This window comes from Erithacus rubecula, assembly GCF_903797595.1.
Source record: "Erithacus rubecula genome assembly, chromosome: 1".
Taxonomy (NCBI): Eukaryota; Metazoa; Chordata; class Aves; order Passeriformes; family Muscicapidae; genus Erithacus; species Erithacus rubecula.
In genome coordinates this window covers 18,563,100-18,823,020 of record NC_136658.1, presented here as the reverse complement: position 1 = coordinate 18,823,020, position 259,921 = coordinate 18,563,100, and the positions used below count along the sequence as shown (strand labels likewise).

Below are 259,921 nucleotides of genomic sequence, written 5' to 3'. Positions count from 1 at the left end.
TTGGCAAAGCTGGGCTTGCAACCCAAAGTTTTGGACTCTTAATGTTTCATGTATCTAAACTCAACATTCTAGTCAAAGATATCATTGATGATGTCAGCCATGTAAAGGAAAGAAGCAGGGATACTCTTTCCATTGAGTAGGAAGGGCAGTGTAAATAACAATGAGAATGAATGACGATTTCTTTCCTATTTGTTATTAAAAAATATCTGCAATCATCTAGCAGCATTTCTGTTAGCAAGGGACTCAGACCTGTGATTCAGATGCTGGGTATGCTTTTAATATACCTCAAACCTCAGACTTAGCTTAGCAAAGCTGGATGGAGCTTAACTTAATGTCACTGAACTGTTCTGTGCCTCAGTTTCCCCATTCTCAAGATCCAAATTACACTTGGTTCTGTTTTGTCTTGCAAGAGTCCTGCTCAGGAATGAGCATCTTCCTGTGTGTCTCTTAGATCCAGTTTTACATTCTTACCCCTTTAAGCAGCAGGAAAGCAAACATTTGACTGCTTATGGCAGGAGGCTGTAAAGTAATTAACATCTCAAGGGTCCAAAGCATTCTCTGTATGCAGGATGAGGAGGAGACATTTCTGTCCAGCTGAGCATTGCTGCTGTTCACAGTTGGACAGCAGTGGGAGAGCTGGGTCATGCACCCTTCAGGCTCCCATGGCCAGCCCTGCAAATACTTCCAATCCCATGGGATGCCTGGGCATTGGGATGCACACTGGGGCTGGCCCTCGAGCTGTGCCACTCAGCCTCCCATGGCACTGAGGATGTTTTCCTTTTCTGTTTCCCATGTTAACACAAATAACACGGAGAGAGGAAAGATCCAGGACAAGAAACATGCTTGTGACAACAGGGCTACCACATCCAGGCAGGCAGTCACTCCCACCCTGCCTGGACAGAGCTGAGCCCAGAGGGACAGCATGCAGCCATGTCCCTCCTAAAGGTTTGTACCTGCCTGTCACTAGTGTGGTGACACAGTCTCTCTTTAAATAAAACCTCTGTGAGCAGACTATCAAGACATTTGGCTAACTGAAGAAGCACGTTTTCCTAGGTTACAATGTAAAAATGTGCCCAAAATTATGTATTCTATCACCATTGTTGAAACCAGGTGGGGCAGTAATTCTTATCTCAGGTGGGAGATATCCTCTGCTAATGGGCCATCTGTTAAAACCAGGTGGGGCAGTGTTCTTTATTTTTTCCATGACCCATCCTTCCTCCAGGAAAATATCTTCTGTTAATGGGACATTAAGTCCCACTGTATGACTGATAAAATTCACCATCCCATTGTGAGATGCTCCAACCAGGAGGAGGAGCCTAGCCTTTCCTACCTAGTTAAAAACTGAGATTTGAAACACCAAAGCTGCCCTTACCCACTGGTTTCTAGAGGACAACAGCTACCAGACCTTTCTACAGAATCGCTACTTCAACAAGACCTCTTCATCTGGACTATCACCACCCTAACTAGCAGGCTGTCAGGTTGTATTCTGACTCTCAATTGTTTTTCTTTTGTACTATTGCATGTATTATATTTTTCTATTTTTCTTTTCATGTTAAATTGTATTTCTGACTTGGAATCTCTCACTGGTTTTGCTTTCAAACCATTACACTCATTAACAATTTTGCTGCTCCTGTTTGTAAAAGTAATCCTAATTTCAGCATTTCCCATAGTCTTTCTTATGTCCTTAGGAGTTTTCTTCAATACAGAGTGTCTTGGTCACCTGACATGAGGAGTTTTTATTTTCAGTATGAATATTTTGAATATGAATATCATTGTACCTTGCAGATTAACACCAATCAAATTAAAATAATAAATGCATATCTTATATTACTAATCTTTATTCTCCATGAGAGGAAAAAGCATCATAACAATCTGTAAGGTGCTAAAGGAATCATAGTCTGGAGTAGTAGCAGCAGCAGTAGCAGTAGTATCTAATGGCTAGACCCAAGAGACCAGACCTGTTTTTTTTGGACTGCATTTCTGTACATCCTTGGCACACCACATCAGCTTCTTGAGTCCTGTTTTTTAAACTGAGATGGAATTGCTTTGGCACTTAAAAAAGCCAAACAAATCTTCCTTCACTAGTGAAAAATACCATGTCAAAATAAGGTACTGTCCCTACTTACACAATGGGAATTAATCCACTGAATGCTGATGACAAAAAAGGTGTGTTTATTCCAACTTATTCTTAAAAGAACTCTATTTTCTTCTTCACTTTGACTGTGTTGACTTTCACCACATGCCAGCCAGCACCACCACTGCCCCCTCCCCAGGGCACATGCAGATCTATTTTGAGGACCAGAATCAGCCCCCAAGGGGTAATAAACACACACATGCCAAAACTCTTTTTTGAGAATGATAAAACTTTAACCTTTTCCAATAGACAAGTAGTGGTTTATTACAAGAGTATGATTGCATAATAACCATTTTTTAGCATTGCAGCAGTCAGCACTACAACATGCCTTCACTCCACTGGGACAGAACTTTGGTTGGAGTCACTTGTTGTGTAGTGACTGTGACCCTTTGAGCACTTTGTATTTGGCAGCTTCTCAGGTTCAAAGTAGGTAAGAAATTATTCTACCCTTATTCTACTCCATTTGAACTCTTTAGGATTTTTTTCCTTTCCTTAAATATCTAAGCATGGCTGCTGGCAAACATTATTACATCCATGTTGGGCACTTCTCAGGTAGAAATATGTTTCTTCTTACAATGTTTAAAGAAATATTCCCAATTTTGTGTTCTGCTGTAAAGCAGAATAGGATGACAAGCAATCTCTGAAGTGTTTTCATTGGAACATGTGTGCATTGCTCATGACTCCTTTGACATAATTTTGAGAAATGTCTTGACATTTTCTCACCCTTTTGGTAGAAATTTGATTTATTTTTCAAAAGAGAAAAATAACTCTCTAACCAGTCTAGTAAATTGTATTTTAAAAAGGAAATACTTACTTTGTAGATGCTTGTATGTTTGCATACATATATAGCACATATTAATATTTTCAATGCAACTTGCATTGCAGAAATAGTTATTGAAATCATATCAGAGACTTGTATTTTCTATATCTGAAAATCAGATCAATGCACTTTAGTAAAACATTTCTGTGTGCAAACATGGAGCAGAAAGCTGGTCAGTGTTTCCTCTCAGCAAAATACTCACTATATTGATGTGACACAAAACTGTATTCAAAATTATATTCACACAGACCTATGTCCCAAATTCATTGAAAGAATCAAGTAATTCTGGCTGCTTGTCCAGGAGAGAGTCAGACATGATTTAAGACAAAGAAACCTGGAGAAAAATTTGTATGAGGATTCATTAGGTTATATTTACTTCAAGAGGTTTATCAAATGTAGGGATTGAACATAGCTGAGCCCAAGAAAGGACACAAAAGCAAACTGTGATTGTTTAACATATATCAGTAATAATCTACTTTGCTGATATCAGTATATGCTCAGACCTTTGTTTGACTGGATGGAGCCAAACCCAGGTGAGGTGGGAGTTGAGTCTCAGTGCAGTGCAGGGATCCCCCAGCTTGGGCCTGACACAGCTGCAGGCAAACCAGCTGCTAAGAAAAACATTAAACTGCAGCTACATCAGGGGTGGAAAATACCTCCATGCCCAACTGCTGCATTGCTTGCTGTGCTTAGTGGTAGAGTTTCTTTATTCAGACTTCAATCACTCTATTAGTATCAACAGTTACCATGATGTTTGATTGAAACACCTTCAGCAGTTCATGGTGACCTGGTATTGTGTAAGAATCAAATAGTTCAGTTTAGAAATATATACAGCCAAAAATCAGTGGGATTCTTGCCATGATTAATGCCTGCAAAACTTAAAAGATGAAGAAGATATTTTCTGAATCTTAAAATTAAACCAGAAGAACCCTGTGATTTTAAGCCTGTGCCACAATTACTGGACCCTGGTGAGTTACCCCATGTGTAGTAGGTGTGACTGCATAAGTCAGCTCAGGAATTTGCATTTGTGAAAGACAAATTTCCTTCTGTAATAAAAAAAGCTTCATGAGACCTTGAACAGTAGGATAAGAAGAGTTCCCAGGAATCTTTAAACAGAGACACAGTTTCACCTGGCATTAACAGGTCCTGCGAGTGTCACGCTGTTACAGAGGAACTCTTTCAGAGAATGCAAAGCTAAGGCTGATGCCCTTTGCATCAGGGCATCAAAGGCATCAAAGCCTGATGCCTTTGCTGGCACCTACCCTTTGCTGCATGTGCTTCATGGCAGCTCTGCCTCCACCTCCAGGGGTAAATGCTGAACTTTTTTCCCCACAGCTTCCTGCTTTTCTGCTTTGTTGCTGCCAAAGGAGTGTCAGCCCAGTCTTCTTTTTCACCTTTCTCTTTCCTTGCACTTCTTTGCAGACCCTGACCAACATTGCCCCAGCTGGCTGCAGAAGCAGCTCCAGCACTGCTCACACCTGAGGCTATCCCAGACACTGCTCCTCAGCAGGCAGCCCAGGGTCCAGGCACTTGCAGGGCTGCCCTGTTCCCTCCCTGTTTTAGGGATCCTTGGTGCCAGGTGACCCAGCAGTCCTGCCTGGTCTGGCTGCTTGAGTTTGTGCTTACCAAGCAGGGCAGAGGCTTGGAGCTGTGCTGCAGGTTCCCCAGTGTCCTGGGGGCTCCCAGGCTCCCAGCCCAGAGCAGGTGGCTGAGCCCATGTCACTGCCTTGCCACATGGCCCCTGAGGCACACTGAGAGCCTGGTGAGACAGTGCTGCTGGGCAGTGGAGCAGCAGCAGCATGACTGGGTACCCAGCTCCCACAGATGTTCTCCACAGCTGCTTAGGGCTGCACAAATCTGGGCCACACAAACCTCAGTTGCTGGAGGAGATTTCCTTTCCTTCCTGTAAGATTTCCAATGGAGAGACAATGCGTTTTGAAAAGCTGGTGGCTAGGACAGACATTACCTAGCTACAATCAGATGTTATTCCACTATCATCAGAGACATCTGGCTGCAGTGGAGCTGAGACAGCCTGAAACACAACTTCTGAATAGCAGTAACATGAGCAAAGGTGAGCAAAGAGTGCCAAGAACAGAATTACCCTTACCACATGGCACAGCCCTTATAGTTTGCAATAATCTTCCAGTTATATGAATCCTATTAAAGAATAAGAAGTTAAGCAATCTCTTTAGTTCAGTGAGAGTATTAGAAATATACAATGACTGATCCTGGCAGTGCTGTTTACTTTTGAATGGTCTGGCTTTACTCTGTCAGTGTCTCAAAACACAGGCATTAAAATATCAGATCAAATGGCAGTCCTCAAATCCAGATTTCTGCATTATTTGAAACCATACACCCAGTGCATAGATGTGCAATTTCCACTGTGAACCTTATAGGAAAGGATTCCAATTCTATCCTTCACTTAGGGATCTGGTGAAATTGTGAGGAAACCTTGCTTTGTGGAGATCCCCCAGCTCTTGGATTCTTCTAAGACTGAGGTCCACTCACTCGTTCCATGTTGCAATTTCTGTAGCAAAATACCCCTTTAGCCATTCAAGATTTGCCAGTCCCTTTTCAAAAAACCCTTAAGATTTTCAGAGCTTGCTCTGAAATATCATAATACACAGGAAATACCGTAATATATTTAGAAATTTCTAAAAGATGCAATTTCTCTGCTATTGCTTAGACTGTGCCTTTTTATTTCCCAAAGCTGTGGCAGCCAGTTCAATGACTATTTTAAAGAAAACCTACTATTTCTGCCAAAAGACAGAATAAAAATTGTCACCTGTCCTGAAGTGGGTGTAGAGGCTATGGCTAAGGTTGGAGCATGGCGTTTTTCTGTTTTATCCTATAAAACTCTTTTAAATCATAGCATCTTTATTTGATTATATTTATCTGCTATCCTTATTACTGTTCTAGGCCCTTCAACTCTGGAAATCTCTGTCTTGGTTTTGCTTTCTTGGTTCTGAGAATTCCTGCAGAAGTAATTTGTGTGTTTCATGGATTTAACAGTTTGAGCTTTTGGTAGACTGGGGGGCCACACTCCTGCTCATTCAGCATCTGCACAAAACTGTTCATACCTACACTGTTTTGGTAATGCAAATTCATGTTTAGAAGCTTTGGCCCCATATTCATGCCATTGGTTTTAGGGCAAGTGACTGAGTATATGGGTGAGATTATGGCTCATACGTATCTTTTAGCTGAAGCATCAAAAATATGTTTCTTTCTTTCATCAAATTAAATAGATACATTGTTTTACATACTCATTGATGAAGATAATATATATAGACTTATATTTGTTCTTTATTAGCATAGGCACTTCAGAACTCATAGAACCTCTGTGCTTCTGTCTGAGCAGTGGCAGCTCTGGGAATGGAGCCTGTGTGTGCCTAGGGGAGTGGGTGGGATCTCTTTGTCATATAGGTCAGTACCAGCCAGGCAGCATGGGCAGCTGGCACCACTTTTGGGAGCACCCCCACTCTGGGAGATCCCTAACCTTTCCTGCTGCTGAGATCAGCTCAGCAGGGTCAGATCCACAAGCAGTGTTGTGGCTCTTCTTGCTTGGTGAGGCTGTATTTTTCAGCCACCTCAAAGGAATAGTACATCTGGGGAAGACATCACAGGTTTTGACAATCTGTGGCCTGTTTCTTGCCAATTTGGCTGTTGTTTGAATTCCCCTGTTTGAAGATCACTGTGACTTGAAAATCTGATTCAGGTCTTAGTGACCAGTTGCCATGTCTGGATTTGCCCTGTGTTTGAGGACACCATCACCTCAGCACCCTGCAGGACAATGCTTGCCTTCAGCTCCTGCTGCCACAGGCACGATCTTGGATGAGTCAAATTTCCAACACCTGGAATAGCAGTGTCCTGGTTGACTCCCATTTCAGTTGCCTCTGCCACATCATGGCATCTCTGTACTGCCCTGTCACCGAGCTGCAGCATCTCCAGAGCTGCTAAAATCCCCAGCTCCTTTTCTCCCAGAACAACAACCCACAGTGTGGCAAGTGTGACACACAGATTCTCCATCATGTGTCAGCCATGCTTTTGTCAAATGATGTCACACATTTGGCCAGAAGGATGTCAAAATATCTGCAGTGTAACCAGGAAAACATGCTTGGTGAGGACTGCTAGGTAGATGGAAAGTTCAGGTCTTCCATGTTATTTCCTTTATGACAGGATGGGCAGTACATCCAACAGACAATAACAGATTGGATGAGTTCATGACTGGTTGGAACTTTGGGGCAAAATGTTTCAGAGAAGTTGGCTTAAATAAAATAATCATGGCCAGGATTTCAGCACTGGAAACAAAGCATTATGATGATTCTGTAATTTCCTTTGTTCACTGCTCTAGTGTTCTGCGTTGGATTTGCTGTGAATTCCTTAAAGAATAGATTTTAATAGCTGTAGTTGTTAAAATGCATGAGGTAAGAATGTTTGGACAGACATAATTAACTGGAAATCATAACAAGCATTGCTGAAATTACCAACTTTCAATTTTACTCCATTTTATTGAGGAAAGTTTATACTGTCAATCTATCTGTTGTTCCACTTTCTAGGCACATTCTTTAACTTGCTGACCAGTTTCAACTAAATTTACTAGGTGGTTACACATCTCAAAGGTCTCAAAATCTTATGAGTTTTGCACATATCACTAGTTGGGTACAGAAGACCAACCCTATAAATATCTCAAAGAGGAAAAGGAAAGGAGATTTATGCCATCAGTGAGGAGGCTGAGGCTGCATGGCCAGTCAATCCAATCCAGTCACTAAGATGCACACACTACCCATGACATTTGTCTCCTTCACCAGCTAACACAACGGAGTTGTATATTTTATGCACTGAGAATAGAAAGATGGATCTAAGAGGTGAGAGGGGCTGAGACATGATGGAGCATGCAGAGCATGGGATCACAGTGTTAAGGTGTTGAGCAGGCTGGAAGGAAGGGCAGCCAGGTGTTGGGGGTATGGAGGAGGTCATTTGGTTTATTGCCAGGAAAAGAGAGCATGGCACACAGCACAGACAACTTTTGTTACCCAATTACTTTTGTTCCAACAATGATGAAAAAATTTCCACTTGGCTCATAATTCATTGCTTTTCTACATTATGTCATGGTTATTTTTTTTCACAAACCGTGACAAAGGGCCTGGTATTTTTCTTGTGGTTTGTTCTGTTTGGGTATTTTTTGTCTGGTTTGGGTTTATTTTTTTTGTTGTTTTATTTTGTTTTAATCTGGAGCGATCCTAATGGTATTAAAATAGTTGGAATAATTTCAGATTTTCATCAGTGGGAAAATTTTATTTCAGATGGGCTCTCTTTTCTAAGTCTGAAATGCAGTAATATAAGCATATAGAACAGCCCAAATCACTTTCAGATTGAGGCCTGAATAACTAGAAGGAAAAAAAAAATGAAGTTTGTATGAATGCATATATGTTCATAACAACTTATCCTTGTCTTCATCCCTCAGAGGGAAGGCAGGATCATCACAAAGGTGTTCAAATCCATGGGTCTAGAGAGGATTCATTCAAGACAGCTGAAAGACCTGGCTGATGCCCCTGTGGGAATCTTGATGCCTTTGGTGATAAGGAGAGGTCACAAAGAACCAGAAAAAGGTTCATATTATCCTCACCTTTAAGAAAGGCAAGGAGGATATCTGGGGAGAACCATAAGTCAGTCAGGCCTGCCTCAGGTGGCAGAAGCTTTTTGGAACATATCCTCTTGGAGTCTATTTCCATGCATATGAGAGACCAGAAGGGCATCAGGAATGGCATGTATTTACATGTAGGACCAGTCTGACTGTCTGCCATATGAAATAACTGTATGTATACAAGAAGAGTAACAAGAAGTAATACACTTTGATTTATAGATGCTTTTGACACCATGTCTCTCAGCATTCTTGTTTGCTGGTGAAGACACAAGGGTTGGGTGAGTGAACAACTCACTGGGCTGAAAATCACAAGAGCCAAGCTCAAGGGGTAGCAACCAGTGACTTGATCAGGATATTGTGAAAGTAGAGCCACTTGCTGGTCAATAATAGAGCAGAATCCTTCAGTGCCTTCATCCATGACATGGGCCACGGCACAGCAGGTCCTCTCAGCCAGTATGGCCACAGTACTGATCTGGAGTGGGCAGAGGCATTACTGACACAGTTAATGGCAGAGCTTTGGTGCAGAACTTGAGAAACCTGAAGATCATTCCAACAGAAACCTCACAGTGTCCAACAGGAGTAAGTGCCCATCTCTGTGCCAGGGACATGGGGACAGAGCAGGAACTTGCTGGCTGAGCTTCAGGCCTGCTGGAAACTACCTGTGAATGGCAGCAGATGCCAAGGGCAGTATGAGCCAACAGTGTGTGGTTCTCTGCAAACAAGGTGGAAGAGCAGCTGTGTTATGTGGAGAGAGGCAGATTGATGGACACTTTTACCCTGCCCTTCCTGGTGCTGGTGATGCACCACTGGGAAATACAAGTTTTGCCACCTGCAAGCCAGATTAACCAGACTTAGGGAAGCTGGAGAGGGTTCAGCAGGATGCAGTGAGGTTAGTGAGGGGCTCTGGATGTGTGGGAAGCGTGGGGAAGAGCTGAACTTGTTAACTGTGCTGAAGAGGATACCAAGGGTAGGGCTAGCAGTAGTCTCAACTCCAGCTGAGAGAGGGTTGCAAACATCAAACCCAATCCTTCTCAGAGGGCAAAGCAAGACACAGCAGTCATAAACTGCAGTTTAAGACACTGTGATTGAGCATGAAAAGAAATAAGGTACCACATCACTGCAGCACATCTCCCAGTGAGGTTGTGGAGCCTCTGTTTGGCCTAGATGCCCTCCAGAGATTCCTTTCACCAGATTTTTGAGACACTTTATCCTGCTAACCATGTCCTGGTAAGCAATGCTCATGTATGGTGCTGTAAGGCACCCTCCTTTTGCAGCATCATGAATCCTTATTTGTTAGTAATAATTTGTGTGGAAGGAAAGTATCATTGTGTAATGGGTAACTGAGACCCTGTAGAAAACAAGATCCACAGAAAGTTAAGTAACTTCACATGAAAGTCTGTGCCAGAACACAGACAGCACTCCAGGTTTCCTAAGCCCCCTCAGGACCCTGGCCATAAATATGCTTTGATTCAGTCCTGCTAATGGGACATGCTCAGCTGAAATGTGATCTGAATTAACAAAAGTTAGCAAAAAAAAGGATGTTGAAAGTCATAAGATGAAGCAAAAGTTTTCTACATGTGTGCTGCAATATTTTTTCCAAGTGTTTGCAGATTTGTGAGGCAAATTTGTGTTAAGTTACAGCAGTGAGATACACGAGAATGTAATAGGCTGCTCTTTTGGGTCAGGCCAGGTTCACTGGGCTCACCATGCTGCCTTTAGATGTAGCCAGCATCAGCTGTGGGGTTTGGGGTGGTCAGCCTGCCCCAGTCCAGCAGACAGCAAGGAAGGAACTTCCTGCACCAAAAGCCAAATCCAGCCCATCATGGTTTAGAGTCACCAAAGGACTGTTCCCCATCCATTGTTCAAAGGTCTGTATTTTTGCCCACTGCTGTATTCTGTGGATTTGGTTGCCAAGTCTGATTTCTGCCCAGGAATTAAGACACCAGAGATGAGACTTTATAATATTTTACAAATTTTGTAGGATTAAAACAGTGAAAATAGAAAAGATCAAAAAGTATGGGCTTTTAAGGCTTCACTGACTTAAAAAATATCACTTGTGGCAGCTTAGCAGCTTGGGTTTAGACAAGATTTACCTAACTGCTTTTATTTCATTTAAGGCAAAAGATTCAATGAGCTTCTTTGTCTCAGTGCTATTTCATTTTTGAAAACTGATCCTTATGCTAAAAATATTTAATCTGGAAATATATTATTTTTTTCTTTCAGTGCAGTTAATTTTTGTGATTACAGTACTGAGACAGTGAACATTTCAGACAGCAATATAAACCCCTTACGTTTGAAGAGATTATAGTGGGTAAATAGGTCACCTCAAAAAGGAATGTGCACCCGATACTGTGAGTGGTATGTGTTTCTTTCCTTTTGCTCCCATTTCCCAAAAATAAATGTAAGGCTTGTGAAGGATGTTGTATTATTTGACCAGATGAGTGGTCTGTGTTTGAAGCCAGAACTCTGTAGCTCAGGCAGCAGGAGCACAACTTTTCTGTAAAGCTTTCTAACCCAAATACAGACAATTTCAGGTATGCATGCTGAGGTGGATCTGTGCCTGTCTGGGCTGGGAGGAGAGTCAGGGTCCTGAACAGCCTTTTAATAGAAAAACAATCTGTTTGCATCCTACTATTTAGCACTAGGATTCAGGGTGCTTTCCATCAACTGCAGCTCCATGAACTGTCTCAGCTTCCAGAGACCCTGTAGAGGAATAAGTGCTGCACAACTGCTCCACATGTCCTTTGCATTCCTTTCATGACATATTAACTGTGTTTTTCAGCACATGCTAAAAAGTCTTTCTGACAGCTCAGAGCTGATGCCAGTGCCTCCCAATTAAAGGATGTGTTTCTGCAGATCTAACATAACTAAAGCCTGTCTGACTTGAACACAAAGAATGTCAGCCCTTCTGACAGGACTGAGCACATGGATGTAAACCATATGCTCTAAAAATAACAATAAATGGTTAAATAATTGATGGTCACTTGTAACACTGAAAGACAAAATTTTACAAGCAAACAGAAAATAACATTTTATTGGATAGAGTGTCACACCCACAGAACAGTTTTAACTCCCAGTAAGGTCACATGAATGTGTGACAACTCCTACACCAAATGCATACCTGTCTGCTTTTACAATATTAAATTTAATAGGAACCTGGATGTGCTACAGAGAAAGGAAAATTCCTACTTTAAAGTGTTCCCAAATTCTGAATCGTAATGAAAATCTGGACTCCTTGGCATCACAGGTAATATTAAATTACTACTTAAACAGTTTCTGAGATTCTGCATTGTCCTGGGGAAAAAAAACAAACCAGGGAATGGGAATAGAAAAGTGGGGCAGGAAATATATCTCATGTTGTCCCAGTCTGGGGTTCCTCCTCTGCCCCGAGATCACCCCAGAGGGACACGAAGGTGGTTCAAAACCTGGTTTTCCCCGAAGCCGCCGAAGAGAGACTGCCGGAGACAGTTTTCTCTTTTTCCAAGGACAGTTTATTGTTTCTTATCTCTGGGACACTTTGCCTGGCCACCAGGGTCTGCTCAGCCTGGCATCCATGGTGGAATCCGCCTGGTCAAGGCAGGGCTTATCTTATATAGTTAGTACTACGTATTACATGTGTACAAAATTTTACCAATACAATACAATTTTATTAAATGGTCCAGCCCTGACCCCATCCAATCCAAGAGGCCAACGTGTCACCCAACATGGATGACATGGAGAAGAAGGAGGAAAAGGTGTCCACCCCCCAAATTCTCCATCTTGGCCACGTGTCCCTTATCATAAACATTCAAGAAAACCTATTTATCTACATTCTAACATTCTAATTTACACTCTACTCATCATTATTTTCTGTGTCTCTTCTCTCAATGTGGGCAGATTCTCCCAAGGAGCCAAATCCAGCCCCTGCAGCTCCTGGGCAGCACTCAGGGGTCTCTGAGGGGTCTGCCAGGGGGGTTTTTGCACCCCCAAAGGAGCCAGGGAAAAACCCTGGACTCCCACATCATGTTCCACAAAATCTTTGCAGAAAGCAAAATAAATGACCAAAGCCTTTTCCAGTGGCTGCTTTGCAGACGACCTGAATTTCCAGTGGTGATAATTTTATTTTTCTCAGGTTTGCCTTAACACAGCATCCCATTTCATATTTCTTAACTGACCTGCAATTTCCTTGGTGAGGTTCCTAGTTCACAGCAAATCCCTCTGAGCCGAGGTGATGCTGGCCCAGGGCACCAAATCAGTAAGAATATGCAAGGGAACTGGGGAAGACTGGCATGAGTGTGATACTGACACCAACATGTTCAGAAGCATTAAGAGTGGAGTGTTTCCATTCTGCCAGCATTTATGTCCATAATAATCCAAATTCAAACTCTTTTATAAATGCCATTCATAAAATCCATAAAATCCATAACTCCCTAAGTCTAGCTCTAAAGCTTAGCCTTGCTGTATCTGCAAAATGTGGAGAGCTGAACATGATTAAGCACATTACAGTGACTGCTTCCCTTCTGCTGCTTCTGTGTTCCATTTCCTTATCACTAGTCCCAATTGAAAAAAATAAATTAAAAACAAAAAAAAAAAAATACACCAGGTACAGTCCCATTAAATAAGTCCTTTCCTCATGCATTTTTTCTTGACTACTGTACCTTCAATCCAATGCTCCACCTGCTTGGATCCTTTCCTGAGAAACCCTTGATCTTAATATTGTATTTTTTCAGTACATAACCTTCACTAAATGGTTCAAAGTAATATGCAATATTGTAAGTAGATGTTTCTAGTACCAGTGAGGTGCGACATATGGTTTTTCTGCTGCCGTCAGTAATGTGTGGGTTTGTTGGGAGCTGTGATGTTGGGCTGCCACCTAGTGAGCTGAGACCCACTTGGGGAGCTGGGGAATGGGAGCAGGAGGTGTTCATGCTAGTGATCCAGAGCCCAGGTTTAAAAGGATTTGATTATTTTAAATAGAAATATTTACTTTGAATCCAAGGTCATTCTAGAAGTCAGAAGCAAGAACAGTGAGCACAGGCATTCATGACATACTGTTGGTCCATCATGCATATGCAGATATTTTCAAGTCAAATAATATCATCTCCAGTAATTATAAAAGTGAATTTCCTTCCTTCCTATGCAACATATTCACTTTTCTTACCTACCATTCCAGGCTTTGTCTATGCTTCAAAGCTGCTGACAGAATCTATTTTGATTTTGGTAGCTTCCCAACATAAATAATTTGAGAACAATTCAGTTATTGAAGCAATTCAGTAGAGTTATTCATTGACAGGATTAACAAACAGACAACTTAACCTGATGACTGGCAGATTTTCCATCTCCTATTGTTATTCCTTCATATATCATATGATATCCTATATGCCTCAACTTTGTTTCGTGTTTAGACTTTTAAGATGCTACAGACATTTAATCTCTATTCATCTGTGCTAACTCAAACTGGATTCAACTAGTGTTTATAGCAATTCTTTTCACTACCCCCAGTAGCAGAATTTTTAAAATTATTTTTACATTTATTCCAAGCCGACACTGTAAAATGTACTGAAGTGAGGGTAATGTCCTCAGTGCAGGTTATAAGCCCTTTGTATGTTTGTTCCAGAGGACATTTCTCAAGTTTCTATGATGGCCTTTCAAAAAATCCTGTTGTGATTATTTAAGGAACAATGAAAGATGCACAGAAGTTTATAGACTCAGAGCTCAGTGACCTCAAGACACAGGAGAGGTCCTGCTGCTATTTCATGGCAAAGTGTGGAGAACAGTGGGGCCAAGCTGCTCTTCAAGGTGTGCAGTTCTAGGATGAGTGCCCACAGAGTCAAGTGGCAGTATGGGAAATTCCAGTTATAATAATATAATAATCTTTTATTTTTTCCCTTAACGCTGTTCAAACATGAGCAATTTTCCGAGGGAGGTTGTGGATGTTGAAAGGGATTCCCTGAGCAGCCTGGCTTCAGCCCCTGTTGGGCTAGGGGATCTCCAGAGCTCTCTTCCAACCCAAGGTATTCCAAGAATTCATGAAAATAGTCTCCCAGGAGAATCTGAAAACACCACATCCTTCACATTAACATAAACATTTTAGATGGCAAATTACTTGTATATTTTTGTTTTTATTACTTGTTTGTTTGTTTGTTTAGTATGAGCATGTTATGAAGTAGTGAGTCTTTTTCCTTTTGTCTTTTTGTTTCTGTTGAATGACATTTTCCTCACAGGTTGGAACTGAACTCCAGGAAGGTGCCAGTTATTGCAAGTAGAACTCAAATCCTGAGCTCCACGCCAGATCAACTGACCAGGCAGAACACCAACATCACAGTGCAGATTATGAAAAAGCCAAATGTTTCAGAAGACTTTCAGATGACTTGTGGGGCTTAATAATTGGAATATTAATTCTGCCCCCACTCCACTAGCAGAAAAGACAGTGTTCTTTTTCTTAACTGTACATAAAACAACAAACAAATGCATTAATTGTGTCATTTAGCAGAGTGATTTAGGTGTCCTCAAGCACATACTTGTGGAATAACTGTTGGGTCTGTTCTCAGAGCTTAGTGTAAACTAAGCTGTATTAGCTGCTGAGATGTGTATCTGAAATTTTAATATGAGCATCTTTTGATGTTGAAGTTAATAATTTAATCTTAACTAACTAAATTGATAAAAGTGTGATATTATGAACTCATTGGCACAAAGTTTTTGCTCTCTTGAATGGCTTTTTTTTTAGTCTGTTGTGTAGTTTCAAGCAATGCTTGTTAAATTTTCTTACTTAGTTCAGTGTGTAGCTCACGGGGTGATTTATTCAATTGCATTTGATTATTGCCTTTTTTTTCTGCTTGTCTCAGGCATCTGTGGCAGTAATGGCTACAGTGAGTCAACTCTTGGATGCCAATGAAACAGAATTAATCTACAATAATATTGTCAATGCCACAACCAGGTAACTTTAGCTTTTTCCATTTTCTTTAGATGTCGTCAACAGCATTTTCCATTCTGTTTCAGGATGGAAGCAGTTCATGAACAAGTCAAAATATTTTTGGCATTCAGTTCCAATGTGTAATTTCCAATTTACACCAATATGAACATTGCTGGATTCTTCTGCTTTAAGAAAAGATGGAGTTAGGAAATGAGGAGCATTTCCCACTGGAGAGCCAAATCAGAGAGGAAGCTCAGAAATGGAACCTGTAGCTGTATAATAACAAATGGTGATAACTTTTATCCCACTCATTATTTTGATGCAGCCTCACAAAAGTAACAGATGATTAACATCTCATAGCCCAGTGTTGCAATCCAGTTTGCTCCACTAAATTCAACCTCCACTGTGATTCTGTTTTTGGCACAGAGCAGTAAGTCCAGTGTGTTGTTGGATTGACCTAGACAGGATGAACAGCAGTATGAAGCATAAATCCTAACTCATACACTGCTAATTGTTGCAGATTCAGCTCTGAGAAAGTTTCAGTTAACAAAGCTAAAAATACAGGAAAATGTTCCTGAGCTTATTGGTGATCTCAGTACTGAAGTTCAGGTACTGTTCAACATTTTAAGTAAAAATAAGTCCTTTCTTGTTTTGCAAATTACAAGTGGGAAAAATTTTAATGAATATTCACAGAAAATCTCTTTTGGGGAAGAAAACCCTTAGCTGGTTGGTTTTTATGCATACTGATGCCTGGTACAGGAAATGCAAATGTTAAATGAGCTAGATAATCTTATTTATAGAGGAATGTAAATGTACATGTAATGGCTGGAATGCTTTTGGTGTTTGGGACTTTTTTTTCAGTTGTTTTGTTTTCTAAAATTGAGGGTGTGTTGAATCTTTGACCATAACTCTACAAACATCGAGATCAAGAACAAGTACATACTTTGCCTGAAATTTGAAAATATCAACCATTTCAACTAAAATTGCTTCTTCTGACAGGTGTCAGCCAGGACACACACATTCTAACATCTGCAAACTGGAATTACTCACTTGGGATTTTTTCAGATGTCCATTACTAATGTTCTATAGTGCTTGGAGGATAAATTGGTATTGACTAGGAGAAAAAGAAAAAAAAAAAATTATAGTTCCTCTGCTTCAATTGCTTCAAAAGCTGGTGGGTGTGGGAGAGCTGAGCTTCAAACATGTGCATTTCAGTGAAATCACAAGAGCTTCATATGGGGAACCTGAAACCAGCAGACTTGTCCTCAGTCTCTCAATGTAATGGCAGTGCCACTAAGACATCACAACAGTATAAAAAAGGTGAAGTCAGTCAGTGCTTAGTTCAGAATGCTGGGTGGACAGTGTGCTGGGATAACAACAAACATAACATTTGCAGAGATGTGCTTTGGACAAGGCTGTGGGAATGAAATGCAAGATTGAATGAATGGAATTGCCTCCAGTCCAGATAATAATTGTAGCACTGTTCATGGGTGAACCATTCAACGAACCAAGACAATATTTGGGTGACACTTTGGCTCTGGCAGGGTATCTCTAGGGGACACAGAAAAACAGCCATTGCAGTGGGGTGTATTTCTCTGTAGTGCTTGCTGATACAATCCCTAAAAATTACTCCATCACATTCACTAGAGCAACTTCTACTGGTGTAACTGGTGAAGGATTAATCCATTCAAGGAAAAGACTCTGTGGTCTTGTCTCTTCTTCAAGCTTTTGAGAAGTTGGCATCCAAAGTCTGTGCCTTCTTTTGAGACTCAAAAGAATCCTTCACAGTTAAGGGCCCTGACTTTTATCCAGGTACTCAAAATCTGGCTCCTGAATATTTGTTGATGTAAATTGTTCCTTGTTGGTAAGTTACTAGGTAATTATTTTATAAACAACCAGTGGCTTAACTAATTCTTGTCCCTCAATAGGGGCCCTTGCATCTGGCTGTGATGAATTTTTGCCATATAATTTGAAAATCAAGCATGAAAAGGATTAGAAAAAGCAGTCAGACATCTTTTCCCTATTAACAGGATTTAGAAGTTAAATATTAAAGCAATCAAGACTTTAATATTTCATTTATATTATTATAATCTTTACAATTACCTTTTAGGAGGATAAAAGAAAATGAATCAGTGGATATGTTAGGTATTAGCATTTTCCTAAAGAGTTGTTTTCTGTCCTTGAAGTTTTCTTCCACCTGCCATCCACCATTTTTCCTAACGGATACAAGAAGAAATGCAAAATCCTTAAAATGGCTTTTTCTTCAGGAAATTATTTGTTCTCTCTTTCTATGCATATGTAGTGAACAGCTCCTCTCCTGCTCAGGATGGAGGGCTCAGAGTGTTTGCCTTTGAAGTGAGGCATTTTAGTGCCAAGAGAGTAGGCAGGTTTTAAAAAAAAATGGAGGATCTGGGAATCCCCAAATCTGGGAATTTGGGGTGCTGAATTCCCTTGAAAATCTGACTTCAGTGTTTCTACGAAACTGTTTATGGCCTCAGCTGAGGCTCAGCTTATATTTTGAGTTCTTGCCAACTGCTAGAACAGAGCCATTGAAAACTCATTTTCTAAATTACCCCTTTTAAAAGCTGCCCAAACCAAAATCTCGGTTATTGATTTCTTTAAAATTAACGTAATGAGTCTTACTGTGGTATTCAAAGGTAGTCATTAATTAGCTAGTGTTTTAACATAAAATGATCAATGGGTTGAATAGGATAGAAATACAGCTCACCATTGATCGGTGGGATTAGGATATGGTAAACTTCCAGTCTGCCTCTTATTCAAAAGCCTGCCCTTGGCTAGAACAATTATCTATCTCCAGAAGACTCCGGTCTGTCTAGGGGAAAACATCCCCCTGGGACCCAGCAGCACATCAGTTCTGTTATTTTATTTATTTTTTTTTCACCTGGGCAAGCATTCTTCATGACTATAGTAATGAAGTAGATACTATACATTCATACATACATATATACGTACTATACTAATGAAGTACATACATATATACATTCACACATACCATACATACACACTCTAGTAATGAAGTACACACATAGGAAGTACATATAGCACATAGTTCGGACTTTCCCAGCCACAGGAGGTCTGGGGCCGCCCGGATGGCAGCGCTTCGGATGCTCGGGCGTTGGGTCACCCGCCCGCGCCCCGCCCGTGTCCCGCTGCCCGCGTGTGTCCCCGCGGAGCGTTCCACGGTCGCTGTCCCCGCTCCGGCGTTGGGGCACACGGGAACCGCCGCGGCTGCAGAGCGCACGTCTCCTCTCGGTCCTGCGGATCCCACAGCCGATCTCCGCGGCTCGGCACAGCCTCTCGAGTTTGCCGAGCCCAGCCCGAGCCATGTTGCTGCCCGACCTGCACAGCGCGGCCGCCGGCGGGGACCTGTCCCGGCTGCGGCAGCGCTGGTGGCTGAACAAGCTCCGCATCAATGCCTACAACCGCGACAAGCAGTAAGGACAAACAGCAGGCCTCTCCAAAGGGTGGAATTGGTCACAATTATCTGAGTCAGGGTGGTTTTTTTACGCATGTGTTTTGCCTACTTTCAAGCCTAAGCAGTAAGAAAGGAGACAATCAGTGGAACAGGGAGCAGATGGCATCCCTTAGCCAAGGACATCCTGGAAGTAAAAGGCATTAAGGATGATGTAAATCAATATATTGTTGTGTCAGTAGAACAGATAGCAGAAGCATCCCTTAGTGAAGGACATCTGTAAAGGCTGTAGTAAATCAAGATATTGATGTATTTCTATGAATGTACAGCGCCAGTTTGGCAAAAGACTCAAGGTCCACGTATACTGTAGCTGTATTGTCTTCATTATAGTACTAAAAATCACACCTACAGATTAAAAATGCCCCTGCTCAGGTGAAGACCCCTCCCCCAAGCATGTATAGAAGTTAACTGTGGTTACACAACTTGTGTGGAAACTATTAACCAACCATAGTAGAGGGGCTGGACTTGGAAAGTTTTAAATTCTGAACTTCTATGTATAAATAATAGCATGGAAAGTCAAGTGGGGTATGCTTTATTTAGGAAGCACCACTGAGCACCCAGCCATGTGCAACTCTGAAACACATAATCAGTGTCTCTCTCAAGTGTGTAATTATTGGCTTGCTGCACACCAGGTAACAAACCCAATTTTACAGAGAAAACACTCACCCTGGCTGGTAGAGCCAGCAAAGCCCAGCATTGTGCCTGGCAGCCAGGCAGCCTTTTAGGAGCCCTGCCTGAACTGGAATAGGAGACAGTGAAAGCCCCACTCTGCTCTGCCCTGCTCTGGAGCCTGGGCCTGTACTTGATCTTCTTCTTGCCCCATCCCTATTTATTCAAGTGCTTAGGCTGGATGGGGCTCTGAGCAGTCTGGTCTAGTGGAAGGTGTCCCTGCTCATGGCAGGGGTTGGAACTAGATGACCTTTAAGGTCCCTTTGAACCCAAAACTTATTGAGATTTGATGATTCTGTGGAGCTCATCAAACCTTCATTCAAGCAGAGACAGCTCCTTTCCAGGTGCCAGACTGAGCGGCTTGGTTTAGCAGGGCATGTATTCACAGAAAGCCAGCACAGCTGGCTTCCCAGTGCTGTCAGAAGTCCCATCCCATCTGTCTCTGGGACAAAACTGGTGCAGGACTGATGGGGGTGAGGAACTCAGGAGCTCACACTGGTTCTATACTCTCTGGAGACTTACACAGCCTCCATTGCTAAGCAGTGTTTACCCTAAGTCAAGGACATTTCCGGTGTCTCATGCTTTGCCAGTGAGAAAGTACACAAAAGCTGGAGGGAGCTTAGCCAGGTCAACATTCTGGAATGGGATGAGGCATCAGTCAGTGGGTTGTGGGCAGCTGTATTGTACATCACAGGTTTTTCTTGGAATTTTTTGTTTACTATTATTATCATAATATTTATTTTATTTCTTTTGTTCTATTTATCAATCTGTTGTAATTAGTTTTTTAAAGTTTTAATTTTGATTCTCCTGTTTGTTCCACTAGGGTGGGAAGGGAGAGGGTGTGAGCGAGTGGCTGCATGGTGCTTAATTGCCATCTGGACTTAAACCAATTGCATATGTTTAATTTCTAGGACTCCTCTGCATCTTGCTTGCATAAATGGCCATGTGGATGTTGTTCAGTTTCTGGTAGAAAAGAAGTGCAAGCTAAACCCTCGTGACAAATTGAATAAATCACCACTAATGAAGGTATGCAGAAGGGGCATATGTTCTCTAACCTTTGATGACGCTCATACTTTCCAGTGTTGGCAAACTCCAGGAGTTCTGACAGTGAGAAACACAGATGTTGGAAGTTATTCCTCCTTTGTGTCTTGTTTCCAGGCAGTAGAGCACCAGCACAGGGACTGTGCAGCTATCCTGCTGGAGCACGGTGCCGACCCCAACCGCAAAGGTGTGAGCGGTAACACTGCCCTTCACTTGGCCGTCATGGTTTCTAGCAAATCCCCTGCTGGAGCTGTTACTTGAGCACGGTGCAGATATTGAGGCTAAGAATCAGGTAAGCTTGGACTTTGGGTGAAGCTGCTCTTCCCAAGCCAACTTGCTCGACTTCAACCTGTTATTCTAAGAGACATGGTTTCTTCTTTCAGTTGGGGTACACTCCACTTGTTCTTGCAATCACCGAAAACCGTGAAGAAATGGTCAAGTTCCTTATTCAAAAAGGAGCTGATGTGAATGCTCAGGATAACGTTTTTAGGTAAAGGATTTGCCAAAAATGCATGTGGGAGTCCTTAGAACCGTTTGAGTCGGATGGGAGCCATAAGAATGAGCTTTGAAAAAGGACCAGGAGTCTCCCAGAAGGATCTCCTGTGTGACTTGTGAAAGCAGACCTGGGTTCAGTTGCTGACTTTCTTCAGGGGGTGATTTCCACACTGAGGACTGAAAAAATGCACTGTTTGCTGTGTCACATGCCTACGTGAGCATGCACACAAAGGCACACAGGCCTGTGCTCTGGGCAGGTGATTATTCAGGAAGACCTCCTGAGGACCCACCAAACTGAATTCTCCAGCACTTGTAGGTGTGTGGCTGTGCCTTCACTCTGCCTGGAGGAGAGGGGAAATGAATTGTTCAAGGAGCAAAGAGGAATTGAAGTGTTGGCTAGGCAATGTCTGCAAAAGCTGATATATTTACTCTTATCTCTTGGATTCCCTAGGACCCCTCTTACAATTGCTACTGTTTCTGGGAATAAGAAAGCAACAGAACTTCTTCTTCAGCATGGTGCTGTTTCTTCAGAGTCAGACAAGAGAGTATGTCAAACTTTCACCAAAGTGATTCAAGATGTGTAAGTGTTTCATATCATTGTTAGAACACCTACATTCTCCCTTTTTGGTAACAGCAGTAGGGTTAAATGAGGTGCTGAGAGATTTGTAGAAGCTGAGGTCAGTGATGTCTTCTGATGTATCTCTTTCCATGTCAAGAGTAGATTTAGAAGTTGAGGAAAACTTTTTCCCTTCCCCTCAGTTGTCTCTGAGAATTCACCTGTGTGCTTCCAAGTTCCACTGCATTGGCAGCAGCTACTTGCCTTTTGTTTCAGACATCATGTTTGGATATCTAACTGATATCCCCTGTGTGCTTAACCAGCCTAAGGAAAAAAGCCCTCTTCCACAGTGATGGCAGCTAAGGGATGGGTGAATGGATTGCATTATTCCTATGAGCATGCCTTTTCTAGCTATAAACAATAGCCCATGAACTCTTGCCTCTGGATCTTGACTTTATTTCTTCTTCCCCTACCCCTTCTGGCAACCTGTATTGATGGGAAGCAGAGAGAAGGAAGTTTGTGTAACCTGTGTGGTAAAACCCCTTTAGGAATAAAGCATGTTTGAAAATTGCTCTTACAATATGTGGTGCTCATTCCTCCCCTCCAGGCTTCTGGCACAGTATAAATGTCATGATAGTGCACCATTCTGCACAGCAGCCTTGACCTGAAGAACATGTTTAATTTTTTTTTTTCTTGTTTGATTGGGTTTTTTAATTTGTTTTTCTACTTATTAAACAAACCCAAGCCCCAGCTAACCCAGGGTTGTCTGAAGACAACACATGTCTTGGAACGCAAGTACAGTACTTGTAGCCACTTGGGAGCTCTTTAAACTCTCAGGTCCTCAGACTAACCGTGGGAATTTCTGAAGGGAATTTCTGAAGCCCTTCAAAGTGAGGACCAGGACTGAGGAGACATTAAACCATCTTGACATGGAGACTAGCTGCAGCACTAGCATGGCATCTAGCTGAGGTAGAGGCTTTGGTGATGTCAGTTTGCCACGAGGCTTGTTAATTTCATTGGCCCTTGAAATGGAGAGGGGATTTATCAGATGAGACTGTAGCCAGACTGCAACAGGTGTGAGTTACTCCATAGATAAGACTGGGAACCTGTACTGTCAGCATGCCTGTAAGGAGGATTTCAGTCTCCATTACTCTAGGACCGCAGTACATTCTGTGTGTGTGTTTTACCCTTTAGCAGTTGTCTGTGAATATGGGTAGAATGGAACATGCATGGCTTTTGCTCTTCCTGCAGAGTGCATGGAAGTCTGGGGGGGGGGGTTTCACCTAATGCATCTTCTTCCTTTCTATATTTGGTATTGCTAATGAACAAATTGGCAGCTCCTGCTATGAGACAACTTCTGTCATTCCCTTGGGAATATCTTCATTGGAAGAGTCAGGTAAGATACTTTTCTATCAAGGAGATAATGAAGAAAATCACTGTGGCTTGTAACAGAATGATACCAAATCAATGGGATGCTGGTCTGGAGGGATGGGCCAAAGAACTAGAAAATAAACACTCAACAGCATGCTTCTTATCTTATTTCTAAGATGATGGGCCAAAAGAAGAAGAAGCAGAAAAGGAAGAGAGTGGTCCAGCTGCAGACCAAAATAAAGTGTCTGTTCACACTATCACAGCACAGACCTACAGAGGTAATTACAGAGGGACTAGATGGTTGACTTTGTAAGCCCCCCCCGGAGTGAGGAACAGCAGAGTGAAATAAGCACTCACAGAAATGACTAATTCCTTCTTGTCTTTTGTTTGAAGTCCGCAAAGCAGAAGGACCAGAGAAAAAGGAAGACAAATGCCGCCTCTGGAATCCTGAGGTACCTTCTCTGAGGGAAAAAATGGGGTTCCTCTGACTCCCTGGATTCTGGGTTTATTTGCCTTTACTGTTTCTGTCACACACTCATAACTTGGGCCTTGACATGTTGCTGCTTCAGACAAGCTCTTCAGTTAAGACTGGGGCAAAGTGAAGTCAAGTTAATGTTGTGCGTCTCCTTGTGGCTGATCCCCAAGATGGATTTCTAGGACAAAGAAATAGCACTTGCTTCTGTTTACAACCCTCTGAAATCCTAGAAGGCTGCCATTGTGAGAATTGCTTTTTTCCACCTCACAGATCTCTTCTGTGGATCCAGCCAATGCTAAATGGTTGTGTATGACCCACAGTTTAGATCTCTATTTCTTCTGCCTAGGTTCTCTCTAGCTTGGGGAGGTAGACTTTGTCCCATTTTGAAAGCTCTGCTCATCAACTAATGTTGTGTGTCTCCCCGAGGGTGACCTTCAAGCTGCATTTCTACGACAAAGGAAGTAAAACTTCCTTCTGCTTACAGTCCTCTGAAGTCCTAGAAGTCTGGTGTTGTGAGAACGGACTTTTACCTCATCACAAATCTCTTTTATGAATCATCAATGTCAAATGGTTGTGTATGACCCACAGTTTAGATATTTAATTTTCTGCCTAGGTTCTCTCAAGCTTGTGCAAGTGGATTTCATTCTATTTTGAACAATCTGCTCGAGAGAGATGCCAAACGCAGTGGCTGCGTTCGCCCTTTTTGTTCTTTCCATTACTCGATCCCTCTCTTGTTAGGCCTGTTGGCTGAAGCAGAAGCTTTGTGTGTGGAAGTGTGTACACAAGGAGCATGTGCCAGCTCTCACACGTGTCTTTTAAATTACACAGCATCTCAGTGGTTTTCTGGACAAAGCGATTAACCGCGTGCAGCGTCCTGCTGGAAAATGCAGCAGAGCGGGCGAGCGCTCTGCGGCTAAGGAGCGTGGCAAAGGTAACTTCAGAGGCACTAACTGGTTACATTTATAAGTTTCTATGGAGTGAAAAAGATTTGGAAAAAGACTGAAACAAGCATTCAGGTCTATAATTAACTTCTTATGTTTTTCTTAGGGGTCTTGCAACCAGCAGGAGGAGCAGCAGGAATGGAAGACACTGACTCTTCCCTGGATTCTGAGGTAGCTTTTCCAAGGGAGACAGTAAGATCCCTCTGACTCAGGGGATCGCTCCTGGGCTCGTTTTCCTTTGCTGCTGCCTCTGCCACACACTCGTAACTTGGACCTTAACTAGCCACTGCTTCGGATAATCTGTTCAGTTTGGACTGGGACAAAGTGAGGCCCCAGCTAATGTCCCAAGCCTCCTTGTGGCTGACCTCCAAGCTAGATTTCTAGAATAGCACAGAGCAGTAAAGCTCCTCTGAAACCAGGGAAAGGCTGGCATAGTGAGGACTGCTGTTTTTCCATCACTCACATTACCCCTTGTCCCTTCCTGCTGTAAAAGGGGAGTTGGGGAGGATTCTTTTTGATAGATTTCATGGACGAAAATAAAATCCTAGTGCAGCAATATTATACCTGATAACTGTTTATTGATAAAGAAGGATAAGAGCTCCAAGCCAAGGGGGATAGAAAAGAGACCAAAGAGGGGGAAAGAGAGACCGAGATAGAAAGAGAAGGCAGGGACAGCTCACTGCCCTGCACCCTGGGCAGGCTGTGGGCATCAGCTTGGCAGATAGAATGTGGATGCCACAAGATGCCAGGAGTCTTGCCAGACGAGATTCTCAAACCACAGCTGGCTGCGTGGCGTGTCCATCCCTTCCATTGGCGAGCACGCCGCCGTGGCCACGGGCACGCTCCTGGAGCAGCTGCAGGTTCTCAGTCATTGAAGTTTTCTCTCTCCCAGTCGGCTGCCATGTAAAGGCTCACCAGGGACATGGCTCCCAGCAGGTGTACAACCCCTGAAGTTGTTTTTTTCACCTCATGTATGACATGTGCTCAGGTATTAATAAAAATCAGATTGATTTCTCTCACTTCTCTAGGTGCAGTCACTGTCAAACAGTTCCCATATGACTTACACTTTAGATAATAATTTCTTCTGCCTAGGTCCTCTCTAGCTCAGGGAGGTGTCTTTGATCATATTGTGAAAACCCTGCTGAACATGCTGGCTATGTTGGCTCCTTTTGTTTATTTTGTCCCCTGATCCCACTCCTTAGGCCTGTTGGCAGAAGAAGTTTTGAACACGGAGGGAAATGGGTGTGGAAGCAGCCTCTACCAGTTCTAATGTGTGTATCTTTTAAATTGTACAGAGTGATCCTGAAAGTCAAGGGAGAATGTGGACCGGTTTGTGGCTTCCTGCTGCAAACAGCAACAGGTTGGATGCACGCTCTGTCACAGTGGGATGTGACAAAGGTAATTTCAGGACTACGTGTTTACCTTTGTGAGCCTCTCTGGAGTGAAGCAAGTAGAAAAAAGCAGAGTGAAACAAGCACTCACCAAAATAACACATTTCTTGTATTTCTTAGGTGTCTTGTCAGCAGCATCAGTAGCAGCAGAAAAGGAAGCTGGTGATCCCTCTTGGGGTTCTGAGGTACCTTCTCTGAGGGAGGCAGTGGGGGCCCTCTGGCTCACCTACTTCTCAACTCATTCCATTTTGATGCTGCTTCTGCCACATGCTCCTTACTTGGACCTTCATATACTTCTGCTTCAGATAATCTGTTCAGTGAGAACTGGGAGAAAGTGAAGTCCAGCTAATGTCTGGGGTCTCCTTGTGTCTGATCCCAAGCTAGATTTCTAGGACAAAGAAGTACCTCTTCCTGTTACAGTCCTCTGAAGTCTAGAAGGCTGGCATTGTGATAATAGCCCTTTTCCTCCTCACAAATATATTTTGTCAATTATCAATGCCAAGTGGTTGTATAAGACCCATAACGTAGGGATTTATGTCTTATGCCTAGGTTCACTCTAGCTTGGGTAGGTGGACTTGGTCTTGCTTTAAAAATGCTGCTCAACAACAAGGATGAATGCACTGGCTTTGTTTGCCCTTTTTGATCTTTTCGAATTATCTTACCCCTCTCCTTAGGCCTGTTGGCTGAAGCAGAAGCTTTGAGCATGGAAGTGGGTGGAGAAGCCCCCTGTGCCACTTTTCACAGGTGTCTTTTGATTTGCACAGGCTTTCTCTGATATTGCGGAGGAAGTGTTGGGTGGCAAGAGGCATCCTGCAGCAGAGCACAAAGCAGTGGCTGTTTGCTCTGCAGCAACGCAGCGCAGCAAAGGTAATTTCAGAGGGACCACATGTTTACCTTTGTGAGCCTCTCTGGAGTGAGCCAGATGCAGAAAGTCAGAGAAAAAGAAACACTCATAGCTATAATGTGCTTATCTTCCCTTAGGGGTCTTGAAACCAGCATGTAGACAAGGGATGAAGGAAGATGGAGTCTTGCAGCCAGCAGGGGGAGAAGCAATAGATGAAGACAATGATTCTCCCTGGGATTCTGAGGTACCTTCCCTGAGGCAGACAGTGCGGGTCCCTCTGACTCACCTGCTCCATTATCCTTTGATGCTGCTTCTTCCACACGTTTATAACTTGCACCTTGACACACTACTGCTCCTCCAGACAAGCAGTTCAGTTGGGACAGGGACAAAGTAAGGTCCAGCTAGTGTCCTGGACCTCCTCACAGGTGATGTCCATGTGGGATTTCTAGGGCAAAGAAGTAGAACTTCTCCTGGTTACGGTCCTCTGAAGTCCTAGAAGGCTTCTAGGCAATGTCAAAATTGGATTTTCTTACCTCACAGATCCCTTCTGTGGATCCAGTCAATGTCAAATGGTAGAGAAGGATCCACAGTGTCTTCTCCCTAGGTTCTCTGTAGCTTGGGCACGTGGACTTTGTCCAGTTTTGAAAGATCCATGCAAGACAAATGCCAACATGTTGTTTGCCCTTTTGTTCTTTCCACCACCTGATCCCTCTCTTGTTAGGCCTCTTGGCTGAAGCAGAAGCTTTGGGTGTGGAAGGGGGTGGAGAGGCAGCCTGTGCCACTTCTCATGTGTGTTTTTTTACTTACCACAGACTGATTCTGAAGAGGAAGGGAAAATGTCACCTGCTTTCCATCTTCCCCCTGCAAAGAGCAACAAGTTGGATGCTCTCTCTGCTGCAATGGAATGTGGCAAAGGTAATTTCAGCGGGACTACATGTTTACCTTTGTGAACCTCTCAGAAGTGAACCACATGCAGAAAAGCAGAGAAAAGGAAACACTCATAGCTGTAATGTGCTTATCTTTCCTTAGGGGTCTTGAAACCAGCATGTAGAGAAGGAATGAAGGAAGATGGAGTCTTGCAGCCAGCAGGAGGAGAAGCAATGGATGAAGACAATGATTCTCCCTGGGATTCTGAGGTACATTTCCTGAGGCAGACAGTGCGGGTCCCTCTGACTCACCTGCTCCATTATCCTTTGATGCTGCTTCTTCCACACGTTCAGATCTTGCACCTTGACACACTACTGCTCCTCCAGACAATCTTTTCAGTTGGGCCAGGGACAAAGTAAGGTCCAGCTAGTGTCTTGGACCTCCTCACAGGTGATGTCCATGTGGGATTTCTAGGGCAAAGAAGTAGAACTTCTCCTGGTTACGGTCCTCTGAAGTCCTAGAAGGCTTCTAGGCAATGTCAAAATTGGATTTTCTTACCTCACAGATCCCTTCTGTGGATCCAGTCAATGTCAAATGGTAGAGAAGGATCCACAGTGTCTTCTCCCTAGGTTCTCTGTAGCTTGGGCACGTGGACTTTTTCCAGTTTTGAAAGATCGATACAAGACAAATGCCAAACATGTTGTTTGCCCTTTTTGTTCTTTCCACCACCTGATCCCTCTCTTGTTAGGCCTCTTGGCTGAAGCAGAAGCTTTGGGTGGGGAAGGGGGTGGGGAGGCAGCCTGTGCCACTTCTCATGTGTGTTTTTTTACTTACCACAGACTGATTCTAAATGTGAAGAGAAAATATCAGCTGCTGTCCATCTTCCCCTGCAAAGAGCAACAAGTTGGATGCTCTCTCTGCTGCAATGGAATGTGGCAAAGGTAATTTCAGAGGGACTACATGGATAGCTTGGTGAGCCTCTCAGAAGTGAACCACATGCAGAAAAGCAGAGAAAAAGAAACACTCATAGCTATAATGTGCTTGTGTTTTCTTAGGTGTCTTGAAACCAGCATGTGGACAAGGGATGAAGGAAGATGGAGTCTTGCAGCCAGCAGGAGGAGAAGCAATAGATGAAGACAATGATTCTCCCTGGGATTCTGAGGTACCTTCCCTGAGGCAGACAGTGCGGGTCCCTCTGACTCACCTGCTCCATTATCCTTTGATGCTGCTTCTTCCACACGTTCAGATCTTGCACCTTGACACACTACTGCTCCTCCAGACAATCTTTTCAGTTGGGCCAGGGATAAAGAAAGGTCCAGCTAGTGTCTTGGACCTCCTCACAGGTGATGTCCATGTGGAATTTCTAGGGCAAAGAAGTAGAACTTCTCCTGGTTACGGTCCTCTGAAGTCCTAGAAGGCTTCTAGACAAAGTCAAGATTGGATTTTCTTACCTCACAGTTCCCTTCTGTGGATCCTGTCAAAGTCAAATGGTAGAGGATGATCCACAGTGTCTTCTCCTTAGGTTCTCTGTAGCTGGGCACTTGGACATTGTCCAGTTTTGAAATATCTACGCAAGAGAGATGCCAAGCGTGCTTTTTGCCCTATTTATTCTTTCCACCACCTGATCCCTCTCTTGTTAGGCCTCTTGGCTGAAGCAGAAGCTTTGGGTGTGGTGTTGGGTGGAGAGGCAGCCTATGCCACTTCTCATGTGTGTTTTTTTACTTACCACAGACTGATTCTGAAGGTGAAGAGGAAATGTCAGCTGCTGTCCAGCTTCCCCCTGCAAACAGCAACAAGTCTGATGCTCACTCTGCTGTAGTAGAGCACATCAAAGGTAATTCCGGAGGGACCACATGGATAGCTTTGTGAGCCTCTCTGGAGTGAGCCAGGTGCAGAAAAGCAAAAGAAAAACACTCATAGCTGTAATGTGCTTATCTTTCCTAAGGGGTCTTGAAACCAGCATGTAGAGAAGGAATGAAGGAAGATAGAGTCTTGCAGCCAGCAGGGGGAGAAGCAATGGATGAAGACAATGATTCTCCCTGGGATTCTGAGGTACATTTCCTGAGGCAGACAGTGCGGGTCCCTCTGACTCACCTGCTCCATTATCCTTTGATGCTGCTTCTTCCACACGTTCAGATCTTGCACCTTGACACACTACTGCTCCTCCAGACAATCTTTTCAGTTGGGCCAGGGACAAAGTAAGGTCCAGCTAGTGTCTTGGACCTCCTCACAGGTGATGTCCATGTGGGATTTCTAGGGCAAAGAAGTAGAACTTCTCCTGGTTACGGTCCTCTGAAGTCCTAGAAGGATTCTAGGCAATGTCAAAATTGGATTTTCTTACCTCACAGATCCCTTCTGTGGATCCAGTCAATGTCAAATGGTAGAGAAGGATCCACAGTGTCTTCTCCCTAGGTTCTCTGTAGCTTGGGCACGTGGACTTTTTCCAGTTTTGAAAGATCGATACAAGACAAATGCCAAACATGTTGTTTGCCCTTTTTGTTCTTTCCACCACCTGATCCCTCTCTTGTTAGGCCTCTTGGCTGAAGCAGAAGCTTTGGGTGGGGAAGGGGGTGGAGAGGCAGCCTGTGCCACTTCTCATGTGTGTTTTTTTACTTACCACAGACTGATTCTAAATGTGAAGAGAAAATATCAGCTGCTGTCCATCTTCCCCTGCAAAGAGCAACAAGTTGGATGCTCTCTCTGCTGCAATGGAATGTGGCAAAGGTAATTTCAGAGGGACTACATGGATAGCTTGGTGAGCCTCTCAGAAGTGAACCACATGCAGAAAAGCAGAGAAAAAGAAACACTCATAGCTATAATGTGCTTGTGTTTTCTTAGGTGTCTTGAAACCAGCATGTGGACAAGGGATGAAGGAAGATGGAGTCTTGCAGCCAGCAGGAGGAGAAGCAATAGATGAAGACAATGATTCTCCCTGGGATTCTGAGGTACCTTGCTTGAGGCAGACAGTGCAGGTCCATCCGACTCACCTGCTCCATTATCCTTTGCTGAACAATCTGTTCAGTTGGGACAGGGACAAAGTGAGGTCCAGCTAGTGTCCTGCACCTCCTTACAGGTGATGTCCATGTAGAATTTCTAGAGCAAAGAAGTAGAACTTCTACTGGTTTAGTCCTCTGAAGTTCTGGAATGGCTTTAGACATTGTCAGATTTGGTTTTTCCCACCTCGGAGATCTCTTCCGTGGATCCACTGAATGTCAAATGGTTGTGGATGATCCAGAAGTTCTTCTATTTAGGTTCTCTCTAGCTAGGTGTCCCAATGTGACTTGGGATTGCCAATTTGATTATATTTGTTTTCATTTTAAGATAGGATTTAGGAGCAAAGACAGGGCAGGCTTAAAATTGTATATGAAGGAATTTATTAATAACAGAAAAAGATTTTAGAAAAAGTTTTCTAGGTTATTGCCTCCTTCCTTCATTCCACATTTCTTAACAACAACATATAGAAAACACTTCTGTCAGTTATCTACTTAAATAATCATTTCAGTTCACTCTAGAGACAAAAGTTCCCTTTTTAGATTTAGGCTTAGGGAGTGTATGAGGTGAGCCCTCGGTGGCTCCCCTGTGGCCCTGATCGACCATGCTGTGGGGAGAGGGAAGCCGAGCCAAGCCGTGCTGGGGCTGTGCCGTGTTTGGGCTGTGCCAGGGCCGGACATGAACCAGGGCCAGGGCCAGAGCCAGGCCAGGGGGTTGGGCTGAGCCGGAGCAGGGAGCCGAGCCGGGCTGCGCCAAAGCCGAGCAGAGCAGAGCAGAGCCGGGGCCGCCTGGGGCCGGGGCCCTGGGGGTTGCTACCGGCCTCACAGCCAGAAGGACAAAGAGGGCGAATCACCCTAGCAACGTGATTTATGAAAGCGAAATAACTTTTCATTGGCCACCTGGGATGTCAACCAATAAATCAGGTCCTTGATTGGTTCCCACTGCCCACAGAGGAAGTTCCCAGAGAGGGGACAGCCCCCCCGTTTCCAGGCTTTTGTGCTGCTCTTCCCAGGCGGCTGCCATTCCCCCCTCCATGTGAAACCAGCATGCTTGGGCAGGTGGACTTTGTCCAATTTTGAAAGATCAACGCAAGAGGGATGCCAAATATGCTGTTTCCCCTGTTTATTCTTTGCACCACCTGATCCCTCTCTTGTTAGGCCTCTTGGCTGAAGCAGAAGCTTTGGGTGGGGAAGGGGGTGGAGAGGCAGCCTGTGCCACTTCTCATGTGTGTTTTTTTACTTACCACAGACTGATTCTGAAGGTGAAGAGGAAATGTCAGCTGCTGTCCAGCTTCCCCCTGCAAACAGCAACAAGTCTGATGCTCACTCTGCTGTAGTGGAGCACATCAAAGGTAATTCCGGAGGGACCACATGGATAGCTTTGTGAGCCTCTCTGGAGTGAGCCAGGTGCAGAAAAGCAAAAGAAAAACACTCATAGCTATAATGTGCTTATCTTTCCTTAGGGGTCTTGAAACCAGCATGTAGAGAAGGAATGAAGGAAGATGGAGTCTTGCAGCCAGCAGGGGGAGAAGCAATGGATGAAGACAATGATTCTCCCTGGGATTCTGAGGTACATTTCCTGAGGCAGACAGTGCGGGTCCCTCCTACTCACCTGCTCCATTATCCTTTGATGCTGCTTCTTCCACACGTTCAGATCTTGCACCTTGACACACTACTGCTCCTCCAGACAATCTTTTCAGTTGGGCCAGGGACAAAGTAAGGTCCAGCTAGTGTCCTGGACCTCCTCACAGGTGATGTCCATGTGGGATTTCTAGGGCAAAGAAGTAGAACTTCTCCTGGTTACGGTCCTCTGAAGTCCTAGAAGGCTTCTAGGCAATGTCAAAATTGGATTTTCTTACCTCACAGATCCCTTCTGTGGATCCAGTCAATGTCAAATGGTAGAGAAGGATCCACAGTGTCTTCTCCCTAGGTTCTCTGTAGCTTGGGCACGTGGACTTTGTCCAGTTTTGAAAGATCTATGCAAGAGAGATGCCCAATGTGCTGTTTGCCCTATTTATTCTTTCCACCACCTGATCCCTCTCTTGTTAGGCCTCTTGGCTGAAGCAGAAGCTTTGGGTGTGGAAGGGGGTGGAGAGGCAGCCTGTGCCACTTCTCATGTGTGTTTTTTTACTTAACAAAGAGTGATTCTGAAGAGGAAGGGAAAATGTCACCTGCTTTCCATCGTCCCCCTGCAAAGAGCAACAAGTTGGATGCTCTCTCTGCTGCAATGGAATGTGGCAAAGGTAATTTCAGAGGGACTACATGTTTACCTTTGTGAGCCTCTCAGAAGTGAATCACATGCAGAAAAGCAGAGAAAAGGAAACACTCATAGCTGTAATGTGCTTATCTTTCCTTAGGGGTCTTGAAACCAGCATGTAGAGAAGGAATGAAGGAAGATGGAGTCTTGCAGCCAGCAGGAGGAGAAGCAATAGATGAAGACAATGATTCTCCCTGGGATTCTGAGGTACCTTCCCTGAGGCAGACAGTGCGGGTCCCTCTGACTCACCTGCTCCATTATCCTTTGATGCTGCTTCTTCCACACGTTCAGATCTTGCACCTTGACACACTACTGCTCCTCCAGACAATCTTTTCAGTTGGGCCAGGGATAAAGAAAGGTCCAGCTAGTGTCTTGGACCTCCTCACAGGTGATGTCCATGTGGAATTTCTAGGGCAAAGAAGTAGAACTTCTCCTGGTTACGGTCCTCTGAAGTCCTAGAAGGCTTCTAGACAAAGTCAAGATTGGATTTTCTTACCTCACAGTTCCCTTCTGTGGATCCTGTCAAAGTCAAATGGTAGAGGATGATCCACAGTGTCTTCTCCTTAGGTTCTCTGTAGCTGGGCACTTGGACATTGTCCAGTTTTGAAATATCTACGCAAGAGAGATGCCAAGCGTGCTTTTTGCCCTATTTATTCTTTCCACCACCTGATCCCTCTCTTGTTAGGCCTCTTGGCTGAAGCAGAAGCTTTGGGTGTGGTGTTGGGTGGAGAGGCAGCCTGTGCCACTTCTCATGTGTGTTTTTTTACTTACCACAGACTGATTCTGAAGGTGAAGAGGAAATGTCAGCTGCTGTCCAGCTTCCCCCTGCAAACAGCAACAAGTCTGATGCTCACTCTGCTGTAGTAGAGCACATCAAAGGTAATTCCGGAGGGACCACATGGATAGCTTTGTGAGCCTCTCTGGAGTGAGCCAGGTGCAGAAAAGCAAAAGAAAAACACTCATAGCTGTAATGTGCTTATCTTTCCTTAGGGGTCTTGAAACCAGCATGTAGAGAAGGAATGAAGGAAGATAGAGTCTTGCAGCCAGCAGGGGGAGAAGCAATGGATGAAGACAATGATTCTCCCTGGGATTCTGAGGTACATTTCCTGAGGCAGACAGTGCGGGTCCCTCTGACTCACCTGCTCCATTATCCTTTGATGCTGCTTCTTCCACACGTTCAGATCTTGCACCTTGACACACTACTGCTCCTCCAGACAATCTTTTCAGTTGGGCCAGGGACAAAGTAAGGTCCAGCTAGTGTCCTGGACCTCCTCACAGGTGATGTCCATGTGGGATTTCTAGGGCAAAGAAGTAGAACTTCTCCTGGTTACGGTCCTCTGAAGTCCTAGAAGGCTTCTAGGCAATGTCAAAATTGGATTTTCTTACCTCACAGATCCCTTCTGTGGATCCAGTCAATGTCAAATGGTAGAGAAGGATCCACAGTGTCTTCTCCCTAGGTTCTCTGTAGCTTGGGCACGTGGACTTTGTCCAGTTTTGAAAGATCGATACAAGACAAATGCCAAACATGTTGTTTGCCCTTTTTGTTCTTTCCACCACCTGATCCCTCTCTTGTTAGGCCTCTTGGCTGAAGCAGAAGCTTTGGGTGTGGTGTTGGGTGGAGAGGCAGCCTGTGCCACTTCTCATGTGTGTTTTTTTACTTACCACAGACTGATTCTAAATGTGAAGAGAAAATATCAGCTGCTGTCCATCTTCCCCTGCAAAGAGCAACAAGTTGGATGCTCTCTCTGCTGCAATGGAATGTGGCAAAGGTAATTTCAGAGGGACTACATGGATAGCTTTGTGAGCCTCTCAGAAGTGAACCACATGCAGAAAAGCAGAGAAAAAGAAACACTCATAGCTATAATGTGCTTGTGTTTTCTTAGGTGTCTTGAAACCAGCATGTGGACAAGGGATGAAGGAAGATGGAGTCTTGCAGCCAGCAGGAGGAGAAGCAATAGATGAAGACAATGATTCTCCCTGGGATTCTGAGGTACCTTGCTTGAGGCAGACAGTGCAGGTCCATCCGACTCACCTGCTCCATTATCCTTTGCTGAACAATCTGTTCAGTTGGGACAGGGACAAAGTGAGGTCCAGCTAGTGTCCTGCACCTCCTTACAGGTGATGTCCATGTAGAATTTCTAGAGCAAAGAAGTAGAACTTCTACTGGTTTAGTCCTCTGAAGTTCTGGAATGGCTTTAGACATTGTCAGATTTGGTTTTTCCCACCTCGGAGATCTCTTCCGTGGATCCACTGAATGTCAAATGGTTGTGGATGATCCAGAAGTTCTTCTATTTAGGTTCTCTCTAGCTAGGTGTCCCAATGTGACTTGGGATTGCCAATTTGATTATATTTGTTTTCATTTTAAGATAGGATTTAGGAGCAAAGACAGGGCAGGCTTAAAATTGTATATGAAGGAATTTATTAATAACAGAAAAAGATTTTAGAAAAAGTTTTCTAGGTTATTGCCTCCTTCCTTCATTCCACATTTCTTAACAACAACATATAGAAAACACTTCTGTCAGTTATCTACTTAAATAATCATTTCAGTTCACTCTAGAGACAAAAGTTCCCTTTTTAGATTTAGGCTTAGGGAGTGTATGAGGTGAGCCCTCGGTGGCTCCCCTGTGGCCCTGATCGACCATGCTGTGGGGAGAGGGAAGCCGAGCCAAGCCGTGCTGGGGCTGTGCCGTGTTTGGGCTGTGCCAGGGCCGGACATGAACCAGGGCCAGGGCCAGAGCCAGGCCAGGGGGTTGGGCTGAGCCGGAGCAGGGAGCCGAGCCGGGCTGCGCCAAAGCCGAGCAGAGCAGAGCAGAGCCGGGGCCGCCTGGGGCCGGGGCCCTGGGGGTTGCTACCGGCCTCACAGCCAGAAGGACAAAGAGGGCGAATCACCCTAGCAACGTGATTTATGAAAGCGAAATAACTTTTCATTGGCCACCTGGGATGTCAACCAATAAATCAGATCCTTGATTGGTTCCCACTGCCCACAGAGGAAGTTCCCAGAGAGGGGACAGCCCCCCCGTTTCCAGGCTTTTGTGCTGCTCTTCCCAGGCGGCTGCCATTCCCCCCTCCATGTGAAACCAGCATGCTTGGGCAGGTGGACTTTGTCCAATTTTGAAAGATCAACGCAAGAGGGATGCCAAATATGCTGTTTCCCCTGTTTGTTCTTTCCACCACCTGATGCCTCTCTTGTTAGGCCTCTTGGCTGAAGCAGAAGCTTTGGGTGTGGTGTTGGGTGGAGAGGCAGCCTGTGCCACTTCTCATGTGTGTTTTTTTACTTACCACAGACTGATTCTGAAGGTGAAGAGAAAATATCAGCTGCTGTCCATCTTCCCCCTGCAAAGAGCAACAAGTCTGATGCTCGCTCTGCTGCAGTGGAGCACATCAAAGGTAATTCCAGAGGGACCACATGGATAGCTTTGTGAGCCTCTCTGGAGTGAGCCAGGTGCAGAAAAGCAAAAGAAAAACACTCATAGCTATAATGTGCTTATCTTTCCTTAGGAGGCTTGAAACAAGCATGTAGAGAAGGAATGAAGGAAGATGGAATCTTGCAGCCAGCAGGGGGAGAAGCAATGGATGAAGACAATGATTCTCCCTGGGATTCTGAGGTACATTTCCTGAGGCAGACAGTGCGGGTCCCTCTGACTCACCTGCTCCATTATCCTTTGATGCTGCTTCTTCCACACGTTTATAACTTGCACCTTGACACACTACTGCTCCTCCAGACAATCTTTTCAGTTGGGCCAGGGATAAAGTAAGGTCCAGCTAGTGTCCTGGACCTCCTCACAGGTGATGTCCATGTGGGATTTCTAGGGCAAAGAAGTAGAACTTCTCCTGGTTACGGTCCTCTGAAGTCCTAGAAGGCTTCTAGGCAATGTCAAAATTGGATTTTCTTACCTCACAGATCCCTTCTGTGGATCCAGTCAATGTCAAATGGTAGAGAAGGATCCACAGTGTCTTCTCCCTAGGTTCTCTGTAGCTTGGGCACGTGGACTTTGTCCAGTTTTGAAAGATCTATGCAAGAGAGATGCCCAATGTGCTGTTTGCCCTATTTATTCTTTGCACCACCTGATCCCTCTCTTGTTAGGCCTCTTGGCTGAAGCAGAAGCTTTGGGTGTGGAAGGGGGTGGAGAGGCAGCCTGTGCCACTTCTCATGTGTGTTTTTTTACTTACCAAAGAGTGATTCTGAAGAGGAAGGGAAAATGTCACCTGCTTTCCATCGTCCCCCTGCAAAGAGCAACAAGTTGGATGCTCTCTCTGCTGCAATGGAATGTGGCAAAGGTAATTTCAGCGGGACTACATGTTTACCTTTGTGAACCTCTCAGAAGTGAATCACATGCAGAAAAGCAGAGAAAAGGAAACACTCATAGCTGTAATGTGCTTATCTTTCCTTAGGGGTCTTGAAACCAGCATGTAGAGAAGGAATGAAGGAAGATGGAGTCTTGCAGCCAGCAGGAGGAGAAGCAATAGATGAAGACAATGATTCTCCCTGGGATTCTGAGGTACCTTCCCTGAGGCAGACAGTGCGGGTCCCTCTGACTCACCTGCTCCATTATCCTTTGATGCTGCTTCTTCCACACGTTCAGATCTTGCACCTTGACACACTACTGCTCCTCCAGACAATCTTTTCAGTTGGGCCAGGGATAAAGAAAGGTCCAGCTAGTGTCTTGGACCTCCTCACAGGTGATGTCCATGTGGAATTTCTAGGGCAAAGAAGTAGAACTTCTCCTGGTTACGGTCCTCTGAAGTCCTAGAAGGCTTCTAGACAAAGTCAAGATTGGATTTTCTTACCTCACAGTTCCCTTCTGTGGATCCTGTCAAAGTCAAATGGTAGAGGATGATCCACAGTGTCTTCTCCTTAGGTTCTCTGTAGCTGGGCACTTGGACATTGTCCAGTTTTGAAATATCTACGCAAGAGAGATGCCAAGCGTGCTTTTTGCCCTATTTATTCTTTGCACCACCTGATCCCTCTCTTGTTAGGCCTCTTGGCTGAAGCAGAAGCTTTGGGTGTGGTGTTGGGTGGAGAGGCAGCCTATGCCACTTCTCATGTGTGTTTTTTTACTTACCACAGACTGATTCTGAAGGTGAAGAGGAAATGTCAGCTGCTGTCCAGCTTCCCCCTGCAAACAGCAACAAGTCTGATGCTCACTCTGCTGCAGTGGAGCACATCAAAGGTAATTCCGGAGGGACCACATGGATAGCTTTGTGAGCCTCTCTGGAGTGAGCCAGGTGCAGAAAAGCAGAGAAAAGGAAACACTCATAGCTATAATGTGCTTATCTTTTCTTAGGGGTCTTGAAACAAGCCTGTGGAGAAGGGATGAAGGAACATGGAATCTTGCAGCCAGCAGGGGGAGAAGCAATAGATGAAGACAATGATTCTCCCTGGGATTCTGAGGTACCTTCCCTGAGGCAGACAGTGCGGGTCCCTCTGACTCACCTGCTCCATTATCCTTTGATGCTGCTTCTTCCACACGTTCAGATCTTGCACCTTGACACACTACTGCTCCTCCAGACAATCTTTTCAGTTGGGACAGGGACAAAGTAAGGTCCAGCTAGTGTCCTGGACCTCCTCACAGGTGATGTCCATGTGGGATTTCTAGGGCAAAGAAGTAGAACTTCTCCTGGTTACGGTCCTCTGAAGTCCTAGAAGGCTTCTAGGCAATGTCAAAATTGGATTTTCTTACCTCACAGATCCCTTCTGTGGATCCAGTCAATGTCAAATGGTAGAGAAGGATCCACAGTGTCTTCTCCCTAGGTTCTCTGTAGCTTGGGCACGTGGACTTTGTCCAGTTTTGAAAGATCGATACAAGACAAATGCCAAACATGTTGTTTGCCCTTTTTGTTCTTTCCACCACCTGATCCCTCTCTTGTTAGGCCTCTTGGCTGAAGCAGAAGCTTTGGGTGGGGAAGGGGGTGGAGAGGCAGCCTGTGCCACTTCTCATGTGTGTTTTTTTACTTACCACAGACTGATTCTAAATGTGAAGAGAAAATATCAGCTGCTGTCCATCTTCCCCTGCAAAGAGCAACAAGTTGGATGCTCTCTCTGCTGCAATGGAATGTGGCAAAGGTAATTTCAGAGGGACTACATGGATAGCTTGGTGAGCCTCTCAGAAGTGAACCACATGCAGAAAAGCAGAGAAAAAGAAACACTCATAGCTATAATGTGCTTGTGTTTTCTTAGGTGTCTTGAAACCAGCATGTGGACAAGGGATGAAGGAAGATGGAGTCTTGCAGCCAGCAGGAGGAGAAGCAATAGATGAAGACAATGATTCTCCCTGGGATTCTGAGGTACCTTGCTTGAGGCAGACAGTGCAGGTCCATCCGACTCACCTGCTCCATTATCCTTTGCTGAACAATCTGTTCAGTTGGGACAGGGACAAAGTGAGGTCCAGCTAGTGTCCTGCACCTCCTTACAGGTGATGTCCATGTAGAATTTCTAGAGCAAAGAAGTAGAACTTCTACTGGTTTAGTCCTCTGAAGTTCTAGAATGGCTTTAGACATTGTCAGATTTGGTTTTTCCCACCTCGGAGATCTCTTCCGTGGATCCAGTGAATGTCAAATGGTTGTGGATGATCCAGAAGTTCTTCTATTTAGGTTCTCTCTAGCTAGGTGTCCCAATGTGACTTGGGATTGCCAATTTGATTATATTTGTTTTCATTTTAAGATAGGATTTAGGAGCAAAGACAGGGCAGGCTTAAAATTGTATATGAAGGAATTTATTAATAACAGAAAAAGATTTTAGAAAAAGTTTTCTAGGTTATTGCCTCCTTCCTTCATTCCACATTTCTTAACAACAACATATAGAAAACACTTCTGTCAGTTATCTACTTAAATAATCATTTCAGTTCACTCTAGAGACAAAAGTTCCCTTTTTAGATTTAGGCTTAGGGAGTGTATGAGGTGAGCCCTCGGTGGCTCCCCTGTGGCCCTGATCGACCATGCTGTGGGGAGAGGGAAGCCGAGCCAAGCCGTGCTGGGGCTGTGCCGTGTTTGGGCTGTGCCAGGGCCGGACATGAACCAGGGCCAGGGCCAGAGCCAGGCCAGGGGGTTGGGCTGAGCCGGAGCAGGGAGCCGAGCCGGGCTGCGCCAAAGCCGAGCAGAGCAGAGCAGAGCCGGGGCCGCCTGGGGCCGGGGCCCTGGGGGTTGCTACCGGCCTCACAGCCAGAAGGACAAAGAGGGCGAATCACCCTAGCAACGTGATTTATGAAAGCGAAATAACTTTTCATTGGCCACCTGGGATGTCAACCAATAAATCAGGTCCTTGATTGGTTCCCACTGCCCACAGAGGAAGTTCCCAGAGAGGGGACAGCCCCCCCGTTTCCAGGCTTTTGTGCTGCTCTTCCCAGGCGGCTGCCATTCCCCCCTCCATGTGAAACCAGCATGCTTGGGCAGGTGGACTTTGTCCAATTTTGAAAGATCAACGCAAGAGGGATGCCAAATATGCTGTTTCCCCTGTTTGTTCTTTCCACCACCTGATGCCTCTCTTGTTAGGCCTCTTGGCTGAAGCAGAAGCTTTGGGTGTGGTGTTGGGTGGAGAGGCAGCCTGTGCCACTTCTCTCAAAACATGTGTGTTTTTTTACTTACCACAGACTGATTCTAAAGGTGAAGAGAAAATATCAGCTGCTGTCCATCTTCCCCCTGCAAAGAGCAACAAGTCTGATGCTCGCTCTGCTGCAGTGGAGCACATCAAAGGTAATTCCAGAGGGACCACATGGATAGCTTTGTGAGCCTCTCTGGAGTGAGCCAGGTGCAGAAAAGCAAAAGAAAAACACTCATAGCTATAATGTGCTTATCTTTCCTTAGGAGGCTTGAAACAAGGCTGTGGAGAAGGGATGAAGGAAGATGGAACCTTGCAGCCAGGAGGGGGAGAAGCAATAGATGAAGACAATGATTCTCCCTGGGATTCTGAGGTACCTTCCCTGAGGCAGACAGTGCGGGTCCCTCTGACTCACCTGCTCCATTATCCTTTGATGCTGCTTCTTCCACACGTTCAGATCTTGCACCTTGACACACTACTGCTCCTCCAGACAATCTTTTCAGTTGGGCCAGGGATAAAGAAAGGTCCAGCTAGTGTCCTGGACCTCCTCACAGGTGATGTCCATGTGGGATTTCTAGGGCAAAGAAGTAGAACTTCTCCTGGTTACGGTCCTCTGAAGTCCTAGAAGGCTTCTAGGCAATGTCAAAATTGGATTTTCTTACCTCACAGATCCCTTCTGTGGATGCAGTCAATGTCAAATGGTAGAGAAGGATCCACAGTGTCTTCTCCCTAGGTTCTCTGTAGCTTGGGCACGTGGACTTTGTCCAGTTTTGAAAGATCTATGCAAGAGAGATGCCCAATGTGCTGTTTGCCCTATTTATTCTTTCCACCACCTGATCCCTCTCTTGTTAGGCCTCTTGGCTGAAGCAGAAGCTTTGGGTGTGGTGTTGGGTGGAGAGGCAGCCTATGCCACTTCTCATGTGTGTTTTTTTACTTACCACAGACTGATTCTGAAGGTGAAGAGGAAATGTCAGCTGCTGTCCAGCTTCCCCCTGCAAACAGCAACAAGTCTGATGCTCACTCTGCTGTAGTAGAGCACATCAAAGGTAATTCCGGAGGGACCACATGGATAGCTTTGTGAGCCTCTCTGGAGTGAACCAGATGCAGAAAAGCAGAGAAAAGGAAACACTCATAGCTATAATGTGCTTATCTTCTCTTAGGGGTCTTGAAACAAGCCTGTGGAGAAGGGATGAAGGAAGATGGAGTCTTGCAGCCAGCAGGGGGAGAAGCAATAGATGAAGACAATGATTCTCCCTGGGATTCTGAGGTACCTTCCCTGAGGCAGACAGTGCGGGTCCCTCTGACTCACCTGCTCCATTATCCTTTGATGCTGCTTCTTCCACACGTTTATAACTTGCAGCTAGACACACTACTGCACCTCCAGACAAGCAGTTCGGTTGGGACAGGGACAAAGTGAGGTCCAGCTAGTGTCCTGGACCTCCTCACAGGTGATGTCCATGTGGGATTTCTAGGGCAAAGAAGTAGAACTTCTCCTGGTTACGGTCCTCTGAAGTCCTAGAAGGCTTCTAGGCAATGTCAAAATTGGATTTTCTTACCTCACAGATCCCTTCTGTGGATCCAGTCAATGTCAAATGCTAGAGAAGGATCCACAGTGTCTTCTCCCTAGGTTCTCTGTAGCTTGGGCACGTGGACTTTGTCCAGTTTTGAAGGATCCATGCAAGACAAATGCCAAACATTTTGTTTGCCCTTTTTGTTCTTTCCACCACCTGATCCCTCTCTTGTTAGGCCTCTTGGTTGATGCAGAAGCTTTGGGTGTGGAAGGGGGTGGAGAAGCAGCCTGTGCCACTTCTCATGTGTGTTTTTTTACTTACCACAGACTGATTCTGAAGGCGAAGGGAAAATGTCACCTGTTTTCCATCTTCCCCCTGCAAAGAGCAACAAGTTGGATGCTCTCTCTGCTGTAATGGAATGTGGCAAAGGTAATTTCAGCGGGACTACATGTTTACCTTTGTGAACCTCTCAGAAGTGAATCACATGCAGAAAAGCAGAGAAAAAGAAACACTCATAGCTGTAATGTGCTTATCTTTCCTTAGGGGTCTTGAAACAAGGCTGTGGAGAAGGGATGAAGGAAGATGGAACCTTGCAGCCAGGAGGGGGAGAAGCAATAGATGAAGACAATGATTCTCCCTGGGATTCTGAGGTACCTTCCCTGAGGCAGACAGTGCGGGTCCCTCTGACTCACCTGCTCCATTATCCTATGATGCTGCTTCTTCCACACGTTCAGATCTTGCACCTTGACACACTACTGCTCCTGCAGACAGTCTGTTCAGTTGGGTCAGGGATAAAGTAAGGTCCAGCTAGTGTCCTGGACCTCCTTACAGGTTATGTCCATGTGGAATTTCTAGGGCAAAGAAGTAGAACTTCTCTTGGTTATAGTCCTCTGAAGTTCAAGAATGCCTTTAGGCATTGTCAGATTTGATTTTTCCCACCTCGGAGATCTCTTCTATGGATCCTGTCAATGTCAAATGGTTGTGGATGATCCAGAAATTCTTCTACTTAGGTTCTCTCTAGCTAGGTGTCACAATGTGACTTGGGTTTGCCAATTTTATTATATTTGGTTTCCTTTAGAGATGGGATTTAGGTGCAGATTCAAGGCAGGCTTAAAAGGTTACAGGAAATCTTTTAATAATAAAAAAAATTAGTCAGAGAAAGAATTCTTGATTATTTCCTCCTCCCCCTTCCTTTATTCGACTTTTATTAACAACAACATGCAGAATACACTTCAGTCTGTCATCTACTGAAATAATTATTGCTATTGACCCTAGAGAGAAGAATTCCTTATTTGGTTTAGGCTTAGGGAGTGTCTTTCCACCACCTGATACCTCTAGTGTTAGGCCTCTTGCCTGAAGAAGAAACTTTGGCCTGTGCCACTTCTGACATTTTTAAATTATGCAGACTGATTCTGAAGGTGAAGGCAAAGTGTTGGCCAATGTACAGGTTCCTGCTGCAGCCCAAAACAGAGTCGCTGTGAGCTCTGCTGCAATGGAGCCCATCAAAGGTAATTTCAGAGGGACTACATGGTTACCTTTGTGAGTCTCTCTGGAGTGACTCACTTTTGGAAAACAAAGTGAAATAAGCACATACAGCAGCAACAGTCTTATTTTTTATCTCTATTATCAGCTGCAAGAGCAGAACAGGAGGAATATTTCATCTCTTCTGAGAATAAGGTATTTAGCTTTGTTCCTGAGCTCTGACACTACCCTTGGCAGAAGTCACATTTCTTCATGATCGCTGCTTGAAGGCGGTGTGATGCTGCAGTCCTGCTGAGGATTCGTTTCCCAACTCATTTCTCTTTTTTTCTTGCTTGCTTAGCTTCCTACATTACACGGAGAAGACCTTCAGCTAAAGGTTGATTCTTCAACTCAAATAGATTCTGAACAGGACAAACAGGTGACTCTTAGGGACAGATACAAATATCCCTAAATAGAACCTATCAGTGGCTGCATTCTTCTGAGGATTCGTTTTCTAATTCTTGTTTCTCTTTTTTCTTGCTTGCTTGGCTTCCTGCATTCCAGGGAGAAGACCTTCAGCTAGTGGTTGATTCTTCAACTCAATCAGATTCTGAACAGGACAAACAGGTGACTCTTAGAGACAGATGCAAATATCCCTAAATAGAACCTATCATTGTAAGCATGTGTTCTTGCTAGTGAGTTCATTTTGGAACAATGCTGAGAGAAGGTAATTCATCTGGACCTGAGCTATATTTTGGACCTAATTGATATGTATTTGGATCAGAAGAGCTGTAAAAAGAAGCTGCTTGAAGTCCCATTCAGCTTCATTTTGAACACGTCCAGGGATGAGCACAACTCCTATGGACAGCCTGGTCCAGTGTTCCATCGCAATACTTGGACAATTTTCTTCCTCATATCTAATCTAAATCTATTGTGTTTTCATTTTAAAGCGTTGCCCTTTGACGTGTCACTACAATCCTTGGTAGAAATATCTCTCCTTCTTTCTGTGCTAAAAGGCTCTAATAAGATTTGGCCAGAGCCTGCTTTTTCCCAGACTGAAAAATCCCATGTCCCTCAGCTTTTTTCCATGGGAGAGGTATTGCAGCCCTGTGAATGTCTTTGTGGCCCTACTCTGGCCTCTGGTATATATATGCCTTGTGCTGGAGGCCTCAGGGGGTGACACAGTTCTTTAGGTGGAGTCCCACAAGAGCAGAGTAGAAAGGGACTATTGCCTCCCCAAACCTGCTGGCCAACTCATCTAATGATGTAATTTCATCAGTAAAAGCATGGCTCTTGCTGTCACATTTGCACCGATTTTGCCATGCTTATGAACGATGATTTCCTTAGCTGTTGGCCAAGGAAATCGGTGTAGGAGAGATGAAGTAACAGAGGTTTTGAAAGTTATCATCAGAGTCAAAGCACCCTATTATTTTAAGATATAAAAGCTTTCTACTGGGGATTGTTCTTGTGGTTTGACAGCTCAAGTACCTGAAAGAACCTTCTCGCAAGAATGATTATTATGCTGAGTCATTGAAGAATGCCCTAAAGGAGAAAAAGGTAGTAACAATTCTGAGGAGCATGCAAAGCCTCCTGGCTGATCGTATGGATTCTTCAGCTGCAGCTATCCCCCGGCTGGAAGAGCGCATTCGACGGTAAGACAGGGGAGCGAGGCTTCACCTTGCATGATTCTGTGAACACAACAGGACTGTCATCTTGCAGCCTAGTGAGATGCTAATGCACGATTTTCAAAGATGCTTTTGTTTTAGAAGATGTTCTTTCATGCTCTTTCATTGTTCTCTTGTGCACTTGTATCCTAAGGCCTGTAATTCTTTTTCAGGCTCCAAATTCAAACGGCAAGGCTGGAAGCCACAATCCAGCAACAAGCCAAGACTATTGAAGCTTTAGAGAAAATCCAGCAAGTCTCTTACCGCAGCAAGCTACTCAGAGCTTTCCCTGTTCGTGATCCACAGAGCCTAGTTCATGTGAGAAAATTTTTAAAATTTCCGGTTTTCCTAGAGACAGTCTTGGAGAGATCAGACCATATAACTAGATAACCTGAAAGATCCAACCATATTCTAGAAGAATGGGTGTGGGGGTAGATGTTGGAAGGAAGGTATATATATAATAGGCGCTTGGGAGGTTTGTACATTCCTAGTACCTCAGCCAATGCGGAAAGGAGGAGGGCAACATGAAGTTGGGCGTTTAGGATCAAAGGAGGCTGGATCCTCCTAAAACTTGAGAGACGCTGCAGGGTTATGGCCCACTAGACTCTCCCTTTATTCAAATAAAGTTGATTTTTTGCAGGGCTCCTCTGAGGACACCAGTCTTTGACCCTGTGACTACATACTACATACTGCATACTATCAAAAACTGCTTTGGAGTGAAGTTTGCAAACTGAGCAAATAGCTGAGGCTGGGTACTCTGCGGGTGTTTCCAGCATTTTGGCTGTCTATTCTCATGGGATTTGTAAAAGTTAGCAACTTTGTTTCTAGTGATTACTATCTAGTGATTAGTTACAATTATTCTGTTCTCATGAGATTTCTAAAAGTTAGCAACTTTGTATCTAAGGATTACTCTCTAGTGATTACTTCTGTTATTTCTTTGCCTGTTGCTGTTTCACTTATCAATAAATTCTTATTCGTTCGCTCATATCTACTTGTTTTTATTTGTTCCTTATTGGTGGACAGGGACTGGATGGAAGTAAGGGGAGGTTACTCATTCTAAAGCGCCCACCTCTTTAAACTGTCTTAAACCAAGACCTATTTTTTAGAACTATCCTGGAAAGATTATTATTGATATTATTCTTGGTAGATAGGTTTTTCTGGATGGCCAGAAGCCTTTGTCTGTCACACCAAGAAAACTCAAGAAGTAACAGAAGTTTTCTTAAAGGAAATTCTATCCAGATTTGGGCTACCACTGGGCCTGTCTTCAGACAATTTCATTCTGTGGCTGAAACAATTTGAAGTTTATGCAAAGTGCTTGGGAGTCACATGGTATCTCCACACTCCTTAGAGACCTCAGTCCAGTGGAAAAGTAGGAAGGATAAAGCAAAACTTGAAGTGGCAAATAAGTAAGACTTGTCAAAAAACTTCACTAAAATGGCCTCAGGCTTTGTCTTTAGCCTTATGAAACCTTATTAGCCTAGACTGAAAAAAGATATGAAGTCCTTATGAAGTTATTTAAGGCAGGCTGTATCAAACTAACTAACTCAGGAGAAGGCCATATGTTAGGAAACAGTATATTTTACTCATTTTCTTCAGTTTAACAAAGGGTCTACCAGCTCAACTCAGGTTTCCCAAGAGAGTTCAGAAATATTTTGCAGAAGATGCTTTGCTTTATCTCAAACTTTATTTTTTAGATTTTGTTAGGACAAAGTAGGAAACATGTATTTTGTCATAACTCAGAACAGCTGTTGCAGGTGTTGTGCCTTGGAATTTGTGGGATGTTACACTGATTATGGCATGTAAAGGTTTTGCTTAGGAAATTGAAAAGATTGAAAAGAAATGTTAATAAACTGTACTTGGAATCAAGTGAAATTTTTGATAGTTATAGAGTGTATGGTAGTGTTTGTGTGGAATGAAAACTTTAATGAAGACCATATTTCTATATTTGTAGAATAGTAGCTCAAAGACCTGTAGCTTCCTCTGGAGAAACTGGGAACCTTATCCTAGATTTAGTTCAAGGGCTTGGCAAAATGTGCAATTTGAGTAATATCACCACCTGTATACCTATGACTGAGTCAGTGAGGCAGACAATTCCCCATGGAATTACAGCAGGCTGCAGAGATAATCAGCTAAACAAAATTCTGCAGGAAATCAGGAATTAGTCACCAAAGGGTTGGCTACCCTACTCGAGGCTTTAATCTGTATTATACATATCACAAGCATTGTTGAAAATTGTTTAGTATCAATTCAGCGTCAGACATCAATGGAAAGATGGAAAAGAAAAAAACCTCTTTCCTTCCCAAAAGGAGGAATCGACAGAAGTGCTCAAGAGCCAGGAATATCATCAATTGAAAAAGCAATGCTGGCATAGGAGAATACTAAAAATACCTCTTGGTGGGATTGGCTTACCTCGTGGCTAACAGACCTTAGCTGGGTTAAAAAATTTCTTATTACATTGGAATTGTTGGAATTATTGGAATGGTCGAAGCTCGAATCAAACTTTCATCACAGTTGCAAGGAAAAAAATAAAGTAACTAACTAAAAGTACTTAAATATTCAGCACTTTGTAAAAGAATGAGATGAAAGTGGAAGAAAGTACACTTGTGCCGAGTCAGTAAACTCCTACACATGGACTTTGAAAAAGTTTGTAGTATTTAATAACGCTGCAACTATCTGGATGTAGACTACTTAGATTGAAAGTCTTCTACATAATTCTTTTTCTGTAGTTGCAGATTGACACGTGTCATGGCTGCTCTTGGAAACTGTTACTACAGAAACTGTAAAAACAAATTGAGGTCAAATATTTAGAAATTTTTGAAGTGTTCACCTCAGCTTTAAATGCTAACCTTACTTCTCTCCTCTCCTCTGCATGCTGCTTTGACTGCAGGGTGTCCTCCTTTTGGTTCATAGGGGGAATAGATAAAAGCATTGCTGTCTTAACTGCTGTGTAATGTTTTGGTAAGAGCATTGCCAAGAGACTGTAGAAGAGAGAAGTGTCTCTAGAAGAGACTCATTATGATTCAATTGCTGTCTAACTTATGCCTTCTCTGTGTATGGAGCCACTTGATTGGTCTCCATTTCCTGTGGTGTAGCAAATAGTTTTGCCAAGAGTGAAGAAAATGTACTATTTTTGGATTTGCTATTCCAGCCACAATCCTTAGGTTAGGAATAAATGTGTGAAGGATTGTGACAGGGTGTCAAAAACTCAGTTATGATTATCTTTCGGTTTTCTCAAAACTACAAAGCCAAAATCATAATCCAAGAGCAGTATTAGAACAGGTATTCTGAAAGACAGAAGCAGCTTCAGATACCAAAATTCTTTTCCAAGCCTGCATATCTCCCACTTCTACAGTCCACTTGAAAATAACTCCGCTCTGATGTACACCTAGCTACACACTACCTGCTTTGAGGCTTAGTCTTCCAAATCTCATCAAACCGTTTCTCCTAATGATAAAGAACAATAACCAAATTTTTACAGAAGGAAATATCAAAAAAGTCAAGATTACACCGATAGCAGTTTATTACACGATGTCAATCATTTAAAGCTCTGATTGAAACTGACTTTATGATAGAACATTTCTAAAAGTTTTAGCTGCAGTATTTCAAACAGAGCTTCTAAACTCCCCTTCCAGGCACTTGCTCCTGTGGTCTCTTTACTTCCATTCTGGTTCTTGCGTTTGTCCTTTTTGTGCAAATGCCCCCTCTCCCCCCATAACCAAAGTGCCTGGTTCTCTTCAAGCCATCAAACACAGGAAACCTCTTGCTGTAGTGCTGCCATTCTCTTCAAACATTCCACAGCTGGAATTTGTCCTTGGCTGAGCGATTTTAAACTTAACTGCTTTGCTGGCTAAACATTATGATTCAAATAAAAAAAGAGTTAAAATGATTTTTAATCCAAATATTTATTTCAAAGTAGTGCTGATTTCTGGTCGGAGAAAGAGCAAGCATATCCCAATGCCTGTGCATCTCAGGAAGCCTGGAACAGAGGGATCCTTGCACAGTTATTATGATCAGATAATTCAAAAGCCTTGGAAGAAATGTGAATAAAGAGGGCAGATAAAAACACCTAGGGGCTAATGCACAAGAACACATATTCTATTAGTATGCAAGTGATGAAAAGTACTAAACAATCATCTTAGTTTGTCTACAACAAAGGAAAATATCAAGGCTGATATGGTGCTGTCTTTACTTTGTGGATGGTCCCAGTAGAATTTAGGGTGCAAATTTCAGGAGGAAACGCACTTCTGGAATGAGGTAAAGAAGGATTCTGAGGGATAAGAGGGCAAAAATCATAGAATTGATTACTTCTGGTGCTCTGAGAATAACAAACAAACTCTCTGATCAAAAGCATAGAGTCATTCCAATGCACAGAGCTAATCTGTTCATCAAGCAGGATGAAATCTAACAATACCTAAGAGGCTCAGGTGATGACTGAGAGCAAACCCTGCAGCTTTCTTTGAGCTGCACCAGTGAACACTGGCAAACATTGTGTCGTGGTTTGAAAGGACAGGTGTCTGCCAGTAGGGGCAGAAGTTTCCCTTTGGAATCGAGACTTTGGTTCCACTCCCCTCCCCCAAGTATTATGATTGTTGGAATCAAGGACTCTGAGGCAGAGATAAGGGGGGGTGGGAATAACAGCTCTTTTACTAATATATCTAACTATACAAACAGAAAACAGTAACAGTTAAAATTGCTAACAGAACGAAATAGATAACTCGGTGTCAGTCCCTTTAGATGCAAGCACGCTGTCTCTGTGCTTAGTCCAGAGCCCGGATTTGCCAGAGGGCAGACGGGAACGAAGGCAGGAGGGAGGGGGGAGGGGCAGCAGCGGCCACGCCGGTCTCGGGCGGGAACGGGCTCACCCTCACCGAGGGCGGCGGCTCCTCGCTCACCGTGTGTGTCCGGGGGATCAGCTGTGTCCGCAGAGGCAGGAGGCTGGAAACGGGGCAGATGCAGGGCAGGTGATCGCAGAGGGTCTGGCTCTGCTGTGCTCGGCCGCGTGGCTGAACGATCCCAGGCGTCCTCCTCCCGGCTCGCCGGAAACGCGAGTGCCCTCCCGGAAGCCTCAGAGACCCCTCCGGGAGCCGTCCCCACCCACCCCCTTTGTCTGGACCCATCAGGGACCCTGGGTGTAACCCGGCCAGCTCCATTGGCATGATAATGGGAAAAATTCTTTCAATTGACACAGTAACAGAAAAGCACTCAACCCCCAACATTATCCACCCCGAATTTTTTCCATGCCAACATGCTACATCATATTGAAATATTTAAATTATATACATACATGTAGTTACAGGCACAGTATCATATATAGTTCACCCTAGAACAAGGTCCCCTTGGGGTATGCATTGGGTCTCTCCATCCTTTTGCATCACCCACCAAGTGCAACCTGGTCCTTGAGCGAAAACCACCCCACGAACAGGATTGTCTTTGCTGGAAGCAGAGTTCACCCAGACAGTTTTCCCTAACATGCCTCTCAGGTGTACCACTGGAACCTTATCTCCATCTGCTGCTCCCAAGGGCTCTGACTGGGCAGGGCCTGCTCGGTTAGTGGAACCTCGGGTATTCACTAACCATGTGGCCTTTGGTAGATTGATCTCCCAGTTCTTGAAAGTCCCCCCACCAAGTGCCTTTAAGGTGGTTTTATGCAGACCATTGCACCGTTCGACTTTCCCAGCCGCTGGTGCATGGTAGGGAATATGGTACACCCACTCGATGCCATGTTCTTTAGCCCAGGTGTTTATAAGGCTATTTTTGAAATGAGTCCCATTGTCTGACTCAATTCTTTCAGGGGTACCATGCCTCCAGAGGACTTGTTTTTCCAGGCCCAGGATGGTGCTCCGAGCAGTGGCGTGGGGCACAGCGTAGGTCTCCAACCATCCGGTGGTGGCTTCTACCATGGTCAGCACGTAGCGCTTGCCCTGGCGGGTCTGAGGCAGTGTGATATAGTCAATCTGCCAGGCCTCTCCATACTTACATTTGGACCATCGCCCCCCATACCAGAGGGGCTTCACCCGCTTGGCCTGTTTGATGGCAGCACACGTGTTACAGTCATGAATAACCTGAGAGATGCTGTCCATGGTTAGATCCACCCCTCGGTCTCGTGCCCACTTATAGGTGGCGTCTCTGTCCTGATGGCCTGAGGCATCGTGGGCCCATCGAGCCAGGAACAGTTCCCCCTTGTGTTCCCAATCTAAGTCTATCTTTGAGACCTCTATCTGTGCAGCCCAATCTACCTGCTTGTTGTGCCTGTGTTCTTCATTAGCCCGACTCTTGGGAACATGGGCATCCACATGACGGACTTTCACAGGCAGCTTCTCTACCCGAGCGGCAATGTCTTTCCACTCATCAGCAGCCCAGATTGGTTTTCCTCTACGTTGCCAGTCAGCCTTTTTCCACCTTTCCAGCCAACCCCACAGAGCATTGGCTACCATCCACGAATCAGTGTAAAGGTAGAGCTTTGGCCATTTCTCTCTCTCAGCAATGTCCAAGGCCAGCTGAACAGCTTTGAGTTCAGCAAGTTGACTCGATCCACCTTCTCCTTCGGTAGCTTGTGCAACCTGTCGTGTGGGGCTCCATACGGCAGCTTTCCACTTCCGGTTCATCCCCACAATGCGGCAGGAACCGTCGGTGAAAAGGGCGTAGCGTGTTTCATCTGCTGGCAGCTGGTTGTACGGTGGAGCTTCTTCAGCCCGGGTCACTTGCTTCTGCTCCTCTTCATCAGTGAGACCAAAATCTTCACCTTCTGGCCAGTTTGTGATTATCTCCAAAATCCCAGGGCGATTCAGGTTACCAATACGGGCGCGCTGCGTGATGAGGGCAATCCACTTGCTCCATGTGGCGTCGGTGGCGTGGTGAGTAGAGGGAACCTTTCCTTTGAACATCCACCCCAGCACTGGCAGTCGGGGTGCCAGGAGAAGTTGTGCTTCTGTGCCAATCACCTCTGAGGCAGCTTGAACTCCTTCATAGGCAGCCAAGATTTCCTTCTCTGTGGGAGTGTAGTTGGCTTCAGATCCTTTGTAGCTTCTGCTCCAGAATCCCAGGGGTCGGCCTCGGGTCTCACCAGGCACCTTCTGCCAAAGGCTCCAGGACAGACCATGGTTCCCAGCTGCAGAGTAGAGCACATTCTTTACCTCTGGTCCTGTCCTGACTGGGCCAAGGGCCACTGCATGAGCGATTTCCTGTTTGATCTGGGCAAAAGCTTGCTGTTGTTCAGGGCCCCAATGGAAATCGTTCTTCTTGCGAGTGACCTGGTAGAGAGGGCTCACAATCTGGCTGTACTCAGGGACGTGCATTCTCCAAAAGCCAATAGCACCTAGAAAAGCTTGTGTCTCCTTCTTGCTTGTTGGTGGGGACATTGCAGTGATCTTATTGATGACTTCAGTGGGGATCTGGCGCCGTCCGTCCTGCCACTTCACTCCCAGGAACTGGATCTCTCGGGCAGGTCCTTTGACTTTGCTCTTTTTAATAGCGAAACCGGCTCCCAGTAAAATCTGGATGATCTTCTCTCCTTTCTCAAACACCTCCATTGCTGTGTTCCCCCACACAATGATGTCATCGATGTACTGCAAATGTTCTGGAGCCTCACCCTTTTCCAGTGCAGCCTGGATCAGTCCGTGGCAGATGGTGGGGCTGTGCTTCCACCCCTGGGGCAGTCGGTTCCAGGTGTACTGCACGCCCCTCCAGGTGAAAGCAAACTGAGGCCTGCACTCTGCTGCCAAAGGAATGGAGAAGAATGCATTTGCAATGTCAATGGTGGCATACCACCTTGCTGCCTTGGACTCCAGCTCGTACTGGAGTTCCAGCATGTCCGGCACGGCAGCGCTCAGCGGTGGAGTCACTTCATTCAATGCCCGATAGTCCACAGTCAGTCTCCATTCTCCATCAGATTTCTGCACAGGCCAGATAGGACTGTTGAAGGGTGAGTGGCTCTTGCTGACCACCCCTTGGCTCTCTAGATCACGGATCATTTTGTGGATGGGGATCACAGCATCTCGATTTGTCCGGTACTGCCGGTGGTGCACGGTCATGGTGGCAATTGACACCTGTTGCTCAGTCACTTTCAGGAGTCCTACTGCAGAGGGGTTTTCTGACAGTCCAGGCAAGGTGTTCAACTGCTTAATGCTCTCTGTCTCTACAGCAGCTATTCCAAAAGCCCACCTGAACCCCTTTGGGTCTTTGTAGTAGCCGTTCCTGAGGAAGTCTATGCCTAGAATGCACGGTGCCCCTGGGCCAGTTACAATTGGATGTTTCTGCCACCCCTTCCCTGTCAGGCTAATCTCAGCTTCCAGCAAAGTAAATTCCTGTGATCCCCCCGTCACCCCAACAATGGAAACAGGTACCTTCCCCACATGTTCTGATGGTATCAGGGTGCATTGTGAACCAGTATCAACTAACACTTTATGTTTCTGTGGCTTTGACGTGCCAGGCCATCGCACCCACACTATCCAATAAATCCTGTCATCCCATGCCTCTCCCTGGCTAGAGGCAGGGCCCCTCTAGCCCTGGTTATTATTTCTTTCCTGGGCATACATAGTGGAGGTTCCTTCCAGGGGATCTGACAGAACATCCTCCTTGCTGTAATACCCTGCACCTTGCTTGTGGGAGGTTGAGGCTACCTTCATTTTAGTGCGGCTCCCTCGGTTAGCATTTCCCTCCCTGAGCTGACGCACCCGTGCTGCCAGGACAGAAGTGGGTTTCCCATCCCATTTTTCCATGTCTTCCCCATGGTCTCGCAGGAAAAACCACAGGTCAGCTCGTGAGGTGTACCCTCTCTCCCTAGCTGGGGGACGTGAAGCTCTGACTTGGGGGCCTGTGACTCGTACTGCTGCTACGCTGATCTTCCTCACCTCCTCCCTCACCTCCCTCATCTCCTCCATCATCTCCTCCCTCATATCCCTCATCCTATCTTCGACATGTTGGAGGTCCCTGGCCACGGCAGAGACATTAGCCTGCATTGGGCCATTCATCATGCTCTCAAAATTTCTGAGTTTGTTGGCAACAGAACACACTGTCTCTGGACTGTTATCGGCATTAATCATTGCTATGTAGGTGGTATATTGAGATGGACCCAAGGTTGCCAGATTCCATAACATCTGCCCTGTGCACTTGACCTTGTCAGGGTCATTGTCATGCTGTCCATCCCTCCCAAAGAGTACCTCTAATACTGCTGTCTCTCTCAGCTGCTCGATCCCTTCCTCAAGGGTTTTCCAGCGCATCCTACGGTGGTGCTCCTGCATTCTCTCTCTGTGTACAAACTTCTCTCTCACACTCATTAAAAGCCGTTCCCAGAGGGAAAGGAGGCCTTGCTCCCTTACGAATATCTGGTCCACACCTGAATCCTGGGCCAAGGATCCCAAATTCCTGGCCTCAGTTCCATCCAGTTGAACACCTGTTCCCGTAAGGTCCCAGACCCGGAGTAACCAAGTTGTGAAAGGCTCACGGCCCCGCCGAGCAATGTCTTTACGCAGGTTACGGAGACTATCGTATGAGAGGGACTCGGTGACAATCTCAACCTCTGGCTCCCTTGCTGGTTGTGAGGACCCTCCTTGCTGATCCCCATTATCTAAGTGCCTCGTTTTAATCTTAGATTTCCTAGTTTCCACAGGAGCAACTGCTGCTGGCTGTGGCTGCTCCTGTGATCCAGCTGGAACCTGGACAGATACAACATCTACGGGTTCCACTGCAGCACCATCTGACTCTCCCTCTTTAGGGCAGAGTTTCTCACCAGCTGGAGAAAAATGCTCCTTCATCATCTGGCTGTGCTCCTTAAACATCTGGCTATGTTCCTTCAACATCTGGCTTTGCTCCTTCAACATTTGACCTATATCCTTCACTAGAGCCCCCACCCACTCTGGGTGGCTCATTTCTGTGGTGGGCTGTGGGGCAGGGGCAGGCTCTGGGGCAGCATCCCTAGCCCCTGGGGCAGGGGCAGGCTCTGGGGCAGCATCCCTAGTCCCTGGGGCAGGCTCTGGGGCAACATCCCTAGTCTCTGGGGCAGAGGCAGGTTCTGGGGCAGCATCCCTAGTCTCAGGGGCAGGCTCTGGGGCAGCATCCCTAGTCCCTGGGGCAGGCTCTGGGGCAACATCCCTAGTCCCTGCGGCAGAGGCAGGTTCTGGGGCAATATCCCTAGTCCCTGGGGCAGGTATCAGAGTTGTTGTCCAAGCCAATATTCCCTTGTTTCTGAATGCTAAGTAGAACAAGCCTACCAGCAACACCAGCCACTGTATAATAACACTGGCAATTAAAACAGATCTGAAATCCTTGAGAACCAGTGGGGTAGCCTCAAAAAACTGGGTGATGGGTTGGGAGAAAATTTCCCTTGCACTCGTTATCTCACAGTAAGTACCATTACTGAAATAGCCCCAGAAACACGCAGTTAGAGTACGATAGCTCCGGATCCATGCAACCGCTTCCCAGAAAAAATTAAAAAACCATGAATTCCTGACATAATCAATCCACCAAACCAATCGGACAATAGCCACAGCAACCTTGGTGAGGGGGCCCAAATTCAAAAAAGGGCTTACAAATGGGAGGGAGATGGCTGTGACCACATGGAACACAAACCAGATTAAACCAGACAACATATTGCCAGTTAAGAGAGCTGTTATTCCTGTGTTAACTCTCAACTCAGTGTCCTCTGCCCCACGTTGGGCGCCAAAATCTTTCCTGGTTTGAAAGGACAGGTGTCTGCCAGTAGGGGCAGAAGTTTCCCTTTGGAATAGAGACTTTGGTTCCACTCCCCTCCCCCAAGTATTATGATTGTTGGAATCAAGGACTCTGAGGCAGAGGTAAGGGGGGGTGGGAATAACAGCTCTTTTACTAATATATCTAACTATACAAACAGAAAACAATAACAGTTAAAATTGCTAACAGAACGAAATAGATAACTCGGTGTCAGTCCCTTTAGATGCAAGCACGCTGTCTCTGTGCTTAGTCCAGAGCCCGGATTTGCCAGAGGGCAGACGGGAACGAAGGCAGGAGGGAGGGGGGAGGGGCAGCAGCGGCCACGCCGGTCTCGGGCGGGAACGGGCTCACCCTCACCGAGGGCGGTGGCTCCTCGCTCACCGTGTGTGTCCAGGGGATCAGCTGTGTCCGCAGAGGCAGGAGGCTGGAAACGGGGCAGATGCAGGGCAGGTGATCGCAGAGGGTCTGGCTCTGCTGTGCTCGGCCGCGTGGCTGAACGATCCCAGGCGTCCTCCTCCCGGCTCGCCGGAAACGCGAGTGCCCTCCCGGAAGCCTCAGAGGCCCCTCTGGGGGCCGTCCCCACCCACCCCCTTTGTCTGGACCCATCAGGGACCCTGGGTGTAACCCGGCCAGCTCCATTGGCATGATAATGGGAAAAATTCTTTCAATTGACACAGTAACAGAAAAGCACTCAACCCCCAACACATTGGTGATGGGATGCACTGTCAGAATCAGGGAATTTTGCATACAGTAGGTTTATGAGACCAGATTTGTTTTGCCTCGTGCTAAATATGAAAGCTCCTATGTTCTTACACAACACACAGTGACTGTGCTGGAGGTTTGGTAGCAGAATCCTGTTACTTGCACATCTAAATGCTTTCAAGTCATGGTAATGACCAGTGTGCTAACAATCAGGTGGAATGGGGCCTGTTCCGCTTCAGGTGTCCATTTCCCTGCAAGAAACCAAGTACTTGCCAAGTACTAGAACCACAGAAATCATGAAGAGGCATTAAGAGCAATTGGGGTTTTTACTTGTTACTTCAATTAGCCTGCTTAGTTCAGAATGCTGGGCGGACAGTGTGCTGGGATAACAACAAACATAACATTTGCAGAGATGTGCTTTGGACAAGGCTGTGGGAATGAAATGCAAGATTGAATGAATGGAATTGCCTCCAGTCCAGATAATAATTGTAGCACTGTTCATGGGTGAACCATTCAATGAACCAAGACAATATTTGGGTGACACTTTGGCTCTGGCAGGGTATCTCTAGGGGACACAGAAAAACAGCCATTGCAGTGGGGTGTATTTCTCTGTAGTGCTTGCTGATACAATCCCTAAAAATTACTCCATCACATTCACTAGAGCAACTTCTACTGGTGTAACTGGTGAAGGATTAATCCATTCAAGGAAAAGACTCTGTGGTCTTGTCTCTTCTTCAAGCTTTTGAGAAGTTGGCATCCAAAGTCTGTGCCTTCTTTTGAGACTCAAAAGAATCCTTCACAGTTAAGGGCCCTGACTTTTATCCAGGTACTCAAAATCTGGCTCCTGAATATTTGTTGATGTAAATTGTTCCTTGTTGGTAAGTTACTAGGTAATTATTTTATAAACAACCGGTGGCTTAACTAATTCTTGTCCCTCAATAGGGGCCCTTTGCATCTGGGTGTGATGAATTTTTGCCATATAATTTGAAAATCAAGCATGAAAAGGATTAGAAAAAGCAGTCAGACATCTTTTCCCTATTAACAGGATTTAGAAGTTAAATATTAAAGCAATCAAGACTTTAATATTTCATTTATATTATTATAATCTTTACAATGACCTTTTAGGTGGAAAAAAGAAAATGAATCAGTGGATATGTTAGGTATTAGCATTTTCCTAAAGAGTTGTTTTCTGTCCTTGAAGTTTTCTTCCACCTGCCATCCACCATTTTTCCTAACGGATACAAGAAGAAATGCAAAATCCTTAAAATGGCTTTTTCTTCAGGAAATTATTTGTTCTCTCTTTCTATGCATATGTAGTGAACAGCTCCTCTCCTGCTCAGGATGGAGGGCTCAGAGTGTTTGCCTTTGAAGTGAGGCATTTTAGTGCCAAGAGAGTAGGCAGGTTTTAAAAAAAAATGGAGGATCTGGGAATCCCCAAATCTGGGAATTTGGGGTGCTGAATTCCCTTGAAAATCTGACTTTAGTGTTTCTACGAAACTGTTTATGGCCTCAGCTGAGGCTCAGCTTATATTTTGAGTTCTTGCCAACTGCTAGAACAGAGCCATTGAAAACTCATTTTCTAAATTACCCCTTTTAAAAGCTGCCCAAACCAAAATCTCGGTTATTGATTTCTTTAAAATTAACGTAATGAGTCTTACTGTGGTATTCAAAGGTAGTCATTAATTAGCTAGTGTTTTAACATAAAATGATCAATGGGTTGAAGAGGATAGAAATACAGCTCACCATTGATCGGTGGGATTAGGATATGGTAAACTTCCAATCTGCCTCTTATTCAAAAGCCTGCCCTTGGCTAGAACAATTATCTATCTCCAGAAGACTCCGGTCTGTCGAGGGGAAAACATCCTCCTGGGACCCAGCAGCACGTCAGTTCTGTTATTTATTTTTTTTCACCTGGGCAAGCATTCTTCATGACTATAGTAATGAAGTAGATACTATACATTCATACATACATATATACGTACTATACTAATGAAGTACATACATATATACATTCACACATACCATACATACACACTCTAGTAATGAAGTACACACATAGGAAGTACATATAGCACATAGTTCGGACTTTCCCAGCCACAGGAGGTCTGGGGCCGCCCGGATGGCAGCGCTTCGGATGCTCGGGCGTTGGGTCACCCGCCCGCGCCCCGCCCGTGTCCCGCTGCCCGCGTGTGTCCCCGCGGAGCGTTCCACGGTCGCTGTCCCCGCTCCCGCCCGTGTCCCGCTGCCCGCGTGTGTCCCCGCGGAGCGTTCCACGGTCGCTGTCCCCGCTCCCGCCCGTGTCCCGCTGCCCGCGTGTGTCCCCGCGGAGCGTTCCACGGTTGCTGTCCCCGCTCCGGCGTTGGGGCACACGGGAACCGCCGCGGCTGCAGAGCGCACGTCTCCTCTCGGTCCTGCGGATCCCACAGCCGATCTCCGCGGCTCGGCACAGCCTCTCGAGTTTGCCGAGCCCAGCCCGAGCCATGTTGCTGCCCGACCTGCACAGCGCGGCCGCCGGCGGGGACCTGTCCCGGCTGCGGCAGCGCTGGTGGCTGAACAAGCTCCGCATCAATGCCTACAACCGCGACAAGCAGTAAGGACAAACAGCAGGCCTCTCCAAAGGGTGGAATTGGTCACAATTATCTGAGTCAGGGTGGTTTTTTTACGCATGTGTTTTGCCTACTTTCAAGCCTAAGCAGTAAGAAAGGAGACAATCAGTGGAACAGGGAGCAGATGGCATCCCTTAGCCAAGGACATCCTGGAAGTAAAAGGCATTAAGGATGATGTAAATCAATATATTGTTGTGTCAGTAGAACAGATAGCAGAAGCATCCCTTAGTGAAGGACATCTGTAAAGGCTGTAGTAAATCAAGATATTGATGTATTTCTATGAATGTACAGCGCCAGTTTGGCAAAAGACTCAAGGTCCACGTATACTGTAGCTGTATTGTCTTCATTATAGTACTAAAAATCACACCTACAGATTAAAAATGCCCCTGCTCAGGTGAAGACCCCTCCCCCAAGCATGTATAGAAGTTAACTGTGGTTACACAACTTGTGTGGAAACTATTAACCAACCATAGTAGAGGGGCTGGACTTGGAAAGTTTTAAATTCTGAACTTCTATGTATAAATAATAGCATGGAAAGTCAAGTGGGGTATGCTTTATTTATGAAGCACCACTGAGCACCCAGCCATGTGCAACTCTGAAACACATAATCAGTGTCTCTCTCAAGTGTGTAATTATTGGCTTGCTGCACACCAGGTAACAAACCCAATTTTACAGAGAAAACACTCACCCTGGCTGGTAGAGCCAGCAAAGCCCAGCATTGTGCCTGGCAGCCAGGCCAGCCTTTTAGGAGCCCTGCCTGAACTGGAATAGGAGACAGTGAAAGCCCCACTCTGCTCTGCCCTGCTCTGGAGCCTGGGCCTGTACTTGATCTTCTTCTTGCCCCATCCCTATTTATTCAAGTTCTTAGGCTGGATGGGGCTCTGAGCAGTCTGGTCTAGTGGAAGGTGTCCCTGCTCATGGCAGGGGTTGGAACTAGATGACCTTTAAGGTCCCTTTGAACCCAAAACTTATTGAGATTTGATGATTCTGTGGAGCTCATCAAGCCTTCATTCAAGCAGAGACAGCTCCTTTCCAGGTGCCAGACTGAGCGGCTTGGTTTAGCAGGGCATGTATTCACAGAAAGCCAGCACAGCTGGCTTCCCAGTGCTGTCAGAAGTCCCATCCCATCTGTCTCTGGGACAAAACTGGTGCAGGACTGATGGGGGTGAGGAACTCAGGAGCTCACACTGGTTCTATACTCTCTGGAGACTTACACAGCCTCCATTGCTAAGCAGTGTTTACCCTAAGTCAAGGACATTTCCGGTGTCTCATGCTTTGCCAGTGAGAAAGTACACAAAAGCTGGAGGGAGCTTAGCCAGGTCAACATTCTGGAATGGGATGAGGCATCAGTCAGTGGGTTGTGGGCAGCTGTATTGTACATCACAGGTTTTTCTTGGAATTTTTTGTTTACTATTATTATCATAATATTTATTTTATTTCTTTTGTTCTATTTATCAATCTGTTGTAATTAGTTTTTTAAAGTTTTAATTTTGATTCTCCTGTTTGTTCCACTAGGGTGGGAAGGGAGAGGGTGTGAGCGAGTGGCTGCATGGTGCTTAATTGCCATCTGGACTTAAACCAATTGCATATGTTTAATTTCTAGGACTCCTCTGCATCTTGCTTGCATAAATGGCCATGTGGATGTTGTTCAGTTTCTGGTAGAAAAGAAGTGCAAGCTAAACCCTCGTGACAAATTGAATAAATCACCACTAATGAAGGTATGCAGAAGGGGCATATGTTCTCTAACCTTTGATGACGCTCATACTTTCCAGTGTTGGCAAACTCCAGGAGTTCTGACAGTGAGAAACACAGATGTTGGAAGTTATTCCTCCTTTGTGTCTTGTTTCCAGGCAGTAGAGCACCAGCACAGGGACTGTGCAGCTATCCTGCTGGAGCACGGTGCCGACCCCAACCGCAAAGGTGTGAGCGGTAACACTGCCCTTCACTTGGCCGTCATGGTTTCTAGCAAATCCCTGCTGGAGCTGTTACTTGAGCACGGTGCAGATATTGAGGCTAAGAATCAGGTAAGCTTGGACTTTGGGTGAAGCTGCTCTTCCCAAGCCAACTTGCTCGACTTCAACCTGTTATTCTAAGAGACATGGTTTCTTCTTTCAGTTGGGGTACACTCCACTTGTTCTTGCAATCACCGAAAACCGTGAAGAAATGGTCAAGTTCCTTATTCAAAAAGGAGCTGATGTGAATGCTCAGGATAACGTTTTTAGGTAAAGGATTTGCCAAAAATGCATGTGGGAGTCCTTAGAACCGTTTGAGTCGGATGGGAGCCATAAGAATGAGCTTTGAAAAAGGACCAGGAGTCTCCCAGAAGGATCTCCTGTGTGACTTGTGAAAGCAGACCTGGGTTCAGTTGCTGACTTTCTTCAGGGGGTGATTTCCACACTGAGGACTGAAAAAATGCACTGTTTGCTGTGTCACATGCCTACGTGAGCATGCACACAAAGGCACACAGGCCTGTGCTCTGGGCAGGTGATTATTCAGAAGACCTCCTGAGGACCCACCAAACTGAATTCTCCAGCACTTGTAGGTGTGTGGCTGTGCCTTCACTCTGCCTGGAGGAGAGGGGAAATGAATTGTTCAAGGAGCAAAGAGGAATTGAAGTGTTGGCTAGGCAATGTCTGCAAAAGCTGATATATTTACTCTTATCTCTTGGATTCCCTAGGACCCCTCTTACAATTGCTACTGTTTCTGGGAATAAGAAAGCAACAGAACTTCTTCTTCAGCATGGTGCTGTTTCTTCAGAGTCAGACAAGAGAGTATGTCAAACTTTCACCAAAGTGATTCAAGATGTGTAAGTGTTTCATATCATTGTTAGAACACCTACATTCTCCCTTTTTGGTAACAGCAGTAGGGTTAAATGAGGTGCTGAGAGATTTGTAGAAGCTGAGGTCAGTGATGTCTTCTGATGTATCTCTTTCCATGTCAAGAGTAGATTTAGAAGTTGAGGAAAACTTTTTCCCTTCCCCTCAGTTGTCTCTGAGAATTCACCTGTGTGCTTCCAAGTTCCACTGCATTGGCAGCAGCTACTTGCCTTTTGTTTCAGACATCATGTTTGGATATCTAACTGATATCCCCTGTGTGCTTAACCAGCCTAAGGAAAAAAGCCCTCTTCCACAGTGATGGCAGCTAAGGGATGGGTGAATGGATTGCATTATTCCTATGAGCATGCCTTTTCTAGCTATAAACAATAGCCCATGAACTCTTGCCTCTGGATCTTGACTTTATTTCTTCTTCCCCTACCCCTTCTGGCAACCTGTATTGATGGGAAGCAGAGAGAAGGAAGTTTGTGTAACCTGTGTGGTAAAACCCCTTTAGGAATAAAGCATGTTTGAAAATTGCTCTTACAATATGTGGTGCTCATTCCTCCCCTCCAGGCTTCTGGCACAGTATAAATGTCATGATAGTGCACCATTCTGCACAGCAGCCTTGACCTGAAGAACATGTTTAATTTTTTTTTTTTCTTGTTTGATTGGGTTTTTTAATTTGTTTTTCTACTTATTAAACAAACCCAAGCCCCAGCTAACCCAGGGTTGTCTGAAGACAACACGTCTTGGAACGCAAGTACAGTACTTGTAGCCACTTGGGAGCTCTTTAAACTCTCAGGTCCTCAGACTAACCGTGAGAATTTCTGAAGGGAATTTCTGAAGCCCTTCAAAGTGAGGACCAGGACTGAGGAGACATTAAACCATCTTGACATGGAGACTAGCTGCAGCACTTGCATGGCATCTAGCTGAGGTAGAGGCTTTGGTGATGTCAGTTTGCCACGAGGCTTGTTAATTTCATTGGCCCTTGAAATGGAGAGGGGATTTATCAGATGAGACTGTAGCCAGACTGCAACAGGTGTGAGTTACTCCATAGATAAGACTGGGAACCTGTACTGTCAGCATGCCTGTAAGGAGGATTTCAGTCTCCATTACTCTAGGACCGCAGTACATTCTGTGTGTGTGTTTTACCCTTTAGCAGTTGTCTGTGAATATGGGTAGAATGGAACATGCATGGCTTTTGCTCTTCCTGCAGAGTGCATGGAAGTCTGGGGGGGGGGATTTCACCTAATGCATCTTCTTCCTTTCTATATTTGGTATTGCTAATGAACAAATTGGCAGCTCCTGCTATGAGACAACTTCTGTCATTCCCTTGGGAATATCTTCATTGGAAGAGTCAGGTAAGATACTTTTCTATCAAGGAGATAATGAAGAAAATCACTGTGGCTTGTAACAGAATGATACCAAATCAATGGGATGCTGGTCTGGAGGGATGGGCCAAAGAACTAGAAAATAAACACTCAACAGCATGCTTCTTATCTTATTTCTAAGATGATGGGCCAAAAGAAGAAGAAGCAGAAAAGGAAGAGAGTGGTCCAGCTGCAGACCAAAATAAAGTGTCTGTTCACACTATCACAGCACAGACCTACAGAGGTAATTACAGAGGGACTAGATGGTTGACTTTGTAAGCCCCCCCGGAGTGAGGAACAGCAGAGTGAAATAAGCACTCACAGAAATGACTAATTCCTTCTTGTCTTTTGTTTGAAGTCCGCAAAGCAGAAGGACCAGAGAAAAAGGAAGACAAATGCCGCCTCTGGAATCCTGAGGTACCTTCTCTGAGGGAAAAAATGGGGTTCCTCTGACTCCCTGGATTCTGGGTTTATTTGCCTTTACTGTTTCTGTCACACACTCATAACTTGGGCCTTGACATGTTGCTGCTTCAGACAAGCTCTTCAGTTAAGACTGGGGCAAAGTGAAGTCAAGTTAATGTTGTGCGTCTCCTTGTGGCTGATCCCCAAGATGGATTTCTAGGACAAAGAAATAGCACTTGCTTCTGTTTACAACCCTCTGAAATCCTAGAAGGCTGCCATTGTGAGAATTGCTTTTTTCCACCTCACAGATCTCTTCTGTGGATCCAGCCAATGCTAAATGGTTGTGTATGACCCACAGTTTAGATCTCTATTTCTTCTGCCTAGGTTCTCTCTAGCTTGGGGAGGTAGACTTTGTCCCATTTTGAAAGCTCTGCTCATCAACTAATGTTGTGTGTCTCCCCGAGGGTGACCTTCAAGCTGCATTTCTACGACAAAGGAAGTAAAACTTCCTTCTGCTTACAGTCCTCTGAAGTCCTAGAAGTCTGGTGTTGTGAGAACGGACTTTTACCTCATCACAAATCTCTTTTATGAATCATCAATGTCAAATGGTTGTGTATGACCCACAGTTTAGATATTTAATTTTCTGCCTAGGTTCTCTCAAGCTTGTGCAAGTGGATTTCATTCTATTTTGAACAATCTGCTCGAGAGAGATGCCAAACGCAGTGGCTGCGTTCGCCCTTTTTGTTCTTTCCATTACTCGATCCCTCTCTTGTTAGGCCTGTTGGCTGAAGCAGAAGCTTTGTGTGTGGAAGTGTGTACACAAGGAGCATGTGCCAGCTCTCACACGTGTCTTTTAAATTACACAGCATCTCAGTGGTTTTCTGGACAAAGCGATTAACCGCGTGCAGCGTCCTGCTGGAAAATGCAGCAGAGCGGGCGAGCGCTCTGCGGCTAAGGAGCGTGGCAAAGGTAACTTCAGAGGCACTAACTGGTTACATTTATAAGTTTCTATGGAGTGAAAAAGATTTGGAAAAAGACTGAAACAAGCATTCAGGTCTATAATTAACTTCTTATGTTTTTCTTAGGGGTCTTGCAACCAGCAGGAGGAGCAGCAGGAATGGAAGACACTGACTCTTCCCTGGATTCTGAGGTAGCTTTTCCAAGGGAGACAGTAAGATCCCTCTGACTCAGGGGATCGCTCCTGGGCTCGTTTTCCTTTGCTGCTGCCTCTGCCACACACTCGTAACTTGGACCTTAACTAGCCACTGCTTCGGATAATCTGTTCAGTTTGGACTGGGACAAAGTGAGGCCCCAGCTAATGTCCCAAGCCTCCTTGTGGCTGACCTCCAAGCTAGATTTCTAGAATAGCACAGAGCAGTAAAGCTCCTCTGAAACCAGGGAAAGGCTGGCATAGTGAGGACTGCTGTTTTTCCATCACTCACATTACCCCTTGTCCCTTCCTGCTGTAAAAGGGGAGTTGGGGAGGATTCTTTTTGATAGATTTCATGGACGAAAATAAAATCCTAGTGCAGCAATATTATACCTGATAACTGTTTATTGATAAAGAAGGATAAGAGCTCCAAGCCAAGGGGGATAGAAAAGAGACCAAAGAGGGGGAAAGAGAGACCGAGATAGAAAGAGAAGGCAGGGACAGCTCACTGCCCTGCACCCTGGGCAGGCTGTGGGCATCAGCTTGGCAGATAGAATGTGGATGCCACAAGATGCCAGGAGTCTTGCCAGACGAGATTCTCAAACCACAGCTGGCTGCGTGGCGTGTCCATCCCTTCCATTGGCGAGCACGCCGCCGTGGCCACGGGCACGCTCCTGGAGCAGCTGCAGGTTCTCAGTCATTGAAGTTTTCTCTCTCCCAGTCGGCTGCCATGTAAAGGCTCACCAGGGACATGGCTCCCAGCAGGTGTACAACCCCTGAAGTTGTTTTTTTCACCTCATGTATGACATGTGCTCAGGTATTAATAAAAATCAGATTGATTTCTCTCACTTCTCTAGGTGCAGTCACTGTCAAACAGTTCCCATATGACTTACACTTTAGATAATAATTTCTTCTGCCTAGGTCCTCTCTAGCTCAGGGAGGTGTCTTTGATCATATTGTGAAAACCCTGCTGAACATGCTGGCTATGTTGGCTCCTTTTGTTTATTTTGTCCCCTGATCCCACTCCTTAGGCCTGTTGGCAGAAGAAGTTTTGAACACGGAGGGAAATGGGTGTGGAAGCAGCCTCTACCAGTTCTAATGTGTGTATCTTTTAAATTGTACAGAGTGATCCTGAAAGTCAAGGGAGAATGTGGACCGGTTTGTGGCTTCCTGCTGCAAACAGCAACAGGTTGGATGCACGCTCTGTCACAGTGGGATGTGACAAAGGTAATTTCAGGACTACGTGTTTACCTTTGTGAGCCTCTCTGGAGTGAAGCAAGTAGAAAAAAGCAGAGTGAAACAAGCACTCACCAAAATAACACATTTCTTGTATTTCTTAGGTGTCTTGTCAGCAGCATCAGTAGCAGCAGAAAAGGAAGCTGGTGATCCCTCTTGGGGTTCTGAGGTACCTTCTCTGAGGGAGGCAGTGGGGGCCCTCTGGCTCACCTACTTCTCAACTCATTCCATTTTGATGCTGCTTCTGCCACATGCTCCTTACTTGGACCTTCATATACTTCTGCTTCAGATAATCTGTTCAGTGAGAACTGGGAGAAAGTGAAGTCCAGCTAATGTCTGGGGTCTCCTTGTGTCTGATCCCAAGCTAGATTTCTAGGACAAAGAAGTACCTCTTCCTGTTACAGTCCTCTGAAGTCTAGAAGGCTGGCATTGTGATAATAGCCCTTTTCCTCCTCACAAATATATTTTGTCAATTATCATTGCCAAGTGGTTGTATAAGACCCATAACGTAGGGATTTATGTCTTATGCCTAGGTTCACTCTAGCTTGGGTAGGTGGACTTGGTCTTGCTTTAAAAATGCTGCTCAACAACAAGGATGAATGCACTGGCTTTGTCTGCCCTTTTTGATCTTTTCGAATTATCTTACCCCTCTCCTTAGGCCTGTTGGCTGAAGCAGAAGCTTTGAGCATGGAAGTGGGTGGAGAAGTCCCCTGTGCCACTTTTCACAGGTGTCTTTTGATTTGCACAGGCTTTCTCTGATATTGCGGAGGAAGTGTTGGGTGGCAAGCGGCATCCTGCAGCAGAGCACAAAGCAGTGGCTGTTTGCTCTGCAGCAACGCAGCGCAGCAAAGGTAATTTCAGCGGGAATACATGGCCACTTTGTGAGCCTCTCTGGAGTGAGCCAGATGCAGAAAGTCAGAGAAAAAGAAACACTCACAGCTATAATGTGCTTATCTTCCCTTAGGGGTATGGAAACCAGCATGTAGACAAGGGATGAAGAAAGATGGAGTCTTGCAGCCAGCAGGGGGAGAAGCAATAGATGAAGACAATGATTCTCCCTGGGATTCTGAGGTACCTTCCCTGAGGCAGACAGTGCGGGTCCCTCTGACTCACCTGCTCCATTATCCTTTGATGCTGCTTCTTCCGCACATTTATAACTTGCACCTTGACACACTACTGCACCTCCAGACAAACAGTTCAGTTGGGACAGGGACAAAGTAAGGTCCAGCTAGTGTCCTGGACCTCCTCACAGGTGATGTCCATGTGGGATTTCTAGGGCAAAGAAGTAGAACGTCTCCTGGTTACGGTCCTCTGAAGTCCTAGAAGGATTCTAGGCAATGTCAAAATTGGATTTTCTTACCTTACAGATCCCTTCTTTGGATCCAGTCAATGTCAAATGGTAGAGAAGGATCCACAGTGTCTTCTCCCTAGGTTCTCTGTAGCTTGGGCACGTGGACTTTGTCCAGTTTTGAAAGATCCATGCAAGACAAATGCCAAACATGTTGTTTGCCCTTTTTGTTCTTTCCACCACCTGATCCCTCTCTTGTCAGGCCTCTTGGATGATGCAGAAGCTTTGGGTGTGGAAGGGGGTGGAGAAGCAGCCTGTGCCACTTCTCATGTGTGTTTTTTTACTTACCGCAGACTGATTCTGAAGGCGAAGGGAAAATGTCACCTGTTTTCCATCTTCCCCCTGCAAAGAGCAACAAGTTGGATGCTCTCTCTGCTGCAATGGAATGTGGCAAAGGTAATTTCAGCGGGACTACCTGTTTACCTTTGTGAACCTCTCAGAAGTGAACCACATGCAGAAAAGCAGAGAAAAAGAAACACTCATAGCTGTAATGTGCTTATCTTTCCTTAGGGGTCTTGAAACCAGCATGTAGCGAAGGAATGAAGGAAGATAGAGTTTTGCAGCCAGCAGGAGGAGAAGCAATAGTTGAAGACAATGATTCTCCCTGGGATTCTGAGGTACCTTCCCTGAGGCAGACAGTGCGGGTCCATCTGACTCACCTGCTCCATTATCCTATGATGCTGCTTCTTCCACACGTTCAGATCTTGCACCTTGACACACTACTGCTCCTCCAGACAATCTTTTCAGTTGGGACAGGGACAAAGTAAGGTCCAGCTAGTGTCTTGGACCTCCTTACAGGTGATGTCCATGTGGGATTTCTAGGGCAAACAAGTAGAACTTCTCCTGGTTACGGTCCTCTGAAGTCCTAGAAGGATTCTAGGCAATGTCAAAATTGGATTTTCTTACCTCACAGATCCCTTCTGTGGATCCAGTCAATGTCAAATGGTAGAGGATGATCCAGTGGATGATGCAGAAATTCTTCTGCCTAGGTTCTCTCTAGCTTGGGCAGCAGGAGTTTGTGCAGTTTTGAAAGATGTATGCAAGAGAGATGTCAAACATTCTGTTTGCCCTTTTTGTTCTTTCCACCACCTGATCCCTCTCTTGTTAGGCCTCTTGGTTGAAGCAGAAGCTTTGGGTGTGGAAGGGGGTGGAGAGGCAGCCTGTGCCACTTCTCATGTGTGTTTTTTTACTTACCACAGACTGATTCTAAAGGTGAAGAGAAAATATCAGCTGCTGTCCATCTTCCCCCTGCAAACAGCAACAAGTCTGATGCTCGCTCTGCTGCAGTGGAGCACATCAAAGGTAATTCCAGAGGGACCACATGGATAGCTTTGTGAGCCTCTCAGAAGTGAATCACGTGCAGAAAAGCAAAAGAAAAACACTCATAGCTATAATGTGCTTATCTTTCCTTAGGGGTCTTGAAACCAGCATGTAGAGAAGGAATGAAGGAAGATGGAGTCTTGCAGCCAGCAGGGGGAGAAGCAATGGATGAAGACAATGATTCTCCCTGGGATTCTGAGGTACCTTCCCTGAGGCAGACAGTGCGGGTCCCTGTGACTCACCTGCTCCATTATCCTTTGATGCTGCTTCTTCCACACGTTCAGATCTTGCACCTTGACACACTACTGCTCCTCCAGACAATCTTTTCAGTTGGGCCAGGGATAAAGAAAGGTCCAGCTAGTGTCTTGGACCTCCTCACAGGTGATGTCCATGTGGAATTTCTAGGGCAAAGAAGTAGAACTTCTCCTGGTTACGGTCCTCTGAAGTCCTAGAAGGCTTCTAGACAAAGTCAAGATTGGATTTTCTTACCTCACAGTTCCCTTCTGTGGATCCTGTCAAAGTCAAATGGTAGAGGATGATCCACAGTGTCTTCTCCTTAGGTTCTCTGTAGCTGGGCACTTGGACATTGTCCAGTTTTGAAATATCTACGCAAGAGAGATGCCAAGCGTGCTTTTTGCCCTATTTATTTTTTCCACCACCTGATCCCTCTCTTGTTAGGCCTCTTGGTTGAAGCAGAAGCTTTGGGTGTGGTGTTGGGTGGAGAGGCAGCCTGTGCCACTTCTCATATGTGTTTTTTTACTTACCACAGACTGATTCTGAAGGTGAAGAGGAAATGTCAGCTGCTGTCCAGCTTCCCCCTGCAAACAGCAACAAGTCTGATGCTCACTCTGCTGTAGTGGAGCACATCAAAGGTAATTCCGGAGGGACCACATGGATAGCTTTGTGAGCCTCTCTGGAGTGAACCAGATGCAGAAAAGCAGAGAAAAGGAAACACTCATAGCTATAATGTGCTTATCTTTTCTTAGGGGTCTTGAAACAAGCCTGTGGTGAAGGGATGATGGAAGATGGAACCTTGCAGCCAGCAGGGGGAGAAGCAATAGATGAAGACAATGATTCTCCCTGGGATTCTGAGGTACCTTCCCTGAGGCAGACAATGCGGGTCCCTCTGACTCACCTGCTCCATTATCTTTTGATGCTGCTTCTTCTGCACGTTCAGATCTTGGACATTGACATGCTAGTGCTCCTGCAGACAATCTTTTCAGTTGGGACAGGGACAAAGTAAGGTCCAGCTAGTGTCCTGGACCTCCTCACAGGTGATGTCCATGTGGGATTTCTAGGGCAAAGAAGTAGAACTTCTCCTGGTTACGGTCCTCTGAAGTCCTAGAAGGCTTCTAGGCAATGTCAAAATTGGATTTTCTTACCTCACAGATCCCTTCTGTGGATCCAGTCAATGTCAAATGGTAGAGAAGGATCCACAGTGTCTTCTCCCTAGGTTCTCTGTAGCTTGGGCACGTGGACTTTGTCCAGTTTTGAAAGATCCATGCAAGACAAATGCCAAACATGTTGTTTGCCCTTTTTGTTCTTTCCACCACCTGATCCCTCTCTTGTTAGGCCTCTTGGCTGAAGCAGAAGCTTTGGGTGGGGAAGCGGGTGGAGAGGCAGCCTGTGCCACTTCTCATGTGTGTTTTTTTACTTACCACAGACTGATTCTAAAGGTGAAGAGAAAATATCAGCTGCTGTCCATCTTCCCCCTGCAAAGAGCAACAAGTTGGATGCTCTCTCTGCTGCAATGGAATGTGGCAAAGGTAATTTCAGAGGGACTACATGGATAGCTTGGTGAGCCTCTCAGAAGTGAACCACATGCAGAAAAGCAGAGAAAAAGAAACACTCATAGCTATAATGTGCTTGTGTTTTCTTAGGTGTCTTGAAACCAGCATGTGGACAAGGGATGAAGGAAGATGGAGTCTTGCAGCCAGCAGGAGGAGAAGCAATAGATGAAGACAATGATTCTCCCTGGGATTCTGAGGTACCTTGCTTGAGGCAGACAGTGCAGGTCCATCCGACTCACCTGCTCCATTATCCTTTGCTGAACAATCTGTTCAGTTGGGACAGGGACAAAGTGAGGTCCAGCTAGTGTCCTGCACCTCCTTACAGGTGATGTCCATGTAGAATTTCTAGAGCAAAGAAGTAGAACTTCTACTGGTTTAGTCCTCTGAAGTTCTAGAATGGCTTTAGACATTGTCAGATTTGGTTTTTCCCACCTCGGAGATCTCTTCCGTGGATCCAGTGAATGTCAAATGGTTGTGGATGATCCAGAAGTTCTTCTATTTAGGTTCTCTCTAGCTAGGTGTCCCAATGTGACTTGGGATTGCCAATTTGATTATATTTGTTTTCATTTTAAGATAGGATTTAGGAGCAAAGACAGGGCAGGCTTAAAATTGTATATGAAGGAATTTATTAATAACAGAAAAAGATTTTAGAAAAAGTTTTCTAGGTTATTGCCTCCTTCCTTCATTCCACATTTCTTAACAACAACATATAGAAAACACTTCTGTCAGTTATCTACTTAAATAATCATTTCAGTTCACTCTAGAGACAAAAGTTCCCTTTTTAGATTTAGGCTTAGGGAGTGTATGAGGTGAGCCCTCGGTGGCTCCCCTGTGGCCCTGATCGACCATGCTGTGGGGAGAGGGAAGCCGAGCCAAGCCGTGCTGGGGCTGTGCCGTGTTTGGGCTGTGCCAGGGCCGGACATGAACCAGGGCCAGGGCCAGAGCCAGGCCAGGGGGTTGGGCTGAGCCGGAGCAGGGAGCCGAGCCGGGCTGCGCCAAAGCCGAGCAGAGCAGAGCAGAGCCGGGGCCGCCTGGGGCCGGGGCCCTGGGGGTTGCTACCGGCCTCACAGCCAGAAGGACAAAGAGGGCGAATCACCCTAGCAACGTGATTTATGAAAGCGAAATAACTTTTCATTGGCCACCTGGGATGTCAACCAATAAATCAGGTCCTTGATTGGTTCCCACTGCCCACAGAGGAAGTTCCCAGAGAGGGGACAGCCCCCCCGTTTCCAGGCTTTTGTGCTGCTCTTCCCAGGCGGCTGCCATTCCCCCCTCCATGTGAAACCAGCATGCTTGGGCAGGTGGACTTTGTCCAATTTTGAAAGATCAACGCAAGAGGGATGCCAAATATGCTGTTTCCCCTGTTTGTTCTTTCCACCACCTGATGCCTCTCTTGTTAGGCCTCTTGGCTGAAGCAGAAGCTTTGGGTGTGGTGTTGGGTGGAGAGGCAGCCTGTGCCACTTCTCTCAAAACATGTGTGTTTTTTTACTTACCACAGACTGATTCTAAAGGTGAAGAGAAAATATCAGCTGCTGTCCATCTTCCCCCTGCAAAGAGCAACAAGTCTGATGCTCGCTCTGCTGCAGTGGAGCACATCAAAGGTAATTCCAGAGGGACCACATGGATAGCTTTGTGAGCCTCTCTGGAGTGAGCCAGGTGCAGAAAAGCAAAAGAAAAACACTCATAGCTATAATGTGCTTATCTTTCCTTAGGAGGCTTGAAACAAGGCTGTGGAGAAGGGATGAAGGAAGATGGAACCTTGCAGCCAGGAGGGGGAGAAGCAATAGATGAAGACAATGATTCTCCCTGGGATTCTGAGGTACCTTCCCTGAGGCAGACAGTGCGGGTCCCTCTGACTCACCTGCTCCATTATCCTTTGATGCTGCTTCTTCCACACGTTCAGATCTTGCACCTTGACACACTACTGCTCCTCCAGACAATCTTTTCAGTTGGGCCAGGGATAAAGAAAGGTCCAGCTAGTGTCCTGGACCTCCTCACAGGTGATGTCCATGTGGGATTTCTAGGGCAAAGAAGTAGAACTTCTCCTGGTTACGGTCCTCTGAAGTCCTAGAAGGCTTCTAGGCAATGTCAAAATTGGATTTTCTTACCTCACAGATCCCTTCTGTGGATCCAGTCAATGTCAAATGGTAGAGAAGGATCCACAGTGTCTTCTCCCTAGGTTCTCTGTAGCTTGGGCACGTGGACTTTGTCCAGTTTTGAAAGATCTATGCAAGAGAGATGCCCAATGTGCTGTTTGCCCTATTTATTCTTTCCACCACCTGATCCCTCTCTTGTTAGGCCTCTTGGCTGAAGCAGAAGCTTTGGGTGTGGTGTTGGGTGGAGAGGCAGCCTGTGCCACTTCTCATGTGTGTTTTTTTACTTACCACAGACTGATTCTGAAGGTGAAGAGGAAATGTCAGCTGCTGTCCAGCTTCCCCCTGCAAACAGCAACAAGTCTGATGCTCACTCTGCTGTAGTAGAGCACATCAAAGGTAATTCCGGAGGGACCACATGGATAGCTTTGTGAGCCTCTCTGGAGTGAACCAGATGCAGAAAAGCAGAGAAAAGGAAACACTCATAGCTATAATGTGCTTATCTTCTCTTAGGGGTCTTGAAACAAGCCTGTGGAGAAGGGATGAAGGAAGATGGAGTCTTGCAGCCAGCAGGGGGAGAAGCAATAGATGAAGACAATGATTCTCCCTGGGATTCTGAGGTACCTTCCCTGAGGCAGACAGTGCGGGTCCCTCTGACTCACCTGCTCCATTATCCTTTGATGCTGCTTCTTCCACACGTTCAGATCTTGCAGCTAGACACACTACTGCTCCTCCAGACAAGCAGTTCAGTTGGGACAGGGACAAAGTAAGGTCCAGCTAGTGTCCTGGACCTCCTCACAGGTGATGTCCATGTGGGATTTCTAGGGCAAAGAAGTAGAACTTCTCCTGGTTACGGTCCTCTGAAGTCCTAGAAGGCTTCTAGGCAATGTCAAAATTGGATTTTCTTACCTCACAGATCCCTTCTGTGGATCCAGTCAATGTCAAATGCTAGAGAAGGATCCACAGTGTCTTCTCCCTAGGTTCTCTGTAGCTTGGGCACGTGGACTTTGTCCAGTTTTGAAAGATCCATGCAAGACAAATGCCAAACATGTTGTTTGCCCTTTTTGTTCTTTCCACCACCTGATCCCTCTCTTGTTAGGCCTCTTGGTTGATGCAGAAGCTTTGGGTGTGGAAGGGGGTGGAGAAGCAGCCTGTGCCACTTCTCATGTGTGTTTTTTTACTTACCACAGACTGATTCTGAAGGCGAAGGGAAAATGTCACCTGTTTTCCATCTTCCCCCTGCAAAGAGCAACAAGTTGGATGCTCTCTCTGCTGCAATGGAATGTGGCAAAGGTAATTTCAGCGGGACTACATGTTTACCTTTGTGAACCTCTCAGAAGTGAACCAGATGCAGAAAAGCAGAGAAAAGGAAACACTCATAGCTATAATGTGCTTATCTTTTCTTAGGGGTCTTGAAACAAGCCTGTGGAGAAGGGATGAAGGAAGATGGAGTCTTGCAGCCAGCAGGAGGAGAAGCAATAGATGAAGACAATGATTCTCCCTGGGATTCTGAGGTACCTTCCCTGAGGCAGACAGTGCGGGTCCCTCTGACTCACCTGCTCCATTATCCTTTGATGCTGCTTCTTCCACACGTTTATAACTTGCAGCTAGACACACTACTGCACCTCCAGACAAGCAGTTCGGTTGGGACAGGGACAAAGTGAGGTCCAGCTAGTGTCCTGGACCTCCTCACAGGTGATGTCCATGTGGGATTTCTAGGGCAAAGAAGTAGAACTTCTCCTGGTTACGGTCCTCTGAAGTCCTAGAAGGCTTCTAGGCAATGTCAAAATTGGATTTTCTTACCTCACAGATCCCTTCTGTGGATCCAGTCAATGTCAAATGGTAGAGGATGATCCAGTGGATGATGCAGAAATTCTTCTGCCTAGGTTCTCTCTAGCTTGGGCAGCAGGAGTTTGTGCAGTTTTGAAAGATGTATGCAAGAGAGATGTCAAACATTCTGTTTGCCCTTTTTGTTCTTTCCACCACCTGATCCCTCTCTTGTTAGGCCTCTTGGTTGAAGCAGAAGCTTTGGGTGTGGAAGGGGGTGGAGAGGCAGCCTGTGCCACTTGTCATATGTGTTGTTTTACTTACCACAGACTGATTCTGAAAGCGAAGGGAAAATGTCACCTGCTTTCTACCTTCCCCCTGCAAACAGCAACAAGTCTGATGCTCACTCTGCTGTAGTGGAGCACATCAAAGGTAATTCCGGAGGGACCACATGGATAGCTTTGTGAGCCTCTCTGGAGTGAACAAGATGCAGAAAAGCAGAGAAAAAGAAACACTCATAGCTATAATGTGCTTATCTTCTTTTAGGGGTCTTGAAACAAGCCTGTGGAGAAGGAATGAAGAAAGATGGAGTCTTGCAGCCAGGAGGGGGAGAAGCAATAGATGAAGACAATGATTCTCCCTGGGATTCTGAGGTACCTTCCCTGAGGCAGACAGTGCGGGTCCCTCTGACTCACCTGCTCCATTATCCTATGATGCTGCTTCTTCCACACGTTCAGATCTTGCACCTTGACACACTACTGCTCCTGCAGACAGTCTGTTCAGTTGGGTCAGGGATAAAGTAAGGTCCAGCTAGTGTTCTGGACCTCCTTACAGGTTATGTCCATGTGGAATTTCTAGGGCAAAGAAGTAGAACTTCTCTTGGTTATAGTCCTCTGAAGTTCAAGAATGCCTTTAGGCATTGTCAGATTTGATTTTTCCCACCTCGGAGATCTCTTCTATGGATCCTGTCAATGTCAAATGGTTGTGGATGATCCAGAAATTCTTCTACTTAGGTTCTCTCTAGCTAGGTGTCACAATGTGACTTGGGTTTGCCAATTTTATTATATTTGGTTTCCTTTAGAGATGGGATTTAGGTGCAGATTCAAGGCAGGCTTAAAAGGTTACAGGAAATCTTTTAATAATAAAAAAAATTAGTCAGAGAAAGAATTCTTGATTATTTCCTCCTCCCCCTTCCTTTATTCGACTTTTATTAACAACAACATGCAGAATACACTTCAGTCTGTCATCTACTGAAATAATTATTGCTATTGACCCTAGAGAGAAGAATTCCTTATTTGGTTTAGGCTTAGGGAGTGTCTTTCCACCACCTGATACCTCTAGTGTTAGGCCTCTTGCCTGAAGAAGAAACTTTGAGGTTGGGAGCAGCCTGTGCCACTTCTGACATTTTTAAATTATGCAGACTGATTCTGAAGGTGAAGGCAAAGTGTTGGCCAATGTACAGGTTCCTGCTGCAGCCCAAAACAGAGTCGCTGTGAGCTCTGCTGCAATGGAGCCCATCAAAGGTAATTTCAGAGGGACTACATGGTTACCTTTGTGAGTCTCTCTGGAGTGACTCACTTTTGGAAAACAAAGTGAAATAAGCACATACAGCAGCAACAGTCTTATTTTTTATCTCTATTATCAGCTGCAAGAGCAGAACAGGAGGAATATTTCATCTCTTCTGAGAATAAGGTATTTAGCTTTGTTCCTGAGCTCTGACACTACCCTTGGCAGAAGTCACATTTCTTCATGATCGCTGCTTGAAGGCGGTGTGATGCTGCAGTCCTGCTGAGGATTCGTTTCCCAACTCATTTCTCTTTTTTTCTTGCTTGCTTAGCTTCCTACATTACACGGAGAAGACCTTCAGCTAAAGGTTGATTCTTCAACTCAAATAGATTCTGAACAGGACAAACAGGTGACTCTTAGGGACAGATACAAATATCCCTAAATAGAACCTATCAGTGGCTGCATTCTTCTGAGGATTCGTTTTCTAATTCTTGTTTCTCTTTTTTCTTGCTTGCTTGGCTTCCTGCATTCCAGGGAGAAGACCTTCAGCTAGTGGTTGATTCTTCAACTCAATCAGATTCTGAACAGGACAAACAGGTGACTCTTAGAGACAGATGCAAATATCCCTAAATAGAACCTATCATTGTAAGCATGTGTTCTTGCTAGTGAGTTCATTTTGGAACAATGCTGAGAGAAGGTAATTCATCTGGACCTGAGCTATATTTTGGACCTAATTGATATGTATTTGGATCAGAAGAGCTGTAAAAAGAAGCTGCTTGAAGTCCCATTCAGCTTCATTTTGAACACGTCCAGGGATGAGCACAACTCCTATGGACAGCCTGGTCCAGTGTTCCATCGCAATACTTGGACAATTTTCTTCCTCATATCTAATCTAAATCTATTGTGTTTTCATTTTAAAGCGTTGCCCTTTGACGTGTCACTACAATCCTTGGTAGAAATATCTCTCCTTCTTTCTGTGCTAAAAGGCTCTAATAAGATTTGGCCAGAGCCTGCTTTTTCCCAGACTGAAAAATCCCATGTCCCTCAGCTTTTTTCCATGGGAGAGGTATTGCAGCCCTGTGAATGTCTTTGTGGCCCTACTCTGGCCTCTGGTATATATATGCCTTGTGCTGGAGGCCTCAGGGGGTGACACAGTTCTTTAGGTGGAGTCCCACAAGAGCAGAGTAGAAAGGGACTATTGCCTCCCCAAACCTGCTGGCCAACTCATCTAATGATGTAATTTCATCAGTAAAAGCATGGCTCTTGCTGTCACATTTGCACCGATTTTGCCATGCTTATGAACGATGATTTCCTTAGCTGTTGGCCAAGGAAATCGGTGTAGGAGAGATGAAGTAACAGAGGTTTTGAAAGTTATCATCAGAGTCAAAGCACCCTATTATTTTAAGATATAAAAGCTTTCTACTGGGGATTGTTCTTGTGGTTTGACAGCTCAAGTACCTGAAAGAACCTTCTCGCAAGAATGATTATTATGCTGAGTCATTGAAGAATGCCCTAAAGGAGAAAAAGGTAGTAACAATTCTGAGGAGCATGCAAAGCCTCCTGGCTGATCGTATGGATTCTTCAGCTGCAGCTATCCCCCGGCTGGAAGAGCGCATTCGACGGTAAGACAGGGGAGCGAGGCTTCACCTTGCATGATTCTGTGAACACAACAGGACTGTCATCTTGCAGCCTAGTGAGATGCTAATGCACGATTTTCAAAGATGCTTTTGTTTTAGAAGATGTTCTTTCATGCTCTTTCATTGTTCTCTTGTGCACTTGTATCCTAAGGCCTGTAATTCTTTTTCAGGCTCCAAATTCAAACGGCAAGGCTGGAAGCCACAATCCAGCAACAAGCCAAGACTATTGAAGCTTTAGAGAAAATCCAGCAAGTCTCTTACCGCAGCAAGCTACTCAGAGCTTTCCCTGTTCGTGATCCACAGAGCCTAGTTCATGTGAGAAAATTTTTAAAATTTCCGGTTTTCCTAGAGACAGTCTTGGAGAGATCAGACCATATAACTAGATAACCTGAAAGATCCAACCATATTCTAGAAGAATGGGTGTGGGGGTAGATGTTGGAAGGAAGGTATATATATAATAGGCGCTTGGGAGGTTTGTACATTCCTAGTACCTCAGCCAATGCGGAAAGGAGGAGGGCAACATGAAGTTGGGCGTTTAGGATCAAAGGAGGCTGGATCCTCCTAAAACTTGAGAGACGCTGCAGGGTTATGGCCCACTAGACTCTCCCTTTATTCAAATAAAGTTGATTTTTTGCAGGGCTCCTCTGAGGACACCAGTCTTTGACCCTGTGACTACATACTACATACTGCATACTATCAAAAACTGCTTTGGAGTGAAGTTTGCAAACTGAGCAAATAGCTGAGGCTGGGTACTCTGCGGGTGTTTCCAGCATTTTGGCTGTCTATTCTCATGGGATTTGTAAAAGTTAGCAACTTTGTTTCTAGTGATTACTATCTAGTGATTAGTTACAATTATTCTGTTCTCATGAGATTTCTAAAAGTTAGCAACTTTGTCTCTAGTGATTACTATCTAGTGATTAGTTACTATTATTCTGTTCTCATGAGATTTCTAAAAGTTAGCAACTTTGTATCTAAGGATTACTCTCTAGTGATTACTTCTGTTATTTCTTTGCCTGTTGCTGTTTCACTTATCAATAAATTCTTATTCGTTCGCTCATATCTACTTGTTTTTATTTGTTCCTTATTGGTGGACAGGGACTGGATGGAAGTAAGGGGAGGTTACTCATTCTAAAGCGCCCACCTCTTTAAACTGTCTTAAACCAAGACCTATTTTTTAGAACTATCCTGGAAAGATTATTATTGATATTATTCTTGGTAGATAGGTTTTTCTGGATGGCCAGAAGCCTTTGTCTGTCACACCAAGAAAACTCAAGAAGTAACAGAAGTTTTCTTAAAGGAAATTCTATCCAGATTTGGGCTACCACTGGGCCTGTCTTCAGACAATTTCATTCTGTGGCTGAAACAATTTGAAGTTTATGCAAAGTGCTTGGGAGTCACATGGTATCTCCACACTCCTTAGAGACCTCAGTCCAGTGGAAAAGTAGGAAGGATAAAGCAAAACTTGAAGTGGCAAATAAGTAAGACTTGTCAAAAAACTTCACTAAAATGGCCTCAGGCTTTGTCTTTAGCCTTATGAAACCTTATTAGCCTAGACTGAAAAAAGATATGAAGTCCTTATGAAGTTATTTAAGGCAGGCTGTATCAAACTAACTAACTCAGGAGAAGGCCATATGTTAGGAAACAGTATATTTTACTCATTTTCTTCAGTTTAACAAAGGGTCTACCAGCTCAACTCAGGTTTCCCAAGAGAGTTCAGAAATATTTTGCAGAAGATGCTTTGCTTTATCTCAAACTTTATTTTTTAGATTTTGTTAGGACAAAGTAGGAAACATGTATTTTGTCATAACTCAGAACAGCTGTTGCAGGTGTTGTGCCTTGGAATTTGTGGGATGTTACACTGATTATGGCATGTAAAGGTTTTGCTTAGGAAATTGAAAAGATTGAAAAGAAATGTTAATAAACTGTACTTGGAATCAAGTGAAATTTTTGATAGTTATAGAGTGTATGGTAGTGTTTGTGTGGAATGAAAACTTTAATGAAGACCATATTTCTATATTTGTAGAATAGTAGCTCAAAGACCTGTAGCTTCCTCTGGAGAAACTGGGAACCTTATCCTAGATTTAGTTCAAGGGCTTGGCAAAATGTGCAATTTGAGTAATATCACCACCTGTATACCTATGACTGAGTCAGTGAGGCAGACAATTCCCCATGGAATTACAGCAGGCTGCAGAGATAATCAGCTAAACAAAATTCTGCAGGAAATCAGGAATTAGTCACCAAAGGGTTGGCTACCCTACTCGAGGCTTTAATCTGTATTATACATATCACAAGCATTGTTGAAAATTGTTTAGTATCAATTCAGCGTCAGACATCAATGGAAAGATGGAAAAGAAAAAAACCTCTTTCCTTCCCAAAAGGAGGAATCGACAGAAGTGCTCAAGAGCCAGGAATATCATCAATTGAAAAAGCAATGCTGGCATAGGAGAATACTAAAAATACCTCTTGGTGGGATTGGCTTACCTCGTGGCTAACAGACCTTAGCTGGGTTAAAAAATTTCTTATTACATTGGAATTGTTGGAATTATTGGAATGGTCGAAGCTCGAATCAAACTTTCATCACAGTTGCAAGGAAAAAAATAAAGTAACTAACTAAAAGTACTTAAATATTCAGCACTTTGTAAAAGAATGAGATGAAAGTGGAAGAAAGTACACTTGTGCCGAGTCAGTAAACTCCTACACATGGACTTTGAAAAAGTTTGTAGTATTTAATAACGCTGCAACTATCTGGATGTAGACTACTTAGATTGAAAGTCTTCTACATAATTCTTTTTCTGTAGTTGCAGATTGACACGTGTCATGGCTGCTCTTGGAAACTGTTACTACAGAAACTGTAAAAACAAATTGAGGTCAAATATTTAGAAATTTTTGAAGTGTTCACCTCAGCTTTAAATGCTAACCTTACTTCTCTCCTCTCCTCTGCATGCTGCTTTGACTGCAGGGTGTCCTCCTTTTGGTTCATAGGGGGAATAGATAAAAGCATTGCTGTCTTAACTGCTGTGTAATGTTTTGGTAAGAGCATTGCCAAGAGACTGTAGAAGAGAGAAGTGTCTCTAGAAGAGACTCATTATGATTCAATTGCTGTCTAACTTATGCCTTCTCTGTGTATGGAGCCACTTGATTGGTCTCCATTTCCTGTGGTGTAGCAAATAGTTTTGCCAAGAGTGAAGAAAATGTACTATTTTTGGATTTGCTATTCCAGCCACAATCCTTAGGTTAGGAATAAATGTGTGAAGGATTGTGACAGGGTGTCAAAAACTCAGTTATGATTATCTTTCGGTTTTCTCAAAACTACAAAGCCAAAATCATAATCCAAGAGCAGTATTAGAACAGGTATTCTGAAAGACAGAAGCAGCTTCAGATACCAAAATTCTTTTCCAAGCCTGCATATCTCCCACTTCTACAGTCCACTTGAAAATAACTCCGCTCTGATGTACACCTAGCTACACACTACCTGCTTTGAGGCTTAGTCTTCCAAATCTCATCAAACCGTTTCTCCTAATGATAAAGAACAATAACCAAATTTTTACAGAAGGAAATATCAAAAAAGTCAAGATTACACCGATAGCAGTTTATTACACGATGTCAATCATTTAAAGCTCTGATTGAAACTGACTTTATGATAGAACATTTCTAAAAGTTTTAGCTGCAGTATTTCAAACAGAGCTTCTAAACTCCCCTTCCAGGCACTTGCTCCTGTGGTCTCTTTACTTCCATTCTGGTTCTTGCGTTTGTCCTTTTTGTGCAAATGCCCCCTCTCCCCCCATAACCAAAGTGCCTGGTTCTCTTCAAGCCATCAAACACAGGAAACCTCTTGCTGTAGTGCTGCCATTCTCTTCAAACATTCCACAGCTGGAATTTGTCCTTGGCTGAGCGATTTTAAACTTAACTGCTTTGCTGGCTAAACATTATGATTCAAATAAAAAAAGAGTTAAAATGATTTTTAATCCAAATATTTATTTCAAAGTAGTGCTGATTTCTGGTCGGAGAAAGAGCAAGCATATCCCAATGCCTGTGCATCTCAGGAAGCCTGGAACAGAGGGATCCTTGCACAGTTATTATGATCAGATAATTCAAAAGCCTTGGAAGAAATGTGAATAAAGAGGGCAGATAAAAACACCTAGGGGCTAATGCACAAGAACACATATTCTATTAGTATGCAAGTGATGAAAAGTACTAAACAATCATCTTAGTTTGTCTACAACAAAGGAAAATATCAAGGCTGATATGGTGCTGTCTTTACTTTGTGGATGGTCCCAGTAGAATTTAGGGTGCAAATTTCAGGAGGAAACGCACTTCTGGAATGAGGTAAAGAAGGATTCTGAGGGATAAGAGGGCAAAAATCATAGAATTGATTACTTCTGGTGCTCTGAGAATAACAAACAAACTCTCTGATCAAAAGCATAGAGTCATTCCAATGCACAGAGCTAATCTGTTCATCAAGCAGGATGAAATCTAACAATACCTAAGAGGCTCAGGTGATGACTGAGAGCAAACCCTGCAGCTTTCTTTGAGCTGCACCAGTGAACACTGGCAAACATTGTGTCCTGGTTTGAAAGGACAGGTGTCTGCCAGTAGGGGCAGAAGTTTCCCTTTGGAATAGAGACTTTGGTTCCACCCCCCTCCCCCAAGTATTATGATTGTTGGAATCAAGGACTCTGAGGCAGAGATAAGGGGGGGTGGGAATAACAGCTCTTTTACTAATATATCTAACTATACAAACAGAAAACAATAACAGTTAAAATTGCTAACAGAACGAAATAGATAACTCGGTGTCAGTCCCTTTAGATGCAAGCACGCTGTCTCTGTGCTTAGTCCAGAGCCCGGATTTGCCAGAGGGCAGACGGGAACGAAGGCAGGAGGGAGGGGGGAGGGGCAGCAGCGGCCACGCCGGTCTCGGGCGGGAACGGGCTCACCCTCACCGAGGGCGGCGGCTCCTCGCTCACCGTGTGTGTCCGGGGGATCAGCTGTGTCCGCAGAGGCAGGAGGCTGGAAACGGGGCAGATGCAGGGCAGGTGATCGCAGAGGGTCTGGCTCTGCTGTGCTCGGCCGCGTGGCTGAACGATCCCGGGCGTCCTCCTCCCGGCTCGCCGGAAACGCGAGTGCCCTCCCGGAAGCCTCAGAGGCCCCTCCGGGGGCTGTCCCCACCCACCCCCTTTGTCTGGACCCATCAGGGACCCTGGGTGTAACCCGGCCAGCTCCATTGGCATGATAATGGGAAAAATTCTTTCAATTGACACAGTAACAGAAAAGCACTCAACCCCCAACATTATCCACCCCGAATTTTTTCCATGCCAACATGCTACATCATATTGAAATATTTAAATTATATACATACATGTAGTTACAGGCACAGTATCATATATAGTTCACCCTAGAACAAGGTCCCCTTGGGGTATGCATTGGGTCTCTCCATCCTTTTGCATCACCCACCAAGTGCAACCTGGTCCTTGAGCGAAAACCACCCCACGAACAGGATTGTCTTTGCTGGAAGCAGAGTTCACCCAGACAGTTTTCCCTAACATGCCTCTCAGGTGTACCACTGGAACCTTATCTCCATCTGCTGCTCCCAAGGGCTCTGACTGGGCAGGGCCTGCTCGGTTAGTGGAACCTCGGGTATTCACTAACCATGTGGCCTTTGGTAGATTGATCTCCCAGTTCTTGAAAGTCCCCCCACCAAGTGCCTTTAAGGTGGTTTTATGCAGACCATTGCACCGTTCGACTTTCCCAGCCGCTGGTGCATGGTAGGGAATATGGTACACCCACTCGATGCCATGTTCTTTAGCCCAGGTGTTTATAAGGCTATTTTTGAAATGAGTCCCATTGTCTGACTCAATTCTTTCAGGGGTACCATGCCTCCAGAGGACTTGTTTTTCCAGGCCCAGGATGGTGCTCCGAGCAGTGGCGTGGGGCACAGGGTAGGTCTCCAACCATCCAGTGGTGGCTTCTACCATGGTCAGCACGTAGCGCTTGCCCTGGCGGGTCTGAGGCAGTGTGATATAGTCAATCTGCCAGGCCTCTCCATACTTATATTTGGACCATCGCCCCCCATACCAGAGGGGCTTCACCCGCTTGGCCTGTTTGATGGCAGCACATGTGTTACAGTCATGAATAACCTGAGAGATGCTGTCCATGGTTAGATCCACCCCTCGGTCTCGTGCCCACTTATAGGTGGCGTCTCTGCCCTGATGGCCTGAGGCATCGTGGGCCCATCGAGCCAGGAACAGTTCCCCCTTGTGTTCCCAATCTAAGTCTATCTTTGAGACCTCTATCTGTGCAGCCTGATCTACCTGCTTGTTGTGCCTGTGTTCTTCATTAGCCCGACTCTTGGGAACATGGGCATCCACATGACGGACTTTCACAGGCAGCTTCCCTACCCGAGCGGCAATGTCTTTCCACTCATCAGCAGCCCAGATTGGTTTTCCTCTACGTTGCCAGTCAGCCTTTTTCCACCTTTCCAGCCAACCCCACAGAGCATTGGCTACCATCCACGAATCAGTGTAAAGGTAGAGCTTTGGCCATTTCTCTCTCTCAGCAATGTCCAAGGCCAGCTGAACAGCTTTGAGTTCAGCAAGTTGACTCGATCCACCTTCTCCTTCGGTAGCTTGTGCAACCTGTCGTGTGGGGCTCCATACGGCAGCTTTCCACTTCCGGTTCATCCCCACAATGCGGCAGGAACCGTCGGTGAAAAGGGCGTAGCGTGTTTCATCTGCTGGCAGCTGGTTGTACGGTGGAGCTTCTTCAGCCCGGGTCACTTGCTTCTGCTCCTCTTCATCAGTGAGACCAAAATCTTCACCTTCTGGCCAGTTTGTGATTATCTCCAAAATCCCAGGGCGATTCAGGTTACCAATACGGGCGCGCTGCGTGATGAGGGCAATCCACTTGCTCCATGTGGCGTCGGTGGCGTGGTGAGTAGAGGGAACCTTTCCTTTGAACATCCACCCCAGCACTGGCAGTCGGGGTGCCAGGAGAAGTTGTGCTTCTGTGCCAATCACCTCTGAGGCAGCTTGAACTCCTTCATAGGCAGCCAAGATTTCCTTCTCTGTGGGAGTGTAGTTGGCTTCAGATCCTTTGTAGCTTCTGCTCCAGAATCCCAGGGGTCGGCCTCGGGTCTCACCAGGCACCTTCTGCCAAAGGCTCCAGGACAGACCATGGTTCCCAGCTGCAGAGTAGAGCACATTCTTTACCTCTGGTCCTGTCCTGACTGGGCCAAGGGCCACTGCATGAGCGATTTCCTGTTTGATCTGGGCAAAAGCTTGCTGTTGTTCAGGGCCCCAATGGAAATCGTTCTTCTTGCGAGTGACCTGGTAGAGAGGGCTCACAATCTGGCTGTACTCAGGGACGTGCATTCTCCAAAAGCCAATAGCACCTAGAAAAGCTTGTGTCTCCTTCTTGCTTGTTGGTGGGGACATTGCAGTGATCTTATTGATGACTTCAGTGGGGATCTGGCACCGTCCGTCCTGCCACTTCACTCCCAGGAACTGGGTCTCTCGGGCAGATCCTTTGACTTTGCTCTTTTTAATAGCGAAACCGGCTCCCAGTAAAATCTGGATGATCTTCTCTCCTTTCTCAAACACCTCCATTGCTGTGTTCCCCCACACAATGATGTCATCGATGTACTGCAAATGTTCTGGAGCCTCACCCTTTTCCAGTGCAGCCTGGATCAGTCCGTGGCAGATGGTGGGGCTGTGCTTCCACCCCTGGGGCAGTCGGTTCCAGGTGTACTGCACGCCCCTCCAGGTGAAAGCAAACTGAGGCCTGCACTCTGCTGCCAAAGGAATGGAGAAGAATGCATTTGCAATGTCAATGGTGGCATACCACCTTGCTGCCTTGGACTCCAGCTCGTACTGGAGTTCCAGCATGTCCGGCACGGCAGCGCTCAGCGGTGGAGTCACTTCATTCAATGCCCGATAGTCCACAGTCAGTCTCCATTCCCCATCAGATTTCTGCACAGGCCAGATAGGACTGTTGAAGGGTGAGTGGCTCTTGCTGACCACCCCTTGGCTCTCTAGATCACGGATCATTTTGTGGATGGGGATCACAGCATCTCGATTTGTCCGGTACTGCCGGTGGTGCACGGTCATGGTGGCAATTGACACCTGTTGCTCAGTCACTTTCAGGAGTCCTACTGCAGAGGGGTTTTCTGACAGTCCAGGCAAGGTGTTCAACTGCTTAATGCTCTCTGTCTCTACAGCAGCTATTCCAAAAGCCCACCTGAACCCCTTTGGGTCTTTGTAGTAGCCGTTCCTGAGGAAGTCTATGCCTAGAATGCACGGTGCCCCTGGGCCAGTTACAATTGGATGTTTCTGCCACCCCTTCCCTGTCAGGCTAATCTCAGCTTCCAGCAAAGTAAATTCCTGTGATCCCCCCGTCACCCCAACAATGGAAACAGGTACCTTCCCCACATGTTCTGATGGTATCAGGGTGCATTGTGAACCAGTATCAACTAACACTTTATGTTTCTGTGGCTTTGACGTGCCAGGCCATCGCACCCACACTATCCAATAAATCCTGTCATCCCATGCCTCTCCCTGGCTAGAGGCAGGGCCCCTCTAGCCCTGGTTATTATTTCTTTCCTGGGCATACATAGTGGAGGTTCCTTCCAGGGGATCTGACAGAACATCCTCCTTGCTGTAATACCCTGCACCTTGCTTGTGGGAGGTTGAGGCTACCTTCATTTTAGTGCGGCTCCCTCGGTTAGCATTTCCCTCCCTGAGCTGACGCACCCGTGCTGCCAGGACAGAAGTGGGTTTCCCATCCCATTTTTCCATGTCTTCCCCATGGTCTCGCAGGAAAAACCACAGGTCAGCTCGTGAGGTGTACCCTCTCTCCCTAGCTGGGGGACGTGAAGCTCTGACTTGGGGGCCTGTGACTCGTACTGCTGCTACGCTGATCTTCCTCACCTCCTCCCTCACCTCCCTCATCTCCTCCATCATCTCCTCCCTCATATCCCTCATCCTATCTTCGACCTGTTGGAGGTCCCTGGCCACGGCAGAGACATTAGCCTGCATTGGGCCATTCATCATGCTCTCAAAATTTCTGAGTTTGTTGGCAACAGAACACACTGTCTCTGGACTGTTATCGGCATTAATCATTGCTATGTAGGTGGTATATTGAGATGGACCCAAGGTTGCCAGATTCCATAACATCTGCCCTGTGCACTTGACCTTGTCAGGGTCATTGTCATGCTGTCCATCCCTCCCAAAGAGTACCTCTAATACTGCTGTCTCTCTCAGCTGCTCGATCCCTTCCTCAAGGGTTTTCCAGCGCATCCTACGGTGGTGCTCCTGCATTCTCTCTCTGTGTACAAACTTCTCTCTCACACTCATTAAAAGCCGTTCCCAGAGGGAAAGGAGGCCTTGCTCCCTTACGAATATCTGGTCTACACCTGAATCCTGGGCCAAGGATCCCAAATTCCTGGCCTCAGTTCCATCCAGTTGAACACCTGTTCCCGTAAGGTCCCAGACCCGGAGTAACCAAGTTGTGAAAGGCTCACGGCCCCGCCGAGCAATGTCTTTACGCAGGTTACGGAGACTATCGTATGAGAGGGACTCGGTGACAATCTCAACCTCTGGCTCCCTTGCTGGTTGTGAGGACCCTCCTTGCTGATCCCCATTATCTAAGTGCCTCGTTTTAATCTTAGATTTCCTAGTTTCCACAGGAGCAACTGCTGCTGGCTGTGGCTGCTCCTGTGATCCAGCTGGAACCTGGACAGATACAACATCTACGGGTTCCACTGCAGCACCATCTGACTCTCCCTCTTTAGGGCAGAGTTTCTCACCAGCTGGAGAAAAATGCTCCTTCATCATCTGGCTGTGCTCCTTAAACATCTGGCTATGTTCCTTCAACATCTGGCTTTGCTCCTTCAACATTTGACCTATATCCTTCACTAGAGCCCCCACCCACTCTGGGTGGCTCATTTCTGCGGTGGGCTGTGGGGCAGGGGCAGGCTCTGGGGCAGCATCCCTAGCCCCTGGGGCAGGGGCAGGCTCTGGGGCAGCATCCCTAGTCCCTGGGGCAGGCTCTGGGGCAACATCCCTAGTCTCTGGGGCAGAGGCAGGTTCTGGGGCAGCATCCCTAGTCTCAGGGGCAGGCTCTGGGGCAGCATCCCTAGTCCCTGGGGCAGGCTCTGGGGCAACATCCCTAGTCCCTGCGGCAGAGGCAGGTTCTGGGGCAATATCCCTAGTCCCTGGGGCAGGTATCAGAGTTGTTGTCCAAGCCAATATTCCCTTGTTTCTGAATGCTAAGTAGAACAAGCCTACCAGCAACACCAGCCACTGTATAATAACACTGGCAATTAAAACAGATCTGAAATCCTTGAGAACCAGTGGGGTAGCCTCAAAAAACTGGGTGATGGGTTGGGAGAAAATTTCCCTTGCACTCGTTATCTCACAGTAAGTACCATTACTGAAATAGCCCCAGAAACACGCAGTTAGAGTACGATAGCTCCGGATCCATGCAACCGCTTCCCAGAAAAAATTAAAAAACCATGAATTCCTGACATAATCAATCCACCAAACCAATCGGACAATAGCCACAGCAACCTTGGTGAGGGGGCCCAAATTCAAAAAAGGGCTTACAAATGGGAGGGAGATGGCTGTGACCACATGGAACACAAACCAGATTAAACCAGACAACATATTGCCAGTTACGAGAGCTGTTATTCCTGTGTTAACTCTCAACTCAGTGTCCTCTGCCCCACGTTGGGCGCCAAAATCTGTCCTGGTTTGAAAGGACAGGTGTCTGCCAGTAGGGGCAGAAGTTTCCCTTTGGAATAGAGACTTTGGTTCCACTCCCCTCCCCCAAGTATTATGATTGTTGGAATCAAGGACTCTGAGGCAGAGATAAGGGGGGGTGGGAATAACAGCTCTTTTACTAATATATCTAACTATACAAACAGAAAACAATAACAGTTAAAATTGCTAACAGAACGAAATAGATAACTCGGTGTCAGTCCCTTTAGATGCAAGCACGCTGTCTCTGTGCTTAGTCCAGAGCCCGGATTTGCCAGAGGGCAGACGGGAACGAAGGCAGGAGGGAGGGGGGAGGGGCAGCAGCGGCCACGCCGGTCTCGGGCGGGAACGGGCTCACCCTCACCGAGGGCGGCGGCTCCTCGCTCACCGTGTGTGTCCGGGGGATCAGCTGTGTCCGCAGAGGCAGGAGGCTGGAACGGGGCAGATGCAGGGCAGGTGATCGCAGAGGGTCTGGCTCTGCTGTGCTCGGCCGCGTGGCTGAACGATCCCGGGCGTCCTCCTCCCGGCTCGCCGGAAACGCGAGTGCCCTCCCGGAAGCCTCAGAGGCCCCTCTGGGGGCCGTCCCCACCCACCCCCTTTGTCTGGACCCATCAGGGACCCTGGGTGTAACCCGGCCAGCTCCATTGGCATGATAATGGGAAAAATTCTTTCAATTGACACAGTAACAGAAAAGCACTCAACCCCCAACACATTGGTGATGGGATGCACTGTCAGAATCAGGGAATTTTGCATACAGTAGGTTTATGAGACCAGATTTGTTTTGCCTCGTGCTAAATATGAAAGCTCCTATGTTCTTACACAATACACAGTGACTGTGCTGGAGGTTTGATAGCAGAATCCTGTTACTTGCACATCTAAATGCTTTCAAGTCATGGTAATGACCAGTGTGCTAACAATCAGGTGGAATGGCCTGTTCCGCTTCAGGTGTCCATTTCCCTGCAAGAAACCAAGTACTTGCCAAGTACTAGAACCACAGAAATCATGAAGAGGCATTAAGAGCAATTGGGGTTTTTACTTGTTACTTCAATTAGCCTGCTTAGTTCAGAATGCTGGGTGGACAGTGTGCTGGGATAACAACAAACATAACATTTGCAGAGATGTGCTTTGGACAAGGCTGTGGGAATGAAATGCAAGATTGAATGAATGGAATTGCCTCCAGTCCAGATAATAATTGTAGCACTGTTCATGGGTGAACCATTCAATGAACCAAGACAATATTTGGGTGACACTTTGGCTCTGGCAGGGTATCTCTAGGGGACACAGAAAAACAGCCATTGCAGTGGGGTGTATTTCTCTGTAGTGCTTGCTGATACAATCCCTAAAAATTACTCCATCACATTCACTAGAGCAACTTCTACTGATGTAACTGGTGAAGGATTAATCCATTCAAGGAAAAGACTCTGTGGTCTTGTCTCTTCTTCAAGCTTTTGAGAAGTTGGCATCCAAAGTCTGTGCCTTCTTTTGAGACTCAAAAGAATCCTTCACAATTAAGGGCCCTGACTTTTATCCAGGTACTCAAAATCTGGCTCCTGAATATTTGTTGATGTAAATTGTTCCTTGTTGGTAAGTTACTAGGTAATTATTTTATAAACAACCAGTGGCTTAACTAATTCTTGTCCCTCAATAGGGGCCCTTGCATCTGGCTGTGATGAATTTTTGCCATATAATTTGAAAATCAAGCATGAAAAGGATTAGAAAAAGCAGTCAGACATCTTTTCCCTATTAACAGGATTTAGAAGTTAAATATTAAAACAATCAAGACTTTAATATTTCATTTATATTATTATAATCTTCACAATTACCTTTTAGGTGGATAAAAGAAAATGAATCAGTGGATATGTTGGGTATTAGCATTTTCCTAAAGAGTTGTTTTCTGTCCTTGAAGTTTTCTTCCACCTGCCATCCACCATTTTTCCTAACGGATACAAGAAGAAATGCAAAATCCTTAAAATGGCTTTTTCTTCAGGAAATTATTTGTTCTCTCTTTCTATGCATATGTAGTGAACAGCTCCTCTCCTGCTCAGGATGGAGGGCTCAGAGTGTTTGCCTTTGAAGTGAGGCATTTTAGTGCCAAGAGAGTAGGCAGGTTTTAAAAAAATGGAGGATCTGGGATTCCCCAAATCTGGGAATTTGGGGTGCTGAATTCCCTTGAAAATCTGACTTTAGTGTTTCTACGAAACTGTTTATGGCCTCAGCTGAGGCTCAGCTTATATTTTGAGTTCTTGCCAACTGCTAGAACAGAGCCATTGAAAACTCATTTTCTAAATTACCCCTTTTAAAGGCTGTCCAAACCAAAATCTCGGTTATTGATTTCTTTAAAGTGAACTTAATGAGTCTTACTCTGGTATTCAAAGGTAGTCATTAATTAGCTAGTGTTTTAACATAAAATGATCAATGGGTTGAATAGGATAGAAATACAGCTCACCATTGATCGGTGGGATTAGGATATGGTAAACTTCCAGTCTGCCTCTTATTCAAAAGCCTGCCCTTGGCTAGAACAATTATCTATCTCCAGAAGACTCCAGTCTGTCGAGGGGAAAACATCCCCCTGGGACCCAGCAGCACGTCAGTTCTGTTATTTTATTTATTTTTTTTCACCTGGGCAAGCATTCTTCATGACTATAGTAATGAAGTAGATACTATACATTCATACATACATATATATGTACTATACTAATGAAGTACATACATATATACATACACACATACTATACATAGACACTCTAGTAATGAAGTAAGCTTGGAACGTTTATGTTCACTGTTTCAGACAACAATGCTTTGGAAAAACAGTTTGATCATTTAATTAAAGCCTTTATTATAATGCCAGAATAACATAATACACCCCTCAAGACAGATAGATATCAAGTGTCTCTTTGTTTTCTCTTTAGAAAAGTCCCAACAGATTTCCCAATATTAAGTGCACATGTGTTTTTTTGTAGATATACAGTGACATTAGTCTCACCTGATGATCAGAGAGAAATCAAATAAATTTTTTTTTATCTTAAGTCAAAAACATAACGTCAATAACAAAGTCTACTTATAATCCAGGATTTTGCTTCTTTGCTTAAGCTACAAAGATGAGTGATTTAAACCATATAATTGAACTCTAATTTGGTAGAAACGTGCAAAAAAAAAAAAAAACCAACCAAAAAAAACTAGTCAAAAAGTAAGATCTGAAGGCAAAAAGCCAGGCAGTCTCTCACTTTCTGACTTTGCACTAACCTGTATTTTCCCACAGAAATTATATTAAGAGAAGGATAATAGCTATTTTGACACTCCACCAGAGAAAAAATTGAATATGTCTCTTAGCATTCATGGGAAGAGAAGGTTTCCTCAACTACTTATAGGATTAAAAAAAAAAACTAAACAAAAATCTGTAAATGCTAAATGTGTGCATGAGCATAGTACAGGCTTCTCCAAAAGCACCAGCTTCTCTGATATCTATCTATACCTACTTTTCTCTTTGCCTTGCAAAGATCATCAGACAGTGGCAGAGATGGATTTGCCCTGTACTAAAATGAAAAATTCTTCTAGTCCAGGGTTTACCAGAGTCTCCACAGTTTGATGGAGATAAAAATGCATCATCATCTCTGGCATCACTTATGACAGAGTAGTGAGTAGTGTTGAAACAGCCTTCAGTCCCAAGGTGAGAAACACCACTGCCAATTCAAACCAGAGGCTGCCCTGGCCCTTCAGGCTCTTCAGGACTTCGGGAAAGTGACTCCAGCAGAGAGGGGGTGGGGTTTTTCCACTTTGATTTTTGCCAATAAGCAATTGACAGAGTTTATGGGATGCATAGGTAACATAAGTGAAGGGTGTTTAGATCAAGTGGCATAGAAAATGTTCTTCAACTTCTGTATGTAACCGCTGATATTGCTGACTCTGTGCTGCTAAACTAGGACATTTGTGAGCAAAAGTGTATTCCATAAAATGTTATAGGAATACCAGAGTGGATTTGTCCTAGGGTGCATTAGTCCTATATCAAGAACGAAAAAACAGGTCTATGTAGGACAGTTTTTCTCTCCAGAAGACTACAAAACTTCTGGAAAACAAGAAAAAGTCAACATGACTGGCATAGCCCAATGCACATATTAATATGGGGAATGTTCGTTTTTCATGCTATCCTTTAATTCTACTTCCAGATAAAAGCCATTGTGTGCTTTGACTTCCTTCTCCAGGAACTGATTCCAGATGTTTCTGCTTTCTTGCAGACAATGCTCTTATGTGACTATCCATTTGCCAAACACCCTGAATTTTTAGATAATATGTCTTTGGCATGGTTTCTCCAGAAAACAGTAGTTGGCTTCTTCTTACAATATTTGACAAAGTTTATAAGCTAAAACACATGCATATGACAGATCTGTAACCATCATCATGGAATCATAAAGCTAAGTGACCCAGGAAATGTGTGATTTCTACGGAAATTACTGAAACAAACTTTTTTAATCCTATTTTTATTCATAACTTTTAATTGAACTACCTAATATCATGAATGGTTATGTTCACTTCTTATTTGCACTCCAAGCTGCTTGTTGCTCATTAAAAGTAGTTTTAATTGCTGTACTCTGCAGAAGTATGATTGAAAATAACTACATGTCAATTGATGTGTGAGTGCAGGAGCACCACTGTGCTGCAGGAGGGAGGGAGGGGTCACTCCATTTATCACTGTTTGCTTCCTGTTCCAGTGTGGATTCAGCTCTGGTTAGCAGTAACAGTGCTACCAAAAACTGAAAGATGTTTGGCTTACATGTATTCAGCTGGGAGTTGTTTAATGCTTAGTCAGTGGGAGCCTGAATGCTAATCACCTGAATAATTCATAGAAATTGGTAACTTCATTGCCAATCTTGACTGAGAAAGGCACATAAAGTAAGTTTAAAATGCCAAATTATGCTATTATTGGCATAATTCATAAGGTAAACTGGAAATCCATGTATCCCTCAGTGGCTGTCAGCCTCCCTTTCAAAATCAAATCACTATCAGTTCACAGTGTTTGCTGGTGTCTATCTCTATGCTTCTGTAGCCACTTACTCTCCTTGCAATCCCAATCCCTAGTAAAACACATCTGGACTGCAGCTGCATAATCACGACTGTATCTTTTGGGATGACACTGTAAACGATGCAGGTGTAATCACACCACTGATTTTGCTGATCTGATGATAGGGCATTGTCCTTTCATGAGTGGGAAGAGTCTGGGGTTGTTTAATTTTTTTGTTTGTTTGGCTGTTTCTACCTCGAAGACCAGCATGGCAATATAAGGACATAGGTGCACTCAAGCTAGAACACACAGGAGTTTAAAGTGTCCCTGGGTACTTGTTTCTGCCCTGTGGCAGGTCTGGCAAATTGTGCAAGCTGCTGAATAGCCAAATATATTGGCAAGTCCTGGCTTCCCCTGACATGGCCTGTGGCTGTGCCCACCTGCTTGTGCAGCTCCCAGCAGGGAGAGGCTGGCCCAACTCATTCCCCTTGCTCAGCTGTTGGAGACCCCAGCTCTGCACCTCCATTGCTGAGGCTGGTGGTTAAATGAGGGTTTGTATAAAGGCTGAAGTGTCCCCAGGTGAGCAGCAGAGTTGCCTGGAATCTGTGCTAGCTGTGGCACTGCCTTGTGCTGGGTAAATAACTCAGAGGACTTAGCATTAACTACTTCCTTTACTTATACGTTTATAAAAGGACTTGCTCTGTAAATATTAAGCTTTCAACCATAAAGTTTTATACATTGCCCTCTTTTACTGACAAGACTATTTAGGAATGACTGCCTGTTTCTGATGTTCATTATTCTTTCAGTATTTATTTCAGCTTCTCTAAATAAAACATACCCTGGACAAAACCACGTACCTGTAGTCACTAGCTTCAGCATGCCAGCATTTCAGAGTTCATTTGTACTGTCTTCACAGAACAGCATTTCCATATTTGTACTATTAACTTAGTTTAATTTTTATTATTAGCTTATTTCCCTTTATGTTATGTATGTCCTTTTTGCACAAAGTGACTATATTCTAAATAAGATTCCTATCTGTTTATGCAAATGCAAGAGCATTTTCTGTTTCACTGAATACATTTACTTCATTGTCACTATACAAACATAGACTGGCTTTAACTTATAATTATTTGTAATATCTTACTGTAGACCAAGAAGTCAGAATTCAGAATTCTCACCAGTATGAAAAGTTAAAAGCTGCTTTGTTAAGTCTGTGTCACCTTGCATTTTATTATGAATAGTATTTGATTGGTATTGTTAAATCTCTTTTTGGTGTTTCAAAATTTTCTCTAGTTTTGGGGTCCAGAATAATTCTGTGGGATCTAAAAGTTCTAGCAGTGTCTAACAATAATCATAATTACTAAAATATTATTGTTTCTACATGCAACCAGAAACAGAATATTTAAAAAGAAATTTATCTCATCTCATAGAACTGATACAATTGGTTTTCTGGGCATTTCAGAAAAATAGAAATATGCAAAGCCTTTGGATTGTATTTCTTATATTGGTGTTGGATTGTCCATGGCTGGTTATTAGTATTTTGTTTCAAATACTCACCAGGTAAGAGGGAAGATGTTAAACTGCAAGTATCTTACAATAAGTCACAATATTTTGTTCTGTGTGTAATTTGAGAAAAACAATTAGAGCAGCCAGTTCAGAACATATTGCAATATTATTGATTAGCAAATAATATTTTCAAAAATAGCTAAATAACATAGCATGGCTTGGGACTCCTTGACACCTCTGTTACTACCCTGACCAGCACAGGCCCAGAGAGATACTATTTCTACACAGGTCTGTGATACACGTTGAGCTTTTCAGTTCACTATATCAATACTAGGTTATAAAAATATGTCACCAGGTTTTAAAAATGTGTCACCACCAGCACGACCTCCCCTCATACTCTGGTGTTACAATATGTAAAGAGCTATTTTTTTCTAGGCAGTATCTGCCTGTGCTTCTGTTTTATTTTGAATGACTAAATACAAACACAATTGCAGCAAATTTTCTTGATGGACAAGCCTGTGACTAATGGTGTCCTGTGATTCCCCTCTGAACAATGAGCAAAGTCATGCCATCAGAGCTGTAGTTATTATAGATTAATGCATATTTCTCATTCTGCTTGCACTAATGCAGATTTGGAGCAATTCCATCAAGGTTCATGTTTTTAAGACTGTAGGAGCTTCAAGCCTCTTCTTTTAAATGCATTTACTTATGATAATGTTATATATATAAATACTCATTTATATATATGAATACATACACTATATATAATGCCAAGGGAGGTGGTGGAGTCAATGTCCCTGGAGGTGTGGAGGTGTTTAAGGAAAGACTGGACATGGCACTTAGTGCCAGGATCTAGTTGACATGGAGGTGTTTGGTCACAGGTTGGACTCAGTGATCTGGGAGGTCTTTTCCAAACTTATGGATTCTGTGATTCCCTGATTTGGAGATAAGACAAAGTCTGGAAGTGGACATTTATTACTCTCTTGCACTTTGGAGAATGGTTAGAAATACTTGTTTTATTCTACATCTTCTTAACACTGAAGAAAAGGATTCCAAAAAAAAGCAAAAGGGAAAAAACAAAAAGGTTCTAGATATTCTCTGTTCTAGTCAAAGTCAGAAAAAATGGATGGATTTGTTAAGCTGTCTGAGAATAACATTGGTCTAATTCTGCAAACAAGTTATTGTTTTGTTTTCTATCTGTATTAAAGTTTCTCCTCTCTAACTTGCTTAGTATAAATGAAAATGAGAAAATATTTGACAATTTTTCTCATTTTTCTCTTTTTTTTTTTTCTCCTAAACATATTTCTACCCATAGGAAAGCACAAAACTTATCTGTAAAGTGGATGTTAGTGAGTCTTTGCTTTTCTGTGCTCATTTTTAGCATCATCTCCATCTCTGGAATGGAGAACCAAACTTCCAGGAAGCGCAGTAACGATACCACCAGATGCTATCAGCAATACCTTCCTTATCCATCAGTACCACCTTACTCACCTCTGACACGCTGGGTCCTCCTGCAGACTCCTGGTGCACAGTTGTGGCTGTCCTACTGCACCCTTTCTTTTTGGCAACATTTCTGTGGCCAGCACTCAGTTTTGCAGTTGTGCTTATTGCTGCTCAGAGCCACGTGGCCACTGCCTGGACATTTCCTCGTATCCATGTCAGTAATTGGATGGGGTAAAACTTAAAGTTGTCCATATGGCAACTTTTAGAGTACAGAGTACATTCAGAGAGAGTTGTAAAGATAGGAGACCAGCAGAGAGCAATCAGACTCAATGTCTCTGGGTTAGTGCCACGTGATTTAATAACCTCCTGTTGCTGTTCACACTACTGGTATAACCTGAGCCTATTTTCATTGTCCTGATAAAACACTGAAACTGATAGCCTGATCACTGGCACAGCAGCACAGGCCTGTTGGGTGCAGAGAAATTTTCATAGTAATCAAGCATTCAACAATCTGCTTCTGGCAACTAAGAAAAAAATCTTTCAGCAACGAGTGCCTGATATTATCTTTTATATATATTATTTATTAATTAGCAAAGAATACTTTCTCAAGTCAGTACAGCAGTTAGCAGCAACAATGCAAACTGAAAGGAAACTACACAGAAAATTGAAACATTCAGACAGATGCTGACACAGTAAAGAGAAAATCTCAGCCTCAAGAAACTCTTCTAATATAGTGTACAGGGACACCAGTCTTTTCCATGTCGTGTATTCAGCTTTTGTGTTGTGCTGTTTCTGATGGCACCCACCAAGCAGTTTTCAATCCTTATTGTTCCATTATTGCATCTTGCACTTATAGAGGCAATTCCTCAGAAACATTTAGAATTTGGACTGCACATGGAAGCCAGAAAATGTTCAGCAAACACTACCTGGCTATGAGGCACTGTGCTCCCTCCTTACGTATTTGATTGTCAACACAGCATTTTGTTCTTCTCTGTGTCCTGTCACAAGTTACACACATCCAAATCAGCATGATTCTGACTCACTGCTTTTGGATCTCTTTTGAGAGCACAGTCATGCACGGTAGTATTGAAGGTCTCTATTAGGGATGCAAAAGGAACAGACTTTAAGGAGCATGTTTATTACCAGGATAAAAAGTTTTGCATGAGGTTATTCCCCATGAGATGTGCTGCCTACTGTGAGCTGGTAGGCAGAAGATGCAGAGAAGACAAGTGAAGCAAAGGGATTGAGGAGGCAAACCTGACAGCCAAGCTTCTTGGCAGGGCAAAAGTTACACTCTGCATCAATCTGCTATGAAATGTAATGGTGTTTGATACAAAATGTTCCTAAATTAATTTCTCACTGCTGACCCAAAGATAGGGTTGCACAGTTGTGATAAGGGTGCCCACTACATCCCAGGAGGGAACTTGCTCTTTCACCACTGGTGCTGGCTCAGGAAGCTCTGTTGAAGTTCTCTGATGGCAAAAATCAGCAAGTCATGGACATGAGCTGTCCTCAAAAAAACAGTGTTCACAATCCTTAGTCCTGCCTTCTGTCTAGGCTGCAGAAAACCCCTTTAATTTAGTACAAGGCAGGTGAAACATAGATCTTAAAATCTATGGCATTTAGGAGGTAAGAAGCTATCTATGTGGAAGAGAGGTATGCCTGTGCAATCAAACAATAAGTTGCTAAGGTCTCTTTTGTTAATTAGGGATTAGTAGTTACAATTACACTTGCAGCTACTGACAGAGAAGGAAAAACTCTAAACTGCCAACATGAAGAACTTTAAGTCCACATATTATTACAACTCTTACTATCTCATGCCTTTTGTGATGGTTTATTATTAATACAATTCTAAATGTATTGTTGATACACTATTTTGTACTTCTAAGTACTCCAAATAAATAAAACTCTTCACTAAACCTAGATATTCACTAGAAGGAAACACATTTTCTCCTTCCTTAGGATCTAGGGTACTGGATCTACATCTGCCTTGAATCATTCTACAAGACTGTGCAGTCCTCTGTGAATTGAAATGCAAAATGCAGACACCCTCAGCCTAACTGATACTCCACCCCTTCACTTAAGTTCATAACTACATTTCAGTACCTGCATTTAATGTATTAAATTAATTAAACTCATGTACTGAAATATACATACCTCAGATGTATTTAAAATACAGCCATAATAACTATACCCCTATTTGCCCAGAGTTTTTGACATAGGTATTCTTTGGAGTGCCCACATACCAAATCAGGCTATCAGGCTAACAATGTACCTTGGCAATAGTGGATGATACAAAAGAAAGGCAGACTTGTTCAGGAAATATAAACACAAACCCCCTTCCAGATGGTGGTCATGTTGTGATACTCATTTAGGACATGTGGACTTCTAACTTGAGATTATTGGAAAATGAAAAAGAGGTAAAGGTTGTTACAGGATAACCTTGTTCTTCTGAAGTTGTCCCTGTTTTTCCTCAACCTTTGTCCATTAGGTCTCTCCTATTACTCTATACTGTAAAATACATCCTAAAGATTAAAGTGCATGTAGTGGCAAGATATCTGCTTGGTTAGTTATACAGCACCTTATTATTTCTCTGTATAGTTTGTTTGATGTATCATTTTGCACTCCCCAGAGAAAGAGAAGCATGATTGAAAGCCCTCATTTCAATGAGGGCTGCCTTTCAGAGCTAAGCTGGCAAGATCTAGAAAGCACTGTAAGGTCTTTCAGGATGGAAAGTGGAATATTATTTTGTTTGGTTTTGGTATTCTAAATAATGTAATGTATCTTTTGAAACTACTCCTCTTTATGGTCAAAGTGGCTGGCTATCAGCACTGGACCAAAATCTGAATTTCAGTGTGTAAAAATCCACATTGTGGTAATTTCTCTTGCCAGTTGCATTCATATTCCTGTTTAACATCTTGATCTTCATCAGGATCAGTATCTCTGTGATATAGAAGAAGATTAATTTGATAAGGTCAGTACTTCTCATATTTTTTACCAAATGTATTCCTCAGTCTCTTGTCGCCAGCTCAGACTTTCTTGTCAGAAACTTGGATTTTTGACAAAATATTTCATTTTAAAGAAATATGTACTTTAAGCAGGCAGAAAATGTATTTAATTTATTACAATGGGTCAGACTTTAACCCATATCAATGAACACATTCAGATTTTCATCCCCTTTTTGGATTGCAGTGTCACTCAACTTCAATGACAGTTATTCCCAATTTAAATCCCTAAAACTGAGAGAAGAGTGGGTCCAGCCAGTTGAGAATTATGAATTTTTCAGCACAGCCAAACACCACTCTAGCAGCTTGAAGCAGATTTACTTGCTCAGTTTTACAACACTCTATGTATTGTCACAGGCTGTAAGTCACAAGCCCACAGTGTACACTGTATTATTTTAAAAAGGGTTGCTTTAATTTTTATTTATTCCATGGGCTGATCCATTCAATAAAACTTTGTGCCATTCCTTCATTTCTTTAAGTACAATTTTCATGGCTGGAGAAAACAAAATACCTTATCTCTGAGTCTGTTCAAGCTTGAGAGCAACTGGATATTCAAACTTCACAGGCAGCTTCTTATATTGAAAATTAAGTGAATTTGGATTAATTCATAAGCATTCTAAAAAATTATAGTAGCTAACATGCTAATTTTCAATTGCCTTGGTAAACCTCACTTTTAAAATCAGAAATAGATGCATAAAAGCTGCATACTCCAAACACAGATTAGTCTGATAAATTTGGTTACATTTGTTTTTCTGGATTTCTTCTCCAAATGATACATCAAACAAATATAGGGAAATGTATCTTCTCAACTCACCTTAATACCTTTTTGCAATATAGCCCTAAATAAATAGAAAGTTTAAAACCCGGATATTAAATCATATAGAGAAAGATTTAATAACTTTTTGTGTGTTTACTTCTAGGAATAAAAAGGATTCATTAATTAAAAATATGATTAGCACTATCTCTATAGTGGTAGTGCTCAGGATTGCCTGGATGATTAGCTACCTCATGTTAATAAGTAGTGAAAAAACAAGTCTTGCTTTTAGCTTTCTGTTTTGCATTTTGAATGCTACACAGGTATCATATTTAGCAATTCTGAGACTAATAATTGAGCTTTAGAAACAAAAATAGACTTATTTGTTCTACAGCTTGATACAAGGTGGGAGTTTATAGGAAAGCAGTTACAGGGATTTTTTTTTTTTTTCCAGAAGTGGATACTGGTCTGTCACACATAAAACTCTTCCCTCTGTACAAATAAAGGTGGGATTTTATTTCAAGGTCAGCACTGGAAAGACTCTTCCATCTAGGTGGCTTCTCTTACACGAAATCATATAAAAAACTATTTTCAGAAAGAATAGCAAAAAAAACTCCTCTGCAATAGTTGTTGGAAAGAGTCCCAGGGAAGTAACAAGAGCTCCATGCCTTGAGACCTTTCACAGTGATACTGAAAAAAAGCCTTCAGGAAAGTGTCTGCCTCTTCTTTCCCCCCACAGCCCTGCTGGATTCTTGGCCTGGTACTCCTATAAGTTCATCCCTTCATATAAGGCATATGAGGTATTTGGAGTGACAGATTCTTTGTTATTACACCCTTAGTTATTTTCTATAAAACAGCAAGTTGGAAATATATGAAAGTCCACCCATGCCCAAACATTAAGTTGTTTATTATGAGTTTGATCTACTGAAAACCGAGTGCCTGTACACCAGCAACAAACGGATCTGCAAACTCTGTGCAAAAAAGTCCTGAGGTGATCATACCACACTGAAGGACAGATTATGCCCAGGATCTAAAACTGAAATCATGAACAGGAAACAGAGTTCCATTTATTTTAAGACATGAGGGTTGGAGTTTTCTTTGTTTGTTTGGATTTTTTTGGCTTTTTGTTTGGTTTTTTGTTTTGGTTTGGTTTGGTTTTTTGTTGTTGTTGTTTTTTTTTCCCTCGGGACTCTCCTGTTTAATCCTTAAAATGAGAATATAGAAAACCAGTATAGAAATATTAAAGTCTTTATTCCCTTTGTGTGAATCTGACTGAAGTGCTGATATGACACACCACATTTAATGCTTATGGCATCCTCAGACAGGTCTTATCTTCATCCTATCCAGCTGAGAATAATAATATGATCCTATCACATGCTAACTAATCCATTACAATGTGCAAATGAGACATCTATAGTTGGAAATACTCTAAATGAAATAATTTTCCTATTGTAGGACTTATTTTAGTTCAAGTTATTGATGTAATTGTTAGCAGTTACCAAAAATAATTTTATGGTTGTTTTTTGAATCAAGTCCACATTGACAAATCTTTTCTGGTTTTAACAGCAAAATATTTAGTCCATACTTTCATTTCATCTACATGGACTTCTGTTCACTTTCACAATATCACTCACTCTTCAAGAAAAAAGTTTCCAAAGTGTTTCATGTTTTCCAGATACCACTGTATCTGCATTCAAAAACATTCAAAATGCCAGCCTCAGAAACATTCACAGGAAACTTTCAGATCAACCCAGACTTTTACAGACAACATTTCTTTGTCTGCCTTCCCTAACTGGAACTAGAAACCTGCAAACATGTAAAATACAATCCTATGCTGTTCATGGTTGATTTCATACAGTTCTCATACAGTTCTCACAAGCACCCCAATGTCAGACACACTTCTTCAGCTGCAGGGAGCTGGAAATAGATCATAAGCTGAAACCATGTGGAGCCAGGAGCAGGACCATGTGCTGGCAGCACAATGTGACTGCAAACAGCCAGGCTGCACCAGAGCCTCTTGGTGCTACCTCTATTCCAAGGTCTTTGCAAGGACCTGGGCTAATGGCAGTTCTGTACTCCAGTGCAGACACACAGAAGTTGCTCTCTTGATGCCTTTTGTATATTCCAGGCCCATTGGACATGGCCAATGCACTGCAGCTCTCCTCTCCCTTTCATAAGTAAAAATTCTATTTCATTAGAAACCAAATGTATATCAACAAGCAGCAGTTGTAAATACACTGTACATTACACATGAGACTTTCTGAGTGTCTTCATAGAAGTGTTTCATCAGTCCTAAGAAGTCCACTATGTCTTAGAAATCCATGTTCTCTTATAAGACAGAAAATAAGTGCACTGTAACATTGATAAACCTCTAAAAAGAGCAGTAACATCAGAAGCAAGGCTGAAGTTCATCACTACTGCTCCAGGAAAAGCAGATAAGGTCATTAAAAGTTATTTAGGACAGGTAGCTAATACTTTTTTTTTTTAATAGGAAGTTCATGTCCTGTGGGTATTCATTTTTTATTTGTAAATAATTTGCATAAGGATTGCTTTCGTCAATTCTTCCAATTTCCTTCAGAAATTTTCCTTTAGAAATCTGTGTGGCTTAGAAAAGATGATGCTTGTGTTGTAAAACACAGGCATTGTGAGGATGACTTGTTAAATGTGACAATATTTTCTAATAAGTGATTTTTTTTCCTACAAACAAAAGTATTCTCTAAAGAACATCCCATTTAATTTCAAACACCTTTTCAAAAAAAGAAATAAAAATACTGTTTCATATTATCCCGAAAACAAGCAAAAAACCCAAGAAGAATTTGAAGTATGGAATTAGAAGTGCTGGCTTCTTTTACTAATTAAGCATCCTGTCTCTAAATATTTCAGATGTGAATAAAATGCTGTTATTGCAAACACTGAACATGTCTTGCTTAATATAAAACATTTTCAGCATAAAGCCCTCCCCCAATTATACATTTTATGTCTTCCTTTTCTTTTAATTAGGGAATCCTAATATCAGAAATGGAACAAACTAAAATTATCTTTTTCAGGCTATATGCTAAATTGTTAGAGGAACAGTAGTTCAGCTCTTATCTACACGTGGAATATATTTATCTTCATAGTGTAGTGAACTTTGGTATTGTTTGTGATATGTGGGCTTTAGGGATCACAAAGTTTCTTGTTAATACTTTGGAAACACTGCTTTGATAAAGAAATGGATTGGAGAAAGACTGAATCATCAGTACAAAGTGATGCAATACAAGCGGCAGAAAGTATAATGGACATAAACGTCCAGTTTTCCAGATATTTCCTATATTTTTTAAAGCAAAGGTTTTTTTCATTGAAAATATCCAAATATTTCCAAAATACTTTGTAACATTTAGCAGAGAAGCCTCTTGAACCATGCTTCTCCTCCTCCTTGAAATGTTTAAAATTAAAGTTTGTATCGTGCTCATCGTTTCTCACTTCCATTCTAAATTCTCACCTACATTTTCATCTGCTCACTGCTAGCTGGACCCTCCTCTAGGCAGGGACAGAGCTCTCAGCAAGAACAAATACTACAAAAATTAAGCAACTCTTATATTTTTCTTGTCTCGGCAGAAAACACTATTTGGAAGCTTTCAGAGGCATCTTTAACGCCAGGAAACAACTAAGCGCAGTTGTGCTTTCGGGATCTCTGCACAGGCACCTCCGCAGAGCGCGGCCCCAGCGCTGGACCAAACGGGCCGCAGAAATCCCAGCGATGCCAGAGCAGCACCGCTCCAGCTCCAGTGGCTCTGGGACAGGCACCCTAGGAATCCATTCCCGCACTCTCCATTGACACAACTCAGGACGTTAGCTGCAGGTTCATGTTTGTTCTCTCTTAGAGGGACAAGCTCTGATTGCAAGGCGGGAGCGCGAGAGTGTGTGTGAGGGTGTGTGCGGCTACCATAGTAATGAATGCCTGGATGTGACCATTCAAGGAATGGCTCCTGGGTGGGGTGTCTAACAACAAACTACGGGGGAATTTTACGCCCCCTTTTTTCTCTGAGCACGGCCAGCCTAGGAAGGCCAAGGCTCGCATTTCGAAAGAAACGCCGTGTCAGAGCGCGGCCCGGCTGAGGCAGGGCTGAGGGAGCACGGCGCTCAATGAGACGCCGCCATGTCGGCCGGGAGGGGGCGGGGCCCGGCGCGGCGCAGCGCGCACGCGCGCGGCTCGCGCAGGCCCGGCCTGGCTCCGGCCCCTTCTCTCTGCCCTGCCACGTACGGGCGGCGGCGGCCGGGGCTGGACGGGGGGGTGCACCGAAGGGACGGCGGAAAGGCCGGAGTAAGAGAGCGGGGGCTGCGTCCGGGGACAGCCGCGTGGGGAAGCGGCGGGAAGGAGGGAGAGAGGGGGGGCTTTGGTTTTGGGGTGAGCCGACCTCCCCCCTCTCCCCCTCCATCGTTCCCCGGTGCCAGGGGCGACGCGGCCCCTGGCGGAGGTGCCGGGAGACCCCTCGCGTGCCCCCGGCCGCGGCTGAGGGCGGCGGGAAGCGCCCGCGGCCTCCTGGGCCCGGGCAGCGGCAGATCCCGGATCCCTCCCTCCGCACGGCCGGGCGCTGCCTGGGTCACCCTCCGCTCTGCTTTGGGAGCCGCGGGTGCCGGCTCCTCATTGCCAGGCTGAGACTTCTGTTCCTCTTTGGGCCTGGCCTGCCCGCACGGGAACTGGGGAGAACCGAAAAGAGCTCTTCTCCTTTCTGCTCCCCCGCCTGTCTTGGGAAAACTCATGGCTTTCTCTCGGTGGTAGTGTTTGGGAGGCAGACCTGCTTGCTCGTGTTTTTCTCGGCTTCGCCCTGATCCTTAACCCTGTTTTGACAGGAAAAAAATTGAAGCAGGAGTGTCTGTCCTTCCCTTGCCTGGGCTTCTCTGCTGCTGAGCAAAAAGGGTAGTGAAATACAACGTGATGATGAGATGCAGGTTTTAGAGGGGATCCTGAAGTGACTGGCCTAGATTGGGCAATCCCTGTCCACATGCACCACCCAGATTAGTGCATGATGTGAATGGAAAGTGAGCCGGGAGGGGAGGAAATGTCTGCACCTGCAAAATGCAAGTGGTGCACCAGGAAGGTTGGAAAGATGTCAGTGTGATTCTTATGGAAAGCAATCTTTAGTCTGAAACATGAAGATGTAAATGTTTTTTGATTGGTTGGTTCCTCCCTGCCCCAGGAAAGTAGACATACACTGATTTTGTTAAAAAGCTCATTAGTGTGCATTTTGGATGTGTTCTCTGAAAAACTCTCTCAATTGAGTCATCCATTCAGCTGTGTCACAGTGAGGGGAAGAAGCTTTAATGCTGTGTAATTCAGTACTTTGAATAGTTTTCTGTAACAGTTGCAAGCAGCTGCAGTGTTTAGAATTCATGTCTTTAAATCTGGACACCTTCAAGCAGAATGGAGAACAGCTGGACCCAAAAAAAAGTGCATTAAATACTCTCCTGCTACCTTGTCATAGTCATTGATGGACAGCAGGTTTCTGTGAGTAATGCTAGTAAATAAGGAATTACAGTAGCTCCTTTCCTTGCACAAAGATACAAATGATATGTTCAATCTGTTGAAAGGCCACAGGAATTCAGCTGTGTCCACCAATTGTGTATGTTTAGGACTTAAAGATGAGATTCAGTTCTTAGTGTTAGCAGTTTCTGACTAGCATATGTTGTAATGCTGAAGAAGCAAAACCAGTGCCCAGCTCTAATGCTTAAACAACACGAGGGGGCAGCTAAATGAACTCTTTGGTTCAACCATGCTTAGATGCGTTATCTGTATCCCATTTGTCCAGTGCAGTAAACTTACCTGGAGCTGTAGCAGGTCTTGGGCAAAAGGGTGCTGTATTCATGCCTTAGTTCAGAAAACGTGAGTGAGGCATCAGAAAGTGAGGCATCTCTTCCTGTTCCCCTGCTTAGTGTGTCACAACAGTCTGTCACTATCGGGAGCAGGCACAACCCTTTTTAAGGAGGAGCCTTTCCTACCCAGGATGAGGGGAGCAGCTGCCAGCCTTTGAGAACCACAGAGTGGCTTTGTGTCTTCTCTGGGGTTTGCCTGTTTTCTGACTTCATCCTGTATGTTCCAATTTACTTCCAGTTGAGTTGAAAGAGGAGAGCTGGGAAGCATGGCTTTTTGTGGATAAAGGGGAACCTACTTCTTTTCTCTGGTTAACAGTGAATAATCTAAAAATCAGACTATGAATTTTTGAAATTGGTTGTGCATGTGAGAGAGAGGAGTTGCCGGGAGGGTACACCCATGGGGTCAGAGGGAGGAACCAAGTGTGTTCCCTATTGGACTGTTCTGTTGGAGACTGTCCTGGAAAGGAATACATTACTGTTAGGAATTCCTACATGCCATTAGAAAATAATAAAAAATAAAAAATTCTATTGCGAAATTAAAAGTTTTGCTCAAGATCTGTTTTAGATAAATGCAAGTTCTATGAATTGCATTTGATGATTACAGTATTCAGAAGTGTAAATCTGATTGCTACATTGTGGATAAAGCAAGGCTTTTTTAATTGGGTATATTCACTAAGATGCTCTAACGTGAAAGATTGATGTGAATTGTGTCATTGTGTCATTCTGGGGAAACCTGACTGAAAATATGTTTATTTTCTGATGCAGCTTGCTGTTCTCTGGCACTGATAGTGCATGGCGGCTTATCCTAACTCTGTCCTGAAGTGAGGTGGGAAAACTGTCCAATAATCCAGTATCACTAAGACAGACAAGGTAATGATAAATGTATATTTTTGGAAAGGATATGAAAAGAAATATATGGGTCGATACTATTTTATTTTTTAATGCTTAAATAAAAATAAAATCCCAACAACCAACTTGTGCAAAACTCTATGCTTTTAAATCTAATTTAAAGTTAATTAGGCTGAGTTGATGTACCTGCAGTCAAGACTCCTATGTTGCAAAACCTGAATAATGCCTTACTGAGCATTAACAATACAATAAACTTCACAGTTTCATCACAGTGCCTCAGCAGCAATGTGGCTGTGTTAATTGCAGGTCCCTTTTCCCTGCAATTAAGTTGTATCCACCTACCTCCACTTACATGTGATGAGGAGAATGAGTTTTCTTCAATAATTGCTTGTATCTTTTTGGATTAAACAAAGGGCTTTGCCTGAAATCTTTGCTTTATATTAAGTTAATTACCACCCCCCCCCAAATATTTAATTTCAACCTAAAGATAGCATTATACTCCTTTTTAATGCAAAATATTGTCACTGAAACAGTAGAGTTAAATATATACAAGTGCATCAAGGAATGTATTAAAGGCTTTAGCTGAGTGTCCTGTTTCTGGTAGGAATTTTCAGTGCAGTACTTTAAAAATAGACTGACTATAGCAAAATTAATTTTCCTCATAAAGCAATGTGTTGTAACCTCCTTAAAGGTAAAGGAAAAATAGCTGCATATCTCTGAGACTTCTTCTTGCACAAGAGAATGAACAACATACTTGTCTGCACATGGCTTCAGAAATCTTGATTTGGTTATGGCCTGCCTACTTTTTAAGATCTCAAGTAATTGTACTTCAAATGTTAAGATAACTGCTTCTTTAGTTGCTCCTCATTCCAGATCTGTTGTTTTGGCCCTGTCCAATGAAATAGGAGCACTGAAAATAGGAGGGGACATTCGACTATCTACCTGGATCTCTTTTAGTGTTGTTTTTTTTTTTTCCCTCTCATTACTGTTTTGAGTAACTTTGCTGTAGTTTCAGATTTTTAAATTCAAGCCTTTGTGTTTTTAAATGAGAAATGCTTAATACAAAGTGGTAGTTTTTAGATTTTCATACATAAAATGTTAAAGATATAACATAAGTATATGTGTACTGCTAGGACACAAGATGGCTTTGTTGCACTTCCTATTCAGTTGGAACAGTTGTTCACCTCTTAAAACACTGAGAGTAACAGACTGTTCTGACCATGTGTTGAGACCAATCAGTAGCTATTTGTGTGGTCTGTTGAGCTGCTTTTACAGGTCTAAAGTCTTGGTTAAAATATCCCAATCAAAATTTTTAAAAATTAACAAATTGTGTATCTTTCTTTCTGGAGAGAAACCTTCAGTGAATTCTGATCATCCAGGTGATAAAACTGATGTTTAGCTCTGCACTTATTTATTCAGGAAATAATACATGGTTCAGCTTGATCCCCTTAGTAAAGCCACCATACAGCCTGAAATCTTTAAGATAAGATATTTGTTCTGGCAATCTTTTCTTAAATGAAAAAAAAAAAGTGATTTGCTATTTTTCATAATAGGGGGCATGTAAATGCAATTGAATAATGTGATAATGCAAAACTTCAGACTGCCATCAGATAGATTAAAATAACGAACAGTTCAGTTTTCTGAAATGTCCTCAATGTTTTGCTGCTAACAGGTCTGCAGGTGATAAGGAATCCACCATGAATGGACAACTGGACTTAAGTGGGAAGCTGATCATCAAAGCTCAGCTTGGGGAAGATATTAGGAGAATCCCTATTCATAATGAAGATATCACCTATGATGAATTGGTGCTAATGATGCAAAGAGTTTTTAGAGGAAAACTTCTGAGCAATGATGAAGTCACAATAAAATATAAAGATGAAGGTAAGGTTTAATTACTACTGTTGAGGTTTATTTGACCAGTGTTGCTCTGGTACAGTTTATCTATGGGTAGAAACTTTGAAATTCATCTTTCAGAATTGTCAAATGTCACAGGCAAATGCAAGTGGTTTCTTGTGAAATCTTTTTAATCACACAATAGAAGCTGTATGTCTTGTTATACTCTCTTAACAGCACTTCTTCCATTTTTTTCTGAAATATTTCCTCAGGTGTTTTTTTCTCTCTGAAAGTTCACTTTTTGCTGTTGCAGGAAGTTGATTGCAGGTTTTTCTTCTGTTCACTCATTTAACCATATTTGAGAGTTTTCAGTGGATTTGAAGGTGAAAAGAGAACAAACATGTATAGCCTAACATAAGTTCTTATAAAAGAAAACTTGATTTATGTGGTAGTAATTCTTGATTGTTTTTCTCCATCAGTAAAGATTAGAAAACTAATTTTAACTTGAAATATGCGTTAAAAGTTATCTTTTCTCTCTGGGACCATTTGAATCTGTTGCACGTTCACTGTTCCAAAGAAAATATTGATTATTAGTGTTAAAACAAACAACCTTAAGGACTTCCACAGAATGAAGAGAGCTGTATTTGAGATACATAGAGGCAGAAAGTTGTGATTGGAGGGCTTTTCTCCTTTGAATGTCAATGGGGCATGTTCCTTAATTTGGGACAGAGGGATGGTGTTTGTAAAATTCAACTTGGAATGAAGTGATAAAATCCAAAGTCTCTTAAAGACTGGTGATTATGTTGTTGCACAGTAAAAATTACTGAAGCATTCAGGTTCATTTTTCTTAAGAGCCTTAGGAAACTTTAGTGCTGCCTGTGCTGCCTAAAATGTCAACTTTTATTCATATATCTAAGCAATAAAATTTCACTTTGAATAACCCTGAGACAATTTTTTGAGGTTCATAAAGCTTTTGAGATGCTGCTTATCAAAATTGTAAGTAGTTTAGATCTTGGGTTTTGACCAATATTTTGGGTCGTGATCTTTATTGAAAGGGAGATCAGTGGATCTGTGGTGGTTTTATTTTCCCTCTTATCATATTTTTTTCTTTCTTTCTGAAATGAGAAAGGTGAAAGAAGATTGGATGCTTTTTCATTAACTTAAAAATTTGATTTACTTTGGTTTTATTGCATTCTTTAATTCACTGTGCTTTAAATATGGTCTTCTGGGATTTTTAGTGTATACTGCTCTGTTTTATTCAAAGTAAGATAATGGTGTATGATGGAGGCAGTAATTTCAGTTTCATTATTTGGTTGTCTTTCTGAGTCTAGAGACTTTCTGCTTTTACTTCTAGTTTTCTTTGTCTCAGAATTGTATTTGGTTTGCATAGCCAGGTTTTGGTAGTGGGGCAGCTACAGGGGAGGCCAAAGCCAGGCAGCTCCAAGGCAGACATGCCACTGGCCAAGGCTAAATCAGGCATAAATGGTGGTAATGCCTCTGCAGTAACATATTAAAAAAGGTAAAAAGTTATGGCACAGATGCAGTTTTGGCCAGAGAAGAGAGGAGCAAGAATATGTGAGAGGAACAGCTCTGCAGACACCAAGGTCAGTGGGGAAGGAGGGGCAGGAGGTGCTACAGGCAGCAGAGCAGAGATTCCCCTGCAGCCTGTGTTGCTGACCATGGTGAGGCAGAATGTGCCCCCACAGGGCACAGGAAGATCCATGGAAATGCAGGGTTCCACCTGCATGGAAGTGCAGCCTGTGGAGGAGCCTTACACCAGAGCAGGTGGATGCCTGAGAGGAGGCTGTGACCCTGTGTGAGGCCTGTGCTGAAGCAGGTTCCTGGCAGGACCCATGGAGAGATGAGCCCATACTCAAATAGGTTTCCTGGTAGAACTTGTGACCCTGTGGGGGACCCATGCTGGAGCAAGCTGTTCTTGAAGGACTGCACACAATGGAAGAGTGACCCAAGTTGGGCAGTTCATGAAGAACTGTTGCTAGTGGGATGCACCCACATTGGAGAAGTTTATGGAGAATATGGAGAATTCTCCCTTGGGAGTGACCCCAGGTTGGAGCAGGGGAAGGGCTCTTCTGCCTGAGCAGTGGCAGAAGCCATAACCTTCATTCCCTGTGCCCCTGCACCACTGGGGGAGGAAGAGATAGAGCTGAAAATGAAGGAGGGGTTGAAAGGTGAATTTTCCTGCTCTGATTTTGATTGATAAAAAATCCAGTTAGTTTCCCCAAGTTGAGTCTGTTTTGCCCATTACAGTAATTGATTTGTCATCTCTCCCTGTTCTTATCTCATATTTTGACCTTTCACTGCATGTTCTCTGACCTGGCCACTTGTGGAGGAGAGTGATGGAGTGGCTTTGGTGGGTGCCTGGCATCCAGCCAGGGTTATCCCTCCACTATGTATGTACTACTATTTCACTATGATTTCAGTGTCTGTTATACTAGCTGATCATCACTACTACAAACCAATAAATGTTCTTAATATCAGAGGTAGTTGCAAGTGACCAAGGAAAAGGTTAACAAGGCTTCAGTTTGCTTGTCATATGAGAGCTATTATATCCTTAAAGTCATTTCAGCTAGGCTAAGATTATTCTTTAAAATCAGTTTCAGTCATTACCTGCATTGGAATAGATACATTTTAGCTATTTCTGTTTTGTTATTTATCCCCCCAGACCTGCAGGAATGCTTGTCTGGATCTGTTACGATGAGGTATCTTAAACTGGTGTAACATTGTCCACTACTTCCACATCCTCTGTCTGTGTCTTCTCCAAATTCACATGCACGGTTTTTGAGTGTTCAAAGAATGCTTCATCTACCCCTCCATATTCCTACATTATGTTTAGGTTATGTGTTTCTTTTATTAATTACCAGAGAAAAGAAGCCTCAGGTTGAATGCTGCTCTGTGAAGTCAAGTTTTATATTCAAGCTTTCAAATTCCTGAGCTAAGGAAATTACTCTGCTAGATGTGAAACAATTTTCATGTCCTATTAAAATTCTTGAACATACAAAACCCAATGTCAGCTAAAAAAACCCCAACCCCAAACAAACTAATGAGGACTGCCAGTAGTGAATTTGTATGAATCAAAGAGTAAAATTGCATCTTAAACACACCATGTTGCACATGCTAGAAGGCCCTATAAAGCCAGTAACAGAAACTTTGCTTTATTTTAAATTTATGCTTGAATTTAAAACAGAGGGTGTAATGTGAGATTGGCCTTTTTGTTCTTCATTGCCTTGTAACAGATGATTTTTTTACTCATACTGCGTGTATTCAAACTGCTGTGCTAGTCAGTAATCTCTCAGAGTTTGATGAATTTACCAGAGTGAAGGAAACCTACATTTTGATGTAGTGTGGTTTTTTTGTTTGTGTAGGGTTTTGTATTTAGTTTTTGTTTTTTTCAAAAATGGACTAAATCGGGGTGGATAAGTCTAGTGGATAATGAAGCTTAGTAGTGGAGGAAACAGGTGGCAGGGTGAAGGAATGAGGCTGATTTCTAATGTCATGAAGGTTGAAATACATCATGATGATGCAGCATTAATACTAAAATACTTTGCAGTCCAGTGGTTAGTTAGGGGAAAGAAAAAAATTGTAATTAACATAGCAGAGACCATGACACATGGGAAATTGTAGAGAGGGAAAGCTGTGTCCATTGTAAGAATGAGAAAGGTAAGATCTTAAAATGAAAAAATTAGTAAGGAAAATAAAGGAAAGTGGTTTATTTTCCCATAGAAAATACCATTGTAATTCTGTCTGTATCATGGTAACAGGAGTTAAGCTTCATTGGCATTCCTTAAGATGAAATGATTTTTTGCTAAATCTATTATACTTAGCCAGACATTTCTATGACTTAACATATACCTCATGAATCCTAGCATATACTCTACTTAATAATAACTTGATAGGTGTCAATAGGAATCATAGAACTGACTTTATGCATCTACCAAGATTCTGTACTTGGTGCTTCTCACTTTTTTTTTTTTTTTTCCTGCTAACAATTTAAAATAGAAAATTTGTTCAATATTCCTAATACCTTCAACCTAAAGGTTAAAATAGATGAGGGAAAATTAAGATGGAATGATCCCAGTTCTTTTGGGTGACATTAATCCTTGTAAGCCGTGTGCATTTTCATTTCACTGTGCAGGATAGACTGTTTAGAACATGCATCTTTGTTCAGGCAGTGAATCTGGGTGGTGACTGGTATGACAGAAGAGTATCAAAGGATAGTTTGCCAGTGTTGTAGATTGCTAAGAGAAATAATTGTCATTTGTTGTGATAATGAGGAATAGAAGGGCTTTTTGTTAAAACACTGATGGATTTCGGTATCAGCACTTAGAAAAGGTTACTGAAAAGCTGGAGGAAGTGATGAGTTGGAAGGAGTACACACGCACCTTTTACTGCCAAAGAAAAAGAAATCTGTTTAACTTTATCAAAGTCTGATTGTCCAAGTCCTGCTATGCATCATAATGGCAAACAGGGACATTGATCCTCCTTTTCCTGACACTGCTGATGTGGCACCAGTGAGGCTGCACATCTGTGCTCACTTTTAATGTGTGCACTCCAGTGCAAGAAGACTTGGACAAGCTGCAGAGGGGTCCAGCAGGGTATGGTGAGGACAGGGAGGGGCTTTGTACAGGTGGCCTTCAGGGAGCATTGGAGGGAGCTGAGCTTGTTCACCGTGCTGCAGAGGGGCTGAGGGCAGAGCCAGTGGAAAGAGAGTTGCAAAGACAATTGAATGTGAACAATTTGCAGTAGCACCAGATGGCAGCAGCCAGAAATTGCAGTTAGACAGGCTGAGCATGAGTTCTGGCCAGGAGGGCAGTGTGTCACTGGAGCAGGCTGCCTGGTGGAGTTTGGAGCCCTTGTTTCTGGAGACTGTCCAGTCTCTACTCAGAGAATCCATGACTGATACTGCTATCAACAGATGTCTTTTGAGATTGTGAGAGTGGAAACAGGACATGAAAAAAATATTGGAAGGCAATGGTATTTCTTTCAGGAAAACATGAAAATTATTCTACATGTCATCACTTTATTAGTGTTTGTAACTTAATTTTGTTAGGAAGCACCTTCTTTGAAGACTGACAGGCACTGTGAGGTGTTACTAATAGTACTTACTTAAGAAAACCTTCCATTGCAGAGGTGTTACTTGTTACAAAACAAAATTAGAATGTGTCATTCTTCAAATTCTGAGCTGTTTTTGACTTGGTATCATGTATTTTATGACTGTTCATACTAAAGCATTAATTTATTTGAAAATTTTAGCCATAACTTAGATGCAGTTTGCCCTTGTCGCTAATGTGTAAGGAATTTATATACATTCAGAATTTGTAGGCAGCAGTCTGGAGAACAGATTCCTGTGTCTGTCTGCAGAGGCCCCTTGCTACAGTGTTTTGTGGAGGAACTTGGGCAGCCTGCAGTTGGCTTTGCTCCAAGCTGATTGGCATTTATCTAAACACTGTTGCTTTTCAAGGTGAAACTTCACTGGATGGTGTTTCACTCTGGTAATACCTCAGGAAGGAAGTGTTCCTGCTATCCCTTGTGCCAGTAAACGTTTGTTTTCCTCATCATGTGCTCCCACTCTTAACTTTGCTTGGATTCTTTTAAGCTATGAATGACCTGTTGAATATGCTAAACATCAGAAAATCTGTCCTGCCAAAGACAGTAGTCTTGTTTTAGTTGTGATTTTGTTGGGTAAGCAAAGATATTAACATAGCTTTCCTTGACTCAACTTAAAAATTGTGAGACACCACACTTAAGGGGAACTTGGTACTCTTTTGAGGATTAGTATGATTAAGTGATTTAGTGCTTTGTGCATTGCTCTTTGTATTTTAAGAATAAATGATCCCATCCAGTTCTAATATAGTTCCTGTGAAAGATGGCAATGTGCAAATTCATTAAGATCCTCTGACATGTGGCACGGAAGGAGTCCATGCCTAAGAGTTGTGATTTCATGTCAAATTCCTGTTTGACAGAAATATTCTTCTGACTGCTTTGGCATCTTTGTGACTTCATACTTGTGTGTTAAAGCTGAGAGAGATCTTTACTATTCACATCTACATGTGAACTTTGTTTTTCAGCAAGGGATTGGTAATAGTCTTGCAACCCATGTTCTGAATATAACCTGAGGAAATGTTCTAGACATTTGAAATTTTATTTTGGTTTTTAAAAATTGAATTAGGTTTGGCTTGTGCCATTTATCTGATTCCTGTCTCTTCATGAACAGTGTTGTTCTGGAGCCACTTGGCATAGGCATTTAGCTTTTTTCTGTTAGCATCATACTTCTTGGTGCTGGACTTTGTGGACTCAGCTCTAATATTTCATCTAATATTTCATGTGTGTGTATAAACATAAAAGAATGATGAGCTATGTGGAACATCAAAGGGTGATGTCAGAAGACTCTGTTTTGGTGCCAGTCATGCTTTTGTCTTACCTTGTGTGAATGATTTTTCTGCACACTGATTCTTGCACTAAAATAATAAACATTTTTTCTGGTGACCTCACAATCAAATAGGGAAAGTTATTTTTCAGTAATGAAGGAACACTTCTGTCCTGATGTCATAGGCTGTGATTTTAATGTAACTTTTTCTTGTTCTTTTCAGATGGAGATCTTATAACAATTTTTGATAGCTCAGATCTCTCCTTTGCAATTCAATGCAGTAGGATACTTAAACTGACATTGTTTGGTAAGTATAGAAGACTATATTTTTTCTGTTTATTTTAAATACTATTTATTAAAATTCAGGCAGTGGACTTCACTGACAGGAACAAAAATTTTAAATTTGTCACCTCAGAAGGTGGAGAAAATGCAATCAGTGGAACTGCTGAGTTAATACATGATAATCTGTTTTCTCTTAATGTTTTTCATCAGACTTCTGAACTTAGTGGAAACTGAAATTACTGCTTTTTATAAGATTGCTCAAAGTATTTGGCACGTGTGCATATACATGTGATCAGTGGTTGTTTCTTCATTAGTGCTCTTTTCCATGTTCTCTTCCATTCTTTAGCATTTGTGGGGTGTTTTTCACAGGGGCATGAGAATTTGAAGCTGACATCTTGCAGTGGTAACTGCTCCAAACTAGTGTTATTTGCTTGGAGCTGAATAGATCTGAACATTTATCCTGTAGCCTCTGTGTAAAAGTTCTCTATTTTCAAGCTACTGTAGGTAATTTGGCATGTAGTTAGTTCCAAGCCTTTAACTTGGACATAGACCTTATTCATGAATTGCAGCAGTATTGTGTGTGCTGTGTTAGTTCTAAAGGGACACCTTTCCAGAACCACTGCATCATTCAGGGTATATTCAGGGAAATTAGTAAACAATGCAGATACTTACTGTGGACTTTGCTTTGGTTCTGTAATTTTTGCTGAGCTGAGATTTTATTAAAGAAGGAGTAAACTCTAGAATGAATTCAGTCTGTGTGGACTAAACTTTGTCACTCTAAACTCCATGAAGGATAATGATGCTACAAGCAAGTAAAAGTTGGATTTTTTTTTTTTTTTTTTTTTTTTTTTTTTTTTGGTAGTCTTAGATTGGACATCTAAACTGAATGTTACTAGAGTTTTATCTAATTGCTGTTTTGCAGTGAATGGACAACCAAGACCCTTAGAATCTAACCAGGTGAAGTACCTGCGCCGAGAGCTGATAGAGCTTCGCAATAAAGTCAATCGTTTACTGGACTGTTTAGAGCCACCAGCGGAACCAGGGCTTTCCACTAATCTGCCTGAGAGTGGTAGGCAGCCTGGCAAAGACTTGTTTGCTTTGATTTGCAGAGTGGTGTGCTGGTTAACAAAGTGAAACATGGATCCTTCTTAATTGTTGCTTGATGGCCCAGAACTTAATTTTTAATGCTTTAGTTATTTCAGAGACAGAATTTTTGTTCAACGTACCTGAAGTAAAACACTGAACTAACTTAGGAATTAAACTTTGGAATCCGAGGTTTTGTTGCAATCTAGGAAAACACTGTAACTAACACTTGTGAACGCCAGCAATGTCTTGAGAGGGTTTTTAGCCAAATTATTAGTTGTTGCTGAAGAGTTTTTGCTTGCAGTTGAGTAGTTCCACTGCTTACTTTGGGCTAGCTCTGGTGCTTATCTTGTGTTGCTAATCAAGTTTGATTCACTAAAACAGTAAAAAGTGAATTCAGCAAAAATTATATCCACTTTTTTTGCCAGGTTAGGAAATTGAATCCACACATTTTGCGCTCAGACCAGCATCAGAGCTGTCTCAGGGTAAGCAGCACGAGGGTGCAGGTAGGGGTGGGAAAGGATTTTTGGGGGAGGGCAAAGTGGGAAAGAAAGTCTTATTCTCACAGTGTTGAAGTATTGATCTCCTAGCTTAGGGAAGCTGTACTACAAATACTGTATCTCTGTGTGCTTAACTACAGAGTTTAGGTAAGCTAGACACAGAAAATAATGACACAAAATCATGAACTACAGTGCTCTGAGTAAAGAGGTGAACCAAGAACATCAGCCTGACTTTTAGGAAGTGTTGCTTTTGTATTTGCACTTTGAAATTTTGCTGCTTTTGTTGCTTAAAAAAAATCCCATCCCTGTTTCTACAATATATGCAATTAGTAATTTCAGTGGAATACCATGGATTCTGGTAAAAAACTATTTGGAAGGAGGTTAGAGTAACGATCTAAGAGTGATTTAAACAAAACTTGCCAGTCTGTATCTATCTGTAGTTGTTAGCTTTTAACAGGAAATGTAGCACTGTTAGGTAAAGCATTTCTGAGAAATTCAGTTACACATATAGTTGTAAACATCTTCAACTTTACCTTTAGCTTAGGAAAAATTAGTGGAGAAAGAGTACAAAACAGAAACTGCAGCTGATGAAACACCATAATTAGTTGGAACTATCCTGTACGTTTTCCTAATTTTGAATTCTTTGTGAGCAATTCACTTGTTTGAAGCAGGAGCTTTGTGCCTTTGAATTTCAGAACACGTGATACATGATATTGATAGTCCATGGTGTTAGTGTATCTTTAAGTAACTTTGAAAAACCTAAACTTTGTGATCCATCCCAGTTTCAGGTACATCAGTGATTCTTCACTGCTATCCTAACATGCACATTTCAACATTTAAATTTACCAAGCCCCCCAGCTGTGTGATGTTGTGGTTGCTGTAGTGCAATGTGTGTGTGTGCTGGTGTTTCAGTTCTGGAGAGCTGGTAACTGGGCATTTTGCTTTGTAGATGCTGTAGATGGTAGGGATGAAAAGCCCGCTGCTGCTGACGCTAATGTTAAGCCATCCACTCAAGTTATAGCAGCGAGCATGTCTGCATTCGATCCGCTAAAGAACCAGGATGAAATCAGCAAGAATGTCATGTCAGCCTTTGGCCTGACAGATGATCAGGTGCCAGGTAAGGATGTGGCTGCTGAAAAGGAAATCTAAATCTGTTCATAATTAATGATTCCAGTTTTGATTTGTAAGAAAGCATTTGTATGTTGGATGTATGTTCACTATGTCTTTTCAGAATCCTGAACTTGCTATGTTAAGGTATTGTATCTGTGTGCTAACTTTTGTATACAAAATACTGAAATGTTGCTGTTGATTTTAGCATTGCATTTTAGCTTGGAGTAGAAAATGGCTTCAATTTTAAAAAATTTGAATTACTAAAAGCTATTTTGTGAACTAACTTAATTGGTATCTGCCAGTGATAGAAGAACTCACTGCTCTGCTTTATGGTTTGATCTTGCAGTTCATGTTCTTGGCTTGTGCTTCTGCTGGTTGGGTTATTCAGAATGTGTTGTATGATCCCACCTTTTCTCTGTTTCATTTTAGAATTAAATAGTGAAATAATTTCACTGTTAGCAGAAAGGAATAACATACTTGTCTGAATTATGTTTATTTTTGAGGAGCTGGAGGGCTGTTGGGCCTAATAATAGAATGCTAAGCATATGAAAACTGATTATACTAAACTGAATGGTATCAGCTTGAAGCTAGAAAAGCAATGTAGAATGTGGGAGTGTGATGCAGAGCTTAGAGAAGTGATTTTGCGGGGCTGGCAAGATTTAATGGTTCATTAAAACAGGAAAATGCAACTGCCTTTAGCTAACAGGATTTGCTGTGTACTCTCTACTCCAAAGCAAGTGAGTTTTATATGATGTGTGAAGATACAGGTGAGCAAACCAGTAGCAACTGGAGCTCGTTCCTCCAGTATGGCTGCCATGGCAAAAGTGTGGAGTAAGAGGCAGAGTTCTGCCCTGTGTGATTGTGACTGTGTAGGATCCAGCTGTACCCACAGACAGTGGTTGACTTCAGTATGAAGTATTGTCTGTGGACCAGGCCTATTTTGTGATTTTTTCCTCCATGGCACATTTTGGGTATTGTCACAGCATGATTCTCTCACAAACCAGATGGTACTTGAAAGCTTGCAGTGGGCTATCTGAACAAGTAAGCAATAGCAAGTGAAGCACTACTGGCAGAAAATGTGAGCTAATTTTTGAATGAGTCGTTTTGTCAGTGTCAGTTAATGTTTTGATCAGTGATTCTTCACTATTTGTGTGTCCATAATTCTTCTGACAGAGTGAACTGACTTGACCATTTTTTGAATGTACAAAGAACTCCACAGAAGACCATTTAAGCAGGGTATAAGAAATCCCATTTCTAAAGATTATGTATATAAATGCAAATCAAATAGTAGGCAGATTTAATTAACTTTCCCCTAATAAGGTTAACATAAAAACACAATTAGGGGCTTGTTGGATGCATTTTTCTATTGTGCAAATATAACTGTCTTAAAATTGCAAATGAATTGGCAGCAATTTTTATACTTGTGCTTAACTTAAATTGTGTATTTAAAAGTAGTGTCTCTTAGCATTCATACAGTTGGGAAGATCCAAGTTTAAGCTCCCTGATTTTTAACAAAATATTTTGCATTAAATTGTAGTATATTATATTTGTCCATGTGTGTTTCAGAACTTCTTACTAATGTAGAGGAAGTCTGAATTCCCAGTTTCCATGCTGTTTTTGGCTGTCAAACTGGAATATTTTCAGAATTAGCAGAGCAGACAATTGCTTTTAGACTGAAGTCTGCATATCCTGTCTGGGAGTGTGATTTTAGCACCTCTTTGGAGGTTTCCTGTTTACCTGCTATTTGACTATCAGTAAAATACTCTGTGGCCTGGTCCATGTATTTCACAATAAGATGCTAATCCATTTGGACAGTTTACCCTTTCCTCCAGATAAGAAAAAACAGGTAAGTGCATGTTGTGTCCAAACATAACAACTCTTCAGTTTGTTTGTGTGCAAGGTTGACACTTGAAGCTGTTGAAAAAATATGCTGTCATGAAGAGTTTTATCTCACAGATGAGCCAGGCTCCTCAAAAGATTGAAATCTGGGTAACCTACAGATAGGTGGAAAATCTTCCCCTTCCTGCCCCCCCAGTATTTTCAAATGAAAGTTTAGATGTGCAAATATACACTTAGTTTTAGCTTGAGTATGACACACATGTAAATCTGAAGTGGGAAAAATGTTAAAAACATTGTAAAGGCGGGATCTTGTATTAGAATTTTTGAATTTCAACTGGGTGTTCATGTCACATGCTGTATTTTGTTCTTGCTGCTCTAGGACCACCCAGTGCCCCTGCAGAGGAGCGATCAGGAACGCCGGACAGCATCGCTTCCTCCTCCTCTGCTGCCCATCCCCCTGGGGTTCAGCCACAGCAGCCACCCTACCCCAGCACACAGCCACAGACTGGGCAGGTGGAAGGTAAGCAGTGTGCTCTTCTGCAGTCCAGGATGTGAAGGATGGTGTCTGATTCTGCCTTGAATTAGCAGACCCAAAGTGGACACCAAACTGCTAATCGATATGTGCCCTTAGGCAGAGCAGCTTTTGTCCTCGCTGCCTGTGCTGGTCGATCAGAAACAGCAGGTGGAGCAGTGGCTCTGTTTGAAAGGGCGGGTGCTGTAACACGAGAGAGTTTTCATGGTACTGTTTTCTGCTTGCATCTGTGCTCGTGTCATACACTGTGTGTTGTGTCAAGCTTTCAGTCAGCTAGCAGTTTGTGGACTTGTCTAGTGTGTATTAAAACTGTTGTTTACTCATTTCTATCAAACACACTGGAGCTAGTATTTCATTGCTTCCTTTTTGCATATGGCTCTGTGTTAGTCAAGTTAAACCTTGTAACCATCTTAAATGCATGGTAGTTCCTTATAACTCCTGAGAGCTCAACTGACTGAGCTTTAAACTTTAAGGTCTTAACTCTGGTTTTCACATTTGTTTGCACTATGCCCTTAAAAATTCTATTTAACTTCTCACAATTTACCTATTGTGAGGTTTCCTTCATTTAAGCATCATTTCTTCTGTTGCTATTTTCTAAGTTCACTGACCCTTCAGACCTGCACGCTTCTGGCTTACACTGTGTGAAATAACCTGCTTTGTTACTTCTTCCTCCATATGAAGAATAATAACATAGAATTGTTTCTGTGCTGGTGTAGGCACAAATGAGAGCCCCCTGATGCTTGCTTTACTGATTTAATGCTCAGACACATGTGAGGTGGTGGTTGCAGTATCCACAGTCACTTACATTGTCTTGCCTGTAGGAAGTAAGTATTATTTTGATTGAGCAGAGCATTTGAACAGCTGGTAGCTATACATGATATTTAAAGAGGTATGAATACTGTTGGATGCAGTAGAGCTTATGAAACACTTTTTTTTTCTGCTTTCAGCCTTTTGCTTATTAGTCAAGCGTTACAACACAGCAAGAGACATCTTTGTAGTTTAAAGATAGAGCAGTTTGGTGATTATGTATAAAAGTTACTATTGCAAAAAAAGGCTCCAGGTTTTTCTGTTGGCAAATAGAAAATTTAATGTTCAGAAACCATATTCTCAGCTACTGAACTTGCATTTTATAAGTTTAGTTTTTTTTACTTTAAGTAAGGTAAGAAGTTTTAAGTTTGCTGTTAAACTGGAACTGAAACAAAGAAGTGAAACACTTAAAAGCACTAGGCAACACTAGCTTGGAATCTTGTATGACTGCTACCACCAGGGAAAGGGAAAAGTATTTGTTTCAGTAGAACTCATCTTACTTGGGGGAAGATGTTACCCAGGCTTGTGTATCAGGGTAGATGTAGTGATCTTTCTAAACATGGGTCAAGGATAGTGCAACAGTAGTAATTATGAAGGGTTTGATCTCTAGTTTTATGTAGTTTTTATCATTGCTACTGCAATCTTTTAAGTATTTATTATATTTTCATCACTCTGTGGTTCAGTCTTTAGGAAGACATCAGAAGGAACTTTCATATTTGCTCATTAGAAATTAGAAGTGCATTCCTTATGCTGTGCATTGTGTATGTGTGGTAAGCAGCAATCTCTCACCAAAGCTGGGTAATGTAAGTGTGATTATCAATTTTATTCCAAAGTGTTTGAAGACTTTTCTTTGAAACATGGAGTAGTTTTCTATTCTTCACTGAGGTTTGATAGTACTTCAGTCTAGTGGTAATTTGGGGGCTTGTGCTGTCCTCACAGAGCCAGAACTTTGGCTAGGTTTTGATTGTTAGGTTTTCAACAGGATGGACTCATATAAATGGCACTGCTGGTGTACAGCAGGTTCTGTTAGAAAATTGCTTTGAAACTAGTTTGAAATGTTCACTTCATAAAAAACCCAAAACACCCCAAGCTCTGCTTCTCCCACACACTTTCCCAGTATTTTGAAGATCCAAGTAAACTGGTGATGCTGGTCAGTCATTCTGGTATCTCAGGGTTTATTTATTAATGGCATTCTCTGACAGTAAATGCTGTGATGATAATTAGTTTGTTGTGTATATTAAGTCACCTTACTTCTGTGTGCTGATACTACTGAAGGGCTGCCTCCCTTGAGAAGTTTTCAGCATTCACTATTTGAATTAAATCAATCCAGCAAAGATGTTGTAATACAGTGCTGTGTCTCGTGACCTGTGCTTTTTTACCACTAAATTCAGTCCTGAACACACACAAGAAGCAATTATATACAGATGTGGAGGCTTTTTTAGTCTTTGCTGAAATACATGTGCATCTCAGTCCCATAAGCACTTCATGATCTTCTAGGGAAAAGAATGTTGTATGAATATGTGTAAATGGTCTATATTCTGAATCAGACCAGAAGTCTTTTTCAGTGTACAGAAACAATGGTAAATGCTGGCAGACCCTTCACTGCAATAAGCACTGCTAAGTGCAAAACCAGACACCAGTGCTGTAGCCCGTCTAGTTTTCAGAGTAAAAATCCAGGGAGAGAGAAGACTCTGAGGACCTATAGGATCCTCACCTGTATTCATGGCTGTAAATTAAGAATGTTTTCTTAAATGGCACTGGAACATCTCTCTGTTCCTCACTAATGTTTCAGCCCTGGAGAAGACAGAAAGCCTTCTCAGAAACCTTTGGTAAAACTCCATGCTGTTTTTTTGCTATTCCTTTACCTGGGATTTCCAGCAGGTGCCAGTGTGGTCTCTGTTAGCCTATACTAAGAATTATCCTGAGACAGGCAGCCTGCTAGTTATTCTCCCAAAACTTCCCCCTTCTCAGAAGGAGAACTTTCTGAGTTTCTAATTCTTAATTATTAAGCTAACAGGCTTAAATTCTCTTCAAGCCTTGTGTTTTGCACTCTCATAATCCCACAATAATTGCACACCAAATAATATTTTAAGTGACTGCATCAATAGAAAATATTATAAACAGCTTAGTGTGAATGTAAAATACTGTCCTTTCAGTTGCAAATAGTGCAGATAAAAGAAGAAATAAGGAATTAGTTTTAATCAGTGTGGGCAGGGGTCTGTCTGGGACGACTTGGAGCAGAGTCAAGTTGCTTTTGTCTTGATGCAGCTCCGAAGATAGAGTTTACAGTCTATTTATGCAGTCTGCTGGTCTTTGCAGAATGAATAATAGTACAGTAACACTTCATAATAGTAAAGTTTCCATGTCTGCTTCAGTTCAGCTAAGCTTTAGTTTTGGCAGATAATTTATTTTATTCTTTGACTGTGACTTGCTGGATTGAAAAACAGCAGAAGCATAAAGCCTCAGCAGGACTCATAGGTTGTCTAAACAAATATTCTGCCTCTCCTGGCCAAGAAATTGAAAACAGCTAATGTAGGAAAAATAAGCATTGACTTGGACTACCAAGCTTAAGAATGTATGGTTTTATTTTTGCTTCGGGTGTATACCACTGGGTCTCTTAAGAAAACTTGGCGATGCTAAGAGATGGATGACTTATCTGGAAAATGTGGTCAGCATAAATAATGTACCACTCTGCTTACAGTACTTGGTTGCAGAAATGGCCTTAAAAATCTAAACAGACAATCTGAGGACATGTTTAACTTTTGAAGTACTTTAATTTACAGTGTAAGTTCAGGAGCAGTTATGAAGATGTTTAAAGATTCCTGGTCTGTTACCCACCAGAGTAATGCTAACTAAGGTGCATAGCTTCTGACAGCCTCTGAAAATGTGCAATAGTAAGCCTCACATAACCTTTTAGATAAACTTTATTTAGTCAGAACAACTTGTTTCAGAAGCTAAAATCTGTACTTTGATGTCATTGGGTCTGTTTCTGTGATGTTGAACTGTCAGGGCTGTAATGCACCAGGGTACTGGGCTTCAATGAAATGCGTTTTTAATCCCTAGGTCAGATGTATCAGCAGTACCAGCAGCCTGGTTACCCTGCTCAGCAGCCACAGGCTCAGCCCCAGCAGCAGTACGGCGTGCAGTACCCAGGTAAGCAGCTCTGCAGCAGCAGCTCAGCTGCAGGACCTCTCCTGCAGTTCCTCACCCTGTGGGGCAGGTCAGGGTGCTGTGTTCCTTATGGGAACTGGCACAATGCGGAAATTGCCAGGAAGAGAGCACTGTAGCTGTTTAAGTTGTTAATGTGTAGTCAAAGTTCAGTCCTACTTGATTGGGACCAAAGGAAGACATCATTTCTAATCCCCAGAATGCCTTGTTAGAAAGGCAGGCAAAATGAATCACCTGAAGGGTAAGCAGCCTTCTGGATTACATTCTGCAGTCATGGGATTCTAGCAAGTAAGTGATTAAATATTCCAACTTACCTGTCTTAAATATTGAAGGTTTCTAAAGATGTCCCCTATTTCTTGCATCTAGAATGATCCCGTGTCCAGAATTTAGTGGTGTAAATGCTGTAGTTATCATTCAGTAAATTCTTGGCTATTACACATACTGTAAATCCAGAGAAATTTTCAAGTAATAGTTTTTTTGGGGTTTTTTTTTTAGTTTTTGATTTTGCTGATACCTTAAGTAAAAGTGCCAGTGGACTTTTAGCAGAAGAATGTTTGAGTGCACTAGTGGCTTATGTGCAGTGAAATATGAAATGCTAGCTTTGGTGTATACCCAAAATAAACGTGACCTCAGAACTTTCAGTTCCTTTAGAAGCAGCTGGCATCGAGAGATGCACAGTATATGCTAGGAGTGATAATCCAGATGAGGTTTAGGGATGAACCTGTAAGAGTAGATTCTGTAACAAACTGCATTTTACTGAATAATTTCAGAAAATGATACGAAGCATTTATCATTTTTTGTTTTAAAAAATCCTCTTTAAACTAAACAAAAGACTCCCATCAAGTGACTCAGAGCCAGTGTGACCTCTTCTTGGTGCACAGTGGAAGTGCATCAGTTTTTGTGTAGATGAGAAGATTTGCAGAGCTCACGAAGAAATTCCATGCTTAGCTTGGATAAGAACCCTAGAAATACTTGGACTAAAGGTCTGTGCCTCAGACCTTGTTCCTGTGCGCTGTGTGGGAGCTCGTTGGTTACAGTGTCTAAATGGTCTGCAGATTTCTCCTCCCCCATTTGTAATTAGAATACAGAGACAGATGTACTGAGGTATCATTTCAGAAGTAGGAAGCCTCTTGGAAGTAGAATGGTCTGTCTGACTCTCTAAGCTTAAAAACTGAATGGGGAAACAAAGAAATTCCAATGTGCTTTCCAGACATATCCTACCATTGTCTAATTCATTCATTATTTTACTTATGTTCCTGTGAAAGCTGTAGTGCAATGTGAATTTTGCTTTCCCATCAACATCATTGTCAAGTATGAAGGAAATGCCACCAGAAACTTATTGGGGCACCTCTTTTTGTCATAACTTAATTCACAATTAATTTTGAGAAACGGGGATTTTTTTGAGGACCTATTGACAGCAGGCTTTGGAGATGTTGAGTCATAGGATCTATTTGTTTGTGTTGCTTTAGTTCTCATGAGTATTGTCTCCTTTCAAACTCATGTCTCCCCAAGAGGAGGATCCCTTCCCACTCTTGTAGATCTACTAGGCAACAGTGGCTATTTATACATGGGTGTAAAAATGGACCCTTCAGAGGTTTGTCTCATGAGTAAATTTTGATCCCAGTTTCAAGGTGAGTTTACTGCAGTGCCTTCTTACCCTTACTCTTTCCATTTAGGGCTGTGCACTTTTAATAATTTGTGTGTCTGGTGTTTAATGCTGACAGGATTCCAGTCACTGGAGAGGTTTCATTGCAAGTAGCTGCAGGTGTGTTTCATGATGGATAAAAGTAGCTATTTCTTCATGAAAGGACTTTGTTCCATTTTAAAATTTTTGAGAAGAGAAATTCCCTTTGGAAGCTAGTTTTATACAGAAATATCAAATCATGGCCGTGTGTAAATGGAAGTTTTGTTCTAAAGTGTTCTGTTCTACACAACCTTTTCATATTTAACACTAAAGAACTGAAAACACCTATGATTTAACCAAAGGTATGACTTATATTAAATCCTGAGAATATTGTCAATACAGTTTAATTTGGAGGTTTTATTTGGGAAAAGGGTTGAATTTTTCCTCATTTGCCAATGAAGACTTTTTTCTTTTTTGTGTGATATGGAAAAGACTACTTGTCTATTTTTTTTTTTCTTTCTTTATTTCTTGTCAGTCACAGGAAAACTGTTTTATAGTAACTGTTGTCAGTGTGCTGTGCTGCCACAGTGTGCACCAAAACCCGGCCGTGCGCTTGCGTGAAAGGCAGGGAAACTCGCAGCTCACGCTTGGTTTGCCTTTTCTGTGCTTCTCGCATCGTTTTGCGTTTGTCACTGTGAACATTAGGAACAAAAGGTCTTTCTGCAGGCACCCACGCTTCCTTGGTGTCTCTCACCCCACCTTGCTCTCTCTTTCCAGCAGGCTACAGCCAGCAGCAGCCCCCGTCGCAGCAAGCCCAGCAGTTCCCGGCCTACAGCCAGGCGGCCGCCCCGGCCCCGGCCGCCGCCTTCCCGGGGCAGGCGCAGCAGCTGCCGGCGCAGCAGCCGCCGCAGTACCCGGCGGGCAGCTTCCCCCCGCAGCCCTACACCACGCAGGCCTCCCAGCCCGCCGCCTACAGCGGCTCCCAGGCGGCGCCGGGCACCTTCCAGCCGCGGCCCGGCTTCACCCCCCCGCCCGGCAGCACCATGACCCCCCCGCCCAGCGGGCCCAACCCCTACGCCCGCAGCCGGCCCCCCTTCGGGCCGCAGGGCTACACCCAGCCCGGGCCCGGCTACCGCTAGGCAGCTGCCCGAGGACAGCGACTGACGCGCGCGATTCCATCCCGACAGACTCCAGGATTTTAAACTGAGATTCCAAAACTGTAATGAGGCAAAACTATAGCTGTTAATTAAATTCTGCTGGGGGGAGGGAAATGACCAAATCTTTCCTGCTTTAAATTGTATTCGCTTCCTAGTTTAATTTGGGGCTGGGTGGTTTTTGGAAAACACTACTTAAATGTCTGTAAAGTGATTGACATTCTAGCTTGCCTTGTCTGAAGGATATGAAGATACTAGTTGGAAGTTTAGCCCACTTATCAGGCTTATTTTTACTAATACCATGATGTACTAAATTAGATTCATTCTGGAGCTCAAACTAGATATGATGTATTATAAATTGTAATGTTCACATGAAAAAACTAATAAAAACCCTGAATCTATTAAATGCCTGATCTTGATTTTAGAAGTTGGGTAATCCTAAGCAAGACCACTGTGCAAAGACCAGTGCGCATGCTGGGTGGAAAGACTTCATGGTAAAGAGAAGTGGTGCTGGGGTTTGTAGGAGGAGAGGCAGATTTCTGGGTGTGCAAATGGAGAAGTGGTGGGACTGCAGATGGCTTTCACAGAGGTTTTGCAGCAGGGGATGGTTGTGTGCTGTCTGCTGTCATTGATTGTCAAGCGACTCTTTTACCAAATACTTAGGAACCAATCCATAACATCTTAAAGCCTCTTATCAATTTTGCTTTAACAAGGCATGGGAGAGAATTAATATTATACTTGAAAATTTAAACCAAATGTGTATCTTTTAAAAAAAGACCTCTTAAAGAACCCCCTTCTTTTCACAAGTTCTTTGCCACCCAGAAGAACTTGGGCGTGCAATGCTAGTGACTCAATTTTGAGCCAAGAAAAAGCAGATCAAGGGCTGTAATGAAGTCAATAGACCATATTACAGCAGAGGACAAAACACTCTCCGAGCTAATATTTTCCATTTTGCAGATTCTAGGAATATGTAAAACTTAAGTGGGGAATAATAAAATGAACTGGAGCAAGCTGCTTGGACTCTGCTGAAGACAAATTAGGAAGTTGAGTGAAAATATTCCTACCTTTGGCATTCTTAAATAGTGCTGTGCCCACTGCTGCTCAGTAAGCTCCTCCCATTTCTGCTCTTGGACCTAACACATCCCCTGTTCATCACACCATTTAAGAGGGGCTTGTTTCCAGCAAGCAGTTTGTTCTGAATAGCAGCATTTACCACAGAAACTACACCTCTTTTAATGTAAAACACTTGAAAAAAACACTTGATTAAAAAATATTTTATTAGGAGTACAGTGTACCTGCAATGTACTTTATAAGGTATTTTCTATAAATGACTACTCTATAGATCTGGGTGTTCCTGTTCATATTTCTTCAATACATTAGTAAGGTAATGAATAACACCTTTAAAAAAACCTACATCTCTTTATTTAGTTCATAAATGTTCAAGCAGTACAAAAATTAGCTTTGGGAGAGGTTTTAATCAAAATAACTGTAAAGCAGTGTTAAAAGTTCAGTTGTCCCCAATGACAAATGTTTTAAACCAGAATTTTTCAATAAAATAAACCTGATCATGCTGTTATAACTGGTTTATTCTTTTTCCTCTTTCATTTTTCTTTCCAAGTCCCCTTGCACGGTACATACAGTTGGCTTTTGAACCAGTAAGTGTCAGGCTCTGCAAACTACATTTTCCTGAAAAACGCCAGCTGTGGAGGCTGGCTTTGTTTTTTCATTCCATGTACATATGTACCTGTCCACTTCAATTAAAGCACACCAACCCTCCCTGCCAGCCACCGCCAGGCTCACAGGCAGCGGCTCTGACTCCACAGTGACAGGCTCAACATGGCTTTGGCTGGGGCTGAAACATCTGAAAGCAAATATGGAAGAAAACCCCACTGAACTTGATCATTTAAAGCTGCACATACAGCAACCTACCTCAGCGTTTCGGCAGGAGCATAAACTGTTCGTACATGTAAGGAGAAAGTGCTTCAAGTTTACTGGCTGCAGGATATTAAAAATTACAGGATCTTTTCTATAATTTATGACTGGGAGATGTTACAGATGGGTTAGGATGGATAGCTTATGGCACTTGCATTACAGGACCAGTGAATATTTAAAAACTAACGCACATTGCATTCCATGACCAACTTTGGCATATCTGTGCCTTAAACATTTATTACAACATCGTGATAAATAATATACACACTGTATCTTTTAAAATACCATATAAACCATACCTCAAGAATAGGGAGCCAGCTTCCCTACACATTATCCTACAACACGTCCCTAGCCTGTGTTTCTTTTTTAAATTCTAGAAACAGATCTGTAACACTGGATAAGTACAGTAAGCAGCCTACACTATTAGACAATTAATGCAGTATTGGCAGGAGGGTTGTACAAGGCTCGCAGCGAAGGGCCGGGCGCACCGTCACGCTGCCTTCCTGCCGCCCGCCTGGGCAGCGGCGGGGCACGGCCACGCCTCGCGCCATCACCACTTGCCAGGTATGGATGTGCCACACTCGTACCAGCGCACGTAGTTAATCTGAGTCTCCCCGCCTATCTTCCCAAATTTGACAGGTTCCTGACGAACTGCCCTGAAAAACCCTGGAACAGAGAATAAAACAGTTTTGCTTGCTGGAAGCTCTCAGGACGGTACCGTGCTTTGGTCCGACACATCTGCAGCTAACAATTCAGTGAGTGGCTGTAGTCACCAAGCCATTAACCACCTGCCACAAGCACAGCTGTTTGCTGCCCCTACATCCATTAGCACTGCAATTTGCCCACCCAATTCAAATTAAAGCAAAGTGCTCGGGATGGATGGTGGTGCAGAGGTGAAGCCTGCCTTCCCTGGAGATCCCAGCGCCCTGCTGTGGGTGGTGCTGGCTGGGCACAGCCTGTGTCCCCTCTGTTCCCCCTCTGGCCATGCTGGGCTCTGGGAACAGGAGGCTGCTCTGCATTGCAAAGTGACAGTGACAAATCATCCCCAGTGCACAACCTTGACACTGCAGTGAACCTCAATAAAACCCAACCACTGGGGAAAGTTCACAGCATCTCCCCATCCCTAAAGGAGAAATCATCCTCCTTCTTTCACTCTGTTGCCTTCGACAACACGCTTGCCATTCAAACAATTAACATGAGATTACAAATTAAAGTGAGGAATTGGGGCTCCATCCAACATGATTGTAAGGAATGTATGTGTGGCTGGAGCAAACATGGATACACACACACACACACACACACACACACACACACACACACACAATACTGTTCTGCAGCTGAGAGGCAGCATCAGCCATGATTACCTCGAAGCATTTCAGGTCAAATATGTGTAGTTAATTCAGAGATCAACCTGCTGCAGCCAGAACAATTGGTCTGTTGGTCTGTTCTTTCCTCTGTTCAGTTCATTTGCTAGAAATACACGCTACTGAAAAGGTGAGGTCTTTGGTTTGCTAGTTTTGTTGTTTTGGCGCCTAAAAATGAGTGTAGCTCATGAATTCACTCAAATCCAGTTGCTGAAATCAAATTAGTTTTAAGTCCTTTAAACTGAGGTTGCAAGGTTGTTGGGTAAAAGTTTTTAAAATCCTCAAATACTTTTAAAAGTGTGAATCTGGAAGGGCTGAGAAGTTTGCTGTCCTGGCAATGCAAATTGGATTCTGACTATCTCTTACACAAAATATCTTTGCAAATGGACAGCACTGACTGGGAAGGGAAAAGCAAAAATCTCTTTAGAAGAAACTCACAAAACACATAAACAAACACTCTCCAGACTGCTCAATTATTTTGTTTTTTGGAAAACCTTGTGAAAGACTTAGGAACTTCACATTCATCTCCCACACCTACCTCAATGCATTTCTGGACTCGTGTGGGGTGTTTTGTAAATGAAGCACAGGAAGGTTTGGTCAACATGCTGATATTGTACTGAAAACTGTTCTGCTGTTTTCCTCAGAAAAATGTTCCATGACCTGCTCAGCACATGTGCACATACCAGTACAGCCTGTGTTCTTACCCCACAGGAACAGAACACCTCACCCTGGCACTTCTGCCAAGCAGCAAGCAGGAGTTCAGCTAACAGAAGTACAATTTTCTTATGCCTCAGCCTCAGGAATGTGTGAAAAATAGCCAGGCAGGTCACAGCTGTATTTAGCACGTCCAGCCCCATGCCCATTTAGACCAGACTGGAATTTTGGGCACCCTTTTGCAATGAGTACACATGGAATTACTGCAGCATGAATTATATTTTCCAGCCATAACTTTTCAGTTTCTCATTGGTACCAAACAAGGTGTTTAATGCCCAACTGATTATCTACTGTGCTTTAAATCAACCTTGCTAGTTTGAACACACCACTTAATGCCTCTCTGCAAACTCAAATTGTGGTTGGGTTTAAATATGTAATAACAACTGTGAATAATTTGTAGGGCTGTTTTAAACAGGAGAGGCTGTTTGCTACCTAACAAAACCCAAGTCATAACTGTCTTAACAAGTCATCATTCACTCTCAAAAACTTCTTGACCCTCTCCTGCCTGCAAAGCTGGAAGCTCCTTTCAGTGCCCTTTCTCCATTACACTTTCTCCTTTCATTCAATCAGTGGGGATTGAATCCTCTGGCAGGAAATAGAAACAAAAAGAATTGCCAAAGTTTGCTACAGAGACAGGAGTTAGGAATTACCATCTTTGACTGGTAGGTCTTCTTGCTGTCCCGTCCTTCCATCTAAGAAGGAGTCTACAAATTGGCAGTGATCTTCTCCATGGCCCCTCTGGTCTCCTATGTTATAAAATTTTCCTGAAAGCAAAGAAGCAGCAAAGTTTAGTGAAGGCTATTTCCAGAAACCACCACAGGCAATGGGCTGTGCTCTTTCCTCTGTGGGGAAGCCAAGGTGAACACTATGACTCTTTTCCTCTCAGGACCTGTAGCTGTAATTTGAACATGACGTGCAGGCTCCAAGTGCTTATGGCTAAGGCAAAAGTGCCCCACTCCTGGCCAAAATCTATGCCTGGATCTAATTGTTCCCTCTCCTTACTTTCATACAGTAAGACAAATTTTGTTACTCCCAAGAACATCATCAAAAAGCAAATTTTGGTAGTGATTTGAATAGAAGGCAGGTCTGGTTCCCAGTAAGAAAGCCCTTCTTACTTAGCCCAGGTGATAGCCCTTCACATATAGATGACCTCAGATACTAAGTGCTTATACAGAGCATGGAGTGTGCCCATGTATTTACTTGCAGGATTGCTTAACAGGACATTTTGCTGCAACTGAGTAGAAATCAAGGTCTCAAGTGTCCCATGTGCTGTGCTGACATTACAGGCTCTGCTTATCCTGTTAACAGGCACAGTGAAGGAGCTTGGACAGATGTTTTTTTCTTGCTGATTTGATTTGCTAGACATTCGTAAAATTCAGTTCAGAAGATGGAGGAGAGCATGCTACATTCTCTTCCCAAACCTGGGATGGAAACCTTTGTAGATAAACTCATCACTCTTTCTAAGCTTCTTTCACAGCACTTAGTTCTCAGTATGTTCAACCTTTGGTTGAGATGTTGAAAGGAAAGGTGAGAGCACTTAGAAAAAGGCTCAGGATTAAGCAGGTTTAAGCTAGGCAGAAAGTCAATTACTCATTAGAGACTGGGTGCCCTGGAGCCTTGAATCTGTGCCAGTCTGGCCATTTGAGAGGTGGTTGGGTGCTTCCAAAGAACAATTAATGAAAGAACAGCCCACCAATAAACTCCAATGTTTTTGTGACTGAGCAGTATTTCACCAAAGCTTTTCACCTCCAGTTGACAGCCTCTGTGCATGTGGCTCTTCTGTAGCTTCACAAAATTATTTATTGTTATCTAGCTTTGGCTGCAGACATGTTTTTTTGCATAGGAGAACTGGTCAGAGTGAGTTCCTCTCAGCAATTTTTGCTCTGAAATTAAGAACATTCAGGCTGCCCAAAAAGGGCTTTTTTTTTTTCCACAGCTGTTGAAGGTCACACATAGAATTTATTTTTTTCCTTCCCTCAATAAATACATATTTTTAGGTGGCCTGCTTTTCTGGAATGCCTACAGTGACTGCTCTGGAGGACTGTTAAATGAGGTCAGCAGTAGATGCTGGTTTATGGAACAGTCCTGGCATGTGTAACACAGATCAGTCTTTCTCCATAAGAGAGAGAATAAGCCACATATTTTAATGGCTAACACCAGAACAGTAATTTGCAGATACACACATACTCTTCTGGCCCACAGTTTAACCTATGCATAACTCAAACAATTGGTCTTCATAAATTAGCAGCATTCTCAGTGACTATTACATTCTTACTGCCCAATTATTTCCATAATAAAAGAACACACTTAAAACCATTTAGCTAAGGAATAACTGGCTTTCTGTTTTGGGGATAGCAATTCTAACCAATTCTACCAGTAAAAATTTTTCCCCAGTGTTCCCTTGTGGGTGGCCTTACAATCTTACATACAAACCTTGCTTTATACATTATAAATTCCACAGCACTAGAAGAATAAATTCATGCTAAAAACCAGCATGCAAAGATACAGTTGTTGCCTGCCTTATACAACAGCATTTGGACAATGCACCCAAGTTTCAAGGCAATTACAGCTTCAACAGCAAAACTTTGGAAGACTTTCCAGTGTCCAGTGGGATTCAGAGCTCGGTGCAGCCCTGCACTGCTCCAGCTGGATGGTGCTCCTGCCAGCCTCGGGGACACAGTGAGGAGAGGTGACCATGGAACACATCAGGACATCAGAACAGAGCTTGACTTCACCCAGGAAAACCTCTCACTTGCACAAAGAGGCCTACCTTAGCAAACGGGGCAAAAGCAGCTTTCCTTCTACATAAATATTTCACTTCTTTTAAATATTGTGACAACTGGTCAGCTCTGGTTGTAACAATTCAAGTGCAAGAACCAGGTTTAGCAAGTATAATGAATACAATGTGTATACCTCTTCTTCTTCCAGTGAGGTTAAACCACCACCCTTCCAGCAAGAACAAAAACAATCTAATGAAAATAGGAAAATGGGCTCCTGATATTAAACTTTTCTGCTCAGATTGGAGTAGCTTTCACTGCAGTGTTAATTCACTTGATTTAGGGCTGAAGTCTAGTCCTGCTAGATTAGCACTGCTATTTCCTCTGCTGGCTGGTTTTGGGACACATCATGCCTCATTGCCAGTGCTTGTCATTTGATCACAGCTGGTTAGTACAGCAACAGCTGAATGAATGATACATCTGTTCAAAACATTCTCTTCTATTCACATAATTGCTAAGATATTATTTACATACAGAGTATTGTACTCACTATTAATGACACGGCTCTCCTTCCTTGTCTGCTCATCAGAGAATGGTGCTGGATTCAAGGCAGGGAATCTTAAAATTATGGCAGGATGGGCTGCCCTACACTCCTCTGCTCCTTTCCTTCCATGGAGCCCAGAGCCCTGCTCCTGTGAGGTGCTGAGCTCAGAGATGGGGCAGCTTTAGGTTATGAAAGTGGATTCTTCCAGCCACAGTCTCTCCAAGCTAATTCAATGCAATGTGTTGAACATACTTGCCTGACTTGCTCTTAAAAGGCATTTCCCACACATCTTTGTGCTCAGATGCCACACTAATACCATTATCACACAGCTGTCTGTGATAAGAGATCTCACACAGAAGACAGCCAGGATGATTATAAGAAGTTAACATAATTCTTAATGTGGCAGATACAGCTTGCACAAGCTGCATGAGAGACAAAGATCTCCTATCAACTAACTGAAAAAACACTTCTCACAGCCTGTTTCCCCAGCAGGTGTCACCTAAGTCAGGTCTTAAACACATCACACTCAATTTGGCTTAAAAATCAAACTTGAGAATGTAAGGCCAAGAAGTTTCCTTCAGTAACAAAATTTAGTATGAGGAAGACAAAAAGGTGGAGAAAAAAGATCATAAGCAAAAATGGGGAATGTAAAAACAAAAATGTCAAAGCAGGTGAGTAAAATCTGTTACCTAAAGTCATGTATTTATAAGCCATTCAGTAACCATATGTTTTCCAAAAGGGATGGGAATGACAGGTCTAATCCTGGTCTAAAATGAGGTCCTGATCCTCTAATTAATAATTATTCCAGTCTACCCTTTAAATACCCATTTGGCTGTTTTACAATATATGCAATTCACTCTGATGTTTATCAGTTTTCTGTATGATCCCCAGCATATGAACAGTTACTTAAAATCAGATGATCACCACAGGGGGGTTCCTCTGAAATTTGAAAGTTCAGTATCAAACATATCAATGGTTACTGAGCACAAGAAGATTTCTGTTTATGATTAATCTGTGGACTAAATTAAACAAATGTGATCACACTTCAGCAGAGCTCATCTTCTTAAATCTCTTATTTCAGGAACTATGATATCTTTCAGGGATATATAATGTGGACAGCTCTGATTTGAATGTTTCTTACCTGTAAGTGAATCACTGAGGTATATCTTGTATCTCAAGGAATTGCATAGCTGCACACCTACAAACTTCTTATACCAAGTCCTCTTTACATATTGTTTGCCTTTGCATTCTGAATATGTGTCTGAATTGAATGGGATTTCAGTCCAGATGGCATCTTTCCCCACTGCAGGAGAGGAAAAAAGAGGCTAAAGTACAATGCTGCATACAAAATTACACTACAAATACATTTGAATAACTAGAATTAGAAACCTTGCTGAAGCAGAATATACCATGACATCTGCATTTTGAACAATGAAGAATATTTCAGAGAAACACCAAAGTATGCAGAATTGGTGCTGTGAACTCTTCCTGCTGTCCTCTGGTGCAGGTTTGGAATAGGTTCATTCATTGTTAGAGGGACAATGTTTGTATTGGCAAAACTCTCATTTATGAAGTGTGTGATACAGTCACTGTTCTCCAGTGCATCCAAGCCAAGACAATCAATTTGCAGCAAACTGTGATCTAACAAAATACATGTAAAAATGAAGTATCATTAATTACGTGGAGAAAAATGGTGCCACAGTGTTTGTCAAAGTGAGAGTGATGTCTATTACAAATACAAAAAGCAGTTCAATTTGCTTGAATGATCTCAGCTCTTCTTCAAGAGCTCAGTCCACCTTCCATCAAGGAGAGCAAGTCTTGCAAGTGGCCTAAAGCAGAGCTTGATCAAGCCTTTTGAAGCAGAAAATGTTCCTAAAACACAAAGACAGATAAATAGAATCCTCTGAGTTGTGCTCTGTTAACTCACTTTAAAAGTGTGGAGTAGCTTATGCATTTTGCAGAGCTTTCTTTGCTTTAATGACAAGGTTGAGAAAATATGAGGCTGTCCTTGGCTCATTTGTGTACCTTGGTTTGAAGCCATCCCAGCTGCCATGGGAGCTCCACATCACATTGATTGCTTTATGCTCAGGTAAACAAGCAGCCTTGCATGAATCCCTTAGCAGGGGCACGGGTGGAAGGAGTGAAATTGTGTGTGAATGCTGTTTGGTTCTGTAACTCATTCAGCTGGTGCAGCAGAGCCACCCTCCTTGTAAAATTCTGCTATCTCATTTCTGAAAAAACTGCTGATCAGATTTATATATAAAACACTTACTTGAAATTGGCTCACTCACTCTTGGGTCCGCTGGGGGAAGAAAACAAACATTCAATCAGACACTGTAAAATGAACGTTCCCAATAATTCGATGGAAAAGCATTGGTAAGTGATTTTTTACAGCTGACGTAAGCTGTAATTTGTGAAACAGAAAGAGTTTTGGAAGCAAAGTTAACTTTTGTATTAAATTAAATTAGAAGAAATATATTTCTTATGTGAAACTCCAGTATCAATGAGCTTTTAATAATATTACCTATGGGACAACACCAGCCAGAGTTCTAGTAAAAACAAGAGTTTAAACCTGTAACCAGCAAAACCCAATTGTACTGCATCTTATTAAAATTTCAGTTTCAAAACCTAAATAATAAAAAGGGCACTTCTGTAATACTTGCCACAAAAAACTTGGCTTTGAAAGCCCAGAGGTGAGAAATGGATGTGTGCAATTAAGAAAAAACAAAACTGGATGGTTAATTTGTCCAAACTAAATAGGAGACAGAACATAAGCTTTGTCATTCATGAAAACTGCACTTGGAGCAGACTCTTTTTTCACTTTTAACAATCTAGGATTACAAAGAGTGTATTCAGAGTTTTTAAATATGTGTGGCATAGTCTGCACTCCTCCCTGAGTAATCCTTTGCTCAGCCAAAACTCTCATCCATCAGTGACAGCAAGAGTTGAGGACTATTAAATTATTACACCTGGCTCAAAACACAGATTGAGAAAGTCCTTTTATAAAGGCTAAATCCATTTTGTGTTTTATGTGGTCTTTCAGTACTACCAAGCAATAAACACTTCTGCACAAAAGATGGTATCTTGCTTGCCTAAAGTCAACAAGTCAGCTGTAGTTAACCTTAAGGACAGCAAGAATAGGGAAAGCAAAAGCTCTCTGAGACAGAGAGAATTTGACTTGGGCACCAACCCATGGCTAAGACAGGCTCTTTAACTGTTTCACTGGAGAGTAAACAGGAGGGAACGGGACCTACTGGGACACGACTTTTCACAACAGCTCTTTCTCAATCCTTATTTCAGCCAAACAACATCACTGTTTACAGCAGCCTTACTGAACAGGTAACAAAAGCACCTATGAACACACCAGCCCAAAAAAAACCTCCTAATGTTCCCCAGCCAGAAGCTGTTAATGGGTCGGATAAATGCAAAAAGGTCAGGAATATAAATCTTAAATGACTGAGCCCTTTCTAAGGATGAAGTAATTTTCTTCACAATGAATACAGGCAAACCCTCTGTGCTCCTCTGTCTTTTTTCTCTTGCAGTCTGTTCCTCCTACATCCCACACAACACAGTTCCAATCCCAGGCTGACTTTCTGGGCATGGTGGTAAAAAGACATTGAGGAGACAGTAAAGAGCAAGACTGAATGCACAAAATTAAGTGAGGGAGCCTTTCATGCATCCCACAAACTAAAGCTGCTGTAAATTAAGGTCTGAACTTTGGAAGTTCTTACCTGATTCAGTACTGAATGCCACAACATTGCTACTTGGGCCTTCACCAAGGGGGTTCCTAGGTTTCACGTGGAATTCATAACTGGGGAATAAAATTGAAGAGATGAGAATTTTGCAAACTAAACATTCTTAAGTAGTCTGGAGCAAGCAAGCAGCACACACATTGGTGCTACTCCCCTTCTGGAGAAGAACAAAAAAGCCCAATTGTTTTTGCCACAAAGCCACTGAGATGTTTTCTTGTCCTAACTGTATATGACCTGAGCTGAACACAAAATTAACCAGTCTTTTTGATAATTCTTTGCACACATACTATTAATATCTGATTTAATTCACCAGTGACTTGTCTGTCTCCTCTCACACAGCAGTTTCTGTTCTGGCAAAGGGAGCAAGTTCAGATGAGGTCTGAAGCAACATGATAAGCAGAGATTGAGTAAAGGACATTGCTATTTATTTGTACTTTTTTGCTTTCTTAAGAACACAAACCTCCAATTCAATGCATGTCAGGCCCACCAACAGTGACCGACAGGACCAGTAGCAAAACACAGGGCAAGTCTTCCAGGACATGAGCTCAGCCAAGGCAAAGATCCAATTGCTTGAATGTATATTAATAATAAGTATATGAAGCAATGACAAGACAGTGTGCAGAGTCTCTTTTGCATGTGTTTTTACTGATGTGGCACAGCACCAGCCTGTGCTGTAGTTATCTCATGATCCCTTTTCACCACTGTGGTGGGAACCAAACACAGTGCTGTAAAAACAGAACACAACTGAGGAAAAAAATCCACACCAGCTTCCTCCTAAGCCTCCCCCACCTCTCAGTGCAGGATTAACAGTGGAAGTGCCATGTGCAGAGGGACATCCCCCCTGAGCACACGCATGGTGAATCTCTCCTAACACAGAGCATCTCTTCATCAGTGACAGGGAGCCACAGCACACGAGTAAAAGGGACTCATGGACTGGAAAATTTGCCTCAAATTAGAGGCACTTTTTGCTCTAAACACAGAAAAAATGGGAGTCCCAGAAGTGGGCAACTAAACATTCAGCTCTTGACTGGAGAAGGATCATTTACCAATTATGACTTTGGTTGCTCGTGACTGTAACATAGCATTGTATGTTATTGCTGGAATCATTTCCAAACAGCAATCTTCTAAAGAAAGAAAACCCCCATACCACACTCTGCACAGTTGGAAATTTGTAAACTCCATTTGCAATGCCCCAGAAGAATAATTCTGTCCAAACTTTGGATTACCTCTCATTTCTCCTTGGCTCCTGCAAAATCTGAGCTAATTAACCTCAGTGGAGTATTCAAGCAGTACCAAGCAACTGTTTTCCATCCACTGTACTTCTAAGACAATATTTAACTTTAAAATTGCTTACTTAAGCAATTGCCTTTATTTCTAGGGTTTTCTTTTCTTTTTAAGAGAAATACTTATATAGACTGGTATGCTGAACAGATGCATTGTGGAAATTAATGGATATTGCTAAGAGAAACATGGGCTTGTTTTGAGATGGAAGTAGTCTATTTGGAGAAATCTTGACATTTTTTAAAATATGCTGAAAGAGCATTTGGAACTACCCATATTACCCCACAGTAGGAGGGAGACATTAACTAAATAATCAATTTAAGAAATTTATAAATCTTCATTATCAACCTCAAATTGCTTAAACAAAGAAATGCTTTCAAAAATAGGCCCTGAATAGTTAGCATTCATATTGGCCATGTGCTACAGTAATGTTTTTGGTCAAGAAGTACTCTTGTCTGGTAGAAAAGGTCTTAATATAGAGAACTGTAGCAAAGCAGTCGTTGATTCTTTCTGAAGAATCACTGAAGCACAAACAAAGATTTCCTAATGTGTTTGGGGTCTTAAAGTAATACCTGGATGATACATTTTAAAAAACATAGAAATTAATCCACAGCTAGAGATAAAAGACTGCAAAGAAGTTTTCCTGCTTCCTTCACAAGAGGAAGACCTTATCTAAAGCTATTATTGTAATAATGATCATCAAGATGGAATGTTCTATTGCTTTATGGGCAGTTTATGGTTTGATCTCATGGGTGATAATGATCTGTTTTGGTCCCTTTCTATGTATTTTGCTGATTTTTGAAAAAATATATTGTTCTCAATAGCTGATATGCCCTACTTTGGGCTGCATTAGGCAACCTTCTTCATAGGAATCAGTCCTGTTCCCAAAAATCTTTATGAACTTGAACTCATCAATTCTCGAATTCCAAAAAGACAAAAACAAGAACTGAAGGTTATTTTCCAAGCACTGTTTTTCAAATTGTGGTTTAGAGATCACTAGGTTCTCTGCAAAAGACCAAACCACAGCTTGGAAAATTAGGGCAAATTTTAAATAAAGAACTAAAATCTACAGATAGAGATTTCAGCTTATGTAAACATATAAAGAAAATTGGAGAAAAGGAAAATAATAAAAAAATGTCCAAAGTTTAACTCAGTCAGTTAGGGAAGCCTCTTATTAACAATGTTAAAAGGAAATTTTGAAAACTAAAATACATGCAATTTTACGGTTCTGTGGTATGTGTTTTTACAAGCATCACAGGCTTCTTTCCTCTGCCAATTTCAATCCTAAAACAATACCAGTGGCTTCCACAGCACAAAAATAACAAACAATCACTTTTGGAGATGAAGAGAATTGGCAAGCTGACAGAACACTGAAAAGGAGAGAAAGGAAATGTCAGACTGGGATCACAATATGACATAGTTTACTATAATTTTAAAGCTATGATGTGGCTGTTTTAATAGAAGACAATCTAAAGTCTTCCTTTTTGTGTGTCAGGTTGAAAAAAAGATCTGAAAAATATATATAAAATGGTGAAAAAAGGGTATCATCTGAACTGTTATGGACTCCTATAGAAACCACAAGGAAGGGGACAAAATGCTTAGAGTTTCAAGAACACATGGTGAAATTAATAAAGGGGAATAGGAAAGCTGTAGAATGGTTATCCCATGTCTGCTGCTTAGTTAGACTTATCTAACAAGAAACTGGAGTCCATATTCCATCTTTATATCTGCCTGCCTCATATACCAAAAACTCTGCTATCCTATGTAACTGCAATCTAATGCATCACACCTTTAACATCTTAAACTTTTGGAGACCAGGCCTTCCAAATCCTCCCAAACTGTGGAAGAGAGTAAAAGTCCTTGTGCAGATTAAACAGACTTGATGTATAGTAATTACTACTTGGAGTGTATTTTTCCACTCCAGGAAATCACTCTACCACATGGAAGTCTGGCAAATGCAGATGCTCCTGCATCTTTTAAAATCATGCAAAAGGAGAAGATTGAAGATTGCAGAACTGAAAAAAGGTGAAGAGAGATTTTCAGCATAATAGGAGAACTGGAGCATCTGAGTACAGTTCTGGGACCTCAGGTCTATTGCTGGGGAGATGCTGGTGTTGGATGGCAATTGTGCAGGGCTCTGTGCACAGAACTCCTCTGGCTCTGCAGAGTGCTTGGATGGCAGAGTCACCAGGAAAGAAAGGGAAAGGGGGAGAGAAAGGGAGAGAGAAAGGGAGAGAAAAAGGGAGAGAGAAAGGGAGAGAAAAAGGGAGAGAAAAAGGGAGAGAAAAAGGGAGAGAAAAAGGGAGAGAAAAAGGGAGAGAAAAAGGGAGAAAGGCAGAGAGAAAGGGAGAGAGAAAGGGAGAGAGAAAGGGAGAGAGAAAGGGAGAGAGAAAGGGAGAGAGAAAGGGAGAGAGAAAGGGAGAGAGAAAGGGAGAGAGAAAGGGAGAGAGAAAGGGAGAGAGAAAGGGAGAGAAAAAGGGAGAGAAAAAGGGAGAGAAAAAGGGAGAGAGGATGAACAGCTATGCTTGTTTGAGGAATCTTTCTCCTAACAAAGTTGGAAGAAGGGATAAGAGAAGTAGGAAATGCTTATCCATGAACCCTGATATCAACAGCAATTTAGTACATTATCAGTTGGACTTTTAATAAAACAAAGAGAAACCTCCTGCACTTTCCTGGCACTTTCTGAATTTTGTTGCATTGAACTTTTTTGTAGTTCCTATCTTTTGACCCTTGTTGCTAAAAAAAGCTAAACTCTCTGCATTGACAGAGGTTTTCTTGGTTTTTTCCTTGTATGTGATTAGAAGATTTGGATGCTAACTACAATACAAAACAATATTAGATAAAGGTGATAACAGCCTTGGGACACAATTTAACCTAAAATTCCAACAGAAATCACTCAAAACATTTTTAAAAAGAGAATATATTTGAAAGTTATAGTATAGAGTATATCTGAAATCACCAAAATAATTAATGGGGAAGCAGATCAGCTCCTGATGGGAAGTTATACAAAACCGTGGAATGCAAGCATCACAGGCTTTTTGTTTCTTATTAATACTCTTTTTCTACACCAGAAGGCTGGTGGGACATGTTCTCCAATGGCTACTCAAACTTCCCCAGAGCTATTTGGAAGAAGTCTTAATATTTTTCTTTACTACCTTCCAATTACTGCCATCACAAACATGCATGAGAACAGTTTTCAGCAGTATTCAGGCTCTTTTTAGAAGGCTTGTATAGAAATTTGGACTGTAAAACTTCCTGGACACGATGGTCTAAGCTATGGGCTTCACTGCCCTTAAACAAATGACCAGAATGAAAAAAAATGTACACTGACTAAAAAAAAGGTTCCAAGATAGGGCAGGGATACAGAAATAAGAACTACATATTTTGGCAGAGAAACCAGCAGAAATAACAGAAAATCTCATTGGAAAAAAAACCCAAACAACATCTGCATTTAATATTTTAGGCTAGGAAAGTCCATGAAAAAACTGCAGGTCAGTGAAACAAATTTTTTTCCAAGGAGAATATGCAGAGGAACACCATTATTACTACACAAGAGATGGAACTAAGACAACAAAAAACACAGTAAGCCCATTTCTCTCTCAGGCCTCTCAATGTTTATTGCAAAGAAGCAGCTCAAGGAGAAAAACACTGAAAATTGTGGATAATAACCTTATCTTGGCTCACATATGGGAGATTTTGCTTGACTATTAACATAGGAGAAGTTACTGCAATGCTTTCTTATGAAGTTTTAATGTAAAACAAAGAAAGAGCAGAGTCCTGGGTATGCCAGTGGTACTTCCATTGGGAGTTCCAATGTGAGCAGCCTTTTAAAAAGGAAACTCAGAAACAGGAGACCTGTGTGACAACCTAGACAGAATATTGCAGGTCTCATTCTTCAAATGGCTGCTTGGAAGTTAGACTGTAACTACTTTGACTAAAATGACCAATTTTGCAGTTTGACTCGTTTCCAAGTGGAATAAACACTGCATTTCTCTGTATAAGAATCACAGAATTTCCATGCAGAGGAAGAAAGTTAGTTCATACTAGTGCATTAGTTTTTCCCATTTTTCTTTGCTAAGATAGAAAAGACATTTGAATTTGCCACCTCAGCCTGCATCAAAGGAACTGGAGAAAAGTGATATCTACAAGACCAAAAATTCCCCTAAGGTCCAATCTTACAATAATATATATTGTAAGGCATCTATGAAGGTGACCTGGCCCAGGCCCCTGTCCATGACAGGGCTGACTGAGCTGCTTTGAGCTCAGGGTTCACCAGGTACAGTGGTGACACACACTCACTCTTTGAACAACAGAGGAAAAACTGAGTGGCTCACTACTCTGTTCAGAATAAACAAGAGAAAGAAGAATAAATGGAATTTAGTTGTTACAATCTTTTCACTAACAGAAGAATAAAGATGGCAAAAACTGCAGAAATGTTGGTGTGTGCTTTAGGGTGATACTCAACAGGGGGCTGAGGAAAATGTGATCTGGACTTACTCTGAAGTTCTTGAATATAATATAAAGGCTAACAAAAGCTAACTACAGTACAAAATCATAATCAAAGCTGTGTATATCTAAATACTAGATCACAGAAGCACATCTATTAGAGAAATGTTTAAACAGAAGACATTTATAAAACAAGAGGAAGCTTTCTTCAGGCACCAGTTATATCCAATTAATTATCTGTATAAGGAAGATGTATATTGTTATCTAGCTCACCTGGTGTAACAGCACTACATGCTTTGAGATATTTCAGGAAAAGGTTACAATCAGAAGCAAATCTGAAGAAATCTAACAGAATTCTAGACTGAAGCCAAACAACATCTTACTGCCATCAAGAGTACCAGTTTAAAGAACTCTGAGCAATCAAATAATGGATATCAAGATTTGAATTCTCTGGATTATTTAAACCATCAGAAATCATCTAAGTTTTGAAATCCTGCAATCACCATATTTGGTAATTCTCTAGGTGAAAAAGAAGATAAAATATTTGTCCCATAAGGAAAAAAACCTTTAAATTAATGTGTGGTTGTCAGCTGTGAGGCCTGCCTTACTGTGGGGAAATTATATCAATATGATATATCTTTCCTTTGGTAAAGAACATATGGATCTCAGCATTCCAATGAAATCACTGTGCAGGAGCCTCTAGTACATTTTTTTAAAGAAAAAAATCCCAAACAATCTGTCACGTTAGAAAGCAGCTGATGGTGCCCCACATATATTCAAAGGGTCTATGTCCTCACAGTCAGAAGTTTTTCAAATCTCTGTTCTACTTTCATCTGAGTCAAGTCACTAGGATCACATAAAGCTGGCATGTTTAAGACAGAAAGGCAATAAAACTCTGTAATATCTGTAACTTGATTTATTTAAAAGTAACTTTCACAAGTCATGGTGTGCCTATGAAAGCCCATTTTCATTTCCATCTCCATATTATCATGGTATGAGTCTGCTAAAGCCAAATACTTGATAACTGTACTCAAAGTTGAAAATCTTTTTTTCAGCAGTGCATTTTTTTCTGGATCTAGTCACATTTCAGACAGCTAAATATGTCTGAATACACAGAATACTACACAACAATCCTCATCCCATCTAACTTCTGTGTTTGTACTTACTGACAGCTGCAGTCGCACATGCAATTTTTAATGAGTGACTGTAAAAGTCTCTTTGTTGCATCCTTAACACTGTCCAAATTCCTGGGATATTTAAAGTCTGGCCATTAGCTCCTAATCTTTAAAAGCTGCCTTGTGTGAAGGCCAGCTCAGAGGAAGGAGGGTGTCTGCCTTGCTGCAGAACTTCCCAGAGGTGTAGCAGCATGACCTATTTGAAGAATGCAAAAGAGTAAAGCAAACAAACAGCATCACCTGGCATCCCAGGTTTTCCCTGCTGCTTGTACTGCCCCCTTAACACTGAAAAGTTGGATTTTTGTTTTTTTTTTTTGCTTCCCTCCTGCTGGTTGTGGGCAATCAACTCTTTAGCTTCTGGGCCAGGCACTACCATATCCTACCTGAAGTAGCTCAACAGAATGCTGGACCTTGGCCAGTGTGATGGCAGACCCTCTCTGCCAGGCACACACATCTGCAAAGCTACAGGCTTGAACTGCCACAGGGTCCTTCTGGTTTAAACTTACCCAGGGAGGCTGAGGCAACAGATTCACAAACATTTTTATGCCATTTTGGGAAGTCTTTGTTTAGGTCTGTCTGCTTTAGATCTGTCCTGAACTGCCTTTAGCTCTGAATGCACTGGAACTTAAGAGCAGCATAGGGTGTTCACAAAAGACTCACTGAGGGCTTCAGGAAAGCTGAAAAAAGTAATTTAGCTGGTTTCTAATTCAGCTTGTCAGTTTCTCCGAAGTGTTCCCAGGCCAAGAGGTTCTTCCCAGTTAATCCACCTTCAGCTGCTGAGCATTTCTCTTCCCATATATTGCTGGTACTTTTGAAAATGCTGATCACTTGCAGGAGGGATTTCTATTTCTCTTCCAAGTTTCTTTTCCAGCTCTACCTCTTCTTCAGTTCTTCCCTTTAAGGCTAGTTATGGAAAAGTTTCCTTTCTAGTCTTAATGTATTCCTTGAGGAATTTTTAGACATTTCAGGGACTCTGTTAATGAATATTGAGATGTGTTTGATTGTCTCCCTTCCTCCCTTTGCAGTCAGTTTTATCCACAAGTCCATTTCCTTCATCTAATGAGCAGCTCCTGATGGACAGGAGACTTTTATTATGGACATGTGATGTTTCTTGGCAGAACAGATACTGTCTACATGATGCCAGCTGTCTTAACCACTTTCTTGTTTTCCCTGAATTTACTGTGCCAGCATGCCTGGATTTAAGTGGTAACAGGAACTTTTTGTGCTTCAGCCAAAACTATCAAGGTGTCCTCAAAATTAGGAAACACATTTTGCTTGGAATGGGAATTTTATTGAACAAAGCCACTCTGAGGACTTTACATCCTTAAATCTGGTGAGACTTGAGGGACATGAACCACTGCAAAATATATAAAAGTTTTTCAGTTTTGGGCACTGGCCCTCTGGATCCAGAAAGGCTTTCACTACCTTTCCTTTTTGAGGAAATGGTAGCTGCTCACTCCTCAAGAAAAGTTATCCCTTTATATCTTAAGTCAGCCTCCACCAACCAGTCATTCCTGATTTCCTATCTAGCTCCTTGTAAAAAACCACACACCTCAAAAGACTGCTGCAGCCCATGGTTTGCTCTTGCCTCCCACAACCTGAAAGTCTTCTCACAGGTTTGACAGAATTGTTGCTAGTTAAGGTTAAAAACCATCTTATGTGCTTCTGCATAGCTCCTGCATTAATTATGATCTTTCCAATGGCTCTAGCTGGATCTGCCTGTCTTCATCTTGCTTCTTTTCTGAACAAATAGCAGTGTAAAAAGATTTTCCTAGGATCATGTGGACACTGCTCCCAGCAGCAAGGGTTTTTATTTGCTTCAATGTCATTCTACACTTAACCAAACCCATTCCATCTCTGCCACCATGAGACATGAAGAGCTTGAAGGTGGAATTTAAGAGAATCTGCTTAATAATACAGAGCTCCTTTCAAAGATGCAACTGTATTATTTAAAAACAGAACTGAAATGAAAACACAAACAGCACAACCTGACAACTTCAGCAGCACCTATTCCCCTTCTTAGTCACTACTCCAGAAATACATTGTTTTGCCATCCCTTATAAGCCTTTTCAGCTGATCAAGAAAATCAATGCTTGGTACTCAAGCTATGCATTGCCAACATATCCTAATTGCCTCTTAACATGACAGAACTGCAGTTCACCCTCTCACAAGGCACATGCCTTCAGGAAATAACACAGGCATTCTTGAAGCAAAGCACAACAATTCTAGCCCATCTTGTGAGCCCATCTTTTGAAATCTGTCAAATAAACTCTTTTAAGGTATCAAAATTTTCCCATGCATTTAGTTTTCCAAATTCTCTTCCCTTGTCCTCCATTTTGTGCAACAGGTTTTCATTTCTTCTCCTAGGAGCTGCTGGTAACAACAGAGGTTGAACCAGCACCTCAGATTACACCACACATGGCCTAAAAATAAAGTTTCAGCATGGGCTCTATGCAGAATTTTGTGCTGTGTTTCCAATTAATAGATGTTAATAATAGAAAAGGGCAGTTTATCTAAAACAGAAGAATCCATTCACCAAAGCCAAATGGATGATCTTACAGGAAAAACCCCAAGTGTCACTCATTAACTTTCTGATGCAATTAGTAAACAACGTAACAAAAGACAAGGGGTTTTCTTCCCTGCTCTGAATTTTACCATAAAAAGAATAATATTTTTTTTATGAGATTTGATATTTAAAGATAGATCATGCTTATTATAACTAATTGCATGAGAGGCACACCATCAATTGGAACTCATTTTTAATTTGCCAGCTCTTTTAAGTCACCGAAAGAAAATTATATATTCAGGACAAACATGTTTTCCTCTCCACAGTAATTTTCTTACTTTTGACAGGTACAACAAGTCTGATACAACAAGTCACTTCTGCAGCTTGTCCAGACCACAAATACTCTTGGAAGTTTCCTAAAGATTCCTCAAATATGTATTATTTGTTAACTTACAAGAAAGCCAAACCGAACCAGGAGGAAAACTGATTTGGTCTTATTTCCATAGGTATTTCCATTTGATGTAGCAGATGCTGACAGAATAAATTAGTTGGATTAACTTAGAAAATTATATTATTTAACTACCTTGTGTCAGGTTTTAGGTTTTCCACAGTAGAATGGGTTTGATTTGTAGTTATAATTGATTTCTCCTTTTCACCATCAGTTCCTCCATTTTCAGTTGACACAACCTCATACTCTGGAAAATTACAGTAAAGAAAAAATAGATCAAGTAACATCTCTCACTTGAGCTTCTTAAATACAAACAGATAGTGAATGAGTATGCAATTGTACAGGAATTCAACCTTTCTACCTTTTGCCAGCCTGAAGTCAATACATGATTTATACTTTTTAACTCATTCAAGTTGGAAAAGGAAATGCAGGAAATGAATGAGCATGCAAGTATGTGCATGCCCACACAGACACACACCAAGAACTACTGAGTCCATCCAGTGCCTGCTTGTTACTCAGTGCACAAGACAACAAACTGCCCTACACTTCTGTGGCACCACAAAGGAGCAAAGCATGAGCAAAATGGTCTTGTTTCCTGACACTTGCAATTTTTATGGAAACAAGGAGGTAGTGTGATCACTGTTTTGGTTGTTATTTGTCAGACCTTTTCATTATGTTTTGGTTTTGGGCATACCCAGTGAAATCCCTTGGACACAATTAAAGTCAAGCAAAGCAACCATACAAAAAACAAAATGATGCAACAAATTATGTTTTCTGTTTCCGCCTTTCTATCTGAAACAGCAAATTTATTAAAAAAAAGAAAGAAAAGAAAAAAGAAAAAAAAAAAAGATGTGATACCTAAATAAGATGATTGGAAAAACAAGCATAAACTACAAAAATAGAAAGAGATGACAGCAAAATTGGTTTAAGCCTGTCTAAACAAGTAATGTCATACAGGTGCCAATATGAAGCAATCACTGTTTTCAGAAAACAGGATTCAATGCCTTCTCTTGAATTCAGAATGGATTTTGATGAGTCACTAACTGAGTTGCTAGCTAACTTCAGTGTTCAATTTTCACCAGCGAGTGTTGAGATACAGAAGATGATGGAAGAATTAAGAATGACTGAGTTGCATGTTTACCTGTCTGTGTGCTGAGTCCTGCATGACTCACATGCATTTCTTCTCAATATAAACCCCTTAATTTAGAAATGAAAAAAACCAGATTCTTTTAACAGAGAGGGCTTGTTAACCCTCTTGCAGTGGCAAAGTTCTACTGACTTACAAGATGGATTTAAGCTTTGAATGTGTCTGGCCCACTGTGAAACAGCATCCTCAGGTCAAGAAAGATGCCTACATTGTTTGTGTGAATCTATACGTATATTGCTTTATTGTTGGAACTTCTTGACTAGATCTTACCAGATCCTGTAAAGAGGGAAGCCAGAAAATTGGAGAAGATATGGAGTCATATACTTCTTAAGTACCTTTTTGTGCCAGCACTGACACCAATGATCCTTGTTGTTATATATTATAAATCTTGTTATAGTCTAGCATTTTCTTATCCACACTGGAGCTGATAAGGACCCCTACTGGGTTCCTTGAATCCCTGGGGATTAAAGTACTTTTAAATAGCAAAAAACTACTGTGAAAGTAAATTAAGCTAGAAATATGGTATTATCACACAATGGAGGAAAGAAATCAAACCAACCAGTAACGGTGTCATTGTCTGGTTTTTCCCAATCTAGTATGACAAAGGATGGACAGCCCTCTACAGTCACCACTGTGAGGTTGGTAGGAGGGTTTTGTGGAGGACGAGTGGGCTCTTCCTTGCTGCCAACTTCTTCTTGTGGAAAATGTTCCAGAGAGCTTGTGATGGAGCAAGGCACATCATCATCTTTCTTCATGTACTTGACATGGGGGGCTAAGAACAATAGGAAACAGCTGTTATTCAATAGAGTGTTATTACAAAATGGCAGTGCCATTTCCTCTGGTGCACAACATCCATCCCAGGACACCAAGAAAAAATCTGCACAAGCAAAACAGAAAGCTTTCAGAATAAATCCCATATATTCAATAGTAAGCTGCTGGTTTTCATTTTTGTTTCTTTTTGATTTTGTTTGTGTTTTTGCAGTTATTTTTTGGTTTTTTTGCTTGTTTTTAAAATTTTACTTATTGTTGTTTGACCTGGAGTCTGCACTGCCTTCACCCCCTTCCCACTGATGAAATGACATTCTGAAGGTATCAGCAGGTGATACACACTGTTTGAAGGAATTAAAATCTGTCACAAAATAGAAAAATCAACTTTATTTCTTCTATAGTTAAATGAGACTATAATTCTACTTGCAGCTTTTGAGGGGTATGCTCATACAAACACATTACATACACTTTATTTCATCAGAAGGAGCAATAACTTTAGTCCAGAAAGTAAAATTCTGTCAAGAAAATGCTGCCACTTTCAGCTGCCACTGAAGTGACACAGAATCAAATAAAATTTTGTCCTTTGAATAACTAAATAAGATAATTTGATACAAGATAACTCAGACTTCACATGCTCCCTGAAATAAAAATACCATAGCTATGAATATCCTACCTTGGTACCTTGGTTTTCCTGATGAATCTGTTTCTGATGTAGGACTTGAGCTGAAGACAGTTGCATCAACTGTAGAAAAAACAGTTATAATTTGTAATAAATAAAAGTTTCAGTGTTAGAACTGCAGCATTTCACAGCTCCTTTGGTATTTTAAATCATTGTAAGAATAGATATATGGTAGACATTTGCTGCCAGGTCTCTACATTTTAGGTGCTCCATGTTTTCTGTGATGTTGTACAGAAAACCATAATAAAAATGACAGATTTAATGACTTCTGTTCTATTCAGTTCATGCAATACATGTAAAATACTTTTAAGGCCATTGTCCTAGGTTTGCTTCAACTGAATTTTTTAGTAAGGAAGAAAATTGTCAGCCACAGAAAAAGGATCTTTTTGCACTGTGCTGGCTGTTTAGCTTGGAGATTTTTGATGTTCTGGGGATATAGAACTGTTACATTGGTGCAGTAGCTTCTCTGAAAATAACAACAAGGGAATAAAAAATTCTGTCTTCAGAGTGTACACCTTCCACAAAATTGGAAGGAAATTGAAAGCAAATGCACTGGTGAAGAGAAATGTGCTAAAGCAGGCAGGATTCATGATATAGTGTGGTATTAATTAGCCACTACACTGAATGTGATGCAAATACTACAATGGACTTCAACAGATAAAACACAATACCTTTCCAACAAGTATTTAAATAGATCTAACATCCAACTTGCTTCACTGAGCACTGAGGGTCACAGTGAATTCATTATCATTGTCAGGAGATAAGAATTTAAGTGTTACTATAAATCCAGGAAAATCAGAAGCAGCATCATTCATGACAATACATCAAGAACTGCACATCTGGGCTCAAAAATTCTAAGCACATCCTCCTCCAAACCCTTTACTGTATGCCACCTTGAAAAGACTTAGCTCTGAGTTTGTAATCAACTCTCAGTTTGATAAAGGGCAAATAACCCACTGACAACTAGGATTGCACTACAGAAATTTTTACAATTTAAATGGTGGCATTTTCATCAAATGAAGGAGGATATCACATCTATGATGAGCACTATCAGTCACTGACAAATAATATTTTGAATTTATGTCCTGGGAAAATCAAAATCCAGGAAAAGAAGTGCACAGCTTTAAATGGCCACTAAATAGTATGGAAAGCCTTCTATCCATGCATGGATTTATAGGAAAATGGAACCCTTGTCATGCTCTCAGTTGTCAAGATGTGTAAGAGAGGAGAACTAGATCTCAGTCAAATCAGAAAAGTCACTCAGTGGCATAAAAGAAATCAGAATCACCCCAGACAGAATATTTTTATGTTAAATACACAGTGCCTCAATAAAGTTTTGGGAAGGGAAGCAAAAGAAAAATGGAAACCTTATTGTTAATTTAAAAAATAAAAAAAAAAAAAGAAAAAAGAAGAAACCAGAACTGTTTGTAATATGCTCACCATAGTCCTCCGGAGTTGCAAAAGCTGTTGGTGTCTTATGTAATGTTCCTGTCCTCACAGGTGATGTTGGTCCAGCAGGCTTAGCTACAGTGACAGATGGAGGGACTTGTAGCAACAAGACATTCAGCATTTGAAGGAATCAAACAGCTTTCTGATTTTCTAAGAGAACTCAGTTTTGTGACAACTGCTTCATGCAACAAGTGTTTTCATTCAAATCATAGTAATTCCTCAGCTGCATTTAGGAAAGTTCTGAACTGTGCTAGCTGAAAATGTAACCTAATTCTGAAACTCAGGAAGAAAATTCTTTGCTACTTTGAGGTTGTCTTGGAGATTTAGTCAGCTAGAATACAACCTGGTTTAATGTACACATCCTACACATATTTACGCAAAATGACAAGAATTGACATTCTGTTCCTTAAAGGAAGAGCACATTTCTTCCTGAGCTGCAAGACACAGTAGCTGAAGTCAGCACCTGAAACTGGGACTCTTTCCTCAAATATAGGTAAGATTAATTTCTGCTCTTGATACAGCACATACACTAGCAAGGGTGGTGCTGGAACATTTATAGTGATAAACACCAAGTCCTTAACTGTGGTTTGCATTAAGAGTTGTTTAACCACAGAACAGTACTGGAGCTTCCACTAAATGAAATTAGGATACATTTCAAATAAAAGCAAAGAAAATGCAGCCAAGACCAGCATTTTGAACATTTATAACACTAACTCAAGAAGAAAGGTTTTCTTGCTGAACTCATTTCTGTAGTAGGTTGCATAAGTCTGGACAGAAACTGACTGATAGAGGCAATATTATCACCTATAATTAAACAGCTATTTTAAAAAAGTATTTTAGATTATGTGGCATTGCTTTTATTCTTCAGCTGTTACCACCTAATAAAGAAAACAGGTTTCTAAGAGGCAAACAATCCATGGTAAAGGTCTTGACTTCTTGCATAATAGCTGTAAAAGACAAGAATTAAATTCATGAACCATGCAGGTATTCCCAGATAACCATGATATGACAGTGAAATCTCAACCCTGAAGAGTCAAGAACTATATAATGTAGTTACCTCCCCATCACACATGCTGCAGAACATGGCAACTGAAGGCAGAACTCTGGTGAGCCAAGTTTAAGACAACAAAAATGCCTACTTTCCACTAATTTTCTTAATAAAGTGGAAGTCTGAAAGATTGTCACTAGAGTTTAGTTTCACAAAGTTCCTGGAACTTTGATTTCCATTTTTTTTTCCATTCAGGACACTTTTAATATCTGCATAGAAACCTTTCCATAATATCCACTGGATGAGTTAGAAAGATGCAAGTAAGGAATTAATCACAGTGTTAATGAGAAAGAGGACAGAATTCTGACAGGGAAAATCCAAGAAGAAAATTGAGGCAAATTTTTTCCTGTTTCCAGTACAGTGGAACTGTCTCTCCAGGGAACCAGAAGAAACAAAATTACAGGGTTTAAAACCAAGCTGGATAAAACACTAGGAAACACAGAAGGAAGAAAATATTCTACTGTCCCCACAGGGAAGAACCAGATCATTTAACCAATTTATTCCATCTTGAAAGCCTAGGAAGCTATGGCAAATGCTGGCTATCACATAACCTGGCTTCCACTGTAAGGAAAAAGGTTGAAATTTCAAAACACTGGTAAATTAATTAGACACTTAGTGGAGAGGACTAGCATAGAGCCCAACACAAGCAAAAGAAAATATATCAGGTCTAAGACTGGTGACATCTTCTGTTTTCTTGGAACTATTACTAAGGAAACACCACCCATCAACAAGTACAGACACAGTATTTCAGTCTTGGCTCTGCTGATGAATAAGTATATAGGTTGTCTCATCCAGCTTGCTACTCATCAGCCACACATAATACTGAAGTATTATTTAGGCCTTTACTACCTTAATAGCACACAAAGTCCCAAATGAAATAAACAAAAAAACCCCACAATAGGAAATCCAGTAGAACTGTAAATTCACATACAGCTGTATATTCTTATATATAAATACCTTTATATTTCCAAAAAACTACAGAGATCAGTATGAAGAGGAAAGAAGCTGTCATGATGCTAAGGTTAAGCAGATGATAGTTTCTGACTACAAGGGATAATGTTAGCCTAAGGATTCTTACTTAGAATCCACTGACAAAACATCCACGTGGATATTGAATACCCACTTCAGGATAATCTTAAAATAAAATAGGAAAGGTGAAAGTCTCTGTGCTATCTTAAACCAATAGTGAGAAGCCAGAATACTTCAGCACAATAATCAAGCTAAATTCTATACATGAAACAACTCAGCTTGCTCTGTCTCTCAGTGCAGTTAGTTGTCTGGGTGGTTGTTAGCTCATTTTTTGAAGGGGTAAATGGATGTACCATATATATGTGTGAGAAATTCCATAACCAAAAACCACTCAGGACTAGGCACTGAAGCACAATAGTGAACATCTTCCATCCAACATGCACATTAAATAGCAAGAAATTATATTAGTAGACATGAAATATTCTTAAGGTTGCTATTTTGCTTTCTGCTCCATTACTAGTCATGATTTCGCTATAACCAGGTTGGGGGAAAAAAAAGGAAATCGTTTTTGTACAAAGACAAAAGACACAAGGCCTGTGTGCTCCAAAAGACTAGTTTCTATAGATACCACAGATCAAAGAAATCTATGCTATAGAATTGTCCTATACCCTGCTAGTCAGTATAATCTCACACACAATAAAATATTTATGCTGACAAGGCTGAAATACCTGGACTCCCTGGTTTACCAGTCACGGTGTTAGGGGGCAGAGGTTTTCTTCTCATTTGTGTAGGTCTGGCAGGAGGTACAGGAGGGTGCTGGGGGCCAGGTGGTGTAGTCACTGAATGATATTACAAGACAGAATTATTAATTATTTAGCCTCAAATTCCATAAAATCAGAAACACGCCAGAAGTTATATTCTAACTTCTCAAGCAATGTTTCATGTCTAATTTAATATCAAAAGTGGAGGTGAGATTAGGAGCTGATCTGAGTTGTATTTTCATCCTTGAATTCCCTGAGAACCGTGTGCCATATTTTAAAGCTGAAAAAATGTAGGTCCTTTGGGATTTTGTACAAATATTTCAGTGTTTCACTTGTTATGTAGCTATTCATTTTTGTCAACAGTAATTTTCTGGCATTCAAATGGACACACAATAAACAACACTTCAATGTGCTAGGAAACATCTTCAGTATCCTACTGACAAAATTTCTGACCTCTTGTACTTTCTGACTAATACAACTGGCCACTCTCAGCTTGAAGCAAAAGATGTGAGAAAATGAAATTATCATAAGGAGCACTTTATTCTATGCCATTCAAAACTGAAAAAAGTTACTGTCACCTCATACACTGACATGGCTAAAGGCAATTACTGTTGTAGAAACTTCTGAAGAACGCAACTTGGTTATTTCAGTGTGCAGTCCCAGCCAGTACCCATTAAATTTATCTGATAATGTCCTTTGACAGTGAGGTCTAAAAGGCAAACCTAAGCCTCTTAATTCATACTTACTTGTATTTTCCAGAAAATTATGAAGGATTTTATTATACAAAGGAAAGCCAAAGGAAAAGGAAAAGATTTTTGTTCCACTATTCACCTTTGCCCTTCTTTCCTTAAGAAAATCCAGGAGATATGTGCAACACATTTATGTAACAAAAGCCTTTTTGTACCTAAAAGGAGAAAATCCTCAAGAGCAATATAATTCTCAAAAGGCTGCCAAAGTCAACAACCATGCAAGCTGCCTGATACTGAATTACTGGCTCCACAGGGTACCTCAGGTCCTATGTATCAGACCTTGGGTTATCCTATAAATAGAAAGATGGTGGGCGAGAAGGGAGCAGATCCAAGGACTCATTTAGGAAAGCTTTTTGGAAATACTTACAATACATAAACAGGAATATCTCCATCTCTCTTCCCTTTTGTTTTTTGGACTCTTGTAGTCACTTATAAAACAGTTGTTGTTTGGGTTTTTTTAATTCCTCAGATCAAGACAGAAAATAATGCTCTATGTAATTAAGGAGAATGCAGTGGTTTTGAAAAGAGCATTTGTAGGTTTCATAGTCATTTTTAGTCTCCAGATGGAGATGAAAAAAATACGCTTAATGCCTGAAAAAGTATAATAAATTCCTGTATATATGTCATCATACCCTAGATATTACTATTTGGTAGTATTCATCATTACTTTTCCCCCTACCTGTAATTACAGAAGGGATTGTCCCAGATATTAATGAAGTAAAATGTGCAAGTATTGACTTGCCAGTGGTCTATATCATCTTTTCTGAACAGGTGGGGTGGAACTGCTTGATCTTTAAAGGTTCCTTCTTACCCAAACCATTCTATGATTCCATGAATTTTGATGTACATATTCAGGCCTCAGGAAGAGAGCTGAGATTGCAGTTATACAAGAAAATTAAGAAGCAGCAGCAGCTAATTTCACAACCATACCCAACTGCCTTTTATGACTACAGTTCAAGGTACTGGCTTGCCTCAAAGCTCTAAAAGCTTTAGACATCAAATGTCATATAATGAGTAAAAGTTGGTCTTAATGTCCCTTCAAACCCATGTGCATAAAAAACCTTCAGGTATCTGCAAATCACAAGCAGGATTTACTTAAGGAAACACTACTGCCTGACATTCAGTAACAAAAAATGCAGAGTATTATCCTTGTTTTCAGTTTACACTTTCCCTTCAGCTGCTACAAACCACACTAGACTTAATCTTTGTAAAGGACAGTGGTCAGACTGAATAAATTTAAAAATGATAAAACAGCAGAACCTGGCCATCAAGATAGGCTCTTATCTTTGTAGAGTAAGTTAGGTGCAAAGGAAATTCAACAAGGGCTAGGAACGAATAGCAGCTTATAAAATATTAACATGTTCTCAAAGGAGAAGCTACCTAAAAAGAACATCTACAGCTGAGTAGTAAATCCAAGAGTAAAACAAAAAAGGTTTCATTTCAGTCAGTTTCTTTGTCAGAAAAAAACCAAACTCCACAGCTAAAGCAAATTCAGTGCCTGGTTATGATTATGAAACAGAGAAATTCTTTACATATCAGTGTATTTACCTGTTGTATATATGTTTCAGTTAAAACATTTTGATTGTTTTGAATATATTATTGCAAGACTTGCTAGAAGAGTAAACCTTACAAGTCTTGTGTTGCACAAATAAAAAACCCTGTAACCTCATTTACTCCACATTCTTATTTTCCGTCAAGCCTAATTTTCTAATTTTCCCAACAATCCCAACATTCAACAAAACTTCCTTATACATGGCAGTAAAGTTGGTTATGCTTTTACCTTATTCACCTTTGCTATGTGGAAACTATTAGCATGAAAAAAAGACAGTGCTCATGGTATTGTGGCTGTTAGATCATAAGGATACAACTCTGGTGGGGAAAATTTCTACCATATGTAGTGTGTAAGCAGTGGCTATAAATTCTTATTTTTATCTCTTTTAGTAACAACCTGAAGCCATAAGAATGTGTATTGATTAGGATGACTAAGAATTATTTGTTCTTCTCAGTGGAGGTGCTTTGTGTGCAGAAAAGGCAGTGGTTTTATTTTTATAAACAACTGTTAAAAATTGTTTTATTGTCTACTCTTATTAACCTTACCAGAAATTGGCTTTTGCCAGGTGTCAACATATTCTGGAGGTCTTTTGACACCCATGTCAATTGGTCTGGCAGTAGCCTCAGGTGTATAAAGATAATCTGTGAAAAAAAGGAAATTAAATAAGTATCTACAGTGTGGTACCAAGTCATGGAATACTTGTATGTTGAATATCTTCAAACTCCAGCTGACATCATATGTAAAACCATCTATGTTTTTACTGATAACTTGGTGATATCCATTATCTTCTTATTCAGATAAGTAGAAAGTGATCTTGTTCTACAAAGTCTTCAGTTTAATTCTAAACATTCCTCAAGTGAAGTATATTTGGGAAAAGCAAATTAATAAGATGAAGAGGTAACAGATGAGTTAAACCAAGATTATATGTGGAAAAATTAGTAGAGAGAACATTCTAGTTATTCAGTGTAAAGAATAAAATGTCCATTGATTCTGGCAAAGTTCTCCACCCCATAGTAAGATCTCTGGTCATCCTCTATATTAAATGGTTAGAGCAATTCTGGACCAAGTATATTCACCATATTTGGAGTACAGGAGACAAAGTATACACAACATCCAGTTTGTATATAAGACACAGCCCTACGTAAAATTTATATAAACACATTTTAAGAAAAGTAAGTGGCATTAAAAGATCAACACAACTCCTGGTACAGAACAACTGTTTGACCTGCTGGTATTTATAGGACAGTCAGACTGTTAAATTAGTATGTTTTCTCTACACAAATTAAGTATATTTGCTTTATAAAAACTGCAGATATAGTAAACCAAGAAGATGCACTGCAACTTCATCCTGTTTGTGGGAAAGAACTGCCCCTTCCCTAGCTCATGATGTGAGACAAATACCCTTAAAATTTCATATATTTTAAAAAATATAAATCTCAATATTACTTTAATTATCAAATTACAACCCTGTTCCAACATGGTCTAATCACTTCAGCCGAAGATTTCATAGATTTATAATCTGTTTCTCCATTTGTTTTGATATTTCACTGGTATTTTAATGGTATAAAGCAGATAATTTCTCAACTACTTTAATGTTTGACCATTTTTGTTGTATGTTCCTTACAATTCCACAGTCCATACATGATAAACAATCTACTGAAGGTTAAAGTAAGCTGGGAGTAAGACCTGCATTAAGCTGGGAACAGTATTTCAATACACTTTCAAGTGACATAAAAGTTTGTGTTTTTAACACGAGGTACCTGCATAACCAAATTTTGCTGTATTTGTCATAGCACTTGCCTTATTCTACCTAATGTAACTTGCTTATTAAAAGAACTTATCACACTCATCCATTTTAACAGAATTGAAAATAGAGCTATTACTTGCATATGTCTTTGTGTCTTCTTTTAATTCTATTTTTTTTCTTAGAAACATTCATAAGGTCTGGAACATTTTTAAACTAAACTCTTTGTCGTTAATTGTAGGCACATTATTAGAAGGGTGGATCATTTTAAGGGAAATAATGGAAAAAGTGCTCTTGATAAAGTAAACTGAAATACCTTTATACTTGAGTTCCTCTGGAACTTGACTATGCACACAGAGTTTAAAAAATAGAAAGAAAATAGAACACAAAGTTAATGGCCATTTTAATGAAAACCATGTATGCCTCCCTTTCACAAGGGAAATGGAAATGTTGCTCAAAGTTTGTTTGCTGACATTTGTCAGGAAGCTCAGTAGATCAAGAGCAGTATTTATATGGTGAGGATTAAATTAAAAAACAGCCCAGTAAGGTTAAGTTACATACACTAACATGAAAAACCATCTCAATAAAACAGAGAAAATGACTGAAACACGGCAAAACCTAAAAGGAATGCTAGTCATGAGGAAGCAATCCCTGCTTTTACCACCTGGCACTACAGCTGGCCAGGAGACTGAAAGCCTGCCAGGAAATCAGCCACAGCCCCATGTGCTGGTGCAGGAGCTGGAAAAAACAAATTCCACTGCTTATCACTGGGGCCCTGCAGCTGCCAAGCACTCTCTGCATGGGGTGAAGCATATCTTTGCACTGAGGCTAATGAGCCCAGTCAGGGAGAAAAACAGAGTGCACTCAACAGCCAGCCCAGCAAAGTTAGCTAGGAATTAAAGTATCCAAACTGGTGTCCAAACAATGGGATATGCAAGAATAAGTGATGTTATGTCTAATGGTAAGTCTGAAAACATATTGTTACATATAGAGCATATTCCTAACAGAGCAGTTAAAATTTCTGATCATCTTAGATCAAAAGTTCAGGATAAGTTTTGATAAGCCAACCGCTGAAAAATAAGGAAAAAGGAACTTTTTTTTGTCTCTGCTCAACTTGAAGATTTGGCATTCCAGGTTACACAGTCCTTTTCTATGTCACTTTTGCAGAATAGATAATTAATTGCACATTGCTTGGGAGAGATACAGAAGATTTCTTTATTTGGTTACCTGAAATCCTTTCATGCTAATTTATTTTTGTGGGCACAGTCAGCCTTGTGTCTCAGACACTGGCACAATACTGCAATTTACTGGCCTTACATAAGATTTGGGATTTTACTTACTGATCATCAAGAAAAGTGCTGACTGAATAGTTGTGACAAGCTGCACTCCCCTCTCAAGATGCCAAAAATGTAAGAAATTATTGGTGATTTATCTTGCACTTCTCAGAAGAATGGTGCAGATTCACAGAAAGGTGTCAATGAGTTGTTGTGGCAGGGGGGTTGGAGGTACAAAGAAGTGGGGAGGAGAAAACAAAGGCCAGACCTTTGGTACTTTGGATACCAAAGTTGACTTTAAGGGCTCATTTGGCAGGACAGGAAATTTAGCCAAGAGACATCTACAGGAAGTTTCTTCAACTTGGAGAAAAGAGACACTTATGTAGCTTGGCAATGGAAACCACTACTGGAAGTATCATTTTTCAGAAGAATTCTAAAAGAAGGTACTTATTTACCAGTGAGTACACATAGCATACACAGTAGAGAGTAGTTTTTGACACCATCTACCACCATGAAACTCTAGCTCTTCCTGGCAACAGACATGGAAATAGTAACAAATGGTGGGCACACCAAGAGGGCTACTTACAATATGATTGCTTAAAACAATACCTTAGCAGCATCTAGCACAAAAATCTCCATGTAACAGTTTATTACTATTATGTTTATACTACTGATTTACTTACTATGTATTCATTTCTGCTGGTATTTTTTTATAACCTACCAATACTTCTGCTGCAGTTACAACTATAGGGGAAAAAACTCAAAGTACTGTGTACAGTGTAATTGTGTGTTTATGCATAATGTCATAATGTCATCACTCCTGGAGACCTGTGTGCATTCTCTTATTCCAGTAATCAGACATCAGAAAGCTCATTGTAAGGTGACTTTCATCACAAGTGAACAACAAAACCTTTTGACCCACAACTACTGAAATTGGGCACTTAATGCTTTAACTGGCTCTGATGTCCTGGAATTTGATGGCCCCATTTAATTTACCAGAAGGACAAAGAAAGGTAAAGAACATATACCTCTAATGAAGGCATTCAGAAGTGTATGCCACATTCTAAACAGGTTTAATTCAATTTAAATATACAACCATCTCTTCTGAGTTTTTACCATTTCTAACAACATGGTGGGCTTGTGAAAATGTACAGGAATGAGTAGCTCAAGCCATTCTCAAGCCATCAGCAACAGGTATTAAATTGCCAAATATACCAGAAAGAAACATTACACATGAAAAAGTATTTAGAATAGATGGAATATCCCCTTCAGGCTATCCTAATCTAGCTAGCATAGAAATTCTAACAGCAGCCAGCAATAATATTGGACAACAGCAGTTTTAGTGGATGATCAGCCAAAAGCTTGTCTTGAATATGTAAATTACTTATTTATATTATTTATTATTTTCAACTTGAATTGTTGATGGAGAATCTCAAAATTATCTATTTGATTAACCAATGACTGTATTAAAAAATAAAATCCCCAATGTTATTTGTACTGATGTAATAAATTAACATTCTATGAAATAAAAAAAAAAAACAAACATGGATTCATTATGAATTAGCATTGAAGATACTATGTTGATTGGATGGAAAAATCAAGCACAACTAAAAAGGGATCAATTATTTTTTCCCCAACCAGACCTGTACTTTTAGTGCTTAGCAACATTTGTTATCTGCTTGTTTAAGGGCATGGAAATGGAAGTTCTCACTGTCGTCTGCCACCCACCAATATGGAATTTTTTGGTGATCAAGTATCCAAGCCTGAACACTAGACAGTCCAAATACTGCATGGTCTGAATGTGAACACCCCATGTGCATAGAGAGTAACCAGAAGGATACTTGGCTTTAAGGCTTCCCTACCAAGCCTCTTGACTTGGCCTCAAACAAATGGGTGACCCTTTTCAATGAAGCGTTTTCCAGTAATTACTGTGGATCTAACACCTAGAAAACATTAGTAAACAGCAGCCACACAACAATCTGTAAAATTACACAGACTGAATGCCAATGTAATTTCATAATCACCCTCAGAAAATATATAACAAGATCAGTAGAAGCAATTACACATGGCACTCTGAGGAATTAAATTCTGTAATAAAACACAACGAGATATTTTGCAGGGCTCAAGATGACTTGGGGAAGTCACATTCCAGTCTTTTATTGATAAATTTTAAAAAACCACCCCAAACCCAGAACTCTACCTGTTGTTGGCACAATCCACTTTGGCAGTCCAGGTGCTTTTGTTCTGGCTGGTGCTAGTGTGGTTTTACTAAAAGCTGTGAGAGAGTTTTGAAGGAAAGACGAACAAAGAAGAAAAAATAAAGAAGTTACTATGAGAAGAATACCCAACATACTTGTATGTGATGCCAAGAATACCACATTAGAGAAGAAGCAGCAACACCTGCTGTGATGACACACATAGTTTTGGTTTATTTTCTTTTCTTTTTTGTTTCTGATTTGGAAAGGCTTTACCACTAGACTAATTAATTGATTGAAAAATACACCTTTTTTTTTCTCCCAGCAATAGTTAAAATTCCACTAAGAATAGATGAAATTAGCTAACTATTTAACCTCCTCCCCATCCCAGATTGAATAAACAATTACCAGGTCTGGTCTCTGATTTATCCAATGGCCTTGGTCTTGCAGAAGTGAGATGAGTTTTGTAAGGTGCTAAAAGAAATAAGGTCCTGTCAATGCTGTGTGTAAAAAAATACATACAGAGCAGTGCAATTTGCCAGACAAAAAGGTCCATGCACCAATGTGATACAGCAAAATGGACACATGAGAGCTCTATGAGTTCTAAACCAAAATGCATGTGGAAAATGCTAGTTTCTTTAGTGGCCAGATGACTCCATCATGCAGTCTGACCAGTTACATTCATATGTAGGTTTAGGAAAAAGATGTAAAATATTTACAGCCAGTTACCCAACTGTATATGGATACAGAGTTAGCTCTGCAAGGTATCCATGGCCTTAAGACATTTAATTAGGTTCTGTAAAAAACAAACAAACAAAAAACCTCAAAATAAAACACCAAACGGAACCCCCCCAAACCAAAGACTTAGCTAAAACTATGAAACATTAAAATATTGCTGTGGAAAACCACTGGGAGCATTCAGTGCAGACACTGTGCAGGGCAGCTGAAGCACAGCATTATCAGCAAGGTTGAAATCAGAATCCCTCAACCTTTTTTTATTATTGCCTTTCACTTACAAAATAATTTTGATACTCTAGATGTTATGGGATCTGTGAAAATCACACTGGAAATTGAAAGCATAAGCAGTAGTCACTGTTATCTTGTGCTCAATTAGCAATGTCTGAAAATCAGTTTTTTTAAGTCAAACTGAATATTTGATATTCAAGACAAATAAACGTCCAACCCATAGCACTTACTCCAGCCTCTCCAAAGCATCAGAGAAAATATTTATGCAGGACAGAACACATTGCTCATTTCTGACACTTAGACTGGGGAAGTTTTACAGATTTAGATTTTGTAAGGAAAAAGCTGGAGCTCAGTTTACATCGATGTTTGCAACACTATATACATGAGTATCCAATACACAGCTCTAATACTGTTCAACAACTTCATATAATCTTTGATATTTGAGGCAATACTGAGCAAATCCCATTTTCAGAGAAATATATGATAATATTTGATAATGGGAAAAATAAATTATACTACCTATTTGAAACAGTTTTAAAGGTAACAATGAACAGAGCATAAAACATTAAACTGTGCTGATTTTACTTAAGATCTACAGATTGTCAATACAACTTAAGAATATCTTTAAAAATTACCTGTATCAAACCAAGGAATTTCAGTTGCTTGACCAATTTTGGGCCTGGGTGAAATGTGGTATGTTTCATTGGGAACTGAAAATGGATATATTACCACTTATCAAATGCAAATAATTTCCTTTTAAACACAAGACATCACAGGTGAAAGAAAATTCAAACTGTCTGTGCAGATCATAAACAAAAGAGTCAGTGCTAGAAATATGGCTGAAAATCATGCTTTAATACATGTAAAAGTCTTTTCAAGTCTAGTAAGATATATATCATTAGTAAGTCAGACAAAATCAGGAAAGGTGATAAGGCATTGTCTTTTTACATGACTCTTCAGCCTCGTACATATAGTATTTCTATAAAAAATTGCATGAAGAAGAAAAATGGCTGGAAAATTAAAACCAGCAACATTTTGTACATGCACTGGACTGTAAAGTACTAAGAAATGAACATGACAAAGATATTAAGGTATTTCTGTTGATTAAAGTGTAGGTTTAGCCATATAGCAAAAGCAGAGAAAGTAAAGAATGATGAAAAATAAACTGATGTAATATTCTTATTACCCAAAGGTATTTTGGACCCATCAACAACATGAACTGTTACAAGGTTAATTGATCCCAGGTGTGTTGCCCTTGGAGCTATAAAAAATAAACCATTTGTTCTGTGAGAAGGGAAATTAAAGAAGTTGGATTTCATGAAGGATGTCTCCATTGTTTCCTAAAAACCTATCTGCACATCTGCTAGGACAATTCTAACAGACATGAGGCAGACACGTTCTGATTAGTCTGGATGTATTTTCATGCTGACAACCAGACAGTGCAACTATTCTGCTGGGCCCCCACTAACTTCAGAACACTTGCCCTAAACCTGGAGTTCTGACAGTCTTTGGTCTTTCTCATACTTGTATTAACTTACACTTCTCCAAAAAAATTCTAGAAGATTTTAGTAATGTATTTGTTTTTCAGACCTCACTCAAATTTGAATGAATTATTTGGAAGGTCTCTAAGTTACTGGATGAAAAGGACAGACAGGAAGAGAGGCACACTCTACATGGCTCTTTGTCTTTCAGAAATAAGGTTAAAATATGGAAGCTGGAAAATACCCTACTTACATCAGGAGCAGTGGCTAAAAAGTGTCATTTATATCCTAAGAGTAAACATTTGCTTACAGTTTTTCCTACCAGTAGCTTGTTTCGCATATACAACATTATAATGATTGAAACTTCAAAAGGCAAAAAATAAGCCTCTAAATTTTGTTTTTTTAAATTCTTTCCCTGAAACTAAGTTTTTATGACACCAAAAGATGGCACTTGGTAACTATGACATGGTTGGAAATAGCTCCTATTCAACTGAGACTTAGAATCTAATTTGTCTATTGAACAAAATAAGGTATTCAGAAAAGAAATCTTTTTCATGGACTGTTCAGTTTGATGTTCCCAGTAATATATAGGTACATATGGTGTATATATATAGACAAATAATAGTTCTTGAATGAGCAGGGTCTCTGCTTCATGTCTTTTTGGCATAATAAAATGGAGAAGAAGAAAGAAGCGAGAGGAAAATTGCTTAACTATTCAGTAAGCTATTTGTTTAAGACTAAAATTTTATCAGCTCAGAGGTTAGACCAGAGAGGAGGAAAGATCAGGAGCTGCTTTTGTAGACTTGGAGTCTCTCCTCACCTAACTATGTTTTTCTCCTATTTCTTTCCTCCTTAGCAATTTTTACTGAAATAGATAGCCCCAAGGTAAAGCTGAGATATCACCACCCTTCCCTATAATTGTGCATCCCTGAATCTATCATGGTTGCTGCAAAAATCACTGGTACTGAAGGGACTTCTGCTCTTAGCATGTAAATATCCTGGACTGAGACTCTGCAACCCAGTGTTCAAAAGTACATGAGAAATTGAATCAAATGTATTTAGAATAATAAAATTCCCCAAAAGAAAACAACTTTTTGAATGTAAGCACAAAAATATATTTTTTACTAAAACTAATTGAATTTCTCATATTTTTTGATGGGCTACTAAACCCATCCAACTGCTTTCCATGGAAACTGCTCCAATTCTTTGACATTCACTCTGATATAATTTATGAACAAATTATCAGCTGAGGAATGATATAAATTTCTGTCTACTTATTATGCATGTCTCATGACCACAAAACTCAGTGACAGCAGAAATATAACTAAGGCAGAGCCACAGTAACACTTCTAAAGTTACAAACTGTAAATTACCAGGTTTAGTTTGTGGTACTTCTGGCCCAACAGATGTTTTTGGTTTGGAAGGAATGAGCAGTGTTTCTTTTGGAGCTGAAAGAAAAGGAAAAAGATTATTATTGTATTCTTCAGGACTCATGATCCAATGCCATATTTAGCCCACAGAAAATGCATGCCTCAAATGCCTGAAAAAAAGACAATAACAATTCCGTGGCTTTCTGGAACCTGAAACAAAATGACTAGCCAAGACACAGAAAAGTCCCAGCAGCGTGCTGTAGGATAAGTTGAGTTAGTGGCTAAAATTCTTGCTCTAAAAGAAAAATTAGGCCACTGATTTTGGTTGGAGATCTGACAAATACAGACTTCTGACCAGACATAACCTGTAGGCTATTTTTGCTTTACTTGAAAAAATAGAAATGAGAATTCTCTGTGCTAAGATACATGCATGTGGCAGCAGAACCAAGGACAGTGGAATAGTGTTTTATAAATACCACATTGGAGCACATTCTCCAGAAATTTCTCCACTGAAAAATTAGGAATACCTGCATCTTAATGTTAAGGAAACTTATTTACCCATTGTTGCCCTTGAAAGACCAGTGGTAGTAGAAGATTTTGTAATAATTGGTTGTGGAGTTGTCGGATGTATTGCTGTTAAGGAGAAAACGTGAAAAATCTTAGAATATTTATCTGTAATCCAAACAAAGAAGCATTTGCTAAAACTTGCAAAATGTCCCAAACTAAGATGTAGCAGAGTATCTTGAAAACCAGCTGCTGACAGATCTAATTATTTCTCTATTAACTTCTGCTTTACATTTATGCCAAAAATGGGAACCCACACAGTCCTCCATAACTATTTTTAAAGCTGCTTTCATTTCAATACAGCAGACAATGCCTGTTGCTAACTGTACAAGTACATTGTAAAGGAGTTCTGTTGCATTGCAAGAAAAGATTAATAAAATTGCTCACAGAGGAGCACCCAAGATTATCAGGAAGTAATCACAGAGAACTCAGTCTGCCTAGCCACTGAAATTTGTCAATACCCACATTACTACATTTCAGTCAGCATTTGCAATGTGTAATAGACAGAGGAAAACCATTATACGTATGTTATACATATCTTACTATTATTTGTAGCTCAGTTGTGGCTTATTTTGGATGGATTATCTGAAGTGCAGTGCATTTATTTCAGCACAAATCTGGCTATGAATAATCCCTTTACAAAAGACAAAACCTGAAGTTGGGGAAAGAATTAAGAAAATGACTCCATTACCAGGTCTGGTGTACGGCACTCTTGGTCTTTCAGTTGTTTTTCGTTTGGTATGAATGAACTGTTTTTCAGTTGGAGCTGGAATAAAAACAAACAGTGCCCAGAACAATAACTGAAAAAATGAACTGCTTTTCACAGCACACAAAGAACACGAGTATGATCTGATCTGGAATATGGCAAATTATGTAAGAATAAAGCTGAAAGTTGGAACTCCTGCAAAGAAAGGAAAACAAGTTAAATGGCCACTCACACAAGAAGACTTCTAAAAAAATATATACAAATCTGTAGCTTTGCATCAAGCAGTCTAGGATATAGTCATTAACATCATCATATTGTAATAGGAAAAAAAAATAGACAGTGGTAACTTGTGTCTTCCTCACCTGCCACATGAGTATCTGAGGACAGGATTTCTTTCTCAGTGGAACATTTGTGTCAAACTTGATTTTGAAATCAAATTCTTTCATTCTTATTTGGGAATGATTTAATATCATTATCTTTATACTATTCAGATTAAAAAAAATCTTGTAAGTAAATGTAGGAATCATTTATTGGAAAAGGTTATCTTAGCACTTTGGTGTGGTCTACACCAGTGTGAGAGACCCAAAACAATTTGCCTTAGCCTGTGCAGTTTTCATCTCCCTTGCTCTGAAGAAACTTTTTCAGCATGTGAGTATTATTCAGGTAGCTCAGGTGTTTACAACAGGGCATATTTCATAAAGCTAGATGAACAGATTCTGAATGAAAACTAACCTAAGTATCATTGCATACAGGGAATATATATTGAAATATGTTTAAAAGTAGTTTTAATTTCCTCTTCCTCAAAAAGAAGAGAAACATAGTTTGAAGATTATAAAATGCCTATTAATATTTCATTCTCCTTAAATGCATACCATTTCATTCTCAGAAAATCACAGTAAAGGTCTGTCTCTGAAACTGGGGACAGAAAATTGATTGAACAAAGATTGCTCAAGCAGTGCTCCTGCTCCCAGATACTGCTTGGATTCAGTGACACTTCCTTAGTCCACATATGAAAATTAAGTTAAGAAGGAAGACCACTCATCTAAGAGTTCATAGAATTAAGCAAGTTTTCTCAACATAGATAACTAGAAGTAAGCAGAGAGAATGGTTTTAAGAAGTAGATTTGGATTTAGACAGTCACATGTCTGGTCTGGAGACTTTATGCTGTTGTTGATACATTGGAATTTGTTTCTGTAATATTAAACCCTGAGGAGTAAAGAAGAAGAAGAGTATTTTAGAATGAAATTATCCACAATTCATATGAAGAACAGAGCATTAACTTAGTTGGTTAGAGCATGGTGCTGATGCAAGGGTTGTGATGGGACAGTTTGCTTCAGAGTTGGACTTGATGATTCTTGTGGGTCCTTTCCAACTCAGAATATTCTGTGATTCCGTGAAAAATCACTATCTGCTCTTAAAATAAAGTCCCCTTTTACTGGAAAATAGATAACATCTGGAGGAATTACATCATCCTGACTGGAAAAGCTAGAAGATGAGGGAAGGAACCTTTGAAAGTAAACGAGCTCATGCATTATTACCCTGATCAAAACCAAAGAGCAAGTAAGTATCTACAAAAAGAGCAAAGTTTCATCATTACCTTTTAATAAAATATAATGAGCTCTCTCTAAGATTATATTCTCTAAATAAAGTGGAAAATAAAATAAATATTTATGAAATAACAGTTACCAAATGTTGCCTTTGTTCTTTCAGGAATATGAGGAATCACAGTAGTATCTCGTTCATCAAAGGTTGGAAGAATCACTGTTGGAAAAAACGTCAATAAATGGTCTGAATAATGAAAGGAATCTCCCTTTCCTCCTTTTGTTAAAAAACCTTTCAGCACTATACTGTATACAACAGAAAAGGGATGTTTTAAAACAGCAGTAGGCATTTACCCTCAGAAATTAATGGTTAGGAAACAACAGTAACAAACCTTCAGTGAAATCACTGATTTTATTACTTAGGTCAGTTTGATTTATCACAGGGAGTCACCCAAGCAAAATTTAATTGAAGGGAATCCTCACTCTAATCTGGGTGAAAATGAGTGTATGAAGAAAAAGCAATACAACTGAGTAAGGAGGTTTCTCTCATAAGAGCTTCAAAAACATGGTGCAAAATATTGAAGTGTCTTGCTCAGATACAAGCTGCAAATAACTTTTTATCCTTGATTAAAAGATATAGGTTGATACTATTTCTTCTGTTAATATCTGCATTAGGTATGAAAACACATCAATTGCTGAAGTTTCCATCATATTTAATTGCATCCCTGCAGAGGTTTCTTAACCTAGAACAAGAACCAGGTAGTAGCAGATGCACTGATGATTATTCCTCCCACTGCCACCCCAAAAGCAATTGTTCAGTTATTCACTGCACCTTCACAAAAGACCAAATAATTTACCAGGCTTCCTGTATGGAGCATCTGGGATGGGAGTTGCTCTTGGTTTAAAAGGAATACGTTGTGGTTCCTTAAGAGCTGAAAGAAAAGATCTACTTTAAGGGTTTGCACTTTGACAAAATTAGGTTTGTTGCACAGGCACTGCATGTCTCAAAGAAAAACAATCCCTGCATGACAGCCTGAAAAATTGAGTGTCAGATACATACAGGAATTCAAGAGCAAACAAAATCCTGAATGAAAACACGGGTGGAAAATTCATCAGGTAAGCAAAATCTGGAGTCAAGTAACAAAACCTGAAAGAACTCAGACACTACAGTGAATATATTTCTGTCTGTATTTCAGAACCCATAACTGCAATACCCGTGGTGTGCTGGTCTCCTAGGAATTACAAGGTGTCAAAGGAATTACAAGGTGTGTGACAGGGAAAGAAATTTTCTGTGAAGACAACAAACCAGATAGAAATCCTTCAATACCTGCAACAGAGTAGAATGTAGTTCAATTAGTAGAAGAGATAACAAATCAAAACCACAAACAGATTATGTGAAAAACAGATGATTTATATATAAGCATTGGCCCAAGCAACAGTAAAAAAATAATAATGACCTGCTCAAGATAAGAAATTTACCTGCTGCTTTTGTTGTTCAACTGTAAATGTACTAACTGCCAAAACTTCATAAAAACAAGAAGATAAACAGTTAGTGGTGAGCATAACTTAGTGGTAAAAATACTCTCTAATATGACTGGCTTGTTTTCAATTTGGAACACATTATTTTTTTTTCCTTTAAAAAAATTTCCTTGTAAAATTAGCGAATATATACTTACTCAAAATAATGTTCAATGTATACTCTCAGAACTGTTAGAAGTTACAGAGGTTTGGCAGTTCATTATTATGTAAATCCCTATTAAGTTTATTTTTAAGGGTGAAATTCCATTACCAGGTCACAAAAACCTATGAGTGGTTTCAGTTAGAGATATTTAAGTCACACATGAAGGCTCTCAAATAGGTTCTTTTCTAAGCACCTTTTGACAGGCACAAAAGAGATGCAATTTCTTCCAAATGCTCATAATGTTTGTATGTTGACTATCCTTCTGTACAGTTTAATCATCAGTGATAAATGTTGTGTGGCTGAAAAGCAGTATAAACTACTAAAACTCAGACATGAAAAATAGAAATTAGGTCTGTTTTCCTTTAAACACCTATTTAATGATAATCACAGAATGCATTTGTAGTATGAAGGAATGTTAGTCAACACTTGATTCACTAAGGAAGGGCAACCCAAAAGAGCCCTTGGATATTCAGGCACAACAAAATAACAATGTTTGTACCAGGTTTTGTGTGTGGTACATCTGGACGTGGTGATGCCCTGGGCTTGGAAGGGACTCGTCGACTTTCCTTTTGACCTGTGGAAATGAGCAAAGTTTTGAATTTGAGGATGATGATTCTAGGACCTGTGAAGATGTGAAGTTCTGAAGACATTGTTGAGGATGATGATTTAACCTATGTCTTTTGATTTTTCTGATGAATCAGAAGATTCATTTTCTGCTAAGAATTTTTTTAGGAAGTATTTCTGTCATTTGAAAATAATCCCAAAGAGAACTCCTGTTAGTCCAATCAATACAATGTCAGTGCACTAAAGACAAGGTGACTTTTATAGTGATGAGCTCTCCACTCTTAACAGCAATAACAGAGCTTCCTGCAGAATAAACTACTGTATTTCTAACACTTTCTAGTTGTGCTTCTGAAGTGTTTCATATTCCAAAAACCTGCTGCTCATTTAAATAAACTCTGCATTAAAGAAAACCAAAAAAGATCCTCAACCAAGCAGTCAAAGTAGAAGAAACATGGAAATTTACAGTTAATTTTCAAATGGACAGAGCTATTTTCAAAGTTTTGGGAACAGGAAAGTAATGTAATTTTACAATTTTAAAGAAGCAACTCAAAAATAGAAACTATTTCTGTTGCACTCTAAGGAAATCAAGATGCAGATTTTCCAGTGTGCAAGGGCTCAAGTGTCACTGATATGTATAAATATCCTGCTGATTATCTTGCTCCATCACAGCTGTATAGCAAAGTTGGATTATGGCAGCAAAGCACAGCCTATACAATAAGTACCTCTGTATCTCCAGAGAACTCATCAGTTTTAAAAATCTTCCAAGTGATGAAACTTTCATGCACTAAAGAGTAAAATATTGATAAGCTTACTTGCTCTAGTTGGAGGAACACGTGGACTGGGTGATGTTTTAGGTTTGGAAGGCCTGTGATATGGATCTTTTGAAGCTGAAAGAAAGAAACTGGGTTAAGCATTATTAAAGCAATAAGTAGCTTCCAATACAAGTACACTGCTCTGTAATGTGTGTTGTCCTGCAATGATTCACAATATCAAATTCAAGTGACAAAAATGCCTTTGTCAAATGAATCTGCCTCAAGCAATTGTATGACCCAGGATCAGTGAAATGATTGTGTTCTGACAGTGAAATTGAGGTTCAAGGGGAACAGAATTATATTCAGTCCACAGTGAAGGACTGAATTTCATTTCAAAAAACTGGAGGGGAAGGGAAGCAGAGAAAGAAAACTTTCAGGATGCAGCTCAGCCCACCCAAATCACAAGACCACCTGCAATGATGCTACCTCCACAGGGTGAATGAGAACATATAATTAGGATCTTGCTATGATCTGCCCTCTGTTTCTTATCATTAAATGCTGAAGGAAATTTTCCTATCTTATGTGCATAACAGCTTGAAAGAAACAAGTATTCTCCTTGATTGTTTCATAGAAAACAAGAAGAGACTGAGAACCTTGACTGTTAAATTACTAAGGAAAATGTAATGATTTTTGCTGAAGAAGAAAGACAATGTGACCATTTGAACAAGAAAGCATCATTACCTATTGTTGCCTTTGGTTTCCCAGTTCTAAACCTAATTGCTTCCAGAACTGCATTAGTGTAATAAAACAACAACCCCTAAGTTTTACCAAGAACAATCAAAATGTTACAATCACTGTCTCCAGAATAATCATACCATCCTTGCTAGGGCTGATGACTGATAGTCACTCCTCCCTGAAACTCAACATTGAGTATTGTGTTCTTCAGTATTTCCTCCAGTCAAAGCTAACAGCTCTAATACAGAACAGATCCCAAATATAAATCCAACGTTTTTGTAAAAGCCACAAAGAGACTGTGGGTGGTTTTATTTACCTTCAGCTTTGTACATTTTCCTGACTTATTTCAAGGTTTTGTTTCAAGCAATAGGTGCAGTCTTACTGGGGAGAAAAGGAACCTGAGCTGTCTCTCTGCCCTCTCTTCACCAACACCATCCAATACTTCATGTACCCTGGGTACTCATACTGGGTCTGGCTGGGGTACTCTGTTTTGGATTCATTAACAAGGAAATGTTGATTAAATACCAGAGTTTTAGTTACTGCTGAATATGGCTTGTTACAGCATCCAAGAGTTCTTTGTTTTTCATTCTGCCCCCAGGCAAGAGGGGTGGGCAGAATGCTTGGAGAAGACACAGCCAGGGCAGCAGAACCACTCTGGCCAAAGGAATATTCCACCTCACATAAGGTCATGCTAAGCAACAACACTTTCCAAAGTATCCACTGCTCCTAGACTGGCACTGGCCTGCCTGTGGGGTGGAATGGGGTGTGAGTTGCTTTTTACCACTTGCTTTCCCCCCACTCTTTTTATCCTTCCTTATTGAACTGTTTATCCTGAACTATGAGTTTTTTTATTTTTTATTTTTCTCTCCTTACTTCTGCTCTTCTGGTTTTCTTTCTCAGACCACTGTGGGGTAGGATGAACAAGAGGATAGCACGTGCTTAGCTTCTGGCCAGGGTCAACCCACTCCAGAACCCCACATCATGCAAGTGTGAGTTGCAGGATTTACTTTCTCCCTCCTTAACTGTCATAAGGTTGTATATAGGTATAACAGCCCATGTAGACACAATTATAGGAAGTATTACACATTCTTAAATCTCTGAACATCACAAAGGCTCTGAAAAAGTGAACCAACAAGTATGAATAAAAGCTTGTGCTTGGAAAAGAAGAAACAAGCACACAATTTGAAAAATACATTGCAGAATCCTTCCTCTTTGCAATGGCACCCTTCATTTTCACTTTCACTTTTCCAAAACACATAGAAATTATTTATTTTCACAGAGAATTGTACAGAAAACACCCATTGCTGCAGTGGCCTACAATGTAATAAAGAACTGAAGATATTTTCAACTTAGCAGGAGGATGCTTATAAATTCTACATGTCACTGGATTTTATTACTCAAGGAATGTTCCAAAATATATATGCCCAAGGAATACATATAAATCTGAAGCTCCACTGATCACAGCAGAATCCATGAGACATGTGTCAGTATGAAATGCTAAAGAAACAATGAACTTACCAGGTTTTGTTCGTGGCACCTCTGGGCTTAGTGATGTTCTAGGTTTGAAAGGAACATGCTGTGGTTCTCTAGGAACTAAAAAAAAAAGAAAAAAAGCAGCAAATACAGCAACTATTAGAATTTTTTGAGGACTGATACTGACAGAAAGCATAACATTAAAGAGGAACACATGCCTTTTGGACCCTTTGGAATAAAAAAAACTTGAGCAATGGAGAAATAGGAATGCTTGGTACAAAACCAACCCCAGTGCTGATGGAAAACTTTTGTAACAGACAATATAAAATAAGGCCAGTATAAAAGGTGAAGCAGCACATGATAGAAAGCGAGTATAGAGACAAGCAGTCAAAGGTAGGTTGTGGTGCTTCCATCTACTTTCAGAATATATTTTTGTGAGAATAAAACCAGAAAAGGATGATGATGACTTGTTAGTGAAAAATCACCAAACTCCCCATTACAGGATGAATTTTAATAGTGAAAAATTATGAGAGTGAAGTGCAATGAAGAAGTGCTTGTGATGCTCAGTGAGAGAAAAGCTAAATGTGATTGCCCCCAAGTGATTTACCCTGTAGGTAAAACTGTTACCTATTGTTGGTTTTAGTTGAACAGGTCTAAGTGTTTTAGATTCCAGGACTGTAGCAGAAACAAAACAGAAAAGATGTTTTGAAAGTTGAAAATTTACAATTAGCACTACTTTCTGAATTGTATACTTTGTATACTGCCTCATACAGAAATAGTTGCATTAAAAAAAGTGTCTGAGAAAGCAGTGTTATCTTCAACACAGTGTGAGCTTTGTTCTCCCATAGACTTCAATGAAATATCCAGATATTATCATTCTATTATTCAGAAAATGGCTTTTCAGGGACACAAATCTCTTCCCTTGGTGATGTGTTTCAAATGAACCCTATAAACACAATGGGAATCAGACAGCACTTTTTTATTATTATTGTTATTAAATGCTATTATTAAAGAGCACTATATGGAGTTGCACATTGCACAGTCATATAATTCATCTGTAGACTGTGATGGATCTAAAATAAAACTGGCTGGTTTGGAACCACAAGGGTTTGGAATTGATGTGTAAATTCTGTGTCAATTCTTCTATATGGATTACAATTAAAAAATAAGAAATGTCTTCGGATCTTTTAAAACTATTACAAGATAAGTGGATGATGCTGTAGGAAATGTTCTGTATATTACAGATTCTTGAAGAAACAGTTGGGGTTTTTGTGGGTTTGTTTGCTTGTTTGTTTTAAATACAAATCAATACAAGCTCATAACATTTGTGTGACAAAACCATAAAGCATTTTTGAGAAAGCCAGACTACCATAACAATGAAAAATGGCTGCAAAGGTTAAAAACTGAGTGTATGAGAAGTTGCATCTTAAGGTGTAATTTGGAAACAATGTTTTATAATCAGATGCCATGGTTAAAAAATTATGAGAAAACAAGGATTTTGACTGTTTGCTGCATGAGGCAATCTCATGTAATTGATAAATCAAAAATATTGGTCTATGTCTACAATTTAAAGATCTTCAATAAAGTGTCTACCCTTAAATTTTTCACATTTACCAAAAGATAACATATGTTGATATTTGAGACCCTTGCAATTTCTGGAGAGTGTGGGACAGAAAGTAATTTTTTTCTGCCTACCACTGAATTCAACTGCTCACACATTTAACGACATAAAAATCCAATATTTTGCAATACAGTGTAAAGGATCATTAATGCCAATAAATATTTATAAGCAAATACTAAGCATGCATGTATATCTGGGCAATTTATTCCCTCATGCAGAAAATAATAGTGACATGAAATTAATGAATTGTGGCTTAGAAGGGAAACAGATTTATTCTAACAATGCAAAGTGATGTTGAAAAAAATTATACCTCCCAAGCAGCCTCAGCATACACTTGAATTCCTTGGTATCTGCTTCAGTTAGCAAGGTTAATCTGAGTGTAACAACACTATTCTCATCCTGTTTCCCTGAAGTAGCAGAGGTTTATTCTTTTGCTCAATGAAAAAATACCTAGCAAATGTCACTACCTGTGAAAACTGCAATTAAATCACTGAACAGCACAGAAACCCACTCTCTTTTAACTGGCTCAAATAACTAAACATCTACTCATAAATATATTTCAATCCAAAATAAACTGTACTAGAAACAATCACGAAGTAGTTTACCATCTTTAGCTTGTGGGATGTGAGGTTTGGGTGGAGTTTTAGGTTTAGAAGGAACACGTTGAGTCTCCTTTGGAGCTGGAAGAGAAAATGTGGGCAATAAGTTGGTTAAATTGCACAGCAATTAGCATCTGATACCAGCTGGATACAAAGCACAGAAACCTCACACCTGCAACTGAGAAGAAGTAGGCAAGTCAGGTAATACTCTCCATGTGTTTGCAACAATCTAAGCAAGAAAGTGGAATTTTAGTCATTTTTGAAGCACAGTTTTTGTTTGTGTTTTTCAAATAAAAACTGGAACAAGCAAACAAGCGTAATTATGAGAAAGGTGATTCAGAGCTGCCAGCATAATTTCTCTTTTTAAAAGGAGATATTCCAGCTGTGAAGAGAGCAATACACCCAACTGTTTTGAATGCCAAGCAAGACAATTACCTAGAAGAAAAATGAGGTTAAATGAAGCAATCCTGAGGCACAAGTGACTAACTTCAGTGATGCTTGCTGTGATGTAAATGAAGCAAACACAACAGCTTGCCAAGGAAATACTATTACCTATGGGTGACCTCGGTGGTTCAATTCTAAGTGTAATAGGTTCCAAGACTGCAACAGAAACAGTGTGACAAAGTGAGTAAGCAGCACACTCCAGAAACTTGAAATTACTCTAGTGCTAAGTGGAAAGGCAGGTACTAAAACAGCACCACAGTAATATGGATCTCAAGCTGACTTGTAAACCATGGGAAATTAAAAGTCTTAATAATACAGGTAAAATAAGAAATAAGTAATTGGACAAACTCGATGGCAGTAGAAGCAAAATATGTGGATATAAATCAGTAAATCTAAGAACAAGCAAGAGAAGAGATCATAGTGTTTAACTGAGAGACAGCAAGGGACTCCTGGTATACACAATGTCAGGAGTCCCCAAACTGGACTCTGTTACTTGAAAGTAGTGTGCTAACCATGACAAAACAGTTGAATTTTTCCTCTAAAGTGAGTAATTAACCAGAGGACTAAAAGGCTGCTATTGGTAGAGCTGTAATTAGTTATCTGAAAAAATTAGTTTCATTTCTTTGTTTTTTCTCATAGCCACTTAACAATTTGGATCACAAAACCAATATATCATGCGTTTTTTCTGGTGACAAATATACCAAATGGGACAAAAAATTATGAGATGGCAGAATCTATAAAAATTTCCTGGCAATAAAAAAAAATATATTAAAATAATGGTAATGCATAAATTCTTCCCTCTCAAGGCAGTAACAACCAAAGTAGATACCTAAAGATAGAACCTGCTCTATAACCCACATTCACTTATCTCCCAAACTCTCTTATGCATCTACCCATTTAAAAAATGGGCTTCCCAGTAAATAATACTATAAAACTTTTATTGCAATTGAGGGAGTTAATACTGAAGTAATTATTATATATCCATTAATATCCACAGTAACAATATTCTGTAGTATTAATATTGCTGCTAATGAGGAAAAAACCAAAACAACCAGCATTGACTTCTACTGACTGTGGCCAGATACTCCATGGAAATCTCAAACTAGCCACTAATTTTCCAAATGTTCTCATTACATATGCCTTGTTTCCAAAGACTTTGCCATTATTCAAACTCACCAGTTACCTTTGCAATTCAAATTCAAAATATTTTCCTACAAAACACTAATTTCTATTTTTGGGCTGCATTTGAAAAATCAGTCAGTTCTTACAAACAGAAAAACAGCTTCCAATAATAAAAATAAATTTATATTTGTTAGGTCAGCAAACTGTGTTCTGGAGCAATATGGTTTCTTTCTGTATAGGTAATATCCCAAAAAAGGAATGGCTTTTTTCCCTACCTACAGGAAATAAAGTTGAACTTTTCCTTTTCTTTACTTTCTGTACTATTAGCAAGCCTCAAAGTACATAATTTCAAAAGAAGTGCCTTATCAGATTTAGCTTGAGGTTGTTTTGATCTTTGTAGAACATTTGGGCTTCAAATACAAGGAATAGATATTTTGGGTACTGGGAAATTTTGTATTGTGAAAATCAGCATTTAAGCTGAAAGTAAATGGTCCCATAGAAAATTACAGTAAACAAATGAAGTCTAGGAAATGACCCTCAGTCCATATCAACGAATAACCACAGAAAAATTAATTGTACTCTGTGTTTAATGCATGAAATGTTGGATATGAACAAAACAAGCAATGATTATCCCTTCGATGGATAATCAGAGAGTTGGGTGCTCTTCTGCATCAAAATCTACTTCTCATAGCTTAGTCCAAAGCAAAGAGGGGAGATAACATCAATGCTAGGAAAAGGTTGTTATGTGACATTGACATTGACAAATCAATGCCATTAGAGGAGTTTTGAGAGGATTTAATGATGTAGAACTTGTTGCAGTTGAAAACTATGAGTTTAAGTGATTTGTTGACTAATTCCATTTCATCAAATCATTTAAGTAAGGCTTAAAGCTATCCTTGGCCTATGAAGTATCATATATATGTAATCAGCTTCATCCAAAAGCCAGATTGCTGAAAATATCTTGAAGCCCTTCTCAGAATACAACCTGCACAGTAAATGCAAACAGTGATTCAAATTTTGCTTTGAATTAGATATAGCATTTCAGGGCTCATACAAAGGAGAGACCTTTGTTTTCAGTCTGCATAAAAAATGTATATATCAAACACATCACTTAATATGTATTCCCATACTAAAAAAGGCCATGTATTATTTTATAGAAACTGTGCACTTCATTAAAAATAAAACTTGAAAAATTGAACACAAGTTTGAATGTATTAATTGAAAAAATGCAGTATTTTCCATATATTTGAGAAATTATCAAGCACTGTGCCACAAAACTCAGCAGGAATTGTTTAGCACTGTGTAGTTTTAAAAGTAATTTTTATATTATATTATTTCTAAATTTCACAAAATCGTTATTATTGCAATAATTATTATTCTTTTTTCTTCTTCTAATGCAAGTGAAACTTTTAAATAAATACTTTTGAAGTGATATCTTATCTTTTAGAAGACATCTCCAAGTTAGAAACATGGAGAAATAACAAAGCACCAACATGATGCTTCCATTTGCTGGGTTTGGACCACACATGAATAAGCAAGAAGCCTCCAGGAAATGGTGTTTTCAACTGCACATGTTATCAGACCAAAGAAAAGAAGGATGACTCATAATCATTACCCTCTGCAGTCTTTGGACGTTCAAATGTGTAGGGACTCCTAGTAGTGACTGACACTGGAAGGGTTGCTGCTGGAATAAAGAGAATTTTCTTAAGAGATTTACAGGTGCATCTGTATTTGTCTTTCAGTTGTTGGTATGGCTGAGCTGCTCTTGCTTCCCAACTACAATCCACCTCTTAAAAACTCTTCAAATGGAAACCTTGAATAAATGATAAATTTGCTGAAATTACCCTGTGTGACTTTTGCTGCTTCTGGAAGATAAAAAGTGCATTTATGCTACAGGAACACACTGGGAGAGGAGCTCTCTAAAGCTTCACCTTCCTGTTTTACTGAATTTTATTTAGCTCTTTATGGCCACAGACCACTGAAAAACAAACAGTTCCAGAGAACTCAATTTTCTTTGGTAAATCTTTCTATTGATTTTTTCCCATAGTGATACAAAGGATAGATATGGAAGGCTTCAGGTGTAAATAACTGTGAAGTCACAGAAAGCAAGGCTGAAGATCCCAGCAGATTATCTAGTGCCACTGCACATTACATCATCAAGCTAACAAGCTTCCCATCTCTATCTGGAGCACTCAATTAGATTTGAAAGGAACAAACTCCAAACACCCTGAAAAATATAAAGAACTTTGAAGTCAATATTTGTAGAATTGTTTGATGTTAGTGTGATTTTTCAAACAGAATTCATTTTCATTCCTAAATACATCTACAATCATTGAGTAATCTTTGTGCTTATCCTTCAAATTTTGCTTCCTTTTCTCTGTTTTGACTCTTAGCCTCTGTCCCTCTCTAGAGATTTCAATTAGGAAAGAAAAAGTGATGGATAAATATTGTACCATGTTTTGGACTTAAGCTGTATTTATGGACATACCACCAATTTGTTACATTGCAATTCACAAGCATTTTAAGACTCACAAATACACTTATTTCAGGGAAGTTAGCTTAAAATTTTTAAATACAATAAAATCTGAGACCTAAGACTTCCAAAACTTTGCCATTTAGATAGAAAATCACATTCTTAACTTAAAAGTCCCCATCTGAAGATTTATGGTGGTTTACTTGGGTGGATGGTGTTTAAATTGAAAACACCATAAAATTAAAATTTTTCTGAATTATTTCAAAATTCTAAATTTCCCCTCTTTTCTTTACAGACATTTTTAATAGCTTAAACAGCTTTTATATTTGATACTATTGCCACTATTCTAAGAAGGCAAAATACTCAAAAATGGCTTCAGGACAGATAATTTGTTCATTTAAGTACATGCTCAGAGAGGTTGCGGAGTCTCATTCCCTGGAGATATTTAAAAACTTTCCTGTAAAGAAAGTGTTGCAGTGCATTTGGATGCACAATAGACAATTCATTATAATTTCCTTTTCTGAAAAATGGAGAATGTTTAGAGAGAGGTTTTCATGCTAACAATAATAAAAGGAAGGACAATGGCTGGGCATGATCACATTGGCAACAAAACCTTATTTTTTTTATGGAGGCAACAGATTCACCCAAATATTATTACCCAAATACCAAGAAATAGAATGAAACTGTGAACTTTCACTAGAGCATACAGTTTGTTAGCTAGAAAATCTGAAAATCATTTAAATATTTGGGGTTTTTTAAATGAAGCTTTTTTTCTCCACAGCCAAAAAAAGTCAAATACTTTATCCGAAATAGCACAAAAATCAAACTAATAATGAAAGCCAAAATTAATTGTTTGACTCAAAGGCAGTTATTAGTAAGTCATTAATTAAATATGAATTTGGCATATATTGTTCATTATTTCTATTCACTGTTAGGGAAAGGTGACAACCACTACCATGTCACAAGTTTCTAATTTAAGATGAATTTCATGTGATGCTGGAACACAGACAGGTTCCTTCTCTTTTTTTTGCCACCTACTCAAAAGCCAGCTTATCCCCATGCACTGCACACTTTATGGCTCAAACAATATTTTCTGAACAAGAATACAATTTGTCACATCAGCACACATGCTAGTTTCACTACCTACTTACAAGAGAATCATGACAAGCTTCATCAAGATTAAAAAGTGAGTCTCAGGATTCTACCTGATTGATTCATGAAACCACTAATGGGAAAGAAAAAACCAGAGACATCTGTACAAATATGGAATAATTCCAATTTCTTGGTGGGCATATAGAAACTTGCTACAGAGCCACTCAGTGTGGAAACACCAGGATAAAACCTTGATCTTGGCAGGCCCAAGGTGTAAAAATAATGCGCAAGTTTCCAAATGAGTTGCTTTTTTTCTCAGCCATTTCAAAAAACAACATGCAGGACTCAGATCTATATTCAGACATAGACACCTACAGCAGAGACAAAAAGTAATGACTCTTGTAATACAATACTGGATTTCCTACACTAAACATTATGCAGGACCTGTAAGCAGCATAAAAATGAGTTATGCACAATATTCTGAGACAATTACAAGTCATAAGTGCCATTCCTTTAACAAGCTTCACAGGGAATAATTTGGTTTGAAGACAGTTAATTTCTTTTTATGAGCAGAAAATAATTTGCAGAGAATCTGGAAAGAATTTAATAAAATCATATGATCTCCTCCAGCATTGAGTAATATATTCTTACAATAAACAATTATGCAATTTCCAGCTTTCTAATTTCATTGTAAACCATGTAACACTGGAAATATTTTTACAACTGTATTTATTTATTCTTCAGGTCCAGAAAAATGTCAGGTGTGTTTTATTCTCTGCCATACATCATAGACCAAATTTCACCTTGGTGTGAAGGTGCTATTTCATTGGGGATCATAAAATATGTCTTTACTGAATTCCAGAACAAAATTCCACTCTTCTTTCACAGCTTCAATTAAGTCTACATATGCACTAATGATCACTGAATCAATACAAATCATATGGTTTTATATAAGTTGCTATATCCATCAGCAAAACAGTAGAATTTGTGTTTTCTGGACCCTATACTGAACTAAGTTGGAAAAGTTGTTATTTCAAAATGAAAAGCAGGAAAAAATTTGCTTTGACGTCAGGCTGTGAGAGTTGGTGATTTGGGATACAAAAGTCATGATTTCTTGCTTTGCTTCTATATTTTTTTGATCCAATACAGAAATACTATTCCTCAAAGAGGAATTCCTCACCTTTCTGATGATTAAGTGCTGAACTTCACATTCACACTGAAGAAATTTAAGCTAAATTGCACTACTTAAGTGATATACTATAACAAATGGTTTCTATGGAAATTAGTTACCAGGTTTAGTTCGTGGCTTTTGGGGTCTGGCAGATGGTCTAGGCTTAGATGCAGAAGTAGTGAGTTTTGCTTCTTTAGGAGCTGAAAGACATATACTGGATTGTAAGTTTATGCTTTCCACTGTATCACAAAAAAAAAAAAAAAAAAAAAAAAAAAGAGGCAATAAATGGCTACTGGGAACAAAAGCAAATGGTACAATCAGATATGCCAAGAACACTTCTCAAAAATCTATCTCCAGCAAAATCTATTTGCTCTTCACTGTAAAAGTGAGTAATTGCATTTAAATGTGCAATTGAAGCTTTCAATCATGTCCATAATGCTCCTCTCATTAAGTTAACAAATTCATTTTTGTAAGATAGCTAAGAGATAAAACAATATTTTTAATCTTTTTAATTCCAGGTAAATTTTAAGCCATAAGACGACATATATAGACAAAATATACAGAAATGTCCTCTATTTCTGGCACAGTAAAGAAATTACTGGCAAACAGCTGGAAGAACATGGAATTAAAAAAAATGGAACTGCTTCATAACTGCAGTCATTGAATTCTACTAATAGAATAGAAGCTAGCATAAGTAGAATAATATAAATAGAACAGCAGTATAATTTAAATGGTAAAAATTAAGAACAATGAGTCTTAGAAACCACATGGACGGGTTGAAACTTTAATTAGCTAATGTGCCTGTTAGTCTGACTTCAGACAGAGTGCAAACCTCGTATCAGGCAGAAGTAAGTAACTTGTACATTTTTAAAAAGCAGTGCTATGAGACTGCTTTCCAATAAAATGTTTCACAGCAATTGACACAGTAGAAAAATGTTCGATGTCTACAAAAACAGCAGAGAGGAGTGAGCCATGAAGTGACTGAGAGGTGCTTTTCAAGCCAAAACAACACTCAGAAGGATTCATAAAACAGTGGAATTAACAGGTTGACCACAGGAATCCTTCACTGAGAGTTGCAGGATTAGCATCCACAATACTATATTTACACCTGGCATTTCAATTGCATTTCCAATGAGTTTTCTGGATAGAGTGTTGGTGTAGAAAAGCTCTCAGCAAAATGGTAGACAAAAATTTTAACTGTACCATGGAACTAGCAAAAATGCATGAAAAAAAATGATTTCTTTTTCTTCTATGTTTAGAAAAACATTTTTGAATGCTTATCTCCTAACTTTCTTCTGCTTTCAGAGAAATGGATTAAATACAGTGAAAGTTTGATATAAAGTAACAAATTGTGGCTTGGATTGCAAAGAAGAATGACCAACAGCTACAGCAACATGTATTACCTAGGGTTGATTTTGGTTGTTCAACAGTCTGAGAAGTTTTAGTCTCCAAAAGTGGTGGTTTAGGGGCTAGAAAAGAAAAATTCAAGTGCAATCAAACCAATCAGTAGATGTATCAACACGAAGCCAAAAGTGTTATCATTTCATAATTCAGGGGAGTTGTTTTCTAAACAGTCTAGATAAGCCTTACTCTTGGTGTGTGACACCCTACACTCCTTTTAGCTTTGCTTCCTATGAAATTGCACAATGAATGATTGTGTGAGAGTCTGCTTCTAAGGCTCCTTCCCCATATTTATGTTCTCAGGACTTCTATAAACCTGTATTTGATTCAATCAGCAAATAAATTTCTCTTCTGTTATGGGAGAATACTGAGAAAGGAGGGATGAGGGAGAAAAGAATGTAGTCTGTAATGAACACCAGAGAATATATATATGGAAGGCAACTTCTAAAGGCCAAAGTTTTGCTGAAAATCCTAAATCAGTTCTTGCAGTTAATTGTGAGAGATGTGTAAGACAATAAAGGGAGCTCCCATTTTTTACTGCTCTTTCTGTTTATAAAACACAGAACAGAAACATTTTAGGTCTCAAATAATCCATAGCATAATTTTTATTAGTCCAGTACCCGAATTACTAAAGTAGGCAAATTGATTTCCCTTAATCCCAAATCCAAAGAAAATTAGTAGAGGTCTGGGTTTTTTCATCAAAAAGCAGAAAATACATGACACAATGATTATGTTCCTATGGTGTTAGCAAAGATGTCATCTTTGCCATAGTATGTCTGTGTGAAAATGGGAGATGGGGAGTGGAAAAGGAGATTATAAAAATAATAATCATATTTATTGCTTATAGGAATGATATTAAAACATCCTTGTGCCACTCAGAAAACTATTTTCCATTCCTTTAAAAAGGTTACAGCACTATAGAACTGGTTTATGTGTTTGTCACTGGACCCAAATGCTTAAAACTGATGAGCTCAACTCTAACAAGTTACTGAGAGTTAATGACCAATTTTAGAATGATAAATTAGTCAGGATGCTCATGTACTGCAAAGCTCCTGTCCTTTTTAGGAAGTTTTGCTTAGATATTTTTAGAGAACATATCTCTCTGCATACCAGCTTAAGAAAATGATGTGCACAATTACCAGGTTTCACATGTTGTACTTCTGGGGTAGCAGATGGTTTCGCTTTAGAAGGGATAAGTGGTATTTCTTTTGGAGCTGAAAGAAAGAGCTCAGTTTGCAATGAAAAATTGTTTAACAAGCATTTCCCACAACAAAGAGCACATGTCACAAGTTCATATTGAAGACAACTTAGTATGGAATGTCAAAGCCAGCTGATGAAATCAAGTTTTGAATTGTGGAATGGAGACGGTACTGAAATGCTGTGCATTGATCAGAAATAAGGTTCTGTGAGTCCAAAACAATTAAAATAGCCATTTTGAAAGCTTTACATACCAGAGACAATCAGCACATGCGTGTGCATTGGGAGTGAAAGAGACAGAACACTAATAAAAGGATGATGGTATTTCATGATGCAAGACACAAGTTTTACTTCTCTGAGACAACAAATCCACCCAGAACCTCATTCTCATACACAGGTATGTCAAGAACAATCAGTGTAATGATGATGGAAGAACAAGACTCTCTGACCAGAAAAAAGAATGACTATGCATGTGAAATGATATGTGGAAGGAATGCATTCATATGGGATGGAGTGCTCAAAACAAACAGTTTTTCACTAGGTGAAAACATTACCTAATGTTACCCTTGGCCATTGAAAAGGACGGGAAGTTTTAGGTGTGAAAGATTCCAGAATGGATTCACTTGTTGCTGCTGGAAGAAATGATGACAGTCACAAGAGAGCAAAGAGCTAATGGAAGAAACTCTTCCTTCATGAGAAAAATTAATTTGTTTTAAAAAAAAACAATAAATATTTCACTGATGCTTGGACATTTATCAATTTAGTATGCATTAGGGAGAAATTCAGAACTGCACAAAACTTCAGTGACTATAAATCAGAGCATCTGTGATGTGCAAAAATTCTGGATATTTATTTTCTCCTGCCTTCATTGCAACTGGTCTGGACCTCAACTACTGCCAAGTAAGATTTTTCAGTAGAGCTTTTGAACATTTTGAGTTTTGGTCCAATAAGGGAGATGGTACTATGCACAATGTAGATATTTAATGAAGAGGACATGTTGAACAACCAATTAGTCACACATTAAAAAATAGAATTTGGAATAGAAACATGACAACAGATCCAGCTGTGGTTTCAATCCAAAACTACTGAGTGTCTGTGACTGTTAACCAATTTCATGCTGTTAAGGATGCACTAATGTTAACATTTTTAGTAATGCTACAACAATAAATGCCATCTACAGTTCACATCACAGTGTTTTCACCAGAACTACTCTAAAAATACTGTTTTCACAGTTATCCATATGACACATTTTTCAACATACTGAATGCTGTGACTGAGTTGCCATATGCATTATAACTGTGAGAAAATACCAAGCTCAACCATTAGCAGCAACATAAATTCTAAATCAGCTCTCAGGGGCTAATCCAAATGTGCACTGAAAATAACAGCAATGCATTAATTTTGGTTGAGTTTTAGAGAATGGCTTGAGCTACTGAATGAAGAACTAGGTAGAGGTTATTGTACCTGGTCCAGCTTCTGCTATTTCAGGCTTACTAGGTGCCACAGGACTTGGAAGAACAGGCTGAATACCACTGAAAACTATAAAAAAACCCACGTCATGTTATCTATAGTTATTAATTCTACACACAGCTTTTCTTGGTCATAAAAAAACAACCAAAACACATGATATGTTATAGCACCCCTAATTTGCACTTCACCATAAGCACACCTTACCTCAGGAATGGAGCAGTATTGGTTTAGGGTGGGAGCTGAAGGTAGTGCTTAAAGTGAGAATTAAACCTAAACTGTCAGCTAATCAAAGCTAATATTGCCTTGGATCACATGGTCCACATAGCTTACAGCAACCCAGAAAACACAAAAGACAAAGATTTCTAATACAAAGCACTCAATCCCCACCCCCAGCTATAAAAACTAAAAAGCACTGCAAGTTCATTTCCATGGAAAAAAGCACCTGCCTTAGTTCTCTTCAGTGCTTTGTATTGTGTCAATATTTTTAAGTGAATGTTAATGTCATATAATCATTTCACACATGAAAAACAAGGGTAAAGTTAAAAATATCACTAAGCAGCAAAAAAAAAAAATATATATATAATAAGAAAGGAGCTTCCTATGCTGGCAAGACAATATTTGGTATAAAAACATGTGTTCTAAATTAGCATATAACAATCAGGCTTGTAAGAAAACAACAAGTAATTTTGGAATTCTTATTAAGATTTAGTCAGTAGTAATATTAAACATAGCTTAGTAGCATTAAACCGTGTTTACTTCATGTAAGTACATCTTAAAATAGCCCTAGAAGTTTCTTGAGAAATGAATGTGAGATCAGAAACACTACCAGGTGAGTTTCTCAGCAGAAAGTAGAAGTTTTAATGTGAAAAAGGATGTTGTCAATGATAATGACTCACACAAAAGACAACATGGAGGACAATCAGAATACCTAGAATTAATAAAATTTAAAAAATTGCTGTCCAAACACCAAAAGGGGTTTAACTGAAAAGCTAATGCATTACTATTACCCTCAGTTGTTGTTAGCACATGAGGTGTTCTGGAAAGTGGAGGCATAGATTTTTCCAGGCCAGCTGTACTTGTAACTGTGGAAAAATGTAAATATTCCTGAGACATCATATTGATAGCAAGGGGGTAAAAATCAGAAAAAGAGATTGCTTTACATTGCTTTGTAAGATGCCAACACCACTACACCAGAGTTTCATAAATTTCCAACTTTAAAAGAAAGTAAAAAAATTCAAAAGTTTTGAAGATGCTACATGCACTTGATAGACACACCCTGACAGGTACTGCAGTCCCCTAAAAAACAGATTCATCAACAGGAGTCAGTTGATCTGTGCCCATGTAGCATGAAAACCCTAAGCTTTTGACTTCACCTGTGCCAACAGAAAGAGACCTGTGTACTTTAAATGCATGCAAATATGAATTTGTACAACCAGGTGTTTCATTTGCCAAAGCTTTGCATGTTTCAATATAGCAAAAGTCAGTATTTTGACTTGCAGGTTTTAACATCATGCAATTTGTCATTTGTGGTATTTTATCTAATTAACATAATATAAGCTAACACAACTTCTGTGATATATTGAAGAGACAGAGACTGAGGCAGAAAATCTATCACAAAACTGTTGAAATATTGACTGCCAGGTTTAGGATAATTTTCCTTCTTATCTCTTGCACATTGGTACTTTTGCAATAAATACAGATATGCTCTTGAATACTTATGACCCCAGCAATAAAAGTTTAAAGGTGCGATAGCAAAAAAACCTGAAAAAAAGGTCTGATGAATAGAGAAAACTGCAAATGATGTGCATGATACAGCTAATAGAAAATCCCCTGTGGTGAAATGCCCCAGATAAGAACATATCTTTGTAACTGATAATGAACCCATCTAGCTATTGCTACTATTGGTCCTAATCTATTCAGCAGCTGAAAACCACAGAAATAAATGTTGATTCCCATGGTTTCATTTGTATTTGATCCTATACTACAAAATATCACCACGTAATTTTAGAGTCTATCACACAATGCAAACAAAATTCTACTTCAGCCACCAGGCAATCAGAGCAAACAGCTGGTAACTGTAACATCCTTGATGCAAAACCAAATACAAAGCAATGGAAGTATCATAAATACAATTTACCAGTCTCTGTTTTGGATATTTCTGCAGATGCAGAAGTTTGGGACAGGAAACTAATATCATTAGAGTCCAGTGAAGCTGGAAAAAGAAAAATAAAACCAAACCAAAATATTTTTTGGCATCACCGGAACATATATACTGAAGAAATTTCAAGACACAGAAACTAGGAATTTGGGAAAGGAAAACAACTCAAACAGACAGACATGCCATGGATTTCCTAATGTAAATGTGTGAAAATGCACTGAGGATGAAAATGATGAAGAAGCTGCTAAAAGAAATATGACAAAGAGATGACATTACAAGAGAAGTGGAATTGCCACATTTGCACACACAGCCCCTTTCATCTCTACACTAAAGCTTTACTGAAATCTAGGCCCAAGAGAAGTAGCAGGTTGGCTAAAAGCACAACAACACCTCTTGGGACAATTCCCATCTCGCACCGCTACCAGAACTACAAAAAAAAAATACCATTACTGCCAGAGGCAGTCGGTGTCAATAACAGTGAAGAAACATCCTATGATTCACCAAAAGCAGAAAGGAGGTTTCCATGTTAGAACCCTAACATGGCTTCAAAAGCAGCAGCAGAACACAGCACTCCCACTTCCAGGTAATGGCAATGTAAAGGGAAGAGTAGAAGAAAACAAGCCAACTTGAAGTCAGTGGTGAGACAACCAAGAGGTGCAGCCTTGCCCAAGGAAGGCCTGGAGGTGGCTGAGCTTCAGAGCTGTGTTCTTGTGCCAGCCCAGCTGGGTTTGCCTCTCAGGAACACTGTCGTGTTTAAGTGCATTACAGAAAGCAAGACCCACCTCCCAAACACAAAGAAGCAGGGGAATGGAGCTGAAGGCCAGCTGCAACAACGTGGTCTCTCTGCAGAATGTCACATGCTTCCTGCAGAAAATGCTCATCAGCCATGGAAAATGCAGGGGCTCAAACAACAGAATTGCAGAACCAGGGGGGCGAGTGCTTTGGCAAGCCAAGCTGCACCAAGTCTTCATCCTCTCCAGGGAAGGTGACAAGGATGGCAGGTGGTTTGGGGTGGGAGGTGTGTGATGGGAAGTGAAAGAGATGGGAGACAATGGGAAAAGAAGGCTGTTGCTAGTTACCCATCAGAGTCTGTTGAGTTGCCAGGGAGGAAGGAGTGGTGGACTTCAGCCTTGGTCTTCGGGTAGCTAAGATCAAACACAGAAACCACCTTCAGCTCCTCACACAGCCTGCTGGCACACAGGTCACATCAAGGCAGAGCTATAAGGAAGGGGATGTGCCCTGCTTGGGCCAGGCTGCCATGTCACAGCTTCACTCCCCGTGTGCCCAGTGCTGCCTTTCAACTGGCACTGGCAGCCAAGGCACGAGAAGAAGGCAAAAAATGGCCCCAGAACATGCACAGAAGAATAAATTTGAGTGAGGAGCCATAAGGGTCCAGCCACATCACTGACCCATCCTTGGGACAGCAGCACATCTGAACAGGTCCATCACTGCAGGGAAGAGCATTGCCAAGGCAAGCAGTGAAGGAGGGAATGGCTGGCTATTTACCCATCCTTGTGCTTTCCCGTGAAGCAGACGAGGTCCATTCCAGCTCTGCTCTCTTGGTTGCTGCTGTCAGACACAGAAATGATCCTGGGATATCCACTCAGCCTTGCCACAGCAGTACAAGCAGCACCAGCTCACAGCCCCACACATGTCTGTATTTAGGGTCCCACATGGCCTTTCCTGGCAGCACCCTGTGACTCAAACCCACAGTGGAGTGTCTTGCTGTGTTTGCAACTAACAGAATACTCCCTGAGCCTCAGTAGCTAAATGGCTCTGCATCAGCATGAAAATGCCAAAATATCCAATTCACCCAACCATACTTCCTCAACAGATGCAAAACCAACAGGAATTGCAGACAGAGCATGAGCCAAGACTCATTGTAGAATTCAAAATTCAGGATGACAAGTGCTGGGTATGTCTCCAATGCAAGCAGCTGAAAATACTAATTACTAATTTTCTAGCATGAAGAAATATACTGCATATTGTCCTATCAAGTATTCAGTCATAATTCCAAGCTTTCTTAAATGTTCAATAATTTTTGCAAGTAAGTATATTCTAACTGTTTTCAGTATTATTGCTTTTACATAGAATATATAAACTCTCATAATTCACATGGAAGTTCTCTCTATTTCCTGGGAAATATAATCCCCATTCTTCCTTACAGTTAGTCTTTAAGACAATGATTAATATGCCTAAAGTTTGAACTTTGTTTCTCCTTCAAAATATAAAAAAAAATTTCTGTATACTAACTAATCCACATCAGTAAGAAGACAGAAAATTATGCTTCTGCTGGATTGGAATATTTCATTCTAGAAAGATCTTTTAAAATAACAACTACTCATAGAGTCACACAGGAATTTTGTGATGAATTCTTTTTGTCACTGGTCCCTTTAAAACTGACTTTTCAAGTGATGGAAAAAGGATATGTTCAAACATCATAGTCATGTCATTAGTATGACAAGTGTTTTAAAGTGCATTAATAAACTACATATATTGCTCAAAGCAGGTGAAAATTATGTCAAATGACGACAAGGAAAAGAAAAAGGTTAAATTATCTTTTTACCCTTCACTGTTTCTTTGGCTTGCAAGGTAAGGAAAAGAAGATGAATCCACAAAGAGAATTTCCTGCACCTGTCATTCTCTGCCCCCAATATAGTAACTGACCAAGCTGATGTCTTAAATACCAATAACCACAGAAATACACTTTAGTAATAAAAAAGTAAATAGAAAATAAAAAGGGGTATGACTTGTAGTGATACAACAGCTATCTGTATCATAATACACTGCATATAGTAGAGAAATTAAAGTTTTGGTTACAAGCCCCACAGTATCTAATGGTAAAGTTCTATTACATTAAATAATATATTAAGTATATTATATTAAGTAATTGGTCAGTGGTAATCATGGGAAACACTACAAATTAGTACTGTAAAAGTGGATTCAGAATTTAGAAAGAAGATCATAATCCAGTATTTTTAACATCATAGATATTGCCTTAAACAAAAATAGTATCAAATGCAGAATTTTTATCTTGCAGTTGTTCTTATCCCCAAAGTAAAGGAAATCAACATTTCACCAGAAGCACCCTGGGAACTGTTCTGATAACTCAAGAACACTCAATTTGCAGGAAATGTCAATACCAGACTGAGCTGATGGTATTTCTGTGACTCCAGATGCTTTCGATGGGAATTGTGAAACTGTCTGCATTTCATTAAGAGCTACACAGAAAATCTGGATTTAAAGTGCTGAGGAATCTGACTGTTGCTGGGATAGCAAACACACAAGCTGTGCTGTTCAAGATGATGTCACTGCCAACACAAGCAAGATATTGGACACTTCAAAGTCCTTTCTGTACTCTGTGAATAAAGAGAAGGACACATGGCCCAATATGCTGACAAGAAGATCCAGTATCTCATGCTAGACAGACCTCCTAAGAATCTTCTTCACTTTCTGGAGTTTAAATTACACCAAACAGAAAGAAGAAATTCATACAAAAAATGCTTCCTAGCTGCTGATCAAGAAGTGGCAGACACAAAACTGTCCTTTAACAGGCTGGCCATTTAGACTTAGAAGAAAATTTGTTCACAACAGAAAAAAAGGCAGGAAGTGGCAATGGGATCAATGTTAAACCTAAACTACTCTTTGCTGCAAGGGAATTTTGGCAACAACTTGAAATAGAATTTGGAGGAAATTGTCATTATTGAATGGAAATTAAAGATTTCTTCTTGCAGAGACACTAAATGAAACAGAACCTTGAGCACAGATAAAACTGCATTTGTTCAGTGTCCCATTTTGTAAGCTATTGGTAAGTAAGCTTATTTTATGAATTGAGGAAGTATAAGAAGTCTAAAGGATAAATGCTGACAAGGAAGAACAAGAAAACAATATAGATTATTACATATTATTAGGTGTAATTAATTTAAATGTCAATAAAATACCATCCATCCACCAGTTCAATTTCACTGGGGTCTGGCCTAACAGGTTTCAAGGGTGTTTGGAAGCATCAGATCTGCCATAAAAGTGTCTGGTCGAGCAATTTGCTGCAAATGTTTTCTTTAGTTACAATGCTGTGTCTTTTATTTACAAAGCTGTATTCAAGCAATACAGCTACACATGTGACATTCCACTTTTTTGTTTCTATTAGTCTCATGCCTATGCACTCTCCCTTTCTCACAGCAAACTTAATCTAACTTAATCACTATTTTAAATATATTTTAAAAAAGTATTTAAGGGTTTATTCTCCACCATCTGAACCCTATGTGTTCATTGCTATTGTTCCTGCTATTTCTATGGATCTTACTCAACAGTTTCAACTTGGAATGGTTTAATTCAGGAATTTACACAAAACTTCTATTACATTTCACTCTACCCCTCTGCAGTATTGCAACTTAAAAAGAGAACTCTGCTTCATGTAGTAAGAGCTGTGTATTAACACCAAACACAACAACACAGACTTGTATGAATATAGGCCAAAATTAGAAGAAAATATTTACTATTTCCTGCAAAATTTCCTAAATTAGTCTGGTACTTGAGACAGCAACTTAATTATGACAGTTCTGAAAATATTTTGAGTCATATTAAATTTAACTAACATTACACCAATTTTTTTATTAAAATCTGAGGTAATTTCTATTCAAAATCACATTTCTCAAGTATTACCAGGTACAGCTGATGGCATTTCTTGAATGCCAGATGTTTCAGATCTCGAAGAAATGTGCTGATTTTCATCAAAAGCTGAAAAAAAATCTGTAGTTAAAATTAGAACTGGCTTCAGATCCACAGTATTTGGCCAGTAGCTGTTGGGCAGTTCAAGACAACACTGATGTGAGATCAAGCAAGGTGACAGCAGCTGCAAAGATGAACTGAGAAATGGGGTGTTACATGAACACTGAAGCTGGTTTGAAATGAAGGAGGGTCAATTACAGCAGCTCATGTGAGGCAATCTTCTTCTCACTGGCTTCTTTTTAAAAGTATGTATTCTTTGAAAGAAAACTGCAGCTACCAGGAGAAACCTAGAGGCAATATAAGCTGGCAGAAGATCTACTTGTGGATTGTTATTCAGTCACTGTGGGGAATTATTTTCCAGCTTAGATTGCACAGAAATGGCTGGGTAGAGCAGGGGTGGGGGTGGAGTGTGGGGAGGAAGCCCAGCATCAAAGCAGCCTTCGAAGCAACGTGTCTGAATGAGCCTTGGCACTCTGCACAGCGCTGGAAGGGATGGAAGCAATGGAAAAGCTAATGGAATTATGGAATTATGAGCTATTTACCCATCACGCTCCCTCTGGTTTCCATGGTGGGAGGAGAAGTGGCTTTCAGGCCTGATCCACGGGTAGCTAAGATCAAATATGAAAATAATCTTGAAACACTAAGTGAAATCAGCCTTTAAATAAGGTGATCTTCAGCCCTTAGCAGGTCTAAGGGAAATACATTTATTTTTGACTTCTTGTATACACACTTTTAATTTATATTTACAGTACCCTACTTCATTTTTGGCCCATGGGGTAATTTTTTTATTGGATACATAACATCTAATTTTAGGCATTAGCTACTAGGCCAGCTGTCTGCATCTGATTTTAAAATTCTATCCAACAGCAACTGCTGACAGCAAGTCCGCCCCTACACTTTAGTTTGGCTGTGCCAGACAAGTCTTTTAAATAAGGAGTTACAAATGCCCAATATTATTTTGATACAACATGCACACAATTTTCACACAGGTGGTATGTGGTATCGAAATATTTTCCTACTAATTCACATTTTGGCCAAGAATCAGATTTTCCCTAAAGCTACTTTGAGGGAAGCAGGATTGTTGAGACAGTCCATCCTTTACCAGAAAATGGCTTAAAAATATTTGTATGTTTTTCTGACAATATAGTAATAAATACACAAATTTAAAAAAAAAAAAAAATCAGATTCTATCAGCCCCTAAGACCACCATTTCCATTAGGGAAATTATGCAGACTAGAGCATGAAATAAATATTTTTATGGGTGGTATTACATGTAAAAAATGAAGAATAAGTACTCTTAATGTTAAGAACACTCATGAATTATTAAAGTGTAGGCCAAATATAATCTAAATAGCCCAGTTCTTTAAATCAAGAGAGAAGGCTGTGGTAACTTGGTGAGAACAGTGCTGCAGACAACAGCAAAGTCATGCCTGATAAACTGCTAAAAGTCTTCTGTGTAATGAAGATAGAAATAACCTTGGACAGATAACTTCAAAAGAAAACAAAAATCTTGTGCTTATGCAGAGGCAAGATAATTGTCAGCACCACCCACTGAGTATTAGTACAGCTGTATCATATTTGTGTTGTGTGAATTCTGAAGAGATAAAAGCTTTTCTAAATTTATCTGTGAAGAGAAGCTGCATGAACACTGACCAAACTGCAACCATATACTAGAGAAAACACAAAGAGCGTATGTAAGTTGCAATTAGCTAATCTTCACGTGACAAACTGTGTCAATGCTCATTTACCCAATTCCATTTGATTGGTCCCCAGAAAGAGAGGGATGTTTGATTCACTGATGTCATAAAATGTCACTTGTTAAATCATACTAGCATGAGCAGAACCAAGGATCAGAATCTCACGGCAAACTTTTATTATTTTTTATGACATATTCTGAGAAAATCTCATACTCAAATACAGATGGATAAATAGTGCCTAAAAAGCTATATTCTTCACAAATATAAAAATAACTTTTAACATCAAAATCCTGTCCTGCAGCAGCCTTTTAAATATTAGGGACTTCTTCAAAAAGATATAACAAGGAACCAAAGTCTAACTAATTAATCTCTTTAAAAGATGTCTACTAGGTAAAGAAAAACATTCCCCCTGCAGAGGATAATTGTTATTCTGATATCTCAACATTCATCAAAGCCCATGAGTTTCCTCTTAAGTGATAAATTCTGCCCCACTGACCATATCAGAACCCATCAGCAAAACAATACTAGCCTAAAAGAGGTAGTATAAGGATCATTTACTTGAGGCTAGAACTGCTAATTATACACTGGTAATTATTACAAGTAACATGAAGCCATAATGAACAAATCAAAGACCACTGGAGGGATCATTAAAAATACAGGATATATAACAGACATCAGAATCCTACTATTTGAATATCAAGAAAAATCAAGGATAGGTAATAAAATAAATGTCATTTACCAGTCTCTCGCTCTGACATTTTTGTAGATGTAGAAGTTTGGGGAGTGGAAGTAACATGAAGAAAGTCATGTGAGGCTGGAAAAAATGATGGCTTACTACTTAAAAAATACATGAACCATCCCACCATGGCATCACCTGCAACCATGGACTTAGTGGTTTAGAGTACAAACAATAAAGAACAGAAAAAAAATATATTCTGCAAAATTAGGAGAATTTTAAAAAGAAAGAGGTAGTATGCAAAGATGTGTAAAACCACACAAATATAATGCAAAAATTAAACAGAATGACACAAGGAATATGGGAAGAAATTCCCATGCGGTTAGATGGAATGCAAGATTGAAAACACAAGAACACTGGCCAAGAGGAGTCAAGGAGAAATCAAATTTATGAGATGAAGATACTGGAAAAATTCCAATGTAAAAATTTGGCAAAAATAAAAGAACATAAAAAGTGATTCAGACAACATCACCAGGCAGGGAAACAGAAACTAATATCCTTAAACCAGACAAATTTATATGCCCTGTTACAATTACAAGTATCTGATTTCTCCACTGTAAAAACAAGAAAGCTCAGAAAATTACTTCAAGTAATGCAAAGTAGGGAATGTAAATTCTCTGGAAAAGATCCTGAAGTGTGTGAAATATCTCAGTTGATATGAAAGCAAGTATGGTCCAGACAAAAGTCCCAAGTCACTTGAAACTTCATTACATTCTTAACTCGCACTCAACTTCAGATTTTAGCACACCAGCCTGCTCAAGTAATACATTGTCATCCCATGGGACACAAAACAGTGCAAGGACACAGGACAGGTCTTGCACACATGCCAGTGTGAAAGAAGCTGTTGCCACAAGCATCTCCACCACTGTCATCAAGTGCCACAGCCAATGCCTGAACTCAATACGGTTTGCAGGTACAGCCCCATTTATATCTGCAATGAAGGTTTATCCCAATATAGGCCCAAGAGAAGTAACAGATTGGCTAAAAGCACATCATCATCTGTTGGGACACTGCCGTCTTGCATAGCTGTCAGACCTAGAAGAAATATTATTAGTACCAGAGAGTGCCAGTGTCTTAAACCATGAAGAAACATCCCAATATTCACCAAAAGCTGAAATGAGGTATTGATTTTTAAAAACATAACATGGCTTCAAAAGCAGCAGCAGAGCACAGCACTCCCAATTCCAGGTGATGGCAATGTAAAGGGAAGAGTAGAAGAAAACAAGCCAACTTGAAGTCAGTGGTGAGACAACCAAGAGGTGCAGCCTTGCCCAAGGAAGGCCTGGAGATGGCTGAGCTGCAGAGCTGTGTTCTTGTGCCAGCCCAGCTGGGTTTGCCTCTCAGGAACACTGTCGTGTTTAAGTGCATTACAGAAAGCAAGACCCACCTCCCAAACACAAAGAAGCAGGGGAATGGAGCTGAAGGCCAGCTGCAACAACGTGGTCTCTCTGCAGAATGTCACATGCTTCCTGCAGAAAATGCTCATCAGCCATGGAAAATGCAGGGGCTCAAACAACAGAATTGCAGAACCAGGGGGGCGAGTGCTTTGGCAAGCCAAGCTGCACCAAGTCTTCATCCTCTCCAGGGAAGGTGACAAGGATGGCAGGTGGTTTGGGGTGGGAGGTGTGTGATGGGAAGTGAAAGAGATGGGAGACAATGGGAAAAGAAGGCTGTTGCTAGTTACCCATCAGAGTCTGTTGAGTTGCCAGGGAGGAAGGAGTGGTGGACTTCAGCCTTGGTCTTCGGGTAGCTAAGATCAAACACAGAAACTACCTTCAGCTCCTCACACAGCCTGCTGGCACACAGGTCACATCAAGGCAGAGCTATAAGGAAGGGGATGTGCCCTGCTTGGGCCAGGCTGCCATGTCACAGCTTCACTCCCCGTGTGCCCAGTGCTGCCTTTCAACTGGCACTGGCAGCCAAGGCACGAGAGGAAGGCAAAAAATGGCCCCAGAACATGCACAGAAGAATAAATTTGAGTGAGGAGCCATAAGGGTCCAGCCACATCACTGACCCATCCTTGGGACAGCAGCACATCTGAACAGGTCCATCACTGCAGGGAAGAGCATTGCCAAGGCAAGCAGTGAAGGAGGGAATGGCTGGCTATTTACCCATCCTTGTGCTTTCCCGTGAAGCAGACGAGGTCCATTCCAGCTCTGCTCTCTTGGTTGCTGCTGTCAGACACAGAAATGATCCTGGGATATCCACTCAGCCTTGCCACAGCAGTACAAGCAGCACCAGCTCACAGCCCCACACATGTCTGTATTTAGGGTCCCACATGGCCTTTCCTGGCAGCACCCTGTGACTCAAACCCACAGTGGAGTGTCTTGCTGTGTTTGCAACTAACAGAATACTCCCTGAGCCTCAGTAGCTAAATGGCTCTGCATCAGCATGAAAATGCCAAAATATCCAATTCACCAAACCACTTCTTACATTTCCCTAACAGATTCTTAACAGTTCTTATAGAGGTAATGTGGCAACTAAGAATCACACCTATGTATTTTGAATTCAAGAAGTGATCTCACATTTTCTTACAATCAATGAAATCCTTCCTTCTATGGGTCAGAAATTACTGTTCCTGGCACTAATAAAACAGTGTTGAGAATGTCTCTCTATCTAAATGCTTGCAAGCAAGTGAAAAAAGGAAAATTTTTCACAAAATTCCAGCACATATTACAACTTACATTTGTACTACTCTATATCTCTTTGTATATTGAAGAACAAGTCCCTTTACTGATCTCTTCAGAGATTGTGTTATCCTAATTTTGGATAAGGAGAATGCACACCCTAATACAGAAACCACTGTCAAACCTGGACTATGGGTACCCACTAGCACTGGGCATATTTGTCCATTGATTTGGGCTTGGTTTCAGGCTTAAGGCAGGGAAGATTTATGACAGTTTGCAAACATGTTCTTGGGTGAAGCTGTGGCAATAAGTAAATAGTGTTGAGTGATTCCTCTAGGATATTTTGATATTCCCAGTCTTTGGAAATGGAAAACCTTCTGTTATGTCTCTGACTTGATCCTTTTCTAGCAACATTCAATGACTTACTAACCAAAGTGTTTGTACCTGCTTAAGAGCAGTAGATAAATCTTTTTCTGCTTGTGGAGGAGCTTTTCCAATGTGCAAAAGGAAGAAATTTGACATATTAACACTTATTTAACCATTCCTAACAATGGTCCTCCACACATATATACATGCATGTATACAAACAATCCCTCACAAGAAAACGCGGGCAATATAATTTTTTACCATAATGGAAAAAAAAAAAAAATCTTATCATTGCAATATTTCATTCCAAATGTTGCAACAGATGCAACTAGTTTCTGTCTGTACAGCAAGTCAGAATAAATCCTCCATTTAGCAAAGCATTCTTGTGTCTTTTGAGAGATTGCCTAGATGTGAGGAGAACTACAGAGAAGACAGATATCATTACCAGCTGAGATTGGTGGCATTTCTGGCATGCCAGATGTTGTGAATCTTGAAGAAAGAGGCTTCCTTTCACCTAAATCTGGAAAGATAATATTGTGTTAAAAAGCTTGATTGCCTCAGAGCTACCTGAATAATTGGGACTTGGCAAACTTCCATTTGTTGAAAAGGAAGCACAGGGAAAATTGCTTGCAAGTCAGCTGGGCATTACTGCATCTAATGGATTGTTAGGCTGGTATGGGAGTCCATGTGGAAACCAGGCAACCTAAATATTCATACAAACCAGAATTCTTTTTATTACCTAATAATCTTAGCACATAATGTATGGTAGATAGAAATAAAATACCTTTGGATCCAGAATGTAACCAGAGGGTCTGCCTTTTTATGGAAAGTTCCACAGAAATATGTGCAAGTTTTTTATTCCTTCTCACAATTAAGTTCTCATAACATGGAAAAAAACCCCCCAAAACTAAGAAAGACAGGTTCACAGCTGGGAATCTTACTAATGACAAAAGCAAACACAGCCAACTAAAGGGAACTCTCCTCTTTGCCTCTGATACACCTTCTACAAAGATGAAAAATGAGTGTAGATGAGAATCTAGTTAACAGCAATAAGTGTTAAGTAATAATTGATTACTGCAACGGTGATAACTAAAGCAATGCAAAGCTTCCAAAAATAGGAGCATGGATTAAAAAAAAAAAAAAAAAAAAAAAAAAAAAAAAAAAAAAAAAAAAAAAAGAAAGAAAACAAAATATTTGAAACTATAATTAAGCCAACTTATCAATTTTACCCCATGCCATTCTAACAGCTGAAGCTCTGTAGTAATTATAGGCATGGATATTTCCAAATCAGTACTATCTCTAGCTGCAGTCAAAAAACCAACCAAACAAAACCCAACAAAATCTAAGAAATTATTTCACGTAAGTAAATTAAGAAGGAACATCAGCTGGAGAGAAATTTTACTTTCCAGTACTATGCAAAGCATATATTGTTTGTACTTATTTATTTAAAAATTAACCTCTTTTGTCCATTTTAAATCCTATCCCTAATTACTCAGCTGAAGATGTTAACTTGGGCATCCTCACCTACCCAAGGCTACAGGAAAAACAATCTATTCCCAAAGCTATAACTCAAGGTATAGATTAGCTGGAAAGGTTAGTTATTTTAAGACAATACATAGGAAAAAATCACAGCAAACTGTATGTGAAAAGTTGGCAGGATGAAAGAAACAAAAAAAACCTTATCACTAAAAAGCATGGTATTTTACTTGACTGGAACAGCTTTAAGCCTTGCAAAATTTACATCTTTTTCCTGACACACCTCTTTGACCAATACTGCATTATTCTGTAAGCTAGTTGCAGACTTTCTTTAAACTTGTTTTCTGCCTGATCACAGAAATGAGGATGCTGATGCAGCAGTTGAGAAAATAAGATGTAGGGCAACACCCAAGGCAAGCAGCATGCAACAGCTGTCTGAAATAATCAATATGGAAGCAGCAATGAACTTTTCATGACCAACCAATCAAAAGGGCATTCTTCTGAAAGAATAATGCTATAATTTGCCGGTGCCTGGCATTTCTGATGATGTACAAGTTTGGGGAGTAGAAATAACAAGAAGAAAGTCATGTGAAGATGGAATATAAAAGCAAAAGTAACACTGTATTGTTCTGAAATGACAAGAAACCTTCTGCAACAACATAATTTATGTCAAACTGAACAAACTACTTCATGAGGGGCTCTACATCTCCTCCAAAACTTCCCAACTGTCAGGAGGATTAACCTCATGAGAAACCATTACCAGGTCGGGTTGGTTGCACTTCCATGGTACCAGATGGTTTGGATCCTGAAGACACAGTCTGTTTTTCCTCAAAAGCTGAAAAAAGAATCTAAGCTTAAAATGCTGAGAGAGCTGTGACTTGATGGATTAGCATCAAACAGCTGAGTGAAAGCTGTGTATTTCCAGATGATGATAATGCCAAGCTGAACAAGATGGGCTCAGGTGAGACATGAGACAACAGTCATGACAAGGGGAGGGGATGGCTGGAAAAACAGGTTTTTGTCCTTGAAATGTCAGTGCCACATGCTTGAAAGAACTCTTACCAGCAGGGAATTCTCTCTTATTAAAGTTTCTGGGTAAGAGCTTGAGCTATACTGAAAGAAATAAGATGATGACGAGATATGACAACGCTGTCTTTAGGCAGTTTTTAGGCTGACAACAAATACATTTTACAGGTGGTTACACAGACACAAGAATGGTGAATGAGCAGCTCTCTGTGAAAGTTGGTAGCTAAAATTAACATTTGCAGATCTACATGATGCTAAGGTAATGGAAAAAAAATTTATCACAGAACTAATCCGCTAATTACCCATTTCCATCTGTCTCGTTTCTGCAGAAGGTAGAAATATGGATTGCAAGGTTGGACTCTGAGTAGCTAAGAGAAAACATGAAACAACATTTTATCATTCCAAGACAGACTCTTCTGGCAAGTGATACAAAACCTAATTTCAACTGTAACTAACAAGGGTTTGGTTGTTTTTTGTTTTTTTTTTTGCTGTTGTTGTTTGAAGGACTCTTTGTTCCATTAATTTCTACCCCATTCATATTTAACATACCCTAGCTGAATCCTTACTATTGAAGAGGACTTCATTCACAGCAAGGCAGCTACAACCCAATATTTGATATTCACACCACTTGCAGGTCTCTAGTCACTACTGCAATATATGTAAAACTATTTTTAAAGAAGTTGTAATGGCTAAAGAGAAGAGTAGTACAATAAAACCAGTGAAATAATTGTTGAAGTTAGTAAATTACACCTAATACCTGTTATCTGTAATGAGGATTATTTTGAAGCCCTTCTGGTTTCTTCACTTTGAAGTACGAATAACCTGAAGTGTGCCTTAATGAAAATGGAGTCAGGATGGAATTGGGCACTTTTACCTAAGTCATAATGAAAAATCTTCCATCTTGTGCAGATTTTGTACTACTGAAGTGCTACTGATCCTACTCAACTGTGTGTACTGCTCAGTAAGCATTTTTCTTTCTGTTAAAACCCCCATTCAAATAATTAGGTGTGGCATTCATTTTTAGTACAGAAAATATGAATATATGCCAAAAAGTGAACAGCCTTTTTTTCATACATTGGATCTGCTTTCCATTTACTTTCAATCCACCTTATCACATTATCAATTTGGATCCCAGGTTACTATCCTGATATTGTTGGATTCAGCAGCTGGACCAGATGATCATTGTAGGTCCCTTGCAAATGGAACAATTCTATTCTATATTTATAGAGAAGAAAACATTACCAAAAAAAAGCCATATGAGTCACAGCTTTTGGCAAAAGCTTCCATTGATCCATTTATCCAGTAAGAAATACAAGAGATCTCCCAAAGCATCAGAACATTGAAGGCATGTTCACAAAGCTATCTTTTCAGAAACACTTGAATTTAAAATATACTGACCACACAGGAAGTTTACAAAACAAAGGAGAGATCTCTCTCTAGCACAATCAAGATAGAAAAATAAAGAAAAAAGTCTTCAGGGGAGTTAGGGCAGAATACAGGTCAGATGCAGTTCAACTTCATAAATGAAATTTTGCTTTCTGTGCTGTTTTTATGACAGCAGGTGATCAAGGCACACAGAGGCACAGTGCAGAGAAACCTCCTCTATTTAACCATGCCCTGACTCCCACAAAATATCTTTGACTTCAACAGTGACTTCATGGAGAGCACTGATGCTTCCTCTAACCCAATGGCTGGGCCTAGCCTCACTTAATGAAATCCCACTTTTGCCAAGTAAAACTATTCAAAGGAGGACACGAGAATACCACTGAGACAAACATAGGATTAGATTATTATTCCCTTTCTTTTACAGAAAAAAAATAAAATACTTGACATCCCTAATAATTTTCAATTTTCAGCTACATTTATAGAAAACAGGTTCTCTCTCTTTCCAATCCTGCTTCTAATTGGATTTAACCAAATGTCTTTCACTACAGTAAAAACAAATGTCTCTCTCCATCCCTTCAAACATATCTGGAATAGAGCTGTCAAAGATTATTTTAATGTTCTTGAGAATCTGCTTCAAATATGCTTTCAAGAACTAAGAGACATTCCTGGAAATTATTCTAAAATTTGACAGACTACATTAAGCAAGAGTATGCCATCTTAATAAACCAGCACTATTCTATGATTACTCCTTGACTAATGCTTAATGAAATATAAATTAATCTGATTCAATGGCCCTCCAGGTAACCAGTGTAAGACCTGTTAATACAGAAAACAGCAACAAGCAATAGTTTTGGTATGATGAGCTATTTATGACTAACACAAACAGAGAAAAAACACAGGCCTGTTATGAGACACAGGGTACAATGTGGAGGAGCAGAGGCATGAGATGGTGAGAGATGGGATTAGGGTTGGCACTGGACATCTCCTGCCACAAACAGCTCAACAATGTCAGCTTGGGAAAAAACACACACTTGGAACTGGACAAAAATTAGTTCAGGGTAACAGCAAGGACACTCATACACAAATGGTTCCCTATGTGGTGAGCTCACACCTGAGATGTCTCCCAGAAGAAGAAAGTAAGAAGGGAGGAGGAAGGAAAGCATCCACACAAACATCATATTCTTCCCAGCACAGGACTCCAAATGCTTATAACTTGCTGAAATATCCCTACTCATCACCAACACATGCATCAAAGCACTGAGCTTAGGGCCCAGTTCTCTCATGAAAGGGTGTACAAAGCACTACAAAAAGGGTACAATATAAAAAGTTTGTGTGTTACTGTTTTAATTACATTATTTCTCTTATTGGAGCTAGCTTTGGGAAGATAATTTTTCACTAAAGTTTACTCATATTTACAAAGAAAGTAATTACCAAGTTCTGTCAATGGACTTTTTGGAGCATCAGGGATTCTGGATCCAGAAGGAAGTAGCTGTATTTCATTAGAAGCTATGATAAAAAAAAATAACCAAAACTTTACTTGATTAAGAATACTACAGGGCACAACATGGATTTATATTTGGCTTATGGACGACTCACTCCTGAAAACAATTATATTTATTAAAAAAGAAAAAGCAGTTCCAACCTAGAGGAAAACCCATGTGAATTGTCACTTTAAAAGGTCTCTGGAATATGAAGGAAGTATTTTTCCCCCTAATTGTTAAACAAAGATCTATCAATCATGGGAATTTGAAAATTAACATCTATCAGTAACTATGAACACCTAGTTTAAAATTAATCAATGACCCATCTTGATTAGTTTTCATATTTTAATCTTCGAAACATAGCAAAACCAAGGAAAGTTGAGTATGGTTAAAAAAAGCTGATTAACAGTTAAAATGAAATCAGATTGACTGATGGTTTCACTTCAGTAAATTCTGGAAAACTGCTGTCAAATTTAAATGAAAAAAGTGAAAAAGTGTAAGACATTAATGTGAATCAATAGGATTGTGTAAAATGCATTTATTGAGAAGCATCAGCAGTTCTCTTCATGGGAAGATCTGTATTTTAGTCCAGCAAACATTCCTGGTCCTTCCCTTTGTTATACTTCCTCCTGAATGCAGGCCAGCTGTGCTTTAGAAAAATCTAAGCACAGTTTTTAAGAAAATAGAATTAAATACAACCTCAAATTTAGATTTGTCCTCATAATTTTGCATGGCTGAGGGAAGAAAGTACAAGCAATAGAATCAACATTAGAGAATTTAGAACTCTGAATACCAAAAATAAATAGGTGTTATTACACCAAACCACAAAAATAACCATACAACAGTGAGACAAAAAATGAAAAAAATCAATAAAGCTTCTCTTTCTTTCAAGGTAAATACAATTATATCCCATCATATGCAATTTAAAGTTGTTCTTATTCATTGCTGTTGGTATTACCTAAATGAACCTGTAATCAGAAGAAAATCAATGAGGTAATTATTTCAAAACTATCACTGAGACCAATTTTACAGATGGAAATTTTATGTTACGGCAAATATGCAGATCACATAGACATAAAGCATTAATTTGAAAATTCAAATAGAATCACACAGTCATGTCTGTGAAAGGCACAGTTCAGCCAGAGCTGGGTGCATCCTGCTGTACAATTCATCCCAGCATTAGTCACTGGAACCACAAAAGAAACCAGAATATTTTAATCAGGACTTCCTTTGGAGACAACACAAAGAGGATCCAGCAAAAACTAGAAAAATTCTGCTGGAGGCAAAAGAAGCATTTAATGCAGAAAGAATGTAAAAAGCAGCAAAATTAGTTACCCGGTATGTTTTGAGTTTGCACCAATTTGGGTTTAGGTGTTGATTTAAAATCTTCAGGTCCATGTGTTTTCTCAGCTTGAGCTAGAAGAAAGAAGCTTAATGTAATTAAAAATCCCTCTGAATTTTTCTTGATCTACTCCCAAAGCCTGTTGCTTCTCTTATCACCATTTCCCATCACATGATTAGAATATTTTCCACAGCAGCTCAACTCCATCATGATAAATATTTACTTTTGTTTTCAGATGTGCAATCTATATGATATTTTGGATTTATTTTGTTGCATTTTTATATAAACAAAAGAAAATATAAGTCACGAACAGCAACTTAAATTTCCATGTGAAATTAATAGAAAGACTCGTTTAGCAGAGGAAAAAACTTGCAGCACTTTGAGGTATATTAGACAACAATTCAAAGATTGAGGAAAGCACTAGGGATTTGTGCTGTTGTGTTAAGAATAAATTAGTCCTGAGTGGAAAATATTGTAACAAGCCTGGCAAAAACAAAGAATGAAAACGCTTACTAACAAGTCTTTCCATGGAAATGCATGCCAAGGGAGGGGAGGATTGAAATTAACAAAATGAGGGGATGCCTGGTGCACAAATACGCGAAAAAAAGTTACTAAACTGTGTCACATCACAGAACACACCCTTTGATAAAGAGCCAGAGGAATACAAAGCAGCCCAGCCCACAGAGCCTTTCACATAGACTGCTTGCTGAAATACTTGGAGCTCCTTCCTTCCCTTCCAGCATGGCTGATGACACAACAGCTGCTACAGCACAGAGCTCCTTCTAAATCACTGTTCTCTTGCCAGTCTGGCACCAGCCCTCAAACCTTCCACAGCAAATAATTATTATGCCTTACTCAAAGAATCCAATATTTTTCAAATAGCAATGTCTAGATGAAATATAATGTAGTAGATCCTATTGCTAAACTCAATTAATTATGTCTATATACTAAAATATCCCTTAAATTCAAGCCTTGCAAATGGCTGGTGCTCAGATCTCTCACCTATGTTACTCATAAAAGAATACTTAAGTATTTTAGCCAGACAAGTTATTTATCCATATTTCATGGCAAGACAGAACTACACTCGAAGAACATTTTTCTTTTAAAGGATTCCCTTTCATTTCCCAGGTTTTCTGACTTCCTTTTTTTTTTCTTTTTTAACTGTAACCATAATGGAGTGTGATATACTCTTACTTTAACATGAAGCACTGGTGTTGAGATCAACAAATAATATCTGAAAGAAATGGTCACCACAGGAAAAAAAAAGGCACAGAAGCAAAACCACCATGGAAGCTCGAAATGGAAAATGAAAATTATTCTGAGTATTTCAGTGTGAGAGCAATAAGAATGTATTTAGCTGCAATAAGAACTTGCCAATTATTACCAGTATAATGAAACACTATCCAACTTCACAAACATACAATCCTGTGCCCTGTCTAGATATGACAATGTTTATGGTTAGAAATTCTACATGCTGGTACATAAATATAGTTACAGAACACAAAGGAAAGGAAATGGGATAAACCAATGCTCTCCTCCCCAGCTGCACATTTCACATTCTTTAGCTGACTGACCAATACCTTCCATCAACAAGGAATGATACATTTTGATAAGAGGAATGCAAGCTAGAGGGCTGGGATTTGAGGACATGGATTCTGATGGAGAACCAACTATATAAATGTATTCAGTTCTCACTTTCACAAAAAATGGCAAAATTCTAGAAAGTATGCTTCCAGATTGTCAGTTCTTAAACAGCAGTTACTTAAACAAAGTAAATAATCTAGTAACATAATAAAAAATTTTAATTCCATAAGAGACCATGAACTGTAAGAGAAAACAAACCAAACAGCCTAAAAAGACTCCTTACAGTTTTCTAAAAATGATCCACATATTTTCAATGCATTCTTTGATAATAAATTTTTGTGAAGAGCCATCATTTTTTCTCTCAATATTTAGGATGAACAGAAAAGAGACATCCATATTAAGGTTTGCAGAAAAGAAGGAATGGTTTAAAGTAGAATTTGGCAATATCTATTGAGTAGAAAATAAAGGTTTAACATTTTCACAGAAGAAGAAAAGATGGATCAGTTAGTCTGAAAGATTGCTGTCAATGATTACATGATATTGCTGCATTTCTTTACACCTTTTAACTCCCTATATATTTCATGGGAGGGTTTTTTACTCTGGGGTTTTTTTTAAAGACTAAGATGGTATGATGAAGTTAAGCATTTTTTAATATGCTTAAGGAAAAAAAATAAGCACAATTATATTCAAAGGCAGTATCTGCCTGAATTGTGTGAATTCAAAGAAACCACATGCTACACCACTTCATTCAGACAGGAATGATTTGACAGATAGAAGAAAGTAATGTCAGCAAGATCACACAATACATCTAAACAAACCAAAGCAAACCTTTGGTCATTATTTTCTCAAATACCTTTTTAATTTTTAATTCTCCCCACTGTTCATGCATCCTTATTTTTTTCAGCAAAGGAGTTGGCAGAAGCCAGCTATTGTCGCTTTTGGCAGCAGAGTCAAGACTTCAGACCCAGTTAGAGCCAGACTATAGAAAATGAAGATAGGCATATGCCTTGCTAAACAATTCTGAAATGTGGGTCAAAAAGGTGGGTGAAAAGTTAATCTTCATCATTTGACTCTGAACAATTCAGCTCTTTTCAATACTCCCTCCCAGACTGAAAACGGTAAAATATATGACTGTACTTCTCACACCAATTCATAAAACACTCTGTGTTGCACAAAAAACCTCATTTTGCCATTTTTAACAATTTCAAGACATCCATCACACCACAAAGTATGGTTCTAATTCTAAGTAGTTTTATACACAATTTATAACAATTATATCACCTGAAACTTTCATTCAAAATTAGATTCACATTACCATTCCTTGCTAATTCAGCCATTATCCTCCTGTTTTCCAACTACTATTTTAACTGTAGATTAAGCAGCACAAAGATGGGTTTAATTTTAGTTTATATATTTGGCAAAGATATTCCACAGAGTTTCTAAAAACAGAATTTTCATTACCTGGAAGGGACTGTGGAGAGATTTCTTGAACTTCTGGTGTTTTGGATTCAGCAGGCCATACTCCAGTTTCATTCTTAGCTAAAAGAACAGACATTAGAGAGTAATTACAAAGATATATCTGCTCTCTTTTACCACAGATTTATTTCTGTCCCACTTCAGTTTGACTGACTAAGCCAACATGGATAAATGTGGATGGCTGAGCTCCTTTAGGACCTCATTGGGCTTCCAATGCACAATCACTATAAGCTATGTTAAAGACATGCATTTTTTGTTTTGTTTTGTTCATTAAAATATACTTTAAAAATAAAATTTATGGCAAGGATTTAATGGCTTAGGAATCATTATTTCCACAGTGCAAAATGGTTTTCAGCATTTTTCATTCGTCTAGAATTTCTGCTTACCCAGTTTTTTCCTGGATGCTTGAGGTATGTCATCTATTGTCAGGAGAGGAGGAAGTTTTTGCTGACTTTCATTGAGACCTGGAACAATAAGGTGCACTAGAGAGAAAGATGAGTGCCATTAATTCCAGAAGACATGAAATCACACAGTCTGCTCTCTGAGATATGTGAGCAACTACTACTGAACCACTTTAGTGGTTTAGTGTGAATATCTGGGAAGTGCCTTTGTTCCATTCCATAATTATCTCTCCCATTTTGTGCTATTTCCCTTTTATACCACTCCTTCCATCACCACCATTCATGATTTATCAGAGTGGGAAACCATTCCAGACTGAAACACACAACCCTGGAATACTGCAGGATATCACAGATACTGGGATAGGTTCTGTCTGGTGGGCCAAGCAGGCTCAACACCAGACTGAGCTAGCATGTGTGTGTTTGACTCACACCAATACACAGAAACTCACACAGAGAAAACTTGAGCCAAAGTTATACAGCCATAGAAAATATTTCCATATATAAAGGACTGAACAATAAATCCAGGAATAAATTGGTCACAAGGTCTATGATGAGGTGAGGCTTTCATGGCAATTTCAGGCAGACCACACTGTGCAGACAGAATGTGTATGACAGAACTTTCCCTGCTTTTATGTTCTAAGCCCAATATTGCATATTCTTATACGTGAAATAAGAACATATAGCACTGAAATGGCTTGGAGGGAAACAGTGATGCTCCAAAATCTAACATCAACCTCTAATTGCAAGATTTCTGTAGTTTAATATATCAGGTTCGTGACTGTAGATGTGATGGTACTTGTGCTACCTTAAAAGCCCAGTAAGAACAATCCCTCATCTCAACAAGATCTTTGTCATAGACTCCATTTGAAGTATGAAACAACTCTTTGACTTAAACAGTGACAGAGTCTTCTTTCAAATACAATGAAAAGAAAATGATTCTATTTCACTTAAGCTACAACATTCTTGAACCATCTGTACCACCATAAAATGCAACAAACATTGTTTTCACCAGCTGCAAAATGCCCCTTGATATGCAAGGAAAAACTAATAAGATCAAGAAAATTAAAAGCATTTGCACAATTCTAAGTTTCAATCAGGGGTTAAGAGAAATAATAAAAATATCTTCCAGTCACCTAATATTGCTCCTGGGAGAGAAGAACTATCGGGTGCTTTTGCCTGTGTCCGATTTTGAATAACTGTGGAGACAATACAGAGATATTAGAAGCCAATTTAAAAAATCCCCATGGGAGTAAGAAACAAAACCACACCTGAAACAAACCTCAGCATTCTAAAAACCTTTCCTCAATATTTGCATATGAGGACACCATCCTAATCTTCTCAGTGTTTACATCCAGTTTAAGAGACTGCAAACTGTGTTTCTTCTACATTGTCTCCTAGTTGTGCCCCTCTTTTCCCTGGCACAGCAATTTTTGTGATACTGACATTCTATGCTTATGTCATTGTAGGGCCAGCTGTAGGACATCCCATTTCCCTGACACTTTAATCTCAAGTTACTCTTTCAGAGTATAAGTATAAATTTTTAAAAGTACACAAACTTACTTTGTTTGATTATTGTGACAGGGACCAACTTCTTATTATCACTCAGTATAATCTGAAAAAAAGAGGAAAAAAAGATAAAATAGCACCTTAGGAAAATTGCCATAATAGTAATTGAACTGAGTAATAAAAATAGAGGGTTCTAATCCAATACCACATCTATCCCAAGTTAACACTGGATATGTCTTTGGCCCTGGTCCTTGATGGTTGAGCTATTGCTTCAGTTCCCACAGGCTAATGTGGTAATATTACATTTTGATCCCCTTCTATCAGCTTCAGATGTTTTGCTTAATAAAAACACAGCATTTGACATCTAAGGAAACTCAAATTCTTTTTTTTCTCTTAAGTATCTCTGGACCACTCACTAGGGAGTAGTTCAGAATGTTAAGAAAAGCTGAAATGTAACTACAGCAAAACATCTGAAACATATGCAATTACAATTTGGGTGCAGGAAACAAATATATTCTCAGGAATACTATATTTAGAACATAAATTTTCCAGAACCACATGCACATTTGTAAACCATCAGCACTCTTGGGTGAATAGCCTGATTACAGTAGATTAACTCAGAATAATTGTATGCAGTGGAATTTTTTTCCAAAGCACAAGTGGTCAGCCACTCACATGATTCTTACATTTTTATGCTAAATAGCTGGACTTTTATGCTGTCCATTTCTCCTTGACTCAGATTACATCTTGTCTAAATGTTATTATCCAATTATATTGATACCAAAAAAAAAAAAAAAAAAAAAAAGAAAGAGGAATATATGAATGGACCCCACAATAATTAAAAGAAAACAGCTGATAAAAAAGATAAGAACTATAAAAAAAATTCTGAAAGCTTAATAATACACTCAAGTGATGAGAGAAGGTAGACTGTAATACTAACATAAAAATGCTAAATACATTAAAAGGGGATTTTTAGTTATATTTAAGTTACAACAAAGAAAATAACTCCAACATCACCTTTCATGCTAAACACATTCTGCTCAAATCAGAATCAGATAATGTTAATTTTGCACTTTATGACATCTGGTCTACTTCATGTGGAAGAACACTTGCATGAAAAGTCAGCATTTAATGACAAAGTGCTGATCATTTGCCTAAGCATTGCTATTTTTATTCTATTCTAAATACTTATGAAAAGCTTTTAAAACAATGTTGGGTATATAGTAAACACATACCAAAGTTTAAGAAGCTGGAATAAGGTCAATCTCCACAAGCAAAATGGACTTTTCCTTGGGAAAATGGATGGAGGCAACCTTTTCTATCAAAGCCATTCCTGTCTGCTACCTAATTACAGTTTTCATTGGTGAAACAAATGGTGGACCATTGGTGAACACGGTCTTAAATTAAGAGGAGATTCCAATCACTATCATTATGAGGAAAGAAATAATCTTCTTTCTTTATTTTTCCTTTTTTACACTTCCATTTTGTTTGCTAGCAAAAAAATTGTGTTGCAGATGATCTGCTTTTGAAGTAGCCCTCCTAATGACATGACTAACAAATGGGATGGAATACATTTGTTAGAAGAAGGTTTTCATTTCATTGTATTTTCATCAGAACCCTTATGATCAAATAAACAGCTCTGAAGTTGTAGTGAGCCCTTGTGTAACCTCTACTGTAGAACTTCTAATCATAATTACTATCAGCCTTTTTACTAGACAAGAACATTCTTTCTTTGTTGAATAATGATGGATGGCTACAATGACAGCAATATAAAAATTTCAAATGCATTTAAATATATTCAAAATGTAGATTTTCAGCCAGGAATAAATAATTGACATGAAATCCATGTTCTCCAACTGCTTTAATTAGACTGCTCACCTGCACAAATGTGTAACTGCTGCACTAGAAATCTACCCATGTTGTCAAAGCTTTCTTCTCAGTTTCCACAAAGTGACTAATTTAGATACTCCTAGGTCTAGTAATAATTACTACTTACACAAACTATTTTGGAAGCATTGGCCCATCATCTGTAGGAATGACACTATCTACCATATTTTTCAGACAGGGAATATAAAGCATATAGCTATTAGAAACACTAGTAATTAAAACAACTGTTGTCTTCATGAAAGAAGATGGCAAATAAGGTATTCCTTATTTTCAGAGGAAAGTTAACAATGTAAATTATACCACAGGTCAGGCATCTCACTTCTTACCATATGCATACAGCACATTCTTACAGGACATCCCAAATGTTCTGTGAAACTGTGTGGCGACATTACTTTAAGAGACACTTGTTCTTTCTTTCTGTGCTGTATTCTGATCCTTCAAAAAGCCAGAACTAACTGGCATGCACGTAAGAGACTCCTCAAGGAAGGATCATGCACAGTCTGGACTGAATAAGGTTTGGAAAAGCAGGAATATTTCCTTCTAGAGTTTAACAAATGGTAGAAGCTAAGAGTCCTTTTTGGCTGGAAAAATTGGGGAGGATCCCACCTTCCAGGCTGACATTATGAAATTAGAGGAACTTAGCCAGACAGAACAGGCAATAAATTTCTGTTGCATTTTCTCTGCCCTACCACTACCCATTGTTTATGAAGGGAAGAAGAATGACCATTTCTAGAGCAGTCCTTTTCTTCCACTCTTTCATTAGTTGCTGCTCACACAGCCCCAGGAGCTTAGACAAACTTAAAGGATGAAACTGCCAAAAGAAACACAAGATGATGTGACTGATGTTGAAAGAGCAGAATGACTAGATGGGCTGGTAACATTGTTTTAATAAACAGCCTTTAAAAATGTCCTTACAGAGAAGAGTTAGGACCATGTTGATATGAGTCAGTTGAGTCTTTGGAGTAAAATAAAACACAAACAAATAAATTTGGCCTAAATAACACTCATTCTGGCTTTGCATAAATTATCTGATCCACTAAAACATACCCTATCTAATGCTGTGGAAACTGAAGGAGCAATGTAAACTCCCTGCTTTTTGGCTTTTTGCACCACTAAAGCAAGAATGGTAAGAGAATTTTCAGAATAATCAGTGGTATGTTTTCATGATATTTCTGCAGAGGGTGATAAAACAGTGCTGCTCTGGAGCTGAGCCCTGTGAAGATCACAAAAAGGTCTAGATGTTGGCTTTAGTCCTCCTTTCATACTTGAGCTGTGCAAATATTTGGAGAACTGTTTTAGCTCACTTTCTCAGGACTTCTCCTGCATAAATAGAAACCCTACTTGCACAGAAGCAGTGCAGCAGTCGGGATTCTGGCACACAGGGTTTGCTAAGAGAAGCAAAGGACTCAGCTTGCACTCCATATCCCAGAAGGAATTACCTGGTCTTGGGCTGTGTAACTTTAAAGACACTCATGGGACCAAGGGGGAGAATAGTAAAGTTGGCTTCACCAACATAATGAGATAAGCACCTTCCTGAATATCTAACCAACTGGATTCATAGCACTCACAAATAAAAGATTTTCTCATGGACGCAAGACATAAGTGTATTTCCAATAATGTAAAAGTTATACTGATGTAACTCCATATGTAATCCAATAATTGAAGTATTACTAACTTAATTTAATGGACATGGCCTCAAGTTGCACTGGGGATGTTTAGTTCAGACATCAGGAAAACTCATTTTCACAGAAAGGGGTGTCAAACATTGGAAATGACTGCCCAGGGAAATGATGCAAATGCTTGCAAATTTTAAAAAAATACATGGATATGGTACTGGAGAGCATGGGTTAATAGCAAACATGGTGATGGTGCTGGGTTAGCAGCTGGACTTCAGGAACTTAAAGATCTTTTCCAACCTCATTGATTCTATGATTCTGTGCATAACTAATTATTCCTAGAAGAAAATGTATTTAATTAATTATGGTTTGATTCCTAAAGGAATTCCAGGTCTGATAACTACAGATCACTCCTAATATTCTGAAATATGATAAAAAACAATGGGAAACCATACATTACCATTTCCTACTATGAAAACATTTGGAAAATTTGAGACAGAAACAAATGTGAAGAATGGGTTATTCTATTTAATAATTAACACTCATGAGTAAGCCCTCTAAAATCTCAAAAATAAGAAGGATTTCTACAACTTTTCTTGGGAAGTTATCCCATAGCCTGTCACTGTGATAAGAACCTAAAAAGAAGCAGAACAAAAAAAAAAATCCTTCAGAAGATTAGATGCTGAAACTTGCACTTTGATGAAAGAACAAGGAAAGGAAATACAAAGAAACTGATTTAATCTCATAGCAGAATTGGTAATGCTCAGAAGTTATGACTAAAATGTATATTTTTCACTTTATTAAAACCCACTAGCAGGCTTGATCTAGAGAGCCTTCACTTCTGCTTCAGCTCCTGGAAGAAAAAATTATCTGGGTACAGGAATTCGTAAACAAATGAAATCCATCCATGCTTGTATGAGAATGTTTATGGAAAAAGTCTGGTGGGGGAAAGAAAATTAAAAAAATCTTCATTTATTTGTAAAAATCATCAATTTTTAAAATGAAATTGTAAAAATTCTACCATGCCACATAAAAGGATTTGAAGGAAAGCCTAAGAAACTTGATTAAACTTCCTCTGGTTCTGCAAACACTTGCTTCACATATGGGAACTATCAGTGAATTCAGTGGGATGACTAATTTAGGAGACCTGAGTATATACAAAATTAATCTATAAAATCACATCATCAAGTTATCCCAAAGTTCACTGATCACAACAAATATCACAGGTTAACAAACCTGACTACTACAAAGGAATAAGAAACTTTAAAGTTTGGAATCTACACATGGAAACCATTAGATTAGTTTTTGATAGGTTGGAGTAAATGTATGTAATCATCTCAGTTACAGCTCTCAATTATTTTGTCCATCAACATATTTAAACATTTTCCATACAGTGCATTCAACAGATTGTTTTCTATAAGGGCAGTTTGCAATTCTTTCTCACTGAAGACTAACAGAGAATTCAAAATCTGATCATATGAAACATGAATCAGGTAAGAAAAGAGACTATTTTGCATACCTGTGTTTGGGAATTAGGTACCAACTTGTACATATTCTGGAGTTGTCCATTTACTTTTTTACCTGTTTTGATAAATAAATACACAGAATTAATTTTTTGTTTTGTCCAAAGCAAAGCAAACTAATTGTATTCACCTTTTTCATCAACTAGGAAAATTAGGAGGCTTAAATAAAAGCCTGTATAAAAACAAGTAAAAAATATTTTTGTCTTGTGTCTCCAGATCCATTAATACACCTGCAAGGCCTTCTCTTGCCATTTTGACAGCAAGTAACTGAAATGTATTCTTCTTGTTCTGTTTATGGTTTTATTTATCTCAGTGTATGAACAAATCTCCAATTTAAACTCTGAATTTTTTTCTCTTAGGCTTTCCTCTTTGCTTTTAAATATTAGAAGTTTCTTGTGATGCAGCTGTTGAGTAAGTCAAGAAACAGTTCTGTTTAGCACCTATTCTGGTCTAGCATGATGCTCTGTATCTTCCCCTTTTACACTTTACACAGCTTTACACTTTTCTGTTGCCTTTGCAACAATGGGTATGCAAACAAGAGTCAAACTACATGTTATCATGTTTTTTCAAATTCCATCCAAAACAGATGAGAAGCAGAAAAAAAATTTAAACACTAAAGAAATATCAATTGAGATGCATTTAAGTTGGAAAAAAGTCTTTCAAAGTGCTTCATACTTCTGAAGAACAGGACTTAGTATTGGCCAGAATTCAAGGCAAAACTGTCAGAATTTTCACACTGATTTCATGAGAAAATCATGGTAAGATGGTCTGAAATAAGCTACATTCATCTCTTCTGAAAAAAATCAGTTAAATAAATGCTGAACTTTTGCCATGCCTTTCATGTGTTCTCAAATAATGAATTAAAAGCAGATTCTCCTCCCAACTCCTCCCAACATGTTTAGTATATAACAAAAATTTGGCCTGTGGATTCAACAAATCCAGGAACATGCAAAAGAACTCTCAGCTTCAGGTAATTGATATAATCTTCAGTGGGAAAAAGAACATTGACAGTGAAGGATGTTTGGTTTAGGTTGAGATGCTTCTCCTATATGAGAAAAACTTGAGTTGGTGTAGAACAGGAAATTAGCACAGAAAAGAAGTGTCTGAGCTGGTTGATAAACTTTATTTATAATAAATATACATTTATTATAAATATAGAATCTGTTTACTGCCCACATTTTTAGTATCTACCTGCTATACACTAAAAATATGAACGGCTTGAACTTGAAAGTGCTGACAATTTCCTGATTATAAGATTCTTTATCAATAGACCAGAATGTAGACACACAGGGTAATCACAAGCTCCCTGGATTTAGCTGATGCAGAAGCATCCACTGAATACATAAGTCTACACTGTAGACAAAAGAAATCTTATACAAATAGAATATGAACTCTTACAAGAAATAATCTTTCAACCAAAGTCAGTGGGTTTCCATAAACTTACAAGAATGATTCTCCTGACCTACTAAAAATGTAAGATGTCTGTAAGAAACACCATTTAGAAATACATTATATAGAAAATTTGGCAATGTTTTCATCAGTCTTGAACAAGTAGTAAGTTGCACTCATCACTCCCTCATTCTAAGTGCTGAAATATATTTCATCACTTGCTCTACGATGGCTTCAAGATGTTTGAAATACAAAAAAAACCTACTTGGTAAGATATCTGTAAGGCTGCAAAGCAGAGCTTTTTGTGAATCAGGTATGGGAAAAGGCTACCACCATTATCCTCTTTCATCTCATGGTATAGCACTGGCATTATTCTGGACTGTTAAAACAGTCTATGGACACTATGGACTCTATGGACACTGGGCAGGTGCTTCAAGGCTTTGTATTTTATAATGATGGCCAGTAAAGCTCTTTATTAGGGAGCATGAAGATTTTCCCAGTGTTACAAGCCATCATACTGCTCCCCTCCATTATCCTCAAGTATATGAGCTCTGTAACTCACCTGGAAGTCAAAGCTGAAGTCCAAATTAAATATCACCTGGACATCTCATATGAATAAGAGTCTCTGATGAGAATTCCCATTCTTCATATATAGAGTCAAGCTATCAATACTAAACATAGGAGTTTGCAGCATCTTCTGACCAACTTCATGTTTCAAAATACCCTTATACAAATGTTTGAGGAAAATAAATCAAATTGGATAAGCTCTGTTAAGTCCTCTCTTCTCATTAAAAGGAAGAAAACTCTGCTCTTTTGATGCCTATTTTCTCTACTGGCACAAGTGATTCTTTCAGCAGTACTTGCTTTTATAAGGGCTAATTTGACATCACTTTTCCTACATTATCTTGGGACTTCAGAGGAGAACCTTAAAATGTGACAGAGCCAGCCAGAGGTGTTATACACTGCCTCCATGAAAACACAAACAAAAGGATTCCTGACACTGCATGCTTCAGACATGATCCATATGATACTTTGATTGAAAATAAACTTCAAATTCAACTTTTGAGTGGAGTCATAAAAGGCCCATTGAGGCAGGACAGTCCTGTCTAGCTTGAAAACCAGCTTCAATGTAAAGGCAGGTGTAAAAGAAGATTCAAACAATGCTAATAATTTCAATCACTCATATTAATTGATTGAAGAAATTAAATTAATTGTTGGATTATGGTTGATGGATTAGTTCATTACTTGATCATCTTATTATTCATGGCCAAAGGAAAAGCTTAGAATCCAGTCATAAGTATAAATATTCATACTCAACACTTGATGGGTATCTGTACTAAACACTGTTAGAATTCTACCAACCTGCAGCAGATCCCCTGTTTGCAATCACAAGAGAACACCTTTCAGAAGACTAGGTGGCAGTTTTTCAAAATCAAAATATTTCTAGTTTCAGCAATTTCTAAAAGAATTTTTAGGGGCATGATGGATGGCATTTAATCAATAAAAACTTGATCAGTAGCTTACTCTAAGTAATATCATAATAGAGGAAAAAATACTGTCAAAATCAGCAGCTATTTGATTAACTATTATCAAATACTTACTAGAGAGAACTGTCTTATGATTCAAAGTCTTGCTCCAAATACTATCCTCTGCATTGTCTTTAACTCCAAATTCATAAGGTGTGTTTGGCTTCAGATTGTCAATCACTGTCTCTGTAGCTGGGCAGAGCTGAAAAACCCATTTCTTGTCTTTACCTTTTTCTCTGTAACGAACTGTATAGAACCTGATTGGGAAAAAAAAAATAGATCTACACAAAGGAACTCACTGTAACAATTTTTCAGAGGCAATAATAATAATTCGTTCTTGTTTTTCTGGCTCTTTATAGTCACAAAATATCAGAAAAGCCAGATTTATTTCACACATATATACCCTCCCATACAGACCCTGACATTAGGAGTGCTGTACAAAGTGCAAAAGGACAGTCTCCTTACTCACAAACACCCATTGTAGGTGAGGTTCTAACCACAAATTGTAAGCTCATTGTCCAAGCACTTCCTGTGATTCTGACATGTGCCAGAACAAGTCAACTGAGTCATGAGTCTGCTAGTCAAGAAACTTCTAATATTTTCTCAGAATCTTCTATATCCATCTGGTGAAAGGTGTTCCCATCAAAATTAGTCTGAAAACATTCTCAAAGGAAGACAGTAATATCTGTTGTTTGTATAATACATTCCTTATTCAGAGATCCCATTATGCATTGTCCCCACTTCAAACAAAAAAATGAACCAAGACATTATTTTCAGCAGTTTAGATCAATAACGTAATGAACACTAACAGATTATGAAACCAGGAAACATTTTTACAGAAATTGCCCAATTCTGTCAAGGAGCACCACCCTGAAAAAGCAACATTAACCAATCAAAAACAAGGTGGTGGAAATGAGAACTTCTGGACAAGAACTCCCCTGCTGACTATAATCTCATTTTCAATATGCTGAATCACTACCAGAATGGAGGGGAGATTTCTTTTTTTTTGGAAAGCAAATCTCTGAGAGATTTGGCAGCTTTTAAATCTAAGTGTTACTGAAAATTGTTACATATAACATAAATAATTAATATCCATCATTCATATCTATCTCACATTACAGCATCTGAAAAAGGGCCAATTCTGTCCAATTGTATTTTGCCTGCTTAAATAGAACAACTTAATGCTTCCAAATCAAGGCTTGAGATTTATTACAGGCATTGTGTAGACAATTATATGGAGAGAACTTAAAAGATCCCAAACCAACCAAAAAAAAAAAAAAAAAAAAAAAGGTTCTTAAAGAACTGAAAAGGTTTCAAATTCCAGACTAAAATTACTTAGTGGACCAAACCTAGTACAGTGAATTCATAAAGCTGCTTCTGCCAAAGTTACAGAAGAACACTTTCAGAGTACAGTTTACATAAAATGTGACTGCTGAATACACAGAAATTCCTACTTCACTATTAAAACAAAATAAGACAAGGTAAGTGTCACTCATGGAAAATATTTCCATACATAATGATTTACTTTTTTACATGTTTTTTTTATGTTGTAACTGTCAAATTTGTTGTCTTGGCACCAAAAATATAGATTCTCCTGGTTTAGTTGCTACAATCCAGCTCATTCAGGTACTTCACCAGGTTACATGATCAATATTTATCTTGACTCACATAACTTCATTAACTGCACTACTTTGTGTTCAAAACAAGATATAATCTAACTTAAAACTTGAAAAAGAAAGATAAAAAACAGGAAAAAAAAAGACAAGTAGTGAATATCCTCTCTCATTTCCAGGACTGCCAAGTAACAATCTGCCTCCTTAGTTCTATGGGCTGTGACCTAATCAAATGTCAAATAATAAACCTAATTATCAGTTAAACCAACAAAGAACATTTTAAACAATCAATTATTGCTAACATTAAAAGAAGGAAAACTTATTCTCCTTTATCCTCTTAATCCATTTGTATGTAGTCACACAGACATTAACCAACAGGACAAGCTTATTTGAATTCCCTGTCACTGTCTTGCAAAGGTTGTAACTTTAATAAACAAATTCAACACAAATGCCTCTTACTGGACCCCATTAATCTTTTCGTAAAGGACTTGGAATAAATACGGACAGAGATCAAATGTGACTTCAAATGGAAATAGTCACCTTTTCCCCTTGCCTGAAAGAGCAATTTGCATTTTTTTTCATCTTCATCTTTGCCTAATCTTACCTATTTTAATCCAATGGATAAAGTGTTTACATGTGATGAAAAAAAGAGAATAAACTAATTCAATTCAGTTATTGAAAAATCTAAAAGAACAGCTGCATCAGAAATGAGCAGAAAACAAAACACTAAAAACTTGTTGATAATGAATAGGCTTTTAAGCAGCTGTCCCCACTTGTTTCTAGTGGACAAAATGTTCTAGTTTTTAATGCTGTCTCCACAACTGGAAATTCTTTCATTCTAACATGAATTAAAAAACTAAGAACAATTGCACACACAAAAAAAACCCCACCAACCCCATCTTTCATTTCAATTCAAGACTACTATAAAATCTGAAAAGAGGATTTTCATAATTGTGCCAAACTATGTCTTTAGAAAGAGAAACACAGTACAGAAGAAATGTGCTCTCAACTCCAAGATTTCCAAGCCTGTAAAAACCTCACCAAGGGTGTAATTATTTTTGTGGAAAAGTGCCACAGCAAGTACTAAAAACACTGATGGCAATGACAGAATTTCCTCAACCATTTCAATAAAAAGCAATAAAAATGAAATTCCCTTTAATAATTTGCAACCATTTGACTATTAAAAACATCTAAATATCTACATGTGCTTTTGGGGAAATGCAATCATTTGTTTATAGAGTAAAAATTCAGAAATGCCAAGTTTTGTCATCAAAGAACAACAACTCATTGTTAAACCAGACCAACAAACTGCCAAATAAAATGCAATTTCAGTGTCTGCCTGATTGAATTTTGTTGTAATTTTAATTTCTCTCCTTTTCAAACCTTTCTCTCATTAAAAAAAAAAAAAATAAAATCAAACAGTCAACACATATAATTGAAGACATGAATAAGCAGTGAGATCCAGTCACCACTCACATCTATCAATCCCCTCGTGGCAGTGACATACATGCACAAAATGAGTGCAGCTGGCTGAACTGGAAACATTCAGCAAAACATCTTCAGAGATTCCCTCTAGAATGACAGAAGGCAGGCTGAAATAGAGTGCTGTCATAGCCACATAGAAGGGAAAGCTGCACCACATGTTTCTCCAATAAAACACTTCCCATTATCTCTGTGAGGTAAGAAAAGGAAAAACTGATTGCTCACCACAGGGCCCTAACAGCTAATATCCTAATATCCAAGTAATACACTGTGGAACACTCCTAGGAATGCTATTCCCACCTGTGAATATTGGTTTGATGTCTCAGCAAGGAGATGGCACACCCAGCTACACTTGGTGAGAAATTATTTTAATCTAGATTCTCAGCAGGTATAAAGACCTAACAACATTTAACTTAATTTAACATTTCATTTTGATTAAGTGATTTGTTATGTGTCTCGGTGGGGGACATTTTATCAGAAAAATGTTTATTGAATACTCCTGTATTTCTATTTAGAATAAATGTTAATCAAATGATTACAGGATTCATTCTGTTTCTTTGCCAGGTGGCACTCTAGAAAAGATTAGGGCTCTTTTGTCAAACTCCACAGAAGTCTGTACCTCCCTCTCTCTCCCTTAGGCAATGCTTCACTCATTTGAAGATACCACCAATCAGGCCACCCTAGGAACTGCAGAGAAATTTTACCTCCTCCCTTTTTACTGGACAGCTAAAACTCCAACAATGAGCAGTGAGAAGTTTTGTTACACTCAGAACTAATTGCTGTAATAATGAGGAAAAAACCAAAAACCCACCACAGCATAGGAATAAAGAGCCTACATTCATCAAGAGAACCCCTCTCCACATGCATTCGTGCAACATCATTGAATGTTTAGTGTCCACATTCTTGAAACTCGGTATCTTTGATGATATACTTGCCTTCAGGTAAAATGTACGCAAAATGTGATGGCAGAAATAAAATAAGTAAAAGCAAGTTCATAATTTAAAGGAAGTCACAAGAGGAAAAATTACTCACAGGCTGACTGCTGTAGTGATTACTACATCAGCAAAGTTAATGTAAAAGACTCTCAGCCTGACACAGAAGGTTGTTCTCTTTTATGTTTAGCTTATATATACTTTGTTTTTTAAAATTCTGCAATGGAATGCAGTGCTCAGTTTAGAGAGTCTTTCTATTGCACTAGAAATCAAAATAAAATGACAATTTTAAAGAAACAGCACAGAGGGGTTTTGCCTTTGAGATAAAGCAAATCTTATTCACTGTTAAAAGAAGAAAAATTCCAGAGTGGATAGGCAAGACATTAAGATTTCATCTATCAGTGTGAACAATAATGTCTTCCCAAGAATTCCAGTGCCATTTTTCCATTTTTTAACCAAATCTCTTTTCAGCCAGATACGCAGAACTTACCAGTACAGTCAAATATTCAGACACAAACAATCAGATACTGGAAATCTTATAAGGCAGATGGTTACATGAGATTTCAAGGCTAGGTCAGTTTACATAAATATCATGGATTTATTTGGAACCAGGTCCCAACCAAAACTCCAAACAATTTAATCATGACTATTTTAGTCATACATAACACTAAACAAACAATTAAACCTTGGCGATATAAGAACATTCCAGCTCTGTGATTTTGTGTAGCCAGAGACAAAAGATTATAAAGCTCATTTATTTTTTGTTCATACAAATGTAATCAGAATTTTTAAGAAGGGGCTATCACCATACCAGGTATTTATTGATTTATAGTTAGACTTTGCTAGAAGTGCAACATCCATTTAATGTTAGAAAGTGACAAAATAAATAGTTTGAACTGTGATTTTTCAGACACTCAGTACTGTGCAAATTGACACATGAAGTTGATTATATTGTTTCCTTCTTTACTGCAAAGTTTACTTTAACGTAAAAGACACCAGCATATATAAAAAATGGAAAGAATGACACCAGTGAGAGTTACCAGTTAAGTTTGCAAAGCACTTTCTAATTTAGTTTTGACTTTCACGTGATTACTAAAATTCACTTCTTTTACTTAAAACTTTAAGTAGAATGACTGAAATGAAGAGTGAGAGGCTCAGAAGAGGGAGAGACTAAACAGCAACAAATCATTCCAGTTTAAACAAGCTTTTAGCATGCACTCCCACAGCAGCAACTGAAAAGCATCTGAAACTCAAGAAGTGTTTTTGCTGTTATGCATTTTCCTTTAAGAAATTCTGCTATGTTTAAAATACATTTTGTATGACACTTGCAACACAAAACATGACCTAGATGGCTAAATAATAACAGAAGTTTGTAAATAGGCCACTATCTTTCTGAATTTGGGGTTTTAAAAACTCTACTTCCACATGCTATACAATATAAAGACTAAGTACAGACTCTTCTCTGCTTTTCCCTGTTTTTCTTTTTGTTTTTTTAAGCATCAGATAAAAACAAAATAAAACACAAAACCTGTGCTACTTGCAAGTATGACATCAGGACTTTTAAATCACAGGCAAACCAATTAAAACAATGCTAGTATGAATTTGTCATAGTTTTTAACTTAAAAAGACATACCTTCTGGTTTTAAATTCCTATTTTTGTGTGTATCTGAAAGGGTGTTTGTTTCTCTATACAACACACTCACTAGAATATTATATTTTACTGTATCCATAAACCCTGCTTTCATTTAACATGGAAAATAACAGATTTTGTTCCATCCTCTGACTTTTCTTCCTAAAGAACTGAAAGTCCAATTCCACCTTTTTTGACCCCCAGCTGCAGAGATGTTCTAATCAAAGCAAATACAAAGAAAGAAAAATCTACATAGTAGTCTCTCTTCACACCTGGACAGTGAATTTTGACAAATCTGTCCCCTTATATTTGTTTGAACACAGATAGGCAGAGAGTAAACAAACCTTTTACTCTCTTGGAAATAATGCAAAAGAGGAACTGAACATGGCTGTGCAGCAGCACATCATGACTTTGCCATCTCCCCTCATCAACTGTCTTCCACTGGTGTCAGAAAGAATGTTGAGAAAGGTTCCACCAATTGTGCTTTCTGATGTTACACAGTTTTCATCATTACATAAAACTAATCATTTGAGGATTTTTATTTAGATATTTTTATTTTAAATTCTAGTGGTAAGGGTCTGATTAGAGATAACAGTCACTTTCAAGAATGCTTCAAAATTTCACCTTTCATTTTCAGTCCACAAGAATGTCAGTGAATACTTTTGCTTCAACAAGGGATTAGCATTTGGGGTTATCTTGAAGGAAATACATAGCACTCTATTGGTTTATGCTCTTAATATGTAGGGAGTTAAGCCAAAAGAATGGTTTGTTGAAAAATATCACAGTAAATTTTTTTCTTAAAAATTTCATAGATACAGAAGACCACTATGTGCCCCAAAAGAGCAAGCAATAATCCCACTGAAGCAGTAAAAGATATCAATGCTCTTTGAGAATATTGCACCTCTTATTCCAAACTCATTTGCTCACAAAACCAGATCTTCCAAGGAATATCCCACTGAGGTCAAACTCACACTAGAGAAAATCCTGGCAGCAGAACTATTCCATGTAGTTTCTATCTTCTGACTCAGTAACACATTGAAACAACTTTTATTATGCAACATTTGTAGAAAAGCCTAACATCCACATGGAGATGGTAAAATCTGAGGCCAAGAACAGTGACTCCATTTCAGGTTATGGAGAATTACAAATTCAAACCTTGGTGGGATATTTACTGACAGAACTGAGTTAAGAGGCTAATGACAAAGGTTAGAGGTTAGCCACCAAGAGCAGTCTTGAGGATGATTAACAATACACTGCAGCATGTCACAGTACAGAGAATATGCCAGATGAAAAAGCTTTGAGTCAGGTAGATTGCCCCTGAAATAGGCTGAAATACCAGTGAATCTGTTGCATGCTTTTTAAGTCTTATACTTCTATCTCAACATGAACTTGCTAAGCATGGGCTGCTTTCTATTTTTTTCTTATTGTACATTATCAAGTCATTCAAGTTATTATAATAAATTAATAGTTGTTCTTCTACACACTGACTAGAAATATGTATGGATCTGATCTTAGAATTCTAGATATACGCACCATGGTCACGTGGACAACTGTTCTCATCATTTATACAAATGACAAGCACTTTAGTCCAATAAAGGTAAAATTAATAAGAGCACCACTTAAGTGACTTTTTTTTTCTTCATTAACTTCATTGTTAGGCTTGATTGCAAAACAGAAATCTGGTTATAGGTATATACCTATCTTTGATAAGATGATACATTATTTGACATAAACGTTTTTAAACTAGCTACTGACAATATTTCACTAAAACAGAGTGCACATTAAAGGTAATTCCTGAGAGGAGGAATACATCAGAATATATTCTAAACATAGCAAGACAGCAGTAGCACACTGCCCTAATTGTAAAACTAAGTTAAAAACTTTGTTCAAACATTGAATCAATGACCAAAAAGAGAATTCAGCTATACAGGAGAAAACACAGAATTGATGAAGGCATGGTGGTGAACACGATTTGCCTTGAATTTCCAGCTGGATTATACAAGATGTAGGCTTCTCCTGAAGTGTTCTTCATTCCCACTGCACAATGGGTGCTGCAACATCAGTGCTGACACATCACATAAAGATAAAATCTTTGGTAAAATGGTGCCAAAAATCACTACATCAGAACACTTTACAAGCTCATCCAAGATCAGCTCATTTCTTCAGTTTCTCACAGTATGAAAATATTTGCTTCTTTTTTTATTGAAAGAGCAAAAGCTAAGCCTAAATCAACTTTTATTTCTGCTGAAGAAAAATCTGATCAAATTTCATCCTTGGACATTTACTAACATTCCATAAGTGCTTCCTAACAAACATTAACAATTTTAATAGTGTTTGAAATTCTGGTTGGTGATGAAGATCTGAATTTTTTTCATAAGAAATTTCTGATGCTTGTAAAGGATTAGTCCTTTTGTGAGGCATGAAACTTTTGTAAAGGTATGAAAAATGTCATTCTGCCTACATGGTATTTATTTTTAACATAACTTGTGTTTGACATCCAGTTTAATTGTGTCAGCTAGAGTTTTCTTATGAACACCTGAGTAAGAAAATTCAAGTCTAAATTAGACAGCTACAAATTAGACAAATATTAGACAGGCAAAAGAAGTGTTCTGAATAATGAAAAAAAAAAAAAAAAAAAAAAAAGAAACCCAAAAAATCCCCAAGAAAACCAAAAAAAACCAGAAAAACACTGCATTTTAAACCCAAAAGATAACAGTTGCAAAACAGCTGGAAATGTATCCCATGGGTGCAGGTTTCTTTTTTAGTCTTACAAAACACTGCTCTTTTATTGTAGAGGAGGAATATAAAGAGAACACAAAAAAGATAAAGTAGGGAAAACATCTGCATAAGCAATTTAAATAATTTTATTCTTCTACCAAGGGTTGGCTAAACCAGAACAGTGCATTTAATTGAGAAGTTCTTCTGCACTATGACATCTCTTGAAACTGCTACTTGGTGAGTCTTCCTCAGTTTCCCACTCACTGTGCCACCCAGTAAATGCCAAAAATATTGACCTAGAAGAGATCCTCTTTTACTTACATTAACATTAGTGATAGCAGTACATTATTAGTAGCAGGAAGCAGTTTTAGTGTTAAGACAAAATAAAGGAAACAAAAATCAAATATTGTTAAGGCATCATTCCCCCACCTCAACACAACAAAATACTTTTTACACTTTTTCAGTCAGTTCTTAAGTAAAATATGAATGAAATCACAGTAGTAATAAACCCCATTCTTTCCTGCTGTTACCTGTCACTAGCACAGTTACTTGTTGCTGTCCAGTCATGCTGAGGGTTGACTAGGATGCCCCAAGAGAGAAACACAGAGGTTGGGCTGAGAGTGCCAACCACCAGCTGCAGAGGCTTCTGTGTCTTGTTCCGACCTATGTAAGCAACATGTAAAGTTAATTTCTCTCTCCTGCATTATGCAAAGGAATGTTTTTGCAGTTGGATAATTAATTAAATGAAAATATACTTCTAAATATACTTCTCTTTCTTGAAGAGAAAGGTACAACAGTTCTCTATTTTTCATGCTTCATATTTCTAACATATAACTTACGAAAGTTGCAACTACAGTGTCCATGGTCACTTTTTCAATCAAATATTCCAGTTAAAACTAGTTTTTGAAAATGATCATTTGGTGGTTTAGATATGCTTAGCAGAAAAATAAGCTTTAGGTAGATTAAATTAAAAACTCTGGCTATCTTGGACTGTATCACAGAAGACATGACAGGGTCCAGGACATCAAAAAGTCTCCATAGTTGTGATAAATGATAAATCTACACATAACAGGTATTTTCTAGAGCATTCTTAAGAGTAAAATAAAACCTACAAAAGTTCTTTTGCTTTTAACTGCAGGCAGATCTGAGTCAGTGTCTGTATCTGCAGGATTTTTCTCTTTTAATTACCAACTATATTGAAATCAGGTTTTGCATGATACTGAACTTCAACTTTGCTCTGTATGAAGGAGTAAAATTTTTGTGTGGAGAAATAACTTATTTTAAAGGAAGTTTAAAAGCTAATGGATGGAAATGAGCAAATGATCTAGAGACTCTATTTTGAACCTGTAGTTTATGGATTGCTACAGGCCCAAGGAGAATCTCTGGTCTTTGAAAGATGATTGACTACAGGAAATCAACATATTATCTACTCACATTGCATACTTTAAAAATGTAAGGGATCTGTACCTCCTCAAATTTACAGCTGACCAACATTTCCTGAAAGTTTATAAGCCACTGATCTAAAGGGTTTACTTCTCCCTGTTTTGAACCAGATTTGACTAAGTTTCTTCTCATGCCTTTTGAACCCTATTATCTCTCCAGTTAACCAGCCCCAGTGGCAGTCTGATTTGTATTTTCAATCAATATGTGTCTATATTTAGAAATGTTAACCATGTTGGTTTTTACTTTATGTTGATGATGAATATGTTGCCACAAAGTCTACATGAAAAAACAATATATATATATATATATATATATATATATATATATATATATATATATACTTATATATATATATATATATATATATATGTTGCATCTGAAAGGTAAATCCCTTTCCAAAATCTTTCCAGACATATTGGGCTATAGCTGGCCAAGAGGAAGAAAACATTTATTCTAAGCATTACCAGGAGTTAGGAAAAAATATATGCTCTAAGGATCATAGAATAATTTGGGTTGGAAGGGACCATTAAGGATCTGCTGGTCCAAGGCCCCTGCCATGAACAGGGACATCTTCAACTGGATCAGGTTTCTCTGAGCCCTGTCCAACCTGACCTTTAGTGCTTCCAGGCATAGGTCATCAATTTATTTTTTGCAACAGTCCTGTCATCCTGAAAGAAGCCTCCATATTAAAGTACAGAATTAAGTCTCCATATTAAAATAAGGAATTTGGAACTAACAGTATTAATGACATGATTGAAGTCATACAGAAAGACTTTTAAACTGATGAGAATAAAATTCATATTTCTGCTCTGCTGTGTATAGATTCAGCTGGAAATATCACTCTTTCCATAATTTCTTACATCAGCAAACTTTGTAGTATTGATACAGACATAGAGACATACACTACCATTTTCCAATGAGAAACAAAGAGCATCAACACATCTATGGGTGAAGGAATCTTTACTTGTAGTTTGGGAAGAATAACTTCAATGTCTTTAAACATCAGAAGTTAGTATTCTAAATTTCAAATCTCATTTGTAAGAACTGTATGCAAAATATCTTTAGGTACATTTTCATTTTTTTTACATCATATGTGTGACTATTTACTAGAAAACAGTGTCCTTCATTTTACCCTTCCACATATGGAATTTGTGTATCCCAGTCAGATGCCTACAGGCAGAAACATCTTTTCAGAGAAACCCAGCAAGAGGTTCTGTTTTCTTAAAAATATTTTAAGAAAGAGATGCAGTAATATTAAAATACCTGAACAAGATTTCTTGTTATTTGAAACACGTGCTGGTCTTACTGAAACCAAATACCGTGGCTCTGCATCTGCAAATGAATGAAAAAGCAATTAGTACAGATGTGCTATTTACTTGGAAAAGAGATTAATCTGAAATTAATAAGAAAAAGTCAATTAGTCAGTGATTCTTGACACATTATCCATTCTTTGTGATCTTCAGGCTGCTTTCTTTAGAATTCATTGAGTCAAAATTACAAATGCTTTGATTAAAACAAAGGTTGAGATGTTTATTTTAGTTTGGGAAATTCCTCTTGAGAAATAAGATTTCCCCTTACTCTGAAAACCAGATGTCAGAGATTTCTGCCCAAGAGAGCCAAGCTCTCTTCTTTCTTAAGTGCAACATGGCAGAAGTTGTCTTAGGAGATTCCAGCATGATATCCACAGGCTCACTCTATACCAACCAAAATTATTTTTATTTTAGCTTAAAAAAACCCAGGATTACTCTACATAGAATTCTTATTCTAGTTTAGATACATTCATCTAAATGTTTAACTATAAATAAGAGATTGAATTTCCTGTGTATTTCAGTGCAACAGGCACCTTGAATTCTACCAGCTAAAAAGAAATCATTCCATTTTCTCTTACACCCACATTTCTGTAAAGAGAGAGAAAGGAAAAGCAGTACCAAAAATATCCAAAGCTTGCTGTACTACTGAAAGGTTTTGCCAGTGTGGGCAAAACCGCTGTAACTTAACTTTACTGATTCTGTGCATGTAATTCACTGGAAATTCATTCTATGGATGTATTTTAATTGTTTAATTAGTCTTTTTAAATGGGTTCCACCTGCACCCAATAACCAAGACAAGCACTGAAAACAGCTGTTAAAAGTAGTGTGGAAAAAACAATTAGTTATAAAAAGGAGCCCCAAAGGGCAAATGCCTCTTCATTTAAAAAAAAATGTTTTTAATATTTAGAGGGGTACAAAAGTGTGGGACCTCTGTAGCCACTTGGACACTTTTTGTATTGAGACTGAAAAGTAGAAATAGACAACACTTTAAAATAATTTGGTTTCCCTCTGTTTTAAACCCATCTGTGAGACTCTTATAACTCTCACAAAGTATTCAATAAAAAGGACTATTTTAAGGCATGACCTAGAAAGTTCAAGAATTACAAAGCCAGTCTGCAAAACTCCAAAAATTTATGGTTTTATCAGTAAAATGTCCAAGGATTATGAAAGAAAGTTATTCAAGTACTTGGAAACACTTTTTCCCTGCTCCATAAATGGGAAAAATTAATTCTGGGCTGATATCTAAAAATTACTTGTGTAGCAGTATAGAAATAGATTAACTGCTAAACAAAATATGGCAATAAACAGACTGTTAATGCCTCACTGGACATCTCAACTACAAAACCTGGCAGGTTTCAGAATTCATCAGTTCTAGCAGGTGTTTTTGTTCTGTAGCAAAATGTTCTCTGTGGAAATATTTTGTGTTATATGATGCTCATCAAGATTTATTTTGGTGACTTTAACAAATGTTGCCTTAATAAATTATACAACACATTCTCATTTTCCAGAAAATTCATGGCTCTTATGACTGTAATACAACTACAAAAGGAAGTATTTAGGAAAACAGGCTGAGACTGGATGTTGACAGAGTGCTGTTAGAGGCAAGTTTAAAAAGCACCACTTCTCTAGAAGCATTGAATTTAAGATAATATTATATTCATTTTAACTGAAATCAGAAAATGAAATTGTTGAACATATCCATTCCATACCTGGGATACAACAATAAATTTCTGTTCTTTTCTTTGGATATATCTTAATTTAGAAATGTGATTCCATGATTCCTGAGCAGAACCATGCTACTATACAGATGTTAAGAGTAGAGCAACTGTTATTTAAGTTAAATTCATTGGTTTGAAGCACAGTATCAAGGCATTATTCATGGACTGGAAAACACGTGCTTTGAAATGCTTTTATTCTGGCCAGATATATGTTCTATATTCAAGGCACCTCAAATTAAAAAAATGCAGAGAGCTTTTTCAATATCATGTAATGAGCCCTGACTCATCAGAAATGGGAGTTCTTTCTTATTCTTCCACTGAAATTCAGCATTTCTTTTAGTAAGTTCAGAAGACTACTGAGTGTCCACACTGATTCAGTCTTCTTGCTGAGAAATGTGACTATCAGTCATCACCACAATGCTGAAATCATCTGATACTACTATGACTCAATTCATCTTCAGGGTGTTAAAACATTGCCTCACCCAACTGTTAAATTCTGTCAAGTTACAGGAAATATTTCATGATAATCTGTGTTCTTTTATGATGCCTATATCTTCATAATCCATTCCACAGATCCATGTCTATAAGAAGCAGGGAGAGGTGAGTAACACAACAGAAGAAAATGAAAATTCTGTAGAATATCTGAACTTAAATAAAACCATAATTTACTTTGCACTAATTCATTTAATGCTTAAGAGATAAATTGCTGAAATAGAAGGTAGGTAGGAAAATGTGACAGTCACAAAAATATGGATGTTTTCTGGATGTAATTATGATTCACAGAACAGATCAACTAATTACATGAAATATATTTAAGAAGAGAAGCTTGTTTGAAAAATAAAATTATAACCTCAAGTTAGAGAAAACTACACAACCAAATACAGACGATCCTGTTTGGAACTGAATATTTCTTGTTTTCTTTGAACTGTATTTATTAAGAAAAAGATAGTTACATATTAAAGATCAGTGTTGAAATGTCTGGACATTGATGCATGAATCCAACATTTGCCTCCAAAAATCATTTCAATGTTAATCAGTATACAACAGAGACATATAGGATAAAGATACAAAATATAGGCTTGTCTGACTCTCATCTGTGAGGATCCACAATCTCACAAATGAAGCAACCCTGCAAAACAAGGCAAGATTTAACAAGTTTGAAATACATTTGCAAATTTGTTATGAAAATCTTAGTGGCTCTTTGATGCCAAACACATTCTTGGAGGTCTCCTACTCTAAGAACACTTCTTTGAATCTATTACTAACCCCCTTTATTAAGGCTAGAACTCCTTTCAGAACTGAAATAAAGTCCAAATAGTCAGCACCCCCAATTCTTTAGCCACAAAATACTCTAGGAAAATGCCCACGTGTACCAGAGAAATGCTCCTCGATAAATCCACGCCTGACTCTTAGTGGTATAATCCCCCAAACATGAGCTAATATATTACTAAATAAAGTTATTAAAAATTTCTATTACCCACCTTAGTAGCTTATGAAGACAACCAGAATGCAATAAAAATACATGCCACTGGCATATCAGGTTAACATAGGAGAGCACTTACTTCCCCATGCCATGAGCTAGGCTATCAAATCAATGGCAGCAGGCAACTTACACTACAAAATGCTAAGAAATTCTGCTTTTGTTCAAGCAACCTATTCAGGGCCCGGCCAATATGCACTTGAAAGCAAAACAATGCAAGAATGAGCTGACTGATGAACTCAGAATAAATCTTAAATTAGTGTTACAAATGTATCATTAGAATTCATGGACCACTGCGTTCAGAAATCAAAACAAAGTATTTTTTGGCTTCAGGCTGCAAGTCCTTAATCTGTATTTAGGGATTGCTAAAGACTTAAAATGGGATGTTGTTAAGGGCAAAGTTGGAGGAAGGGGAGGATGGAAAGTATTGTAGTATAACAATCATGGGAAAAGAGAGAAATGGGACAAAGAGGCTGGCATGAAGGAACCCACTGCTGATCAATGCACTAATCTAGAGGAGGGGGCATCTGCTGGCCCTCTCCAGGCCCTCCCTTCCACTAGGCTCAGCTAGCACTAGCAATGAGAACCTGCTTTCTGGTAAGGCAGCAGGAGGCAACATAATGCTGAATTAACACTCACATTGTTTGGCATCTGGAAAAGCATGCAGATAATATGCCAGTTTCTAGTAACTGATCAGATATAAGAAACTGCACAGCAAGATCTTTTAGCTAAGCACAGATCCCCGAATTACACTTTTTACAATGTGCTCAAGGTGGTACTAGAACCCTCTCATATATATACACAAACACAAAATTCACCCACAACTCATTGGCATTGTTATAAAGCAGGATTACCAACACATTCTCCTCTTACACTGTACAATCTTGTACAAGAAAAGGAAAAGCAAAAGCATTGCCCAACTCTGAGCTTGTTTTAGAAACTGAAAGGGAAAATAATTTTGTTCACTCTGTTAAGTAATTACTGCTCATTCTTACAAAACTTTCCTATCTCCACCCAATTTTTTGGGTTTCTCCAACAGTATCAACAATTTCTAGGAGGCTGGCTTGCAATTTTTGTAGCCAAGTTAGAAAAGACTAACACAATTTTCTTAAGTAAAAACTCTTTCTTTATGAGTCAGTAAGACTGAAAAAACTAAGATAAAGCTTTAAGTCAAGCACAGAGCTTTTGGATGGGTCCACTCACATTTTTATTAGACTAGCTGAATTAACATCTTGACATGTATTGATACTGTCTGAACAGCTTCCGCCACCCATAATGATGTTGTTTACTGTCATGTGAGTACATACACTCAGCACAAACCACATCTGGAGTCCTGAAACAGAGGCATAATTCTTGGAAACAAACTTTGCTGCTGCCTTGCCATTGTCATTGATATTTCAGTATAATTCAGATCTATCTACTAGTGCATGAAGCTGCTCAAGACAGTAGAAATTCATTACAAGTTCAGGAAATCCAACAGAATCCCTTTCTCTTTGCACATGCCCTCTGCAGGCAGATCCAAATTTATTGATAATGTTATGCAATTGCTGCCTCAGTTACTATAAAATTTGCAAAACAACGGGAAAACATATTTTAAGATAAGAATTACTGCACTGAGGTGCTGAATATTTTAATGGATGAAATATAAGTGAATGTCACACATTGTACAAAGTCATATATCTCTCCTGAAAATCCTAGAAAATGTCATGTCTTAACAATTTCCTTAAATATATATCCATCTATAGATATGTAATTTTATAAATTAATACAGCTGCTGACTTCAAGCTTCCTCTTAACAGGATCTTAAGAGGTATGTGACCCAGCAGAAAAGCTGACAATAAATTTCATATGAACCTGCAATGGTTGGGTCAGAAATATGGAATTTGTGAGCCTCAAAAATAGATATTGTTGTGTATATTTTGTCATCTTCCATATTCCAGTTCCAGCTGGGGACAATTACCCCAAACAGAATACTGACTATGCTGCTCCCATTAACAAAACCAGGGCTAAAAGCAGAGCTACATCAAGGAAATGTGGAAATGTCTGCAAGGCACTTCATTCTACCTTGTGGACCTATATTCTGTTAGAAAGGAGAAATATTTTAAAGGATTTATGCCTTTTAGGACAGGAATAATGACTTATATGTGGAGTCTGCATGTTTTCTTACATTTGCCTAACACCTAAATTACTGTGGGGTTTTGTTTTGGTTTGGTTTGGTTTTTTGTTTTTTGGGTTTTTTTTTGAGCAGGGTCTATACCTGATTGTGTATCTGTACAATTTTTCCTTTAAAATTTTCACAGAAAAAACGATTTTAACACTACCAGAACAAGATCCACATTATGGATCTTCCATTCTCCTGGATCTAATCTCTCTCCCAGGGGATTATATTCCACAGCATTGCTCCTTAATGAATTAGAAAAACATACCTTTTAGAGAGTTACAAATGCCCTTAAATGTCCATTTCTAATCTTTATCTTTCAGCTACAAAACAATTTAAGGTTATGATCAGTCCCTAAATTGGCTGGAAAAGGTTTCTCTTTCCAGGAACCACTAAAACTGACAAGAAAGGAGGAAGCATTAAATTTTATTAGTCTTGGTCTAAGTAGACCACAGTGAATTTTCAAATTCAGGAACCACTTCCTCCACATCCTGCTCAGTAAAAGTCTCACCTACCACTGTTCAGGGAAGCCTGTAAACTCACCTGCTTTCTGTAAAATTCAGATAATTCAAAGCATGAGAGGACCAAAAAGGACTTCTCAGAGCAAAAAATTAATGGTTTTTGTATAGACCTAGTTGTTTTGACTGTGAAAAAAGTGTGGAACACACTGAAGACCATTTTCAGAGTGTGCAGTGGCACTAGGATCACTAGAATATCTAGAGCAGGGGATAGACAACCTTGAGCGTGAATTTTAAAAGTACATTGTTTTTATATGAAGATAACATACTAGGCCAATTTTATCACATATGAGATGTACTAGGAGTATAAAGGTAATTTGAGATTTTTCAGCAATAGGGTCTAGAGGGTTTATATCTCTGGCATATCTCTTGAGAGTATTTTTATTGTCCCTCTACAACACCTTGCTTTTTCTAAAAATCAATATAAAATGTATACTAGAGCTGAGGTCTCTGACTGCCACAATAAAATTTAATCATTTTTCCTAGAATTGAGAACCATTCTGCAATTCTTCCAGTTTCTGCCAGCAACTGATCCCTAAATATGGTGGGGTGGAGGGAGTGTGCTAGCAATCATCTCTGTCTTCATGTCTGCCACACAAGTCACTCTAAAGTAAAGCCAAAAGCACAACTGATGTTTATTGCTTTAGCTCGTGTTCCATACACATTTGGAAAGCACAGTCAAAGCTGCAGTTTAATGCTGTGTTTAATATTTGTGAAATGAAAAAGATTATGCACTCTTTGCTTCCAAAAAATGAGTCCCAAAGGCATACAATCTAACTCTAAATTTCTCAACTAAAAGCCACAGCTCCAATAAACATACTGGTAATTGCATTAAATAAATGTTTGCAGCTTGAAGTACATATTGCTGATAACTTCTTTTACTCCAGTCTTTTCAAAGATGGCATTTTCTGAAGGTTAGAAATGCTTGTCTTGCTATCTGTATTATGTTTCATTCTGCATGTTTAGTTACTGGACATACAGAAATCACAAGCATAGATTTATTGTCAAAAGGAAACTGTCACAACTTCTATTAGCATGAGGGAGATTAAATTTTGACATTATTCCCCTTTGAAATGATCACAAAGGAAGAGTATTCCTCAACATTTGTGCTTTTCCTTCTCCAGACACCCTACAGCAAATGGATGTGCATGTGGTCAGTGCTCTGATGTGCTGTAGAACCAAAGAAAGTGACCTAGCTTCCAGCCATTAACTGTCATGGTTAAAGCTACAAAATCAATATACCTGAAATTCCAGGTGACCTAGAGCTTTCAGTTTTGCAAAAGATTAGGTATAAAAGCATCTCTTAAATGGGAAGTGCAAATCATCTAAGATGATGTTATACCCAGTCCTTTTTATTGCTCTTCCTTAAGATCTCACAGTACCTGAAAAATACTATTCCTCACTACTCCTGCAACAAACATTGTTATGCCTGATGCACAGTATACTACAGAAAATCCTGTATGCCATTCTTAGTGAACTGACTGAAAAGTTACTCATAGGGTGAACCAGTAAACCTGACCCAGCTTAAATGACGATTGTGAACTCAAACACTGGATTGGTGATAGAATTACAAAGAGATCCCAGGAGTACCAACTCATGAAAATGAAAGTTAACCTTTGCCACAGTGATCCTATCAGTCTCTAATATCTTAATTATTTCCTGTCTAACATTTCATTTTTCCAGTTTTTATTCTACAGTTTTCAGCCTAGAGCAGACACCCACAATGGCCTTTGACCACATCAAAAACATGGCAATTTTTACTTCTATGCTCACACATCTTTTCTTTCCCCTTGTTTTACACAAAGTTGACCACCATGGCAATGATGAGGGTAAATTGACTCCTTTCAGGCTAGAAAAGCTTAAAGAAATCAATAGGAAAATTCTTGGGGATTTAACAGATTTCTCAAAAGGTCAAGTCCTGATGAATCAATGTTTTAATAATTCATTCTTCCTTCTCCCTATTCCAGATAATAGCATATTATATATATATATATATATATATATATATATATATATATATATATGTATTTCTTGACATGGTTTAATCTCTTCCATAAAGCAGCTCATGGAATTCCGTTGGTAATGTCTGACATGGAAGTTGGAGGCTAATCTATAACATGTAATACTGGAGTGGATCCCAACAGGAAGAGGCAACATTTTGATATCAATGTTTGTGTCAAAAGGAATCAACCACACAATTCTCAAGACTGTTTCACTGCTTCATCAATTGTGTGCTAAAAGCCTGTTCATTTCCCTCATATTCTACTTTGTATCTGCATCTTCAGGCAAACCATCCCATTTGATCTGTGATGTGTTCTAGTACAGTCTCTCAGTAAAACAAAAATGTCCAAAACAAATATCAGTAAGCAAACTTTTCCAAACAACAAGAACTAGTTGTTCTCTTTGATGGATCTGATAATTCTACTTTCCACTGAAACCATTGACAGCAATCTTAAGCAAAAACAAAGAAACCCTGAGCAGCAACCCAATAAAACAAACAAAAGGTTCCTATTCTCCTCAGTCTCTTCCCATGATTCATTACAACAGCAGGCAAAGCAAAGATGTCTTACCAAGTTCTGTTAAGTAGTTTTTTCCTTCTGCAGGTAAAGGAATGTACTGATTAGAAAAGAGGTTGCTTCCATAACCCAAGACAAAACCTTCTAGCTTGGTGCTTTGGCTTGGTCGAAGATACCTCATGCAAACTGTGTCATCTGTTGCATTGATCTGAACCTTCAGACTCTGCCTTTTCACTGGGGAAGGAGTGAAAAAGAGGAGATCAGAATGCATTATCTCACCATCACATGTTCAATAATGGGACATGACAATATAACAATATAGGGCTGTTTAATTTGCTAATAACATGCAACTGAAAAATTTCTTAAAGGTGACGTCTCCTGGAAACACAATGTATTTTAAAAAGTGAACTAACAGTCATGTAAAGTAGTGGTTGCCAATATGCCTGTTTTTCCACTAGTTTAGCATTATCATTTGCTTTAGCATCTACAATTGCAGAAGTAAAACCATGCATGAAGTAAGTGGAAAAAATGCAAGTATTTTTTCCCTTAAATGCAAGAGTTATAGTTGTATTAGCCATATGTAGGACCCTTAGGAGAAAAATGTACAAATTTTCGGTTTGATTTGTTTTTGCTTCTTAGTAGAAAATATGAAGTTGTAAAATTAAACTAATCAGTTAATCACACTCAAAAATTATCTTAGAGGATAAACAGTAACTAGATTCAAATAAATCTTCCACAATTTTTTTTCCCTATGTTCGGCTGGAAATGTAATTTTGCATTTGGAATCACACCAGGACACCTAACTAACGTAAATACTTTACTCAAAACTACGAAGAAACTATTTTTAAACACTCATTTTTATGCTTTCCAGGGGAACAGCACATAAAGTAAGAAACATCTTGTATATCCATCTGCAAAAATTTAACTTGTAGCAACAGAGAATGACTTCACAACACAATAACTAACTTTTTAGCACAAGTTGGTGTTTTGGCTTCTTCTTGGTGGGGTAAGGGAGGATTGGCTTTTCCCTTTTCCTTCCTTGGTATGTACAATTTTAATACTCCCTTGTTACTGTTAGGCATATCATATTTTCAGAACTGTTGAATTGCTGGCTTTTTCCCAAATTTACAACACCAGCACTGGACTAGTACATTTTGGGTTGTTATTTCTCTTCTCATTCTCAAAATATAAACTTTTATCCCCAGCAGATTTTCAGGCATCTGTCCAATCCTGAGGGCTGAAATTAACTTATCAGGGAAAAAAAGAACTTTTCAGACAATCATTTTACTTCAGGAACTAAATCCTGAAGAAAAACTATGAGTAAATGATAAATAATATATCATGGAAAATAGGGTAGAGCAATACAAAATTCTAAAATTTTCTCTTTCTTTCTTTCTTTCTTTCTTCTTTCCCTTCCTTCCTTCCTTCCTTCCTTCCTTCCTTCCTTCCTTCCTTCCTTCCTTCCTTCCTTCCTTCCTTCCTTCCTTCCTTCCTTCCTTCCTTCCTTCCTTCCTTTCCTCTTCCTTCCTTCACTTCCTGCCTTCCTTCCTCTCCTCCTTCCTTCCTCTCTCTTCCTTCCTCTTCCTTCCCTTCCTTCCTTTCCCTTCCTTCCTTCCCCTCCTCCTCCTTCCTTTCCTGTCCTTCCTTCCGGCCTCCTTCTTCCTTCCTGCCTTCCTGCCTTCTTCCTTCCTTCCTTCCTTCCTTTCCTTCCTTCCTTCCTTCATTCTTCCTTCCTTCCCTCCTTCCTTCCAATTACCTTCCTTCCTTCCTTTCTTTCATTTCCTTCCTTACCTTCCTTCCTTCCTTCCTTCCTACCCTCCCTCACGCACTACCTTCCTTCCTTACCTGCCTCTCTTCCTTCCGTCCTTCCTCCTGAATCCTTCCTTCCTTCCGTCCTTCCTTCCTTCCTTTCCTTTCCTAGCGTTTCCTTTTCTTCTCTTTCTTTCTCTTCCTTTCTTTTTTCTCTTTCTCTTTCTTGTCCCTTATCTTCTTTTCTTTCTTTTCTCTTTCCTTTTCTTCTACTTTCATTTCCTTTCCTTTCTGTTCCACTCCCTTCCTCCTTTCCTTTCCTCCTTCATTTCATCTTCTTTCCTCCTTCCTCTCTCCTTCCTCTTCCTTTCCTTTCCTTTCCTCCTTTCCGTACTTTCCTTCTTCCTTCTTCCTTCCTTCCTTCCTTCCTTCCTTCCTTCATTCCTTTCCTTCCTCCTTCCTTCCTATCATTTACTTTTTCTCTTCCTTTCTTTCTCTTCCTTTCTTTTTCTCTCTTTCTCTTCTTTCCCTTTCTTTCTTTCTTTCTTTCTTTCTTTCTTTCCTTTCTTTCTTTCTTCTTTCTTTCTTTCTTTCTTTCTTCCGTTCTTTTTCTTTCTTTCTTTTTCTTTTCTTTCTTTCTTTCTTCTTTCGTTCTTTCTTTCTTTCTTTCTTCTTTCTTTCTTTTTCTTTCTTTTTCTTTCTTTCTTTCTTTCATCTCTGTCTCTATCTGTTTTTCAGTAACTGCAGACTGATATTCAAAGTTTCTGTTGACAAGTACATACTGATTCTCTGGTATCACCCCAAAATACCCTGCTTTTTTTCGAGAAATATTAATGACTAGAGTTGCCAAGAGACCAAAACCCTCACTTTGTTTTAGTAGATGATTTGAGCATCTGCAGTTGTCTGCACACAGAATGTAAAGCCTTAAGCCAACACTTTATGCCTCTTCCCTTTAGAGAATGAGCATACAAGTAAAATTGATGGAAAACATCTGCCTCCCTTCCTTTATCTAAAGACTGATCAAGAAAAATCATTCAGCCAGGAAACTGTCACAATTTTCCAAAGGCGACTGCCAGGTTCCAGAAGACTGCAAGGCTTCTAGAAAACTCAATTTTCTGTCATTTTCAGCAGTGCAATACATTCATGGGGAAAAGGGAGGCAGTTGCTTCTAACCTCTGTGACATCCTAGCTCATTTATTTTCAGTACACAAGACTGATGTGCAACTGTGAATATTGACAGGGCTCCAGGTAGGACAAACCAGGAAGAAAACACAATAGACTTCAAATATCTCTAATGGGTTTCACAAAGACACTTAGTAAAAACTGGTAACAAAGTTTAGGATTATTTTTTTGACTGACAGTGAGCTACATCTGTTTAAATTATGGGTTCTTCAAAACTCTTAAGCATAATTGAAATTGAAGTCTCCTGGTGTCTATTGAGTATTCATATCTAAGAATAAAATAAGACTTACAGAACTTAATTCAAATACAGTAATTTGATTTCCATAATAAATTTCTTAATCAGTCTCAAACCTGAATTTACAAAAAAAAATGAATGAAGATCTATTTAATTTTAAATATACAATAATTTAAACCATTTCCCCCACAATTGTATCTGCATATCTCTCAGTTCTACTTTACATCAATTTGAAGACTTAATTCTATATCAAGATTATATTTCAGTTTGATGGATAGCATTGTTTATACATAAGCAGTCAATTATAGTGACAGTCTTGATTTTATTAAAGCCTTAAAACTCTCAACGATGTTTCTGCAATTAGAAAGCTTAAATGGGATCCCAAAACAGTAGCAGCTTTGACGTAAGAGCCTTTAGACCTATTTTTTGTATCTAGCATATCAAAACCACCAAGAGAGATTTTAAAATCAAAGACAGTTCTAGCATAAAATAAAAAGGAATCATGTATTTTTATTTTTTTTAAAGAGAATAAGGCAGGAAAGAAGAAAAGGAAAATGTACTTGAAATCTTTTTAAAAAATCCTTGTCCTCACTACCCTGTCTTGACAGGGCAGGTGATTTTCCATTAATTTACTTTTAAGTACAGTGATGGCCTTGATGGCAAAAAGTATTGTAGTGCCCCTGTAGAATTTAGAAAAAATCCATTAAGAAAAAATTATTTAGGTTGGAAAAGTCCATGAAGATCATCAGATTCAACCATAAATCCAGCACTGTCAAGTCCATGACTAAACCACGTCCCCAGGTGCCACATCTACACAACTTTTAAATACCTCCAGGGTATGATCAGTCTGTTCCAATGTTTCATGATCCTTTTGGTGAAGATATTTTTCCTAGTATCCAATCTAAAGTTCCCCTGGCCCAACTTGTGGCCATTTGACTTGTCCTGTCAATTGTTACTTGGGAGAAGAGGCTGACCCCCACCTGGCCCCTCCATCCTCCCTTCAGGCAGCTGTAGAGAGAGATAAGCTCTCCCCTGAGCCTCCTTTTCTCCAGCTCCCTCAGCTCCTCCTCATAAGACTTTAGCTCCAATCCCTTAGCCAGCTTTGTGGCTCTTCTGTGGAAATGCTTAAGCTCCTCAGCATCTTTCTTGCAGAGAGGGACCCAAAATTCAATACAGGATTTAGAGTGCAGCCCTACCTGTGCCAAGTGCAGGGGGGTGATCACTTCCCTGGTTCTGCTTGGCACCATATTGCTGTCAAAGGCTGGGGTTCCACTGGGCTTCTGGCCACCTGGGTACCCCCTGGCTCATGTTCAGCTGCTGGTGACCAGCACACCCAAGTCCCTTCTCATCAGGCAGCTTTGGGTTGTCATGAGCCAGGTCCAGGATCCAGCATTTGGCCTCGTTGAAGGTACACAGTATCCAGAACCTTTCCCTCACCCAGTGAGTGACCTTGTCATAAGAGGAGATCAGGTTAGGCAAGCAGGACTTGTCTTTCCTAAAGCCTGGCCCAAAGAGCAGCAAAAAGCAAGGCAGAAAAATCTCCTTCTTCACTCTACCTCAGCTGCATGTTTTTCAGGGAAAATAACCACTAAAGCAACAACACAGATGCCACACTTCATGTGACTAAACCACATTCCTATTCATGGGCTTTGTGCATTCCAGAAAATGAGAGATGAGCTTTAACTGGTAAAACAATAAATGACCAGTCTCTGGAAGAGTATGAAGAGAAGTAGAGCAACCAAGGACAAGGAGAGCACAATCCTACGTGCTGCACAGACACTGCCAGTCTAGCTAAGGGAGGGCCAGCCTGCAGCAATGTGGATATAAATGACATATAAATTATCCTGGTAAATGGACTGCCCCCAGGAGCATATTAACAATATAGATTTCACTTGTGTGGATCTCACAGTGTTTTGAACAAACTAGGAAAGCATTCTTATTCTGAGTGTCTCTTCTAGTCATCATTCAGATAAACTTTCATTAAATACAGTTGAATGGACAAGAGAGTTCATAGGAACTTAACTGTCATGACACTGTGATAAGAATCTATTTGATTTTGAGAAAATAATTTTGTCATATTAGAGTTTCAGGAGACCTTTTTTCCCTGCATCTCCTTGATAGAAGACTTGAATGATAAAATGGATGCTCTCCAATTTATTTGTGCCAGTTTTTGGCATTTGTTAGTGAAACCCTGGTCTTAAGTATTTGCATTTGTAACTGAATTCTTTTATATTGAGGCCATTTTCAAATGGAAGATTCTGAGATCTATAGCTACCTCTGAAACACAATCTTTCCCTCCGTGCTTGCCAAGAGAAATTCCACACTGATCTGCAAGTATTCTCATCAACAAAAGTCAGCTGATGGCCAAGATCAGCAGGAGAGACTGTGCAAAGCACATATGAAATAAAAGCACGACACTGAGTGCATCAGAGCACTTGGAGTGTTGGAATCATCCTAAGGAAAGGAGTCTGCCTATACTGGGAGAGAATGAAAAACAGCTTGATGAATCAGCTGCATCAGAGGAGAATCAGCCACCACAAACTCTTCAGAAAGAAGAAAATAGCTACCAATGGCATGAAGAATCCAGCTGGGAGCACCATAATTTGGCTAGTTGGAATGTATAGGCAACAGGAGACAAAAAGCAAAACAATACTGAAAGTTTTAATAGCTTAGATGTTACTTTCACTCATACCAGGAATCTACTGTACTCCTTAAATGTTCACGGTCTCTAGTCATCAAATACAGTCCTATATTTTGTTTTTATCCATAGAGTGAGGATCCTTGAACTCTGCCCTACAAAACTAGAGGGTGAAATACAGCTGTAGCATATTACAGCAAATTTGGCTTTGTTGCCAGAATTCCTTTTGCCTTACATTGAAACTGTTTATTTTCCACCATTTCAAAGATTTTAAGGGGCACGAAGGCAAGACCCAGCACTGCCTCCCAGAGTGCTAGACAAATGAAGTGTGCCTTATGAAAATATATTACCACCATCTATTTGTAAGCACTACCTCACTTATTCAAATCATTCACAGCAGTGCTTTGATTTTTCCAAATCTGGTGTCATAGTACCACCAGGCAAGTTTTCAATTATAATCTAAAACTATGGAACTTTTGTTTTCTGCTCTTTTATATTTTTGTATTTATTTTGGCTGCCAAACATGGAGAAATATTGGTTGTTTGGCTGCAACCCAAATATATCTTAAAAAGGGAAACATTTAAAAATAGTTCTGTTTCTATGTACTATAATAAACAAGGCACACTTCTAAAGCAGCCACAACTACAGAATGTAAATCTAAATAATTTAGGGTGGAAGGAACTTCTCTAAGTCATCTAGTTCAACTCCCTGCTCAAAGCAGACCTCAGGTTGCTCAGGGCCACATCCAGCTGAGTCTTGAACACCTCTGAGGACACAGATTCAATAACATCCTTGGGGTAATCTGTTTCAATGCTTAGCATACTTCTGTTTAAAAAAAAAGCCCTAATATCCAACTGGAATTTCCCATATTCCAGTTTGTGTACAGTGCCTCTTGCCAAATTACTCTGCACTTCTGCCCAAAATCTGTCTTTTTATCCTCTGGTCAGATAGCTGAGGACAATGCCTGATCCTTTCTCATGACAGATTACATCAAACACTAAGGTTCCTGGCCATGAAATTCATATTCACAAATACTCTGAATGATGAAAGTAAGTATGAGAGCAACCAAGAATGCCTTTTTAGGGAAGGGTGAGACAACAGCCTTGCATGTAGCTTTGTCACTTGCAAATGAAGTTCCCCAATTATTTTTTTCAAAGTATTATTACGCCTACACAAGTCTAACAATGCTTCAGAAGAACAGGCTGTCAATAGACAGCAGTTAACTGTGCAAAACACAAACAAGCATGAATATCTACAAAAACCTAGCTCTTATGCTCCCAACTTTCACCTTCAAACTACTTTTGTATCAAAGAGGGCAACTTTTCTTAGGTGTACCAACATCCTTAACAGAATGCACACAGCAAATAAAATAGTACACACAGTCATTCCCTCCATATTTATTTCATATCCAGGGCCATTTAAGCAATTTAAATTATAGAAAAAAAATCACTGCTAAAGGAGTATGAGTAGCTGAAATATGCAGTAGGGGAAACTCCTCAATACTGGTGTTCAACTGAAGATAGTGACCTGAAGAGATGCCCAGGGTGTGTCCCACCCATTCCTGTGTCCTTTCTTTCAAGGTCACTGAAACCTTTTCCTCCAGTTGTTATGCACATTTAGTTTTATTAATGCTAATCAGAAATATGCTATAAACTAAATATGTTATAAACTAAATATATACTTCTGAAAGATAATTGTTACAGCATTTCTATCACAAAATTACAAGGCTTTAAAACTTGTTTTGCAAATGCCTCTCTAGTGATTACTACAGTTCAGAACTGAGTTAATAAGCTGTACCCATTAGTACTTTAGGACCAGTTAGGTCAATGCAGAGCTAAAGATGTAGTTATTAGCAATTCCAGCTTCTATGTAGCTGCATAAATCATTGCACAAAGGAAATTTTTCACTCAGAATTTGTCATCTGTTTTGCCTGTTTTCAGGTCATTTGTGAAGTTAGCTGAAATTCCACTTCCATTTTTATCACTATCTCCTTCACACCATCTTCTTTAAACATGCTGGTTTTAAATTATTTTTTGACTTAGTAAAGTACCTGTCGTTATTTTTAGGCTGCAAAGCTGAAAACAGTCTGGATTTAAACTTGGGATCCCTTTTGAGTGGTCCAACCCCCAATTTCAGCTTTCATTCTGCATGTCGTTTTTCGTTATTTATTAAAATAGGAAACAAAACTGAAAACAAAAAAAAAAACCTTGTTGTTTGAAAATAACCAGGCCTGAAGCTCTTATGAAAAAGGGAACAGGAGTTAGACTTCTGAAAACTTCTTTTGTATGATTTACAACCACCTGACCCTATCTCCTCTTCTGGGATTCTGTTTAATTTTTATTTTAAACCTTAGAAAATTCAGCTCCTTTATGGGTCCAGTTAGTAAACTTTGGTGTTTGATGGCAAAAATGTATAAAATTCAACACTAAACAATTCACCATTTTTGGAGGACAGGGACAAAATCAAACCTAACTATTATTTTCAATGCGTAATTCCTTTTGAAACTCCTTCAAGTTGAATAATTTTTGATAGGTAACACTTTTAAAATAAACAGCACGCAAATTTAAAAGACAAGTCAAAAACTACTTGTTAATAAAACAACCTGACACCCTTATTTCAATCTAGATTATGGATCACTTATTTGTAGTAAGACAAAGCTTAATTTTGATCTGATGTCTTTAGGTTCTCCAGGGCCCTGTTCCCCTGGCTTTACTCTCAAAGTTCCATAATTGTTGTTGTTTTATCCAGACTGGCCTGGTATGTACTTTTCTGGATGCAATTTCACCTGGACAGAGCTGATGAGACAGTGACTGCATCTTGCCCAGAAGAGCTGTCTTTCCAATCCTGGCTTCTTCTCCTATCCAAGGAAGCAAGTCCAAGGCAACTCCACCCAGGCTGGGCTATGAAGAAAACTCTGTCCTGGCCAAAAAACCTGACAGATTCTGCATAAATATATTCAATAAAGGCTAGGAGAAGACTGTGGGGAGCAAAGAGAGTCTCACAAATTTTCTAGGTCTAACTCTCTTTTTTTAAGCCTTTAAAGAGCATTAGCCAATGCGACCACTAAAAAAAACAAATGTGGCCTTTAGACATGGCCTGATACAAGGTGGTCATATTTTAGAGCTGATAAGCTGAATAAAATCAGGGACTTTCTTTAACAACCTCTCCTTTGCAGGAAAAATTCAACAAAATACTAAGAACTTGAGCAGGTGAAGAATCCCAATGTTGTTGGACTGGCTCTGCCCATACATTTCAAATGTATTGAAGTAATTGGTATTAAAGACCATAGACCTTAAAGTAGGAAGTTTCTTATAACTCTGTTCACAAGCAGCCAGTGCATTATCACTGCCATTACTGCTCAGTGGCAGGCAGTTTGGCATCATCAGTTCCTTAAGCCACCTTTCATTTACAAGTATCTGCATTTTTTAAGAATTGAAAATCAAAGGCATAATAAAAAAACCACTATCTGGAACTGCAGTCACCTTTGCTTCCATGAGAAGAGTGAGGACATTACAATCCAGGATGTCAGCGTTTCTAACTGAGTGCACAGACAATCTGCTACATGGCTTACTGTGTACTCAGATTTTAGTGAGGGACTCATTTCCTAAAGCCAATTTGGAGTCTGCTCCTTACAAGTGTTCACCATTTATTGCACCATAATACATAATTATTTTTTTTCTGCTCTGTGACTACTAATTTGGGCATCTTCTGAAACATTTTGGGAAGAACTATTCAGAAGAAAAAAAAAATCAAAATAACGAACAGCAAGAAAGTACAAAATCTGCTGTGTTATAATAAGGCAGCTTCAAATGAACAGTTAAAAAACCCTCAAGCAGTAATAAATTGAAATTAGCACGTTTATCTGTATTAATAGAACAAAATAGGTAATCATCTTCTGTGATAAATATTCCCTTATTTGCCATAATCCAAGCAAATGAAAGAGCAAGACCTTAGCTCATATTCTGTAACATTGGCTTAGATTACTTTAAAGCTTTGTTCTACCTCCATCTGTGATTCAGCAAATAAACATGAGTTTTAGAGGCAAAACTGCTTAAAGATAGTAGTATTTAGACAGCTAGGAGGATTTACAAGCTGTAGTAACAGAATAAATGTGAAACCAGCATGTACTTCCAACCCTTCAGTTGTAAATTCATCTATAAATCTCAGAATCTGCAACATATCTAGCTGTGTTTCAAAATCGTCATCTTCTCTATTTTAAATCTGAAGAGATGGATCCCAGTCCTTTTATGCACTAGTTCTCACTCTAAAAAGTTTCTTATCACTAATGGAGGAGAACATAGAGCACTGCAAAACAGACCATCTTGATAAATTCAATGACTAGAGGTACAGAGGATATTACCCAGGAAAGAAGCCAGAGAAAACAGGAGTAATTGAATTTAGAGAAAAAGTGCATAGGTAGATATGAAGACAGCATGCAAATATATAAAAGAAGCAAACAAAGCCCTGAGGAAAAGCAGTGTAAATTAGTTCTGCTCCATATTTGTGAAGTGACAAACTAGCAAGGAAAATAGCTGGAAAACTGATACAGGAAGTTACACTCTGGAACAAACTGTCTCATGAATCAAACAAGGTTGTCAAAATGGATGAGAAGTCCATTCCAGCCCTATGTTTCCTTGAAAAAATTACCATTTTTCCAACTGAAGGCTACTACTTTTGTTCTGCACACCTAAGTATGCACCATAAAGCCTCGAGGAGGGCTGCCCACCTCAGTGCTCTGTGTGAATTCCAGTATCCTACTTCCTCTCTAACATACAGAAAATGAAAATCCAGCAAGGCCTGGCTGGTCTCTTCAGTATACAGATAAACTTAGGAGAATTGCCAGTAAGAAGAAAGATTAATTTGTTATGTGACAAGAGAAAAATATCTCAGTGCAATTGATGGAGTAAAGGCAAGAAAGAGCATCCAGGAAACTGCAAGCTGTTGCTCCTGGCCTCAGTTAGAGGAACAGTCACACCTATGCAGATGATGAACCAGAAGGTGATCTGGACCAGCCAGAGCAGATTTACCAAGGCCAGGCTGTCTGGCAAAGCTTGCTGCCTTCTGCAATGTTATTCCTGGCTTTGCATACAATGGGAAAGTGGTGAATATAATTTACTTGAATTTTGGCACAATTTCCACAGGTATCCTTCCTGTCAGACTGGAGAAATGCCTATGGACTGGATGTCTACACTACAGAGATGGAAAACTGGGCTCAAAGAATAGCAGTCAGTGATTAAAAGTCCAAAAACCCTTTTGATACCTCTTTGAGAACCTGGTTCTTGAGCAACATCCAGTGTAATTCCTATATTCATTTCAGTGAGGGCAAATCTTTTGTGCTTTGTGTGCACTTGGGAAAGAACTTGGGTTGGGGAAACAGAAGCAGATGAGTTGTCCACAATGACCTACTCTGAAATGGAAGAAAAACTAGATGGAGATGCCCATTCAGAAACAGAAAACATTCTGTTTAGAAGTCCCCCCACTGTGCTGGGTACAGTGAAGCAAGAATCTTGGAAATAATATGCAAAAAAAGATGGAAATGGAATGGGATTATCCTTTTTCTGAAGGCACAATGGTTTTCCACTTCCAGCATTGCAACCTGCTAATGATCCCATAAAATACCTGTGTTCTCTGCTCAAAATAACTCCCAAGATATATAGGACTTCAAATAGAACAAGGATTAATAGCTCTGAATGGCACTTGGCAATGGTTCTTGCAATATTCTGTGTTAACTTTGGAATAAATTCCACACTTTTTAGAAGCAGACAGATGATAAAGCAATTAAATATCTGAAGCACACATACGAATTCTTAGGCGGTGCTGTATATCAAATGCTAAACTCAGAAAGTAAAAAAGCTTTGTCAATAACAAAAGCATTACTGAAATATGAAATTCGGTTGTGCTTTGACAACTATGATTTGGGCTCGTCAATGGAGTCAAGTCTATCAACAAAGCTTTTAGCCAGTTACTTCCCTTTGGTTTAGAAAGCTGTTGACACAAACAAACAAACAAACAAACAAAAAACCAAAAAAAATCCAAAATGCAAATTTAAAAAATTGCCCTAGGTTTCCAAAAGAGTACTCAAGATAAAGTAGTTTCACTTATGTTCCTGATCTCCAAACTGAATGTTCTCACACATGTCTATGACACTTGCTGGATACAGTTCAGTCCTACAAGGATAGATTCCAACTGCACATAGTTTTTCCAGCTGGAAAATGTATCTCATCTTGCACCATTAGATGAGACAGATCTCAAGACTGATGACCTGGCTTCTTACTATTACTCTAAAATATATCCAACTAAAACCCCAATAGATAAAGAAAAATCAGAGGTGATCTTTTTAATCATCTTCTACATTGTTCCACATTCTGAGTTTGCAAAGATCAAAGGAATGATTCTGCAATTCAAACACATCCGGAGAAAAGAAGATACAAATTGCAAGTACATCTTTAATTTTTAAAAACACTAATAAATACTTCATAAGTTTTGAATGTATTATTGAATTCCTAGATTTGACCAGAATTCTTTTTCAGCTGTATGAACACATTGTGAATCAGAAGCATTGTTAACTCACCCTAAGAAAACTAAAATATGAAGTAAATGGTTCTAAATCAGTGGATTACAGAAAATAATGGACACCAGGCCTGGTAAGTATATAACATGTAAAATACAATGCCTATGGTTAGCTGAGTACTAAGATAAGTCAAATACTTATTTTTGATACTGAAGGTGTTTCATCCTTTCTCCCACATATTTTCCTTCCTACCCAGGACATGGCAGAGAGTTTATGTTCTCTGACTGTATTTCCTTATCTGTTACATCACCTGCTCTATTTTCACCATGTTGGCTTTTATCTACAGAGATGCAAGAAAGCTGGAGGAAGTAATCTCTCTTTCCAACCTATGTCTATACTTACTTTTTTTAAAAAATAAATTCTCTAGCTGATGCTTCATTGAAAGAAAAATGTCAATAAAGAATACTGTCAGCTACACAAAAGGAAGCCTTATGAAAATTTTGGGGCGAGATAGGGGCATGGACATCTATGCATAAAACCATCAGTTCAGCAATCTTTGTAGGCCTGACTTTGCATTTTCACTTGTACGTCTCTCAGGCATTTATCCAAATGCTCATGGAGAATTTATGGTATGTAGGAAGCTGTGTCTCTCTCATTACTGATCTTGTAACCCAGTGTGCAGCAGATTACATTAATTCCCAAGGAATGCTCTCTGACTTAAGAGTGTATTAAGCACATAAATAATGCTTCATGACTTCAGAGATTTTAAATGAGATGGTCTTCCCCGTGCCAGTTTTCTTTTTGACAACTGACAAGTGTTTTAATAATACAAAAACAAATTATTGGAAAAAGATCCAGAAGGGGCCAGGTCATGGAAAAAATTATTCACAATGCCTGAAGTTCCAACAGGGCATAAATGAGATTATCTATTCCCTATATGTAACTTATCTACATTCTTAATATTATGAGCAACCTCACATTGCCTTCAAAAAATATAATAATAACATATGATCTCCCTTGCTAATTGCTGTAAGTATTTCTGAGTGGAAAGGGAACACAGTAAACATATGTTATTATATTACTGAGAAACTGCTTTCTAAGAATTCATGGCTGTACATTGACAACATACTAATGCTTTTATCAACTGCTATTTGACAATGTTACCAAAATTGTGAGAGTATAGGGGATTGATAAAAGTGTGAAAGAGTAAAACAGATAATTTTTGATGTAATGCATTTACCAAAAATGAGTAAGATCCTACACTGCCTTTTGTGTGTGCACCTGCATGCCTCAGTTACTGGAGAGTCTATATGAAAACACACTCATGACTTGCTTACTTGTGTGCAAGCTAAGTACAGATTTTCCACTAGAGCAAAAATCCCCATATCTGCCAACAATTCAAAAGAAGTTCTTCAGCTAAAATTAATTGCATAATTTGTATCTTAATATTTTTTTAAATCTTTATTCTTTTTATACAGACTTGATTAACAAAAGACATAAATTAACTCCTACTCCATAATACCAACTGAGCCACATCAGAAAGATCAGCTATTAAGGAGCACTGAATAGCCAACACAAGCAAGAAGACAACATTTCTATTAGAATTGTCATGTTTTGTGCTCCTTGTAACTAAACCAAAGAGCAGGAAGGAATGCTGAAGAGATGCAGTGCTTGGCAGATCATAGATAAAAGCTGGCCCTCATGTGTAAGGTAGCAAATGACAAGTGTCACTCAGAAGCAGTTTCATAGTTATGTTCTCACATTAAGTGTCTCTTAATTAGCTCATGACAAAAGAAGGAGATCTATTGATTCAAGCTGAATATGAAACCTCACCACTTTTACCTGAGTCAGCTCTTCATCAAACTAAGGAAATTCATGGCTCTTAAGACTGACTGCAGCCATTCCCCTGGCTGTGAAACAAGCTGCACACTGTGCTATAAATAAAAACTCTGCCCTGCCATTTAATCCAACTGCTTCAGCATTTGTGTGAGCCACAGAATGGAACTCTGCCAAAATGCCCAGGTCAGACAGCAGAGCTTTCTTTCTATTATTTGTATCCCAAAGTTCAGTTTCTTATCAGCTTTCAGACTATTGCACCCATGCCTTTGTTTTCAGTGTGTTTGTGCATGTTGTACAGATACACTGAGATTTCAAAAGAAAAGTGATGAGCGATAAGGTCTGAATGTCTTGTAATTTCCTCAGTGTGCATTTTTCTTGTTCGTGTATAGGCTTGAACAGTGGCAATGAGGTAATCTAAACTGCCAGAAAATATTTTATCTTCAAAGTCAGAAAACTACCTTCTGGGACATTTCAAGTGTATTTTTCAATTTGTATTTTTGAAACAACCATAATTTTATGTATTCTAAAATGACTCCAGACTTTTACATCACAGAAAGAAAAATTAAAGTGAATAATTAATTTAAAGAAGATATTGCAAGCAGCTGGCAAAAGAAGAAATGTCTTTTCCAAATGTGAGTTTAAAAATAATGTTATCCCATATACACAGTCAGTCCTTTAAAACTGGCCAAGTTCCCAAAGTATTAATTATGTAAACTCGTATCAAGCACTCTGTGGCCATTTATAGATTCAAAAATTAATGCCACAACTGCACATGATTGAAAAGAAGCTTTTCCCACTTTATTGAATGGTGCTATTCCTGAGCAGATTTTAAGAATATTGCAAAACCTTAAAACCATATGAAATGCTGAAATAGCACTAAAAATTAATTCCCTCATACTTTGAGAATCCATTTTGGCATCAACTCTTCATCTTGAGAAAGAATATAGAATTACAATTTCTTTTAAAATACATATCCTAGTGTTAGCACATCCCATACACACACAAAATAAATAAAAATCAAACCACATGCAGAGGTTTAGGCACTTCATAAAGCTGGGCTTTATCAAAGAGAATTTATTCACATGGAGCCCTGATGACATGTTAGTTCAAGGTTAACAGGATTTATATAACAGCCAAGGCTACAACTGGCCTAAGAAAAATTGTGAATTGACTCGACTCATTTCTTTTTCTTACAGATGATGCTGCAAATAACAATAAACTATTGCAAAGTGATGGACCTCAACAAGAACTCTAAAGCATTATAGAGAACACAGGTTATATTTTGTCTACCATCCTCTGAACAGGTGCAGTAAACACTCCCCTCCAGACTGGGAGAAAAGTAATTTTACTCTCATAAAAAAGTGCTCCCTACCTCCCTGCCTTTAGGTCTAGAATCTTCATATTAGAGCCTCAACACTTCACCAGTATTTTATTCAGGAGCTCTGAATCAGTGCAGACTCTGTGTGGATATTCTCAGTGCAGCCATCCTTCTCTAACCCTGCCTGGACACCTGCACGCTTTGAGGGCATCACTTCGGTGAAGCCAAAACATTTAATTCTGGAGACCATAACTACAATCACCACTTCATGAACAGTAGAAATTCGCTTGGTGGCTTAAAACCTGAACTATTTTTTCTTCACCTTGGTATGACAGACACTGTTTTGCTCAAGGGGGAGGTTTGGAGCTGATAAAGCCAGAGTAAAATGACACGATTGTCGTGTTTTGAGGGATGGCAGTGCTGGAGAAGTCGGCCCAAGCCTTGCCCACACAAAAGTTTCATTTCATCCATGATGCTGCCAGCAGTCACCTTCACAACCACCATTCTCACAGCACAATAGGGGAAATACATATTTCACAAAGCAAACTAGCATTACATACACGTTGTCCTGTATTGTAGAAAAAGTGATTTTTAATTAAGACCATTTGAGCTAAGGCCTGTCAAGCAAGTCTGAGTATCTGGCCTGTTTCCAGCTGCCCTTTTCCACTTGGGAAGACACTGCAGACTGGGCTGTTTTGCTAATGGCACCTATTTTAGGCTGCAGGCTGTCCAGAACACAAATATCTTCTTCTGTTCCCACCAAGACTCACCATGCCAGTGAGTAGATTCCAACCATCTTCTGTAAGAGGCAGCAGTCAAGAACGCTCCACAGCAACAAATCCACCTTGCTCACAAACAATTTCAAGTCTGCACTTGAATTTCCCCAAGGAAGATAAATCCACTAGGACCTGCATGCACAGTTCTGACTGTGGCAGGTCACTGCTAGCCATTTTTTCCCCCTGGAGCAGAGAGAGGTTTTTGTTTCCACATGCAGTGTGCAGTGCACACCTGGTGAGCCCAAAGAAGACCCAAACCCATTGTCCATGCACTGGATCACCAGCCAAGAGATACACAGACTATACCATCAGCAGGTCTGGCCCCAGAGCAGCAGCAGGATTTAGCCTGCAACTCTCCACTCAAGTGAATTATGTAGCTTGTCCTTCTGGAACACTTAGATCCAAAGATTATATGAAGGATGGCTGGAAAATAAGGTTCAAAAAGAGATACTTGGGAACACGAAAATTAAAATGAAGAGGTGGAAGGCTATATAGATTACCCAGCAGTGAGATCATTTTGGAGGCATTCATATGCAGTGGAATTTAATACTGGCAGAATCCACCCATATGTATCATCACGTTGCACCACTGACAGTGCCAATATAAAAATGGAATTCTGGTATTAGAGATTATCTTTGAATTTGGAAGCCTGACACTCAGTACTGAGTTTTGTATGTTTATGTGCAAGCCTACGACACAACTGTCTGAAAGATAACTTCAGTTGATTAAATGAATTGCTATAATTGTTACATTCTTAAGGGCTGTTTTCACTTGCAGCAAGAATGAGCCAAATTTGCCATGACATATCTAGTGACTGAAAACCCTTGTCACTTTATTACACCAAATAAAGGATCCCTTTTAAATTTCCTGTTGGACTTGTCACTTATGTGTCATTAAAAATAAGAAAAAATATTTCACAAAAAATACTGAATTAATTTTGCACTTCTTTTTCCAGACACAACAAAAAATGAAGTTAAATAATTCAGTTCAAACTGGCCTTTCTTTGTAAGAATGTTTTTCAAAGGTTAATGCATTGTGTATTTTGAAAAATAGTTCCCAGAAAGATGTTTTGTAAACCATGGGGACAGTAATATATAAACCACATGTCATTTCAGTCCTTTTGTGATATTTTGATATGCACACTCAAAACTCCACAACTTTCAGGAGACTTCTCCCTGTCTTACAAATTTTGCCCTGCCACCTTACAGCTACCAAATGGGTGGGTCTGGCAGGAAGGGAGAGAACAGCACAAAAGCTGAAGGTTTGGCTATTGCAATATAATATCTGTGACACACTGAAATAACTCTACATTGTTTTAACTGTTTGACACTAGTAAATGAAAACACATGCTCTGCTTAGTAAGACGTATTACATAACATAGCATAGCCAACAAACTTAGCTAGGAATAAAATTAGTCTATTCCTTTTCTCAAATGTCAAAGTTTGGGAGTCTACTGTAAATACAGCATTCACTCTAAAAGGGATGTCAGTTATAATTACCTTAAGCACAAATATTAGCAAGTAGCTATCTACAGTATCAGACCAAACATATTCAGTTCTTCCAAACAAAGAAACAAACCCTCAGTGCAAAACAATTCTTTTTCCCCCTTATCCCCACTGTTGACAACTGTAGATACAAGGAAGTTTTGGATCTGGTTTTCCCAACAGGAGTCTGGAAATCAGGCTTTTTCATATGGTCCCCTAAGAAATGTCAAGTCCATATTCTTTTTGCCTCAGAAGACAGCAACCAGGGGAAAGCTGAATTAGGATTTCCTGAGCCGTTCCTGGACAGCAGAGGAAGATAGGCCTGAGTCCTGGAAAGTGGAACAAGAATGGACCTGAATTGCACTGTACCTGATGACTAATTCAAATAGTAGGAAACCACAGTGGTCAGAAACATGTCAAAAAATCCCGTGAAAACAAACCAGGAAAACATTCAGACTCTTTTGGTTTTAGTAACTTCCTACAACTAAAATTTTATAAGAAGGGATCAACCAAATTCTTTTCAGCTCTAACAAAGTAAAACAGAACAAAAACATGGACAAAAGCTATCAGAAACAGAGACTGTAGTGAAAAACCACATTTCCATGCCCATCTGTTCTGTTAACTGGAAAGTCAAGTGACAAAAAATCAAAACCATGAAAAGCTGTTTTACCAAACACTGAGAACTTATTCTTCAACTCTTCCTTCAACAACTATATCAGCTCCAACTGGAAAGATGACAGTGAAACACGGTTTATAAGGCAGTACAATCTTGTGGATTGTGTCCTGTTGCTTGTTTATTCTGGATTCTGTGGCTTTGCTTTCTCATCTCTGTCTCAGATCCGGGATGCTCTGCTTACCAACTCATTCTCTAAAGACAAGACGTTTTGTCTGTACTTAATTCCTGTCTAAAAAGACAACACTGAATTCCTTAAGAATGGAACTTTTCTGTTATGCAGAACTGTAAAAATTAGAACATTTTTCCACCCAATGCTGAACTTTAGAATCATATATGCTGGATGACACTGGCATAATGGCATAGTGAGAGAGACAAAAATAAGTGGAAAATCTCTAATTAGAAGAAAACTTCAGGAACTAGACAAAGTCAAACAGACAGCCACTGAAATACTGGATGAAAAGTCATCTGTAATGGTGCCATCATCTCTCACTGATATTCTGTGGTCCCTCTCAAAGTATCCAAAGGCATTGACTGCAGAATTTTCTTAGCAGCTTATCTCCCAGATGAAACACAAGCCTAATTGTTAAAAATACACTGCCTCCATACTAAAACACAATACCCACCAGTCTTCCTTCCCTTCCCAATTATATTGTCTTCACTTATTACTATTATTCCCCCAACAATACCTTAACCTTTGAAATCAAAATAATGAACGAAAGAACGTCAATAAAGAACGCTCTTTTGAGAACAGCAATAATATTTTCTTTTTGACCCGAGTAAAACTCACGTGCATTTGGAAATGAAAGGACAAAAATATATGGGAGAAGGGAGCAGTTTGTGTTCCAGCCTCCTGACCAGCACATTTGCACAAATATCTCTCAAACAGCTCTGGAAGTCACTGTACTGGCTCTGTTCCTTTGCAGCTGCAGGAGGCAAGATGCTCCTTCCACCTTGTACCAGTGAAAGGAAATCCCAGTCCATGAGACATAGGGTCAGTGTGTTTCACCTCTGGGAGAGAAGATTTGAGCACTAGAATTGCAAAGTGCTGGTAAGAAGGGCAGGATTTACTCTGATAACCTGTTCACACAAGTTCCTGCACCACCAGAAAGCGAGTTTGGCTAGATTGCTCTCCTTCAAGTTATGAACTTGATTCCACTGTTCCAAAAGTGGAAAGCATGAGTGACTCTGCAGCCTCAGCTACATGCTCTGGGACTTAAACAGCATAGGAATTCAGTGGAATTTAAGCTTGCACAGCAAGGCAGAGAAGCCCTCTTGAAAGAATACTGCCAGTACATATTTTCATTTTTAAAACCCTTTAAGATCCACATATACTCTTTGCTTACAAAAAAAAAAAAAAAAAAATCAAACAAGACAATGCTGTAGAAGACAATCCTTTCAGCATTTCCAGATCACAGCTAAGTACTAATACACTTGCTTTTTCAATGCAATTCTTTGTAAATAGTAACTGGAGAGGCAGCTACAAACAAAAGATTTAGACTGATGTTTCCACACAGCAAGAGGAGAATCTTAAAAAAAGCTATTTCGCTGAAAAGAAATGAAGTTTCCACCTGCAGCTTTATGCATTTGGCAAACTGAACTTCACTTCTGCAATGTTATTTTAGGACAGAAAAAAATGCATGCCAGAGTTAATCTTGCAGTGGATTAGAAGCTTTGTCTGAATTTCACAGTTAGCATAAACTTAGAGCCACTATTACAGTGGTGAGCAGAAAATCCAGTAAAACCATTTTAAAAAGACAAGTATTGGGAAAGTTCCTTCTCTCAGTATAAGTAATACATGCAAGATTCCTTTCTGGTCAACATAATCCTCTTTTAAGATATTTTTTGATGAAACTAGTCTTAGAGTTAGCTTGACTTGAACTGCATATCTGTTACTTGCAGACTACACACTGTCCCACTGTTACTAGTTTGCAGGAAACTTCACATTGGCTCCAGATAATGAGAGTAAAAGAAAGATAATTTCAAAAGAACATCATCATAGGGAAGAAAGAAAAATAATGAAATTCTGAAAAAAAGAAAAAAAGAAAAAAATGAAAATGTGTGTTTTAAGGAGGGGTGGGGGTGAAAAATCACCTCAACTCCCCAAAATACCTTTAAGTTTCCCTTCTATGAAAAGAATCTCCTAGGAAGCCCTCAAAGTGCTTATTTATTAATAAACATTCTCATAACTAAATCACAGGTTCCTCTAAATGTCAGTGTCTGCAGGAGAATGCAGATGTAAAATGCATTACAAAGCACAGTGGACTCAGGCAAGCACTTCCACAAAGTGAGAGCAATATGTGCCGCACAGAAACAGTTGTGAAATTGCTGCTTTAATGCCAAGGCACTACGAAGTGTTTTACCATCCAGATAGAGAAACATTCTTTTAATTTCATGCTATGACTGTTCTTTCTGCAATCAGCAATAAAATACTATTAAAATGCCAATGTTACATGTGTCATATTACCAAGGAGAAGAAGAGATCACTGCCAGCTTTGCAAATCTACTGTACTTTCAGACTCTGGGAGAAAGGAATAGTTAAACAAATATCCACACAGGTTTGGAGAGCTTTTTCTTCTTGTATAAATTTTAATGAATCATATTTCTCTCCCTCAAAATGCATGCAACCTGACCTACACTAGTCAATTCCTACTGCATTGTTAAGGACAGATATAAAGGGAAAGTATACAAGTTCTTTCAAAGGCGGAACTGAAGTCTTCCATCAGCGACACAGGGTGCTTCCAAGTCACATTGTCTTTAAGATATCAAACCACAGACCTGCACACTGCTGTCCAAATCACTATAAAATCATTAAATACAGTAACCTTGTGTCATGTCACTAGAGTCACAAGATAGCATGAAAACTTTTCAGCTTATTTTATGCAAGAGCTTTAAGGCTCTGTTATACCTGGACTTTGCTCTTTTCCCTGACCTTCGTTAATCTTTTCTATTACCTTTAATCATTCCTAACATGCTGAAAGCAAATTTCCATAACAAAACACAGGCATTAAAAACCCCAAAGCCCCACAGCAGAAAAACAAACAAACCCCCAGAAAGTTGTTCTTAGCTACTTGCCTCTTGGCAATTTCTGAGTATTTCCCAGGTTTAGTGCAATATATCCACAGAAAAGAAGGCAGACAAATCTTGACATCATGGTCACAAACCCAACCTCGCTCTGGGAATGGCTCTGACAGGTATCACACAGAAGTACTGCAGCTGCATTTAAGTGAACCGTTCTCCCTGTGACAGGAGGCAGCAACACTTTGACACAAGCTTAGTTTACACAGTGGGAGGAGACAGGATGACATCATTCACTCCCACTGCAAAACGAGAATTAGCATAAAAAAATATTATCAGGCTCCCACTTCAATAATCTTCTGGGATTTGTTACAAGATCTTTTCCACCACTAATAGTAAGTCATTACCATTTTATTACTTACATTTTATGAAAATAAAATAATGAATATCAAACTTTCT

The 259,921-nt window shown here is 40.1% G+C and overlaps 4 protein-coding genes and 1 long non-coding RNA gene across 42 annotated transcripts; 4 read left to right on the top strand and 1 right to left on the bottom strand.

Moving 5' to 3' along the window:
• Positions 1 to 15,437: 15,437 nt before the first annotated feature.
• LOC306807074 (uncharacterized protein) lies at positions 15,438 to 20,954 on the top strand (the record flags this gene model as incomplete). The annotated part of the gene is made up of 5 exons (XM_079316329.1): positions 15,438 to 15,514; positions 17,601 to 17,635; positions 18,582 to 18,945; positions 20,564 to 20,678; positions 20,811 to 20,954. 5 exons carry the CDS (start codon positions 15,438 to 15,440, stop codon positions 20,952 to 20,954), a joined length of 735 nt encoding a protein of 244 aa, XP_079172455.1.
• A 6,648-nt stretch (positions 20,955 to 27,602) lies between these two features.
• LOC306807061 (uncharacterized protein) lies at positions 27,603 to 77,908 on the top strand (the record flags this gene model as incomplete). Its single annotated transcript, XM_079316314.1, has 11 exons — positions 27,603 to 27,681; positions 28,689 to 28,795; positions 29,365 to 29,467; positions 30,472 to 30,578; positions 31,873 to 31,975; positions 43,556 to 43,602; positions 43,748 to 43,825; positions 43,951 to 44,013; positions 76,377 to 76,439; positions 77,292 to 77,464; positions 77,650 to 77,908. 11 exons carry the CDS (start codon positions 27,603 to 27,605, stop codon positions 77,864 to 77,866), a joined length of 1,140 nt encoding a protein of 379 aa, XP_079172440.1. The 3' UTR covers positions 77,867 to 77,908.
• Positions 65,948 to 69,519, top strand: LOC306803222. Its single transcript, XR_013774581.1, has 3 exons — positions 65,948 to 66,009; positions 68,780 to 68,886; positions 69,456 to 69,519. It is a non-coding gene; the product is annotated as an uncharacterized lncRNA (long non-coding RNA).
• A 26,202-nt stretch (positions 77,909 to 104,110) lies between the features above and the next one.
• On the top strand, positions 104,111 to 127,359 carry TFG (trafficking from ER to golgi regulator). Of its 4 annotated transcripts, none has more exons than XM_079302617.1 (9): positions 104,111 to 104,237; positions 106,553 to 106,657; positions 108,309 to 108,517; positions 115,078 to 115,161; positions 116,059 to 116,205; positions 117,669 to 117,836; positions 120,048 to 120,188; positions 124,071 to 124,160; positions 126,580 to 127,359. In XM_079302617.1, the coding sequence occupies exons 3-9, from the start codon at positions 108,334 to 108,336 to the stop codon at positions 126,936 to 126,938; spliced, it is 1,173 nt and encodes a 390-aa protein (XP_079158743.1). In that variant the 5' UTR covers positions 104,111 to 104,237; positions 106,553 to 106,657; positions 108,309 to 108,333; the 3' UTR covers positions 126,939 to 127,359. The 4 variants fall into 4 exon arrangements, with proteins under 4 accessions (XP_079158743.1, XP_079158742.1, XP_079158745.1 ...); XM_079302616.1 differs by having other exon boundaries at positions 126,577 to 127,359; XM_079302619.1 differs by lacking the exon at positions 117,669 to 117,836 and having other exon boundaries at positions 126,577 to 127,359.
• Positions 127,360 to 129,435: 2,076 nt separating this feature from the next.
• Positions 129,436 to 259,710, bottom strand: ABI3BP (ABI family member 3 binding protein; the record flags this gene model as incomplete). 35 transcript variants are annotated; one of them, XM_079302282.1, is made up of 56 exons in its annotated part: positions 259,520 to 259,710; positions 238,094 to 238,273; positions 229,603 to 229,671; positions 227,427 to 227,559; positions 218,597 to 218,778; positions 215,603 to 215,664; positions 210,635 to 210,686; positions 210,208 to 210,270; positions 209,060 to 209,155; positions 208,659 to 208,736; positions 205,607 to 205,687; positions 204,222 to 204,296; positions 201,707 to 201,772; positions 201,139 to 201,213; positions 199,348 to 199,422; positions 198,021 to 198,083; positions 197,594 to 197,659; positions 195,913 to 195,987; positions 194,019 to 194,084; positions 193,411 to 193,497; positions 190,255 to 190,317; positions 189,828 to 189,893; positions 188,728 to 188,802; positions 187,598 to 187,672; positions 186,585 to 186,659; positions 185,675 to 185,752; positions 185,063 to 185,137; positions 183,926 to 183,991; positions 182,642 to 182,722; positions 179,402 to 179,470; positions 176,773 to 176,820; positions 176,227 to 176,301; positions 174,628 to 174,675; positions 174,046 to 174,120; positions 171,853 to 171,927; positions 170,976 to 171,050; positions 169,653 to 169,727; positions 168,941 to 169,015; positions 167,240 to 167,314; positions 166,543 to 166,617; positions 165,988 to 166,062; positions 164,320 to 164,394; positions 163,769 to 163,843; positions 162,576 to 162,641; positions 162,173 to 162,247; positions 157,500 to 157,595; positions 154,621 to 154,731; positions 151,867 to 151,950; positions 150,421 to 150,489; positions 149,539 to 149,751; positions 147,968 to 148,079; positions 137,956 to 138,035; positions 136,497 to 136,526; positions 135,366 to 135,527; positions 131,614 to 131,727; positions 129,436 to 129,551 (listed from the first exon to the last, which is right to left on the bottom strand). In XM_079302282.1, exons 1-56 carry the CDS (start codon positions 259,596 to 259,598, stop codon positions 129,436 to 129,438), a joined length of 4,695 nt encoding a protein of 1,564 aa, XP_079158408.1. In that variant the 5' UTR covers positions 259,599 to 259,710. The 35 variants fall into 35 exon arrangements, with proteins under 35 accessions (XP_079158408.1, XP_079158430.1, XP_079158437.1 ...); XM_079302304.1 differs by having other exon boundaries at positions 179,402 to 179,467; XM_079302311.1 differs by having other exon boundaries at positions 185,675 to 185,749.
• Positions 259,711 to 259,921: the final 211 nt, after the last annotated feature.

Excerpts from the sequence above, each read along its gene's own strand:
- TFG (XM_079302616.1), top strand. The coding sequence starts at position 108,334 with ATGAATGGACAACTGGACTTAAGTGGGAAGCTGATCATCAAAGCTCAG. Across the intron at positions 115,162-116,058 it reads ACTTAAACTGACATTGTTTG|TGAATGGACAACCAAGACCC; the intron begins GTAAGTATAGAA and ends GCTGTTTTGCAG. Across the intron at positions 124,161-126,576 it reads GTACGGCGTGCAGTACCCAG|CAGGCTACAGCCAGCAGCAG; the intron begins GTAAGCAGCTCT and ends CTCTCTTTCCAG.